Genomic DNA, 288358 nt, shown 5'->3' with positions numbered 1-288358 from the left:
TATGTGCAGAGCACTGATCTAGGTTCAGGAAAAACTATAAAGTTTATCTAAAACAAGGTCCCTGCCCTTATGGAGTTTATAGTCATTAGGTGATATGATACATACAAAGACTGGTAACCAAAATGAAAAAAAAAAAGTGAATGAAAACAATACAAAAAAAAGTGCTTTGTTATATCTGAGGGGAGTAACAACGTATATTGTTATTATATTTTGTAAATGTACTAACAGAGACCCAATACTAGCAATTTTTTTGTTTCTATACCTCAAGTGCTTTTTGTTATTAACTCTATTTGCAAAAGTAAAATATACTGAATTTAAAGGACCACTACTAAGTAAAAGTGTTTTAGACATAAATTTCCCTAGCTCCAGAAGTCAGAATTAGGAGCAATAAGTAGAAGTTGCAAAGAGTCTTGATTTCAAGTTGAAATAAGGGGGAAACTTCCTAGCAAGTAGAACTATCCAAAAATTGAATGAACCTTCTCAGAAGAGAGAAGCTTCTACCTTACTAGAGGTCTTAAAGTGAAGTCTGGATGATCTTCGGATGGGTACTTCAGAGCAAAGATTCTTGTTCAGATAAGTGTTGGGCTAGAAGGTCTCTGGATCTATAACTAGGATAAAGAAACCAGGACTCTGCACTAGGGTACAGAAATATAAAATATTTTTAATGATTGTATAATTCAAATATTTAACAATTGTATGTATGTATATATGCATATATACACACATATGTATATATACAGTATATATGTGTGTATATTTGTATATATAGCATATATGGTATGTATGGATTTATATTGTATATGTAAATATAGATATACATATATGTGTATGTGTATATATAAACATACATTCTTATGTGTATATGTATATATTAGCAGTACTTTTACCCTTTCAGGGGCATAGCATAGAAACTAGCTAACAAAAATAATTAAATTGAGAAGTTTCTACATGCTACCTTCTTAGGTTAGCCTGTCACACACCAGGTAAGTTTTTCTCCAGCTGAGTCTAGTTCTTTCTTCACAGCAATCTCTTCCTTAGCATATTTGAATTCTATGGTTAATTTGAAGGACTGTTTAACATTGCCTGCTATAGTCATCATTTCTGGGTTCAGATTCCAAAAGTGCTAGTATTGCTTTGATGACCTCTGAGGTTGCTTCCAATTCTTAGATTCTGTGACATTTATCCCTTAATTCTAAACTATTCTTTATCCTCCTTATCTCTTTATCCTCCATTGTTATTTTTTACCTGTTGGGGAAGAAGGGGACTGAAGGAAGTAGGATCTTCTTGTATTTACTGGAAAGGGGAATCTAGAGTAAATTCTTTCAAGGAATCTATCACCTATTTTCAGCTCTGCTCTGATACCACCTGATGGCTTATATAAAGTGGAAGTTTCCCATATGCCAAAAACTTGGCATTATGTTGATAATAAACTCTGGAAGAGACCTTAGGAAACTATGGGAAATTGAGAGGCCAGCATTCGTGACACATATTAAAAATAACATTTCCCATTCAAGTTCTTTTTCACTGGACCCAACCATGTCCATTCATGAAACAAGAGTTGTACTGGTCATTCTGAACTGCACACTAAACTATGTAATGACCACATTTATTTATATTTTTCTTGCATACAGTAGAGATTCATGTGGTTAAACTATATAAATGCTTCTTCCCTTCCTGTCTTTGAACTGGGCAATAGAATATGGTTTCTTCCATTTCCCAGCATTCTTTGGTTCTATGATTCTTTCTGCATGAGAACTATAAAATGTAACAAATTTAGGAATATGTCATTGGACTAGCTCAATCCACCGTGATCCCATACATCCATACATCCATACAGAACAAATAGAAAAGTATGTTTTTGATGAGGCAAGCAATATTTCTCTCCAAATTTTTCTGTCAGGCATAATTAGTCCAGCACTATGATTTCATGTGTATATAGAACTTCTGGTACAGAAATTCTTTGCAGATACAGTTTGGCAACTTATTTGTATTGTACAATTTTCTCCCTTTTTAAAAATGTCATTTTTGAACATCATATTCATTTATAAATATACCCTTGCTCCCTAAATCTAACATTCCCTCATAGCATTTTTTAAAGTTCAAGAAAGCCAAACATAGACTGTGCTTTACACCATATGTGATATTTCACGGCTATTTCTTATTCCTTAATTCTTTGATGAAAAAAAAGGAGGTGCATTTTATCTGGGATCAAGTTTGGTCATTATAATTTTACAAGGTTCAGTTTCATTTTTTTATTGCTATTTATATTTACCATGAATTTACATTAACAATGAACAAAGTTTTAACAATTAACCAGAATAATCTAGTGTGGTTAAAAAAAAAAGTTTTGCTTTTTTCCCTAGGGATGCAAGGAATTTAAACTCCACTGCTGTTGCCATTTCCAGCCAAATCTTGTGAATCATCTGCTGTTCACTCCTTCAGTCGTATACATATTTCCTTCTCTCAGTCCAAACATCAGCAGTCCTGGGTGAGCATTACAACTGACAGCTGTTTTACAAAGCTTTGGATCTAATTTGTCTCCCATCCAAAGCCCTTTCCTCTCAGCCCCACTCCACCCACTGCTCTGGTTCCCGGTCTTTGTAATTTCGGTGACCTTTACCAAGATTCAAGTAGGGTTCTCCTGCCTCAGCGGTTTCAAGTGATGACTCCTAGGAACTTCCCAAAGGCTCTGAAGCAGCAGGATTCTACAAGTGGGGGGTGGGGGGATAGGGAGGGGTATGAAAATGTATCGGGGGTGGAGCTGACTGAGAGGTGGGTGAGTTTCCTTGATGCCTTTGTCCTCCAAGTCTTTCTTCAAATTGGGAGTTAAAAAGGTGCCTTGTTAAGGACCTGTTTCCCAGTGGGATTGCGATGTCCAGAGTCTCCCTCTTGCCTCGTCCCCTCCCCTTCCATCTCCTCCTCCTTTCCCTCGCTCACTCCGTTTCTCTATGTCCTTATCTCTCCTTCCTTTCTCCCTTCCTTTTTTCCTGTTCCTTACCTTCCTTCCCTTTTCTCCATTCCCTCGCCCACTACATGAGAACTGGAAGTGGTAGAAAAAGAATCCAAGAGTAACACCCGCTCTATCCCCGATTCTTGAAAATCTCTGCCCTCGCTTAGCTTTACCACGTCAGGAACTTGGTCAGTACGCCATTTAGTTAGTGGTCAGGCAGCAACTTATGCCTTGTTGTTGAGTGCTGGGCGTGATAGTACGAAGGAGCTCTCTGCAGCTTCTTATACTTCTGTGTTGGACAGCACCTCCGTACCTCTATGCCTGGAATTTGATATCGGTGTCCAGCATCAAATCCTTTTATGCTCATTTGGAAACCATGCAACTAAGGAGAAGGGAGTTGGAACTTGAAGAAATATAACTCTGTAACCGAAATTTTACAAATACTCCATGCCAGTGTTGTATCCATAATCTCCATGTCTCCTATGCTCTACATTTTGATCTCTGACCATTAGTCTCTGTTGTAGGTGTCTGCTCCATATTGATCTGTTAAAAAAAAGTATCTCTCCTAAAAGAAGAGGTTTTGTTTAAAAAAAAAAAAAAATCCAACAGACCATTTCCACTGTCCCTAATCACTTTAAACTGCACCTGCATTCAAATATGCTATCTCTCACCAATGCTGTTGTGATCTTCAATTTGGCTACTATTGTCAAGCCATGCTACTTCTATTTCAAATGTACAATAGGCTTTCTTCTAGTCAGAGTGAATAAACTCTTTGCCCAATAAATAACTGGGTAAAGAGTAAGCCTTCAGAGACGTCAGAAGAATGGTGGTCTCAAGTCTCTCTTTAAAAAAATGCTGCCCTCAGGAAAATCTCTTTCTCAGCCTGTAAAGGTGTCTCTTTATACAATTCAAAGAAATAGTATGACCAGAGATGTCTCTTTGAGATGAATGCACCTTTTAAAAGCAGAATTCTTTAATAGAAGAAAGAAAGGAGGGAGATAAGGGAAATTCCTGGTGATTTTACTTATGTTAAAATTCCATAGATTTGCTGCTCCTATTTTGTTTTTACATCAGCAATAGAAAGTATGACATACAAAAATATCATTGGCCTGTGAAGAAAATCAAAATTCCCCGTAGGCGTCAAGGTACTTTATATGTAGGAGCCAGCCAAGCTCTGATGATCAACAGGGAGACTCCAACTTCTGGCAACAGCATGGGTGAATATAAGGCAATTTTGTATTCATTATTGAGAGGTAGAGAAGAGTGTCAGTACTGAGCTAGTTCAACCAAGTGAAGGGCAGCATTTCAAAAATATAGGCATTATACATTGGTGCATAGAACATGGGAACAAGACTAGCAGGGGTAAAGGGGATTCCAAGTGGGATGGCTGAGCCTTAATATATTTGTTTTGGTAGTTTTTTTCAGGTTGATCACCTTATTTCAACTAACTGGATTGGTGTTATCCTACAACTTCAGTAGCTGTAATCACTACCAAATGGCCAGTGACTTTGAGAATACAATATATAATAAGAAACTGGAATCTTTGTATTCGGAATCGGTGAGTGAAAGGATTTAGTCTATATTCCTATTGAAATACTAGGTGTATTTCTCAGTTTTTTGGCTTAAGAAAAAATACAGTAGTCACTAGGACACTAGGAAACAGGAAATAGCTGAAGCATAGGTATATTGTGGCCTTTCTAAAAGATTCTAATGTTTTAGCATCATCCTAGGGAAAGCGTATGTTTAAGACTTTCTGGAAGTAGTCAAGAGATTGTTCTTAATTTATTTTATTCAAAATTCTATTCTAAGTTAATAAGTTGTGAAATTCAGTCAATGAATCTAATGCATGGTCAATATGTGAATAAGGATGTTTTGTTGAATGTGAGCATGTGTAGATAGAGGGATGTCTACTTCAGGTCAAAAACTTGGTGTATATGTTTTGTATATACATTAATTTAAAATAACATGTTCTGACTTCTGAAAGAAAAAATTCAGAGTATTTTGACTGGATCCTTGTATTTCTTTGGCTTGAAGGGAAGGGAACAAGCATTTCTTAACGTGTCTTCTATGGGTCAGGAACTGAGCTAACCAATTTATCAATATCATCTCATTCAAAGATGGACCATAATGGTCCTCTTACAGCCCAAAGAAGAAAATTCATTCTCCCCAAAGCCCAATACTGCTAAACAATTCTAATTCTCTAAAATGTGATAAAATGGGTTTAATGAAAAGAGTTCTAGAAGGCAAATTATTCCTTGATGATGAGGTGTCCCTTCATTTATATATACATATGTAGATATGTATACATATATATGAAAGCATACATTCTTAGCAAATTTTCTATAAGTTTGTCTCTTTTCCTTTAGCCGTCATCTGAAAATAGCAATTTGTTCTGTGAAACTAAGGTGAGTAGTGTTATATCTACTGCTGAGAGGTGGGAGAGGTTCAGGAGGGGAGGGATGATCTGGTGTGGAGCAAGTGGAGGTGTTGAACCTGGGGAGTCAATAATTAGAGATGGTTTTTCTGTATGGAGCTAGAGCTTTTGGACTGGTTGGATCACATTTTAAGAATACAGTGTTCTTAATGGGGGTGGAGTGAAAGGTGTTCATGAACTTTCAGAAAGGCCATGGGTTTGTTCTGATTTCAAACTTCAAGTAAGCTTCACTTAAGTTAGAAAGATCCTTCCACCTGAGAATTTCCTGGGTATGGATGCTGGGTGGGATGTAAAAAAGGAGCTAGGGAGTGAGGAGCAATGAAGGAACCTGAATTACTATTCAAAATTCAAGGTAGGGACTGGGAGAGGGGTCTAGGGCGCCACCTATGGTTTTCACTCTGACACTGAATCTTGGATCTGAGACTGAGCAGCTTTCGGGAATAAAGGAATTTTGGAAGAATTAATAGCTTTTTCTTATGCGCTCTCAGATTGTTCTCTTTTTCCTCCTTCTTTTCCTGCTTTCTGCTTCTGTTCCTTTGCCTCCCACTTTTTTTCCTCCTCCCTTTCCACGCATTCATTCACTTCCTCATCCTTACCATTCCCCTCTGTGCTTGTTTTTCTTCTTCCATTTCCTCTTTCTCTGCCACTCTTCACCTCCTTTCCTTCCATTTCTCTCCCCTTCTCCCTCCCCCGCCACCCATTCTATCTGCATAGCTCCCCACCCTCATCTTTCCCCAGTTTTCTCTTTTGTGGACTTTCCCCTTTAGTGGTTTTCACTTTCTCTTTCATTCCTTTCCGGAAACAGAGTGGCTGTCTAACTGTCTTAGAGCAGCTTGCCGGCAATTGGTCAAACAACTGTTCCTCTGATATGGGGGAAACTTTTGAAGATTTCGTGAATAGGACTCGCATTGCCCTGAAGAATTATTGTCCAGTCTTTCAGGAAAATCAGGTACAGACTGGCTTCGATGGAGGTCTAACTCTCCATCATCACTTACTTAAGCTTTGGAACTAATGCTTATGCAGTACTAACTGAACCGGCATTTCTGACCTGGTGCTTCTACAAAAGAGTTGCTTGGTTCTTCCTCCCTCCCTCTCCCTCTCAACACTCTCCATCTTCCACTGAAAAATAACTGGTTCCAAGGCGTAGTAATTGGATTGAACCTGCTGTGGAAATACAAAAATGCTACAGTAGGAGAGTGTATTCTCCCAGCTAGATCAAGAAAACTGGTACTCCTGCAGGTGATTAATGATGGAGATAGTATGGTAGAGTGAAAAAATATATGTCTTCAGGGGTCTTCAGTTAGACTTCCAGCTCTACTACTTCAAATGATCCTATATGCATTAAGTTTATTAAGACACATCATGACACTGGGTAAGTCACTTCACCTTGAAAGATTGCAATTTAAACTTTAAGAGAGTCTAATCTTTCACTCATATTATTTACCGTCAGAGACGTTGTACAGAGTTATCTTTCAACCTTCCTTTGAGCTAGACAGTCAGTAGTTTTGAAAACTACTAGTGTTTGTGTTGTAGGTTTGTCTATTTTTAAGTTAAGTTCTTTGTTAAATTAATTTGCATTCAATATATTTTGCATATATTTTTCTAGTAGGGAAGGAAAGAAAAAAGGAAAGAAAATTATCTGCAGGCAATAAAACAAAGATAACTCCAGGATTAAAAAAGACTAACAATTCATTTGAATGATAATATACCAACTCTGTATAGATCACTGTGTACTAGGTGACAGGGATATGCAAAGTATAGCTAAGGCACAATACTCCCTCATTAAATTTATATTCTCTTTGAATAATCACTAACATAGATAATTACAAAACTAAACAAATCCAGTACCAATAGAATAGTCTTAGTTAATAACTTATTCCACCTTTCAGAATATGGCCCTTGAGGAGTTCCTGTGCCCATGTGCCCATGACTTATCTCTGTATATCCTTGTTTTGGGATATGGCTAGAGGAATAGAAGGGAAGAACTGGTTAGAATACAAATAAAAGCTGATTTTGTCATAACATTCATTTTGATCATGCTTGTCATGATGTAAACTTGTGTTTGGGAATGGGCAGGCTGGTAAGAAATAGTGTGGTAGAAATGGAAAGATCTCTGGAGCTAGCAGCCAGGGAGGTATGTCCAAATTCTGGGTCCATCTGCTGTTAGCCAGTATGACACAGGCTTCATCTGTAAAAGGAGGTTTTTGTTAACTTTTGTTAGCTTGCATCACAGGACTGTTTTGAGCTATTATTACTTCCCCCAAAATGATTATATTCTAGCCTGAGGATATTTTCAACCTTCCCTACAGTCAGGTTAGGTGGTCAGCACTGAGCTTGGAATCAGGAAGATGTGAGTTCAAATTTAGCCTCAGATATACATTAATTAGAAGATCCTGGGCAAGTGACTTAATCTTTGCCTCAGTGTACTCAATTGTAAAATGAAAATAATAGCACTTACTTCATAGAACTGTTGTGATAATATTTATTATTATTTGTATTAGATACACATCTTTTGTAGCACTGTGCTTAAGGAACATAGTTATTGTTGTTCAATTACATTTGACTCTTCATGAATCCATTTGGGGTTTTCTTGGCAAAGATTCTAGAATGATTTGCCATTTCCTTCTCCAGATCATTTTATGGAGGAGCAAACAAAGTTAATTGATTTGCCTAGGGTCTAACAAGTAGGAAGTATCTGAGACCTTATTTGAACTTATCTGATTCCAGACTCAGGATTCTGTCCACTGCTCCACCTAACTGCTCCATATCACACAAATACCTAGCATATAGTAAGTGCAAAATAAATATTTATTGTCCAAATAAATATTTATTCATGAAATAGGATCTAGAAAAGTGATTGATTGCAGGCATGGGTCAGGAACCAAATCAGTTGAAGACCTATTTGGTCTCTGATGCAATATGAAGGGTTGTCCAATCCAGTCTTTAATATCAGCTGCTTAAGAAATTCTTATGGACTGAAATGAATTCTCATAGGTAGAACGGGGCAATAACAATACTAAGGAAGGAAGACTAAGCAAAAGGATAGTAAGACCAAGATACAGTTTAAGAAGAAGCAATCTTATATTATTCTTTGTATGATACATTCAAATTCAAGGGAAAGATTAAGACCAACAGGGCTAGTCTTTAATACTCAAAAAGTCATGATTTCATCAGTGTATCTATACTTTTCCCCAAACCCAGCTAATGATTTTATGGATTCCTTTGGTTAAAAACAAAAATCACTTCTTGACCAGTTCTCTGAAAATGAGTTTCATAAAAAAGGATCAGCTATTGAATATGATTTTAAATAGTAGGAGAGAACCAGGAAATAGTCAACCAAGATGATTAAAAGAAGTCATACATAGAGAGGCTAATGCAGTTTTTTGAGTTCCAAAATAACACCTTTTAGCACAAATGAGTAGAGGTCAACCTATAATCCATCAAGTATTTACTGATCACCTACTATATGGTATTTTCAATGCAAATACTTTATAAACTCTTGGCATGTACAAAATATTGGACACAGATTAGAGAGAAGGAGGTATGATTATTAAGTAAATATCAATAAACAAGACCAAATATTGTTAGATAACAAGTTATATAATTCATAAAATAAATGCTATAGAAGTTCTGAAAAGAATCAGAACAATTAAGGGAAATTTCACAATGAGAATATAAGGTAACATTTGAAAGATGGTTCAAGAGGCATCAGTGAATAGAGCACAGTCCTGAAGTCAGGAAGATGAGTTCAAATCTGGTCTCAGATTAACGCTTCCTAGTTGTGTGACCTTGGGCAAGTCACTTAACCCCAATTGCTTCTGCCCAAAAAAAAAAATTTTTTTAGATAGAATTAGAGAAAAAAAAAAACAAGAACAAAATAATAAAAGATAGAAAATAAATGCAATGAAACAGATTGGATTATAGTAACAAAAGTAATAAAAATACTGGAAATTTCGATTCTGTGTAGGAAAGACCTGAAGGATCCAACAAATTCCTAGGATGGCAAGATCAATTTTAGGGCTCACTTGGAAGCTTTAAATTTGTTTTAAAAGCAGATTCATGGCACCCCAAAAGTCTTAGAACACATTTCCAATAGCTGTAAAATATCCAACTGATTCCATAGCTACTCCCCAGGTGATTAGGGTCTTTTAGGAAACATTTTTCTGTTTCCATTTGGAGATCAACAAATAAAAAAAAAAACCCAATTAACATTTATATAATTTTATATAGTTTTGCAAAATAAATTATATGTTATTTAATTTGTGTTTCAAAACAGCTTCTTTCATTATTCCCATTTTATAAATGAGGAAAATGAGGCTTAGAGATGTTAAGTGATTTGTCCAGGGCTATATAGCAAATAAATGTCTGAATCTAGAGAGGGTGCATGTTGGGAGTCAAACATTCTTAAAGCTATACAAAGGTAATTTTATAACTTGAATATTAGTATTCACTTTATATTCTCTTGTTCCATAGGCAAACAATACTCAAGCACCAGAAAAGAATATGGAAGAAAGAATTAAAATAATGACGTGCTCTGAAATAGCTAGAAACTTATTAGAAATTTGGAGAGAATACTGGCAAGAAACAAAAAAGTCAAGTATGTATACTTTCAAAAAGTGCCTTGATGTTTTTTTTTTTTTTTTTAATGCCATCAATAGTTTTTCTTGTTAATTATAAAGCTTTTAAAAGCATAGTTTAGAAACATTTTAATACATGTTTTCAGCTGATTTGAGGGTAGAGGTGATTAGAAACAATGCCATAGGAAATTTCTCTAATAATTAACCACTTAGTTAAATCAGGCTTCACAAAAATGATTCTACTTTGGAACTCCACAGAAATGTGATCCAAGTAAAAAATGGGAAAATGAGAAGAAGTCAGTGGCGCACTTTGATATTTTGAGAAGAGAAGAATAAAATCAGGCTCAAAAAACAATTTTAACATGTGTACCACCTTAATCTTGTCACTATCCTCTTTTATTTCTATCTCTCTACTTGTCTTCAAAGACATTTCCTTAGCTTCAAATTTTGAGTTGTTCAGAATTAGGGTGAGTTATTTTAGGAAAAGCAGGCTCCTAAGAAATATATACGATCTATACAAAATGTAGTAAGGATAAATAATGCTATTGATCCCACAATTTGAAAATAAATTCTTGATTTTATAGTAATCATGTCCAAAGAGTTTTGTATTTTACATTGTATTCTTTATGTACTTTTTTGAACAATAAACCTACAATGGAAGAAAATATCAGAACTTGTTGGTTAAAGAAAACAAAGTTTAATAAATGTATTTAAATTTCAAAATATTTCTTTAAGCAAGTCATTTACTTCAAACATATTATTAATTTTGTACTCTTACTTCACAGTTAGAAGAGGGAGGAAAAAGAAGAGAAGACAAAGTCTGAATAAGTGATATAAAACTACTGAAAAGAACTTTCAAGAAGAAAAAATATAAATATTCTTAGCTCAGATTTTTAAAATTTTTGAAACAATCTTGAAAAATACTTTTTATGTTTATGAAGATTATTTATATTTTTAAAACATTTGCAGAGTGGATTTTTAACTTATTTTGTGAACACTTTAAAAATATATTGTTCTATATTGTCATAAAGAATCAATATGCCAGTTTAGCTGAACTGCTCCTTTCCTTTTTTTTTTTTTTTACATTGTTGTTATTAAGATTTTTTTTTTTTTTTTGCTTAACATTTTTGTTATTCAAGTTAACTGGGAAAGAGAAAAGGGAGAGATATAGTTGGAATTTAATGTGAAGTAAAAACAAAACTAAAATAAAATATATGTATATTCACGGATATTGCAGAAGGGATTTCCTACACTGCATAATTGACTAAGTAACTTCTAATGAGCCTGAAACTAAGATTTTTTGCTTCTATGAATTCGTTTTCATGATTTAATGTTCCTAGCTGGAGTGTACAGAGGGCTGGGCCTTGGGTCAGAAAGACCTGAATTCAAATTTGACTTCAGACCCTTCCTAACTGTGTCACCCTGTGCAAAATATTTAATCTCTCCCTCAGTTTCCTCAACTGTAAAATGGAATAATAATAGCACCCACCTCTCAGGGGTTTTGTGAATGGCTCACAGTAAGCACTACATAAATGTTAGCTTTTATTATTATTATTATGTTAGCTATTACCTTCTTTTAATATTCTGGGATGTTGGAGTTTTTTCTTCTTTTCCTTCTCCCCATAAAAACTATATTAAGTGTTTAATTTTCATTTCTCTTTGTGCTAGTTTATGTAGATCTCATCTCTGATCTCCAGGGGTTCCAATATATATAATAATCTTCTTCCAATCTTTACAGTAACAGCTCACTTATCCAATTCTTACCATCCTTTCCAGGACAATTGATGTAGGTGACTATCCTCCTAAAAATTGTTCATGATTCTTTAATGACCTTACAAGCTCAGTTAGTTAAGACATTTATTGAATGTTATAGTGATGAGGTCCTAACTAACTCTTTAGGGTGCAAAATCCTTTTTAGCATTTATTCTGCCAGATAAGGGCATGTGCCCCCAAAGGGATATTTCCTTTTTCTTAGATAATTCTAACTTTTACTTAAGAATTTGCCTTTTCCATCATTAATTGTTAAAACCCCTTTCCTAACTATATGCTCTCCCACTATATTTCCTATTTACCATTCTAGGTGTCTATTGTATCTATCCCTTCATTTTGTCTGTAACATCTTCTCTTAAATAAACCTACCTTTTGTCAAAGAGAATGACTACTGTGAATTCTTTACCAAAACCCAACATTTGGGGCTTCTCCTGGTGCCACGTTATCTGCTACATCAGCCATATCAATAGGAAGTATAGTTGTTACAAAGTATTTCCTTCAAACACGAAGAAAAATATATAATGAGAGTGCCTCATTGTTTCCCCTCTCTCTAGAAATGCCTCACAAAGTATTTTTTTTTAATTTTATGTATTTATTATTAAAACTTTTTATTTTCAAAAGATATGCAGGAATAATTTTTCAAGATTAACCCTTGCATAACCTTGCGTTTCCAAATTTCCTTCTCCTTCCCCTTCCCCCCTCCCCAGATGGCAATCAATACAATATGTTATACATGTTACAATGGATGTTAAATTCAATATATGTAAACATATTTATACAATTATCTTGCTAATGCCTCATAAAGTTGACTACAAATCACTTTGCTCTTCAGTTTGTCTAGCTCTTTGTTGATTTCGTTTTCTTTCCTTCCTCAGTGAATTCAGTGATTGGCCTATAGTATATTCACCCAAATTCCTGCACTCATAAAGGGACTTCTATATACATATCTATATTTCCTCAAGTACCTTAACTTCTCAGTTCCTCAATTTTCTCATTTTCCATAACTTATTCTTCTATTTCATCTTAGCTACACACTGAAAGGGTTAAATTCTATATGTCACCTACAATTCTGTTTTCATGTTCATGAACCCTAAAGATCTCTTCTCTGATCATAATCTGTTGTCAACTCACTTTGCTCACTGCTTCACAACCCCTATTATTGGCATATATTAAGTACTTAATAAATGTTCATTCACTTACTGCAAAGAGAGTAATGTTAACTGGTTCACCAAAAGACCAAGATGGAGAAAAGAAAGAAAATAAGACATTATAAAGGTATTGACTAGAGGAAGAATGCAGTTGTGATGATCTGGCATGGTGGGGAAATTATTATTATTATTATTTTATAACCAATATTACTCTGTAACCCATCCCATTCCCCATACTTTCAAATCTCATTTCTCAGCCTAACTTAAAATGTTTTGTCTTTCATCTTCACTTTTGTGATATGTGAAAATGTCACAAAGATAAACTGAGGCAAGTTTTCCTGGTATTATAAGAGTTTATTAACAGTGAAACTAATAACTATTAATAAAATAGATTAAATTGTTCATGCCTCAGTAGATCAGTAATCACAATGGCACTGAAAAGATCATAGTTACTGAGAACCCGATGGTGGGCAAGAGTTGGTAGCAGAAAAACCTTATGTTAGTTTTAGCTGGAGAAAGTGGGCTTCAAGTATGACTGATCACATCTCTCTATGACAATTGTATGCTTAATAAGACTCAGCTGCCTTTACTAATTTTGGCTAGAAAAACAGAACCACCTTAATCAGGATCCCTCTGGTCAGACTTCCTCCTTGTACAACAAGTCACCCTTACTTTTGATTAGGAAAAATAAGGACAGGAGAGCCAGCCCTGGGAGGTGGGGAGGAACTCAACCCAACCTGGTTCTTCTGTTTATCAATAAACAGAAGTGAGGGTCTCACTTTAAATTGGTTAGCAAACCGAAGTCCTAAGGGTTAGGAGAGATCACATTCTTTGGTCAGTCCTTGAGTTTGAACTGGAAGAGATTTCATTTTGAGCTAGGCTGAGCAACAGGGTTGGATAAAGATGATGAGCTCTCTTCTCAGTCAGGGAATAAACATTTATTAAGTACTTACTTTGAGCCAATAAGCACCTACTATGTACCAAGCACTGTGCTAAGCAATGGGGATACTATGAGAAAAGATAGTCCCTGCCCCCAAGGAGATTATAATCTAATGGGGAATGCTAAAAAGAAACAAAAGGGGGCACAGGGAATTCATATTTACAGAATTGAAATCAGACTATCTCTAGTCATCTTGATCTGTATCTGGTCATTGGACCCAGATGGCTCTGGAGGGGAAAGTGAGGCAGGTGACCTTGTACATCCCTGCCGAATTTAAATTCAATTCATTTGTATGGCATGGCATTACCTCCCTGATATCATGGTCCTGTTCAAGAAAGAAGGACAAACAACAACCTCTGTGAGTAAAGTTGGCCCACAAACTGGAATTGGTCAGTTGGGAGTTCCTTCCTTCCTTCCTCCTGTTTGGAGGAATTTGGGCAATAATGGTGGGAAGCTAGCCTTACTTCTTCTCACTAACATAGAGTTTAACTTAATAAATACTCCAATACTTCCCTCAGTCTGGTATCAAAAGTCCTCCTAATCCAGACCCACTCCCCATTTCTAGCCCTGTGTCCCCTACTCTATTACACATACTTCATAGTTCAGCTATATTAGACTATTAAGCTTTCCCTGAAACTTATCCAGTGCTTTTCAGCTCCATGCTTTAATCATACTTTTTTCTCAGTCTAGAATATCATCTATAAATGTAATATTCTCTCTAAAATGTAATCTCTTTTTGGGGTTTTCTTGGGGTCTCTAGGAGCAGCCTTTCTTTCAGTTCAGTTCAGTAATCACCACAAGTGCAGCCAGGTGTTAAAGTCCAAATCCTTTATTGTCTCCTTCAAAGTCTTGTCTCCTTCACTTGGGGCTCAGCTAGTTTTTCTGGAGAACTTCTGGATCCTGATTTCGGTGGAGAAGCTAAGGAGGACAGCCTGCCACCACTTCTCTGGTCTTCCCTCGTTCTAGTTCTGGCCGAGTTTGTCTGAGCTTATATCCTCTCTATTCAAAGGTATGAATCTTATAGAACTATAGTAAGTACTAAGTACATGTACTGAGCTAGAGAACTGTTAAGCACCATGGTAAATAACCATTGTGTCTATCAATTCCACTGACTTAGCACCTTGTTTCAAGTTCTGGCCCATAACATATAACCTTCTCCACCATTTTCCTATCAAAATCTTAGTCATCTTTAAGGGTCAGCTCAGATGTAATTTTCTCCATGAAGTCTTGTATACTTCTTTAATCAAACAGAATCTCTGTTTTGTTTTTTTTTTTTTTTTCCTGAAACCTTAAAAATACTACTTGTGAGATGTTATAAAAGGGATCCATGGCATAGTAGAAAAAACTCTGGACTTGCCTGGAGCCAGAAGAACTGAATTCAGTCTCTAGTTTCGACATTTATTAACTGTGTAAGCCTAGGCATTTTATTTACTGATATTCAGGAAAAATAAATATATTGTTCAATGTCAGATAGTTAGGGGCCTTCCACCCATGAAAACACTGATAGTTTCAGCCCCTGACAGAATCAGATTAAACCTGTTCAATCAAGTCCCATTGTTCAGCTCAATGATAAATACTCCCCTATCTTTCCTGGGAGTTATGCTTTTCTTTCAAGATGCAGAGGAGGAAATTACAGGGAGACTTAGGGTTCCTAGAGTTTTTTGAGTTCAAGATCTCTTTAAATATCTATCATTTTTAGGTATCTTTGTGTGGCCTGTGTGAAATAGAAGACTCAAACTTTTTTTAAAAAATAATTTTAATTGATGGCTTCTGTTTTTGATCATCCTTGGAGAAGGGAATGTAAACCACTTCAGTATCTTTGCCAAGAAACCTCATGAATAATATTAAAACAATAAAAGATGGCACTGGAAGATGAGTCCCTCAGGATAGAAGGTATCCAACACACTACTGGAGAAGAACAATGCACAAGAAGTAGCTCCAGTACTAATTAAGCAACTGGACCAAAGCAAAAAGGAAGCTTAGCTGTGAATCTGCCTAGCAATGAAACAAAAAAACTGAAACTGTACAGATCAACATTGTATAGGAACCTGCAATGTAGGATCTATGAATGAAGATAAGCTGGTTGTGACTAAATAGGAAATGAAAAGATTATACAATGACATCTTGAGTGTCAGTGAATGTAAATGGACAGGAATGGGTGGATTTCATCTGAGTGATTATTACACATAGTACTGTGGGCAAGAATCCCTTAGAACAGGGGTGGGGAGCATCTGTAGGAGAAATGATTTGCATAATTAACTATAGGCAATGATAAACTGAAAGCTAGGTACAACAACCTCCCACTACTTGAGTTATATAAATTGATAATTTTGATTGGCCCTTGAATGGTGTTATACATATCCAAATAGCCCTTGGCAGAAAAGTTTCCTCAGCCCTGCCTTAGAAAAAAGAGTGTTCCTTGTAGTCAATAAAAGGCTGAGAAAAGAAGTACTGAAGTATAATCTTGAAAGTGACCGATTGATATCTGTTTAATACAAGGCATACCATTCAACGTCAGATTAATGCAAGTTTATGCTCCAACCACTGATGCAGATGAGGTCAAAGATGATAAGTTCTATGAAGACCTTCTAGAAATCTTCTAGAAATAATATCAAAAAAAGTATTCACATTCATCACATTCATCATAATGGACTAGAATGTTAAAGTAGGAAATTAAAAGAAAATAGCACTGAACATGGAACCATTTGGTTTGATTGAAAAAAAGTATGACAATATTGTATAGTGTCATCTTATTTATTAACTTGTATGCAGAATACATCATGTGAAATACCAAGCCCAAATTAAAGTTATCAAGAAAAATATCAACAGCCTCAGATATGCAGATAATAACACTTTAATGGTTGAAAACAAAGAATTATGACGCCTCTTGATGAGGGTGAAAGAAAAGAGTGTAAAAGCTGGCTTGAAGCTTATCACAGAAACTAAGAAATGGGCAATTGGTCCCATGACTTCCTGGCAAATAGAGAGTGGAAGCAGATTTCATATTCTTAGGTTTGAAATCTGAACAGCATACCAAAAAGCAAAGATATTACCTTGCCAACAAAAATTAGTATAGTCAAAGCTTTGGTTTTTTCCAGTAGCAAGATGTGGCTGTTGGATTGTATGGAAAGCTGAAGGTTCCGAATGGACAGTTTTAAATTGTGATGCTAGAGAAGACTTTTGAGATCCCTTAGACAGCAACAAGATCAAATTAGTCAATCCTTAAAAAAAATTCAGGGTATTCCCTAGGAAGATCAAATACTGAATCTGAAACAAATACTTTTCCCACACAATGAGAAGACAAGATTCTTTAGAAAAGACCCTGATGTTGGGAAACACTGAAGGCAAAATGAAGAGACAACAGAAAATGAAATGGATAGATAATTTCATGGAAATGAGGAGCATGAGCTTGAACAGACTTTGGAAGATAGTGGAGAATGGAAGAGCCTGGAGTTCTATGGTCCACAATGGTCACAAAGTGTTGGATATGACTGAGCATCCTTCACTATCTTTCAAAGAACCATTCCATGTAAAAAGAAAAAAAAAAAAAACAAACAGTAATTTTTAAAGACAAAAAAGAAGAAAAAAGTAGAAATGGATCAATACACTAAAAAAAATTTAAAAATATATGCATTGGGCAACATCTGTAGATGTTCCATCTCCACAAATAGGTGACTCCGGGGTGTTGTCTTTACAATTTTATTACTTTTTCTTTTTTTGTGGTAGTGATAGCTGACATTTACATTGTTGTCATCATATATTAGTGTATGTATTGTTTTCTTGGTTCTGCTTCACTCTGCATTAGTTTATATGGATCTTTTCTGTATTATTGTCTTTATTCTGCTTTTCTGTATTATTCAGTTGTCTGAATAGAGGCAGGAGTGTTCTGGGCGTGGGGACCAGCTAGAGAGAACGCCCTGGAACACAGACATGGGGTTGTCCTGTTTGGGGAGGTCTTTGTCACCGAACTGAAGAGTCCTCGTTGAGGAATAAGATTTAAGAAGACTGGGAAGATAGGAGAGGGATGGATTCGGGGCTCTGAATGCCTAATAGAGCATTTTGTAGTTGGTCCCGGGAAGCAATAGGAAGCCAGTGAAGTTTATTAGGTAGGGGAGTGACTTGATCGGACTAGAGTTTGAAGAAAAACTCTGAATTGAAAATACCTTAGAGAGAGATGTAAGATAGGCTACTGAAGTAAGGGAAACGTGAGGTGACGATAGCCTGCGCCAGAATGGCGGCAGCTGTCGGGAGTGAAGTAGGCATGCGTGAGACACTTGTCAAAGGCGAAATTGACAGGCCTCGGCCAGAACTTAGGGCTGAGGGGTGAGAAAGTGAGGGACCCAGGCCGGCTTTTATTAGGTCGTGAGCCAGAGGAAATGGGAGGTGCTGTCACCTTCTGCAGTGACAGGAGGATGAGAGATGGAGGAGTTTGGCGGGAAACAGGATGCGCTTTGTTTTGAAAGTATTCCATTAAAGATGTCAATCGGTCATCCAGTCAGAGATAGGAGACTGGGGGTCAGCAGAGAGCCTGGGGTAGGACGGGCAGATGGTAAAAAAAATATAGAGGAACTGATGAGAAAGTGCACTAAGTGAAGGAAAAGAGAAGGTCAAGGACGAAATCCTGGGGGACACCCACAGTTAGTAAACAGCTTCTGATACAGAAAAAGACAAGAAAGGATTTATTTGTTAGACTGCCCAAGGTGATCTCGGCCGGTTTCAGAGGGCTACAGCGAAACGAGGAATTGAGATTGTATACAGCGCTCAGAAGCGTCCGGGAGGCTTCCTTTAACAGAACGGAAATGAGAGTGACGTATTGGTGGCAGCGCCGGAAGTGGCCTCTATAGAGGCTCGTTGTCTCTGGTTACGCCACGAGAAGCCGTAGAGGCGGTGTGGAAGAAATTAATAAACCATTGAGCTGCAGCCGCAGCCGCGGGATTGCTGGACCAGAGCTCCAGACGTCCGAGGAGATGGAGGGCGGCGGCGGCGGCGGCGGCGGCCACGGCCACCACTCCTCAGGCAGCGCGCTGTTCTCTGGCTTCCGCGCTCTCGGGCTCTTCAGCTCGCACATCCCGCACGTGGTTCGTTACCACGGCCGGCACCGCAGGTTCTACGTGACAACTTGCGTGGGGACGAGTTTGCACACTTATAATGTAAGTAGCCTCTTGCACCCCGTGCTTTCCCTCCCACTGCATGGCCCGTATTTCCCTTGTCTTTGGGCTTCCCTCGGTCCTGGCTGCCGCAACCCGCGGCTGAGTGTCTGCTGCTGGGCTTGTAATGTGTTATCCCATTTCATGCCTGCGAGCTTAAAGGTCCGCCTGAAAAATCATCCGCGCCTCCGGCAAAGGAAGCTCTGTGCATGAATTTACCCATTTCTCACTCTTTGGTATCTGCAGGTTTTTTTCTTACACAGTTCGCCACTTCGCTAAGACACCCAGAACTCGGCTACTGATTTACTTGTCTCACGTGGCAGTAGTTTGCCCCGAATCTCTTCCTGCCCATCCATTATTTCTTGCCCAATCATCCATCACCTTCTGAGAGTGTGTTTGCTCCAACTCTCGTCGGGGACCCCCGTTTCTTTCTGTACTTTAGAGATTGTACGAATTCAGCTGTGAATAAACTTCCTAAGTCCTAATCTCTTCCCAGCTCATCTACTGCTTGATGAATATTTTCCCCGTTTCCTGGGCATCTCAAACTCTACATAGGGGAAGGGGGGAAAGAACTAACTTGTTTGCGATCTTGGCAATTTTCATGTAATAACAAGGTCCAGATCTTCTTCTTGTGCTATAGCATCTCTTCGCTCAGAAACACTAATCTAGTTCATGCTGTCATCGCCAGTCTGGGGCTCTCTAACTGCGGCCCGGCTGAGGACGTTTATGCTGCTTTCCCTCCCCTCCTCCCCCTCCCCCCTCCCCCTCCGGATTGTGGCAAATGGGCTGAGGGGCGGAGACCGAGTGTAAGCTTTTGTTTTTACTATAGTCCGGCCTCCTACAGTCTGAGGGACAGTGAACTGACCTCACCCTGTTTAAAAAGTTTGAGGACCACTAGTAGGTTATTCCTGACTTCCTAACCATCAATGCTTTCCCTTTTCGTTGTTACTTGTGCACCTGCCAAAATAACCTGACTATGGAATAGCTAGCTGTGGAATAGGAGTGATTCAGGACACTTCGAAGAAACCGTGAGGGATTCCCTCTTGCCTTTAGGCTACTCTATATACTTTTTTTTTTTTTTTTTTTTTTGGAGGCTGGGGTTAATTAAGTGACTTGCCCAGGGTCACACAGCTAGGAAGTATTAAGTGTCTGAGTCCAGATTTGAACTCTGGTCCTCTTGAGTTCAAGTCTTGGTGCTCTATCCACTGCGACACCTAGCTGCCCCTACTATATAAACGCTTTACCCTGGCCTTTGAGATTCTCTATGATTTAACTTCAAACTATCTTTGTAATTTTCTTTAACATTAATTCTATTAACTAAACCTTAAGGTTCGGACCTCCTTCCTTTATTTAGTAAATATGATTTTCATTCAGTACATTTGTCCCATACTGACAATATACTTCTTTCTCGTCTGTTTTTCAGAAATCTATTTTTTCTTTTAACACTTGATTCAGATGATCCATCTTCCAAAAATCTTCCCTTGACCTTAACTGAAAAAATTTTGTCCTTCATCAAATTATCCTAAAGCAATTTGTCTCACTGAGTCTTCTTTGCCTCTGTGACATATTTACCATATTTGTCTGTGTGATATGTTTATTATATTTTCATCTTTCCAGTTACCTTCCCTTCTCCCCACCTAAGATTTTAAAGTAGGAACTTAAAAATATATATTTTTTTATTTCCAGTGCCTAGTATAGTATCCTCCATGTAGTGGATGTAAGAAGGGAGGAATCTTGGAATTAAAACAAAATGAATAAATATATTAATCTCCTTTGTTCAGGCACTTGGGAAGATGTAAAAAAAAAAGTTAAGAAAAATACAGCTTTAGCTCTTAAATCTAGGAGTATATAGACATAGGTATGTGTAACATAAAAATTGATATGGATATTAATTAAATTACATGATAGGTGTAGATTTAGAATCAGAAGAACTGATGTCAAATTTCACCTTTTTCCACTTTATGACTTGTAACCTGTAGTAAGTCCTTTCCTTGGCTTTAGAGGGGTGCCTCAAGGATCATATCAAGGATCATTCCACAGTTTGAGGTTTAAAATCCTCCATTATCTGATCTTTCTAGTCGTCTTATACCTTATTCCCTTTCATGCACACTACAGTCTATCCAAATTGGTCTTATTGTTCCTTTTAAGCATTGTCTTTCCTCTTGGTGCCTTTTCATTTGCTCTCTCATATATAGAATTTACTCACTACTTCCTTTCTTAGAATCACTATTTTCCTTAAAAATTCATCTCAACCCACCTTCTGTGTTGAAGCCTTTCCTGACTCTCCCCAATTGCTAATACCTTCTTCTCTACCTCCCCCCCCCAAAAAAAAGAAAGAAATCAAAAAAAAGCTTTGAACTAATTTTGTCTTTTCCACAACTTCCCCTCAAATACCTTGAATTGATTTTATGTATCCATGTACAGAATCTCTGTTTCGTCTTTATATTTGGAGGGCCTAGCACAATGCCTGGTGCTTAAAAGAAATGCCTGTATTGATTAGTTGATTAAAGGAGAGCTGAAAAACTAAATGCTTTATGTGGTCCAAGAGAGAAAGTTATTCTTTGTGTGGTGAGAGGAGGGTAGTTGGGGAGATGGATTCTATTATTTCTGAAGGTGAAAATATCAACTGTTCCTCATATTTAAGGTTCTAAAAGGGATTTTATATTCTCAATTTGCTAAGGCTGTTGAATGTCTTCAGTGGGGAGTAATAGGCCGTTTTAGTCCCCCTGTAGTTTTTTCATAGCCAAAAGCTGTATTCTTTTTTTTTTTCCCCTAGTTGCTAATTCTTTTTTTTTTCCAATTTTTTTATTAATATTTATAACTTTTTTTTGACAGTACATATGCATAGGTAATTTTTTTTTTTTTTATATACATTATCCCTTGTACTCCCTTCTGTTCCGAATTTTTCCTCTCCTTCCCTCCACCCCCTCCCCTAGATGGCAGGCATTCCCATACATATTAAATATCTTATAGTATATTCTAGGTATGATATATATATATGTGCAGAACCGAATTTTGTTGTTGTTATTGTTGCAAAGGAAGAATTGTATTCGGAAGGTAAAAATAATCTGGGAAGAAAAACAAAAACAAAAAATAATAATAATGCTCACAGTTTACTCTCATTTCCCAGTGTTCCTTTTCTGGATGTAGCTGATTCTGTCCATCATTGATCTTTTTTTTTTTTTTTTTTTTTTTTTTTTTTTTTTTTAAATTTTATTAATTTTATAATTATAATTTTTTTGACAGTATATATGCATGAGTAATTTTTTTATAACATTATCCCTTGTATTCATTTTTCCAGATTTTCCCCTCCCTCCCTCTACTCCCTCCCCCAGATGACAGGCAATCTCATACATTTTACATGTGTTACAGTATAACCTAGATATAATATATGTATGTAAATCCAATTTTCTTGTTGCACGTTAAGTATTGGATTCCGAAGGTATAAGTAACCGGGGTAGATAGACAGTAGTGCTAATATTTTACATTCAATTCCCAGTGTTCCTTCTCTCGGTGTAGTTGTTTCTGTCCATCATTGATCAGCTGGAAGTAAATTGGATCTTCTTTATGTTGAAGATATCCACTTCCATCAGAATATATCTTCATCCAGTATTGTTGTTGAAGTATATAATGATCTCTTGGTCCTGCTCATTTCACTCAGCATCAGTTCATGTAAGTCTCTCCAAGCCTTTCTGAATTCATCCTGCTGGTCATTTCTTACAGAGCAATAATATTCCATAGCCTTCATATACCATAATTTACTCAACCATTCTCCAATTGATGGGCATCCACTCATCTTCCAGTTTCTAGCCACTACGAAAAGAGCTGAAAAGCTGTATTCTTAATCACAATCACATAGTCCATAAATGTGCTCTTTGCCCAATGAGAAATAATATAACTATATAAATCCATCACTAAAATAAACCTTGAATCTTTGTCCTCCTGAAGTCTGTGGAGCAATTTTCATGTACAAAATAACAGCACATGTTGTTATTTAATAAGTTTTAACTTAATTTTTAAGCATGTTGTTATATTTTAATTTGCCAAAACTTATTCAAAATTACTTTTCTTTTAACAGGTCCAGAAGCTTAGTTTGGTGGCAGTAAGTAAGTATGCAGTTTATTCTATTTGTTAATGTTTCACACTTCCTTGTTGGTGCTATAAAGTGTGTATTTTTGAATTACATAAAGAAATGAAAAATTATTTTGAAAATGAATTTGTGAAGGGTTTTGTTGTTGTTGTTGTTGTTGTTATAATAGAAAGGATATTGAGCCCATATTCAAATTATTTCACTTTTTGAGCTTCAATTTTCCTTATTAGATAATGACATTTGGTACTAATTATTTTAAAGGGTTGATATGAGAAAAATCACCATAAATATGAGTTCTTGTTATTCATCCAGAAATGATACCAGTGAAAAAGAAAGCATCTGAGTAAAATCAATCTAATTACAAAGTAACCCATAACAGCGATCTCAGATTTTAAAAGGAAAAATAAGGAGTAATTGGGAAAAAGTATTTTAAATCTGTAGTAATACTATCAGGAATATTAAAGTCCCAAATTAATTGAAGTTCTTGAGAAATAATTCAGGCAAAAAAGAGTCAGTCATTCAGTTAATAGTCAACAAATATTTATTATCTGGTAACTGTGTATCTGTATTGTGCTAAGTGTTGGTAATAAAACAAGGTAAAAACAGTCCCTTACAGTAAGGCGCTTACATTCTAATGGGAGAGACAACATGTAAATAACTAGGTAAATACAAGCTATTTACATAGTAGATTGGGATATATCGAGTGCTTGAGGAGAGCTAGTTCCTTAGGTGTGAAGGCTTGCCAAGCCCTTTTCAGAGCTGCTCACCCACTTTTGGTGTCCAACTGGCACTCAGCTTTTACCTGTGGCTCCAAGAAGCTGTAACGTGTGCTTCAGCCACATCTTGGTAAATCATCTCAGCAGAAGAGCTATACCAAATTGAGGGTAGCCACCAGGCTATAAACTTCTTGGTGAGTTAAAGAAATGTCCACTCCAGGTATGTGAAAACTTCTCCTGGCACAATGGATAAAGGAGAACAGTTTGTTCCAGTGGCCATGAAGGCAACTGGAGCAGGCTCTGTGAAATACTTAGATCTTGCTCAAACATTATCATGGTCATCTGCTACATCCCAAGCCATCACCAGTGGTCCTGACTTTTCTATTGCCACAGGACTTCCTTAACTCTGGAAGAGTGAGGCTGAAGAATTGGTGCTTGCTTCACTCTGCCTCACTTAAATCCAGTTTGCCCATGAGTAAAGAGATTGCCCTGTGACAGCATTGAGCCTCTGAACTAAGCTAGCTCATTGTTTGGGAGGCTCTGAAGGAAAAATGTGGGAGAGGAAAGGTATTGGATTGATCACCAAACTAACAGTCTGCAGAGCCATTGTGCTGCCTCAGTGTTGTGTGCTTGGGAGACCTGGGCAGTTATCAGCTTCATGCCAGGAAACTGAATCACTTCCATTTGAATTGTCTTGGGAAGGTTCTGAAGATCACCTGGCAGGATCAGGTACCGGACACTGAGGTCTTTTCTAGACCTAAACTGCCAAACATCCAACTCTACTGCAGAGAGCACAACTGTTGGGTTGGTTATATTGTTCTAATGACAAATATATACCTGCAAAAAAAGAGTATTTTATGGGCAACTTGCACAGGACAAGTGCTCACAAGGTGGTCAGAAAAAGTGATACAAAGACACTCTCAAGGTCTCTCATAAAAACTTTAGAATTGATTGTATGACATGGGAGACACTGGTATAGGATTGCCTTGCATGGTGTCCCCTCATCAGAGGAGGTATATCCTCTCTGAGCAGAGCAGAACTGAATTAGCTCAAAGGAAACATGAAATATGCAAAATTAGAGAAATGTTCATGTGGACTATTTGTGTCCTGTCTATGGCAGAGCATTCCAAACTCTCATTAGTCTCAACCCCAGTTGGACCCACTGTATCACAATTCTAACACAGTGACATCATTTTGGTCATCTTTGAAAACGAAGACAATAACACAAATCTGACAGTCTAAGCAAAATTTATGAATATTTACAAAAATATAAATTGCCCAGATTGACAGAAGAGGAAACAAAGTACATAATCCTATCTTAGAAAAAGAAATCGAATAAGCCAGCAATAAATGCCCTAAGAAAAATATCCCCAGGGCCAGATGAGTTTACAAATGAATTTTACCAAACATTCAAAATGAAATTAATTCCAGTATTATATAAACTATTTGGAGTAATAGGCAAAGAAGGAATTCCTAAGGAAATCATTTTATGACATATAATCACTATATGTGATTATACCTAAAACAAGAAGAGCTAAAACAGAGAAAATTATAGAGCAATTTTCTTAATGAATATTAGTGCAAAAATTTTGAAAAAAATACTAGCAGGGCAATTGTACAATATATCCCAATGATTAAACACTATGAGCCGATAAGATTTATACCAGGAATACAGGGTTGATATTAGGAATAATTGACCATATCAATAAGAAAATCAAAACAAATCATGATTATGTCAAGAGGTACAGAAAAAAGTTTTAGAAAAAAAAAATACAGCACTTATTCCTATTAAAAACATTAAAGAGCATAGGAATAAGTGGAGCTTTCCTTAAAATGAAAAGTATTTATCTAAAACTATCAGCAAGCATTATCTGAATGAAGATAAATTATTAACGCTTTTCAGTAAGATCAAAGATAAAGCAAGGATGCCCATTATTGTCACTATTGTTCAATATTGTAGTAGAAATGTTAGTTATAGCAATAAGAGAAGAAAAAGAATTAAAATGAGAATGAGGAAATAAACTATCACTTTTTTCAGATATGATGGTATCTTAGAGAATCCAGTAAAAAACTAATTGAAATAATTAAAACTTTAACAAACTTGCAGATTACAAAATCAAGCCACATTAATTATTGGCATTTCTGCATATTCTCAAAGTCCAGCAATAAAAAATAGAGAATTTTCATATAAAACAACAGTAGATGATATAAAATATTTGGGGAGTATACCTGCCAAGACAAATTTAGTAATTATATGAACACAATTACAAAATACTTTTCATGCAAATAAAGTTAGATCTAACTGAAAAAATATTAGTTACTTATGAGCCGGCCAAGCCAATGTAATAAATATGACTGTTCTTCCCAAATTTACCTATTTAATTCAGTGCCATAACAATCAGACCTCCAAAAAATTATTTTACAGAGCTAGAAAAAATAACAGTGATCTGGAAGAATAAAAGGTCAATAATATCAAGAGAATTAATGACAAAAAAACTGCAAAGGAAGATTGACTAACTATAAGATCTCAAACTGTAAATAAAGGTGTAATAGTCAAAAGTATATTGTTCTGGCTAAGAAATAGAGTGATGGGTCAGTGAAGTAGATTAAGTACACAGGACACAGTAGTAAATGATCAGAGTAATCTAGTTTTTGATAAACACAAAACTCTAGTTCTGAGAGGAAGCCTCACTATTTGATAAAAGCTGACTGATTAGAAAATAGTATAGCAAAAATGAGGTATAGACCAATAACATATTTTATAACAAGATAAGATCAAAGTGGGTCCTCTTTTTCATCTAATTATGAAAATGAAGATTAAAATAACTAGGAAGACAACTGGCTTGAGATGAGAAGAGGGGACAAATGGGAGCTCTTGGCAAATGATTTTTTATTTTTTCAGTGAAATATGAAATGATGCCCTCAATTGATAGGGTTAGGCATAATGGTGATGGGAGTCTTGAGGCAGGAAGTTTTGGAGTTCTCAATGTGGAAAGCTTAAGCTTTGTTTATTAGCAAGATATCTTTAAAAATTGATAATCACAATGCTTTGGGGAACATGGTTGAGAGAGAAAAGGCTTCATTATGTCATGATTTAAAACTGTCAGGCACAACCAGATCTTTCATTCCAATTCCCTTTTTTAGACATGGATAGTGAAAGCCAGAGATGTTAAATGACTCATGAATAGTAGGCAGCATGACACCTTAAGTAAGATTGGAGTTAAAATCCTACCTCTTAAATTTACTGTGTACCCAGCAAGTCACCTAAAGTCCCTTTAGACACAGTTTCCCCATCTTTAAAATGGAAGTGATAACAGTATTGTCTTCACTGTTGTGAAGATAAATGAGTTAGTAAATTTAAAGTACTTTGCAAATCTCAGGTGGCTCAGCTCTTTTTTCACTTAAATTTTCTCCAGAAAGAAAACTTAAAAACTCAGACAAGCAATGTATAAAGAAAATTGAAGACCAAGATAGATGAGAAGATTAAATAAAACCATATCCAAGGGTATTAGTTGTTTCTGAGTCACCCTAAGTTATAATTTTCCAGTGTCTAAAACATAAATTTCAAATGCAGACACATTTTAAAGGCATCTTTTCCATCTTCTCTTGAGTTTTAGTTCACTTTTTAGAAATTGTTTAAATCTTTGCTAGTTTGAAAAGTGTTCCTGCTGGAGAACATGTAACAAGATAAGAATCAGCCACATTTAGCCCTTTGTTTTACCAACATGTTAGTCAACAGGTTGGAAAATCAGTTGAATACCATAAATAATAATGGCAAACATATAATACCTTACAAAGTACTTTGTATGTGTCATCTCATATGCTCTTTTAAAATAACTCTTTGAGTTAGATACTCCAAATGTTTTTATCCCTAGTTTTATGGGATAAAGTGAGATTCAGTAAAGTGAGTCTGGGAGGCCACACTGCTTAATGAGGTAGGATTTCAATTCAAGTCTTCTGATTTAAAATCCAAGACTCCTCATTACATCAGAGTGTCTCAAGCACTTTCATAAATATAGACATTTAGTATCTGAAGTTTATTAAAGTATTAAATGAAATTTTGAGTGGTATTGTGAATAAGATGGTGAGCATATAGTTTTTTTTTTTTTAATTATATAAATGAACAACTGTAACCAAAGAGTGTTAGTTAATAGATTTATCAGAAATCCAGGGCTGCAACTACATATAGCTTGAGATACTTAATTCTGGCTCTGTCTCTTAAAGCCAGTGGGGTGTCAGACAAGTCACTTAACCGCTTCATCCTCAGCTTCCTGCTACCAATAAAGGTTGTGGATTAGATGATCTCTGAAGTCCCTTCTAACTAATTTGATGGTCTTGTCTATTCTAAGAAATTTAAATGATTTGCTCATTATCACCTTTGATTTATGAAGCAGAACTCTTTCTACTCTTTGAAAGTTCTTTGGAATACCACAGGGATCTGTTCTTAGCCATGTCAAAGCAATATTTTAATCACTGCTTTAGACAAAGACATGAGGCTCATATTTATTAAATTTTTGGATTTCACAAAGTTTGGAGCAGTGGCTAATATAAATATGTCAAAGACTGAAGTGTGCTCAACTGAATCAAGAAAATAGAACTCCCTAATAGGAAGGAGAGGATCTTCACCACATATATATAGGCTACATTTAGGATGAACACCAAATTGGCTTTGACTCTGCTATAACTGAGGACCCCAAAGCAAAAGCCTCAGTTACCCAGGTATTGGGGACTGCAGATGCTTGTCCCCATACCTAGTAAAGCATGTTAATACCACAAGTTTAAATATTTTCTTATTTTGTATTAAAACTTGGGGATTTCTTGTTTGTTCCTTCTTAGGCAATTCTGTACCTCAAGATATCACTTGTTTGGCAGCTGATGGGAGGCTGGTCTTTGCTGCATATGGGAATGTTTTCTCTGCATTTTCCCGAAACAGAGAGGTTTGTATTGTTTATTCTGAAAATATTTTAATTTACCTATTTCGCAATATTCATTATTTCATATAGTAAATTCTAATGGAGGAAACATAATGAGTACAACTTGTTACTTCTGTCAGCTTCTCGAGAACCTTGCTATACTTCACCTTGGTAGACTTGGAAGGAAGCTAAATTACCCATCTTCCTCATTCTTGGGCATATCCTATCCTGTATAATCACTTCACTTTAGAATAGAAGAGAGTGCCTTAGCTATATAATATATTATAATGAGAAAAAGAGAAATGGCAATGTGGATTACTCTGGTAACTCTATAAATACTTCAGCTATTTTATGGTCTGTACTTTTTGACAAGGGACTCATTGTTTTACTAGGCATGCCTTTAAAGTTAATTTTAAATCCAGCAAGAAGACTTTCCTTCTACCTCCAGTCCCCAGTGCTTTGGATTCCAAATAGCTTATAACTCCTTGCATTTTTGATGTATAATAAATTTTTGTATAATAAGTCTCATGACTTAATGAGTTTTTAGAGCTACTCTAAAATCAATACCTGGTTATCATTCAGGCTTATGAGATAATAAGGTATTTTTAACTTTTATTGTATCTTCTATCTCTTTGGCAGCCTATGGACCTGTTCTCAGATTAATCTTTTTAAATACATAAAATATATAGGATTACAAGGGAAATTGATCATATTAAAATACAGTTATCAAAATATATTTTAAAAAACCAAGTTCACAGATCCCAATTTAAGAACCCCTACTGTAAGACCATCATCTAGTGTGTCATTAGGCTTATACCTGAAACTTTTTCAGCTTGTTAAAACCTCTCTAGTCATTTATTCTTCCTTCTCCTCCCTTTCTCAGCAGTTTTTCTGAGTGTCCTTTGCTTTATCATCATCATTCATACTTCCAAGACTGCCTTGGAATATATTCTGTCTCCTGGAGATCATATTAGCTTAGATAACTTTAAGTATCATCTCTATATCTTACTGTACCTCATTCTTTCCCTCCAAAACCCAACATTTTTACAAATTTCCCTCTCTCTGCTGAGGGTACCATCATCCTTTCAATTTCTTATGTTTACAATTGTGTTATCATTCTTAAGTTCTCATAATAACTCACCTCACCATCAGTTTCCAAATCTCATTTCTTCTTCCGTGTCATCCATCTCCTCCTTTTCCTAACATGACTGCTTTTCTGGTTCAGGCCCTTATCAAATTTCACCTGCATCATTGCAGTAGTTTCGAAATTACTCATTTCCTATATATGTAAAGATGTGCATGTTCTCTGATATGGATTGTAAACTCATTGAAGTTAAAGACTGGTTCATTTTGGCTTTGTATTTAATTGATTGACAGTCTTTGAAAATTCAAGATAAGTTGTACATGATGTATGAAAATAGGATTTAAGACAGATCCCTATCTGCCTGTCATTTGTTATTACTATACAAAAAAATTTAATTATAAGAAATATTAGTAGCATGGATGTTTTTATATTTTCTAACATTAATATACTACTATATACTATACTATATATTACTATAACTAATGGAAGTATTTTGAACTTTTAATGTTATAGGTAGCACATACCTTCAGGGGTCACAATGCAGAAATTCACCTCTTACAGCCCTTTGGGGATCACGTCATCTCTATTGATATAGACAGTATTCTCATTATTTGGCATATATATTCAGAAGGTAAGAATGAACATTATGCAATTTATTTAGTTCAGGATGGGAGTAAATAAATTTTTAAATTGTTAATCATTCCTGTAGAGTTATTAGCATTTGCAATAAATACTTTTTTTTTTTTTTTAAGTAAAAGAATTATACTTCATTGTGTTTCCATTAATTAAATTTTCAAGCAGCAACCAAAAATCACTATTTTAATAACTTGTCTTTTTTTTTTTTTTTTTTTTTTTTTTTTTAATGTTACTTGTTTTGTTCACATTCCCTGGGTTTTGTAAATTGTTACATCTTATGTTTAATTTTTGGGATAACCATGATTAGTTTCTCATCTCTACATAGTTACAAAATGAGGATTGTTTTTAAAGTTTAGATAACTACAGCGTTCTAATATAGGATACTTTGGAAATAAACTCTGTATATTTACAGTGACTATAGCCATAATTTTTATATGACAGCATAAATATTATACTGGGTCAAACTTACATCTTTGAACATTTTTTGGAAGTAGTCAAGTCAACCTCAGAAGTTTTGAGATTGAAGTCTAGAATACTCCTACTTCCCTTAATGATTCATAGGTTCATCATCCATAAATTATCTGAATCCTTCTCAAGCTTTTACATTTTCACATTGTACCACCTCTTGGATCTCATATACTGACAAGACAAACTTTCTTACTGAAAATTTGCTACTTATTGGGTAAAGTAATATGTCTTAAAATAACCTTTTTAAAGGTCAAGGTAACTATTATATTTCACTTGGTGATTTTATCGGCTCCAATTGATTTAGTATCATTTCTTTGAAGATGATTTTTGGACCTCTCTATCCAGCTTTAACCTTTTGCCTAACCTAGTCCAGTCTTGAATTTCCAAATACCTCTAGAACAACTGAAACTGATTGTTCCATAGACATGTTCCATAGACTCAACATGCCCTCAAATGAAATAATTATTTATCTTTCCCAGACATTCCCCCCCTCCCACTTCCTTATTACCATCATCTTCCTAGTCCCCTAGCTCACAATCTGGGTATAAACCTAAATGCCCTTTTTCTCACCCTCCACATCTAATAGTTAACTATTAAGTTTTATTGATCCTTCCTTTTGTAACTTACCTTTTAAAATCCCCACCCTCTAACCTCCCAACATTGCCATCATGTGGTACAGGTCCTTATCACCTCACACCTAGACTATTGGAATAATCTTCCAGTTAGTTTCCCTTCTTCAAATCTTTGCTAACTCCAGGCCATCATCCCCCTCTCTCATACTGATCTTACTGAACAGTAAGTTCAGTACTAAAGTATGTCAGAAAAACCTGGAAAGATTACTATGAACTGACACACTAATAAGTGATTAGAACTAGGAGAACATTATAATCAATAACAACAATATTATAAGAATAATCAGCTGAAGGGGGCAGCTAGGTGGCACAGTGGATAGAGCACCAGCCCTGAATTCAGGAGGACCTGAGTTCAAATCTGGTCTCAGACACTTAACTCTTCATAGCTGTGTGACCCTGGGCAAGTCACTTAACCCCAGCCTCAGGAAAAAAAAAAAAAAAAAAAAAAGAATAATCAGCTGTAAAAAATTTTAGCTTCTCTGATTGATACAATGATTCAGGACAGTTCCAAAGGACTCACAACAAAAAATGCTATCTACCTTCAGAAAGAGAACTAATGAGCTCTAAGAGCAAATTGGAGCTTTTTTTTTTTTTTTCCCCATTTTGGAAATAAGTTTTGTATAACTTTTTATATACAGTGGGGTATTAATAGTGCTTGCCTTCTCTGTATAGGAAAAGGGCTGAAAGGTGCAAAAAAAGTTGGGGTTCAGAATTTAGAAATGAATGGTTTTTTTTAAATTTAAAGTTTGTTTGTTTGTTTGTTTTAAAGCACAGGTCTGACCAGGTTATTCTTTATTCTATATTCAAAAAATTTATTCTGTATTCCAGTAACTTCCTGTCACTTCCAGATTCAGATATAAAGTCTTCTATGTGGCACTTGAATATCTTCATAATCTGGTATTTTCTAAGACCTTACCCTTAGCTACTCTGAGATCTAGTAACATTGATCTAGTTTCCTAGCTGTTTCCTGAATGAATATCCATCTTCTGAATATGTATTTACTTTCCCCCCCTTGTAGTAAATTTTAATTGCTATTTTTATATTACCAAAATTTCCTCCATTCTGTTCTCTTTTCTCCTATAGAATAGGAAGCCACAAAATAAATAGTATGTTATTTTTTTTTTAAGAAAGATTAAGGTAGAAGAAAATTCTACGTGATTGATCAGTGCATTGAAAGAGTTTAAAAATATGTGCAATTCTTGTAGACCTATTACCTTTGACTTTGCATTTTTACTCATTGTTAACTATACATGAAATTCTCTTCTTCATCCCTGTCTCCTGTGTTCCTTTAACTCCAAGCTAAAATCATGAACTTCTTGATTCCTCTGAATGCTGGTGCCTTCCTCCATGATTATCTTTAATTTATCTTATCAGTATATAATTGTTAGCATATAATCTTCCCCTATTAAACTGAGTTTCTTAAGAACATGGACTGGAAGATTGTTGGGTTTTTTGTTTTTGACTTTGTCGTTTTTTGTTATAAGCACAATAAATACCTCAGCATCATTTGTATGCTTAGAGAATTCACTAGGCTTCTAAATAAAAACACATATAACAGTAAAATCAGATTTGTTGCTATATTTCCCCATCTAGGGAAGTGTTTTCTTTTTCATAATCTCTTCTGTTTTCTATCTCTAAATCAGTTCTATGTCAATATCAAGTTTTTTCTCTTCTATTTGAGACTAATTTTTCATAATTTTGGTATTCATTACTTCTATTTTAACTATGTTTGTTTTGTAGTACTTTTACAAGTTAGTTAATAACAAATCTAAATTTTAAAATTTACTTATTCTTAGTTTTAGATATTTGGAAGAATTACTGCATCTATGCTGAAATTGTTTGCTTTGTTTCTTAAACTGTTCCTCTATTTGTAGAAAAGTACCTACAGCTGACTTTTGATAAGGCTGTTTTTAAAATTTCTACCATTTTGCATCCAAGTACCTACTTGAACAAAATTCTCCTCGGGAGTGAGCAAGGAAGCCTCCAGTTATGGAATATTAAGTCCAAGTAAGCATATTTCTAATTATTTCTAATTAGATGCTTCTCTCCACACATTTCAGTTTGTGCTGTACTTATTAGCAGCTAGCTCTCTTAACCAATAGTTAATTGCATTTCATAAAATCTAGAGAGATCTGTCTTGGTAATTTTCTAGTGAAAAATATTTTGAAGTTCTCTTGTGCAGTCCATATAGCTGACTTTGATTTGTTTTTATGGTTCTACAGTCAAATGTAAAAGGCAGGTGACTTTTTTGGATGACCTTTGAGTAAACTGAGGAATAAGAAAAATAGAGTATGAACATGAGAAATGTTAAATCACATCTTTCCTCAGTAATGGTGACAGACATTATTGCAATATTTTGAAGCATTTCTAACAACACAAAATTTTTTTTAATTGCATACTTTCTTACAAGTTTATTGAAGGTTGATAAGAAAGAGGGGGAAAAAAGCATTATCTCTTGGATATTTAAGTGATTTTGCTTCTTAACCTACCCCCCTTTTTTCCCCCCTTAATTGGAGTTAAGTGACTTGCTCAAGGTCACACAGCTAGAAGTGTTAAGTGTCTGAGACCAAATTTGAACTCAGGTCCTCCTGACTTCAGGGCTGGTGCTCTTATCTACTGCCCAACCTAGCTGCCCCTTAAAGCTCTTCTTAATTCTAAGATGGTAACAATGACTAAAACAAATGTTTAATGCTTTAGTATACCTAGCATAATAGTTTTAGATGGGTTGTGTTAGCTAATGATTTATGTACATGCTAATATGCTGAAATAAGTTTGCATAATATACTTATTTTTAAATGACTATATGTAGCATGATTTTACTAATTTGAATGAACAGAAGTCGGCAGTGATATTTTTATGATATATTCTTTTGTTTGTACCTGTGCTTTATTTCATGCTAAGTTTGGTAGCTAAAAGGAGAAAAAAACTTATAGTTGTATTCTTAAAAAGAATATTCTTTATTTGAATACAATAATTACAACAATTATTGCTTGTGGTATTGCCCAACTTTTAAATTTAATTTGCTTTTAATCAATTCAACAAGTTTATGAAGTACTTGCTAGGTGTAAGGCACTGTGCTAGACCTTAACTTTGGATTTTCTGAAGGAGTATGCTTTCATGTTGTCTAAGTATTTGGTATTTGTTTATCAAAATTAGTTTTTTAAGTAGTTTTTTTTCTCCCCCCTTATAGCAAACTTCTATATACATTTCCAGGATGGAATCTTGCAGTGACAGCTCTCCAACAGGTTAGGTTTTTACTGTTAAGAAACAAGTGTTAAATATGTGCTTTTCTGTATTTGGAGAAGTGTCTCTATAGATTTTAAAAGGTAGAAGAATAGTTCATTTGTTACTTTGATGCCTATGATTGCTGGAATGAAAAAAGTGCTTTGGAAATTTTAAAATAAATAAAATGAAGAGAAACAAGTCTTCATGGCCAGTTAGGGTTACGAAATTCTACTTGTGAAGATGATATATTAGTTTTGCTGAACTAGTTTTTCTACCTTTTGTTACAAGTAATGGCTTAATAAATTAGGAAATGGGAGAAGCATATATTTGGAAATGAATACAATTTTAAAATAAAAGATATCAATTAATTTTTTTTTTTAAAAGAAACAGTTCCTAGATTTACAAGCATTAAATTGAGAATTGTATTGGCATGTGTGAAACTGTCATTTTCCTATATTAATTTCTTTGTACCATTGCACAGTGTTGGGGGGTTTTTTTGGTTAGTAATGTTGTTTGAGAAAAATTATTACTAGTACACAAGTAATTCAGCATCACTGAATCAATGATTGTTTGGAATCATGAGATCTAACCCTTAGTGTGGTTTAAGCTTACCCTGAAAAGAACTATTTTCCTTTATGTTGAAAAACTTGGAAAAGATGATTTTCGGAATGCCATCTACAGAAATGAGAGAAACTGTCTGGCCCAAATTCTAATAACTTATTTCTTTTGTATACATTTATACCCAAACCACGGCTGATAAATTTGCTAATTTGGGGATTGGGCTAGAATCACCTTTAAGTTTCCTCCTAGCTAACTTTCTGTTGTTTTAACACAAAGAAATAGATATGAAATTTTTTTGATTACTTGGGGTAGGGGAGTGGAGATCACAAGGTGATACTGTTAAAATAAATATATTTGGATTTTAAAAAGAATCACTTTTTTTTGGGGGGGTTATCTATTTAATTTTCAGGCACCTGCAGTAGATGTCATTGCAATTGGACTTGTATCTGGTCAGATTATTATCCACAACATTAAATTTGATGAAACGCTGATGAAGTTTCGCCAAGATTGGGGTCCTGTCACTTCACTTTCTTTCCGCACAGGTATATTTTATCCTTTAGAAAAAGTTCTTATACATATTTGATAATAATGTAGTTACTGGATTATAGGAAATTTTCTAAATGATGATTTCTTATATCTACATAATGTAGCAGTTCACAAAAGAGCAGGGATCATCATAAAAGAATATCTGCAACATTTTAGTTTCATCATCTATTAAATATCTACTTGCAGTTTATTTCTGCTAACAGTTGAATTCTTTTGAGTTTGACATTTCATCTATTTTAATTATAAGGAGTTTTTAAGTAGATATATAATACTTAATTGTATTTTATGTTGTTTTGTTTTTATATGTAGATGGACATCCAGTAATGGCATCTGGCAGCCCACTTGGTCATATCAGTCTCTGGGATCTGGAAGAAAGAAAACTAATCAATCAAATGAGAATGCCCATTCCACAGCAATTGCTGGTCCTAACATTTCTCCATGGAGAGCCACTTCTTGTTACTAATGGTGCTGACAATGCCTTGAGGGTAGGATTTCTTTTCTTTTTTTTTTTCTTTTTTTCATACATATATCAAAACATGCCCTCTTCCCCTGAATATGAAACTATGAATTCTACTTCATACCGCTTGCTTTAAATATATAATTCTACTTGAATTTCAAAGCAGTTCTGCTTGTCTTATTTCTAGTTTAATAGTTGAACTTTAAAAATTTAATTATTTATTAAATTTTAAAATCTAATGAATTTAAATATTTAAATTTAAAATAGTACTTTGGTTTTTAAAGACATTATCATCATCATCATCATCATCAGTATTACATTTTTAATTAACTTCACCTTCCTCCTCTTTAAAAATACAAAGGGGCCTGGGGTGAAGAGTTTAACATAATCAAAATTAATCTACCCAGTAGCCAATTTAAAAATGTATGTTCCCTTTTCCATCTTGTGTTGAAGAAGTGTCACAACTCTAGAGTATTTTCAGGTGTTTCTGAAGACTTTGTTATTTTGATTGTATACATTAATTTCAAAGGTTTGTTTCTCTTTACATTTTTGGTGTTATTGCTTAAAATTTTTCTGGTTTGGTTTATTTCACTTTGCATTAGTTCATACAACACAGGATTCTGTGAAATTACTTTTCATCATTTCCTTTCTAGATATCCTGGGATAGAATTCAGTTGGGCCTGAAGAAACATTGGTAATACAAGGCTAGTGGAGGTGGTAGAATTTCTAGCTGAATTCTTTAATATCCTAACAGATGATAAATTTAAAGTGCAAATTTGGAACAGAAGTTACTCGATTTGAAAAATCAGTTTAGATCCCATTCCTAATATACCCATAGCCAAAGAATGATCAGTTTTACCAAAAGTTGCATTCACTTCACAAGCAGCAAGATTACATTTAAGAAGAGGCGCAGAGGATTTAGTGACCAAAGTTCCATCATTATGGTTTATGGAGAAAGTATAGAAAAACATCTGCTTCACTGACTATGCTAAAATTTTTGAATGTTTGGATCACAACAAATGTGGCAGGTCTTCAGAGATGGCAGTCCCAAATTAATTTACTTGTCTTCTAGCAAACTTATATAGAAATGAAAAAGCAACAGATAGAACTACAAATGGAGCAACTAATGGTTTAAGATTAGAAAAACAATAAGATAAGGCTACTGTATATTGTCACTTTAATATGCCAAGTACATCATACGAAATGCCTACTGGATTGTTGTGATACAGGAGCCACCTGCCAGTGGCTGCTGGAGGTCTAACTCAGACCTATAGAATGAATCTCTTCATGTGAGAGGAAGAGGAGGAGGATGCTGCTGCTGCTGCTGCTGCTAAAGATGATGATGATAATGATGATGATGATGATGATGATGATGATGATAATGATACAAGGAGACTGAGAGGCAGTTGCTTTCTCTGACCTCTCTCCTATTCCCTCTAATTTATTTCATTTCCAATCCACAAGGAACACTTGTGTAAGTAAAGGCTTCTTTGCTACTCCTTCAAGTGTTATGATTCACAGCTGTGGAGGCTCTCGGAGAATTGACCTGCCCTTTCACCTAGACATGGTCCTTAACAATGGATGGAATTAAGTGCCAGGAAAAATATCAATAGTTTCAGATATGTAGATAATACCACTCTGGTGGCAGAAAGTGAAGAATTAAGAAGCCTCTTGATGAGTGTGAAAGAGGGAATGTCCAAAAGCTGACTTGAAACTGGTCCCATTACTTGGCAAATAGAAGCAGAAGAAATGGAAGCAGTGTCAGATTTTATATTCTTGTGCAGAATTGACATTGTCAAATTATGGAGCTGGAGAAGACTTTTGATAGTCCCTTGGACAGCAAGGAGATTAAATAGCCAACATTTATAAAAACTAATTCAGACTATTCACTGGAAAGTCAGTTATTAAAGTCGAAGCTGACCACATAATGAGAAGATGGGAAACATTGGATAAGACTTTGATATTGGGAAAGTTTGAAGAGGACAGTACAGGATGAGATAGAAGTAACTAACATGAATTTGGACAGACTTTAGGAGATCATGGCATATAGAAGAACCTGGTATGCTATGGTCCATGGGTTCATGAAGAGTCAGATATCAGCAGACAGTTGATAACAGCAACAAACATGCAACAGCAGCAAACAACAGCTACAGCAAACAACAGCAAAATAGCACACAGAGGAGAGTAACCATACTATTTAAGGGAATTAAGTCTGCTGTATGAGGTTAATTTAAGGATCTGAAGATGTTTATCCTAGAGAAGAAGACCTGGGGATATGATTGCTGTCTTTAAGTATCTGAAGGTCTGTCATACCAAAGATGGACTTGTTCTGTTTAACCCACAAGGAACAATGGGCGAAATTTGCAAAGGGAAAATATAGATTTTATGTCTTGAATTCTCTCCAACAATTAAAGCTATTCCAAGGTGGAATGGATTCAGACAAAAGTCAGATTACTGCTTTTTTTAGTAATATTTTAGAAGTGATTGGGTTGAATATAGAGAACATAGAGTAATTTCAGTTGGTGGTAACCAGTCTTCCAGAAAACTAAGTTGTTGATTTCTTGTCTTTTTTTTCTCTCTCAGATTTGGATATTTGATGGTACTGCAGGTGAAGCTCGGCTTTTAAAATTTAGAATGGGTCATAGTGCTCCTTTAACTAAAATTAGATACTATGGACAAAATGGACAGCAAATTCTTAGTGCAAGTAAGAGTATTTTATATTGTATAACTTCAGTTATTTAATTCAGTACTTCAGTAAATATTTATTGAACATTTATTCTGTTTTACACTGTGTTTAAGATTTCAGGACTTGAGTTCTTTTTGGCCACCTTAATGACAGTTTTAATAATTTACTTTATCTTATCTATTTCATTTGTCTTAAGGTTCAGCTTCTAGTAATGTGGGCTTAAAATGTATATTCAGATCACATTGGAAAATTTTAATTTACCCTTTTTAAACTTTATCTTTGTCCATTGATATTCTCTCCTTATGTAATCTAATGCTTTTCTGATGTATTTATAAGGCTATTTTCTCCTAAAATGGTATATATTTGAAGGTTGAAGTTTTTTTTTATGTGGCTTGATTAGGTCTTTAATTTACATTGCTTCCCTTTGTAGCTTGACTTTTTTATGTTCTGTTAGGTCATGATGGCACTTTGCAGTCATTTTCCACAGTTCATGAAAAATACAATAAGAATTTGGGACAAGGTAAGTTAATAACAAAGGGAAAGTTGGTCTTGAATGTAAATTCTCATTTTGCTACCTTTCTGATACATATTCTTCCATGGGACATTGGAAAGTATAGTAGTATAGTTTATCTTGTTTCAATTATATAGTAAACATTATTAAGTACCTAGTATGTACCTATAAGAATCGAAAGTCAGTACTTGCCCTCGATGAGCTTTCAGTCACAAAAATGAATATATATGAACAAATTATATATAGGATAAAAGAGAGAAGGCATATGATAAAATGACCGTCCTTACTCCTCCATTCCATTTCCTCCATAAGATTGCCCTCTCTGTTCATTTTGTCCTTGTTAACTATTGTTGTTTTTCTCTTTTGCCCTTTGTAGCTAAACTCATTAAAACAAAACAAAACATATTGTCTACAATAAGTGCGTCCACTTTCTCTCTTTACTTTCTTCTTAATCTCTTACAATCTGGCTTCCAGTCTTATTCCATGGAAACAACTCTCTCCAAACTTAAAAGGGACCTCTTAATTTTTTTTTTTTTTTTTTTTGTAATAGTTTTTATTTACCAGATATATGCATGGGTAATTTTACAACATTGACAATTGACAATTGCCAAACCTTTTGTTCTAATTTTTCCCCTCCTTCCCCCATTCCCTCCCCCAGATGGCAGGTTGACCAATACATGTTAAATATGTTAAAGTATAAATTAAATACAATATATGTATACATGTCCAAACAATTGTTTTGCTGTACAAAAAGAATCAGACTTTGGAATAGTGTTCCATTAGCCTGTGAAGGAAATCCAAAATGCAGGCGGGTAAAATTAGAGGGATTGGGAATTCTATGTAGTGGTTCATAGTCATCCTCTAGAGTTCTTTCACTGGGTGTAGCTGGTTCAGTTCATTACTGTTCTATTGGAACTGATTTGGTTCATCTCATTGTTGAAACTGGCCACATCCATCAGAATTGATTATCATATAGTACTGTTGTTGAAGTATACAACGATCTCCTGGGCTTGCTCATTTCACTCAGCATCAGTTCATGTAAGTCTCTCCGGGCCTTTCTGAAATCATCCTGTTGGTCATTTCTTACAGAACAATAATATTCCATAATATTCATATACTACAATTTATTCAGCCAATCTCCAATTGATGGGCATCCATGTAAGTTTCCAGTTTCTGGCCACCACAAAGAGGGCTGCCACAAACATTCTTGAACATACAAGGGACCTCTTAATTGCCAAATCCAATGACCTTTTCTTCCTCATTCTCTTTGACCTCTCTTTAGCCTTTGACACTGTTCATCACTCTTGGTACTTAATTCTCTTTAGGTTTTTGGGACACCATTTTCTCCTGTTTTTTCTGCTATTAATCTGACTTTTTGTTTTTCACCTTTACTGGTTCCTCCTCTAGTTCATGCCCTCTAACCATAGATTTCTTTCAGAATTCTGTTCTGGGGGCAGCTAGGTGGCACAGTGGATAGAGTATCAACCTGAAGTCAGGAGGACTGAGTTAAAATCTGGTTTCAAACATTTAACACTTCTTAGCTGTGTGACCCTGGACAAGTCACTTAACCCCAATTGCCTCAGCCCCCCCCCAAAAAAAAAAATTCTGTTTTGGCTTCTTCTTTCCCCCCTCTGTGATAGTTCACTTAGTGTTTTTATCAACTTTCATATATCTAATTGCCATCTTTATTCTTATGATTTTCAAATCTACCTTTCCTGTCCTGTCTCTGCTACTCTCCAATCTCACATATGCAATTGCTTTTCAGTCATCTCAAAGAGGATGGTCAGTACATATCTGAAATCCACTCTGTCTAAAACAGAACTCATTATCCTTCAATCCAAATCCTCCCTCCTTGCCTTCTCCATTGCTGTAGGAGGAGCACCATGTTCCCAATCCCTTAGGCTCACAACGATGGAGTTCCCCATGAATCCTCACTGTCTCTGTCTCCCACTGGTCTTCCTCAGTTATGCTCTAACTACTGACTCTTCCTTGTCCTCCCTCAGCTTCTTTTTAAGTTTTTGAGTTGTCAAATCCTACTTTCTATATGAAGTTATGCTCAACTCCTCTGAGTTCAGTAATTTAGCTCTTTTAATTATTTTTTACTTATCCTGTATATAGCTTGCTTTATATGTATATTTGTTTGCATGTTGTCTTCATCATATTATAAGCTCCTTAAAAGCAGAGACTATCTTTTGCTTTCTTTTTTATCCCTAATGCTTAGTGTACTACCTGGCACATAATAGGCATTTAGTAAAAATTTACTGATTGAATTGAAGTAAAAGATGGTATTTTAATTGGGACTTAGTTGGACTTTTTTTAAATGAAGCCAAAGAGATCATTAGTTGGAGTGGAAGAAGGTTTGGGGTGGCCAAAGAGAATGTCTGGAGCCAAGAGATAGAGTATCTTATTCATGGAACAGTCAAGGTGCGAGTGTCAGTGGATTGAAGAATACATTGTTGGGGAGTAAAATGTAAGAAGTCTGGAAAGTTAAGAAGGAGCTAGGTTATGAAGGGCTCTGAATAATGAATGTAGGATTTTTATTTTTTAACATTTGATCCTGTTGGTAATAGGGAGATATTGGAGTTTGAGGAGAGGCATGATGTGGTTGAACCTATATTCTATTTTCATAGGCTTTGTCTTTTCTATTCCATAATGAAATTGATAACTTGCTATATTTGGGGGAGAGGGGATTTAGTAGAATGGATGAGAAGGAAGAACTTTGTTGGACCTTATATATTATCCAGGCCAATCCTGTCATTTTGCAGATTAGAAAACTTCAAAGAGTAGAAGTGTCTTCCTTGAAGTTGCACAGTTGGTTAGCTCAGAGCCTGAAGTAGAACCCACATCTTAATCCCATGCCCTTTTCATAATACCATTTTGAGAAACATGCTTTTTAAATCTTAAAGCATTATGTAAAGGTAAATCAGTATTTCTGTGGAAATACATTAAAGTTGACAATGTTGATAATTATCAATATTCTTGTTCCATGTTGTCATATATAAAGTAAATTTATATTTACTTTGTTATGTGAGACATTAAAAGTGAGTGAAAATAAATGCCTTTTATACAAGTTTATTATTGAGATATTCATTAATTTTCTATTGTTATTTTTCAGGAATGATAAATAAAAAGCAAGCCAAACGTAAAGGCCTTAAAAATTGTGAGTCAATGAGACTTCCACCCATAACAGCATTTGTAGCAGGTAACTTTAATGTATTGTTTTAAAAATTTCATAATCTATCTTTCATTTACAAGTTACTGATTAGTTGATTTCCCCACCCTTTCTGCTCTTTCCACAAATGACATTATTAAAAATGTTTTATATTAATTCTTCTCCTAATCTTAGGAACTAAGACATCTTTCAAATGAATACTGTTTTGTTGAAGAATCTTCAAAAAACTGAAATTCTCTTTGTTCTTAGGTAGAAAAAGGTCATGATTTACCTGAGATCACATAGTGACAGAGTTGAGAACAGTTTCTATTATATTAAACTACCTTTTCATTTATACTGTAAGCATTTCCAAGATGAGGGCTTGGAATTTAAAAATAAATTTTTTTAAGCAGTATTTTTAGGTATTTAAAATATTTTCCTGACTGGGGAAAGGACAAATTTATCGTTTTTAAATTATGCTATTAGCATATTTTCTTCACTAAAAGAATGATTTATGCTTTCATTGTGCTGGTTTCTTTGGAATTTATGCTATATATTAAAAATTATTTAATATTCTCAGTACTATATAAACATATTTATGTAGTGGTTTTAGGCTTATAGAGCATTTTATTTATCTCAGTTGAGCCTCTCAATTCTGTGAGAAAAATATTACTGGTATTAATCTCTATTTTATGAATGATAAGGCTCAAAGAGTGATGGTTTCACATCTAGTAAATGTCTGAACTGGTGTTTCAACATAGATTTTCTTGTCTAGCCCCCAGGTCACTGTGTCATGCTACTTCTCTCAGATGACTGTAGACTACTACTTAATTAGATGAGAGGATAGTCTGAAAACATATATTGGATGTAATTAGATGAAAACTTTTTTGAGCTGTAGGGTACCATAAAGGATGGCATATAGGATTAAAAATCAGAAATTTTAGGAGGCATTCATATTGAGTCAAAGGTGTTTTGAAGAATGCTTAGATTGTTTCATTCTCTGATTGGATATTAGTTTGTGTCATTATGTTATAATGCAAGATCATTAATAGTGTACTGATAAGTGCTGGAACTGACACTTTTGTAGTGAAGAGATATATGGACAAATAACTAAATTCAAATTCTGGGTGGTTCAGAAAAGGATTCTTGAATGAAATGACATTTAAGCTGGTCTTTGAGGATAAGAAGGATTTCATTAGGCAGATATGGATAAAAGAAATTTGCATATCCAAAATAAGTCACATTGATGTCGGGACAATAAAACTTATTTCAGCAGTTTATCAGTGTGTACTTACTATTTTTGAGTTGTTGGATTTTTTCATCTTTTCTACTTGTTAAGACATTAGAGTTTTTCCTTGTTGTATTTTCCTATTTTGTAATACATTTAAGAACTGTATTTTAAAAATTTGTAATAATTGGAAGTTAAAATCATTTATATAAATATTTCCTAGAAATTTAATAATGGAAGTTACAAGGTTCCTTGGAGTTATTATCAAAGCAACTATACTCATTTTTACTCTGACAAAAGCATGAGATTGTGAGCAAATCACTTAATCACAGGGTGGTTGTGAGGAAAATGCTTTGAAAATTTTAAAGTACTATTGAGATGAATTATTGCTAATCATATCTATTTTAGGAGCAACATGGCATCTACATGAGTACAGTAATTTTGTTATTGGAAAATTCATATTTTGAAGTACTTGACAGTCTAGATAGGAGAATAGAAAGTGATTACAAGTTAATAGAGAAAAATTGATGTTTAAGAGTAATGATATTCTACCCGAAGGGCAAGAAAAAATACCTGAAGAGATTGTAGCTTGATGTGAATAAACACTCACAAATTGTTTGAATCCCAAAAAGCCCTGAAAACTTAGAATTATAAATAGACATATAGAGGAATAATTTCATTGAACACTTAAATAAATCTTTCTTTATGATAATATACATATATAATGATAGACTGATTTATAGTAGAATGATTTTCATAATTGAATGAAATGTGAAGGAATTTAATTTGGATAAACTTAATACAGTCAGAAAATCCATAAATGAGTAAATAGAAAAGCATTTATTAAATTTTTGCTATATATTTGCCACTATATTAAACCTTATGTGTACAAATTGAAAAAGCAAAATGTCTCTGTTCTCAAGGAGTTACATATTCCTTAAAGATTCTTTCAATAAAACATCTTTTATGAATATGTTAAAATCATTTTAGGGTCTTTGAAATAGACCAAGGTAGAGGGATAATAATCCCTCTGATTATTAGTGATGCTTGAAATAAATATGCTTAATAAAGGTATTTTCCATTGTCATGGAGAACACCTGTTGTTTAATTTGTCCAAATGGAGAAAAAATCCCATACAAATCATGGGATGTCCAAGATGTTTGCAGAAGATATTGTGGTGATTGCCTCAAGTCCTAGAATATTTAAATGAGATTCATAATCACTAAACTGACTCCTTTAACTATTTACAGATAAAAGAATACATAAATTTCACTCAAAAATGAATGAAAAAAAGCATTGTTAAGCATGTGTTAAGCAGCAGATAGATAGAAAAAGTAAAACAGTTCCTGCTCTCCAGGATCTCACACTCTAATTGAGAGAATACATATGCAAGAGTTCAATTTCAGGGTGACTGGAAAATAAGGGTATTATGGTTAGATGAGTTGCACTTTCCAGAAGTTCTTAGACTGCATCAGTAGGTCAGATAGCAGATGATGAAGATGAAGCAAAAGATAAGACTTAGGGAGCCTCAAAGTGTCAGTGGCAAGCTGGTGATCAGATCTGGTGATCCTCTGGCTAACCGAAAGGATTAGAATTGGTGACTCTGAACTTATCCAAGCAAGTAAAAGCATTCACATTGTTCTGATGTAATCAACCATGTTTGGTAGCAGATTGTATATGGAAGAGATAAGAACTAAGGATGATTCCAAGATTGCCAACTTGGGTGATTGGAGGGATAATATAATCTTATATTGAAACAAATAATTTTTTTGTTTGCAAACTCTTGATTATGTACTTATTTATTTATATGTTCTATCTCCCAATAGAATGCAGGCTGCTTGAGGGCAAGGATGGCCCTGCATTTTTTGTATTTTGGCACCCAACACATTAAATATTTAAATATGAATTTAAGGAATTTTAGATTTGTGTAGAGACTTCAATTGAGGGGAGATAGTACATATGCTTAATGGGTAGGAAAATTCATTTATTAGTTGTGCAAGGCATTGTGGTAGGGATTGGAGATACAGATACAAAAAATGAAACTGTCTCTATTCTCCAGACTGTGGTATGCAATTGAATAAATAATCCATAAAACTGGTCAAGGAACACATTTACCTTGGACATATATTACAGAGGAACAGTGAACTGGGTCCAGAATTAGATAGGAGAGTACACTGAATTGCTTTGGAGAAAATGTGCTTTTTAATGCCATTGTTGTTATTTTTTGGTATAGCTAATGAATTGTAGAATACCTCAGGCTTTTAAGACTTAAAATTAAATTAAAATTAAAAATTAAAATTAAAGGACAGTGATTGATATTAAAGCCCTAACAGACTAAAAGATATTATTAAAGAAATATATAAATAAGAACTTCATCTTCTGTTCTCTTCTCCTTTATTCTAGTTTGATTAGGAAGTGGGCAAAGATGATCTCTCCATATGTCCCCAAAATTCCCTCCCATTTTTTCTAGTAGATTTTTCCCACTTATTCACTCTTGCAAATAGACAATCTCTTTGTACCTACTAGTTTTTTCCCTACTTCCTGAGTCTTATCTATCCTCCATAAATTCTCACTTACCTTACCATCCACTCAAGCAATTTTTTTATAGATGTCCCTTCCTCAATCACTTCTTAACTTTCTCTTCCTTTTTTCAATTCTTTGCAATTTGATTTCTGGCCTTATCATTCAAAAGTGTTCCCTATGAAATTACCAATATACTTTTAATGTCTTTTTATTTTGTCACCCATATACATATTAACTTGGTAAGCAGATATTTTTCAATCATCAGTAAATAAGTATTTGTCAAGTATTCTACTGTACACTGAAGAATACAGAAATATATAAGGAATGGTTTTTCTCTGTGATCTTAATATCTGTTTGAGAAGGTTCATACGTCAAAATTTAAATATGTATTGGCCCAAAGTAATGTCAAGTAGTAGGAATAATGCATTTAAAAAATAGTGAAATCAATGTAGGCAGCTTAATATAAGAGATAGAACTTAAAGGTTTTGAAAGATATGTAGGCTGACAGAAAGGGACAAATATTTCAGGAATAGGAAATGTCATGAGCAAGGTTATAAAATTGACAAAATATAGACAGTGGATAGACCTGAAACAGACTGAAGCCTAGAGTTTACATGGGGGATTAGTGAAAAGTAAAATTAGAATAGGTTATTGCAGGTTTATGGTGGGAATTTTCAAAGCCTGGTCTAGGTAATGTGATGCTATTAAATCAGTATTTTAAGTTTAAATGTTAGAATAAAGCTGTCATGCAGGCAGAATAATACTGGCTTGTCTCTAAAGGAAACGGTTGTTAACTATTTTTCAACATAATAATCAAGAAATTACTGTTGGGGCTCTCTGAAGTAGACAAATGTAGAAACTGAAATTTTTGTATTTCTAGGTGTATTTAGGCAACAGGATGTCTGATGAGACTTGCTTGCTATTAAAATTGCTAAGTACAAAAAGTATTTCAGTTAATTGTCAATGATATAGAACATTTTCTGAGCATTAAGTATTTCATTTTTATGCCCAAAGAAAGATTCTATATTTGGCTATTTTTCCTACTTTTAAAATTCTGTTGTACCCAGAGAAATTTTAAAATAGAATGAATGTTGATTAATTCTTGAGTTTTCTAAAATCTAAATATATTAAATCCAGTAAAGACATATGAAGAAAAGTGCAAGTTAGATCTTTCAGATAACTAAAAAGTTACTTGAACTTTGTACCTTCAGAGTATTAATTATAAACGTAGGCTTTCTTCTGTTCCAAAAAACCTTTAATATCCTTAGTGAATTTTTTCTTCTATTTATGCCTTTCTTGCTCCTTGAGATGCCAAAGTAGTCTTTGTTAGGAGAAAGACTATTTAAACCTATAGATAAACTTAGGCCTTGGCTTTATTTAGAAGTTTAAATACACCCATTTTCTAAAATTATGAACAAATTACTTCTTATAAGAAGGCTAATTAATTTCATTCTTGCTTTGTGCATCCATTCTTTAGTAGAATTTTTTAAAAAATAGATTGATCCATTTTACTGAAAGAAGGAAAAGGCAAGATAGAAGTATGTAGATTTACAGATCAAGTGAAATTTTCTTTAATAATCTGACAGTAATATAAAAATTGAATAAAAGCAGTATTGATACAACTTAGGATCATAAAACAATTTAGTGGAATAAGGAAAATGAAGCCCAGAAAAGCACTAAATTAGAGTAGAAAGTTTTCTTTCTACTTCTAGAACAGGACTTTTTTTTTTCCTCTGTGATTTTTTTTTTTTTTTTTTTTTGTTGTTCTTAAGTACTTATTTTATAATAATAATAATAATGACTTTTTATGTTTCAGAATACATGCATTGGATAGTTTCCAACATTCATCCTTGCAAAACCTTTTGTTCCAAATTTTCCTCCCTATCTCCCCCTTTCCCTAGATAGCAAGTAATTCAATATAGGTTTAACATGTGCAGTTCTTCTAAACATATTTCCACATTTATCATTCTGCACAAGAAAAATCAGATCTAAAAGAGAAAAAAAGTGAGAAAGAAAAACGAAGCAAGCAAACAACAACAAAAAAGATAAAAATATTATTCAGACTCCATAGTATTCTCTCTCTGGATATGGATAGCTCTCTCCATTACAAGTCTATTGGAATTGCCCTGAATCACCTCATTGTTGAAAAGAGCCAAGTCCATCACAGTTGTAGATAAGAACCTTTTAATGTGATCTGTGAACTTTTTTTTTTTTTAAGTATTTTGGTCAATATATTTCAATATAATTGATTTTCTTTGTAATCCTTTGTATTTTTGAAATTTAAAAATATTATTCTCCTTAGACTGCCAAAGGAGTCCAGGACATAGAAAAAGGTTAAAAACTTCCACCCTATATCCCAAGGCTAATCTGTGAGAAACAAGAAGTAAAGCATCCAACACTTTTAGTAATGGTAGAATAGTATTGTGGTGGTGTTTTTTCGTTTCATGGAAAAAAAATTAAATTGAATTTGGGAAGACACTTTAAAAATATCAGCCTATTTTGGTCAGTGGTTTGATGCCTCTGATTTTATTTGTATAGATATTGATTCTACTGATTCAGATTAGAAGTAACTTTTCCATACTTTAACCTATGTGATTATTGTTTGTTTTTTCATAACTTTTTCATAAATGGCCTATCCAATTTGCTAGAGACCTTTCCTTTTTTTTTCCTTTTAGCATCTTCTACCACAATTTTTTGGTGATGCCCCCCAAGCTATGTATCTCTTATGTCATTATTGATAAATCATTGGCCTAGTTCTTTTTCTGATCCTAATAAGTTTTGATTATTGATAACATACTGCAATCTTCTTATATCTTCTATACACTTTAGCATTACTTTTTGATTATTTGTTATTTTAATTCTTCTAAGTATGTCATTTCCATGTTTTACAGCCATATGGAATATTGATATTAAAGAGTTTAGTCTGTTAGAATTTTAGGTGCTAATTTAAAATTATGGAACACCTTGGATTGTTAATGCAATCTAGTACCATCTTCTCTCTACCTCCTCTATTTATAGTATTTATCTAAGATAGGCTTTTTGATGAGCTACTTCTCTAAATACATTTCATAAACTGAATAATATGTATTTTTCACATAATTTGCTGGCTAAAAAGATGTATCTCCTTTGCATATTTGTTGGTATTAGGGTGTGAGGGTGTTTTTTAATGCTTATTTACCAGTGCTTAGCACAATGCTTAGCACATAGTAAATGCTTAATAAGTATTTGTTGATTGATCATTATCACCCATAAAAAATTCCTTTCAGTAACTAGATTGAAGCATGTAGTAAATAGTAAATTAATGGATTTAGTTACTGCCTTCTAAGAAATGAACTTAAGAAATTATTGTACAAATTTTTTTCACAGTTTTTCTCCCCCTTAAGTATTTCAAAAGATTGTACGTTGTTAATGTTTTGAATTATATTTCAGAGAATGCTCGAGAGAGTGATTGGGATGGAATCATTGCTTGCCATCAAGGGAGATATTCTTGTTCAACCTGGAATTACCAAAAATGTACCATGGGAGCTTATTTTCTGAAACCAGAAAATTTGAAAAAAGATAAACTACGTAACATAACTGCAACAGTGAGTGATCTTTTTTTAAAGGGAACTTTGTCTTAGCTATTTTTAATTTTTGTTAATTATCCAGTAAAATTTAGTTAAGAGATGTCTAACTAAAAATCAGTCAGCAAGTGTTTGTGTGCCAGGCACTGTTAGCTGCTCAGTATATAAAAACAAAAAAATTTAAGTAGTCTCTATTTTTGAAGTTATAACACGTACATATATATGTATAAATATATAGAGAATCAATATGTGCATAATAAATGTACATAATACAAGATTGCTAATTACAGAGAGAGGGCACTGGCAGTAAAGAGAAATTAATATTACTTTGGGTGATATAAAGCTCCCATTAACCAAATGTTCATATCATTTGAAGTGTTTTTGTTACTTAATTTTCCAGTTACCCTAGGTTAAAGTAGAAGGTCTTTTCTGTAGAAATTATTTTTAAAACTTAAGTGTCTATTTTACCACCTATGTCATATTTACGTATTATGCTGTATACCTAATCAGCACCCATGATCAGCTTTCATGGGGGAGAGGGGATAGATGAGGAAAATTTAATTAAATTTCTGTTGATAGCAATATAGAGGGATACTTCTATTTGAAGATAAACAGTATTATAATAAGTTTTTTTTAAAAGTCAGATAAATGTATTTCAGTATAATTGGTTTCTTTTGCAGTTCTTTGTATTTTATTGATTTTATTCTTAGGTTGATTCTGTAGGCATCTCTCCAGACTATCAGAGGAATCCAGGATATACTGAAAGGTTAAAAACCTCTTGCTTTATGTCCCACAGATATTATGCAGGAAATAAGAGGGAGTAAAGCCCATAACTCTTTTATTAATGCTGTTAAGGTTACATTTCATCTGACAGGACATTGCTCTGTCTGAGGACCTTGCTAAGAACAGGCCAATAAATTTGAAAATGATTTAGAAGGCATTGGAGCAGCATTAAAGACTTTTAAACAGAGGAGTAACATGGCCTGATGTATGCATAAAAATATTTGAATGGTATAGATAGGTGGTAAAGAATATTGTTACACCCCTAAGGACTACTCTAACCTGGTAGCTCCCCTTTGAGCTACTCTTAATGCGTGGCTAGGCCACACTTACTCATCTTCGGGTACCAACCCGGATCCCATAGAGACAGACCACCATTAGGTAGGGGTGAAGCGAAAGAGAACTTTATTCTGAGATAGCATATATTTGTACCCCATTATAGGGGGAAGGGAGAAGTCCTCTAGGAACCTGGCATAATGGGATTGGCCCAAGAAGAAGGAGGGAGGCGTGCTAGGCTTTGAGAGCACTAAGGAGGGAGGCGTGGTACCTGGAGTCAGACACCGCCTCTTGGGGCTATGCCCCACCTCCACGTAGGACTCAGAACCTCTCATCCCTCAGGTCCTTCCACATGCCTTCAACTGTATTCCTTGCTTCTAGAGGCTTTTTAACCCTTACAGAATATCTTACTAGGGTGATGATTTAAAAAAAAAAGAGAGAAAGGGGACAAGTATGAGAGATGATGCAGAGGTGAAATGATGAGAAGTTAAATAATCTTTTGAGAGAATGTCATACGGAGAGAACAATAAATAGTAGGAAAAATGGTATATTTTTCAAGGCAGATGGAGACTGGGAAAAAAGGCTATTAAATATGGCATTGGGAAGTATTTGATGACCTTTAAGAATAAGGCAGAAACCAGATTGCAGTGTATTGGAAGGAGGAAGTAGTTGGTGAAGAAAAGGACACACTAAGTATTTTTTTCTCCCTCTCTCACCCCCACGCAGTAGGCCTGGCTTTTTACAAGAAATTAAAAGATTGTACAGCTTTGGATAGTATAGATGAGAGGTTAGGTAAATTTTTTTTCCCCAGATTCAAAAGACTTGTGTTAGCAGGAATTCCAACCAAGTCCAATATTTATACTTGTTAACTTTAATCTTTTTTTTTTTTTTTTTTTTCCTTTTTTCTTTTTGAGGCTGGGGTTAAGTGACTTGCCCAGGATCATATAGCTAGGAAGTATTAAGTGTCTGAGACCAGATTTGAACTCTGGTCGTCCTGAATTCAAGGCTGGTGCTCTATTCACTGCGCCACCTAGCTGCCCCCTGTTAACTTTAATCTTAACTACACCTGTAGTTAATTTGTTTTAATTTCTTATTTGTAATTTTCTCCAAAGGCTATAGATATAACTTCATGTGGAAACTTTGCTATAATTGGTCTTACATCAGGAAATGTTGATGTCTATAACATGCAGTCTGGTATGCATCGAGGTTCATTTGGAGTAGATAAAGGTAACTGTTATTTAAATTTCTTGTTTATTTCAATTTGATAGGGGGAAGTTTTTTCTTTAAACTGAAACTATGAAAACTTGCTATGTAAATTAATAATTTACTATGTGTATATAAATTAATAATAATGTGCTATATGATTTAATAATGTATGACTTGGGGGCAGCTAGATGGCACAGTGGATAGAGCACTGGCCCTGAATTCAAGAGGAACTGAGTTCAAATTCAGTCTTAATTCGGACACTTAATACTTCGTAGCAGTGTGTCTCTGGGCAAGTCACTAAACCCCAATTGCCTCAGGAAAAAAATAATAATGTATGACTTAATCTAAGATAGAAATGCTGCTTAGGGAATACAGATTCAAATTGTTGCAAAATTGTATCTATCTATATATATATGTATACTATCAAGGCTTAAATTAAAAGCTAGTTTCACTTTTCATAAGTTATAACACCCTCTGTGAGAATTAGAATAGCATTTGAGCTATTGAAAAGTGAGATGTGTTGCCTTAGGAAGTAATAGAACTTCCCTCTTCTCACTGGAGGCTTTAAAGCAAAGGCTATATTATCATCTTGTAAGATACCTACCTGTAAGGGAGAATCTTGTCACATATGTATTGGCTTAGGTGGCCTCTGTTTGTTTGTTTGTTTGTTTTTTTTCAAGTCTGAGAATATAATTTCTCAATTTGATCCTTACTTTTACTTTGGTTTTTAAATCTCTTTCAAATTTTGATGTCACAATATTCAGATGAAATGAAAAGATTAAAACATGTAAAATTCAGATTTTGTGGTTTTCATGTGTCAGAAAACTTTTTAGTTTTCATCATAACATCTTTTGATAATCCAGAATTCTGGAATTCTCTTGTAGAATAGATGTAAACTACTTTAGTAATGAGCTTTATGTCTGCTTTATTTCTTACCTGGAAGTATTATATTGTGATAAAGAGCATATGGTATAATGATTTCTGTTAACTTCATACTCTTAAAAAGTGAAGTAAATAACAGGTATTCAGAAATAAGTTATTAAATAATGAGTTTTTAGTTAAAACAGCTATCTTTTCTCTCTACACTATTTTGAAATTCACTTATAAAATATATGTGTATGTATTTATATATGTATGTGTGTGTTTATTTCTTTGATTTACTTTAAAGCCCATGAAGCTGCTGTTAGAGGAGTGGCAGTAGATGGATTAAACCAGTTAACAATTACAGCTGGTAGTGAAGGATTACTCAAATTTTGGAATTTTAAGAGTAAAATGTTAATTCACACTGCAAACTTAAATTCATCTCCAAGTATCATAATGCTACATAGAGACAGGTGAGTCTTTTTTAACTTTCTAACTTAAAATTGCAAACTCTTTGAGGATAAGATATATAGATTTAACTCACAAATCAGAACTGTGTGATGTGGCTCTCTTCAACATTGAGATGATTCAAACCAGTTCCACTTGTGCAGTGATGAAGAGAATCATCTACACCCAGAGAGAGAACTGTGGGAACAGAGTGTAGAATACAACATAGCATTCTTACTGACACTGTTATTTGCGTGCATTGTGTTTTCTTTCTTAGTTTTTTTTTTTTTTTTCTTGACCTGATTCTTCTTGTGCAACAAGATAAACTATAAATATGTATGCACATATTGGATCTAGCATGTATTTCAACATATTTAACATGTATTGGATTTCCTGCCAGCGAGGGGAAGAGGTGGAGGGAAAGAGGGGAAAATTTGGAACAAAAGGATATGCAAGGGTCAATGTTAGAAAAATTACCTGTGCATATGCTTTGTAAATAAAAAGTTTTTTTTTTTCCTTTTTTTTTTTTTTTTAATTTATATAGCTTTTTACTTACAAGATATATGCACAGATAATTTTTTTTCAGCATTGACAGTTGCCAAACCTTTTGTTCTAATTTTTCCCCTCCTTCCATCCCCTCCCCCAGGTGGCAGGTAGACCAATCTATGTTAAATGAGTTAAAGTATATGTTAAATACAATTTATCCATACATATCCATACAGTTATTTAAAAGCTTTAATAAAAAAAAACCAAGCAAACAAACAAAAACAAGTCAGAACTGTGTGTACAAAGCAATTTAAATATTTATAATGTTACTTCTGTCAAGCATTCCTGTTTGTGGACATTACTTGTTATATCTCTTACTTTATATGTGCAATACACTCCTCAATCTACTTTTGAAGAATTTGTGAGTTCCTGAGTATAAAGGCAGATCATGTTGTGTCATTAATTCTCATTTCTCTCTAAAATATGTGATTCAGTTCTCCCTATTCTTCCTTATTCAGTAAACTTCAGGAATATTTTTTTATTAGTGCTCTGTTTTATATTTAATACTGTTCACAACCTGGCCCCCACCTACCTTTTCAGCTTTATTACATATCATTCTCTCCCATACACATTGAGCTTACCATTCCTTATACAGCTTATTAAATTACCTGCCTATGTGTTTATAGACTTGCTTTTCCTCCTGCTAAGAATTGTATTCTTTCTTGTTCTCTGAATCTTTATTTTACTTCAAGGGTTAGCTCAGTTGTTACATTCTATATGAAATCTTTCTGTCCAGTGTTATCTCCTCCAAATCACTTTATATTTATTTTTGGATATACCAAATTCATGTAGAGATAACTTAAGATTTTTTTTTTTTTAATGAAGGGGCATTAATGGAGTTCTCTCAATCACCTTTTTATGCTATTAACAAGATCTAAATTTTTTTTTTCTACATCTTAAGTATCTTCCCCTCCCTTAGATCACTTCTGTTTTAGTCTCTCAATGCCTTAACAATTGCATTATCTGAATTCTGATAAGGAGAAGGAATAATGGTATTTATGTAGCATGCACTTTTTTTTGGACACTGTCCTAAGCATTTTTACAAATACTGTGAATTTGTGAAGTAAGTGCCATTATTACCCTACTTTACAATTGAGGAAAATTAAAGTAAATAGGGTCAAGTGCCTTGTCTAGGATCACGGCTATTAACTGTCTGAAACTGTTGTTGAACTTGGGATTTCTTTCATTCCATGCCTGGGGTCTATTCACTGCACTATTGCTGCCTCTAGAATGCTTCCCTGGTGAAAAAAAACTCTGACAGGTGGCATAAAGCTGGAATATCTTTGAATAAAAGTCTGCTTTGATTGAGTTATTGAAAATCATAGTTCAGTATGAAGAGGCTTCTCCCAAGCAGGCTGGCTGCTAGCTGTATTCTTTGGCCATAATAGTTCATTAAACAGAAAAATGTAAAATGACTTTCAGTCCTGTTCTTACTTAGAAGTGATAGGCAGAATGGCAGAAAAGGGAAGGGAATTGTGTTAACAACCAATGAGTCTGTCTTTCCTTGGAGGAAAAGGATCCTGTTAATGCTAGCATAGCTTTTATAAATGAAACTAAGAAACATGTAGAAACTGCACTTAAGTGGAAGGATGGCTGGCAGGCTTTCATTTGGGAATTGAAGGAGCTGATGTAATTAGTTTTGCCTAAAGGTTCCACCATTTCATGGGATGTTTAGTCATGTGCTTTCTTTGCAGTGCTCAATAAAGCCAGAGGAACATCATTAGATATATTCCTGGGTTATGTAATTTCATTTTTTAAGGTGTTGAAAGGATGGAGAAAAGTTAAAGAATTTAATTATATCTTCCAGACCATTCTTTCAGTATAGAGACTCCAAATGACAGAACTAGAAATAATGGTATTAACTTGCATAGAATTAGAATTAAGTTTGATGAAGGGAAAACCTTAAAATTTGAACTGTTCAACAGTAGACAGGGCTATTCCAAAACCTCATGAAAAGTATCCAAGCAAAGGCTGGATGGCCACCTGCCAGATTTGTTACAATATGTCCAGTACAGGGACAGGTAGGACTAGATGGCTTCGGGGATTGCTTTCAACTCTGAGACTATAATTCTGTGAAGGTAAACATGCATTCTGTATTGAAAGACAGTAAAAAATGTTGGAAAATAAGGTTTCATATTAAGATATAAAAGAGGCCTTTATTCAGAAATCTTACCTATTATAGAGTAAGTACTTCAAGACGAGTCAAAAGATGCTTGTTTATAGCAGTTACCATGTAGAATCACAAAAATGAAATTGGTCATCTCTTAATATACTAGAAATTACTTTTTACCACTGTAGGAGTAAATTCTGAGAAATCTATCAAATCATCAACTAATTAGGGCAGTATAAAATTGCAAGAAAGGCTGAGGATGAAAAAAAAAAGTGCAGTTAAACAGCTCTAACTTGACTCAGTGAAACAAACATTTGATGTTGATGAGAGAAATTGAGTCGTATCATTGTTTTCTTTGGAAGTATAACCAATGTGAAGCATTCATCACAATGAACAGGCTAAAAGGAATGGAACGACCTAAACCAACAAACATTTGATTTCTTTGCCAAGAGATAGAGATAGCATCCAATGGATGCATCAGTTTTGGGTAAGCTGTAAAGATGATGAAGATTGTGGGCAACTGTACTTCCCAAATATCAAATGATAAATTTTCTAGTAAGCTTGCCAGTGATTAGAACCAATTCCAAGATCAACATTAGATGTTGATGAAATCAACATGAAGGCAGACCAACAAACAGATGAAATATGAGATTTCTATACTTTAGTTTTTGTTCATCTTATATGGCAGTGCTAATACTGGAATCTTAACACCTCAATCCATAATAAGTTATACTATGTTAGATATAAATAGAAGAAATCTGTGCCAGTTTTTAAAGCATTGAAGGATTATGTTTATTTATTTTCCCCAAAATAATCTCACATATAAACAAGCATTTATTAGAAAAGCCTATTAGAGTACCGTATTAAATTCTGGGTATTAAAAAAAAAAAAAAAAAAAAAAAAGGATGAAAATCCCTGCTCTCAAAGAACTTAGATTTTCAAGAAGAAAAGATAAAATGATTTGGAGAAATCATTGTATTATTACCCAAAAATTTGATCAAGAGAGTGTTATATGCACATTTTACAGATTTTACAGAAATTATGATTTTACAGAAATTTAGATAATTTCTCTTTTAGAAGCCTTTGTCTCCCATTTTCCTGCCTTTTTACTGGTCATTCCATGACCCTTCAAAAACGCTATACTCCTTCATTACTGTAAAACCTTTTTTTGTGTGTGTGTCTTGTGTGAAATTTTTTTCCTTTATTAAAGCTTTTTATTTTTCAAAACACATGCATGGACAATTCTTCAACGTTAGCCCTTGAAAAACCTTGTATTCCAGTTTTCCTTCCTCTTCCCTTATTCCCTCCCCTACATGGCAAGTAGTCTAATATATGTTAAACATAGTATAAATATGTGTTAAATCTAATATAAACATTTATATTTATACAATTATCTTGCCGCACAAGAAAAATCAAATCAAAGCAGAAAAAAAGAGCAAAAGAAACAAAATAAAATGCAAGCAAACAGCAACAAAAAGAGTTGTGAACCACACTCAGTTTCTACAGTCCTCTCTCTTTATCATATAGATCATTAGAACTGGTCTGAATTATCTCATTGTTGAAGAGAGTCATATTCATCAGAACTGATCATTGTATAATTTTGTTGCCCTGTATAATGATCTCTTGGTTCTACTCATTTCACTTAGCATCAGTTCATGTAACTCTCCCCAGGGCTCTCTGAAATCATCATGTTGGTCCTTTCTTACAGAACAGTAATATTCCATAATATTCATATGCCATAATTTATTCAGGCATTCTCCAATTAATGGGCATCTACTCAGTTTCCAGTTTCTAACCACTACAAAGAGGGCTGCCACAAACATTTTTGCACATGTGGGTCCTTTTCCTTTCTTTATGATCTCTTTGGAATATAATCCCAATAGAAACACTGCTGCTTCAATAACTTTTTGATAATTTTTTGAGCATAGTTATGACTACTAATTTTTTCCCCCTCACCTGTCACCAGTTAGACATTCTGTTATCAGTGGAGGAAGAATCAAAACATTGTGAATCCTCAAAAGATTCTTGACTTTTGCAGACAGTTTTCTTGGTGACCCAAGAGAGAGCTATGGTGGTCATAAGGAGACTACTGTACTGTTGGTAATGACTTCATTGGTGTCCAGAAAATGTATGAATGAGAATTGGCCAGTCATGTAACAGAAGCAAGAAGTCCTGTATATTATACCTGTTACCCATGCAACATTAAAAGACATGGCATAAGGACTTCAAGATATTAGAGATGTGTCTTCCCTTTATCTTATAGAATGAAAAAACATTTTTGGCTATAGCTACTCATAGAGAATCAATTTGGTAGGGACAGCTAGGTAAATAGAGTATAGATAATGGAATTCGGAGGACCTGAGTTCGAATCCAGCCTCATAACTTAGCTGTGTGGCTCTGGGTAAACTACTTAACCCCAATTACCTTAAAAAAAAAAAAAATTCTGACAGAATCAGTTAAGAGAGAATCTTATACTGATGAAGTTGATCTTTGAAATTCCTTCTGTACATAAAGAAATACATATATGAGTAAAAAGTAATTCATCAAGCTATTCATGTTATGTCATTTGTTACATTTTTCTACTTGGTTTTTCCCGTTATAACTTTTTTGCCTATTTGTTGGGTTCAATTGTTCTTTATGTAATATTTTGCAAAAATCTGAAATTAGTTTATATTTTCTTTACTAGTAGAATCCTCGATTTGTCTTAAACTTAATTTCACTTCTATAGGTATAAAGAACATTTTATTAGATTCTTACCAATGTAAAACTTAGCAATAGAAAATTGTCTTTATTTGTGATTTGTGTGCTTTTTTGTTAATTATATGCTTCTTTTGTCAGTGGCATCCTGGGAATTGCCTCAGATGACTTTGGTATAAGTGTTGTAGACATAGAAACCAGAAGAACAGTCAGAGAATTTTTTGGACACCAAGGCCAGATAAATGACATGGTAAACATTATTAGCTGGGACAAAAGTCACTTTTAATCAACTTTTAATTTCCTTTTAAAAGTGGAATATCCCTTAAAAGGGATATTTAACCATTTAGATTAAAATTATAAAAAGAATATAGATAATTTGTGTTAACTGTAGAACTTAGATCAGTTGTTTTCTAAGGGAGAAAATACTCCAAATAGTAATTTTTTTTATAATTCCGGGCAAGTTTAAAGCAAAAAAAACAAAACAAAACACCAAACATGCTTTTTGCTTCTCTGGAAATTGGTGCTATTCCTTTAATACTGTAAAAGGATTAATTTTTTTTTTTGTCTAAAATTTTTAAGGAATTTAGGAAAATTTTAAGGAAAACTATATTTATTTGGGAAACAAAATAGACTTGTTGATGTACGAATGCCTCTCTCCCTGCCTCACCCCCTGAAATTCAGTGTAAAAATAGTCTTGGTACCTTTGACAGCAACATTTATTCTGAATATCTGTATAAGAATACCAATATGTTGAGTATAGTAATTTATATTTTTTCAGGGCCCTTTTACATCCTTTAGGTCATATTTCATTTTTGTTTTTTTATTTCTTAGAGTCTATAGTCTCTAGTATGTGGTACTATAGTGGATGCTTAATAAATGCTTGATGATTTAATTCTAAATAAATTCTGTGATCTTTTGAACTGTTTAGCACTTAAAAAATAATTTTTTAAAAAATAACTTACATATTTTATTTTGTTTAAAGGCTTTCAGTCCAGATGGTCGTTGGTTAATAAGTGGTTCAATGGATTGCTCAATTAGAATTTGGGACCTTCCATCTGGATGGTAAGTAAATTTGTAATAGCATTCTTAGCTTTGTATGAGTCCTATTTGTCTGTGTATTAAGCCACTATGGAAAGTGCTTTTGACCCTGGAATTAAATATATAATAGCTGCCTCAGACAGGTTAATTAAAAAAATTGTGCATGACTTTCAAATTATCCCTAAATGAGAATTCCACTACTTGAAGTATAGACCTGAGGATAGAATAGGAAATTAGATAAAGGATTATTTTCAAAAGTAACAAAATCCTTGGAAAGTGGAAAAAGAAAAGGTAGGAAGGTAAGATAGGAAATGATAGCATATCTCCAGTTTGAACCCTGCCCACTTTGGCTTCTTTTTTTCCATATTAGAAAGAGGGTTGAAGGGTGAGATTAACCTGAACACAGAAGCAGTTAGACCTTTAGGAAGGAAAACCCTAGTTTTCTTGTAATTGTCTTAAAAGACTGAGTTAACACATTTCACTTGATGATATCATGAGACACACTTTCTAACACACATGTGTTTGAAACATACTACCAAAAAAGCAATTACTAGTGAAGTTAAGACATAATTAATTATAGAATTTTGTTCATAATTGCAAACTACTTACTTTCCAGGTTTCAGATAAGCCTTTGTTATAGTGCTGGGTCTGAAGTGAGGGAGATGCCTCTTCTGGTGTCAGTATTTGGTGTGTGACCCAGGGCAGATCACTTAGCCTGGTTTGCCTCATTTTCTCACATGCAAAATAAGCTAGAGAAGGAAATGGCAGATCACTGGTATCTCTGCTGAGAAATCCCCAGGCGGGGTTACAGAGATAGCAGCTGCTACAGCAATGTGTTCTGTTGGTCATCTGTTGTCTTGACACTGTGCTATGGGGAAAAGTTGATTTGAAATTTTTTTTTTTTTTGCCTAGTTTATTGTAGTTGCTATAATTTTGGCTACTCAGTTAATGAGAAATTCTAATATAATATTTTTAATACATACCATAGTGAATTTTTGTTTGAAACAGTTTGAGTATTAAAAACAAACACACAAATTTGTGATCTAGCTTTTTTTGCTAGTATAAGGATGGTATGACAGGACTCTGATCTGACCATTTTTCAGCTTCTGTATTGTTCTATAATTAAGTACCTTTACAGGACCAGAAAATCTTCTTTTAAATGACTTATTAGAATTCCATTTAACTTGTTGCACAATACAAATATGACATTAAAATGTTAGGTAATTTGCCATTTAATCTTTGTTTATATAGACCAGTTCTGGCTAGTCTCCCTACTGCATGCAAGATAGAGGCATCATTGTATAGAAAGAGCCTTAGGCTGTTTTGAAAGAAGATTTGAGTGCAAGTCCTCATAATGGCAGGATAACCTGGACCACTTGTTATTAACCATTCAATACTTCTGTCCTCTAAGAAAGTAAGCTGTAGAATAGGCGTAGAGGTGCAACTAGGTAGTATGAGAGGAGAATGTGCTGGACTGGAAGTCAGGAAAACCTGACTCTAAATACTGCCTCCTAAGGACTCCTCTCCAACCAGAAGGAAAGAAGTGTAATTTTCAAAGTTGGTCATGCTTGTAGAATGATGAGTTTCTAGAGATCATGAAATCCAAAAATGGCAATGGGTGTTCAAGCTGGGTGGGAATGGTAAAGTGAATTCTCTAGCCATCTTTAAATGGTAGAGGATTAGGGAGGAACTTTTCAGTGTCTGACCTTTAGTCTATCTTGCAATAAGAAATCATATGCCTATATTCACACCCCTTATCTAGTTAATTTTAATTGGTAATTTAGCTTCCAAGAAATGAGAACTAAATGTTTACATGTAAATTAATATAGTTAAGTGCTGATAATGACCAAGGTCACCAAGGGGTTCAGAGTGAAATCTTATTCTATCCCTCCATTAAGCAGAGTCTAAGAGAAAATTATATCCATTATGTTGAGATATAAATGGGATAAAAAGCTTAGACTCCTAGAAGCTTGAAAATTATAAAATGTTCTTTTTTGTATTCCTCTTAAATAATTTTTCCCCCTTACTAGCCTTATAGATTGTTTCTTAGTGGATTCAGCACCTCTCAGTCTTACTATGTCTCCCACTGGAGACTTTCTGGCCACTTCCCATGTGGATAATCTTGGAATTTATCTGTGGTAAGTGCTTCATATTTTTTTCCAGCAAAAAAAAAAAAAAAAAAAAAAATGTAGCTGCTCAAATTATCTTAATGGCTTTAATCTCTTGAGTAGAAGTGCTCAATTTTTTCATACTTAAATGAAGAAAAGCATATTGAAAATGACTTCAGGATTACTAGTAAAATACCATTAATGTACTGTATAAGGCTTATTTTGTAAAGAGTCATTACCTTAGTGTATTCTCTAAGAGACAGTTGTCCTAACATATTTTTATTGTAGCCAGTATTTTAATATTTTTAATATTTTAGATTTGTTCATCCACTTATGTTAGATATTGATAGAAGTTTTCATAGGTTCTAGCAGGAGAGATAAGATTATCATGCTTATTAAATTGAAATAATTAAGAAAAAATTATTATGTATTTTAGTTGGAACTAGAAAATGCTAACTTTGGTACATGCATGATGAAGTCAATATTTTGATTCTGAAAATTCATTTTATGTCTGTCAACTGACTTCTAGATTTTCTAAAACCATTGAACTTGGAAATAGAAGTGAACATACTAAAGAAACTAGTCCAGCAAACTTTGTTTTATAGAGGAAAGAATCCAGAGAAGACAGGTGACCTCTATGACCTAATGGTCATAGAGTGAAAGTAAGAATGAAAACCAAGGTATTTGGGCTTCAGGTTTCATTCTACTATGCCATACTGCCTCTTTTTTCACAGGTTTGATAGTAAACCTAAGATGTTTCTGAAGTTCCAGGTCAAATTCTATTACAATGAATTTTACAAGAATTTTGTCTTCAATTGTCATTCATTTGCTGAAGTTGGAGTCACTAGAGCTGAATTCAAATTATGATTCTGCTGCCTGTGTGACTTTGGGCAAATTACTTGCCTTCTGGACGTCACTTTTCCCATTTGTGAGATGAAATGTTTGAAATAAATTATAGTCTCCTCCAGCTCTAGATAAATTATCCTATGAGCTTTTGAAATCTTGACTTATATCTTTGCACTTATGGGGGTGGTAATTTTTTAAAAACTCCCATTACTCTGAATTATGAGAGAGAGATTCCATTGCCAAGGAATTGCTAAAACCAGGCTTATCCACTCAGCTTCTTAAACCTTAGAAGTTCCAAATATTGATTTAACAAATCTAGGTATGTGGAGAAAATTATTTATCCCTTCCACAAAAAGATTTACCTGAAAGGTTATGCTTTTTAAAAGGATTTATAGGATTGGGGAAATATGGCAAATATTTTATTAGGTTTTGGGTTGTTTTTTTTTTAACTTTGGCTTTTCCAAGTGTTGTATTAAAGCAAGGCATATCATATATTAGGATATTTTCAAGTGAACAATCTGGATATCTTAATCTTTCTTAGTTACTGAATAATCTCAATCTGAAGCTATAGAAAATAGAGGGATATGCCATTTATATGTTAGTCTAAGCAGATTGTTTCTGTAAACTTTAAATATATTTACTTGTATTGTTTTGAATTTTTAGGTCTAACGTTTCCCTGTATTCACTTGTTTCGTTACGACCACTTTCAGCAGATTACGTTCCTTCTGTTGTAATGCTTCCTGGTACCTGCCACAGCCAAGGTAATTACAAAATATTGGATTCTTTTTGGAGGTAGATGGAAAAGGGTGAGGTTGGGTGTTAATATAATGATTACAAGATAACTGTTATTAAACATATAACTTAGTGTGTGGGATAATTGTCCTTCATGTTAAGAAAATATTAACCTGTGAAAGCAATTTTAATTTTAATTTTTTAACAAATTTAGTTAGGCAGATTTGAGTGCCTTCTTATGCATCATTATTATATTGAGAAATCAGTGGCTACAACCAGTGACTTAATCTTTATTTGAATATTTACAGTTGTTAGGTGCCCTGAAAAAAAGAATATGGTGGAGTTTTAATGTTACTTGAGTTTAAAATAAGGGTAATGCCATCAGTTACTGAAATATAAGTAAATAGTTAAAGTTTAAGAAGTCTTTTCCTTTTGGGAAATAGCCTTAATTAAAAAAATCTCATAGGAGAGATGAGCTTAGAATAAAGATTTGAGAAGGGGAGAAGATGGTCACTTTAGCATATAGAAAGAGGAAAATGTTTTAATATGTTTAAGTATAATAGAAGAGGGTGGGAAGTAAAATAGGACATATAAAGCATTCAAAGACTATTAGTAGAAAAATACTTGCTATATAGACATATTTAAAAAGTATGTGTGTGTGTGTATCAAATATCATAATGTTGTATTTAATGATCACAAACTTAACATTTTTAAGCATAATTTAAAAGGATTTAAATCAACCACATACTTGTAATTAATTGTGTTGCATATCTGTAAATGTCTATTTTACTGAGAATTCTTTCTTTATAGAAGTAGAACTCTCAGAAGAAATTGAAGGACCAGTTGATGAAATGATAGTTTATGATTCACCAGAACAACTCAATGAGCAGCTGATAACTCTGTCACTACTACCTGAATCAAGGTGGAAAAACCTTCTCAATCTTGCAGTTATAAAGGTAATAACAGAATTAACTCAAATTCTGGGGTCCTAAACTTTACAGAAAGGATAATTTTGACTATTAGTAATTAGGAAAAATACTTTTTAATTTAAGAAGCTTCTCTTATTTTGTGGTCAAGGGCTTATTGGGCAGTGGCTGTATAAAGTAAAGATAAAAGATGTGAAGAGATACAAAAACTCACATTATAATGGGTTTGATTAATATTTATAATCCTAATTTGAGATTCCTTAGTTATCTAATCCTAAAGTCAAATATTTAGTCGTATTTTTGGTAGCTTTTTTTCAAATGAATCCAATAAAGAAAATTACTGTATTTATTTTGGGAAGGTTACAGTCTGTAACAAAAAGTACTTTTCTGTGGTACTTGTATAACAGAAAGGTGAGGATGAAAGAATTCTCATAGACCTGCCATCAAGTGTAATGTTCTGTTCTCTAAATTGTAATCGTTCTCTGTGATCAGGTTTCTTGGGGAGCTTCTGGAGGCAGCCTTAGTTTCAGTTCCGTTCCAATAGTCACCAAATGCAGCCAGGAGTTAAAGTCCAGATCCTTTATTGTCTCTTCCAAAATCTTATCTCCTTCACTTGGGGCTTGGCTAGTTTTCTGGAGGCCTTCCTCTCTCCTTGGTTCCTGACAGCTCTTGTCTGAATGTCTTCAGCCAGCACAAATGTGGAAATGAGAATGAATCTTGAATCTTCCTCCCACAGGGAGGGCTTGTGGGTTTCTGCCTTGTGAATCTCCCAGAAGTCAATCCTAGTTGTGAATCTCCCAAAGTCCAAGAGCGGGCTTTTCTTTTACTCCTTATATATCTCTCTAAAGGTGTGAAGTCTAATGTATGAACCAATGAGTGATCTCCTTTTAAAAATATGAAATCCTTTAAAGGTGTGATCTAAGTACAGTACCTTGTCTCAAGTTCTGGCCCATAACATCTCCTTGTAGGATCAGATCAATCATACTGAACCATACTAAATTAGATAATTGTTGTCTCTTATCCATTCCAGTGACTTAGCACCTTGTAAGAATCCTAACAATCAAGCATGAGTTTCTCTTCTTTGCTCAACCTTTTTTATCATCAACAAACATTTACTTTGGTCTCTTTTCAAAGCATTGTTCTAGCACATCTTTATTTCTTAACATTTATGTACAGCAGAACTTTTTAAATCATCCTCAACAAAAAGTGTTGTGCATAAAAAGATTCAGAGAAGGAAGATAATAGTTAAGATGGTTCATGATATACACAGTCCTTTTATAAAAATGAATTTTGAAAACTATTTTTAACATGCATTTGGGGAAATAAAATACTATTGATGAAAAAATACTTTTTTTTTTTTTTTTTTTTACAATTAGGTGATTTACCCAGAGACTGAAATATTTCTGTTTAACCCTCAACTCCTTATCTCAGGAGTATAAGTGGAAGTGGAAGAAATCTTATAGATTATCTTGATCCTTTTTCTTATTTAATAAGAAAATAGAACAGTGATATTTGTGAAATAATTAAAAAATTAGTTGCAAAGCAACAGAGTAAATTATAGTAAAAGATAGTGCATGAATGCTAAGGAAATGATGGTTATTAGTCTACTCTACATCTTCTACCATCTTCTCCAACAGATTGATCCCTCACTTGTTCTTTGTCTCTAATCTTTTCTCCTTTTCTCACAATTCCTAGCAAAAAGTTGCTTAACTTGAAGCACCTCAGTGATTTAGTGAATAGAGGGCTGAGCCTAGAGTCAGGAAGATGTGAATTTAAATCTAATTTCAGACACTTAATAGCCATGTGACCTTGGGCAAGTAACTTAATTTCTACCTCAGTTTCCTCAACTGTAAAATGAGGATAATGATAACACTTTTGCTTCCCAGGGATGTTTTGAGGATCAAATGAAATATTAGTACAAAGCCTGACAAAGGCTTGTTCCTTTTCCTAATACCTGCTGCTCCCATTTTCTCTTTTCTTGCCACTTGCCATCCATTAGTGATTTTTTTTTACCTCAACTCTCAACTAAAATTGTTCTTTCCATGTTGATCTCTTAGTTGACACTCTTAAATACTCTTTATCTCTTTTTAAAACATACTCCTCTCTTGGTTCTCTTCCCTCCCTGGGAATGTTTCTCATGGTCATTTTCAGATTCATCATCCATATTAATCAAACAAGTATTTATTAAGCTCTAAGTAAATGCCAGGCACTGTATTATTTGCTGGGAATACAAATATAGTACATGAGGCAATCATAAGGAATTTAGATTTTTAACAAGAAAGGTGATGCATTCCATCCCCCCACACACACTCTTTCTCTCTCTCTCACTCAATAGTAAGAATAGTTACAGATAAATATGAATTCACAAACAACAAGGTGATTTAGATGAGAGCACACTAGCATTTGGAAAGAGGGGCTAATAGAGTGAGAATGTTACCCTGGAGCTGTTCCTTAAAAGAAGATTGGGCATTTGTAAGATGGAGGTGAAAAGGAGCTAGAATCCAGGCAGGGGAAATAGCCATCTCAGAAGCATAAAGAATGGAGGTAAATGTTGTCTGTGAACAGAGATCCGAAAGTATAAGAGGGGAAGTGAGTGTGATGAAGATGGGAAGATAAGTTTGGAGCAATTTATGAAGGACTTTTTTTTTTTTAAATTAATATTATAATTATACATTTTTTTGACAGTATATATGCATGAGCAATCTCTCTACAACACTATCCCCCCCCCCCCATTCATTTTTCCAGATTTTCCCCTCCCTCCCCTAGATGACAGGCAATCTCATACATTTTACATGTGCTACAGTATAACCTAGATATAATATGTGTGTAAATCCAATTTTCTTGTTGCACATTAAGTATTGGATTCCGAAGGTATAAGTAACCTGGGTAGATAAGACAGTAGTGCTAATATTTTACATTCAATTCCCAGTGTTCCTTCTCTGGGTGTAGTTGTTTCTGTCCATCATTGATCAGCTGGAAGTGAGTTGTATTTTCTTTATGTTGAAGATATCCACTTCCATCAGAATACATCTTCATACAGTATTGTTGTTGAAGTGTACAGCGATCTTCTGATTCTGCTCATTTCACTCAGCATCAGTTCATGCAAGTCTCTCCAAGCCTTTCTGAATTCATCCTGGTCATTTCTTACAGAGCAATAATATTCCATAGCCTTATGAAGGACTTTAAAAGCTAAAGAGAAACGTTCGTATTTAATCACAGAATCCATAGAGAATTGCCATAATAGATTGAGGAGAGGAGGAGAAACACTGGTTATATTTTAGAGGAAATCACTTTGGTGGCAGCAGCATGTGGGTTAGGATAGAGTGGGGATGTCTTAATGCAGAGAGGTTAATTATCAAGCCATTATAATAATCTAAGGAAGATGTGAATAAGGCCTAAAGTAAAATTGTAACTCAGTAGAGGAGTCAGGGTCAAGAGATATTTTGGATGTAGAAATAACAAGATTTGACGATTAATTGCATGCATGAGGTAAGGGAGCATGAGGAATTGAGGTGAAGGTAGTGTTGAGTTTACAAATCTGGGTGCTGTAAAGGGATGGTGTTGCCTTTGTTGGAAATAGGGAAACTTGGTGGATTTAGTGGGGAAAGATGGTGAGTTGTATTTTGGACATATGGAATTTAACATCTTGGACATTAAATTTAAAATGCCCAATAAACAATAGGTGATGAAGGACTGAAGCTCAGGGGAAAGAATGAAGCTTGATAAATAAATAAATATATTTGTGAGCTATTAGTTTAAAGATAATACTTTAATCCATGGAAGCTGATGAGAAAAAAAAAAAAGTATAGAAAAGAGGACCTGTGACAGTCTTAAAATGTCCACAATAAGGGCAGATGATCCAGATGATGAACCAACAAAGGGGACTGAAAAGAAGCAATCGGACAGGGAGAAGAATCACCAGTAGAGAATGGTGTCTTGGAAACTCAAAAGTGCTTCTATGAGATATATCATAAAGATTAAGAATTAGGTTTGAAAAAGGACCATCAATGTTGGCAAGTAAAAATTTCATTGGTAACTGAAAAAAAAAAAAAAAAAGCTTTAGTTGAGTGGTGATGGTGAAAAAGTTGGGAAATGAGTGAAAAGAGGAGAATTGGGAGACTGCTAGTGCAGATAATTTTTCTAAGATTTTGGCTCTGAAAGGGAAGAGAGTTATATAGTAATAATAGTTTGAGGGGATGTTAAATTCTAATGAAGTTTTTTTTAAAGGTGGGGAGAATTGGCCACATTTTAAGTCAGAAGGGAATAGTAGACGATGGGAGATTGTAGTTGGGGAGAAGGATGATCAAATTTGTGATTTGTTGGAGTAAGCAGTAGATGGGTTTGCATCCTATTCCTAGTAATGCATTTCCATCTCCAAAAGGATTGGCCTCAACATCATGAGCCCCTTTATTTTTAGTAAGACATGATTTCAGGGGGGAGAAATGGCCTTAGCTTCAATTTTCTTATTAAAGGAAGAGGCGAGGTTCTCAGCTATACCCTTGACATGTGCATACATAGTCCCATCTTTCTCTCTTTTTTTTTTTTTTTTTTTTTGTTCACACCCTCTCTCATGTAACCTTTGTTCCCTCAAGTTTAATTATCTCTATGAAGGTGACTTATCAATGCATATGTCTAACCACATCTAGTTTCTGAGTTTCAGTACCATGTCCTCAACTTTCTATTGGCCATTTCAAACTAAATTTCCCAAAGAATCTGAACATTAACTTGACCAAAAAAAAAAAAACAAAAAAAAAAACTTTTATCTTTTCCCTCTTCTTTCAGACTTCCCTATTTCTGTCAAGTAAATCACCATCTTTCTCGTCATTTGTCTTCATACCTCAAAGTCATCTTCTATTCCTTATTTTTACTTAGCCCACATATACAGTCTATTGCTATCCCATTTATCCCTTTTTTTCCCTCCACAAAACCACCATCCTAATTCAGATATGTTTCATTTCTTTCCTTATTATAAGAGTACCTTCCCAACCATCTCATTGCTTTATATCTTCTCACCTCTCTTCTTCATATATCTACTAGAAACCATGGTGACCCTACCTTTCCACTTTGATTATAAATTGCTCACCTCCACACCCATCAAATGAACTGCAGTCAGATTGGCCTGTTTCTCATTTAGAAGCCTCTGCTTCCCATTTTTCTGTCTTTTTACTGGTCATCCTTTAATCCTTCAAAAATTCTATATTCTCTCGTCACTTCTGTCTCAAAGAGTTCTTCACTTCCTGCAAGACTAAAGAAACACCACTTTCTGTTAGGATTTTACTAGGTGCTAAGTCGGTTGTCTGATACTTAGCAGGTCTCTAGTTCAGAGTTCACACCTTTAGAAGGAGTTTACACCTTTAGGCTTCTGAAAAGGAGTTTACACCTTTAAAGATATGAACTAAGCACATTGCCTTGTCTCAAGTTCTGGCCCATAACATCTGCAAGAATCCTAACAACTTTCTACATGAAGTTTTCCCTGATTGCCAACTTCTAATCCTCTCCTTCCTTGCATTACTTTGTGTACCATATTTGTATACATTATTTCTCTTATATAATATAAGCTTTTTAAGAGCAAAAATTTTGTTTTTGTATCTCTAACATTGTCAGGCATGTAGCCATTTAATAATGTTTGCTAATTGACTAATTTGCATACACATATCTAAACAATTAGTAACTGCCTTCTCTTAATGCTAAACTTAAACTTTTTTTCAGTTGCTTAAAATATAGTTAATTTCACTTGCATTGATTAATGTTTCTGGATTTCAAGAGTCTTCTCTAAACTTAAAAAAAAATTAATAATCATGTTAAAATTTCAAACATCCCATATCCCATCCCCTTTGATGTCAGCTATTATTGGGTCCTTAGAAAAAGGGCATATTATGTAAATTTTAAAAATAATCACAAATTCATCAAATTATTCATAATAGAATTTGGTCAGAATTAATTCTTTTAACAAGATAATTCTGCATAACAGATGCTTCCTTTGGATCTCATATTATTGTTTTGTGTCCTGCTTCTGCTGTACCCAAGAAGAGTGATTTTTAAGTACTCTGGCTCCTTAATTTTATAATTAAGAAAACTTAGGTGAAGTTATTTGAACAAAGCAAGTAAAGCCCAAACTAGAACCCAATCTGGTTCCTAGTTTTATGCTCGTTCTTTCAGTCTGCAGTTCTTAAAACTTAAGTTTTCTCCTTTTTTGAAAAAATCTATGGTACCAAAAGGGCATTTAGAACAGTAAAAGTCTTAACAGAGAGAAAGGGAATTATCATGTATTAGATATGGTGAAATAACTGATATGAATTCATTGAATGAAAGATCAAAAAATGAAAAGATTTGAGAATTACCTAGTTGGCGTTATGACTATGGACAAGTTCAATTGCTTTCAGACATTCTGTGATCTGGGTTAGGAAAAGAGTATACACTAGTGAGATCATAGATCCTTGACATATTGAGGTATATTTCATTTGAAAATATGATGTTTTATTTTTTACTTCTTCAGTATTGATAAAGTGCTAAAATATTTTGTTGAAAATGGAAATTCATTTCTAAATATTGCATATGTGTGTTTTTTGTTGCCTACGGGAAAGGAGAGGTAAGCAAGGGAAGGAGAAAAAATTTGTAACAAAATCTTGCAAAAAATGACTGTTGGAAATTATCTTTACATGTATTTAGAAAAATAAAATATTGAGAAAAAAAAGATTTTATTTTATGAATCTTTTTGTCTTCATATTTTTATTTTATCAGAAAAAGAATAAACCAAAAGAACCTCCCAAAGTGCCAAAGTCAGCACCATTTTTTATACCTACAGTTCCTGGCCTTATTCCAAAATACCTTTCTTCTGAAGAAGATGTGAATGCCCAACAGGTAAAATCACAGATTCAAAATTCTAAGCATGTATTCTTATTCCCCTCCTACCCCTGTCCCTTTAATATTAGTTGGGGTGGAAGAAGAGAATAAATATCCCCTTCCTCCCCACCACGTGCCAAAGCATTGGACTATAAGACTTAATTTTTAAAATGTGTAATTTTGCTGTTTTTAATTCAAGTCTAAAGTGATCAACCTTGGAATTTTGGCTCAAAAATCTGACTTCTGTCTGAAACTTGAAGAAGGGCTGAATAATAATGAATGTAAGTAAAAAAATCTGAAGTTTCCATCCCTATTTTAAACTCTGGAATATGTAAATAAGAGATAATGGAGTATTTATAGCTAGTTCATTAGTTGTCTTTTATATTTGCTGATGTTGTTATTCAGTCTTTTAGTCCTGTCTGAATCTTTCTAATCCCATAGATTTGTCCATGGTGTTTTTTCTTGGCAAAAATACTGTAGTGATTTTGCCATTTCCTTTTCCAGTTTGTCCCCATTTTTCAGATAGGAACTGAGGTATAGAGGGACTAAATGACTTAGGGTCATATAATGTCTGAGACCAGATTTGAATTCAACAGAACATGTTTACTAAACTACCTAACTAGTAATAGCATCTAAAAATAGTCCCAAAAGAGCAGACCTAAAAAACCAATGAGCTGGGTAGTTTTTTAAACTTAGTGTATAGTAAATGTATTTAGTTTAATTTTAATTCATTTTCCCAAGTTTTTGTACCAGTGTTGGGTAGATTGGTCCTATTTTGTACCAATGTTGGTATTTTGTTTTGGGGAGAGAGAATTCATATTGGACTTGTGATATTTTTATTTATTAAATGACATTGTCAAACAGTTAAATTTGACTTCTTAAAATATGTAATTTGATAGCTTCTATCTACTCTAGTTCACTTTAATAGATTTTTTTTTTCAGAAGCAAACTTTCAACAGTATCTTTTCACATTTGGATTTTTATAATTCATTATTTTTTCCTTCTATTTTCTCCTTTAAAATTTTTTTTGTAATTTTAGTTGACAGTGTTTTTTCTGTTAATCTGTCCCTCCTACTTTTCCTGCCCCCATTTAAGCTAAATCCCTCCATCACCCCCCAAATCCCCCAAAAAACATCTTTCAAAACATAGCTGGATAGCTTGGCAAAATAAACAGTTATGTTAGACATTGCAAAAAGCACTCTTTCTGAATTTTCATCTCTTCTCTCTTAGGAGATAAGTGACCTGTTGAATTTTCAGTCTTTTAGACTGTGTTGATCAAAAGTTTTAAAATCTTTCAAGTTGTTTTTTTCTATGGTTCTAATAATTCTAATGTTATAATAGTTCTGCATACTTGGGTTTGCATCAGTTCATAAAATACTTTCCAGTTTCTTCTGAAATTGTCTATTTCATACTTTTTTTAGTGATACACTAATAGTCCATTACACTCATATTACAATTTATTTGTTCCTCAGTAGGAAGAATTCTTCTTAGTCTCTAACTTTTATTACCATGACAAGAGGTATTACAAATATTTTTTGTATATGTAGATCCATTTCCCTTTAAAAATTTTTTTTAACAGTTTTTATATTACAAACATTTACAAATTACCCCCAACTCTGTGAGAAGTTTCTTATAACAATGTAAAACAATTAAGTTAAAACTATTAATACACTGACCTCATTTCATTACAACATTCCACATCTATAACATCCTCCCCTTTCTTTCTATTTTTAATTAACAGATCTAATTTTTTCCACTTCTCATCACTATTACAGCCTCTCCATCTCTCAACCTACTCACTTTCCTTTGATTGCTACCCCATTCCATGTAAGGCACACACAAAAATGGTCCTTGATCTTGCCATCATGCACAAATGCATTCCAGAATTCTCCTGTTTGACTACAGTATTGGCTTCATTGCTGCTGGGCAGTCTAACTATACCCACTTTATCAATTCACTGTCCCAATATCCACATTAATTCTTCCAAGTCTTTTTTTTTCTCTCCAAATTTCAGTTGCTCTCTCTCAGCTGTTTCAGCTGAAAATTTTCCCTAATCTTTTATATAAAAAATTGAGACCATTTGCCATAAGTTCTCTTTTCTCCTCGTCTTTCACTTGAATGGCTGCTGCCTTTCTTCTCCCCACTCCTGTATCATAAAATGAGGTGGCTCTCTTCTTTACCAGGGGAAGCCCTCTGCTTGTTCAAGAGGTCCTGATATTCCATCCTATCTCTAAACAGTTGTCCTGTCTGTCATCCCCATGCCTCCATTTATTTTCAGCCTCTCCCTGTCTTCTGGTTCATTCTCAGTTGTCTATGAACATGTTTGGGTCTCTCTCATTGGGAAGTCTCCATTCCCACTATCATCTTATATCTCTTTTGCCCTTATAGCTTATCTCCTAGAAAAGGAGATTTGTAATAGATATTTTTTCTCCTGGTTTTCTTCTTAATCCTATGTAAGCCAGTCTCTGACCTATAGTTACTAAATACCCTTTCTTAACTCTCATTCTCTTTGACTACTCCATAGCCTTTTGACAGTTGATCACTCTATTTTCCTTGATATTCTCTGATCAGAATTGTCTGCATTTTTTAGAATTTTGTAAGAGATTTCGTGAGGACTGTACTTCTTCCTTTTACTTCCAGATAATCAGAGACTTTTTAAAATTATTCACAATACTATCCTCAGAATGTTTTTTGGCCTAGAAGTTACTTCTCTTATTTGCAAAAACAAATTACAGATGATTGATTATATAAAAAGTCCTTTTAATAAATAACAGATCACTTTGGTTCTAATGATATACTTCTTTCCTATTACAGATAGCTGCAACTAGTAACTGATTTTTTTTTTTTCTTAAAAACACAGATGAATCTCCACTTAATATTCTTAAGGAATTGGGCCCTTCAGCTATTGAAATAGAGCTAAGAAGCTTGTCTCCAGACTGTGGTGGCTCTATACAGCTCATGCAGAGTTTCTTGAAAATGATTGGAGCAATGTTAATCAAAAAGCGTGATTTTGAATTGGCCCAGGCGTATCTAGCTTTATTCTTAAAGGTAACTATAGCATTTATGAGAAGAAAGTTTTTTTTTTTTTTCATAATACTTATGAATACTGGCAAAATATGGAGGCTTCTCCTGAATAAGATATAGCAATCTAGACTTCCTCCTTCATCTCTGCCCCTAAGCAATTCAAATTTTGCTAATTTTTCTAGCCTGAGTAAATATGTCAACATTTTACAACAAACCTAATCCACTTTCTTTGTTCTGAATAGCCATTGATTAGTGAGGTTGAGTTCCAGGTAGCTACAAAGTTGTTGGAACTAGCATAAAGCTCCTTTTTAGAAAATTATTTTTCAGTCAACATTCATAAGGTTTCTTTTAATAGTAGAATGAGAACAACGAAATGTGTTTTTATCACAAACTACTTCCACTGTAGAAAACAGCAGTTTCCCTGAGAATATTAATTTCTTCTCATTTTACTTATTGAAGGGGCAGATGTATACATATATGTGTGTACATGTACCTGCATTCCCAAATCAAATCATAGGGCTTTGTAAACTTTAAAGCACTTTATGAATGCTAGTTTTTAATGTACTTTTCAGCTAAGAAAGGTTAAAACTGCTATAAGACTTTTGTTAATAAATAGTATTCGATATTTGATTCCATTTAAATATTTCTTTAGAATGTAACTTGTCTATAAATACTTATTCACTTAATAGTTTAGAAAAGGGAAAGAAAGAAAACAGTGAATAAAAATAAATTAAAATAGTTCTTATCTGTTATTATAACTCTTATTCCCATTATTTTAAAAAACATTTATACCTATGTATAAACTATGTATATACATATTGCCTCTCCTATTAGTATATATATATATACTCCTTGGTGGCAGGGACTATTTCATTTTTGTCTTTTAATGTTTCAGCAGCTAGCACAGTGTTTTGTTGATTGTTTAAGGTACTTCGTGATAGAAATTTGACTTTGACCTCTTAGCCTGTGGAATTCTTACAGTGTCGACCTCAGCTATAGTTGTAAAAATAGAACATAATGATAATTACTAAACTATGAAGAGGTCCAAAGAATAAAAATAGTATTTATAAAGGAGAGGGGAAAGCCTGTGCTCACTGGAGGAAAAAGTGTACAACTACTCTAAGCATTAGGAAAAATGTTAAACTTGAGAAAACATTTATTTTACTTGGGGTCTCTGTAAAAAGTAAAAGATTAAATGAGAAATGTCACTTTCTAAAGCTTACACAATTTAATTTTAACTATGAAAATTTACTTTTTCAGTTGCATCTTAAAGTTCTTCCTTCAGAGCCAGTACTTCTAGAAGAAATGACCACATTGTCTTCACAGTTGGAAGAAACCTGGATACATCTGCAATCCCTCTTCAATCAAAGCCTATGTGTTTTAAATTTTATAAAAAGTGCTTTGTTGTGAAAGACTTATTTCTTATTCCTGCTAAATTTAAAAACTCTAAAATCTACAATTTTACAAGGAATGAGTGACATAAGAAGATTTGTAATTGTTTTAAACATGGACTTTAATTAAGTTCCTTTTTACTTTATTAATGCTTTACTATTTCATTGTATAGTAAAGAAAAGAAGTGTTTATAATATTGACTGGATTTTACAGTCCCTGATTTTTCGCTTGTGATAAAGATAATTTCCTTCACTTAAAAACATATATTTGTGCTATATCTCTTTATAAATTCCTCAGTTCATTTTCTAATATCTTTCATTCTTTATTTTCCTGCTATTACATGGCATATTTATAACAACCCAATCTTCATCTATTTAGTTAATTTTCATTTATCATTTCCTAAAATAAGGTGGTGGTGTAGGTTTAGCTCTAAAACTAGCACAATTCTTAGTTTAGATTTGATGCTGGAACGAAATGAGACACTTGCACGACTAAACATTTAACCTGAAGGAGGTTTGTTTTGCCTGAACACTACCAGGATATGCAACAAAGATACAGTGGCACTTAACTTTCCTGGACATAAATCCCCCTTCTCTGCTCTTGAAATCTATTCGTTCAATCAGTCATCAGGGTTTGGTGACTCATATGATCTTGGGCATGAATTAAGTCTGACAGGTAATGAACTATGCAAGGCTGAGATGTTTTATTATCCCAGATCAGGAATTTACATCAGGGAAGCTAGATCCAAAAAGATTACATGGGGGAAAGAAACTGCATCAGAGTCAAAGAAGATGCATGAGGAAGGCTCATCCTCCTACAGTTATCCATACTTTTTTCTGATCATATTTTTTAGAGATAATTTGATATCTAGATTGGCTCTCTTTGATATGTTTTTCAGGTTAATCATTTTGATATTTTTCAGATTTTTCTCCCTTTTTTGACTTTATTTTGATATTCTTATTTTATTGAGTCATTTCCTCTCCCTTTCTTCCCCATTATTCACTATAATTTTCAGGGCGTTTAGTTGTTGAGTGATATTTTCCACTGTCTTATGGGATCAATTTCCTTTGCCATTATTTCCTTCCTAGCTTTTTCATTCAGTATCTTATTTCTTTTCCTTCTATTATTCATATAATCTTTAAAGTCAGAAATTTTTTTTCTGAGTCTTTATATGGATTTCACAAAGCAAGTTATTTCTTTGTAGTATTTGGAATGTTTCTTTGATCATTATGGCGCCTTTAATTGGGTCATATTCTAAAACTGAATGTTATAGGACCTTTCTGGTCCTGAATATAGTGGGCCAGATTAGGTCACTCATTCAGGGGACTCCTGTTACTGAGATCGTGGTACCCTCTCCACTATAGCCTCTACCTAAGTAGAAACTTCTTCCCTTCTGTCACTGAAATTGGGGATAACCCAATGCTGGGCTCAGGGCCACTACTCCCTAGCTAGACTGTCTAGGGGTTCTCAAACTACGGCCCCATGGGCCAGATGCAGCCCGCTAAGGACATTTATGCATCCCGCAGGGTTATAGCAAATGGGCTGAGGGGCAGAGACAGTGTGAGTTTTTGTTTTTACTATAGTCCAGCCCTCCAACAGTCTGAGGGAAAGTGAACTGGCCCCCTATCTAAAAAGTTTGAGGACTACTGGTAGGTTGTCCAAGGCTGCTCTCTGTTAGACAAAGGTCCAAAGTCTGTTTTTTTTTTTTTTTTTTTTTTTTGTAGCCACATGCTCAGAAAAGGCTCAAGCTGGAACAGCCTTAACTGTCATTAAAGTCAGGAATGAAGTGTTAGAAGTTTCCAGGAGGCTTCAGGGATCTCCATCCTTTATTCAGTCTTCTGTACTTCTCTCTGTTTATCCCAGAATCTTCTTAGGATTCCAGGGGTCCCTCTGTGGATTATTGGATTGGTTAAAGGGAATGTAGAGGTGATTCTCCCAGTATAGTAGGGCATCTCTAAAACACAACAGATTTATTTTTAAGGAGTCAGGAAAGAAGATCTGGGATCTTTCTGTGTCTGAGCATCATCCTCAAGTCTTAATTATTTTAATTATCTGAGATATAGTTTGTATGGCGTTAGTTACCCACTCATGAAGGATAGTTGCATGCTATCAACTCTGTAGGTTTATAGTTCTAGAGCTGAAAGGGACCTCAGAAACCATTTACTCTAAGCTAAATTGCTTTACAGATGATAAAACTGGAGGTCAGGAAAATTAAATTGGACTATAGTTAGACCAGTGTAGAGTATACTAGTTATACTTTTTTAATGTGGTATTTTAACTCAGATCTTTTGCCCTTTCCACTGTAACACTTAATTTGAACTCCAAAATATTATTATTTATTTTAGTTCTATCTATTCCAAGGCAAAGACCATATTGGATATTAATAACTCAGTGCTGAATGGGTACAAGGAGGTATTCCAGAGTTAACGAGAGATGGAGAAAAGAGAAATATAATCTCTTGGAGTTCTTTTGGCTACTAGTTTTGAGAGAAATATAAAATTTAAATAACTCTTCAGGTTGCTGAAAGGAGAGAAAGATTGAGAAGAATCTAACTTGAGGGGAACTTCCTCTCTGCAATTTGGGAATTTCCACTTGGTGAGATCTGGGATTTTCTCTCTTGGTTGAGCTAGACTATCTTGCTCCCAAAGGAAGAGTTCATTTGATCTGTATTGTCTTTTATGCATTCTCCTATGTACACTTTCTTTGATTTCTTTTTTGCTATTTACTTGGATAATTTAGTTTATTCGCCATTTGTTCTCTGTGTTTATTGTGAAATAGGCATTTGGTGGGAAGAGAGCCAAGCCTTGGATATAGAGCTTGGCACACTCTCCCCGTTAAGGAGCAAAGAATTGACCTTAAATTGGAACCTAAAAATTCCATTCTTTACACTAATAATATTTAAGGCAACAGATAAATATAATTCTAGCCAGGTACCTCCTCTCTATCAGAAGAGCAAAATAACCTCTCTCTGGCCCCAATCCCCTGCTTCACCTCCTGACAGGAATCAAAGTCTCCTTTGAAGAAGGGTAGGTGGAGGAGACAATAGAGATGTATATTCTTGCTTCTCTGTGAGCTGCATCTAGCAGAATCATGTGGACACATAACCTACATGGGCAAAAATAACAACACCCACACCACACATCCTTATATAATCTTTTGCATAAAACTATAATTTTATAGACAATGAAAAAAATCCTCTATCATGTTTGTTCACTGAACACATTGTATCTAGCAATCTGTATGAACCAGAATAAAGTCAAGAACCTAGAACAAAGCAAAAAGCCTTTTAGCAGTAAAAATACAAATTCCAAAGTCAATATATTAAATTTCAGTCCTCTACTCACCAGAGCCCTCAGATCCTCAGTAAGAACCACATTCCCACTTTAAACAATTCAAACATGCTTAGCTACTAGTTTTTTCAAGCTGTAGCACATCAGAAACAAATTAAAGGTAGAAGAATGAGAAGGAAAAGGAAAGGAACACATATTAAGTGCTTAATATGGGCCAGGCACTACTTAAGTTCTTACAAATATTATTTTATTTGATCCTCTCAATAATTCTGGAAAATATTATTGCCATTTTAATAGCTGAGGCAGAAAAAAAAAAGTTAAGTGACTTACTCAGGATCCTACTGTTTGTTAGTAAATAACTGAAGTTAGATTTCAACTCAGATCTTCTTGATTTTAGGCCCAGCTCCCTATCTACTACATCATCTCATTGCCTATAGACACTATTTAATGACAAATGATAGGGCCTTTTCAGAGACAAATAGCCCTGCAGTCACTGACTATTTATTAGTCAAAAAACATGTATTAAGAAACTATTATGTCAGATACTGTGCTAATTTCCAGAGATACTATAAGGGGAAAAGTTCTATTGAAATATGATGATAGACTTACAAAATTTAGAGTTGAAAGAGACCTCAAAGTCTCTCAAGTCAGAGGTATACTTAAAAAGTAATATCTATTCCAATATTTCTACATGCTGACCTCTGTTGAAAGGAAACTTTGAGAAACAACCTATTCCACTTTTGAATGGCTTTTTTAAAAGTTGTTTTCATGACATCAAATCCATGTTTATTTCTTTGTAATTTCCATTCATCATTTCAGTTTTTGTCTTTTATTACCAAATACTTTATGACAGGGTTGTGTTTTCTCTAAGCCTCTTCTTCTCTAGGCTAAATGTCCCCAGTCCATTAACCAGTCCTTACAGTGACAATGGACTCAAAACCTTTTTAACATTGTGTTTATCCAATTGTACCTAGGTCTAAAAAACTAAACTACACAACAAGGCAGAGCTTAGAAGGACTATGGAATTCTTATTTCTAAGTGCTCTGCTTCTCTTACTGGGCCTTAAAAGGAATGAGCTTTTTGGTTGATCCTTTCACTTGCAAACACATTGAGTTTTTAGTTCAACAAAACAGTCATACTTTTTCCAGACAAGCCACTGTTCAATCATTATGTATCCCATATTTTATATTTTTGAAATAGGTATAATTAGCCCCAAAGTAAGACTTTTACATTTATCAATATTTAACATTATCTAATTATCTATAGTTCAATGATTTAGCTCAGATGTTTCTACACTGTGGCCAGCAGCACTTTCTAGTGCAACCAGAAACAGCTTAAAAAGTAATTGGGATATTTTAACAAAATAAATAAAAATATAATATAACATAGACAATGTTAATTTGTGGTTTTCTAAGTCAGTATGCCAAAGGATCCATTTCAATTTGAGTTTGACATCACTGATATAATATATTCTTTTTTTGGATCTTGATTCTGTTATCGTGTGTTAGCTATTTTGTCTATGAACTGACTGTATATCTGAAAATTGAACCATCTTTTATAAGTCATAGATGGTTCAATGTTAAAAAAAGTAGCACTAGGTCAACAAAAAATCCTGGGACAAGTCACTGGAAATTTCCTGCCAAGTTGCCCCTGAACCATTCTTTGTAATCAGCCATTCAACCAATTCAAAATTCATCTTTTTCACAAGAATAGTATGAGATTTATACTTAATGAAATGATTTGCTAAAATATAGGTAAACTATATTTATAAAATATGTCTCATCTGTCAGTTTAGTGAGTCTTTCAAAAAAACCTGTTCTTGATAAGTCCATGCTGGCTCTTTGTAATCACTTTTTCCTTTTCTAGATGTTCACTAACAATCTCTTTAATGATCCATTCTAGAATTTCCCCAAGAATTAAGGTCTATCTCACTGGACTATAGTCTGTATATTATTTTACTATCTTTCTCCATTCCATTTTTAAAAATAAGGACATTTTCTCTTCTCCAGACTCTTAAGTATCTGTTTTCCATAATCTTCAAATAATGATAATGATAGCAATTATAACTTCCAGAGCCATATAATTTGAATTTATCAAGTATAAATACAGGTTGTCCTACTACCTTGTTATTTAGCTTGGTTATCATTTTTTGTTGTCCCTTTTGTTCTGTCATTTCCATCACACACATATATACACATATAATTACATATATGTAAAAATATATTAGAGACATATATAAAATATACATAGTTGAGGCACACATGCATACATATATATATGTGTGTGTGCTTATAAATATATACATTATAAACATATAAACATTACAGAAAGAAGATGTTGCCTTAAAACAATCTACAAAATTTAATTTTAGCTCAGAGTTGGTTTAATTTGCATTTTGTTAAATCAATAGTGATTTAAAACATTTTTCATATGATTAGAGATAGCATTAAACAGATTTTAAAAAAATTTACTCCAGAAAAATTGTTTTAAAATGTGCTTCATTCTGCATTCAGACACAATCAGTTCTTTCTCTGTATAATATTTTCATCATAATTCTTTCAGAATTGTCTTGGATCATTATGTTATTCATCTTACAATATTGATGTTACTTTGTACATAGTACATTTCATTTTGCATTAATTCATGGGAAGTCTTTCCAGGTTTTTCTGAGAATTTTCTGCTCATCATTTTTTAGAGCACAATAGTATTCCATCATAATCTCAATTTACTTAGACATCCTCCAATTGATAGGTATCCTCCTAATTTCCAATTTTTGCCCCCAGAAAAGAGCTAGTATAAATATTTTTATACATATTCCTTTTTATTTTTTTTTTAATCTCTCCAGAGATGCAGACCTAGTAGTGATATTGCTAGCTCAAAGAGTATGCATGGTTTTATGACCTTTTAGGCATAGTTCCAAATTGCTCTATAGAATGGTTGGAGCAATTCACAACTTCACCAACAATATATTAATGTCACATTTCCCCCACATTTTCTCCAACATTTGTCATTTTCCTTTACTGTTCTATTAGATAATCTAATATATATGAGGGAGTACCTCAGAATTATTTAAATTTGTATTTCTCCAATCAATAGTGAATTATAGCATTTTCTGTATGTCTGTAGATAGCTGACAAAGCAAATTTAAACCATTTTAGCAACCTTACTCAAGAACCAAATGCTCTGAAATTTTGATTCAGGTAGAAAACAATGATTCAGAAAGACAAAAAACTATTAAAACTAAAATATGGGGGAGAAATCAAAAGAAATGTTAATAAGAATGATTTTACTATCTGAAAAATCACGATCAGAAGAAAAGGTTTAATTTCAGGAAATAAGTAAAATATGCCCAGAATACTTAAAACCAGAGTGCAAAATAAAAATAGCAAGAATGTAGGTCACCTCTAGAAAGAAACTCCCACATGAAAACTTTCTAAAGCCTCATAACCAAAATCCAGAGATTCCAGGTCAAAATAAAAATACTACAAATAGTGAAAAAGAAGTTCAAAGAAGTTAAAATAAAGATCACGCAAGGTTGAATTGTTGTCACTATTAAGAAAATAAGAGCTTGTATTATGTTATTCCAAAAGGAGAGGGTTAAAAAGTGTACAGCACAGGACAACTTACCTGCAAAACTAAGTATAATCTTACAGGAGAAAATAATTGATCTCTAATGGAATAGGGGATTTTCTTTCTTTTTAAATTATTGTCTTCTCAACTTAAGAAATAAAACAAGCATTTTCAGAGGATAGTAGAATAGAAAAAAGGAAGATAATTATAGAGGAAACTACATATCTATTGTGTTCAGCTTGCTATTCCTTCTACATATTTATAATAGAGTATTTTCAAGTTTTCCAATGAAAAAAAACTGATTGGATATTTGGAAATGGAAATGCAGGCACTTAAGAGAAACAGAAAGGTACATATGTGCTAAGTGAGGTGGTATACTCTTGTAAATTTTTTTTTACACTTAATAGTATTCTCCTCTCTCCCTCCCAATTACATGTAAAAATAGTTTTCAATTTTCATTTTGAGTTTCAAACTTTTTTCTTCTCTCCACCTCAGAACAGCAAGCAATCTGATATAAGCTATACATGTACAATCAGGTAAAACACATTTCCGTATTAGTCACATTGTGAAAGAAGAATCAGAATAAAAGGGGAAAAACCATGAGAAAGAAAAAACAAATTTAAAAAGTGAAAATAGTATGCTTCGATCTGCATTCAAACTCTATAAGTCATTTTCTGGGTGTGGATGATAACATTTACCACCACTAGTGTTTTGGATTTGTCTTGGATCACTGTATTATTCTTAAGAGCCAAGTCTTTCATAATTGATCATTACACCATGTTGCTATTACTCTATACAAAGTTCTCCTGATTCTGCTCACTTCACTCAGCATCAGCACATATCTTTCCAGGTTTTTCTGAAATCTTCCATCTCTTATAGAACAATAATATTTCTTTATATTCATAAACCATAAGTTGTTCAGCCATTCCAAAATGGATGGGTATCCTCTCAATTTTTAATAGTTGCTATAAATATTTTTCTACATGTGTTCTTTTTTTATGATTTGTTTGGGATTCAGAACTAGTAGTAGTAATATTGCTAGATCAAAGGATATGCAGTTTTATATTTGGGCATAGTTCCAATTTGCTTAGTCGTCTAAATCTTACTACTCAAGAGGTCAAGGTTAATAGGTTGCTTAAGCTCATGAGTTCTGGGTTATATGCTGAGAGAGAGACAGGATGGATATTAATCTTCATTTTTCAGATAAGGAAGCAAACTAAGGAAGGTTCAAAGACTTGCCTAAGTTGTATATGGCTAATAAATTTTAAAACTGCCACCAAATTTTCTGTGTCTTCTATTTGTATATATCTATTTTTATATATCTATGTATCTATGTATCTAGATAGATAGATAGATAGATAGATAGATAGATAGATAGATAGATAGATAGATATAGATATATAGGAATTATATAGGAATATATAATCAAGATTTAGAGCTGGAATGGATTTCAGAAGACATCTAATCCAGCTGGCTCATGTTACAAATGAAGAAACAGTCTTGAGGAAGTTGTGACTTCTCTACAGCCAAGCTGTCAAGCTTTCATTTTAGCTGTCAGTTTTTTTGGGTGTTGTATGATCTTAGTGGGAGAACTTTTTCCTTTATGCCTCTCCACATCAGTTACTTTTGAGCCATCCATCTTTATGCTGCACACATTTATAGTACCTGAAGGTAAAGATGTAAGTCTAAAGTCTTTGTAGAGGGAATACAGCCAACTTCCAGTTGGTGATTGCACATGAAGCAGAGATATTTGGAACCCAGAAAACACAGCCCACAGGAAAAAGAGACAAAAACCAGAGACTATGGCAGAGAGCAAGGAAAGTCCTCAAACTGTAAGTGGGTTAGTGAGATAGGATCTGAGAAGGTCAATGTACCTCATTCAAAGAAGCACTTATCTGAATTGAGAAAAGAAATATTAAATACAAATACAGAGTTCAGTAGAGAAACACCTTAAGCTCAACAGGGAAACAGGTGGGGTCAGGAAGGAAAGAGAGAACAGAATTACAAGCAAAATAGATTTCAACTTCAGATAACAGATCATAAGTGAAGATTACAAGAGCCAATGAAACTAATGTGAGCTAGGTAAAGAGAGGAGAGAAAGGAGTCAAATCAGATCACTTCAAATATGCATTACAGTGATTATTGACATTCCATTCCTTGCCGCTGCCCCCAGCCTGCTTTTTTTTTTTTTTTCTTTATAAAGAGGGTAATAGAGATTCCAGAAGGATAATTGGAAGAGGCTATGATGGAGGGAAAAATATAATTAACAATCATAATAACCATGAAAGTGAATCAGATGGATTTATCTATAAACTTCCCAAAATAAAAGCAGAATACAATATGTGATTCACAGAAAACACATTTGAAGCATGAAGATTAACAGAATGTAAAATGAGAGGCTGAAGCAGAATTTGTTATACTGGAGACTGAAGCAGAATTTGTTATACCTCAAGGGAATTTTAAAAATTAAGGAAAGCATCATGATTTCTGACAGTGCAAATAAATACAGGTAGAAAAAATAAGCAAGGAAATTGCACTGAATGAATAAATGAATGAATGAAAAAGCATTTATTAAGCACCTACGATGTATAAAGTATTCTGACAAGCACTGAGAATACAATTAATTACATTGTGTCAATCCTTGATCTTTAGGGACTTAACTTTCTAATAGAGAAACACAACACATGTAGGAGATTTCAGGTACAGTTCAGATGGAAAAGTTGAATGGTCTTTGGGGTGTAAAGCAGATACTAATAAATCATCTTTAGTATCAGTTCCTCTAACAAACCTTATTTATTTCTGATATTGAACCATTTATTGTGTCAAGGACTTTGATCTCCAAAAGCTTCTTTTATGTGCCTAGAGTTATTTAGAAAGTAGAGCTTGAGCACCTTTAGAAGAATTTTCCAGTTCTCATCTCTACAGGGATTGCTTTTCTGGATAATGGCTTGGGGACATGGCTGAACATGGGGACAGTGATCTGGGAGGTACTGCTGTTCCTACAATTCTTGATCTCAGGGTTCTGGCCTTGCCCTCTCCCTCTCCTTCTCCTTCTCCCTTACTCTCTCCCCACCCTTGTCTTTCTCTGTTTGCCTGCCTATATATACATACATATATATATATCTATATATATATATATATCCTCTCTTTATCAAAGTAAGCAGTAAATACTAAACAGTATGAATTATATAGATTTAAGTAGAAGAACAAATATATAAGAATAAACAAGCTCTTTAAGAAGAAGCAAGAACAATGCAGAGTGGTATGGAAGGAGTCCATTTTGAGCAGTCTTTAGGGTTGCAGGCAGTGGGGAATAAAAAGTATGTTGATATCCAGATTTCTCACACATCTTCAACTTTGGGGCAATCTATAATCTCTCATTCAGAAGTCTGAATTTGCCTCTCTCCCCTGTCTCTCTAAGCTCTTCCAGCAATCTTTCTGATTTAGAAGTCTCTTCTCCATAGCTACATCATATCTCACGTTCAGAAGTCTTGATCAATTATGAGTCACAGCTTTTTTTATAATTATTCAACACAGGATCATAAGCCATTAATTTAAGATACTGTCCTGGAAATTAAAATAACTATGAGATACCACCTCACACCTATTAGAATGGCTAATATGACAAAAAAGGAAAATGTTGGATGTTGGAGGGGATGTGGGAAAACTGGGACACTAATACACTGTTAGTGGAGTTATGAACTGATCCAACTATTAGAGAATAATTTGGAACTATCTCTAAAGGTGTATAAAAAAAGCATAGCCTTTGATCTAGCAATGACACTGCTAGGTCTATATGCCAAAGACATCAAAAAAAATGGAAAAGGACCTATTTGTATAAAAACATTTATAGCACTTTTTTTTTTTTTTGTGATGGTTAAGAACTGGAAATCAAAGGTATGTCCATAAATTGCAGAATGGCTATACCAGCTGAGCCATATGATTGTAATGGAATATTATTGTGCTATAAGAAATTACAACCAAGATGATTTCAGAAAAATCTTGAAAGACTTACATGAACTAATGCATAGTGAAATCAGAAGAACATTTCACACAGTTATAGCAATATTATTTCATGAATGACAGCCATTTTCAGCACTACAGTGATCCAAAACAATCCAAAAGACTAATGATGAAGCCATACTACCTGGCTCCAGAGAAAGAATTGATATTGATTGGATATAGACTGATGGATGCTATTTTTCACTTTCTCTCATTTTTTTTCTTTTATTTAAATCTTCCTGTACCAAATGACTACTATGAGCTCTCTGATTGCTCACTATCTCAAGGAGTGGGTAAGGGAGGAAGAGAGGGACAAAATTTTGAACTCAAAACTTTAAATAACAATGGTTTTGTTTTTTTTTTATTTTTATTTTTTTTAAAGAAAGAAAGAAAGAAAGAAAAAGAAAAATATGCCCCCAATAGGCTAGGGATAAGATCTTATTGGCCTTGGCTTTCCCCCCACCTTTTTTTTTAAACTAGAGATCAAACTGGCAAGTTTCTGGATATCTTCTTGTGAAGTCCTAAACTAGATAAAGAAATTTTGTGAACAAAATTGCTGTCCGGGCCTCCCTCTTATTAGAAAAATTTACTAATAACTACTGCAAAATGGGGTCCCATATTTTGAAGGATGTGATATTTTATTGTAGTCTACCCTCTTTTTGATGTCTTTAACCAATTATGAGGCTTTAAGTCTTCTAGGCAGAGATATTAAAGAAGCAGGGTCTCCTTAGTCAGTTATAATATCCAAAGACTCAATGTACAAAATCTTTTTTTCTTTTTTTATTAAAGTTTTTTAATTTTCAGAACATATGTGTGGATAATTTTTCAAAATTAACCTTTGAAAAACCTTGTATTCCAATCACCACCCCCCCCCCCCCACACCTTCGGATGGCAAGTAATTCACTATATGCTAAACATGGTAAAATATATATGTTAAATCCAATATATGCATACATATTTATTCAATTATCTTGCTGCATAAGAAAAATCAAATCCAAAAGGAAAAAAATGAGAAAGAAAATAAAATGCAAGCAAACAATTACAAAGAAAGTGACAATACTATGTTGTGATCCACACTCAGTTCCCACAGTCCCTTCTCAGGGTGTAAATGGCTCTTTTCATCACAAGATCCCAATGTACAAACTTGATGATGTTAAAGGAATTTTTGATTTCCTTTTATTTTTCAGAACACAGAGGAAAGTTCTCAACTCTCCCTGACTCCTTAGCAACATGTAAATCTTCTCTTCAATCAGTCTATTTGTGAATCTTCTAATTGTAATTTAATTTGTAACCTGATTTAATTTACCTATAAAATCTGATGAAGTTTTCTTATGGAATGTATATGATTCCAGCTTTATTTAATTAAGCTTTTTCAATTTTTATGACATTGAAGGAAGTATGGGATCATGTATCTATATTCTCCAACTTTTGTGACCTAAGAGGAATGTATATAAGATTGTAATATATAAAATAATTATTTTTCTGTTACTCTAATAATTTTCTTCACGAAGGTTCAGCTTTTTTTCTAAGGCCTGAACCTATGCTTGAATATAATGATAAAACTTAAGTTCTGACCTTCATAATTTCAGGATTCGAGTAAATATGTATTTGATAGCTATTACCCACCACATAAACTGGAAATATTTCTCCCATAAGAAAGGGGGGGATAAAAAAATCATCTTTGGAAGGGGAGAAGGGAAGGGAGGGAGAAAAAAAACATTTGGAACTCAAAATCTTATAAAAATTAATGCAAAAAATTCTTGACATGTAACTGGGGAAAAATACTTAAAAAACAAACAAGCAAGCTACTGTTTCCTGTACTCATCTCACACATATTCAGTAATTCTCTTGAAAGCACAAAAGCTAAGCTATTATGAACAATACTATTGTAATTAGTGATGTGTCTCATAGATGCTTTGGGCTTTAATGACATAGGACTGAAAAGTGTGCCTCTGGAAACATTAGAAGCATTAATTGAGGAGCAATAACATTTCAGGAACTAGTCATTGTGGGTGTGTATTTTTGAGGTGATGTTGAAGTAAAATACACATGACTGTGTGTATCTTGGTTTTATTTCTGTATTGAAAAGAAGCAAAATATTTTCCCCTGCAGATAAAAATTCAGAAGTGGAAGGGATTACTCTCAATTCATTTTAGTAAAGACTGAGCTCATTGTTGGGCTGCATAATAGCCTCATGCTAACTCAATCTATTTTCTTGAGCTCACTTGCCTAATAATAGTCAAGTTTTAGGTCTATAATGCTAACTCTTGTTCTGGTCTTGGCCTTAAATTTAAGGTAAAAAAAAAAAATCATGACAAATGCCAATGATATCTTTCAACTAATTTCCTGGTTTAAAGATTTTGCCTTTATTGCCTTTCTCACATCAAATGCTCACAATTAATTAAATTAGAATATTCTACTATAGTTTGTCATTTCACAGGATGTTAATTAAAAGTCTCAATTTGAAGGAAATTTGTCCTGGTTTATCTTTATTGTGTTCTGTTGCTAAAACAATAACATCTTGCATCTGTGTGTTGCCATTTCTCAAATAAAAACAAAATAAAACCCCCTTTTTCCTTATTCCAGTATATTTAAGGGAATGAATGAATGGCATTTGGTCCTTTAGCTAATAAAGAAAAGTCACAAAATTCTATAATTTCGGAGTTGGAAGAGACCTCAAAAGCCATCTCATCTAATACCAGAAAAGTATCCCCTCTACAACAAATTCAATGTATTTATTTTTTTGATGTCTACCAGTGAGGGGGGATGTTGTCATTTTATTCCCTTTTTGTATAACACTAATTGTTTATCTTTATGTATCACAAAAGTTTCCTAGAAACTGCTTGACTAAGACCACAGAACTGATGATCTTTGTCAATCTTTTTTCCTTAACCTGCCCTTAAGGTTTATCTCAGATTTGTGGCCCATCTTCTCAATAAGACAATTAGGCTCCATATAGTTTTACTTCTCCTCCCACCTCAGACTCTAACAAATGATTTCATTTCTGGCACTAATCTAGGGGTTCTTAACCAGAGACTCATGAACTTTAAAAAAATATTGATTTTGCTAATTCTGTTTTCCAACAAAATTGATTTCCTTTGCAATCCTATATGTTTTGTTTTATGGATTTAAACACATTACTCTGAGAAGGCATCCATAGGGTTCACCAGACTGCCAAAGGGGTCCATGACAAGCCATAAAAGTTAAGAACCATTGTGTCTTGTCCCTAGCAAGGGAAATGATTGTCAACATGATCCTCAGAGTTGAGATTTAACTAAAGTACTCACTGAATGGTTAAGTGATTTGCCTAGGGTTAAATAGCCAAGTCAAAGAACTCTGGTCTTTCAATGTCTAACACACTAACATCTTTCACTTTCAAACAAATAATCAGTTATGGGCAGAAAGGGGAAGCCTCTTTTATCCCTTTACATGTAAATACAGATTAATGTTTATTTCTTATAATAGTAAATTCCTAGAAGGCAGAGATATGAACTTAATATGTTTAAGTAAATAGTACCCACTTCTTTGAGAAGGAGCTCTTTGGTGATGATTATGATGAAGAAGATGATGTGCTAATATGGCAACCAGGTTTCACAGAAAAAAGAAGGAAATGTTGCTTAGCAACCAGAAGTTCCAGGCAGGAAAATTCTTAATTCTGCAATGATAAAATAATAAGCATGAAAGGCAAGAAAGCATGTGCAAAAAAATTAAGCATCCTGAAGTACCATTCTTGGTGAGTGAAACCCAGAAAGAAATCTGGTGCTTATTATTTCCTTGGATTTTTTTCATGAAAATCAGGCTACATTTTTATATGCATGAAGTGAATAGAGGACTTGGCCTTATTAATTTCTTTGCTTCTGCCACTTGAATGATCTCTGTGAATTTGATTTTATTGATCAGTATGAATCACAAAAATCTCTAAACTGAATAGATTAGCTGTTGGGCCTTATTTTAACTGTGACATATAACTGTGAGCTTGGATTTAAAATGATGGATTTTTTGCTATTAATGTATGATAGTTTTAAAACTTGGTTTTTATATGATAAAATCTTTGGGCTTTATGAAAAAGTTTAATCTAAAATATTTTAAATCTCAAATTCTGAATTTTTCTTGGTAAAAATATTTAGTAATTAAGAATTTTCTCTTCTCTGAAACTTTTTAGCGAGAACTATTCCCCCCAAATCAAACTCTTTTGTTTTAAAGATGAAACTAAAACTAAACTCTACTAAAGCTTATACAATCAAAAAAGATATGAATATTTTATATTTTTTATATTAACACAAGAGTGTAGAATAAGACAGGTGGGAATAAGAAGCAAAACAGGATAGAATAAAGAAACAGGAAACATTTTAATGTGGTAAAAAGAGTAAGATATAGACTATACTAGTATAGAACAAAAGGAGATACAAATATAAGTCAGGAAATGCCTGACAGAAGTCAGATTAGACAGAACAACAAAGCCTACACTTAGCTGAAAAATATAAGTAAAAATATAACTAAACTACATGTTTAGGAAGTGTAGTTTCATGAGAATAGATCCCATGTCAAAGAGACTCAATAGTAGGTGTTCAAATTAAGTTTTAGAAGGTGTTTGAGAAATAATGACATAATTGTTAAAAACTCAATAAAGTCCCAAAACCCAGTTTAATTGGCCTGCTGAAATCTATCTGAAAATGTCTAACTCTTGGCATTATTTCGCCTATAACATATATTTAAACAAGATAGCATTATTTTGTATTGGAAAGTCTATTGGTACGCTTCTCGTCCCGTCTGTGTTAGAACAGTTATTTTACTAAGAGGGATACAAGAGTCTCCTTTACACAAGGTAAGTAGTTCTGAGAATGAATTGTTTTTTTGTTATGTTTGCACATCTGGAATGGATACTAGATCTGGATGAATAATGACAAAGTTGAAGAGTGATTTGCTCCAGTACTCTTCAGCATCTTCTCAGGTGCTTCTAAAATCAGCTATATAATTCAGAGATCTTTTACTGCCCTGTTACAGCTAGAAGTGCAGCTTCTGCAGCACCCAGATGATTTTTCAACAAAGCCAGGAAAAGGCTTACAATTCTATAGAATGTGAGAGTGATAGAGAAATGTTACTCTATAGTAGTTTTCAAACTTTTGGGTTTCAGAACTTCTTTATACTTTTGAAAAAATGTGACTCTTCTACCTCCAAGAGCTTTTTAATGTAATTTCTATTTCTTGATATTTATGTATTAGAAATTAAAATATCTTAGTATTATTATGAAACTTTTGACCTCAAGGAATCCCTAAAAGGGTTTCAGGGATGTCAGGGATCCCGAGGGGTACTTGGACCACAATTTGAGAACCACTGCTCTACACTCACCGAGGTGAATGGTTATCTTCCTTTTCTATACAAGGGAAGAGATGAGTTGACTAAAAACATTTTCGCTTGAAGAATATGTATCTTAAGTTAAATTTTGGCTTATCATAATCCACTTAATAATGATAATGATGATGATTAGGATAATACTTCAGTACTTCAAAAGATGAATGATTTAATTGATATGAATATTTCCTCTACTAAATGCAAACACTGCCACCAAAACCCCTTCCATTCTTAAACACATATACACACATACACATACATACACATGTCCTGGCAAAGCCTCAATAGTTGATTATGTGAGTTGCTGTTGACAAAAATAATCATTACCTTGTGGTTAACCTTCTGGTAAATGAATTTTTCCAATACTCCAGCTCATCAAGCAGTCAATCAACAAGCACTTATTAAACACTATGTGTAAGGTCATGTGTTAAACCCTCTGGAAACAAAATGAAAATGTCTTTTATCTTGAAGGAATTTACATTATTTTGGGGGACATAGAGTGTTTATACATACATACATACATACAAGGTAGTTTCAGGATAGAGAGAAAATAAAAAAGTAGGGATGGAGAGGAATCAAAAAACCAGTATCACAGAGAAGATGGCATCTGATCTGCAGATATATCTGATTTAAAGAATTCTAAAAAAGCATAGATGAGGAATGAATACATTTCATTCATGATACAATTGCAATGACTATAATTGGTTTCTTTGAACCATGTAGGATCTTTAGAGTTTACCTTCTGTTGTAACAACCTTTTAGAAGTCATTTTTTCATGGCATGATGAAGTATTGGTGGAGGACAACTTTACTGAAGTATTATTGGAATTTGTAAGAACTTTTAAACTTTTTAAAGTGTTTCAGATGTATTTTTCACAAAGCATTTAATATTAGTCAACTATTTCGATGATTAAGTATATTCTCCATTATAGAAACATGTAATATATGTTCTTTCTTAAAAATAATCATTTTAAAATATCCACTTTAATAAGATAGGTACTGAATTTATAAGAATTGTAGATTGAAAATACAAAGGGAATTTTCTAAAGGAAATTTTAGAGAAAGTCATTAATGCTTTTATCAGGGTCCAACTATAAATTGGAATCAGGTTTGCTCTCACTCTGTACTAAAGAAAGGACGTCTTCTATATCAGAAGGAGAAAAGGCTTTCCTCAAAACTTCTTTAATATAATCTCCTTGCTAAAAACTCATATCAGATATAAGCAAAAATCTGCTTAACTAGGTATCTGAATGGAGCAACTAATACTCTTATGCATGCTCTCAACAGCTGCACACAGAAATGATGTAATACGTAATTAGGTAGTATCACTCCACCAATTGGAGAATTAGGGGGAGGGATGTGTTTGCTCCTTTTGTTCTGTTCTCCACAAAGAGAAAGAGCAAAATTTGTATTCAGAAAACTGACCCGCCATATGCTTAAAGCAATGTCTTTTATTTCTGCCAGCACAAGGCAACTTTTCACCTTCTGCTGCTTGTCCATTTGTAGAACCTCTAGTGCAAAGGAGAGCAAGCTACCATTTGATATCAGGTTTACTATATCCTGCTCTGCTGTTTTTCTGTCTAATCTTTAACCTTTCGAGGGAAGAGGAGTTGTAAAGGGGGGCCTCCCATCTGACCATCTGTTAGCCTTCCATCTCATATTGCACTTGCCTTCAGCCCAATCTCCAGCCTCTATGGTGAAGAAGAATGGTTCCCTTTCCTCAGTTATGAACATTCTCACACCTTCCACATGCCAATGATCCCATAGATCATCAAAATCCCTTTTCCCATTTCATTGCTTTACTTCCTCAATCCTCCTATCCAAAAGTTCCTATTAAACACCACCTGGGACTCTCACTGTGCCCACTAGAATGTCTGTCCCATGGGCAACAGAATTCCCTTCATCTTAAATCTTCTCCTATTCTATTCTATCTACTAGCTATTACTGAACCTTGGTTTTCCCATGATGATACCACCTTTCTGCCCACTCCTTCCAATACTAGCTGCAGTCATTTTCATTTTCCTTGGCTCACTGGCCAAAGGAGAATAATACTTCTTGCTTCCCATTGCCATTTCCAGATTCTCCTCTTATATCCTCTCTTACTCCAAGGTTCATGCTATTCATATCTACCACTCAATTAAAACCCTGATAGCTGTTGTCTATAGATCACTCCTCCCTTATTCCCTTCCTTCTCTTCTCCTTCTCCTAGCTCCATCACTCCACTTCTTTCCTCAATGAGTTTGTCATGTGACACACAATTTTTCTCTCCTCCTTAATTCCTGCCTTCATATTAGAGAACTTGAACATACATAATGCTTCCTCCTCAAATTCCCTAATCACTAAGTTCCTGAACCTACTCATCCTTAGGAGCTAATTTTCCACTTTACTTTAGTCACACACAAAAATGGTCGTTCTTGATTTTGCTATTACCCAGAAATGTCTACCTATATATTCAAAAATCCCTAATTTCTTCTTCCCCTCTCCCTTCCATTATAAAACTCATCTCTTCATTTCCACTGTGACCTCCAGTCCCTTGACTCCACAATTATCTCCAAGGTCATCTCTCCTGAACTCTCTCCTCCCTATTTTCTCCACTTGGGGAACCAAATCAATTCTATCTTGTCCTCATCTCTTGAATCAGTCCCCAGTCAAATACCAGTCTTGGAACACTCCTACCATCTTCATTCCTATACATATGCTGTAGAATAAAAGTGGGGGAAATCATTCAATCATTCTGACTAAATCCACTACAGATTTATATTATGCAATCTCAAGTGGGCCCTCAATCCTACTATATATTTCTTAATAATCCATTATTCCCATTTTCCACAGTAGCTTTTCCATATTTTTTCATCCTTCCTCAAACATCCCATGTTTTTCCTCCCTTCACTCTCTCAACTGAGAAACTTGCCTCATATTTTACCAAAAAAATTGAGGCCATTTACCATGAACTCCTTCTCCCCTTTTCCTCAGTTCCTTTCAATCAGATGCTTTCTGCCTCCTCTTTGACTCCATCAAACATAATGAGTTGGCCTTATTCCTTACCAAAGCTAACCCCTCTAACTGCTGAAGAAAGCCAATTGTGTCTTATCCTTTCCAACAGATATCCTCCTCAGTTATCCTTGTTTTATTTTAAATCATCATTCCTTGCTTTGTCTTATTTCTTACTGCCCATAAACATCCCCATGTCTCCACTAACCTGAAAAACCCTTAGCTGATCTCTCCCTTCCCAGGAACTATCATTCTAGATCTGTTCTGCCTTTAGCAGTTAAAATCCTTGAATAAACAGAGTCAATAGTTGCCCCCACTTTTTCTGTTTTTAACCTTTTACATTCTGGATTCTGACATATTTCAATGAAACTTCTTTCTTCAAAGTTACTAATGATCTTTTAGTTGCCCAACCCAATGGCCTTTTCTCAATATCAGTTCTGGACCTTTTTCTCTTCTGTCCTCCATATTCGAATCCTCCTCTTTCTCATCTCTGCCTATTGACTTCTCTGGCTTCCTTTCAGTCCTTTAAAATCCCATATCTTACTGGAACCTTTCTTCAAACTCTCTCTTTTTTTAGTGCCTTTCTTTTATTAATTATCTTTATTTATTCTGTATGTTGCTAGCCTCTATATAGGTATGTGTGTGTTTTATGTGTGTATGTATATGTATATGTGTATTGATTTGACTAAATTCACAGATGATTTCTCTCCACAAATTGATGTTATTTGTAATCCTTAGTCTGTAAGTAGGGAAGCAGATTTTTATTAAATAACAGAGCTATTAATGTTAGGATTACTAAGTGAGAACTGAGGTTTTCTGGACAATTACAAGGTGAGAACTCAGGTTGACTTGATAGAGGGGGCAAGCTCATTGGCTGGGGTGGTTCTTCCCAGAAGCCCTTGCATTATCCCACGCCCATTCTCTGGGAGAATAAAAGAGAGGACTCTCAGAGAAAGAAGAGGACTCTGCATTGCATCAAGCTTGACGGGGCTCTCTGCAGGAAGGGAAGTCACTTCTAAGGACAAGAGTTAACAGCAACTGCCTGGAGACAACGGTTCACTAGAGGAAGAAGAATCTGTCTGAGAGATTTGAGTAGACACAGCAGATCTCTTCCCAGAGAGCGATCCAGCAGCTTCTAGAGACGACAGCTCGTTACAATTGGCGCCCAACGTGGGGCAAGGACTTTTGCTTATCCTGACAAGAAGAGCTAGACCAGACCTTCGCAATTTGGCGCCCGAACAGGGACTATGTCCTTCTTTTTCTCTGGAAGAATATGTCCTTCTTTTTCTCTGGAAGAAGAATTGGATCCAGATGAGTGGAAATTAGTAGGAGAGCAATTAGGTGAACACTACAATTACCTTTGTGACATTTTACCCTTTGGTTCCAGACCAAACTCAGTTTCCAAAGATACAATTCATACCTACAATTTAATCCAAATGGCTTTAAAAAATGTTATTCTAAAGGAAGAGATGAAGGAGCAAAATGGGGAGGTGTCAACTAAACTAGGTGAAAAGGATGAATCAGATAACAATGAAGTTAAGTACAATTCTGAGCAACAGCAACAGGAGCACCTCCCATCTCCTCCCTCAATTAACCCTTCATGGGTGGAGCAAGAAGGAGGAGAAGAAGAGGCAGAAACACAAACAGAATTGCCTGTGAAGCAGCCTAAGCCTATGACAAGATTAGAAAAAGCATTGGTTAAAGCTAAGAGAGAAGGACAGGATATAAGTGATTTTATACATGCATATCCTGTGATTGAAAATATTGATTCTGTAGGTCATAAAATGAGAAGATATGCACCTTTAGATTTGAATAAAATTAAGGATTTGAAAAAAGGTTGTACCCTTTATGGGACTACATCAGCTTATGTCAAAATGTTACTAGATGGTTTGTCTTATGAAGTCCTAACCCCGAATGATTGGAAATCCATAGCAAGGATATGCCTGGAACCTGGAGAAAATTTATTATGGCTTTCGGAATTTCATGAATTATGTAAAATTCAAGTCAGATGCAATTTGGAAATAGGAGTTAACACACAATTCACTTTTGAGCACTTAGCTGGTGAAGGTCAATATGGAGAGAATTCGGAACAGATTAATTATACCATGACAATATATGAACAAATTGCTAAGGCCGCAATAAAAGCTTGGGGTGTCCTTCCTGGACAGAAAGATCGTGGAGAGGCTTTCACTAAAATACAGCAAGGTCCCAATGAACCTTTTGCAGATTTTGTGGGACGTTTGCAAACTGCTGTCAAAAGAACTATTGGAGAAAATTCAGCTACAGAAATAATGACCAGACATCTGGCTAAGGAAAATGCCAATGAGATTTGCAAAAGAATTATATGGGGATTAGACAAAGATGCTCCTTTAGAGGAGATCATAAGACGCTGTGCTACAGTGGGAACAAATGCTTTTTACACCCGGACAATGATGAACGTGGAAAGACAGGGTCCCTCCTGGCAAGGGACTTCTAGAGAAACTCGGAGATGTTTTCAATGTGGAAAAATTGGACATCTAAGAGCTCAGTGTAGGTATGGAGATACAGTGAGAAGACAGGGTGAAAGAAGACCTAAAACCCCATGTCCAAAATGCAACAGAGGATTCCATTGGGCATCAGAGTGTAGAATAATTCAGGGAAATGGGATGAGGAGCCCAGGTCCAGGGCCCCAGGCAAAAAAGACTTGGGGCATGATGGCAGCTGATGTTACACCCAAAAAGCCTTTAGAAGGCCAGGACTCTGATTTAATCAACCAGCAGAAAAGCAATCACATGGCAGAAAGGGATTACCCAATCAGTGAGCCAAAAGGCAATCAGATAGCAAGAATGGATTACACTTGGGGACAATACAGGCCTTTTAAACCAATAGGGGTGTGTCCAGTGCAAACAATTCCAATGTAATTGCCAGATGATGAGAAGATATTTAGAAAGTGGTAAATAGAAGGTAATTAGATAGGTTAACTGCCTGGGAGAGAGGGTTTGCTTGTATTTCTTCAGCAGGAGAAGGAATCAGATGGGTGCCAACGAGTCATATTCGCCTTGTCCACCAGAGAGAGACAGAAAAAGAGAAAGACCTCAAAATAAAGGAGAAGATCTAAGAAACATCTGACACTGAAAGAGCATGGATAATAAGAAGACTATTAAAGAACTTTAAAACCAGCAGGAATCATTGGACTTCCTCACACAAGATGAGACTAATGGACAATGGACTTATGGACATTTATAAATTTTCAATTTATGATTATGTTATATACTTCTAGCATGTGTTACGTTACTATGTTACTATGTGCTTATGTAATTTATGTAATTATCTGTAATACTTCCCATATTGATGGATTTATGTTTCAAGGTCATGACTGTCCTATGTTCTAAATCAAAAGAAAGGGGGAGATGTTAGGATTACTAAGTGAGAACTGAGGTTTTCTGGACAATTACAAGGTGAGAACTCAGGTTGACTTGATAGAGGGGGCAAGCTCATTGGCTGGGGTGGTTCTTCCCAGAAGCCCTTGCATTATCCCACGCCCATTCTCTGGGAGAATAAAAGAGAGGACTCTCAGAGAAAGAAGAGGACTCTGCATTGCATCAAGCTTGACGGGGCTCTCTGCAGGAAGGGAAGTCACTTCTAAGGACAAGAGTTAACAGCAACTGCCTGGAGACAACGGTTCACTAGAGGAAGAAGAATCTGTCTGAGAGATTTGAGTAGACACAGCAGATCTCTTCCCAGAGAGCGATCCAGCAGCTTCTAGAGACGACAGCTCGTTACATATTAATAATAGAAAAATACCGATATTTTCTAAAAATAATCCAAAGTACAGATGAATGCAAAACATTGCTGAATTTGTGAATCCATTATCCAATGCATATCAATCCATAGCAACAAATAAAATAATAAAACAAATATAACAATAATAGTCCAGCTAATTATCCCTCACAGTCATTGCCACTCCACAATTACAGCAAATTTATCAAAAGACCAAAAAAAACCCAAACCCAACAACCATCTATTTTTTACCAGTGGAACAGGAAAATTTTCAAACAAAGCATAAGCCAAAGATTGGGGGAACAAATCATGTTTGTGTGAATGATATTTTCACAGGGGACTAGAGAATTTGACAATATGAAGATTAGAGATAGTTCCGAAGGAAGTCATAGAAAGAGAATAAAAACTTTGAGTGAGAAAAAGGTTTAGGATTATTTATCTAGGAGAAAACGCAGGGCAGGAAGTCATTTAATAGTTGTCCTCATGTATTAACTAGCTATTCTTAGTATATCCAAAGAAGGAATGGTTTTAAACTGAAGTATGAGAGATTTAGGTTCAACAAATATAAGGAAAAATTTCCTGATTGTGAAATAATCTTTGAAATAGACTTTGGAATAAGTCTCAGTAGAATATTTTCTTTGAAGGACTTTAAATATTGAATTCTTCTTTATCTGTGGCAGCTTATGAATAGATCTGTCTGAAGCCTGGGAGTTGGGGAGATGCCTTCTGAAGGTTCCATCTAGCCCTGTGATTCTGAGCTACTTCTGCCTGTTTTGGGATAATGCAAAGATACAGTTTAAGGAGAGGCCCTAGAAGAATCCAGAGAAGAAAATAAGAGCAGCTGCATCACACAGTACTTTTTAGACTATCAAAATATAGGTGAGCCAGGTCACCTTCCTCTAAAGCAGGGTTTCTTGAACTTTTTCCACTCCTACCCCTTTTCTCTGAGAAATTTTTATGTGACCTATATAAGTGAATAAAATAGATATAAAAATCAAACCTTTACTGATGATAACTAATAATTTCTCAACCCACACATTCAGTTAAAAGACTCCATATAGGGTAGAGAACCACAGTTTAAGAAGCTGGATCTAAGGTACTCTCTGGAATTTGGCTGAGGGGAAGAAAACCACTGCCCTTTGAGGAGGGGAGTGGCCACTATCCCCTCAGAATCTCCCAAGCAAATGCTTAGTCAGCTGGAACAGGAGAAATACAAAGATGTTTGACAGCTGGAATAGAAGGGACCACAGTATCAGCATCAGAGGGTTCTACTCTTCCTCCTTGCATCTCCAAAACCATTCTGGGTTCCTCAGTAACTTTGATACCATTGCTTCACTGCCTTATTTTTTTTCAATTACTGCAAGAGTGGCAATTCCCCTGTCCAAGTAACTGGACTTGGGGTTCATTGCAAGTAACTGCCACCACTGCTTTATGTGGAGGAACTGGAGGGAGGCAGAAGGGGAGAGGAAGAAGAAAGGAAGAGAGAGAGGGAAGAAGTAAGGAAGGAAGGGAAAAAAGTAAGAAATAGGGGAGAGAGAAGAGATAACACTTCCCCCATTTCCCCCTCCCCCTCCTAGTCTTTCTGCTCTTTTCCATCTCTGTGCTTTTTGTTTAAACCTCCCTCCTCCCCTTTCATCCTCCTCCCACTACTGCCTAGGCTTTGGTCTAAATAACTGAATTTTTCTTCTTTTTCCTCCTCCTCCTCCTCTTCCTCCTCCTCTTCCTTCTCCTCTTCCTTCTCCTCTTCCTCCTCCTCCTCCTCCTCCTCCTCCTCCTCCTCCTCTTCCTCCTCCTCCTCTTTCTCCTCTTCTTCTTGCTCCTCCCTCTTAGTCCCCCTTCCTCCTCCCCCTCCTTCTGTTCCCCTCCCTTCTCTCTTCCTCCTCCTCCTCCTCCTCCTCCTCCCTCTCCTCCTCTCCTCTCCCCTTCTCTCTCCTCCTCCATCTCTCCCCTCCCCTCGCTCCCTCTGCACCCTTGCACTCCAGAGAAGAGCCGCTGTGTGAGAAGAGAGTGTAGAAGAGCAGGAGGAGGAAGAGGTGGCCGCGGTGGGTGTGGGTGTGTGGAAGGACACGGACTTGCTTCTCGTTCTTGCTCTTGCAGTCAGCGAGGGAGCACAAGGAGACCTGGTGAGCGGCAGTAAGCGGAGTCCTGCTAGGAAGATGCTGAAAGTCACCGTGCCCACCTCTCCTTCCTCCTCCAGTTCTTCCACGACCACCTTGACTGGGAGCGCCTCGGCCACTCCCGACTACTGGATCGACGGCTCCAATAAAGACTCTTTGGATGATTTCTTCGAGGTGGAGACGGAGCTGGGACGGTAAGAAGGAAGAAGAGGAGAGAAGGAGTGTGTGTGCCGGGGGAGTGGGGGTGAGGGTGGGGGTGGGGGAGGGCAGGGTGGGAAGGCTAGGGGGCAGAGGCTGGAGAGCTGGCCGACTGCAGAAAATTGGGTATTCTGTCCCTCAATTTCTGTTGCCTTCTCTGACTGCCTTAGCTTAGCAAAACCAGACAAGCCGCTCCCGGCGGTGGGCAGGTAAACAAATGGAAAGGAGGGAGTATGCATTTGTGGTTCAGGGGGTCACAAGCTGAAGGGAGCCTCCCCATTCTCTGGTTTTCAGGGACACCGACTTCCCTTTTCCTTCCATATCTTCATTATCATCATCATCATTGTCATCATTTCAATTTATTCCCTCCATAGAATTAACTGAATTTCGACCGGACACTTCTTGGTCAAGGTTTTTTTTCCTGCAGAGGAAATTTAGGATTGCTGTAGTAGTACAGAGCAGTGTTCCAGCTATACGCCATCCCTATTCTCCCCAGCAACCTCCAGCCCCAGCTTCTTTTCAGACAGCTTTCTCTTCCACTTTTGAACCCCACTCTGTCACCCACCCTACTTCAAGTAATCCAGGACTACAATCTACTTGAGCATCCTTTTGACTTGGGGATGAGAGCAGTGGAAATATGACCAAAAAAAATGTTAAAATTTGATTCCCTTCCCCCTTGCCCCATCTTGCTCTCTAAATTAAGTGACATTGGAAATTAAACTTAAATACCAGTTTCCTTGCAATGGCTGTTCAGGAGTAGATAGAAGAATGAATCAGTTACAAGAGTTTGTGGCAGAATAATAATCCAGTGGTGCTCAAAGGGTCTGCATGAGTGATCATTAATGAGAAGGGTTTTAGCTATTCTTTCATGTATTGTACTAACTTGTTTAAATTATGGACAATGCAATGCTCCCCGATCTGATGTTTACGATGGCCTAAGACTTTTGTTATGGAACTGGTGCTATATGCTATGGTATTTTTACATTCTAGATTATTTTTTTTTCTCAGAATGGGGGAAATTCTAATTACTCATTTAAGAATCAGATCCTTTATTGTGGGAAAACCTAAAGATTAAAAGTTGTTGGTTCTTTTTGGTTTTCATACTCAATGATGCCAGGAAATTCCACTGGGGGTGGGAATGGGGAAAGGTAAGGAGTTTAACTCATAAAGATTTTTTTTTTTCTATTGGTAAAAGTTCTAAACTCTATTTTGTAATCTGAACACTGGTGCAAGGATTCAAAGGACCTTTCCTCCAATTGCTTCTCTTTCATTCTTCCTCCTTTCTCCTTTCTCTCAAAACCTAATTAAATTGAAAAGCTTTATTAGATTACTCTTGAAATCAAAGGAATAATTGTCAGTTACCAAATGTTTCCAAATGTTCAATATTATCAAATGAAGCACGCAGGTCATTGAATGAATTTTTTAAAAAACATCAATATGAAAGGTAGAAAGATAAATTAGAGAAAGAATTTTTATTTGGGTAGCATAGAGTTCTTGCTTTAACACATTATCCTTGTGTAATCATGGGCAAGCCACTTAACTTCTGCTTCAGGCAACTCTTAAGATTTATAGATGAGGGAATCTTCCACACTGGGAATTTCTCCTCTGAAGAAATTACAGATAGAGACTCTTCCTTTACTGGTGAAATCTCAGCACCTAAAAGCTGGGAAATATATATATATATATGCATATATATATATATATATATATATATATATATATATATATATATATTTCCCATTCTAAATCCCAATTCTAAATTGCTAATTTTCTTAACATATTAATAATAACATCAATAGTTTACCTAGGATTGAACTATATTAAGATCTAAAGGTTTACAATTATGAACTCTTTGACTATATATATATATATATATATATATATATATATATACATGTATATTCCTGTAATAGTAAATAGAATAACATAATTTTGTAAACAAAAAGATAGTCTGGGTTGCTTTGCAAACAATTAAACTTTAATTTCTACTTTCATTTTTTTTTTTTGTTTGGCATCTTAAAAATTGTTAGATCCTTAAGGAAATTACTATAATCGTGTCAGAGGCCATTCTCGGTAGTAAAGTTATCTGACTTTCAAAATACATTTTATCTTAAATCTGTCATTACTGTACTTCAAGTTACCATATGTGATTATATCTGTGGTAACTAAGCCTAAGGGAAATAAAATAATTTTGAAGATTATATTGAAACTTACAAGTCAAAAAAAGAATATGATTGGATATTCACATAAAGGAATTTTTGGACATTAATGTAATTATAGCTTGAGAGATCATGGAGTAGTGGCTAAGAGAGCTGTTCTTAGAAAGATCTGAGTTCAAATTTAACTTCTGACATATATTGATTGTTTCAATTCATGAAATTCATTTAACCTCTCAATGTTTAGGAAACTCTTTAAAACTATAAATTGTGGAGAAGATGCCAAACTGCTCTGGTAGAGGAAGTTCCTGTTGAGGAACTTTCTGTAACAGTCTATTTATAGGACCAGTCCCTATCCCATTCTAAATCCCAATTCTAAATTGCTAATTTTCTTAACATATTAATAATAACATCAATAGTTTACCTAGGATTGAACTATATTAAGATCTAAAGGTTTACAATTATGAACTCTTTGACTATGTTCAGTAAATATCTAAAACATTAATTATTTGTAAATTGGAGCATTAATAAGTTATATATTTTATGTCTCCTCATAATTTAAAAACTAATTTATTGATCAAATTTTTTTTCCTAATAAACAAATGGAAAATCTTAATATTGTAGCATTTCAAAAATGCCTTCTGTCCACATATAATTAGCCATGTGACAAATTTCCTTTTAATTACAGTGAATTGAGGCTGAATCAACTAGTTTCAAGCTCTTGCTTTAACAAAACTGAACCAATTATTTGCCCATGGACCATTACATATAATGATATGATATAGTTCCAAAGTATAATTCTACCTTTTAGATGACAGAGAAACAAATTACCTAGAGTTAATTAAAAATAATTTATAGTTATCTTATAATTTATAGTCTTTATACTATAAAGTAGTTCTTTTTCAGTATCTCCCCTCAAAATGTATCATCCACCCAAAATCCTCCAATCTGTTCTGAATATATATATTCCTGTTAAGAGAATTTCACTATAAGGATAAGTACAGGGAATTAGGAGAAGTTGATTTTTGGAAGTTTCATTTACATCAATCATGAATTTCCCTACTTCCTTGATATATGCTCTATGACTAGGGTATGGCAGCAATAGAAGAGAACTAGTAATTCTGTCATTTGCATGAAGTGATAATGAAGCTTCTTTCCTCTTTTAAAGAAGTGTTAGTCTAACTAATTAGTCAGCAAAAATTTATTAAGACTTAGTATGGAGGAAAGTAAGTCAGAAAACTATTAGTCTTCCCCAAATTTCCCTATAAATAACTTAAAATAATGCCTCAAAGTACATTTTGCTGCTCCAGAAATAATTATAAGTCAGGTTAAAGCAGCTGTCTAGACTGACAACTTGGGAGGAGGTTAGGAAAGACAACCTCCTGGGGAAATGCTGGTCTGATTGAAGTGCAGATACCAAGCAACTCAACAAGCAGTAAGCCCCCAGGTCTTGTGTTTTCCCATCTTAGGCTATGTGGTGGTTGGTCAGCTGATCAGGAAAAGATTGTGGGATCCTCCATTGGTGCTGGATGGTGTCCCAACCTCTGAATAGATGTCCCAGGCTGTGGCTCTGAAGTTCTAAAACCAGAGGGTAACATAGAAATAGAAAATGAAAAAAATCCACTAACCATTGCCTGACAGAGATGCCAAAATGGAAACTTGTGAGAACATAAATACATTTCCCAGGTATAGGAGAAAATATTAAAAGCAAATAGAAAGAAACAATTTAAACATTGTAGAATGATAGTGAGGATAACATAAGATTTAGCAGCTTGTACATTAAATGTGAAATATAATATTCTGAAGAGCAAAGAAGTTTGATATACAGTTAAGAAATCTGGCAAAACTCAGTGTAGTTCTGCAAGGAAAAAAAATGGATATTTAGTGAATAAAGAACTTTCAGATATTCTTGAGGAAAAGGCCAGCATTGAATAGAAAATTTGACTTACAAGAATCATGAAAGACTAATTATGAGGGATTTAATAAAGTTACACTGTTTACTTACCTGAGAAAATGATATTTGTAACCTGAATAACGTAGTCATTACTAGGGTAATTCAAAAGAGCATAAGATAAAAGGCTTGAGGATGAGTTGATAATGATTGGATTATTTTAAAAAATAAAATTTGTTAGGGAGAGATAAAATGGAGGAAATTATCTAATACAAAAGAGACATGAAAGGACTTAGTAGAGGGAAGGGGAGGATTCTTATTCTTATCAGAATTAGTTTAAAGAGGGAATAAAATATGCATTTAACAAAACATAACAGTAGAAATAGTGGTTAGGAGGATAAGATAAGGGACGGACTTTTTGTAGAGTATATGGATAAGAGTGGCACTAGTCCATAGTGTATTAGAACCCTGAGGAGAAATAGGATAAAGAAAGAAAGAAGGATTAACAGTGAGGAAAAATAGGGTGGAGAGAAATACACAACTAGAAAGTATAAGTTTGAATGTGAATGAGATGAACTCACCCATAAAATGGAAAAAGATATGAGAATGGATTAAAAAAAAAAAACCTCGAATCTGACAAAATATTGTTTACAAGAAACACATTTAGAAATAAGAGACACACAAATTAAAAAGAATAGACTGGAATAGAATTAATTATGCTTCAGATGATGTAAAAACATCAGGGGTAACAATCAAGATCTGAGACAAAGTTAAAGCTCAAATAGATTTAATTAAAAGAGATAAGCAGAGAAACTACATTATGTTAAAAGGTATCATAAATAATGAAGTAATATCAATACTAAAAATATACCATAGCATTCAAACATATTAAAGAAAAAGTAAATAAATCAGGTGGAAAATTTAGTAAAACTATAATAGTGAGGGATTTCAATCCTCCATTCCCAGAACTAGACAAATCTCACCAAAAAATAAATAAGAAAGAAGTTGAGGAGATTAATATAATTTTATATTATATATATTATATAATATAATCATCTATAATCTTAGATAAACTAGATGTTGTAGACATTTGGTGAAAACTGAATGAGAATAGGAAGGAATATATTTTTTTCTCTGTAGTACAGAATATTTACCATATATTAGATCCTAAAAGCTTTATAATTAAATACAGAAAAGCAGAAATATTAAATCCTTTCCCAGATCATAATGTAATAAAAATTACACTTAATAAAGAATTATGGAAACACAGATGAAAATTAATTGGAAACTAAATAACCTAGTCTTAAGGAATGAATGGGTTAAAGAATAAATCATGGAAACAATAAATGTTTTTTTTATTTATTTTTTTTGCTGAGGCAATTGGGTTTAAGTGACTTGTCTGGGGTCACAAAGCTAAGAAGAGTTAAGTGTCTTTGAACTCAGGTCTTCCTGACACTGTGCCACCTAGCTGCCCCAATAAATGTTCTTATTGAAGAAATGGTGATAGGATATTATCTCACAGCTTCAGTGGTTCAGTGATCAGTAGAGAATTTGTGTGTAAGTGCTTGCATCATTGGGATGGAGAGGGAGCAGATCAATGAATTAAGTGTGCAATTGGAAAAGACTGGAAAGGAAACAGATCTAGGAGTTCCCAGTTAAAAACCATATTGCACAAGTCCTGAAAGTTAAAGGTAGGAATTAATGAAATTGAATGTAAGAAAACCATTGAGTTGGAAAATGAAGCTGGGAGTTGTTTTTATGAAATAGCTAGTGGAGTGTGTAAATCATTGATTAATATGAGTGGGCAAGGTGGAGAGAAAAGAACTAAATCACTGATATTAGAGATGAGGGAGGCTGAATGTATGTATCACTGAAGAAGATGAAATTGGAGTAATTATTGAGGATTGTTTTACTCAATGTTATGCCAATAAATTTGACAATTTAGATGATGTGGAATAAGGCTAGCAGAAACATGGAGTTCCCAGATTAAAAGAAGAAAAGTTAATTTTGGGGGTGGGATGGGGGAGATGGGAATTGGCTAGACCATAGATAAGCTTCCTTGGAAGGAATCATCAGTACCAGATGAATTTGAAGGTGAATTCTACCAAACATTTATAATTAGATTATTTGGAATAGTGAGTGGAAGAGTCCTACCAAGTTTCTTTTTTTGTGAGACAAATGTGATACCAAATGCCAAGCAAGAGCAGACAGGGAAAGTTGTGTATTAGTTTCCCTGATTAATGTTAATGCAAAGATTCCAGGTAGGCAATATTAGCTGGGAGACTACAACACTGTAACACAGAGATTGTACATTATGACCAGGTGGAGTTTGTACCAGGAATGCAAAGCTGATTCAACATGGGGAAAACTATTGATATAGTTGATTATAAAAGTGATGGGTAATGAGGATCACATGAATGTGTCAATTGATATAAAGAGGGCTTTTGACAGAATGTAACACTTATTGCTTTTGAAAACACAAGGTAATGAATGTAGATGGATTTTTTACTTGACATGATGAGAGACATTTTTCTAGAGACATCAGCAAATATTGTCTGTGGTGGAAATAGGCTAGAAGTCTTCCCATTGGGATGGGGTATGAGACAAGGATATCTTTTATCACCAATTATTCACTGTTGTGTTGGAGATACTGACAAAAGCAATGAGAGAAAAATGGGAGATTAAGAGAATCAGAATAGGCAATGAAGTAGTGAAAGTATCCCTTTGCAGATGATGTGATGGTGTATTTCAAAAATCTAGAAAGCTAGTTGAAACAATTAGTAATTTTAATATTGTAGCAGGATGTAAAATAGACACATATGAATTTTTGTGTATCACTAGCAGAGCCTTTCAGAAAATGGTTCATTTGAGGTAACCTTGGACATGTCTTCCATTCCAATTGAATTGCCAAGATGTAATTTTGTTGAATTGGAAAAAGTAGTGGAAGACTTAATTTGAAAAAACAGAGGGTCAGGAATATTGGGAGAATTAATATGAGGAAATATAGGAAAAGGAGACCTAGCAGTACCAGATTTTGACTAAATTTTGGGATGGTAATTGCCATGTTATTTGGTGCTGGCCAGGAGGTGGAGTGGTGAATCAGTGGAATGGAGTGTATATACAGTGCACAGTGGTGAATGATTGCAGGAACCTTATGTTTAATGAATGGAAAGATTTAGATTCTGGAATGGAAATTCATTGGTGAATGTGAGCAAGTCTGGCAGGAACTGAGTGTAGACCAATGTCTTATACCATTTGCTAGGATAGAGTTAGGGTGGATACATAACCTAGACATGGAAGAGGGGCAGTATCTTGGGTGAGTTAGAGAAGCATGGAATATGTTTCCTGTTGGATTTATGGATAGGAGAGGAATTTGTGAGTGGGCAAGAGATTGTGAGATGTGGAATGGGTAGTTTTGATTGCTTTGAATTGAAAAGTTTTTGTACAAATAAAAAAATATGGCCAAGATTGGAGGGAGGGCATAAAATCTAGGAAAAATTTTTTGTGGACAATTTCTTAAATGAAAGTGTTATGTCTCAGGTGTTTGAAGAACTTTGTTAAACTTATGGGATTATGAGTCTCTTCTCAATTGATGGATGGGGACACAGATAGTTTTTGGAGCAGGAAATCAGGGATTTATGTGTTCATAGAGGGAAGCATTCTAGATCATTATTGATTGAAGAAGTGCAGATTGAAATAACTTTGAAATGGCATCTCATATCTATGAGATTGGTGGAAATTATAAGAGGAGGGTATGAGTGTTGGAGAGAATGTGAAGAGATTGAGACACTGCTAGACTGTTGATGGAGCTATGAACTGATGCAGCTTTTTGAAGAGCAATGTAGAGTTGAACTCATGGATTTGTAGAGCTGTGTGTGTCCTTTGACCCAGCAATGTTATGTTATTCAAGATGATCAGGGAGGGGAAAAGACAACCTTTTTTTTTTTTTTTTTTTTTTTGCTGAGGAAATTGGGGTTAAGTGACTAGCCCAGGGTCACACAGCTAGGAGTGTTAAGTATCTGAGGTCAGATTTGAACTCAGGTCCTCCTGACTTCAGGGCTGGTGCTCTATCCACTGAAACACTTAGTTTCCCCCCCAACCTATGTGATTTTAAGTATTTGTGGGGATTTTTTTTTTTTTTTGGTAATAATGAACTGGAAATTAAGGAATACTTATCAATTGGGGAACAATTGACTAGGTTGTCATGGCTGCTGTGGGAAATGATGAGTAGATTGATTTTAGTAAAGGGTGGAAGGACTTGCATAAGTGGTGAGGAGTGAAATGAGTAGAAGCAATAGAATGTTGTGTGTAGTGTTAGCAAAAATGTTCAAGCAGTGGATTGAATGACTAGATTATTTTGAGTTATATGAAAGTTCAAGTTGACTACAGGGAACTTGTGAAGGAAGATGCTGTTTACTCCAGAAAGGAAATTTATGCATACAGCTATGTATTGTATAGTTTCACATGTATATCTGTGTTGTGTGTTAGCTTTCTCTGATCTGGAAGCTGCTTGGAGTTCAGGAGTAGCAAAGAAAAAGGTGAAGTGAATTAAAAAAAAAAGACTTACTATGTTCTAGACATTGTGCTGTGTACTGGGAATACAAGAAAAAAAAAAACCCCAAAAACAGTTCCTATCCTTGAGAAGCTCACATTTTAATGGGTGAGGCAATGTGCCAATAACTATGTACATACAAGATATCTTATGACTGTCTATTTATCTTTCTGTCTATATATCTATGTATTTATCCATTGAAGAAATTTTCAAAGAAAAACCACTGGGATAGGAGTAGGATAAAGAAAATCAGGAAAGGAATCCTGCTGAAAGTGGGGAGAAGAAATAAGATAACCCAAAAGGTAGACGTGAGGAGGGATAGCTTTCCAGGAATGGCATCCAGCCAGTGAAAAGGCCTGAAGTTGGAGTGTTGTGTTTAAGGAATAACTACAAAGAAAGTATTGCTCCATTATAAAGTACATGGAGGGAAATAAAGTATAAGAAGACTGTAAAGATAGGAAGGGTCAAGGTTGTGAAAAGCTTTAAATGCCAAACAGCATTTTATATGTAGTGAGTGTTATCTGGTTCTCCCTCTCCTAGAGCCAGGCAGACTGTATTTTCCTCAGGGTACCATGGTATCTTGAGATTTTTTAGTGTGGCTTTTTTCTCTATTGTCTAATATCAGTTCAAGCTCCTACTAGTCAAGCTAATCTATTATTGGGGGATCAATGACAAAAATCTCAGTTTTATTTAACCATTTTATTTAACATAGATTAGTCTTTTACAAAAAGATAGTTACTTCAAAGATACATAGCCACAACAAACACATAAACATTTCCCCTAATTTCTCCAGGTAATACCACCTAAATATGACGTGAGTAGGGAGTGTAGTAGAGCTCAACTTAGTTTTTCTTTCCTAGCATTGACCCCTCCATGGGTACTACTATTTGAAGAGATAGTCAAATATCCTCCAAAGTTCTTTTCTTATTCCCTTGGACACTGATACCTCACTTGGTATCTTCTTTGTGGATTCTTGTAGCATTATCTCATAAAATCCTGATTTTTGAAGTTCTCAAGATTGGAAATTTTATTCTCTTCACCAGATGCCATGAATGAAAAAGTCACCAAGCTCCTAAAGAAATCAATGAACCACATAAACAAAATTGAAGTTGACGTTCCTTTTTGAAAGCTTCTGCAGCCAAAGCTTTCTCTTTAAAATGAGATTGGCTAACTAGTCTGCACAGAATGTTTGCATATTCTCCCACAGTCTATCTCAGGAAGGCCCTTAACATATCATGATTCTTGTAGAAATAGCACACTAATATCCTCTACCTGGAGAGAGATAACATCACCTTTCTCATTTTCTCTCTGGGGGAGAGGGGGAGAGATACCTTTTGAAGCAGGTTGATGAGGTCTGTACACAGCTGCCATTACATCTATTTGATCTTGGAGATAATAGAGACCAATTGGAGATTATTGAGTTGTGGAGGGAAGTAATATAGTCAGATCTTCACTTTAAGGAAACTTAAAGATAACTGGGAAGAGAAGGATTGGAGTGGATTAAAGGCTAATGATAGTTGTACATATCTACATGGCCTATATCATATATTTAAATTGTATTGAGGAGGTTAAGTGAATTGCTCAGGGTCACACACTAGGATGTGTTAAATATCTGAGACCAGATTTGAACTCAGATTCTCCTGACTTCAGAGCTGGTACTCTATCCACTTCACCACCTAGCTGCCCTACAGTTAGGAATCCCATCCAGCAGGGGATTGCAATAACCTGGCATGAGGTGTTAACTACGGGCACTAGAGTGGTGGCTGTGAGTGGAGTAAAGAAGTACTTTATTAAAAATGTGAAAGTAGAATCAACAAGATTGGAAAAAGATTGGATACATGGGGAGAGTATGAGTGAGTAGTTAAGGATAACACTCTGATTGTGATCCTGAGTGACTAAGGTCTTGGTGCTCTGGACCATAAGAAAGTTGAGAAGAGGGGAAGATTTGGTTTGAAGTGGGGAGAAAGATTATGATATATAAAGCTTCTAAGCAGTGCATTGGATAGATTGCTAGACTTGAAGTTAGGAAGACCAGAGTTCAAATATGACCTCAGTCACCCATTGAGTGAGCCTAGGCAAATCAGTCTCTGACTGCCCCAGTTGACTCATATGTAAAATGGGGCTAATAATAACTCCTAACTCTTAGGGTTGTTATGAGGATAAAATGAGATTACTTTTGAAAAATGTTTTGCAAATCTAAAGGCTATAAATTCTGGCTATTATATTTTTTTTTTCCAAAAGAAAAAAAGACAAAACAATATATATTTATGATGAGCATTTTTTACAGAGGTGTGCCCTTTGAATTTATCATGTAAATATAGTATATCATAGGATAAGAAAAATGGCAATTATATATTTTGAACATGTTGCATTTGATATGGCTATAGGACATCCAGTATCAGATATTCAAAAGACAGTCAGTAGTGCAGCTTGGATCTCAGGAGAGAGAACTGGGTTTACAGATCTGGGGATTATCTATATAGAGTTGATAATTAAAGCCATAAGAGCTGATGAGATCAAATAAGATAGTATAGAAGAAGAGAGGGTGCTGATATAGAGCTCTGCAGGACACCCATGGTTAGTGCATATGACCTAGATAAAAATTCTTGAAAGAAACTGAGTAGGAACAATCTCATAAGATAGAAGAAATCTCATTAAAATACAATTTGAGGGCAGCTAGGTGGTGACATGGATAGAGGACCAGCTCTGAAGTCAGGAGAATCTGAGTTCAAATCTGGTCTCAGACATGTAACACTTCCTAGTGTGTGACCCTGGGCAATTCACTTAACCTCCCCAATACAATTTAAATATATGATATAGGCCATGTAGATATGTACAACTATCATTAGCCTTTAATACATTCCATTCTGTTTAAGAATATATGTTGACCTTGCTTCTGTTCAGATTTATATTATTGTAGATAACAGATAATCATTTTACCAGTAATCTATTCCTTCTTATGTATTTTTATGCTTTTTCAATTGAGGAAGTAACCTTCTTCCCCTGAAAACTTTGGTCAGTGTCTTAGAATAACAGAACTTTAAACAGATACTTTATGGGAATAATTTAAATATGACTACATTTACTCATTTGTATCCCAACAACCTGCAGAGCTTCTCTTGAAATAAAAATTACTCATAGTATGATACAGTTTGTTATGATATATATCTTTTTCCAGAGGGAAAATTTGCTTGGCTACTGCAAATGGAATTGGAGCCAAAAGGGATTGGGAATATATGAAAAGAAAAATTATTTTCTTTTGTCCTTGTGGGCAGATACCTTCTGAAGATGACAAAGTAGCTGCTGGGAATGAGAAAAGAAGGACTCTCTTCCCAGTTCCTCTAAAAGCTAGGGTCCCAAACCTTAATCTCACTAACCTTTTGTTTCTCCATCTTTGCAACCTTTGACAACTACTACCTCTATCCTGCAGGTATTGAAAAGAATACATGTGTTTATATTGTCCAACTGTATTGTGGCTTTGAGACAGGAGATATTCTATGATTATTTAGTTTCACCATTATTTTACCACAGAAACAATTCAGAATTAGGAATGAGATATATGCTAAGATTGAATGTGTGAAGCACCCACAGGCTCTACCACTTTGTAATCTTAATTACAAAGTAAATGTAATTTGCAAATACACTCCTTGCGAGGGAGTTTTTAAAGTCGTCAAGTCTGTTATAGCACCAATGTTTTGTTGAAACACACTCTTTTCCCATGCTTAAGTATTATTAAGTTAAAAATAACTTCAATTGAAAACAGATCCAGGTGCTGCTGCCACACTCACTGTTCTAAGGAACTTTCTTTGAAAAAAAAAAAACCCTCCACACTAACCACAAGGTAGCTTCACAGCACTTTATTCTCATAAACATTACCCACAAAGTTAGATGTGTGGACTATGTATCTGCAACACTCAGAGTAGGAATAAACTTGTGGGTGGTAGGCAGATGAACTACTTGAACTACCATTTTTTTGTTTTCCTTTTCCATTCTCTTCTGATATATCTAACTAAAAATATATCATAGCATTTCATTTTATTTCAACATTCAATTTATGTAAGCAAAGTTAAAAAATGAATTTAGTCAATTATTCACAAAATTGAGGCCCAAGTCACATTTACCTTGAATTGATAGGTGCTCTCAATTTTTTTTTTTTTAGTAATTATGTGTAATTGTTATAATTTGCTTATCTCTCTTTATTCAGATATAACTAAAGAGATTATAACTCAAAAATAAAAATTTTAAATGTTAATTTGTAAATTAGATCTATTTGTGGTTTATTAATAACATTATATATAATGCATACGTACAACATACATACAGATATGGAATCTGTTCTCTTTTTCACGAATTAGTAGTATGGATAATATTAAATTTCAGGAAACTTGGTTGGAATATAACTTCCTGTCATATCATTGTCCAAGACAAAAATTAAATACAGAAAGAAATAGCTTAAACCTTATCTCAGAGAATTTAACATACAACTTTAGTCATCTTTGATCCAGTGATACTAATTGTTCCCTCTTGATTTTTATCTTCTAAATAGACTCTTTTCTGTTCTTTATCAGTATCAGTCAGTAACTTATTAGATCCCCAACTCAAAATTCTTCTGTGGTTTCTTAATGATTCTAACCTAAAAAGTTAATTCCTCAGCATGACATTTAAGGATGATTCTAAACAACCTTCCTAGATTTATTTTGCGTTGTTTCTCATTTATTTGCAGTTAAAATGGCCCTAAACATATAAGAGAATTTCCTTAGCTTTCTTCAGAGCTTCATTTAGCATCACCTTCTCTGGGAAGGCTTTCCTGATTCTCTTGTTGTTGGTACTCTCTTATTTACACTATTTGTGTACCAAAGCATCCTTCTAGTAAAAAGTAAGTTCCTTGAGGGTATACACTATTTGAAAAAAAATTATTTTTGCTTAGAAAATATGACCAAAAAAAGCAAAATGATAAATGTTTGACAAGATGTGGGAAAACTGGAACATTAATATACTGTTGGTGGAATTGTGAACTGATCTAATCCTTCTGGAGAATAATTTAGAACTATGTTCAAAGGGATATAAAACCTCTGCTCCATCAATTCCACTGGTAGGGCTTTAAGAGAGGGGAAAAAAGGGATAGGAGGGGGAAAGAAGGGGAGAGGAAAAGATGGAGAGAGGGAGTGAGAAAAAGAGAAAAGGAGAGGGAGAAGGAGGGAGAGAGAAAAAAGAACCTACTTGTACAAAAATATTTATAGTAACTCTTTGTGGTGACTAAGAATTGGAAATTGAGCGTATACCCATCAATTTGGGGATGGGTGTACAATTTGTGCTATATGATTGTGGTGTAATATTATTATAGTATATGAAATGACAAACAGGATGATTTATTTTTTTAATTATTATAGCTTTTTTATTTACAAGATATATGCATGGGTAATTTTATAGTACTGACAATTGCCAAGCCTTTTGTTTCAAATTTTTCCCCTCCTTCCCCCCATCCCCCCCCCCGATGGCAGGTTGACCAATACATGTTACATATGTTAAAGTATAAACTAAATGCAATATATATATATACATGTCCAAACAGTTATTTTGCTGCACAAAAAGAATCAGACTTTGAAACAGTGTACAATTAGCCTATGAATCAAATCAAAAATACAGGCAGACAAAAATAGGGGTATTGGGAATTCCATGTAGTGGTTCATAGTCATCTCCTAGAGTTCTTTTGCTGGGTGTAGCTGGTTCAGTTCATTACTGCTCTATTGGAACTGATTTGTTTCATCTCACTGTTGAAGATGGCCACATCCATCAGAATTGATCATCATATAATATTGTTGTTGAAGTATATAATGATCTCCTGGTTCTGCTCATTTCACTCATCATCAGTTCATATAAGTCTCTCCAGGCCTTTCTGAAATCATCCAAGGAGGATGATTTCAAACAAACTTGGAGTTACATGAACAAAGTGAACCAGGAGAAAGTTATATACAATAACAGCAATATCATATGATAATGCGATGAGAAACTGTTCTTAACTGTTCTCAACAATACAACAATTCAAGAAAATCCCAATGAACTAATGATCAAACATGCTACATATTGTTTGAATACAGATTGAGGAATACTACTCTTCGATTTTGTTCATTACTTTTTTTGGTTTAAATCGTCTTGTACAAAATGACTAACATGGAAATGTTTTACTTGATTTCACATGTATAAAAACCGTTTCCAAGCTATATAAGGGCCATTCTCCAATTAATTGATAAATAGTCTAAGTATATAGTCTGATATCAGAAAAAAAAACCCAGACTATCAGAACCCATGTGAAAACTACTACAAATTATTAATAATTATAGAAGTGCAAATTAAAACAATTTTGATATTTTATCTCATACCCATCTTATTGGCAAAGACAATCAATAAAAGAAAATGATGGATATTGATAGAGCTTTGGAAAATACATTGATGTACTCTTGGTTGTAAAGAGCTGAAACTCTGAGTAGGTGCACTGGAATCAGACCACTGAGCACTTAAGACTAATTACTTATTGGACAATAACTCTATTAGCATATGCTTGGAAAAATGGCCCCTCTCACTATTCCTTGCTGGCTCGATATTTTGGTGTATACAGATAATTGTAGGAGGGATTAGAGAGTGAAGTGAGACAAGCCAGAGTCACTTTAGAGGAGGACGAGAAGGGAGATTGGTGGACAGCTTGTGGCAGTTTTGTCCATCCCCTTCACTTCTCCTCCTAAATACCAAGGACTTTTGCTTATCCTGACTCCGGCTGAATCTGAGGCCTCCAGGGAGCTAGCCCCGGACTTCACACTTGGTGGATTCACAAATAAGTACAACCATTCTAGAAAGCAATTTGGAATATTATACAAAAAGTTACTAGATAAAGAGAATTTTATAAGAATAATCACTGCCTCCTCTTTCTTCCTATCTGTTTTGTTTAGCCCTTCATACCCTATTTTTCTTACTGGCAAATCAGACAATGGAAATAAAGATAAACTTGTTATGGGCTTTCCAATTTATAGCCAGCTTATTTCAAAACAGTTTTCTGTGAAACAATTCAAGTATTTTTATCCATATATTATAGCTGAGGAAACTGAGGTTCATAGAGGTAATGTGACTTGTGTAAAAACAGAGAGATTGTTAAAAAATGACAGAGTCTGATTTCAGGCTTAGTGAGCTTTAAAAGAAAGTAATTATGCAAGAAAGTCAGAAAACATGAGGCTGGAGCAGGAAAGAAAAATCTGTAAGAAACTCAGAAGTTGGAAAGAACAAGCTGAGTCTTAGAAGATATGATATTGGTAACTGAGAATAGGTTGTATTTCTGTGAACATTTTCATGTTATATCTATGTGTATAAAGTGAAGATCAAAAAGGAGGCAATTCTGTAGATAATTCTATCTATCTAGAAGTTTCAAGTTAAAGAATTTCAGAAAATTATTTTGCTTATTATCTCAATTCCCATTTTTGCATTGTTAATACAGACAGTTCTTTCTCCTTTCAATCAAGAAACCAAACCCTATGTGAAACCCTGCCTCCCTCCAGGGACTGATCCTGTTTTCCAGTCTTATAACATTAACTTGGAGTTCAGAGCTAAGCATCTCTAAAGAGAGCAAATCTCTTTCTACTGAACCTGAATGGTATCTATTGCTCAGTGTATTAATAGAGAATGAGGTTCAGATTTACTTTTCCATGTAGTGGCTTTGTCTTTTATTGCTCCTTGCCTTTGGTTTTGTTTGGTGCTATAATTCCTTTATTTGGTCCAAAATCTCAGTGTTGTCCAGCAATTTTTCTTGTCCAATAGCTCTCTACTTCATGTAATTTCTTTTTATCCATTCTCATATTTTTGGGCTAAATGGTTTTCTGGAGTGACCTCACAGATGTATAGGCTTCCCTTCAAGGAGAATTTTGTGGTGGTAAAGAATTGGAAATTGAAAGGATGCTCATCAATTGGGGAATGGCTGAACAAATTGTGATATAATGCTATCATGATATAAGAAATGATGAGCAGGTTGCCTTTAGACAAATCTGGAAAGAGTTACACAAACTGATACAAAGTGAAGTGAGCAAAACTAGGATAATTTTGAACATATGCAGTAAAAGCAATATTGTGTGATGATCAATTGCGAATGATAACATTCTCAACAAAATAAAAATCTAAGATAGTTTTGAAGGACTTATGATGAAAAATGCTATCCACCTCCAAGGAAAGAACTAATAGAATCTGAATGAAGACCAACAGTAAATTGACACATTAATATGGAGAAACCAGTCTCTTTAAAATCCAGCAGCAAAAGACATGAAGTAAACCTACTCTTGAAAAACAAAGATTGGTTATAGAGTTCATGGGGAAAAATTTGGATAACATTAATTTTGTTCTGGTCTTACTGACACTGCAACTGTTCCATAGTTCAACCACAGTCCTTTCCCATTTGGCAGTCTCTTTTCTGCAGGCTCACTTGCTGTTATAGAAGCAGCAACATTAAATAAAATGTACTTCCTTCCCTCTTTTTTTCATCTTCTCCTCTCCATTTGCTTATGTTTTCAACTCTTGTTTGAGTTCTTTTGGTCCCTCCCTTAGAAATGAGGTATGGTCAAATCCTCCCAGACCCAGTAAAAAAAAAAGCACTGATACTGGCTTCTAGCCTTTCTGAAGCACAGACAAAATGAAAAACAATTTCTGCTTTGAATGATTAGGTTGGGAGAAAAGTTAACCCCCCCAATGACCATAACCCCAAATCAATGAGCATTCATTAAGGCTTCTTGGGTGCCAGGTATACAGTCCTTAGATCAAAGAGCTTACATTCTGTTAGATGAAGGAAATACACAAAAAGAAGTGGGAAGATACTCATTCATGGGCATTGTAGAAGAAATTTAAGAGGATAATCAGGAATGACATTAAAATTTAAGGAGGCTCTAGGAGGAACCAGCCATTCAGGGGGAACTGCCAAAGGGGCAGAGAATATAGCCCAGTGTTAGCGTGAACTTCCATAGTGGAAAAGTTTTTGGGACCTGGTGAAGAAAGACTAGAAAGAAAGTCAGGAGTGCATCCTGGAAAGGAATGACTCATACAAATAATAACTACAATTGAAGTTAGAATATGATAAAGTTCATAGGAGAGATCAGAGTGATGTGAGAGATTTGAAGAGGGAGATAATTGTTTTTGCTGGAAGAATTAGATAAGATTTCATAGAGAAGGTACTATTGTATGAATAAGGTAAAAATATGAAGCATGTCTTTGTCAACTCTAGTTTATAATTCTTTGTTGAATCCTACCCTTTGATTCAGGTGAAAGTCAAATACCATGCATTCTCTCGTACTTTCAGTAATTAATAATTTCTTCACCTTGGCTTTCACGTTACCCTTGTATATTATGCCCTTTTCAGGTACTATTATTTGCATATATTTTAGTAGTCATATGTTACTATAAGGAGGCAGACAGCCTTGTTTTGTTAATTTTTTTGTCTTCCTTAGAATCTAGCAGTCTTGTGCATATAGTAGGCAATTGTTTAATATGATTTACTGCTGCATACCCTTGCTCTTTCCTTTATATCACTAGTTTAAAAGTTTTCATAAGAACTTTATTTTTTTAAATTTCATGAATAAGATACAAAGATTTTTATTTTATTTTGTAGTCTGTCCTAGCCTCTGCTCTTAGTTTTTCTTTACCCTTTCCTCTCAATTTCCACGTCTTGTTTTCTATACCTATCTCTTTCTTTTTCTTCTATCCACCTCCTCTCTTTCCTCTCTCCCCTGCCCCCTAAACATAGAAGAAAAGGAAAGTAATGAGAGAAAAGGGAGAAAGAGAAAGGGAGAAATATGAAAGGAAAAAGGGAGATATGGCATAGGAGTAAAATTTGTCTTTATATTATTACCATTAGTATACATCTTACAGGGTGTTTGTTTTTAGATGTTGCTAATGATTTTTTTTTTTTTTTTTACTGTTTCAAGAAATTCTTTGGGAATGGAGTAACCAGTACAGCTTAGTAAAAATACTGATGGAACTGAGTGTTCGGGAACATATTAGTTTTATGACTGTAAAAAAGCCATTTAACTTCTCTCCTATGTAAAATTAACCTCCTATCTGAAATTAAGATATAATAAATACATCCACCTCATTAGTTGTGAGAATCAAATTAGATAATGCATTTAAAATTCTTTGTAAATCTTTAAGTACTATGTCATGAATTATTTATTTAGAAGACCTAGAAAAGGGAAAAAGAGAAAAGAAAGAAAAAATAATGAGTGCAAAAAAAGTGTTTTCTTTGTGCCTTGTTCTCCTAAGTTCTAACTCATAGCTACCCAAGTCTTTAAACCCTGAGGCAGTATGGTGTGTCAGTAGTCAATATTTATTAAGTGCCTACTATGGCATAAACATTTTATAAATATCTCCATAGAAAAGGAAATGGATTTGGAGTCAGAAGTGGGGCATAAAAATCCCCTTTCTACTACTTAGTGTGTGCTTCTCTGGATCTGAATTTCCTTATTTGTAAAAAGAGGAGCTCTAATTAGATAATTTGTAAAATTCTATTGTAAATCCTATGACTCTTGGCCTAATAACCTAATCATTTTTCTTATCCTTTCAGGATACCACATTATAGTACCTCACTTGGACCAGATCTCCCTAAGGCCTGGGATTCATAAGCTCTTTTAACTCTTCCCTGTTCCTCCCCTTTCTTTCCAAAAACTAAGATGTCCTCACCCCATATATCATACTCTGGGTCCCTGTTCTATATATCTTTCAAGGTAAATGCAGTGAATTTGTGTCTTGTGGCCAAAAGAGAGAATTCTGAGTTAAAGCTGGCAGCCAATCTTCTTTAATAATAGCTTTCAAAAATAATCCTCTTATTTCTGGTCTCAGTCCAGAGTAGTGGCTTCCAGGCTTTATTTTCAGGCCAAGAGGAGAGAAAGGTAGGGCTTCAATAGTCATCAAAACATTCTGTATAGGTGACCTACTTTGTATATGTATGAAATCAGATCTGCATAGTTCTATTCTTTTTTTTTTTAATTGAAGCTTTTTATTTTCAAAACATATGCAAGACTAATTTTTCACCAATGACCCTTGCAAAACTTAGTGTTCTTATTTCCCCTTCTTTCCCTCCATCCCTTCCCCTAGATGGCAAGTAATCCAATATAAATGTGATAAAAATATATGTAAATCCAATATAGGCATATATATTTATACAATTATCTTGCTGCACAAGAAAAATTAGAGCAAAAAGGAACAAAATGAGAAAGAAAAAATGCAACAGCAGCAACAAAACAAGTGAAACAACAACAAAAGAAGTGAAAATACTATGGTGTGATCCACATTCAGTTCCCATAGCCCTCTCTGTGGGTGTAGATAGCTCTCTTCATCACAAGATCATTGGAACTGATCTGAATAGTCTCATTGTTCAAAAGAGTCAGGTCCATCAGAATTGATCATCGTGTGATGTTGTTATTGCCATGTACAATGATCTCCTGGTTTTGCTCATTTCACTTAGCAGTGAAGTCTTTCCAGGCCTCTCAGAAATCATCCTCCTGGTCATTTCTTACAGAACAAATATTCCCTAACAGTCATACACCATAACTTATTCAGCCATTCTCTGAGGGGCATCCACTCAGTTTCCAGTTTCTTGCCACTACATAAAGGGCTGCCACAAACATTCTTGCACATGTAGGTCCCTTTCTCTCCTTTAAGATCTCTAAGGGTTGCAAGCCCAGTAGAAACACTGCTGAATCAAAGGGTATGCACAGTATGTTATGCATGATTCTATTCTTCATAAGATGGATATTTTGTCACACTGACACCTCAACATATTCCATACTTGATATGATTCATCCATGAATTCAATTTCTTGTCTCATACCTTCCTCATATTCATACCTTAATATATCACAGTACTTCATTACCTGTTGACTTGAAAAATGTCATTGCTTGGCAACTCATACCTTATTACTTCCTTGTCATCTGGCATGAAATTTTTTCAGTGCCAACTTGAAGGTTTTGCCATGAAAAAAGCAACTTGGCACTGCTTCCATGGTCATATGGTTCCCTCAGGTTTCTAGATGCACTTTCTAGAATGGCGGGTCAGCTCAGAAACCTTCAAAAATATGAGTGAAGATAATAACTCACATTTACTTGGTGATTTGAGACTTACAACACACTTTTCCTTAGAAACCACTTAATGAGATAGGTATTATTATTCTCATTTTGCAGCTGATTAAACTGAGGTTCATAGAAATTGAGTGGCCCTGGTAATACAATGAAGAACTGATGGTCAGATTTTCCTGAATCTAGTCTAGTGCTTTTATAACTCCATCAGGTGGCTTCTTCAGAATTCCTGTCAACGATCTGATATATTTTTACTCTTTGAAATTTCTGCCTATGATTTATATCTTTTAAAATATTTAGGTGACTTGGGAATTATGTGTAGCTGACTATGTATTTGTATTAAAGTCATGGACTTTTATTTGGTATGCTAAATTAGGGCTGAGTTTCCTTCACATATGTTAATGTCTGATTTTGTTGTTGGACCTAAGGTTTCTGAGGGCAGGAATCATTATCTATTAACTTCCTGTAGTTAATTCGTAGAAAAGAGCAAAGCAAGGATGGGGGGAAAAATGATATTTGTTTTTTCCATTGTTGATGAAATGAGATATTAGAAAGATAAAAATGACTGTAGATTTTCAGCATGTGAATTGGTTGCTATTTGTAGAATCTGGATGGGTTGAGTGAATTGTCCAGGATCACACAGGTATGCAGTACAGTTTCAGAATTTAAAATTACGTATTCTGAGTCCAAATTAATTACTCTTTCTCCTGCATCATTTGGTTTTCCTAATGATCTTTATGCTCTTTTCTAGAACATTATGATCTAAAATGTGTTGAGCGTTTTAGAAGTTTTCTCCCTATTATCTTAGATATTCCATGTCAGAGAAAGTTCAATTAACCTTTGTTAAAAATTCTATCACTGGAAAATATACATCTATAATTAAGGGATTTGAGATGTTGGAGCTTTGACTACATTTGAGATTCTGGGAATGCATTTTAAACAAAATTGTGTTGGTCCAGAGGTATCTTCAAATTTATACATAAGGTAATTTTTCAGAGCTTTCATTGAATGACAGAGAAATAGTACAGCAAAATGTTTCATGCAAAATATATCTATTCTCATTGCAATTGTATTTACATCAGTTGCTTTTGCCATTATTTACACAATTAATGTAATTTATATAGCCTGAAATTATTTCTGTGTAAGTTGTCATTTTCAGTTTTGTAATGTGTTAAAACTTTTTAGCTTCTCATAAACTCCATACTGAAGAGCCAGGACAGAAGAGTCAAAAAAACATCTCTATTTCCAAATATATGCAAAAAATATTTCTGAAAGTCGAAGTAATGAGTATAATCTCTTGTTGCTTAGCTTGAGATAGTTTACCCTACTCCACTACACATTTTTTATTTCCCATTTCCTTTATTAGCCCTGTTCCTTCACAAGCATGTCCTTCCTTTTTTTCACCCTCCCCTGATCCTTGGCAAGAAAAAATATACTTTCTGGCCTAGAGTGTAATTATCTTCAAATGAGGATAGAAATCAGTGAAATTGGCTCAATGGCATCTTGGACCAGAGGGGAAAAGGTGTTGGCAGGAAGCAGTTAGGGTCAAGAGGCTTTTAGCTGAAATATGTCAGTGATTGCTCAACATAGAACCTTCTTCTTATACTATTTCTTAAGAAGTAATTCTGCAGCACTGAATTTTTTTTTTTTTTTTTTTTTTTTTTGCTGAGGCAATTGGGGTTAAGTGACTTGCTCAGGGTCACACAGCTAGGAAGTGTTAAGTGTCTGAGGTCAGATTTGAACTCAGGTCCTCCTGACTTCAAGGCTGGTGCTCTATCCACTCACTGCACCACCTAGCAGCCTTGCAGCACTGAAATATTAACATTGAAGTGTTTAAAATGACTAATAATTATTATCATATTAAGTTTCAAATCTGATAAAGTAAAAAGACAAAATAAAGACATTACAAATAAAGTAGTTGTTGGAGGCAAGAATGAAATAAATTAAAAATTTTGATTAATGATAATATGTTTTTGATGCATTTTAAAATACCATCTTCTGTAAATTCAGATTCTGCTTTTAGGATTCTAAATATTTCTTCTCTGCTTTCTATTTGTGACTCCAAATGAACTGAAAAGCCTATTCTAGAATCTAACCTTCTTCTTTTTCCATTAGGAGATTTCATAACTCTTAACTCTAATCCTTGCCTTTAAATCTTTTCTGTCTTTTAAAAAATATACTTTTCTTACTTGTATGCTCCCCCAATTCCCCAAATTAAACATGTATAGAAATAAGTTCATTACTTTTCTTGCAGCTCATTATTCATTTCCAATTACTCTATTTTTTAAATGTTTTTATTGACATATTCTATTTTTAAAATAATCATAAATCTTCTTGGTATCCCTCTTCCCCTTCTTCCAAGAGAGTCATTCCATACAATAAATATAATTTTTAAAGGCAAAAAAGAAGAAAAAAAATCAGTACAACTGATAACACACTGAAAAATTGAAAAAAAAATCCAAAATGAGCATGAATGGTTATAGGTGTCCTGTTACATCTCTTTATTCAACTCATTCTTGATATTTATAATTTTGTTGCATTCATTTTTGCTTTGAGGTTTGACCTTCCCTTTTTCATTGTTGTAGTTGTTTTTTTGGCTCTGAAAATCAGATCATGGAAGTCTTTCCTTGCTTCTCTGTATTCATCATATATATCACTTATAGCACAATATTATAAAACAATAATATTCCCTAGCATTCATGCAGTACAATTTGCTTAGCTATTTTCCGATCGATGAGCATTTACTTTCTTTCTAATTCTTAGCTATCACAAAAAGTGTTGCTATAAATTACTTTTGTGTACATGGGAGTTTTCTGTCTATCAGTGTTTCCTTGGAGTATAAGCCCAGTGATGGAGTCTGTGGAGTCTATTTTAATCACTTTATTTACATAATTTCAAACTGCTTTCTAAAATGGTTGTGCCATTTGATATTATTCGTAATATTCCTATTATCTTACAATTCCTCTGACATTGATTATTGCCAGTTTTTGTAATCTGGTAATTTTCAGGATATGAAGTAAAATTTCAATGTTGTTTTGATTTGCATTTCTCTTAGTGATTTGAACTTTTATTAGTGACTTGATTTTCATAGGGCTTTGAAATTCTTTTTTGTTCATGGTCTTTGATCACTTATCTATTGGGGAATGACTATTAGTCATTATAGTATAATCTTTAATATTAAGGTCATATCCATTTAGAATATATTATAGAACATGGAATAATGGGTTAGTCTAAGTCTAATCTAATCTTAACCTCACTGCTTTTGAGTTTTCCCAGCAATTTTAAAAAATCATAATTGATTCTTTAAGTAATTTATGTATTTATTCTATCAGAGAAAGATTTATTGAATTTCATTCTTTCTTGTTTTCCTTGTCTAATTTATTCCATTGATTTATCCTCTTTTTTAAAAACCAATACCAGATTGTTTTTATGGTTACTGCTTTAGAGTGTAGTTTGAGGTCTGGAAGAGCTATTATCTTTTATTGTTTTTCACTATTTCATCCAATATTCTAGATCTTTTGTTTTTTCAAATGAATTTTATTAGTATTTTATCAAGTTTTATAAAGTGTCTTGACAATTTTATTGACATAGCATTGAAAGCATAAGTTAACTTTGGTAGTATTGTCATTTTTATTATATTGACATGGCCTAGTCATAAGCACTTAATATTCCTACAATTATTTAAGTTGTTCTTTATTTCTTTTGGAACAATTTTTTGGGGGGACAATTTAATCTTTTTAATAACAAAGCCAATGGATTATTAAATGTAAAAGGATGATCTTTTGGTTATCTCTTTTAGACCAAAGGCAATTAGACCAAAGACAAACAAGTCCATCAAACACTTCATCAAGGGTTTCTGATTATGGGATTTAGGGGAGACAGTGTGAGAGGAAAAAATGGAAAAATGGACAGTACTTGACAAGAATCAAAGGAAGTAATCCTTTTTGATAACATTGTCAGAATCAAAGAGGGCAGTCCTCTTTGATAAGTAGAACTTACAGATAAAAGATGCAAAAAGGGAAAAAGTAGCTGTTTCCTTTCCTCAAGAAACATCTGATGTAGTCCTGTGACTCTGGTGCAATCTGTTCTCCAGCTCAGGTAATCTGTAGAAATTTGCTACAAAATTAGTCTCAAACTTCCAATTTACTTTGCCAATAAACAGGTAAAACAAACCTTATATCTTTTAAAATTTGAAATCTTTTAGATCAGGGAATTCACAATTTTATCTATAATCTATATCCCCTATATAATCTATATCCATCATTTATGTCATTTATATCACCTCTCTATATATCTCCAAACAGAAATCAGAAGCCAATTTTATAGGATGGATTTCAACACAAAAATGGATTCATCTAAAGTTGCCAGATCTATGTAAAGTTAGCAAAAGGTTCTGGGATGGATAAATACATTGAGTAACAACAATTTTAAGTAATCCTAGTTTAAAGCAGTTTTTATTTATAAAGCATTTAACTTGTAGCTCTGCTGAAATGAATGGTTCCTTAACAAAAATAGATGTTACATCTACAAGATATAAGAATTGAACTGATACTTTTTTTTTAAAGGAGCACTTTGTAACTTAATCTATACATATATAATTTTTTTTTTGTAGAAAATGTAATAGAATTATCACCAGATGTTTTATATATGTTGTAATGATTTGGATTGAGATTTTCTTTGCTCTTGGGTTTTTTCATTATTGTATAGATATGCTGTGATTTTCAAGGATGATATTGGATTAGGGAAAATAAAAGACCAAATAGAAATCCTAGATAACCCAATTTCAGAAAAAGAAATTGAACTAGTTATATAGGAACTCCAAAAGGGAGGGGGGGAAACCTCCCCAAAACACATTCTGATCCTAATGAATTCACAGAAGAATTGTATCAGACTTTTAATGAGCAATTACATATACTAATTATTCTCAACATCTGAAAAATAAAGAATCCTACCAGAATTTTTTTTGTGGGATTACTATAGTCTTAATACAATGGAGATAAAACAGGAAAATTACAGACTAATAGCATTAATGAATCTCAATTTCTAAATTTTAAAATAAAATCTGGACAGGCAAAAGAAACAAACAAAAAAAAAACCCTTTTTATGAAAAAAAAAAAAGGAAATTGTTTTCTCAATGAATACATTTTAATTGTTTCTGAAGAAAGTTATTATTATATCTGCCAATACTGTGCAAAATAACATTGGAGAACTTTTCGGCTACCTTAATGGTAGCCTATTCTTAATGTGGCATTTGCTATTCAGATATAATTTCCAAAAGGTGACGATAGTGGCACAGTGGAAAGAACCCCAGGTTTGAAGTCTTCTTATTTCTTGAGTCTTCATTTCCTCATCTATTAAATAAATAAATAAGATTCCATGATTTTTAAGATCTCTTTTCATCCATTAATAACTTTTTGCCAAATTGCAAGCAAAATTTCTATTTTATTTAATTTTTTTCTTGTAGCACATAATATTTCTGTGTTTCTGTGTTTGTGTCTCTCATTCTTTCTGTTTCTCTCTCTCTTCTCATGCAAGATTTTGAGAATTTGTAAATTGATTTTTTGTCATGGAGCCAGAACTCTCTCAATATGATTATTTCTTGAAAATATGAAATTAAATGAAATAGCATTACAAGGGACAGCTGGTTTCAAAAGAGCAATATTATTAAAGGGTTATGTAGATCAAAGCTTTAATGAGCTAAAGATACAAGGGAATTCAAGTGTTACACTGAATTTCAACCAGGAATCCAGTAACATCCTGGAAATTTGGCCAACAATACTGCAATGGGATTTGGCAACATTTCAGTGAGGTTTAATTATAATCTATTAGTACCATTTTATCAAAATGACATTGGGACAACTTTATTTGGAGTTTGCCTGTATCTTGTTGTGAAATCATTGATAACAATTGTAGCTCATCTCTTTTGTATACATTTTATGTTTACTTGTCTATATATATTTTGTTTTCATTAACAGAATATAAGCTCCTTAATGACTGGGACTATTTTCATTTTTCCTTTATATTTCCAGCAGCTATTACAATATCTATCACATAGAAGAAACTTAATAAATTCCTAACAATTATTTGATTGACTAATTAAGGTAAAATATGCTTAATCATGTCATCCTTTTAAGTATATCCTCTCATTTGGGAATCTTACATTTCTTCATATATCTTAGAATTTTCAAAAAAAATTGAAGGCACACTAACATCTGTTTTTAAGCATATCAAGTTAAATTTTGAAAATTGACTTCAGCTTGTGAAAAATGAAAGTCTATTATGAAATTATCCCCAGCACATATTTTTGGTATTAATCTCATAATAAATTCTAATACATACAATGTATAAGAGTATTTTAGTTATGATTCACATCATAATCATGATGATATGTCAGAGAGTGGAATACAGTCTAACAATAGAAAAATCACAAAAACAGGTTATATGCTATCAAAATATTGACATTATTAATATGGTTGTGAGGCACTGGAATATATGAATAAAAGAAGTAGGGTAATGTTCTCAGGAATTTGAGAAATGTGGCAGCTCCCGTTAGAAACATTCAAGGTCACTAAGAAACCTTTCAGTCGTCTGGATTTATAATTGTTCCATTAATCTTTAAAACAGTAATTTGAGAAGTGTGGCAAGTATTGTTTCTATTTCAGATGTGAAAAAAATGGAGGTGCTAATAACCACACAGAAATATACCATGAATACTTATCCTGTTTATTCTCTTTTATCTTATTTATCCTTATTTACAATGCCACTGAAATCGTATATGTGTGTGTTTGTAATGGTTAGGTCATGTTTTGGTTAGCAGGATGGAAAATGAATGGTAGTGGGGGAGTGACTTGAGATAAGCAAACCATGTTTGGAAGGGATGAGGATTTTCGGGAGAAATAATGATTTGAACATGTTGAACTTAAATTTTCTTAGGTTATCCATTTCAAGATTTTTAATAAGCAGCTAAAGATATGAGGCTAGAGATCATTAGAAAGTTTAGAGTTGGATAAAAAGATTGGGTAATCCTCTGCATAGAAATGATAATGGGAGCTAATAAAATCACCAAATGAAATAGCATAGAGGGAGATGAGAAGAGGGCGCAGGAGACTTTACTGTGGGATACCATTTATAGTTAGCTGGTATGATCTAGATGAAGATCCAGCAAAGGAAACTAGAAGGAATGATCAGAGAAGTAATCAGGGAGCCAGGAAAGAGTAATATCATGAAAGCTTAGAGAGAAAAGACTATTAAGGAAAAGAAAGTGATCAGTAGTGTGAAAGGCTGCAGAAAGATCAAGAAGGCTAAGAATAAGGAAAGAGCATTGGATTTGTCAAGATATTGTTAGTAACTTTGGAATTGTAATTGAATAATGAGGTTGGAAGATAGACTGTAGAACTACAAAGAGAGTGAAAAGGAAGGAAAAAAAAAAGAAAGGGGAGGAACTTTATGAAAAATTATTCAAATGAAAACTTCCAGGAAGCTTATAGCCAAAATCCAGAGAGATCAAACAAAAAATACTACAGATAATCAGAAAGCAGGAATTCAAATTAGCAAAGAACCCACAGGCAGTATCACAGAGAATTTGGCAACCATTTCTTTTAGTTTTAGTTTTTAATTTTAATTTTCCCAGTTACATGTAAAAATGGTTTTTTTAATAATAATTTTAAAAATTGAGTTACAAATTCTTTCTCTCCTTTCATTCTCTTCCCCCTCTCATTCAGAAGGCAAACAATTTATACATGTGTAGTCATGGGGAACATTTTTCTATATTAGAGATGTAAAAGAAAACATAGACAAAAAAGCCATAAAAAACAAAGAAAATAATAACTAGCGTGTTTTGATATTCATTCAGACACATCAGTTTTTTTGTTTGTTTGTTTGTTTGTTTGTTTGTTTTCTGGAAGTGAATAGTATTTTTCATCCTAAATCCTTTGGGATTGATTTGGATCTTTGTATTGTTGAGAATAGCCGTCATTCACAGTTGATTATTATACAATGTTGCTATTATTATATATACACACACTTTTCTCCTGATTTTGCAGTCAGTTCATTTAAGTCTTTCCAGGTATTTCTGAAATAACCCTACTCACTATTTCTTAGAGCATAATAGTATTCCATCACAATCATATACTATAGCTTGTTCAGTCATTCCCCTGTAGATGGGAATCTCCTCCTTACCAATTCTTTGTCATAACAAAAAGAGCTACTCTAAATATTTTTGTATATATAAGATCTTTTCCTTTTTTTAAAAAAAAAATCTCTTTGTAATACAGACCTAGTAGTGGTATTGCTAGGTCAAAAGATATTTACAATTTTATAGCCATTTGGGCATAGTTCCATATTGCTCTTCAGAATGTTTGGAGCTGTTTACAACTGCTTTTAGTGTCCCACTCCAACACTTATCATTTTTTTTTCTGCAAATCTGATGGTGTGAAGTGGTAACTCAGAGTTGGTTTAATTTGTATTTCTCTAATCAGTAGTGATTTAGAGCATTTTTATGGGACTAGAGATAGTTTTGATTTCTTTTGAAAACTGTTTATATCCTTTGATCATTTATCAATTGGGTAGTGACACATTCTCGAAAATGTGGCTCAATTCTCTATGTGTTTGAAAAAGGCAGCCTTTAATAGAGAAACTTGCTATAAAACTTTTTTCACTTTTCTACTTTTTTCTAATGTTAGTTGCATTGGTTTTATTTGTGTGAAATCTTTTAAAATTTAATGTAATCAAAATTATCTGTTTTATATCTTTTAATGTTCTTCATTTCTTATTCAGTTATAAATTCTTTCCTTATCCACATATCTGACAGTTAAATATTCTGCAATTTCCTAATTTGCTTATGATACCACCCATTATGCCTAAATAATGTGCCCATTTTTACCTTAGGTTGATATACAGTTTGAGAGGTTCATCTATATCTAGTTTGTGCCAAATAACTTTCCAATTTTCCCAGCAGCCTTTGTAAGATAATGAGTTTGTGTCCCAAAAGCTGGGATCTTTAAATTTATTAGACACTAGATTATGATGATCATCACATACTGTAATTTGTGAACCCAGTCTATCCTATTGATCCACCTTTGTATCTCTACTTTTTATCTGCTAGCCCACCTTCCTTCACATAAGTATTAATTTATATAAGTAAATTAATTTAAGTAGAATTTCATTTTTATTATATTGGGTTAGTCTGCTTATAAACAAATAGCATTTTTCCAGGTGTTCAGATATAACTGTGTGAAAAGTGCTTTGTAATTATATTCATAATAGTTCTTTTTGTCTTGGCAGGTAGGCTTTAAAATATTTTATATTGTCTGTAGTTATTTAAAATGAAATTTCTCTTTTTATCTCTTGTTTCTGGACTTTGTTGGTAATATGTAGAAATATTGATGATTTATGTGGCTTTATTTTATATCCTTCAACTTTTTTAAAGTTGTTAATCATTTCAATTAGTTTTTAAATTTGATTTACCATCATATCATCTGCAAAAAGTAATAGTTTTATTTCTTCATTGCCTATTCTAATTCCTTCAATTTCTTCTTAATGTTTTGGTATCATTGCTAGTAAAATATTGAAAAATAGTAGTCATGATCTTATTGGGAAGACTTCTAGCTTATTCCCATAACAGATAAAGTTTGTTGATGGATTTTGACAGATACTTATCTTTTTCAGTAAAACTCCATTTACTTCTATCCTTTCTAGTCTTTTCCTTTAGAGTAAGTGTCGTATTTTGTCAAAAGTTTTTTCTGCATCTATTAAGATAATAATATAATTTTCATTCTTTTTGTTATAGCTATAGTAAATTATGCTGATAGTTTTCTGAATATTGAATGAACCCTGCATTCCTACTATAAATCCCACCTGCTCATAACATATGATCATGTGATACATTGCTATAATCTCTGTGCAGTGTTTTATTTGAAAATTTCACATCAATATTCATTAGAGAAACTAGCCAATAGCTTTCTTTTTCTGGTTTTTGCTTTCGCTGGTTTGGTATCAGAACTCTATTTGGGTCAAAGAAAGAATTTGGGAGAACTTCTTTGCCTATTTCCCCAGTTACATGTAGTATTAAAATTATTGTTCTTTAAATATTTGGTAGATATACAATATTTGGTAGAGGTATAAAATTTCCTTAAATTGTTTCAGTTTTATTCCCCAATTTTTGGTATTTTGTGTCTGTCATTAATTTTTAATAAAATTATTGATTGTTTCTGAGATTTGTTCTTTGATTCCCTCATTCTTTAGGATAAGATTATATAGTTTTCAATTAATTTTTAATCTATGGTTCCAAAGTCCTTTATTAAATGGAGTTTTTATTGCATTTTATTTCCAAGAGAATGTGTTTAATATTTGTTCATGATATTTTTTATGCCCCTAATAGTCAATTTTTATGAAGGTGTCAGATAGGTGAGAAAAAAGTATACTTTTTATATTCCCAATCAATATTCTACAGAAGTCAATCATATCCATTTTCCAAAAATTGAGGTCTCTTGATGGCATGGGTTTTTTTGTCTATTTCCTTCTATAATTCATTTAACTTTTTTATTAAGAAAAATGCTATGATACTAGGTTGCATATATGTTTAATATACTTATATTCATTGTTTATGATACCTTTTATCAAGATGTGGCTTCCTGTTTTATCTTATTTAATTTGATTTATTTTTGCTTTTGATTTTTTGAGATAATTTCTAATATTGCATTTAAAAAAACTCAGCTGATATATAAGAGATTACATTTGAGCCTCTTATTTTAACTCTGTGTCTTTCTGTTTCTGGATTCTAATTTCGAATCCATTCTGCTATCCACTTATGGGTGAGTTTGTTTCATTCACATTCACAATTATGTTTACTTATTGCATTTTTCCCTTGATCCAATTTTCTTCTATTTGTTTTTATCTCTCAGTTTTTACCTTCTCCTTCTTCAACAGTTTGTTTTGTTTCTCCTATCAACTTCCAACTTTTCTCTCATACCCTTCCCCTCCCACTTTCCTGTTGGATAAGACAGATTTCTATACCCAATTGAGTGTGCATGTGTCCTGTTTTCTTTGAACCATTTGAGGAGACAGTGAGATTTAATTGTTGCCTGTTCCCTTTCTCATTTCCCCTTCTACTGTGAAATTTATTTTTATGCCTATTTCATGAAAAATAATTCCCCTCATTCTCACTCTCCTTTCTTTTTCCCATTTCACCCCTCTTTCTCACCTCTCCACTTTAAAAAAAATCAATATAATCAATTTACACCACTGCCTATGTCAACTACTCCTTCCCTCCCTAATAATGACAAAATACTCAGGCATCACATGTGTCATATAGGTATATAAACAGTTTAACTTAAATGAGTACTCTATTGTCTCTTTTTGATGTTTACCTTTTTATGCTTTTCTTAAATCTTATATTTGAAAGCCAAATTTTTTACACAGCTTTGATCTTTTCATCAGGAATGCTTGAAAGTTCACCATTTCATTAGATGCTCATTTTTTCTCCTACTGTATTGTAATAAGTTTTACTTAGTAAAACTCTTGGTTGTAATCCTAACTCCTTTGACTTCTAGGATATCATATTCCAAGCCCCTGCTCTTTCTGCTGAGACATGGCTAAATCCTGGGTGATGCTTTGTTGTGGTTACCATGTATTTAAATGGTTTCTTTATGGTTTCTTGCATTATTTTCTCTTTGACCTGGGTGCCTTGGCATTTGGCTAAAATATTTCTGAAAGCTTTCATTTTGGTATTTCTTTCAAGAGGTGATTGGTAAATTTTTTCAATTTTGATTTTACTCTCTATTTCTAAGATATTAGGGCAATTTTCATTTATAATTATTAAAATGTGGTGTCTAGATTCTTTATTTAAACATGGCTTTTAGGTAATCCAACAATTCTTAAATTATCTTTCTACTATTTTCCAGGTCAGTTTTTTTTTTTTTTTCTGTGAGATATCTTTTCATCCTTTTGACTTTATTTCTTGATGTATTTTAGTGTTACTAACTTCTACTTGCATGATTCAAATTTTTAGGGAATTATTTTCTTCAGTGAGCTTTTGTACCTCTTTTTCTGTTTGTTCAATTCTGCTTTTTAAGGAGTTAATTTCATTAGTGATTTTTTTATACCCTTTTATCAGTTGGGAAATTCTGCTTTTTAAGGATTTCCTAGTGAATTTTTATATCTCTTCTTGCCATTTGGTTAATACTGTAAAGCTGTTATCTATTTCTATATTTTTTTGTGCTTCTTTTACTAAACTGTTAATTCTCTTTTCATAATTTTCTTGCCTCTCATTTCTTGTTCCAATTTTTCCTCCACCATTTTTATTTGATTTTTAAAAATTAGTTATGTCTTTTTAGCTCTACTTTTTAGATTCTTTCAGTTTTTAATTTTAATTTACTCTCTGTTTCTAGAATATTGGAGCAATTTTCCTTTTTTTTATTCTTTAGTAAGATATCTAGGCTCCTTTTTTGTTCTATGGATTTCATGAGTTCCAAATTGTATCTTTTCCTTCTTCCTCTTCTTCTGCACTGTAATTCTTTTTCATTTGGTCATTTTTATTTTTTAGGGAATAATTGTCTTTGTTGAATTTTTTTGTGTATTTTTTATCATTAGACTAATTCTGTTTTTTAAAGATATTATTGTCTTCAGTATTTTTTTTTTTTTGGTATGTGTGTGTGTATGCTTCTTTAATTACCAAATGGGTTTTTTTTTTGGGGGGGGGGTAATTATTTTTGCATCATTGTCATTAATTTTTTCCAGTCTGTTTCTTGGCTTTGAACTTTATCTTAAAGTTAGGCTCTGCACACCTGAGGATGAGAAGGCATTATTACAAGTTTTAGGCTGTGTGGTGTGTGTGTGTGTGTGTGTGTGTGTGTGTGTGTGTGTGTGTGTGTGTGTTGCTACTGCTGCTGCTGTTTTCAGAGCTAGTTCTTGGTCCTTCCAAGGCAGTATGATTTGATGTATGTATGATTCTTGCTTTTCTGATTTGAATTCTGATCTTTACTCAGGAAAGATCCCTGTTCCTCTGTAGCTGGAAGCAGCAGTGCTCTTTTCTTCAAGGCCCCTCATCCCTTATGACTAATCACAAGTGCTCCTTTTCACCCTGCAACTTCAACCCAGAACAGTGTCCCAGACTTGCATTGAGTAATAAGGTTGTAAAACAGAACCTGGCTGCATTCAGTATTACCAGCAAAAGATTCTGTGTAGTTTTTCCTACCAGTTGTTCAACCCCCTTATGTTCAACCTAGGCTGAGTGCTCCCAAACAAGCTGCTAATATTGCCACAGTTTAAGACCAACTGGTGGTACTGACTTATTTTTAAGGAATAATTGTCTTTGTCGAATTTTTGTGCCTCTTTTAACATTAGGCCAATTCCGTTTTTAAAAATATTTTTGTCTTCAGTATTTTTTACTTTACAGTATCTTTACCAAATAGGGGTTTTTTTGGGGGGGTAATTTTCTCACAAAATTCTCATTCATTTTTCCAGTCTATTCCTTGGCTTTGAACTTTATGTTAAAGTTGGGCTTTGCTCACCTGAGGGTGAGCCAGTCCTCTCTGGCCAGTTCCCATTCCAGTGTCACAGACCTTTTCCTGTTGTCCTAACTTGCCTTAGGCTGAAAAAAAAAAAAATCTCACACTGCAAACTTTTGTTGGCTTACCTGCTCCAGAATTCAATCTGAAATGTTATTTTAAAAGTTGTTTTGATGGAAATGTTGGGAGAAATAAGCCACCATCTTGGCTCTGCCTTACCCTACTTTCATTTAACTAATTAATGTCAATCAGCTTTTACAGAAGAATATTTACTGAGAACATATTAGCAAGAGCAGAAGTACAAAACACCTCATCTCTCCACTACCCAAGATCATATTCTGCTCCTATATTAACTTGGTCCTATGACTTCATACTTAAATCACATACTTAATCACATACTACAAAGCACTTGCTTTCACTGACTTCACTTCCTTTTTTTTTTTTTTTAATTGAACATTTTATTTTTTTCCAGTTAAATGTAAAAAACAATTTTAACATTCCTCTTTTAAAATTTTGAGTTCCAAATTGTATCCTTTCCTTCTTCCTCACTGTAAAGGTAACCAATTTGATATAGGTTATATGTCCTCAGTCATGCAAATTATATTTTCATATTGGTTATTTCGTAAAAGAAAACATAGACTCAAGAAAACTAAATTTTAAAAAGTTTTCTTTGATCTGTATTCATACTACATAAGTTCTTTCCCTGGAAGCAGATATTATTTTTCATCATAAGTCCTTCAGAATTATCTTCAATAATTGTATTCGTGAGAAGAGCTAAGTCATACACAGTTAGTCATTGTATAGTATTGTTCTTGTGTACAGTGTTCTCCTGGTTCTGTTCATTTATCAGTTCACTTAAACCTTTCCACGTTTTTAAAAAAGCATCCTATACATCATTTCTTATGTATCCCATCACAATTTTATTTTTCAACCCTTCTCCAAATGCGTTCCTTCAATTTCCAACTTTGTACATATAGGTCATTTCTTTTTTTCTTTGATCTCTTTGGAATACTGACCTAGTCCTGTTATTATTGGTCAAAGGTATACACAGTTTTATAGTCCTTTAGTCATAGTTGCAAATTGCTCTACAGAATGATTGAATTAATTCACAATTCTAACAACAGTGCTTTAGTGCCCCAGTTTTCCTATATCCCCTTCCAATATTTGTTATTTTCCTTAATTGTCATATTAGCCCATTTCTGGATTTTTAGTTTCCTATTCTATGTAACAACAGAATATAAATAATCCAAGGAAGAAGCATTATCTATTCCTTAGAGTCCAAATACCAGAGAGTGGTAGTGGCTAGAAACCATAGTCCTTGATTTATTCTTGTAGCCTTTGGCTAATTGAAATAACAGTTCTATTTGGGGATAGCATATCATAAAGCCTTGGGGATGTCATAAATCAAAGAGGATCCCAAGCCGGTTTTCTTTTTTTTTTTAAATATATGCATAGTTTTCAACATTCAATCCTGCAAAACTGTAGTGTTCTAGTTAGCTTTCTGGAGTCCTTTGAATGGGCCTTGGTTTCAACAGAATAATCACCACAAGAATAGTCAGGAATAAGGTCCAAAGTCATTATTATCTTCTTTACAGTCTTGTCTTCTTTGCTTGGGGCTGGGCTAGCTTTCTGGGGGACCTTCAGATGGGCCTTGTTCTTAGTGGAGGAATGAAGGAGGGCAGGCCAGCCACCACAAGACTCCAGCCTCCAGTTCTCTGTCTTCTCTGTCTATCTCAGTTACTCCTCTAGGTCTGACTCTGACCTCTTAAATACTCTATTACAATTAAATCCATTCATCATACTGAGCTTAAGCCAATCATTATATCACTAGGGAACCATTATTTGTTGTAAGATTAAATCAATCATACTGAACTAGAGAACTATTAATCACCATGCTAAACTAGATAACCATTGTCTTATCAATTCCACTGAGGTAACACCTTGTTGTAAGAATCCTTGCCTCAAGTATATTTCTCCAGAGTTCTGACCCATTACACAGAATCTTGTGTTCCAAATTTTTTTCTTCCTCTCTTCACTCTACCCCCTCCCCCAAATGGCAAACAATCTAATATATGTTAAACACATGCAATTCCTCTATACATATTTCCACAACTATCATGCTGTACAAGAAAAATTAGACCAAAAATAAAAAAGAAAACGAGAAAGAAAAAAAAGTAATCAAACAACAACAAAAAGTAAAACTACTATGTTGTGATCCACACTTGGTCCCCATAGTCCTCTCTCTGGGTGCAGATGGCTCTCCTCATCACAAGACCATTGGAACTGGCCTGAATCATATCATTGTTGAAAAGAGCCCCATCCATCAGAATTGATCATTGTAAAATTTTTCTGTTGCTGTGTACAATATTCTGTTGGTTCTACTCACTTCACTCAGCAACAATTTGTGTAAGTCTCTTCAGACCTCTTTGAAATCATCCTGCTAATCATTTCTATTCTATAGAATTATTTTCTATAAATACATATAAATATATATATGTATATATATAATCATTTATATTCCATATAATATATATGTATATATAAATATATATGTATATATATATATATATTCCATAACATACACACACACACACACACATATATATATACCATAACTGATGGGCACTCAATTTCCATTTTCTTGTCACTACAAAAAGGGCTGCCTCCTTTAAGATCTCTTTGGGATATAAGCCCAGTAGAGACACTGCTGAATCAAAGAGTGTGATATTAATATTCCTTTGGGCATAGTTCCAAATTGCTCTCCAGAATGGCTGGATCCATTCACAATTCTACCAACAATATATTAGTGTCCCAGTTTTCCCACATTTCCTCCAACATTTACCATTTTTTCCTGTCATCTTAGCCAATCTGAGGGATATGTAGTAGTACTACATATAGTATGTATAGTTATCTTAATTTGAATTTCTCTAATCAATAGTGATTTAGAGCATTTTTTCATATGATTAGAAATAGTTTTAATTTCTTCATCTGAAAATTGTCTGTTCTTTTTTTTTTTGACCATTTATTAATTGGAGAGTGGCTTATATTCTTATAAATTTGAGTCAATTCTCTATGTATTTTAGAAATGAAGCCTTTATCATAACCCTTGGATGTAAAAATATTTTTTTTTCCAGTTTACTGCTTCTCTTCTAAACTTGTCTGTATTGTTTGTATTGGTTTCATTTGTACAAAATCTTTTCAATTTAACATAATCAAAATTATCCATTTTACATTTCACTATGTCTTCTAATTCTTCTTTGGCCTGCATTCTCCACAGATCTAAAAAGCAGACTATCCTTTGTTCTTCTAATTGGCTTATGGTATCACTCTTTATGTCTAAATCATGAACTCAATTCGACCTTATCTTGTTATAGGGTGTGGGTCACTGCCTCATTTTTGCCACACTAATTTCCACTTTTCCCAGCAATTTTCATCAAATAGTGAATTCTTATCCCAGAAGCTGGGGTCTTTGGGTTTATCAAGCACTAGATTCCTATAGTCATTGATTATTGTGTCTATTGTGATATTGTGTAACCTATTCCACTGATTGACTATTCTATTTCTTAGACAATATCAAATGGCTTTGATGATCGCTGCCAAGAGTTGATTTTCTAGGATGGAAAATAACATCTTATTTAGCTATTATTCATTGTTCTTTCAATAAACATCACATATCTTATTCTCATTTCCTTTTTTATTTCACAAAATTGCCTGGCATTTGATTTGCAGTGAGTTTTGGCATAAGTTCATAATTTTAAATGTCTATGAAAATGTTAGGATAGTCATCTGTGAGGAGCAGTCAACATAACATCTAATTCTTTCAAACTCATTTATGCATTTTGAAAGATCTTTGCTTTTATCAACATGTATATTTCTTGTACTTAGTAGATGTCATTATGTCAACACTATTTCATCCTCAGTGACTCTTTTCCTTATAGACTTTCATAAAGGTAGTACCTAAGACATTGTAAGTCTTTGTTAGAGTACGGAAGAGTACTAATATTCCTCTTAGGCAATCTAAGATGTTTTCTTCAGTTCTCCTTATCTTTACATTTTTTGGTTGATTGAATTTGTTTTTATGCCTTCCCTGGTTTTTAAAATTATGAATATGATAAATACCAGCAAAACATGAACAAGTCCCTCTCTATGTACATTGACCTACTGTCTTCTCCAGCAGATAGTATCTTCAATCACTCTCCTCAAATCTTCAACTTTTCCCAAGTTGGGTTCTTTGCTACTGACTTAAAATATATCCAAATGTTACAGTTTTTTTTTGAGGTTGAACAACTTGCACATATATCTCTGAACACCCTAGAAGTTTTCTTTCTTCTAAGAGAAGAATTCTCTTGGGATCTGGACTGAAGCATGGAGATTATAGGTATCTAGTATTTTATAAAGTTCTCTGGAAGATGAGAAAATAATTGGAGACTGGCATAAACAGATGGATGATTTCTCAGGAGACTTGGAAACCCTGAGTGTTTCCTTTCCCTGGCTTATAACCAGGGAGAATCTAACAGAGAGTGACACAACTTTGGCTTCTCTCTACCTCCTGGACAAAAGTGAATCCAGGCAGAAGTGGAACTTTTCCCCTAATATTCCCAAGAACTTAACTCATTTCCTAGCAAACTGATGTCTTAGTAATGGGTTTTTGAGTTTTATTTTGTTTGTTTTTCTCCACTCATTTTGGAGAAAGAATGAGAACATTATAACCTGACGTCAGCCATAGTGACCATCTGCTGGGCAACACAAATCTTATCCATCCTTAATTTTTTTTTTTTTTTTCACTAGACCATACCATCTCCTCAAGCCTTTATCTTCCCTCTCATTTTCAGCCAAACTCCTTGAAAGAAAAATCATCTAGACTTGATACTTCCTCTTCCTCTCCTCCCTTTCCTCAATCTTTTGTGGTGTGGTGTCTAATCTTATCATTTAACTGAAACTTCTCTTTCCAAAGTTAGCAAAAATCTCTTAATTACCAAATCAGAAAAAAATCTTTTTTTTTTTTTCAGACCCAATCCTTCTTAAACTTTGTTACAACTGAAACAATTAAGAAACTCTCTAGCATAGTTTCTCCTCTCTGGGTTTTTGTGATACTGCTTCATCCTGGTTTTCCTTCTATCTAGCTAACTTCCCTTTTTTAGTTTTCTTTACTGGCTCATGATCCTCATCATGTCCCTAAAATATAGGGTATTCCCTATGTTTCTGTCTGGACTCACTTTTCATCTCATTTTATACTTTTGATAATTTCATCAGTAAATTCATCAATTGAACTAGCATGTTTATGGAGATGATGAGATCCACATATCCAGCCCCCTGTGTTTCTCATGAGCTTTAAGTCCCACATCACCAATTCAGAGTAAGACATTCTAACCTGGAGACATATTGAACAGAAACATCCATTTAATATGTATAAAACTGAACTTATAATATTTTCCTATGTTCCCTAAACTCCTTCTAAACTTATTCATGTTTGTCAAAAGCATCAACACTCTTTCTTTGAGGTTTTAAATCATGACATTATAATGGATTTTTAAAAAATTTATAATTATAACATTTTTTGACAATACATATGCATAGGTAATTTTTTACAACATTATCCCTTGTACTCCCTTCTGTTCCGAATTTTTCCCCTCCTTCCCTCCATCCCCTCCCCTAGATGGCAGGCATTCCCATACATATTAAATATATTATAGTATATCCTAGGTACAACATATATGTGCAGAATCTAATTTTGTTGTTGTTGCAAAGGAAGAATTGTATTTGGAAGGTAAAAATAATCTGGGAAGAAAAAAAAATGCTAACAGTTTACAGTCATTTCCCAGTGTTTCTTTTCTGGGTGTAGCTGATTCTGTCCATCAATTTTAATGGATTATTAACCTCAGAGATCCAGTCAGTTTCCAAATCTCACAATTTCTACTTTGATAACATTTTTATCCCTTCACATCTCACTCCAGAAGTATCACCTTAGTTCAAGCTCTCATCACTTTTCATCTACATATATTGCAATAGCTTTCTAATTGGTTTCTCTGACCATTAGCTTATTGACCATTCCAGTCAGTTAATAATCATTCAACCTGACTGCTGTCAAGCATTGGGATTGGCAAAGAAAGGAAATAAAGAAAGGAAAAAGATAGTCCCTGCTCTCAGTGATCTTATGGTCTAATGAGAGAGACAACATGAAAAAATTATGTACAAACAAGATATTATACAGGACATATTGCTGCCAAGTCATTTTCCTTAAGTGGAGAACTCCAACTTCTGTATTTAGTCATTTCTAGTAGATTCCTATTGCATCTAGGATAAAATATAAATTCCTTTGTTTAGCTCTTAAATTTCAAATAACCTAGCCCCAAGCTATCTTTTCAGCATCACTAAAATTTGTCCCCATCCTTCATTCTGAGATCCAGACAAATTGATCTCCCTCTTCCTCTCACAGAACAGTCAATAACCTAGTTCTGTGACTTTGCAATTGGCCATCCCCCATATATTGATTGTACTCTTTCCTTAACTCTGCTTCTAAGAAATGCTCTTCCTCTAAAATGTGGCTTAAATACCACATTTTTTGATTAAATATTTCCTGTATCTTGATCTTGCTTCACATATAGAAAGGTCACAAAATGTTTAAATAGGAAAATGAGACAAATCACTGTTTAAATGTTAATTTTTCTAACTAGCAATTCTGAAATAGTCAATCAACCAATCAATTGGTCTACTATTTGCTAAACATTGGGAATATTGAGAAAGACAAAATATAGTCCTTGCTCTGGGAGACAATATGCAAACAACTAAACAAACAGGACATGATACAGACAGGAATTTGCTGGAACCATTTCATAATAGCTCTTGCTTCATCATTAAAGTTCAGTGTGAATATTGATAACTTGAAAATTGGTAAATGATATATCTCAGGACATGATTTCCTTTGTTGATTGCGTAGACTTAAGAAAAGTGATAATGCAAGTTAAACTTTGTGCCCTGTATGACTTTTTTCCCTTCAGAAAGTCAGTTGTTAAACATTTACCAAAACATCTTTGTATACATGGTAAATTTAATGTAATCTTAGAGTTAAGATACTAAGCTTAAAGAGGAATGGGGAAGGCTTCTTGCAGAGCATGGAACTTAGGTGATACTTGATGGAATTCTAGGAAGAGAAGAGAAGAAGGTAGACTGTTTCTACAAGGCATGGGAGACTGTCAGTGAAAACACTCAGAGTTGGGAGATGGAGGGTTCTGTCTTTCCCAACTTATTGCCTTCTCTATTATTATTGTTCTTCTTATTTTTCTTCAATTTCTCTCTATTTACTGGCTCTTTTCTTAATGACTACAAACAGCCCTTGCCTTCTCTATCCTTAAAGAACCGTCACTAAATCCACATATCCCAGCTACCATCTTGTCCTATATATCTCCTTTCTTTAATGACTAAAAAGGAAAATGCAATTTTTACCAACTGTACTAAGTTTAAATATTCCTTTAAAATATGCTAACTTTAAAGGAAATTGTCAGAATTATTCATGAATTCATTTACATCCATCTGTACTGACTTTAAATGGTGTCCAAATAGCTCTTGTGTGTTATGACTGTTTATTTTGTAACTAACTAAGAATTGGGAAGGTCTTTATGATTTTTTTGCTTGAGATCAATGAGTGTAGAATTTAGCTTAATGTTATTAAGTTAGTATTTTTTCTTTGTTTAAGACATATATCTAAGGTCTTATTCTGTTTAAGTTTTTAAGCCTACCCCACTTTCCTCAAATGGCAAAGGTATTCCATTTATAAAGAACAGCAAGTAGGCCAATTTGAATGAAATTTAGAGTGAGCAAGTAATAATTATAATAATTATGTAATAAGCCTTAAAAGATGGACTGGAACCATGTTGCAAAGATTTTTAAATGCTAAAGAGCATTTATATTTTATCCTGAAACCAATAGAAGACCGTGGACTTATTGAACAAGGGAATGATATGTGTTTTAAGGATACCAATTTGGTGTGACGGACTGATTGAATAGTGAAGAGACTGAAGTTAAGGAAATCAAAAAACCTTATTGAATGAATGACAGTATTGCAATACTCTAGGAGAGAGGTAATAAAGCATGGAATCATCAATGTAAGTAGAGAGAAAGGGACAGATATGTGTTACGGAAGTAGAATGTAAGCTTTTTGAAGGAAAGAATTATTTCCATATTTAAATTTGTCTCCATAGCACAAAATATAGTGCCTCTCATATAATTGGCATGTATATATAAAAAGTATGTTAATTTAATAATTTCTTTTTTTTAATTTAATGATTTCTTGATAAGAACTGACAACCAATTGGATATGAGGGATGAAAAAAACTCAGAGATGAAAGCTTTGTTTTGATATCACTGATGGTTTCTGTCCAATTATTACTATTTTTTTTTGGTGGGGCAATTGGGGTTAAATTATTTATCCAAGAAGTGTTAAGTGTCTGAGGTCCAGATTTGAACTCAGGTCTTCCCAACTCCAGGGCTGGTGTTCTATCCAATGCACCACCCAACTGCCTATTGTGTCTAATTCTTTTTTTCTTTTCTTTTTTTTTTTTCTTTTCTGAGGCTTGGGTTAAGTGACTTGCCCAGGGTCACACAGCTAGGAAGTGTTAAGTGTCTGAGATCAGATTTGAACTCGGATCCTCCTGAATTCAGGGCTGGTGCTCTATCCACTGCGCCACCTAGCTGCCCCCGTGTCTAATTCTTTAGGAGTTCTATATGCTCTTTAACTTTTCCCCTTATTAACCCAGAAATCTCATATATGAGTGACCACCCCTCTCTTCCTCCTCCCCCACACTCTCACCACTGCCATTCATATTATGATGTTATGATGTCATGGTCCCAGTGATCTCACTACTAGGTTGAGTAATAGTAACACTGGGAGTACAGGATGTGGGTGAGCCTTTGTGACTGTTGGAGGCTGTACTCCTGTCTCATGATAGCATCTCTGGGAGAAGATTAAAGGGCTGTTGTAATTTTTCTTAGCAGTTCTGCATTGTTGTCAGCAAATTGTTCTCCCAAGCCACTTGCAGTAAAAGTAAACAAGCACATATAAACAAACAGAGATTTTTTTGAGTCACATTCTGTAAACCTGAGAAGGAAGGGTTAAACTCTGGTTGTAGGTAGAATTTGCTAAGTCTTAATGTTAATGAAACTTCAAAATTCTTCTCTTTACCATAAAATACATTTAAATTTTAAATACTAGAGTAGAAGGCAAAACTGCTAGCTAATTGCTCTGAAATCAGTGAAAATTTGGACCCCGTCCTCTCTTCTAGCTTTGGCAAATGTTATAACATTAAAAACTGCTTAGGCAGTTGCAGACTGCCTTATTTTCTTCACAGATGTGCTGTCATGGTGACTACAAGATATTTAGATTAATGAAGTAAATGAATACCCTGGCCCCTAAATTGAGACTGACCCTCAGGTTTCCAAGAATTGGTGAAGAGTCTCATTGCCTTCCTCAGTTATTAACTTTTATACTATAGAGATGCTCTGGGGTATCTCATCATAGCCCATCCCTCCAGGCTCAGTTTCAATTTGATCAGGAAATTAGTCTACCAAACTTCTCAAAATTTAGCTTTTTTCTCACCTAGTGCATAATGGCAGCTTTTGTGTGGAGTTCAGAGGCTTCACTCCCAATAATTTTTCTCTGTTTCTCAAAGGGACAGACATGCAGTTGTAATTTGCATTGGATCAGAGGCCAAAGAAAGTTTTGTTTTTTAATATCAGAAGCTTGTAGATAGGGAGTGTCAATTAAGTTTAAGGAATTCTTGAGGCACCATGGAGAATACTGTGGTGACAACTAGGGATTGCCTGAAGGGATATTGAAAATTTCAGATTTGTTAGGGTTGCTCTTGTTGCTCAAATAAAGTTTTGTTGGGGAATTCCTCAACCCAAAGATCCTAGGATTTTATCCAGACAACAATTGCTCCATTTTGGTACTGGCTTGATGGTAGATCAATATATTAAGCAAAGGCTAAAAAGATAAAAAAAAGTTTAACTAACTGCAGTAGCCAGTTAGGAAGCAATACAAAGGGAGATAACTCACACATGCACAGGTTTTACACAGCATTAGGATGACATTGTGGGTGGCAAAAGGAACTTATCAGGTGAGGTTGCTCAGGCACTTTCCTTATTTGGGAGGATGAGTAATAAGGACAGGATGTGAGGTGATTTGGAGGATGTTAGGTAATTGGAACAGGATGTTGTTATGGGAGAAATAGTTGTTCTTTGAGTTATGTGGTTCTCTGAGTTATGCTGGAAATATACCACAGTAAGTTAACTATGGAGATAAAAACCTTTTTTTTTTTTTTAAACTAGGTTCATGTCTCAGAGAAAACATGAACAACCACGAATTTTCTGACAAGGCTTGTTATAAGCAAAATTATGTCAGAATAACAAAGAAATACCAATTTTGTACATTCCTCTTAGACCATAAAAGTTAAAGAGAAGATAGATCTATAATCCTATATTTCCTTCAGTGTCATAAAAATTTGAATAGATTCAGCTATAATTTCATATATCCTCTAGATCTATCTAATTTAATCTATCCTCACATAAACAAAGTCAGGTTACAGATTATAATGATATTTTTAGAGGGTTCACAAATAGGCCGATTGAGGAGTAGAATTTACATATCTCTAAGAAGTCTAGGACAGTAGAGATTCTTCCTTTGGCTTTTTATCTAAAGAATATTTAAATCCCTAAGTAAATTTTCATATTCTATGAAGTAGGTTTTGATCAGATGAAGATAATAGTAAATGAAAATTTCAGGAAGTCCTGAATAATAAAAGGAAACAAAAAAAATTCCATAACAGTGTTAACTTTGGGGATAAAAACATGTTAACCCTGAGGTTTTAGGAGATGCCAAAGATTAGGTTTATTCCACATTACCCTGTAGCTCTATTTCTTTAATTTCCAAGGTTATTTTTTTCTGGGAATATGTGTCCTAAAATTCACAGTCTATCTCCTCCACAGTTTCTAGGATAAGAGCATCATCTGAGACATCACATAGAAGCTGAGTCTTTAACTTGTAGGACTGGAGGTTGGCCATTTCTTCAGAATGAGAGGAACACTAAGTGTAACTTTTTTTTTCTGTCCATGAAGCTCTTTTGTCTTCCCTGACATTATCCCAAAGGGGGCAAAATAGACCTCTGAATTGCCAGTCAAAGGATAATAGGATATGGTCTTGTTGCCTGTAGCTCTCCCTACCTTGTAGGGCCTATGGACAATTTATCCTTGTGATAAGAGTAATTGAGCCGGGTACACACTTTGACTGGTATTCTATTCAAATGCCGCTAAAGCCTTTTCTACTTTTGTAGCTTGCCTGAGAAGAAGCAGGAGGGTACCCTGTAATTAGGAATGTGTTCCTTGAATTTTCTGGAAGTCAGCATTTAAAAGTATTTGCTCAGGGTCAGGCAGCTGTTTAATTTCCATGCAATTAAGCCTGAGTTCTACTCCACTGATGAAGAGGCAGGACATTCAGTCTGCCCTATTTTCCTCTATGTTCTGTTGGTATTTATTAATGAAGGTATGAATTTTCAGGCAGGTGAATTCCCCACTGCTTTCTGAATGTCTAGCTCCAATCCCTCATGCCCTATACTACTAATTTTTTGTATGTTTTGAGGAGTTCTTTTTCCTACCAGCAATGACAACACCCTGATTTGGTTAGAGATAAAGTGGCCAAAACAGCAGCAGTTGAAAGTGTTTAAGTCATACTGCAGCATCTGTTTGGTTGGGCCATCTAGGTCCGGAGAGGGTCACTAAGAAAGTGATTTTCCCAATCTGGGGAATCGTGCCTCAGATGTCAACTACTTATTTCATATTGGGGGTGCATCCTCACCCTAATCCCACCACAGAAACAGCTCAATTCTGTTATAATTTGGCGGAGACTCTGGATTTCCCCAAAAGCACAGTGGCTGTCTCCTTAAACACTGTTCAGACACCAAAGAGTTCATGCAACAAGCCCTGAGACAGCTTCAGGGAGACTTTATTTACTAACTTCAAAATCCCATCCTTATAGACAATTGTTTTAATATGAGTTGAATAGGTTTTAGAATCCTAAGAAAACACAGAACACAACCAAAGAATATCAGCAAAGAGAAAATAAAGTAAACTAATTTTATTGAGGGGAAATACAATTACTTGTAAGGGATAATGGAAAGTAAGGAACAATAAAAATAGGACAGGCCTTCTAGGTCCCATTAGAAATGGGCATGTTGAAAATGGTAAATTCTGATAGCTTTTATAGGATTTTATTCTATGTCAAGCAGGACCAGGCAGTGGGGGAAGGGGGAGCAATTGAGGAACTTCATTTTCAGTCTGAGCCCATTCTCCCCCGGAACTGAAAGATCAGAGAGGTAAGTGCTCTGGTTTGGAGGACTTATTTATATTTCACCTTTTGCTATATTTTCTCAATAAATATTCCTTTACATTTGGATTGCCTTCATAAAAACTACTGATATTAATTGCTTTCATGATATTGAGGAAATACCAACTAGTTGAATTAATGGTGAGTTGTGAATCATCATTATAGATTAGAGAGAGGGGATAAGAACTAGTTCTGGGTAGTTGATACTGTATAGACCTCTCAAAGTCCAAACATCTTGTAAATATGTATGTGAAAAAGGCGCTATTTTTGTTAATTTTGGTTTTCTGAATGAGGAAATTGATTCAGAAAAATTGTCGCTGACCAAATATGAGACCTCTTATAACTTTCAGCTTAATTATTTTTTTGACTTTGGATACAAAACAAACAAAAAATTTCCACATAGATTCTCAAAACTATTTCTTTTCCAGCTTCTGTTAGGTTATATCTGAAGCCAATGTAGACTGGAAAATAGTAGTTGTCATCCAAGGAGTTAAGAACAGAGCATATGAAAAATAGATAAGAACCACAAGAACTTGAAATAAAAAAAAAACAACCTAAATTCAGAGAAATGCAACATATGAGTTTGCCTTCTGACATGTGTTATTTATATATGTGTCTCATTATATTTGTACTTCAAATTTGAACTCCCTATCCCCAGGGATCATGTGGGTACAAAAGGGGAATGTATCCCCTGTTTTGGACAATTGTTTCTAGAACAATTGTTCTTACTAGAATTGTTTAGTAAATATTCTTTCTAAAAGCTAATTAAATATATCTGTTAATGGGGAATATACTGTTGGGTGCTTATAAGTGACAATACTAAAAAAAAATTCTCAATTGATGTTAGGATAACTAGGTGAGAACTCGGGTTGTCTGGATAGTGACGAGGTGAGAATTCAGGTTGGACAATTACAAGGTGAGAACTCAGGTTGACTTGATGGAAGGAGCAGGCTCATTGGCTGAGGTGGTTCTTCCCAGAAGCCCTTGCATTATCCCACGCCCATTCTCTGGGAGAATAAAAGAGAGAACAGTGGGCCTGGAAAGTGAGTCTGCCTGGAGAAGGATAAGAGCTGGAGGAGATTCAATAAGAAGACTCTGCATTGCATCAGGCTTGACGGGGCTCTATGCAGGAAGGGAAGTCACTTCTAAGGACAAGAGTTAACAGCAACTGCCTGGAGACAACGGTTCACTACAGGAAGAAGAATCTGTCTGAAAGATTTGAGTAGAAGACACAGCAGATCTCTTCCCAGAGAGTGATCCGGCAGCTTCTGGAGACGACAGCTCGCTACATTTGGCGCCCAACGTGGGGCAAGGACTTTTGCTTATCCTGACAAGAGGAGCTAGACCAGACCTTCGCAACCAATAGTAGTCAGTCATTGTCTGGGGACCCTACCTGTTAGTAGTACAAGTGTGAATGTGGGGAATATTTCCAGAGTACAGTAATAAATTACTAAATTACATTCTAAAGTCCTTTGAAGGGAAAGGCGCCTATGCCAGTAGGATTGAAAAAACTTTTAAAAGACATTATCTATTAATGCACATTAGAGCTTCTTCAATTTGCTATCACATTGGAAGTCTGGGCTAACAGAGTGAATTATATTCTTCTAGCCACATAATAAATACATCAAGTCACATCTGGATTAAAAGGAACATCTCCTTTGTAAACTTTTAAAAGTCTTAACAATAAGCATCTGTGCTTTAACACAGCTTTAATTTCCAGTTGGCTGTAAATCTGTATACAGTCAGTTCTGCTGTAACACAATTCTGGGGGAAAAGGAATTAGGTACACAACCCTCAAAAACTTCATCAACGACATTAAAAAGATGAAAATCTAAAGTGATAGTACAATTTTACATGTATTATATTGTTAAGGAATACATAAATTGTGTTCATAACCTTAGATTGCATCCTTTGGCACCTGGTTGCCCAAGCAAATCGGGCAGACTATAATTGCCACTGAATAGAAGACCATGGGGAAAGCATGTGGGATTGGTGCAGATCAGCCTTTCTCAGTTCATAACTCTTATTGCAACAGAAGACAAATAAAATAAATATGGCACTTTATTTTACAAAAACCTTTAGTTTCTTTACAGAAGTTGGGGTCAGAAGGGTTGCAGCTTATGAATTATTGTGAAATAGCACAGTTTTCTGCTTTCTTGCTATTTCTTGTGAAGAAAATACACAGAACCAACTCAAAAGTCATGCTATTCTTGAAATGTTCCCTAAAAATCAGTCATATTGGAACAAATTTGTGTTTTTGAAACACATAGCAGAACTGACTATACTGAATTCCACTCAATTCTCAAGAGTAATTTTTGTATTTTTAATTTTCTTTAGTTGTTAATTTTTTAAAAAATTTTATTTAAAGGCAATGAAAAGACTAGTAGATAAAAGTAGTCTGAAGCAGTCAGTGAGTCAGTCAATAAATCTTTATAAAATACTTAATATGTGCTAGGAACTTATTGAGTGCTATGGGAAAAAAGGCAAGGACAGTTTCTTTTTCAAGGAATTCATGATCTAATGAGACAAGAAGCAAACAAAAATATACAAAGAAGCTATATTCAGGGAAAATTAGGGATTAAGAGAGGGAAGGCAACAGAATTAGGAAGGGTTAAGAAAGGTTTCCTATACAAAATAGAATAATAAAATAAAAACAATTAAAAAATAATAAATTATAACAATAATAATAATAAAATGAGGCAGCATATACTCATTTATCATATAAATTTAAGTAATATTTGTATTTTATCATATAGTATTATATATATATTAATTATATAAATATAAAATATGCAAAAATATCCCCCCCATATAAGTAGATAGCTCTCTCAATATCTTGAGGAGTGACAATTTATCTCATTTCTGCCATTATCTAGATTGTTTTTTTCCAATTTTAGGGGTCCAGTGATTGGATTATCTTGTGTGTCTATGTGGGTGTGTATTTCTTTTTTTGGGAGCAACTGGGATTAAGTGACTTGTCCAGGGTCATACAGCTGGTGGTGCTCTATATCCAAGGATGGTGCTCTATCTATGCAGCTTAACTCAATTCCTATATTGCTTTACATCCCACCAACTTCAAGTCTAAAGCCTTATTTTGATTGGTAACCAATCAAATTTCAAAGCTTTTTTCAAGGCTTCTTTTTTGGATTAACTGCAACATCTCGGCTGGAATCCTAGATTCCAAAATTCCCATTGTTTGAACATTCAGATTGAAGATACCACTCTGTGAACATAGAATTGAGAAGGACAAAATAAAACATAAAACAAAAAACAACAACAACAACAAAACCCCCCCACCAAGATCACTTCATGGGGCCAGTGGTCTAATTGGAGAGAGGAAGCTGGCTCTCAGATCTTTCTATCCTTACTATTTGATGTTAACTGCTGAGAGGGATTGAGTCCTTCATGTCAAAGATAGTTCAGACCATACAGCCAGTAGAAAATGTGCATAAATGGATGCAAGTAGTTTATATATAGTGGATTCAAAGTATAGATGGGTCTTTACACTAAACATATTAAAACTCTGGCATTAAGGATTTATGGAGAGGCATTGTAAAACATTCTAAGTAACACTTCCTTTTAATGTTTGAGGTTTGATTTGGAATTTTGATATTTAACCAATTTAGAAACCATTGTGTCTAATGGTAACTTTCTCAATTTTAAGGGCATTTTTCCTATTGCATATTTGAAAATGCCAACAAAATAATTAAATAACTTGAGCAGTTGTTACTTTTTTTTTTTGTTTATTTAAAGTTCATATTTTTTTTTTTTTTTTTTTTTTTTTTTGGTGCTTGTGAAACATGAAACATAGTAAGTGATGTTACTGAGGAGTTTCAGGGAATCATGAGATACTTGAAAATGAGTGACAACAAAATATGCCATTTTATGTTGATATTATACAAGCTCCTCTTTTGAGACTTTGTAGATGAAGTTGCTGAATATTGCTCAGTTTGTCACTTTGAAAGAACTTTAAAGTTTTTGATATTTCACCCAATCAAAAAAATAGTCAAAGAAATAGAATTTATTTAAGACATATTCTAAAATAGTGAGGCATAGCTTCTTACTTTAAAATGATGGATAATTCTTTTCCTATAATCTATTATATTTTTAAAATTTTGTGAAAAAATGCAAACTTTAAAAAAAGAGTAGATTATTACCATCACCTCCATATGTCCCCATTGTTTTGGAGAAATTGTAGAGAAAAGAGCACATTATAAAGAAATACACATATTTACTATATATGTATGTGTGTGTATATATATATATATATATATATATATATATATATATATATATATATAATATGTGTATATACTGCATATCTATCTATACTGTATATCTACCATATATGAAAGTCCACAGTGCTCTATCAATAATAATTAGAACATAAAATAAAACAGATATGCAAGTATTAATTTTTAAGTTTGCTAAACTAAAGAACAAAAAGAACAAGAATCAGATTATAAATGTCAAATTCTTTTAAAGCTTTGTTAACTATGGTTAAATTACAGTCTTAAAAAATGTTTTATTAGTTAATAGCATTCACTTTCAGCTAATTCCAACTTCTATCCACAAATTACTCTTTTGTAATTGATAATATTAAATATTTGGTTTTCAGAGCATTTTAGGATCACTTATAGAATCATAGGCTTTTTGGGACAACCAGAGGTCATTCAGTTTATTTCCTATTCTCTGACAGATCCACTACAACAATTACAATTAGGATCACCTAATGTAAAAAATCTTTCTGAGAAAGCAATTTTGAAATCTCTTGGCAGACTATTTGGTTAATCACCTCACAGTGAGGCAATTTAATCAAACTCCTTGTGTTGAAATTTGAACTCCTCTTCTACTCTCCCCTCTCCCTCTCCTGCCCCATCCAATTCTGTCTTCTGTAGAAATAGGAAACAATTGGATTGCTCTGTTACTTTAAGAATATTCCATTTTGAGAGTTCTGGGAGTGGAGCCAAGATGGGGGAATGAAGCCAGGAAGCTGCTTGAGCTTTCCCAGTTTCCCTCGAAAACCACATGAAACCAAATCTCTGAACAAAGTCTGATGGAATGAAACCATTTTTGAGCTGAAGATAGACTGGAAGAACTTCAAGAAATGTCATTCTCACTGGGATTTAAGGGGTGGTCAGCCTAACTCAAATGGTGTCCAGGAAAGCCATTGAGAGGGTCTTAATCACAGCAGATCAGCAGGTGAGACCTTGGGTGCTGGTTCAGGAGCAGAGCAGATCAGTAGGGCAGTTTCCTATTATAGCACAGAAGGCTACAAAGGCTCAAAACAGCACAAGAAGCTTGGGACAGTTTCCTCTGTGCCCCAGAAGCAGAGCTTGACCTTAAAAGTCAAAAGGGAAAAACAAACAAACAAACAAAGAAAAAAATAAGCAAGAAACAAAAAATAACCTTAACCATAGAAAGCTACTATGTGATAGAGAAAACCAAAATATCAGCTCAGAAGATGACAAAATGATCATGTGCGAAATCTCAAAGAGTGATATGAATTGGTCTCAAGTCCAAAGAGGCTTCTTGGAAGCACTCATGAAGTATTTTAAAAGGCAAATAAGAGAAGTAGAAGACAAAGTGGGAAAAGAAATTAGAGATGTACAAGAGTCAATAGCTTGGAAAAGGAAGGACAAAAATTGACTGAAGAAAACAATTCCTTAAAAAATACAATTGGGGCAGCTAGATGGTGCAGTGGATACAGCACCAGCCCTGAAGTCAGGAACAGCCAAGTTCAAATATGGCCTCAGATACTTAACATTTCCTAGCTGTGTGACCCTAGGCAAGTCACTTGACCCCATTTGCCTCAGCAGAAAAAAAAAGAATTATCTGAAGAAATCAATTCCTTAAAAAACACAATTGGCCAAATGCAAAAAAAAAAAAAAAAAAAAATTCCATCGAAAAATACACCACCTGGAAAAGTAAAATTACTTAAATGGAAAAAAAAGATACAAAATCATACATTAAAAACTAGACTTGGGCAAATAGAAGCTATGACTCTATGAGATATCAAGAATCAGTCAAACAAACTAAAAAGAATGAAAAAAATGGAAGAAAATGTAAAACATCTCATTGGAAAAACTGCCAACCTTAAAAAATTGGTCTAGGAGAAACAATTTAAAACTTATTTGTCTACCTGAAGGCAATAACCAAAAGAAAAATAAAAGAGCCCTGAGTAGCATTCTTCAAGAGATTATCAAGGAAAACTCCTTCATCTTCTAGGGACAAATAACCAACATCAAAAATGAAAAGGGTAAATTCTCTACCAAGCAAGAAGAAATTAAAGCAATAATTAGGAGCTATTTTGTCCAACTGTATGCCAACAAATCTCACAATCTAATGAAATGGATGGATATTTAAAAAAATATAAATTGCCCAGATTAACAGAAGAGGAAATAAATTACTTAGATAGTCTCCTTTGAATGCCATCAATGAACTCTCTAAGAAAAAATTTCAGGACCAGATGGTTTTACAAGTGAATTCTACCAAACATTTAAGGAACAATTAGTTCCAATACTGTGTAAACAACTTGGAAAAATAAGCAAAGAAGGAATCTTGCTGAATTCCTTCTATGACACAAATATGGTGTTGATACCTAAACCAGGAATAGCCAAAACAGAGAAACTTAATTACAGACCAATCTCCTTAATGAATATTGATACAAAAATTTGAAATAAAATATTAGCAAAAAGAGTACAACAACTTATCAGCAATAATACACTATGATCAAATGGGATTTATACTAGGAATGCAGGCCTGGTTCAATATAAGGAAAACTGTCAAAAATAAAGCAACAGAAATAATATGATTGAGGTTATCATATTACAGAAAAAGCTTTTGACAAAATACAGCATCCATTTCTACTAAAAATACTAGAGAACATAGGAATAAAGGGAATTTTCCTTAAAATGATAAGCATCATCTATCTAAAATCATCAGCAAGCATTGTTTGTAATGGGGAGAAGCTAAATGCACTCCCAATAAGATCAGGAGTAAAATAAGAATGATTATTATAATGTCTGGGCTAGCTCTCTAGAGGACCTCTCAATCTGCCTTGATCTTAGTGGAGGAGTGCAAGAGGCAGGAGGGCCACATGGCTGGTCAAATGGAGTCTGATCTAGCATCTTATCTTGTGTCTGTGGCTAAGAGCAGTGGTTGAGAGAGAGTTCTAAGTCTGAGACTCTTTAAATACTCGAGTAGGATTCTGTCACTACCTCGAACTGAGCAGGAGCAACCACACTTTCAGCATGAGCAATTATAGAACAATCACCCTAAATATATGCCAACTAGATTGATTACATCATTACATTACATTAAGTTTGTGCTTAGAGAACCATTATCTCACATTGAGTAGGTACTTAACTATAAATACTCTGCTGTCTAGATTTAAGTACACCTTTTCAGAGTTCCTGCCCTCTACATCTATTATCACCTTTATTCAATATTGTATTCGAAATGTTGACTCTAGCAATAATAAAATCAAAATGAAAGGAATTAGATTAGGCAATGAAGAGATAAACTATCCCTCTTTGCAGATGATACGATGACAATCATTCAAAAATCTACTTGAAACAAATTTGGATGATATAAAATAAACCCACAGAAATTATCAGCACTTCTATATGCTACTAACAAAGCCCAGCAGCAAGAGATAGAAAGAGAAGTTTCATTTAAAATAATTGTAGATAAAATCAAACCTTTGGATACTTATCTCACAAAACAAACCCAAGAACTATATTAACACAATCACAAAATACTTTTCACAGAAATAGTCTGTTGAAAAAGATCAATTTCTCATGAACAGGCTGAACCAATAAAATAAAAATGACAATTCTGTCAAAATTAGTCTACTTATCCAATGCCATACCAATCAAACTGCCAATAAAATATTTTATAGAGCTAAAAAAAATAAGAAAATTCATTTGGAAGAACAAAAGGTAAAGAATATCAAGGGAATTAATATAAAAAATCCAAAATACAAAAGAGGGTTAGCAGTAGCAGATCTAAAACTCTGTTATAAAGCAGCAATCATCAAAACCATATGGTACTGGCTAAAAAATAGGGTAGTGGATCAATGGAATAGGTTACATACATATGACACAATAATCAATGACTACAGTAATCTAGTGTTTGATAAGCCCCCAACTCCAGGTTCTGGGTCAAGAGGTCACTATATCACAAAATTGGCTGGGAAAACTGGAAAATAGTATGTCAGAAGCTTGCATAGACTTACATGTCACCCTCATGTCAAAATAAGGTCAAGATGAGTATATGATTTAGACATGAGTGACGCTATAAGTAAGTTAGGAGAGAAAGTATAGTTTACCTATCAGATATTTGGAGACTTATGAAGAAAGAAAGGAATTTATGGACAAAAGAGTACTAGATTACATTATGAAATGCAGAATGGATAATTTTGATTATATTACATTAAAATTTTTTGCACAAATAAAACCAAAACAGTCAAGGTTAGAAGGGAAGCAGAAATGGAAAATACCATCCAAATACACAGAACTAAATGTAAATCAATACATGCTATTCACTTTTTTTCTTTTTCTTCTATTGATTTTTTCTCTCACATTTCCCTTTTGTTTTGATTTCTCTCCCAATGTGATTCATAAAGAAATATGTAAAAAATATGAATGTACATAACCAAAAATGCTGTTTCTGCATGTAAGTGGAGTAAATAAAAGTTTAAAAAAATTCATTTACTTAAAGACTAGAGGGAGTATAGTGGAGTAAGAACTGATTTCTAAAATTATAACATTTGTGTTTAAGTCTCTGTTCTGATCTAGACTAGCTGTCTTATTCTGGGCAAATTACTCAACCTTTTCAGTGTACCAAGCAATCCTCTAAGATTATAAATTGTAGAGAAGGTTCCCTTGTACATTGATAAAGAAAATTCTTCCTTGGGAATTATCCATACTGATGAAATCACTAGTTGGGAAAGAAAAAAATTGATGGAAGGGGGAGGGAAGAAAAAAAGGAAAAAAAGAAAGTTACATGACAACTATTATATATTTAGACAAAATAGCAAATTGTTCATAATAGACTTGCAGTTTCATATATAATCATTTATTTTTATTCTACTATGTTATAGAAAAACATTATTAAGCTCAGAATAAAATAAATTTTTTTAAAAAGAAAAAAATGCTTAATGGCAGTTTCTAAGTTGTTTTTTTTTTTATTGTTTTCATTTAAGTTAAACATCTTGTACTATTTTAATTTTTTCCTCAGATGAAAATTTCTATTCTTTCTTTTCATACCACTCACTATTTGTTATCTCTTCTATGAACAGGTAGATGGTACAGTGGATAGAGTACTAGTTTTAGAGACTCATCCTCCTGAGTTCAAATCTGACCTCAGATGCACAATAGCTGTGCAACTCTCGGCAAGTCACTTAACCTTTTTTGCTTCAGGTTCCTCATCAGTAAAATGAGTTAGAGAAGAAAATGGCAAACAGTTCCAATATCTCTGCCAAGAAAATATCAAATGGGGTCACAAAGAATCAGACAAGACTGAGCAGCAACAACAAAAACAACAGCACTCTCTTCTGATTGTGTAACTAATGCATGATGCTCAAAGCTGGTAGTATTCATTAATCAGTCAACAAGCATTTATTAAGCATGTTTGCCATGCACTGTGTTTAGCACTAGGGATACAGATAAAGGCAAAAAAAAGTCTCTCCTTTCAAGAAACTCACATACACAAACAACTATATACAAAGAAAATATGTACACGATTAATTGGAGGTAATCAACAGATGAAAGGATGTCAGGGATGGGAGAGGGTGTTGGGAAAGGCTTCCTGTAGAGATTAAGATTTTAACTAAGACTTGAAAGAAGCTAGGAAATACTAAAGATGATGATGAAAAGGGAAATAATTCTGGACATGGGAGGCTAGGCAGTGAACATTCCCAGAATCTGAAAATGAAATGTCTTGTCTATATAGAATGAGTGCAGGATCACCAACAGGGTTTCTTATTTTAGGATGAAATTTCAGGGTGTGAATCACTAAAGGATGACGTCATGCAGGGATTCCCTCTGCCCCACTTCATGGCACTTCAAAATTAATTCGAGTTGCCCATAAAAATACATCCTGCCTATGCTTGGTCTTTTAGGCTCATTTTGAAATCGTAGTATTTGCAGCTTATTTGAATTAAAACACTTCTACTACAGTATTGTAGACCTGGAACTAACTTTGACTCTAAGAGTTGGGGTTCCCTAAAGACCCAGTTTGTAACAGTACAGTGTTCATACAGTTCTCACCACCCCCACTTAATGTTTCCTTTCTTGCCTAGAGAAATGTTGAGGAGCGGTTTTAGAAATTTGAGTGAATTAAGTTCAAACATGAGAGAAAAATATATCCTTATTACCTAGTATAGTGTCCAATACATAGGTGTTTTTTGTTTGTTTGTTTGTTTTCAGAATATGTAATGATTAATCATCACTATGATTGTATAATTGTCAACCTTCTTCCTTAAATTTAGTATTTTAAAAAAAAATACATTCCAGAGTAGTTAAAATCTAATCATTTTCCTAGGTAGCAACAATAGCAATTGTATTAGTGTCTTCTTCCCTCCCCCACTTAAGTGTATTCTCTCCCCGGCCTCAAATCACCTTTTGACTATGGCAAGCATTCTGTTGAGGGGATAAGAGGGATGTAGAGTAGAGTTTGTTCTCCATAGCAGTGCTTTGTCCCATTCTGGGTGCAATAGAGTGAGTGTGTTGCTCAGGGTAAGCAAGTATGGGTGGATGGCAATCTGTATCACACACTTTTTTTTTAATTTAATTTTTTTCATAATTACATGTAAGAAAAATTTTAACATTTTTTTCTTCTTCAGATTTTGACTTCCAAATTCACCCTTTCCTTCCCCTTCCCTCTCATTGAGAACCCAAGGAATTTGACATAGATTATACACATGTAGTCATGCAAAACACATTTCAATGTTAAGTCATTGTGTGGAAAAAAAAAGACAAAAAACCACAAGAAAAATAGAGAAAATAAAGGAAAAGTATCTTCCCTCTACATTTAGGTTCCATCAGTTCTTTCTCTGAAGATGGACAGCACCTTTCATTTCACAATTCCTTCAGAACTATCTTAGACCATTGTACTTCTAAGAAAAGCTTAAGTCATTCCAAAGGATCATCATATAGTATTGCTGTCAATGAGTACAATTTTCTCTGATCCTGCTCATTTAACTTTGCATCAATTAGTTCATATAAGTCTTTCCAAGTTTTTCTGAGAGCATCCTGCTCATCATTTCAGAAAGTGCAGTATTATTTCATAACAATCACATACAACTTATTTAGCTGTAGTTCAGGTGATGAAAATCCCATCAATATCCAATTCTTTGCCACCACTTAAAGAGCTGCCATAAATATTCTTGTCCATATAGATTTTTTTACTTTTGTTTTTTAAAATGTCTTTGGATTACAGACCTAGTAGCAAAGGTGTTGGTCAAAGAGTATGCGTGATTTGATAGCCTTTTAGACATAGATCCAAATTGCTCTCCAGAATGGTAGGCCATCAGAGTTTTAATTTTCCTATACCTTCTCCAACATTTTGCCATTTTCTTTTCCTGTCATATTAGCTAATTTTATAGAAATGTGGTGTTACCTCTGAGTTGCTTTAATTTGCATTTCTCTAATCAGTAGCAGTTTAGAGGATTTTTTTCATGTGATTACTTTGTCTGAAAACTGCCTCTTCATGTCCTTTAATCACTTAACAATTGAAGAATAGCTCTTATTTCTATAAATTTGATTCATATATTTGAGAGATGAGGTCTTTATCAAGAAAATTGCTGTAAATTATTTTTTACAATAATGATTATCAACTATATTTTTCTTTCCATCCTATTTTCACTCTGTTTTTCCTACTCTCTCCTTTCACCCTTCTATTTCTTCAAAGTGGCCCTCCTCCTCCTTCTCTTATGCCCTTCCCCTCCTCCTCTCTGTTTAGTAAGATAGATTTCTATAACCAACTGAGATTTCTATAACTTTGAGTCAATCCTGATGAGAGTAAGGTTCATGTACTCTTTTGCTTCCTTCCCTCATTTTCCTCTCCATTGTAAAATCTCTTTGCTGCCTCTTTTATGGCAGGTAATTTATTCTATTTTGCCTCTCCCCTTTTCCCATAACATTCTTTCTTACCCCCCCTTTTTTTTTTTAAAGATAGTCATCCTGTCACATTCATTCAACCTTGTACTTTCTGTCTATGTATACTCCTCCTAATAGCCTTAACAATGAAAAAGTTATAGGCGTCATAGTATCATTTGTCCATGTAGGAATGTAAACATTAACTTTATTGAATTATTTTTGAATGTGTTTTATTGTGATCTCTCATGTTTACCTTTTTATGCTTTCAAGTTTTGTATTTGAAAGTCAAACTTTTCTTTTCAAAACTCTTTAGCTCTGGTCTTTTTATCAGGAATGCTTAGAAGTCTTCTAAAAATTTTAAATATCTATATTTCTTCCCTCTGAAGTATTGTACTTAGTTTTGATGGGTAGGTAATATTTAGCTGTAATCCTAGTTCTTTTACCCTTTGGAATATCATATTCCCTCCAGTCTTTTAATGTAACCCTGTTTATGGCTTCATGATATATAAATATATATACTTTTTATCTATCTATCTATCTATCTATCTATTTATTTATTTATTTGTTTGTTTTTTTGCTATTTGCAATATTTTCTCCTTGACCTGAGAACACTTGAATTTGGCTAAAATATCCTGGGAATTTTCATTTTGGGATCTCTTTTAGTAGATAATCAGAGATTCCTTCCATTTTTGTTTTACCTGCTGGTTCTAGAATAACATCATAACAGTTTTTCTTGATAATTTATTGAAAGAAGATATCTAGACTCTTTTTTTTTTTTTTAATAGTTTTTAGATAGTCCAGTTATTCTTATGTCTCCTGGATCTGTTTTCCATGTCAATTGTTTTTCCAATGGGATATTTTATAATGTTCAGGCTAGCTCTCTGGAGGGCCTCAGGATCAGTCAGAGTCAGGATCAGTCAAAGTCCTTGGTTTAGGAGGAGAAGTGAAGGAGGTAGGCAAGCTGCCATGTGGTTCGTCAAAAATGGATCCTGGATTCCAAAGTCTGGAGCCTGAAGTCTTCCCTCCTGAGAGTGCTGGGCAGAGAGACTGTGACCCTTTCCTTCAGTCCTTCAATCCTTACCTCCAGTTATCTCACCGCAACACGTTCAGCAAGCGCCAATAGTGAAGAGAGCCATTACATTACCGTATCTTCTAAGTATATATAGAGAGAACCATTATCTCACATTAAGTAATTAGCCTTAAGTGCTCTGCTGTCTTAGATTCAAGTACACCTTTTCAGAGTTCCAGCCTTCTAAATAATTTCATATTTTCTTCAATTTTTTCATTCTTGTGATTTTGTTTTATTGTTTCTTAATGTCTCATGGACTCATTACCTTCCATTTGCTCAGTTCTCAATTTTAAGGAATTATTTTCCTTTTTTTTCATTTGGGTGATTCAACTTTTTAAAGATTTCTTTTCTTCAGTGGATTTTTTGTATAGCCTTTTCCATTTGACTAATTCTGATTTTTTAAGGCATTCTTTTTTTCATTGAATTTGAGTGCCTTTTTCTTTTTTATTTCTTTTTCTTCCCCTGTCTTTTTTAAATCATTATGGTTCACTTTAGTTTTTAAAAGTTGTTCAATATTTTTTGTCTCCTCTATCAACTTATGATTTTCTTGCATCACTTTCAGTTCTTTTCCTAATTTTTCCTCTACTTCTCTTACTTGAATTTTAAAATCCTTTTTGAGCTCCTCCATGACCTTGGGCCAATTTATACTTTTCCTTGAGGCTGGGGATATGGAAGTTTTGTCTTTATCGTCTTCTGAGTTTGTGTTTTGCTCTTCCCTGTAACCATAGTAACTTTCTATAGGCAGGATATTTTTCTTCTATATGCGCATTTTTCAGACAATTTCTTTATTTTTAACTTTATTCTAAAGTGGGGCTCTGCTTGCTGAATGCAGAAGGCATGTGAATGCAGGTCCCTAGCTTCAGGGTATTTGTGCAGCTGTTTTCAGAGGTAATTATAGGGAACTGTAAGTTTTTGGTTTTTCCAAGATGGCATATCTAGGGAGAAATATATTTACTACTTTCTTGTATAGTGCACTGGTCTGTGAGCAACCACAAATACTTTTTTTTTTTTTTTTTTTTTTTAATCCTGGAACTATGACCAGGGTCCTTGCTTGCTTGGAGTGGCAAACTCTGGTATGTTGACTCTCTTCCTTGCTCTGGGACTAAGACACAGAACTGCAATCCAGATGCAAGTATGAGCAATGCAATGGAGATCTGTCCCCTCTCCTTCAACCCCAGTCAGCAAAGGGAGCTTTGTTGTCTCCTCACTAGTTGACTGATCCCCTTATCATTTGTAGATTGAGAGGTAGAAAAACTACCACTACTGCTACTGATTCAATTTGCCTTTACAATTCTAGCTTGCTGGGGCTCAGTTTGTATTGGAACAGCCTGTGTTTTACTTTCATCCCCAGTGCAACAGACTTTTCCAGCTGATCTTCTAAGTTGTCTTGGGTTGGAAAATTGCTTCACTTCATTTTTTTGAGAATTCTACCCCTCTAAAATGTATTTTTGGCTCATTATTTAAAGGTATTTGGAGGAGTTTGAGGGAGAACTCAGATGAGTCCCAACCTTTTCTTCACTATCTTGACTCTGTCATTGTACCAATCATGAATTATTATTTTTCTGAGGAACTCAGTATTTCCCCAAATTTCCCTGTTACTATTGAGGATACCATCATCCTTCTAGTCAGCAAGATTCACAATCTCTCACAGTTATCTTCTGCTCTTTATTCTCTCTCATTTTCCATAATTAAATCAATTGACAACTTGTTTTTTCTGCTTTCACACATGGATCCTTCTCTCTACTCAGATATCTGTGAGCCAAAAGTAGTCTCCTTATTGTATCTTTGCTTCAAATCACTTCTCTTTCCAATCAGTCTTCCACACAGTGGGCAAAGTGATTACACTAAAGCTCTGATCAATTATGTAATTATGTCAGTTCAGTAAACTCTAAAGGCTTTTTATTGGCTCCAGAATAAAATTATTTAACCTTTATCATATTCCTTTAAATTTCCATTTTTTTATGTAAGTCTTATAATGAATATAATTATTATCCCAGTAGTGTGCACATGCGTGAACACACACAAATAATTTACAAATAAGTAATATACATATTGGGAATATGTCCAAATTTTTTCTTTTAATTAATGGGGTATACTGTCAAAAAAGTTCACAATTTTTTTTCCCTGTTTATCCTTCCTCTCTCCTTAAGGGGTGCTACATCAGTTGTGTACAGATGTATCCAGAAGGGGACACAGAAGCCTTATGCTCTCAAAGTGCTAAAGAAAACAGTAAGTGTATTTAATTATATATCTATACTTCCAAGGGACTACAGGGATTAGAGATTTCTGGGGTGTGGTAAAAGAAAATCTTATCCCCAGCTGACTATTTGAATATTGATCATAATGAAAAAAATGAAAATTTTATCTAACAGCAATTTCGGATCTTTGAAAGGAATTTGTGGTTTATTTCTGTTTCAATTAAAATGATGAGATGAGATTCAAGATGGAGAAAAAAGCAGTTTTGTAAAGAGGGATAGGCCTCTTTGAGGCTTCATTTTCAGAATATACACAATGTCTTCTGCCTGCTGCCAAAGCACATAGAGGGAGGCTTGTTGAGCCTGCTACTGGAATTTCATGATGACGTATAATTTATACATGTCATGCATAAAGCAGACAATTCTAAATGTTTCTGGTCTACTGTCCGTATTATAAAGAAATGGATTTTTGTTTTAACTGTTGAACTGGAAGTAGGAAAGAAAGCCAAATACTCTGATGGGGACAACTTGGTCATTTTTTCCACCTTTCTTTGGATTGACTCCAAGAAAAAAAAAAAAAAAGATTTGAGCTATTTCCCTAGAAATCTTTTGTATTTAGACTTTGTATATTATATTTTGTATTTATAAATATGTATAAATACATATATGTATATGTATTTAAATAATATATATATATATTTAAATCATATATATATATATATATATATATATATATATATATATATATCACTCAATAATCATTCAAAAGTGTCATTTCCTCAACAAAGGGCCAATGAGGGAAACAGGCACGAAATATTTGTTCATGTTTCAAAATTTATGTGGAGGATTGCTTCAAGCTAAGCATGCTGTATATACCTACGAGGTTTGGTCTCTCATTGGGCAGCCTCCATTACACTTGAGTTATGATCCAGAAAAATTGTATATGGAAGGATGATGACAGTCTAGAAAAATATCCGACTCCACCTAAAAAAGATGATAACATCCATACACAAATACCTGAAGCTAGTGGGAATATATTTCAATTAAAAATATTACTGTAATATGTTAGACTAAATGTGAAAAGTCTTTGAAAATTATTGGATGAGCTGGAGTGATGTTGCACAGTCATGCTGATGGACTGAAGAAATTTGGTCATGACCTTAGGGTCATGTATAAAATTGAGCCTGTTCTTCAACAAATGGATTTAAACAAGGAAATTTAATCCAGGAAAGATTGTAGTTCTGGCTAAACCCTTGAGAAATAGTTAGTAATTACTTACATGGGGAGGGGGAGAGGGAAAAAATTAGACTACAGGACTTAGATCTCAGCTTTGGTTTCCTTTCTCCTCCCTTTGATAGAAGAGTACCTTGTGAACCTCAGAGTATCATAAAATGTAGACTTTTCCTTCTTAAAAATTTTATTTATTTTATTTTTAATTTTTGGAATAAAACAAGCATTTTCATAACATCATGATAAAAAGATGATTATATGTGAAACTGCAAATCTATGTACAGCTTGCTCTTTCTTTTAAATATACAACAAAGTTAGCATGTAAATTTCTTCTTAAATTATTCTATACATACTTCTATTTATCAATTCTTTTTTTTGGGATGCAGATAGTATCTTTCTATCCCTTATATTTAATTTAGATACTTAACAATAGTCAAAATAGCTTATTTGTTCACATTTGTTCTTAAAATGATATTGCTATTACTATATACAATGTTCTCTTGGTTCTGTTCATTTCAATCTTCATTATCTTGTATAAATCTTTCCATGTTTCTCTAAGATCATTGAGCTCATCATTGAGCTGCATAAATGTCCTCAGCAGGCCGCATCTGGCCCACAGGCCGTAGTTTGAGAACCCCTGATATGTCTTAAATGGTAATAATGCTTTATCTTTTGAATGTAATTAGTATAGAATACCTAATTGATAGATAAATAAAATCCTTTTTGGAAAATAATTCAGAAATGCATTTAACTACATAATATCATTTGACTGATAATAAGTTTTGTTTTGAATCTATGAATTAAATGATGATACTATTTTATCTTACTAAGATGCTTATAATTTCTTATATTATGATTTTGGTTAATGGCTTAAGGTATTTGTCAGCCATTCCTAGTAATTTCAGTGTGACTTAATTTTGATAGAAAAAATTATAGTTATAATTCTTATAAACATTTTACTTTGGGTACCAACTTTTAAGTATTATTTTTTCATCAAGGTCTGTTTTACCCGTGGGGAATAAAATATCACTATTGTCCCAGTAGGAAAAACATATCTCACTTAAAAGAAGGCTATTATAATTTTGTTTCCTACCAAATACCATTTTCCCCAAAGGCTATTCAGTATTAGCTCTTCAAATTGTAGTCTCTACTACCTTTAGTAAGTTTGCTATTAAAGGTTAACATGGCAGTCCAACACTATTAAGTATCTCACAGGGTACATTTCTAGTCTTCTAAAACATAGGAACTGCAAACATAACATCTCTTGTGCAAACAAGAATGCATATTCCCCACAAAAATATTAAGATATACATTGTTATTGGTCCTTCAATGACAGAATTTAGGTATGCTACACTCAAATAATTCCATGCTGTAAATATATTTCTATGTCCTCTACTTGGTAAATGTAATAACTAAATACAGTATTGTCAATTGTAAACCATGCTATATGATTCCAACTATTTTTGTACATCAACATGTATATTAAATTGATTAAATAATACTTTGTGAGCATGAAAAATCTCAAAACTGACAAGCATTTCTTCAAATAGGATTTACAAGCTTATAGGCATGGACATTTTCCTATTCTGCTTTTATCTTAAGATGATGTCAAATTTCCTTGAGTTTTCTTTTCCTTTCTTTCTTTGGACATTGATTAATCAAAACTCTTCAAACTTCCAAATTGTACTTCTGTTCCTATACTCTGATTCAATACTTCGCTTACCTTGACTACTTTTTCAGTACCTCAATGTCTATAATATTTCCCAATCATATCCCAAATATATCCTCAGAACTAGTTTTCAAAATCTTTCTGAACCTCTCCTTTCCCAATATACATGATTCTTATATAAACTAATTATTTGCAACATTTAATTTTCCTTGATCAAAATGAAGACTTTTGTAAGTTTGGAGAAAACATCTTTTTCTCCAGAAAAAAAACCTAATCTGAAAAGGCAAAGAAACAGTACAATGTGGTATAAATAAAGACTATCCATATATTGTTTTCTACAACATAAACTCGTTAATTCTATTATGGAGTTTTCCATTATCTTAAAAGATTCTCTGCTATTTATTTTAATTCCTTTTAGGTTACTTTTCTTATAAATCACCTAGACAATTAAATTCTTTTCTCTATTTTTTTTCTCTATCTATTATTTTGTTTTTATAACCCTTTTTGAGTTCTTCCAGAAAGTCTTTTATTGGGGACCCTTGATCAATTTATATTTTTTCTAGCTGTTTTGATTGTCTTCTTTTGAGTTTGTATCTTCCTTCTCCCTACCACTATAGTCATTTTCTATGGTCATATTCTTTTGTTGTTGTTTTCTCCTCTTCCCAGTCCATTTCTTGATTGAAAACTTTATATTAAAGTTAGGCTCTGGGTCCAGGTGATACTGTTCCAAGTTTCAGGTTGTTTCTTCTATTTTTGTTTTTAATTTTTTTGGTCTTGTTGTTTTTCAGAGCTAGCTCTGGGGTATGTACGTTTTGTTATATAAGTTTTTGGTTCATACAAGGCAGTATATTCTAAGAAGAGGTTTGGTTACTGCTCTCCTCGCCAGTATTCTGGTCTCTTAGTGACCACAAGCACTCTTCTCCACCATGTAACTATGATCAGGGTTACTGTACCTCTGAGGATGCAAGTACTAGTTACCTAGTTTCCTCTTAACTCTGGAACTATAATCAGAATTGTGTCCAAGCAATCCGACAGAGATAGGCACTCGGTCCTAGCAATAGTTCCCCTGTAATCTTTCTGACCAGTTGTCCCATCCCTTTATTGTCTGTGGGTTGACACTTCCCAAAGCTGTGACTCTTGCTGCTAAACTCCTTGAAGGCCTGTTTTCATTCTGGCATTGCCTGCCCTTGATGGTCTGTGTTAGCTCCAGGCTCATCCACTACCCGCCAATAGATCTTTCCTACTGACCTCCTAAATTGTCTTTAGATGTCTTTCACTCTGAACTTTTGTTAGTTCTGTTGCTCCAGAATTTGATTTGTAGTCTTACTTTAAATTTATTTGGAGGAAAATTTGAGAAAACTCAGATTGATCCCTGTTTTTACTGTCATCTTGGTTTTGTCTCACACAATTTTAACATTTAGAAAATTTTCATTGTGCTGATCATCCTATTCCTTTCCCTTCTATTCTATTCCCTGATCTCTCATATTGTTAAATCTATTATTCTTTTCCTAAACTAAGAAAACAAAAGTATAGTAGTTATTTAAATTTCTTCATAGACATAAATACTAAAAGGTAATAGAATATAATTTATAATTTTTTTTTGCCCTTATTGTGTTAATTAGTGGCTTAAACCTAGATGTGTTAACTGACAATAGGGAATAGTATATTTAATTTCTCACTGAAATTTAAAGTAATGTAACTGCTGCTTCAAGTTCATTTTCATTATAGTGTTTGAAAACAGAAGTAAAATGTCATTGAAAGTGTTGGCAAAAATATCAGTCATAAAGCACTAGATTCATAACCTGATTTGGAATATGTGACATTATGAGCAATGACTCAATCAATAAGCATGCATTAAGAGCCTAAATTGTGCCAGGTTCTGTGCTAGGTTTTGGCAATACAAATACAAAAATAAAAAATTCCGTGTCCTCCAGTGACTCCCTTCTTTGAGCTTCTAGTAAAGTAGGTCATTTGTAAAGTAGGGAAGATATTATGTGAGAACCTTTCAGCACAATATAAAGGAAAACTTCTTCAAATCAGAGTTTTTTAGAGGTAATAATGCTTGAGCAAGTAGGGGATGCTTAGAGGCAGCAGATTCTTCACCCAGGCTTTCCTTGGGTTTATATCTTCTCTGGGTGGCTAGATAATTTTTAGATTCCTTGTACCTTTAGTAGAGCTAGATTACCTTTGATGAGAGTTAGGAAGGGGGAACCCCTTTTGGGTCGGTACAAGGATAGTCCAATGACGACGCAGAGTCCCTATAAAGGAATTTACAAGTCTGAAAACCTAGATTGATAAAAAAGGTTTATTGTAGGGGTTTGGAAGTAAAGTTTAGTTAGTAAAATTGAGGATAGAGATAAAAGGGCACTGGAATAGGTCCAGTGGGCAGAAACCCTTGACATGACCGACATAAGGATGCCATGTTTGGGACTTCTGCAAAGAGTGGACTTCCAGGGTTCCCTTTTTTATAATCTTGAAAGTGGGTGGAGTCCCACCTTCCTGGTTTCGGCCAGGATTAGCATTGAATAGAATTCAATGGATTTTTAGATAGGAAGAAGCTGTTTGTGGGGGTTGGGGAAACCTGAGAGATAGTGGGAGCTGGGAAAAGCCTTGGGGAAACCTGAGAGATAGTGGGAGCTGGGAAAAGCCCAGATGACCAGGATTTGTAAATTAAAGGTCAACCTTGGGGGTTGGGGATCAGAAAGGAATCTTAAAGGGACCTCAACCCCCATCAGATTTTAGATTCCTTCTGAGATTTTTTCTAAAAGTAAAATTCTATGATACTATGATATCACATGAAGCAGCTGAGAGAAAAACCTCTGTAAATTTTAAATTGCTATAGAAATGTGAGTTGGTATTATTTTCAGTTTTACTTTTTAGGTTTCAAATAGCATAAATCAAGATGCAAGTCATCCACAAGCATTTATTAAGCTTTTACTAGGTACTGTGCTAAGTGCTAGGGATTCAAAGAAAGGGAAAAAATTGGTTCTTATTCTCCAGGGGCTCACAATATAATGGGGATAGGAAGTATGCAAAAAGAAACTGTTAAGGATTTAACTTGAATTTTTCTTACTTTCCCTAGTATGACACAATTATAAGAAGTAATTGTAATACCACTCTTTTGGAAATCCAGATATTTTTATAATGTTTCTATTTATTGAGATTTGGTATCTTCTCTGGGTGGCTTTGCAAAGGTAGAAGAAAAAAATGTAGATATGGGGAGAATAATCTTATTTTTATTTGGTAGAGCCCTGCTGTCTTTTTATACTTAATGATAAGGAATTTTCAGATCTTCTCTAGAGGATAGTAGCTAGTCACGAGAGGCAACATGGCTTAATAGAGAATGGGCACTGGAATCAGAGAACTCCTGAACCAAGTCCCATATTTGGCACATATTGATTGTGTGACCCTGGGTAAATTAGTTACCACTCAGTGCATTAGGCATCTCTAAAAATATAACCTGCAGATCAGTTTTGACATGCATTCTTCATCAAAGAGAATTCCCTACACCAATTCCCTCACTCTTCAAAAAAAATAGTCATGCTAGAGTATTACTTAAACTAATAATACCCAGATATTTTAAATTAATGACATATTAAATATTTCTTGCTAATACATGAGTTTTTATCTCATTTTGTTACTTACTGTTCAGTCCAATTTTATCTGACCCTTTGTGACCTCATTAGGGGTTTTCTTGGTAAAAATAGTAGAATAGTTTGCTGTTTCCCTTTTCACTTAGAAGTTAAGTGACTATAAAGTAAGGCTAGCTCCCTGGAGGTCTTCGGGGTCAACCAGAGTCAGGATAAATTAAAGTCCTTGGTCTTTAGGGGGAGAAGTGAAGGAGGCAGGCAAGCAGAATCCTGAATTCGGGAATCTGGAGTCACCAATCTCTCTCCTCCTTGTCCTGCTGCCAAGTGACTCTGCCCTCTCTCACTCTGCCCTCCAATCCTTGCCCCTCATTACCTTAACACCAAACATTCATCAAGCCCCAAAGGTGAGAAGAGCCATTTATCCAAATATATGCTAATAGAATCATTGTCTCACATCAAATAAGTAATTAGCCTTAAGGGCTCAGTAGTCTGATTCAAGCTACCTTTTTGGAGTTTCAGCCCTCTTCAAGTGACTAAAAAAAACCAAATAAACCAAAAAATAAATGAATGCACGATTGAATGAATGAACAAACAAATAAATAAAGAAGTTAAGTGACTTGCCTAGGCTCACACATCTAGGAAGTATCTGAAGATGGGTTTATACTTAGGTCTTTCTGATTTTAATCTCAGAGCTCTATCCCAGAGCCATCAGCTGTCTCATCACATAATAGCACCCTTAAAAGAGAGAGAGAGAGCACATTGGAACTCAGTCTGGGTGAGGGGATCTTCCATTATAAATCTGGCTGTCTTTACTGTGAATGTGTATTTGTTTTCTGTCTAAGGTTTGGATAAACTGTCTTTGAAACCTTAGTCCAATAGACTTTTACAGAGATAGAACTAAAGCAGCCTTTTCTCCCTTAATCTCTTTCTTGGAACACACAGTAAGAACCCTCTTGAATGCAAAAGGAATATTCTTGCACAGATATGTAAATTCTTGTTATTTCCTCCAGTCTTTAACCTTTCTTATTAAGTCAGTGCTTCCCTGACATGTTTTGAATACAAGAAGGCACATGTTAGCCAGATCAGTTTTGTAATGAAATCTTTCTTCCTAGTATTCACTTATATTTTGTAAGGTAAAAGTAGACCTCTTTTTTTTTTTTGACAGTGTTAAAAATGCATGTGTTAAGAGGAAGGAAGGAGAAAGAGTTTGGAATAATATATATGTGTTGTTTGGGAAACAGTAAGTCTAATTAGATTTCCACTCTGTATTCTCCATAAAGCCTTTATCATAAAGTCAGATTTTTACCTTGAGCTCTGGAAGCAATGTTTATCTTTAAATAAATCCATTTGTGGTACATGCACAACAAATTACAAGCCAGTAATTTCTTTAAGCCTTGGAAAAACCCAGTCTCTTAATTCTTGGAAAGGAAAAAAATCATTCCAGCAATCACTGGTGCCCATAAAATAAAATGCCAAGAACCCGTCTGGAGTTTTGAATGTCTAGAATTACATGGGCAATCAGATGAATCTCTATTAACTTTGGACTCTCAAAACTGGAAAAAATCAACTACCCCATTTCCTATTTATGGTATTTGATTTATCTTTATAAAGTTGTCCCTAAAATTGTGAAGTTTGTCATTTTTTAATGGTGTGCCAATCTATTCTTTGTCTATACCCTTCCCCCATCCCTTCTTAGTCACATTTCTTTATGATTCCTCTTCTAATTCTCTTTCTTCCTGTCAATGTCTGCTCTCCTGAAATGGTAAAATGTAGCATCATGTCAATTTTAGTGTCATATTCTAATTTCAAGTATTTTCTTTAAGAATATTGTGAGAAAAAGATTTCTCTCTAGTTAGAACAGTTTAAGGTTTGGATGAATAGGCAAAAATCTCAGTAGGTAGGGGAAGCCTTTCATGCAATGACATAACTAGATTTGTCGAGTCCCTAATCTAATCCTAAAGAGCCCTAATGAGGTAGACTGTGAGCTTTTCTGTGTTATACATTGCTGCAAAATTGCTATTTTTCAGCTATACTCCTTAGAGTATAGAGAAAATAACTCCAACCTTAAAGACAGAGAACTGTGGTTCAAATTCTAGCTCTGCTATTTGGAGTTTTTAATTTCATAGATTTTAGAAGATACCTATCTAATCCAACCTATGATTTTGTAGATGAGTAAAATGATGTCCAGAGAGGAAAAATGACATGGTCAGAGTGTAGAAGGAAAGACACTTAGAATTCTTTATATCAACAAATTACTTATACCATAAATATATATAAAGTACTATAACATATGTCAGCTACTATTATTTTCAGTGTTTTAAGTTTTGCAAAGCATTTTCTTCATTCACAGATACAGAAATAGGTTTAAAGAGGTTAAGTGAATTATTAGGTGCCTTGGAGCTAATATGGGAAGAAGAATTTGAACTCAGAGCTCTTTCCTCTAAATCTAGCACTCTTTCCACTATAATGTGTTACTCTTAAATAGCGACTAAATTATTTCTTCACAAGAGCCACTATGTCATACAAGCAGTACAGGGGACCACTTATGTGTTATGATTTGAAGGTCATAAGAAAGCTTTTTATTAACAAATTTGTCAAAGAAACCTAATATTCTACTATCCATTACTTTAGAATAAGGTATTCTTTTCTTTCTCTCACTTAAAATATATCCTCTCTGTATCCCAAGAGTAACATTATTAGTCAATATTATGTATTAATATGCCTTAATATTAATTAACTTATGAGCTACTCTCCAAACCTACTTAGCTGAGATCAAAGTTAATAGGCAGCATGGTACAGTGGAAAAGAGTAGTGAACTTAGAGTGAAAGGTTTGAGATACCCCAGTTTTGTTAATATTACTTATGTGAACTTGAGCAAGTTACTTAGATGACGTCTAAAGTGCTTTGCTCTTTTTAGAACATTTAAGCTTTAGGACATCAGAATTCAGAGACATCAGAGAAAAATGGCATTATTAGGAAGCTGTATTTATTTAGATTTGTAAAATTTGTATTGTGGAATTATTAGATATTAGAACCTAAAAACAAATATTATTGTGATTTTATCACAAACCATCTATGAGTTTAATGAAAACTCCAAGTTAATGAAAGCCTCAATTTGCTTAACATCAGGAGAAAAATTTATTAATAAGTAAAAATTTGAAAATTCAGGAGTTGTTCAAGTTATCAAGATAAAATTTATTATTTTGTTCCACATGGCATTTTAGTTCTATTTATTTATAAGGAAAATCTTAACCTTGGATTTTTGCTAATAATTTGGTTTTATGTTAACAAAATAACTTTTTAATCTGAATTTTACATAATTGTTAGGTCTTTTCACCCGCAAGTTGTTACTGGCGTGTGTATTATGAGGAACAACAATACACAGGTAACAAACCATAGATTAACAATAATGAAAACTTAAAAGCATTCCATCTTTCTTACAATATCCTGAGGTCACATTTCTCAAAATTCAGCCAATAATTGTGGATAAATAGGAAACAAAAGAAAATTAATTAAATTTCACTCTCTTATAAAAGAAAGGAAGGAGGAAGGAAGGAAGTGAGAAAGTAAGAGAAGAAAAAAAGATAAGGCAGAATATTGTGTGCAATTTTGCTATCTGTATTGACCGAGTTGGAGCAGAATCCAAGTTACAAAGAAATTCTCCATGATATAATAGTTCCCTAAGTTTGTAGATGACATCTGAAGAACCTCCTGAAAAAGATAACATAGCCATTCAAAATGTTTGGCCTGATTATCTACAAAGGAATTACTAAATAGGGAAAAAAGTCAAATTTCCAGTTTTTGAAAAGTTGTTCAATTATAATATAACTATTTTTATCTCAATCAGTAGATATATCTGAAGCATAATATAAATAGATAATTTAGTAGACCAAGATTTAAGAGGAGAGTGTTGGATTGCCTTTAGGAAACTGAGAGCTCTTTTAATAACCCATAAACTCTTAGAAACACAGGCCCACAATTTTAATACTAATCTTTTGCTCTATGATATGGACTACAACAGTGAATTTTCTGTTGCTGGAATTCTGAAGCAGAGAATTAATGAAGGTTACAGTGTGTTTAAAAGAGATTTATCTGCTGGAAAGAGAAGTCAGACTAGATGTTCTCTGAGTTGTCTTCCATATGTAGAGTACTATGAGAAGTAATGTGATATAATTACTTTGGACTTAAAATCAGGATAGCTGAGTTTTGAACCTTAACTGTTACACTTACTCTTGCTATGTGATTGTGGTGAAACTACTTGATATATCCTTCAGTTTTCTCATATGTACAAAGAGTATAATATTTATACTACTTAATTCATGGGATTGTTGTGAAGAAAACGTTTTTTATATCTTAAAGCATTCTATAGAGCTAAGCTATTATTAATCTCTGAGATCTAATCTTAAAATTCCTAAAATGTTTTTTTATATCAGATCATCGCTATTTCATCTTTGTGGAGACTAAATGCCTTTCATTTATGCCTTCATGAGTTACTTTATTAGGGGCTTATTATATTTTTCTTTGAGGTTGTACTTACCTTAATCACCAAGTTGCTAAGTCAAAGAAAAACAAATAGCAGACCTTATTCTAAAAACACTCTTAAGCTCAAAAACTGTGTGATGATCATTTCTTTGATATTAGCTATTAGTTCTATATTTTTCTCAATTAAAGCTTGTTTTCCTTTTGCATGAATGAAAAACACTGCCTTGTGGGCAATAAAAGAGTAGCTCTGTGTTTACATTGCTGAATGTTGATCTGCCATATTTAGTCATTTTTCATAAAAATTCAAGAATGTGTTCCTAAGTACAAGTAACAAAGTGGCAAGGAAATATATTTTTAAAGTTTTAAATGTTTATAGATATCATTGAGTACTGACAAACTCTGCACTATTGTCTGAGAACTCTCTTATTTCTAAATAAAGGCAGATTTTATTTGTATGCTTCCTGTCTTAATATCAAGATGGCTTAAGATACCCTTTACATTCTTAAGGAACTAATGGTAAAAATGACTTCAAATTAGATGCATGAACTTTGATGATTTGTCTGTTAGATATTAAGGAGGGAAATAGTATAAAATTTTCCTTAGAATTTTTCCATCAAAGTTCATTGATAAATTCCTCTCTGTTCAAATGGTTATCCAAACATCAACTCTAAAACCTGATTTACATAGGATCACAAATTTACAATTGAATGGAACCTTAATAATAGAGTGCGCCCCTTTCATTTTACAAAAGAAGAAACATGTTACATGTTATATAACTTTCCAAATTTTGTGACAGAGATGACCTAGGTCTTTTGATTTTTGGTTTAGTTTAGTTGTTATACCTTTTCTACATTCTATTACAAAGAATTAAATGAAAATTAAAGGTCTATTCCCTCCCCCCCCAAAAAAAAACAAAACCCAATCATCTTTGGTTAGAAGGTATTGCTATTTTTTTGTTCACATGCACTCAGAAGGCCTAGATTGTAATTGTTATAATTGCCACATTACAGCTGTGTCATTGTAGGCAATTCCTTTCTCTACTTCTTCATCTGTAGAAAAAGGGAATTTGATTAGATCAGACATTTTTAATATGGGGCAAACAAAATTCTAAGGGAGTTCAAGGTTGAATTTCTAGGGGGTCAGCGAATTTGTATGGGAAAAGTTTTTGATAACTATTAAAAAACTTTAAATTTGAATAGTTTCACTGTAGTTTCCTTTATAATCCTATGCATTTTATTTCATGCATTTAAAAACATTATTTTGAGAAAGGATTCACAGACTGATAAGGCATCCATGACACATAAAAAGGGTAAGAAATTCTGAACTCTTAACTCCTTTTCATTTTTAGACTTAGCACTACAGAAATCTCTTCTTTCATTGACCATATAACCTCTCAAATTCTTACACTCCTCTCATATCTTCTAGAATGCCTACTCATTTGCTCAGAGTAGAAACTTAGTGATTATGATTGAAGGATTAATTTTAGAAAGTGAGGGAGCAGAGATAAAAAAATAAACTGGGTTATATAAGTGTTTCATAAAAGGGAGGTAAGGAAAATCACAGACGAAGCAGAAAATTCTACCCATAAATCTAATTAAAAGAAACCATAGTTGGGATCCACTCCATGGCAAAGTTAGTGAAGTAGCCTTCAAAATTTTCAATTGGTGTATGGACATATCAAGATTCATCTCTTCCTTTTATTTTTGTTAATCTCAAAAGGCATTAAGCACTTAAATTTAAGGTCAAGCAACTTGAATAAGGTATTTTTTTAAATCAATATTTTACTTAGGAGTCCTCTCATATTTAGATATTTAGCCATTTAGATAAAATCTATATATTATTTTATCTTTTTTTACTCTTCTTAGCAAGATCAAGTAGTCAGAGCTATAAATTCTTTATATGTAAAATGTTTATGAATATTTTAAGATGAAAATGTACAATGAATGTGGTCTGACATGAAATAAATTTACTATGCACAATGACTCTAGAATCATTAGCATAAATTAGTCTTTTAAAATACTATACGCCTTATTATTGCCATGATTTAGTATTTTTTGACATATAGTAGATATTATCTTGAGTGTATATAGATGATATGAATGTCCTACAAAGATGTGTATTTTTTACATAGAAACTATCTTATTAGCCATGCCATTTTGTCTCTGCTGCTTTGCCTGGTTTCAATTCCAGGGAACAAGAATTTGCACTTCTAAACTCACCACTTTGCTGCTTACTCAGGCCTTGATTAACCTCACCTGCCTCAGTCACCTTTTTTTGATTAGAGGGCTGAAGGATGGTTTACCTAATTCCTCCAGATGACTTTTTTCTAGAGTGCAGAAATCGCTCTTTCAACTCACTCCACTTTATCAGATGCTCTTCTTCATGGTTATATCTCCATGGAACAAGATGCTTCTTTCTGGGCACTTCCTGGTGTTCCACCCTCCCCTTCCACTTTCCTTTTCCTTTTATGTGTTTTCTCCCTCTTTAAATTATAAATTTCTTTTTATTAATTGCATTCCAGTGCTTAGCACATTGCCTCTCACATAGTAGATGCTTAATGTTTATCTGAATGAAGTGAACCTTGGATGGGATTTCTTGTGATTTTGGGTTCTAGTTGTTAAAAAGACTGGACACAAAAAGGAAAGAAAATGTAAATAAAAACAGAACTGACCATTTCTAAACTGTAGAATTAACCGACTTTGCTTTAAAACTAGAGGTCAGAGTTTAGCAGAAGGGGCAAGATTCTGCTAATTAATCTCTAGGTAATGGGAAATGCAAAGGGAAGAGAAACCACAGGGACATCCAGCGATGTCTCCTACTGTTACCTGCTTCATCTTATCATTCTTGCCTTTATTACCTTTAATACAGTAAAAAGTTTCTATGAAAGGTGTTTCTTTTAACTTTTATGTATTTTGTCTTTTAGGTAGACAAAAAAATAATTCGAACTGAAATAGGAGTCCTTCTTCGCCTTTCACATCCAAACATCGTAAGTTATTTTTCCATCCTTGTAAACTGAATTATTTCCAACCTCTTCCTTCCCTCTCCCTTTCCTTCTCCCTCGCCCCCTCCCCCTCTCCCTCCCACTCTTCCTCTCCTTCTCCCTCTCCCTCTGCCTCTCTCTCTCTTTGTCTGTCTCTATCTCTCTTTCTGTTCTGTCTCTCTTTCTCTCTGTCTCTCCATATATATATATATATGTTTATCCTGCACCTTCTGATAATGAAGAATATGCTTGAGTATATTTGTGGTAGAACTAGTCCAGATATTTTCTTTCTTTTGATCACATTTATAACTGATAAAATTTTGTGGCCAAATCAAGCTTATAATAGTTCATGGTGGTAAATATGACCCCAAACTTGCCAATCACCAATATTCCTATTCATTCATTTCATAATTTAAAGCAATTATCTGAGATAGATAATATGTTGCCACCTAATCACTGAGCATTTAGTGAATGTGTTTTTTCCTTCTAGGAATCATTGTATTTTTCTAGGTATAAGATCCTGAAATCACAAACAGATATCCTCATCCTCCCCACTTGTATTTTATACATTTTTATAATTAGAAACAATCAACTCTATATTGAAAATTTTAAGTTTCCAAAATACCTTGGAAAATCACTTCAGATTATATTGAATAATTAAAACAATCAATCATTTAAAGCACCATGTTAAACACAACAGACAAAAATTAAAAAAAAATTCCACTTGAGAGATCCACCTATCTTTTGGGGGTGATATAATGGAAGAAACACTGGACTGAAAATAAAAGAACATGGTTTCTAGTTCTAGATCTGCTCCTAACTAGCCATGTGATTAGGGGCACATCATTTTACTATATGGAGCTCATTTACTCATTTGTTTACTCATTTGTAAAATAAGTGAGTTAGATTAAATTACCTTTGAGATCTATTTCTATTTCTAACACAGCATAATTTTATACTAGTATAGTTACTATTTACATAATAAAGTGCTATATAAATGCAAGTGAATATAATATATCATTATTGTTATCTTTTTAATATTTTTTCACTAGATTTAAGATAAAAATGACTCTGGGATAATAGCCATTCTTCTATTATTTCATTATATATTTTTTCTACTACTACACTGGTAGATAAAGAAAATTAAATGAATACTGTTTTAATTCTATATTGTATTGATTTTATATTGTAATTGAATCTGCATCTGCCTAAAGTTACCTATGTCCTTGAATTGACTTCAGGAATGTAGTTATCCTTTTGATTTAATTTAAAGTTATAGTTAAAATCAAAGTTATCATATCTCATGTCAATAGCCCCTGGGATAACTACAAGACATCTGTTTATTATCCTTAAGCCTCACAAGTTGACCTGATACCACCTTCCAAAAGAGTTAGTGTCTATCCTTGTCTATTCTTGTAAGGAAAGTTATATTTATTTAGGGGAGTTCCAAGAGACAATAAATCTGTTAGTTTTGATCATCTAGGGAAGATCACAAGATGCAAGTGGGTCCCATAAAATAATTAATATTCCTTTATTGACAGAGAATTGTCAGAATGATGTGAATGCCAGCTCACTTTTCATAGTATAGCAATCAAAATGTTCCTGCTTCAAATTTACAACTTACCACTTTTTTTCCATGCCAATCAAATACCCCTTTGTTATGTGTCAGTAAAGAATATTGCTTTTTTCTCACTTGAGAAACCTGAGGTTGTCAGTTTGAGCCACTTTGTTAACAATTATATGCATTACTTTAATAAACTGATTTTGTTCAAAATTCTTTGCCTCAGTTTACTTACATTAATTTCATTTGCTACATGAATAAAATATTTGCTTTTTGTTGAATAAAAGTTTTAGGATACAATCTTAACTCTATAAAGTTATTTGAAAACATACTTGGAACATCTCATAATTTTTGTATCTTCTGTCGCTTCTTTATTCTTTGAAAGCTTTTCATTCCATGTGTTTCAGAGATTATGAAAATTTTGAATGCATGAATTGGTTTCATTATTATCTCAAGAGAGCATCTGCCCAAGAAAAAATACTTATGAAAATTCACAGGATCATAGAATCTCAGAGTTGGAAGGAATGCCAGAGATCATCTAGTTTAACTCCTACATGAACAAGAATCAACTCAATGACATAACTGCCAAATGGTCATCCACTCTTTGTTTGAAGACCTCTAGTAAAGTGGGAGGGACCCAGTACTTCCTGACATTAAAATGCCTCAGAATTGTATTAAATCATGTTCATTTAAAGCCCTGACTCAGCTTGGTTAGAAACTTTTTTGGATACTTATTTATATGAGGCCAAAAAGATTTTGTGGCATCAGTGTGCTAAAGATATTGTCATAGGAATTTCTCTTTCTTGTGCACTGAGAAAGCTCTGGACCCTGGACATTGTCTGGAATACTTAAAACTAAGGTTTAAGTACTTAAAAGCTAGTCATTTGCAAAGAGCTATCTATCCATCAATTTTTGGATACAAGTCAGGAAACCGGAGGGAAACATCTCTCTTAAAACTGATTTAGTTATCTTAAAATAGATCAATTTTCATTTTTCTCAGAAACATTCTAGTTTGTCCTCAGTTGCATGACCATTGCTTTTTTTTTTTTCACTTTCAGTATTTTTTCAGACCACCATGTAACCAGAAATTTTGTTTAGTATTTCTCCTTTCTACTTTAATTCCTCTTTCACTCCAGGCTCTCTTGATTTCAAAATAGTTTTTTGATTCTCTAAAACTAATATGGCCTAATATAGTTCAGAAATATCATTATCTAGAAGAGTTCTGAAACTGAATTGTTTGTTTAAATAAAGAGGGCAACTGAGATCTGTGATAAAAAATTCTTTATGAAGATAAAGAAGAAAAGATAATAAGTATTTGTTAAGCATATACTATGCACTAGGCTAATTATTTTTCAAATATTATCTCATCCAATCCTTACAAAAATACTGTGAGGTTATTATTACTACCTTCATTTTATAGATGAAAAAACTATGTCAGTTAGAGGTTGTGACCTTCCTAGGATCATACAACTAGTATGTGACTGAGGCCAGACTTGAAGTCTAGACCAAGTGGCAATAGTCATCATACTACCTTTCCACCTTTGATAAAAGTCAAACTACCTTATCTCTGTTTTGACTAACTTTATTGCAAGGAAGTAGCAAATGAATTCTTTACAATAAAACTAAAGACCTCTATTAACTAGTAATTTTCTACTGTTTTGGCATTGATAGACTGTTCATTTAGTTTCAGTTAGTTCCCTAATTTATAGTGTTAGAAAAGCTGAAAATGATGAATTTGTGACTTTTTTATGCTTCTCTGCAGATAAAACTAAAAGAGATATTTGAAACACAAGCAGAAATCAGCCTGGTTCTGGAATTGGTCACAGGAGGGGAACTGTTTGATAGGTGAGTGGTCTATAAAAGTCAACTTTCAGAAAAGTTTATATTTTGGATTGTAAAAAAGAATCCATAGAGAATTTCTTCTGTTTGTCCATCCATTTATCCATTCTTTTCTAAATATCCACCCAATATTAAATACTATTTTCTTAAAAGAATAGTAGAGTGATAAGGCACAAACACAGTGGTAAATCACAATGATCTCTAATCAACTTATTAGTGAGACGAAGAATAAAGATTTATATGAGATTTGTGTGGAAAGATTGTGGTAATAATATACACACATTATTTTCTTAATTTGTATATAATTTATTTGGAAATTCTTTAAAGAAAATTAAAAAAGATATTTCTACTGAAATAAATTCTCAAGAGGGAAAAAATATCATTGAATAATTGACAATTGATAGACTACTAGAAGAATGACCAAAATCTTTGGAGCTTGGCAATTAAGGAGAACATTGCAACATCTAATTATACTGCCAGACTATAAGTAGATTTATAGTTTTATGAAAGTGTTACTGTAACTCAGAGGAGAAAATGTAAGGTTAATTGTATCTTATGAGAAAAATATTACATAATATAATGCTCAATATTTCATTACAGGTGGATCTTCCTTTTAATCATAAAGTTAAGACCCAATTTTTCTATGCAACAGAATTTTCAGAGCCCTGACTTCAGAGCGCTTCAAGTTATCTATAACAGTATATTATATAAATGACTAATTTTGCAAAGCTGCATTCTTTTTTCTTTCCAAGGGAAAATGAGGATTGTAAGTGGGCATTGTCCCACAGATAGTAAACCTAACTTAGCATATTGAAATCATTCATATTGCCAACAGAATTTTAACTGCCATCATATGAAAAAAAAGTTTTATAAATGATTTTTTTCCCTATATCTTCTATGGTGTTTTAAAGATACCATAATGCATACAATAGATATCTAGTCCTTTGTTTCACTTGTTCCTTTTTTATTAAAACCTGTTCATATCCATATTTTCTCTTTTATAAAATATAGAACAATTATGGATATGTATTAGGTAGTCAATTATTTGATTTTAAATATTAAATTTAAAAGTCAACACATAGTAAAGCTCTGATTATTATTTTCATAACTTAACATTTAATGCTTATTTTACCATATCTTACTGTTCCTCTTTATAGAATTTTTCTAGTCATGTAGTCCATGTCTTTTAGGTGTCTTAGAATCTAGATCTGAGAGCAAGTAGATAGATTGTAAGCTTCTGGAAGTTTACTTACTGTAACTATTAAAATGCCTTGAATATTGTAGGCATTTAATAAATATTTGTTAATTTGAATTGAATAAACCTAGAATAGAAATTAGGTAATATTCTATATCATTTACTTCTATAACTATGTTATATAAATATATCTTTGCATCCATTATCTATTTCTCTATTATCTATATGTGTCTTTGCTTCTCTAGTCTTTCTGTCTCTCTTTCTATCTGTTTCTGTACCTCTCACCTATTCTTAGCTATAGCAATATGATAAAAAAGAAAAGAATATTGGAAATGGAGTGAAAGATCCTGGGCTCAAATCTAGCTCTGCTACTTACTAACCTATGTGATCTTGGGTCATTCTGACCCCAGTGTTCTCATTTGTGAAATGAAGGGGTTGAACTAGATGATTTTGAACACCAGTGGATCTATTTCTATTAACATTTCCATCCCTTTCTATAAACATTTTGATAGGAACAATATTTTCACAGATAGTTGGGGCTATCTTAACACTATCCAAATAGGCTAATTTTTCCTTAAAGAGTATTGAAGCCATCCTTGAGATTTAATTGGCTCAAGCAACTAAGAGCCAGGCATCAATGTAGCTTCCTGGCTGTCTGGTCAAAAAAGTCATGAAAAGCTCCAGCTGGCTCCTGAAAATTTGGACCAGCAAAGTTATTAAAGTGACCAACATTAGATAACTAACTCTGGGAAAACTCTATCCAACTAAATCGACTATACCCTTAATGAATATCCTTTCCCTACTAAATGTCTTTATTCTACTATAACTAAATAACCCTCCTTTTCTAAATGTCTCATTTCATTCTAATCTTAAATTTGAGCCAGTAGACCCTCTTGGTTATCTCTAATCTATCATACTACCTATCCAATATACATCGTTTATGTATTCAGGAATCTGTTCACTTTTTTTTTATGCTAAAGGACCATGGCTGGTTGGTTGTATTAGGGCATAATTTAAAAACAGTTCCATATGAAAAAAGGAAAAGAAAAGAGGTTTTGTTAAATCCAATGTTTCCAAGCTTATCAATTTTCATATAGAATGATACCTTTATATTTAAATGGAAGTCATTTAAAGATTGGCAATAGCCAGTAAGCATTTAACAGAGTCTTTAAAATCAGTGGTTTTTATGTGTGGTATCTTTTTATTTTCAAATGAACATTTTGCCAATAGTATGAATAGATCACTAACACTGAAATATTTAATTACTCCATCAAAATACTGTATTTTGCAGTTATTTTAAAATTTTCTTTAGGATGAAACTATCCTTGGATTAGAATGTAAACTCGAAAATGAATTTTATCTAAAAACAACTTTAATTTTAAAAGGAATTGTTAAAATTATTTGCATTTCCAATCTGTTATAGAGATTATCTTCATTTTTATACTAACATTGATCTTAATCTATCCTTATTAAATATTTATGCAAACTAAAGATTATGCAATATGATGTATGAATTGAAAAAAATGTTCAGCAATATTTTAATAGAAAACAAATTGCTTAAGGTGTCTAGGCAGATACCCAACTGAGTAGCATGCCAGTAACAATTTCTGGTTGCCCACATTTTAGCAAATGGGCAGGAAATAACTCATCTGATTTGTTTCTCTGAAAATTTGATTAAGGGAAAAAACATTTTTAGGGAGAAGTTACTTCCACAACTTTATAATAGGATTTGTTGGATTTGCTTATGATGCAATAATATTATTGTAATGTGGTGTTATGGGGTAGGGCCAAATATATGGAATCTGACTGTGGATAGTTTGATGTTTCAGTTAATATGGGAATTTTTTAGGGGGTCTATAAAATACCCATTTTCTTCTTTCTTTCTGTAGCAGTAAAAGTAGCCTATTATAATGGATAGAGTGCTAGACTTGAAATCAGAAAGTTCTGGGTTCAAATCTCACCTCTGACATATACTAATGGTGTGACAATAGACAAATCTCTGTACTAATATAAGCCTCAGTTTCTTAATATGTAAAAACAGTGATAATAGTTGTGTTGTTGCATGCCTGTAATCCCTGTTTCTGGAGAGGATAATATTAGTAGATTGCTCCAGAACCGGGCTAAGACAGAAGTACTTAGCATGGCATCAATATGGTAAGCCCATGGGAATAGGGGGCCACCAGGAGCAAACTAAGAATGGGCAAACTGGTCCAAACCAGAAATGGAGCAGGTCAAAGCTCTTGAGCTTATTAGAAATGGGACTGTGTCTTTAGGGGCCAATGCATTTTCAGCCTGGGCAAAAAAATACAAAAAGAAAGTAAGAAAAGTGGCATAATAAGATAACACTAATAGTACCTATCTCACAGAATTATTGTGAAGCTTGAATATGTGTATGAAAGCACGTTGCAAATATTAGAAATGTGTCGATGGTTGTCATGTAGAAAGTAAGGGAATTATTTCATTTTTCAACTCTATATATGTTTAAAAAACATATTCTTGATTAAAGACTCAAGGAATGCTTTCTTATATATTGGATTTCTTCCAAAGAATGAAAATTTCCCAGAGATGAAAAACAGTAAGAAACAAGCCAAGAAGAAAAAGATGAAAAGAAAGTTTTCTAACTAGAAGAACATACTGTAGCTAGAGGTGGGGAGGGTTTGAAATGTTGACTGAAAATTATATGATAGTAATGAGACTTTTCATGAAGATAGATCTGGATCTTCTAAGGAAGAAACATGATTTTATGAACCATGAAAATAGAAGGTGGAGCTATAGCTGATAATAGGTTCAAAAATGATTAAATGATTTTAGGATGTGGCCATCTTTAGATAGCATGGTGAGAGAGATGTGTGACTTTTCTGGAGTCCATATAAGGATCATGCATAGGTTGCTGAGTTATTAAAATTGTCAGCTAAAATTGTTGGCTCATTCATATGACATCAAATTTAAATAACACAATGGCAGGAGGGAATGCTAAAGGCTATATGAAAAAGTTAGAGTCCAAAAATATCTCAATAGGCTGGAATTAGGGTGTTAATACAATAAGATGATATTTAATAAAGTTAAGTGCAAGATCCTATACTTAAGTATAAGCTCATGAAACTATTGCTTAATAGCAGCTTGTTTGAAAATAGACAAAGGGATTTTAGTTTACTATAAATTCAGTAGGAGTCAGCAGTATGATTTAATTTAATGCATAAGCTACATAGAAGTACAGGATGCAAAACAAAGAATATAATCTATTTATTCATTTTATTCTCTGCTGGTCAGATCTTATGTAGAATTATCTTGAGAGGGTAAGGAGGGCATTGATAAAACTCCTGGTGAAGCCATAATGTCTGCAAAACTTGAGTGCAGCCAAACACAACTAAAATGTAATTGGGAAATGTTCAACAAAAGAAATAAAAATACAACAGAATAATGTTTATTTGTGATTTTCTAAGTCAATATTCCTCCAACAGAGATCCATTTCTATCTGTTTAATACTATTTAAGAAAACTTCATGAGATAATGAGCATAAAGAATTCAAAATCATGTCATATGAATAGCAGTTAAACTTACTGAGCATCTTTAGCTCAGATGATTAAATAAAACAAATATTTATTTATTTGCTAAGGCAGTTGGGATTAAGTGACTTGCCCAGGGTCACATGGCTAGGAAGTGTTAAGTCTCTGAGGCCAGATTTGAACTCAGGTCCTCCTGACTTCAGGGCTGGTACTCTATCCACTACACCAACTAGCTGCCTCAAAACAAAAATTTATTAAATATCTACTTCATGCAGGATATCAAGCTAGATTTGGGGGATGATTCAAGATTCAATTAAGACAAAGTTTCTGTCCTTATAGAATTTACAATTTAATAGTGTATTTTAGAGTCTTAAAAGTAGACCCCAAAGTCATAGTATAGTTTTCTTTAAATATTTCAAGATTTGTCATATGAAGAAGTCATGTTAAACTTATTCAGTGTGGCTCTACAGAACAGACTTAGGACCAATCAATAGAACTTATAAGGAATTAGATTTTGTCAGGATACTTCCCATGAAAATCCCTAATCTGACCCCTTAAAATGGCATAGAGATGATCCTGGGTCTTTCAAGAAAAGACCAGTGGACCACATGTCCCAGCAGATCTCAAGTCAGGCATCTGTGATGTTAAATATGTCTCCTGGCTGAATACTAGTTTAACTAAATTTGGAGAGGCGCTTATCACCAGGTTGGCTGAAGGGTGGTGAATTTGTTTTTTTTACCACAGCACCTCTTGAAGACCATCTACTAAGTCACAGAGGACTTGTTATCTGTATTAGTGGAGGGAATAACCACACCAATTAAATCATGGATATTTGACATATTTACAGGTAAGAAAGAACTTTCTAACATTGGAGCTGTCCAAATATCAAATAGATTGCATCATAAGATGATGAGTTCCTTGCCATTGAAAGTATAAAAGGAGAGATTAGATAACATCTTTTGGAGCATATACTTTACAGTGAGTCCCAGGGGCTTGCACTTGAAACCTCAAAAATTACTTCTAACCTTTAAGCTGCTATGTGAATTTATGAAAATTCAAACAAAATCTGATTAGTGAATGGTTTCAGGCTAAATTTAAAAAAAATTCATAGTTCAATCATTAAAACTTTTTGGACTCAAAATGTTGACTCTTACATATTTCTAAAATCATGGACTTTCAGGAACAGTAGTGGAAGACATTCAGTAGTCTTTTAGTCCATTTCTTTTTGACTAGCTTCATCTAACGATTTCATTTATTAGTTTTTAAAACAAATTAAGCTACAAAGTTTGTGCAGAAAGTAAGTTTAAAAGATGTTTTTCAGATACATTTCATCATATTTAAAATAGAATATATTTACTCTGAGGAACATATATCTTGGGGAGTTGCCATTTGTAGTCGTTTATAAATCAACTCATAAGTACCTAGCATTTTCCTTGTACTATTATATAAATATATTGAATGACCAACAAAATTATGCCTTATGTATAACCAGAAGTAGCTTAAGAACGGTTAGTCCAGCATATTAAAAGAAGGGAATTAGGCAAGGTTTGGACTTGATTTTCCAGACACATTTAACATGAGTGACAGCTTTAGTCAGAATGACTTAGGTGGATTTTTGGTGAAATTGGGGAAAACAGGGAAGGACAAAGAAAGATTCAAGGCTCAAAGTCAGGAAGTGCTGCTCTAAATGTATGAGGAGACAGGTGAAAATGTTTAAGGCAATATTAATAACATGAACCTTAGTAACTACTCCCCTAGATGAGTCCTCTTATTTCTGTTCTCTTGAGTAGGGTTTTTTGTTCTTTCCATACTTTTTTTCCAAATCCTGACCCAAATTGTTTTGTCCCCATTTGAAGATGTTGTCTTTGCTCACTTCCTAAGACTGTTTATATGATATACAAACAACAGAACTTGAATAAGGGATAAAGGAAAGAAGTTCGGATTCCTTGAGCTCTCAAATAGAGGCGTGATATCTCAGAATGATTTATCCATTCATCATCATATTAATACATAATGGCAATTGTTTAAAATCCTACTTTCTGACATCTGAGTAGGTAACATCTAGACACGAGCAAGTGTGCTTTCTTTAAGATGTTCAGTGTTAATAGTAAGAACGTATAGGGCTTCACTATTACCAGAGCTATCTCTCTATATAAAACGTATTATATCTTGTAATTCACCAGAGTCTTGACACAGTTTCTATTTTAGTAAATCTACCTAGAAAAATCATGAATTGATAATAGACTATTAGTTATTCTTATGTAGGGTAAAATAAATTTCTCTAAAATATGACTTTTCCAAAAGGAGGTAAGAGTCACTAATGTAGTGACTTGATTGATATTGTTTCCCTCAATTTTGTTTCCCCTCTGAAAGAAGGATTAGAAGGTGGAATGATAATTTTTTCCCCAAGTCTTCCTTTATTCAGGGCTGAAATTGGATTTTTGGCTCACTCCACTCTACATCTGCTGTTCTGCTTGAATTTCTACTGACCAAGATGTTTCCATTCTGATGCTCTTTGATATTTCCCTGTTTCCATTTTCCTGCCTCCTTTTGTGTGTTTTCTTCTCCCTCCTCCATTAGATTGTAAGCTCCTTGAGGGCAGGGGCTGTTTTTTTCCTCAATTGTATCCCTAGTACTTAGCACAGTACCTGGCATATATTAGGCCATTAATAAATGTTTATTTAATTGAATCGAAAGGTATATCATATCAAAGACTTCTGAGGCCAAGAGTCCATCCACCTTTATTGCCTCAGGTCTACGTAAGCAGATTCAAACTTAATGAAAACTAATAATATTTATCCCCCATATTCACTTCTGGAGGTTTTAAATGGAAGAATTCCTACTTTACTAGCAGGACCACTGCTAGGCTAGGTTACTCCTTAGGACTCAGCTGGTTCAGCTTTTGGAAAATTATGCTATAGACTCTTGTTACAGGACTGCTAAAGTTCTTCTAAATTTTTGAAGTTCACAGGTTCTATGAACCTGGTCCATTTGTCTCCAAAATTAATTCACCAAAATCATGAAAGGATAGATACAATGGAGCCTAAAGAAATGGCAATATTGTGTTTACTGCCATATGAAGAACCATAGTCTCCCACTTGGAGACTAGCATTTCTTTCTTCTCACTTGAAATTCAAAAAGAAGAAGACAAATTTTTACTACTTTATGCCTTGTATCCTTAGTTTTAGTTAAGGAGCCAATTAAAAGTCTTATCATCCTCATGCATAATGTCCCCATCCTCTGACAGGAAACAATAGTAGAATACATTTAGGTATCATAGTGAATGGAGTGTTGAGCTTGAAGTCAGGAAAATCTGAGTCCAAATGTGGTTTCAAATGCTTCCTCTGTTCCTCAGTTTCCTCATCTATAAAATGGAAATACCTTGTAAAGTACTTCATATAGCTTGAATAAATTCTACATAAATGCTAGTTGTTATAATAATGCTGGTAATTATCTGATTTGGGGAGAGGTCTTACAATGTATTGTATATTTTAAAGATAAGGTTCATCAAGCTGATACACAAATTACCAAAGTCAGAGTGTATTACTCTAAGATCTAAGACTTATAGTAAGGAAAGACTCTTGGAGAGTATCTACAATGAAAAGTTGAGAGGGTGAATGAACAATTAGTGGTTTTGTGACACTTACTGTAGTAGTTCCTCATAAGCTCTTTGTATTTTCTATTAGAAGCCTTCTATAATGTAAAGAATGGGGCTGTTATTTTTTAACTATACAAAGTACAGTAAAGTGAGAGAAATTAGATAAGATGTATTTACCTTCATCATCATGAAGTTCAGTTCTAAGTGTTACAGTTTAAAAAGAACACCTGTAATCTGTATTGTCCAGAGCAGGGCAATAGGACAGTGAAGATCTCACTCCATATCATAGAAGGATTAACTGAACAAAGAGGGCATAGTTAATCTGGAGGAGAGATGGATTCAAAAGCAAATATAATAACTATCTTTAATATTTAAAAGATTATCCTATAGACTAGGGATTGAGTAGAATCTTTTGTTTATTTTCTCAGGCACATTTGGGCTTGGTGTAAGAGAAAACTTTCTAACAATGAAATCTGTCCAAAAGTGGAATGGGCTTTCTTTCTTGGTGGAATCAGGCAGAAACCAGATTCTAACAAGTTGGGTGTAATATTGGAAATGGTTTCTGGATACGAATTAGACTAAGTGACCACTCTTTCAATTTTTCAGTTCTATGATTCTATAATATACCAAGCAACACATCAACATTTTTTAATAAAGATGCACTGCTTTATATCTTTTTACCTACATGGATACTTTTCTTCTTGATTGGATCATTTATTCTTTTTTCTCAATAGTATTTTATTTTTCAAAATATGTGTATGTAGTTTTCAGTTTTCATTTTTGTAAGATTTTGTGTTCCAATTTTTTCTCCTTCTCTCTGCTCCTCCTCAAGAAAACAAGTAATCTGATATAGGTTATACATGTACAATTCTTTTAAATATATTTCTGTATTTGTCATGTTGTGCAAGAAAAATCAGGCCAAAAGGAAAAAAAAAAGCCTACAAGAAAAAAAGCCAAAAAAAATCACATCCAGTCTCTACAGCTCTTTCTCTGGATACACATGACATTTTTCATATCAAGTGTGTTGGAACTGTCTTGGATCTTCCTATTGCTGAGAAGAGTTAATTCTATCATAGTTGACCATCAAATAGTTTTGCTATTACTGTGTATATTGTTCTTTTGGTTCTGCTCACTTCACTCAGAATCAATTTATATAATTCTTTTCAGGCTTTTTTGAAATCAGTCTGTCCATCATTTCTATTAGGACAATAATATTCTATTAGTTTCATATTACCATAACTTACTGAGTTATGTCCCAATAGACACCTACTCAGTTTCCAATTCCTTGCCACTACAAAAAGAACTGCTACAATTTTTTAAAAAATATATAATGTTAAAATATATGCGTTCTTTCCCCTCTTATGATCTCTTTGGTATACTTTACCCAAATAGAAACAATTCTGGATCACAGGATATACATAGTTTGATAGCCCTTTGGGCAGAGTTATTTCACAACTCCACTAACAATGCATTGGTGTTCTGGTTTTCCCATATCTCCTCAAACATTTATCACTATCTTTTCTTATTATCTTAGTCAATCTGATAAGTGTGATGTGGCACTTCAGAGTTGTCTTAATTTGCATTTATCTAATCAATAATTAATAATATCTTATCAATGATTTAGAGCATTTTATATGAACATAAACGGCTTTAATTTCCTCATCTGAAAATTGTTCATATTCTTTGATCACTTATCAAGTGGGTAATGACTTGAATTCTTATAAATTTGACTCAATTTTCTATATATTTAGAAAAAAGGCTTTTTTCAGAAATATTGGATATAAAAATTATTTTCCAACTTTCTGCTTCTTTTCCAATTTTGGTTGCATTGGTTTTATGCAAAAACCCTTTTAATTTAATGTAATCAAAAATTATCCATTTTGTATTTCACAATGTTCTCTAATTCTTCTTTGGCTATATATTCCTTCCTTCTCCAAAGATCTGATAGGTAGTTTATCCCTTAGTCTCCTAATTTGCTTATAGAATCACCCTTTATGTTTGAATTATGAATCTATTTCAATATTATCTTGATATAGAATGTGATATGTTGGTTCATACTATTTTCCAACTTTCCCAGAAATTTTTGTCAGCTAGTGAATTCTTATCCCAGGACCTGAAGTCTTTGGGTTTATCTAACAGTGGATTATTAAAGTTATTGACTATTGTATCTTGTGAGTCTAAGCTATTCCATAGCTTGGCTACTTTCCTTTGCATTTAAAAAAAAAGAATTTCCTTGATATTCTTGACCTTCTCTGCTTCCAGATGAATTTTGTTATTTTTTTCTAGCTCTATGAAGTAATTTTTTGACAGTTTTATTGCTATGGCACCGAATAAGTAAATTTAAGTAGAATTTTCATTTTTATTACATTAGCTCAGCCTACCCATGCACAAATGATGTTTTTGAAGGACTTGTTCTAATGTTCTCTCAAGATCCAAATTTAGAAGGTAATCATATTTGCATTCTAATGGGCAATAAGAAGGAAACCAATTAACCCGTGGAAGAATTGAGTAGCAGATACTCTTTGTTCATACTTACTAAGTGGGATTCCTCAGAAAAAAATTGTGATCTTTCACAAGAACATGTGGGGGAAAAAAACCACTGGCTACATTCCGTGGGATAGCTATCTGTCTTTCTGATGATAAACTTGCCAAGTAGGCAACTAGGTTGAAAGCAATTATTATTAAAGCATAGAACAATGACAAAATTCCTTCTTCTCATGTGGTCTTGATATACAACACATGCTTATAATGCTTCACTATATTGGGCTTTAGAAAAAAAGATAGAAAATCAATCATGGGAGATAAGTTTTGGCAAATTGAAATTTCAGATTGTTTTAGGAAGTGCCTATAGTCATGTTAAAGTTTTGAAGTTGTATTTTCCATTATCTTCATTTTCACTTCAGTTAAGACTCCGTTTAATTTCTATGTGAAGGAATAATGTTGGAAATGAGTTTAAAAGTCTGTGGGAAAGGAGGCTAGAGATATTTGGTAAATGATGAATTGTTGCTAAGAGTATATGCACTTCTAAATTAGATAGGAATCTGGAAGAAAATTCAGCGTGAAAAAATTTAGGAGATACAGCAAATTTGACTGGTATCCCATTTGGTATATCTATACATATGCATTGTTCATGGTATCCTTAAATTGGATGGAATTTCCCTGATTATCTCTTTTTAATTAGGTTTATTTTTGCTTTTGCTTTTTCTGGGATGATGATCACTAATCCTCAGTACTTTTTTTTTTTTTTTAACTTTTGCTGAAGTTTGTTTATTCATTCATTTGTTTCTTTATTTGTAATAATGTATTATATTCTGTCAGTTATTACCAAACATTATGCTCTATTAGATATTGTATGGATATTTTGAATATTGTGTACCAAATATATTGTACTGATAAATATTTCCATTTTTAAGTTACTACCAAATAGTTTTTGATAATGATTATTTTTTTTGTAATTTAACTTGAGCCTTGTTATCCTAAGTTCCTCTTCCTTCCTCACCTTTTCTGTTACTTTCCTCAAAATTTTCCATATTCACTTTTCTTGGTTCTACAAGTAACCCTTTGCTAATTTAATTGGTATGACATTGAATTTGAAGAATACTTTAGGCAGTGTTACTATTTTTATTGTAATGGCATAGCACAACCACAAGTAATTAATATCTATTTAATTAGAGTCTGTTTATTTCTATATAGTGCTTTATAGTTGCATTTCCAAAATTTCTGAGTGTCATGGTAGATAAATTCCCAGTTTTTATATATTCAATAGTTATTTCAAAAGTATTTTTCTGTCCCTTCTTAAAATGACACTTAATATTCTGCTATATTTAATAATATTTAATTAATAACAGACCAACATCTCACACCCTACATCAAGATAAGTTTGAAATGGACTCAAAATTTAAATATAAAGGGCGATACTATAAGCAAATTAGGAGAGCAAGGGATAATGTCAGAAAGGCTGATGATTTGGAAGGCTACTTCATATATTTAAACTTTATTGAAATTGTTAATTATGTCAATTAACTTGGTTTACTTAGAGAACTCTAAAGATTCAGCTATCATATCCAAAAAGAGATTATTTGTTTCTTGCTGTTGCTTATTTCCTTAATTTCTCTCTTTTTAAAAATCATTTCTATATTTAGTATATCTAGAACTCTATAAAATATTTGTGGTGGCAGTGGATAGCTTAGATTTTACCATTTATGGTACTGGAAAGTCTTCTAGTGTTATTCTATTGAAGAAAATATTGTCTCTTGCTTTTTACTAATTATAAATCTTATTAAGGAATGCTTCATTTACTCCTAAATTTCTCAAAGTTTTTAATGTAAAGGGATAGCTATTTATAAGGGAAAAAACTTTTCCTATCATATAATTATGTGATTTTAATTTTTGTCACTAATGTGTTCTATTATTTATAATTTAACTATTATTGAAATAATCCAATATTCCTGGAGTATATCCAACTTGGTCATTTAATATGATGCCATAGCCTCTTAATTAATATTTTATTCAATATTTTTTGCACTGACCTATTGTTTTCTTTCTCTTATTTGCATTTCTTTTTAAGATAAAATTTTAGCTTACTTTTTTAAAAATTAAGAAATTTATTTTTAAGAATTTAAATTTAAGAAATTTATCTTTCCTTTGAGACACTTGATTCTCCTTTGGAGCCAATAATCCTTTGTAACATGTATAATAAAACAAAAAATTCTTTCATTGACTCTATCTCACACACACACACACACACACACACACACACACAGACACACACACACACACACACACACACACACACACACACACACACACACACAAAACCCCAGGAGCTAGTGGATAGAATACCAAACCTGGGGTCAGGAAGACCTGAGTTTAAACCCAGCCTCAGATATTTACTAGCAGTTTGACATTGGCCGAGTCATTTAACCTTGTTTGTCTCCATGTCATCATATATAAAATGAGCTGGAAAAGGAAATGGGCAAATCATTCCAGTCTTCCAAGGGTTCTCCAGCATGGCAAATTACAAGGCTTAAGGGTTCTTGGATTATATCAGTAAATGCCAGTTGTCTAGAGGCTAGATTAGTCTTGGAGAATTTTAGGAGGCAGTAGTAGGGAAAGTAATAAGATTGGTGCTTCTTCATCTCATTAGGAAAAAGTAATGTTTGTGCTTTTCAATACCATTCAAGACTTATAAACAATTAGTCTGTATGGTTTCTTTTCAGACCAGAGACAACAGGCAGGACAAAAGGGGAATTAAAATAAGAAGGGAGGGAGAAAGGACACTACCACTGGTGACATCCATCTCAATTTCTAACTATCCTGGTTGAATTTTAGATGACCCAGGGCCAAAGAACAAGGAAAATGTTGAAGAGTATATCGAGTAGTAGCAAATCACCCATGCCATCCTAGATGTGCTTTATTCAGATCCTTAAATTCTTTCTTATTTATCTTTCTGTAAGGTTAGCTTATAAAAAAGAGCACAGGCATTAATAATCTTTCTGCCTATTTCTTCTTGTAATAGTACTGTTTTTTCTCCAGTACTATGTCCTTTACTTCATACATATTTAATTCATACTGTTGTCTATCATGCCTTTAAGTGTAACATATCTTCCTTGATTCTTTTTTTATGTCTTTTTATTTTTAATCTATTGAGATCATGAATACTTCACTTTTTTGAATTTATTTGAAGCACAATACATTTTGCAGTATTGGATCTTCATTTTAAGTCTGTATAAATTTTTGCTTCACTTATGATTTTTATAAACAATGTCATGTATTTCTGATCTATTTTGCTACCCATTTCATTTTATGAAAGACTTCTTAACAGTCATATTCACTTATGAAAATTAATTTTTTCAGTTATAAACATTTAGTTTTTTTTCATTTTTATTACCTTCTACAATAAGAGGGAAAGAAATAAAACAGAATCTATATATCATATATGCCTAGCCAAATAAAGCAAATTACTACGTTGGCTAGTTCCAAAAATGTATATTTCATTCTGCATATTAGTCCACCATTTCTTTCTCAGTGGGTGAGTGATTCTGACTGTGATTTTTTGGTATTCAAACTCATTTTTTTTCTGACTTATGGCTATTTTTTCTTTTGACTTGGAAGATCTGGATTTTAGCACTTTTAATATTAGATTTCTTTCAAGTGTATTCTTTTCATTTTTATTTTGTATTTCTTGAAATATCTAGTTTTTTTTTTAATTTGGTCATGTTTTTCAGGGGAAATGATAGTTTAAACTTGTGTTTCCTCAAGCTGTTTTCTAGATCAATTGTTTTAATTTAATTTTTCTCATTTTTCAACATTTGATTTTTTTTCTATTATTATTATCTGATGGCATCATTGAATTTTGATTGCTTGATCCTGTTTTTCAGGGAATCTATTACTTACATATGGTTTCCATCTTTGGCTCAAAACTGTTCATCTTCTTTCCATTCATTTGCTCTAGAATTCTAATTTGATTTATTTTCTCTTCCTTTATTTCTTTTAGTCTCTGTAGCCAAGCAGTTTTTCTCTTTGATGCTCTATTTGTCTTTGTTATAGAGCTAAACATTTATTTTGTGTTTACTTCTTGTATATCTCAAACTCATAGTACTTTTTCATTTAATTGGTGTTTTCTTCTATCCTTAAACCCCCCTCCTGCATACTTAGATAGCTTGGGTAGATTTTTTTTGTGTTCCTGTGTAATCTGGATGTCATTGTCACTATCATTCTGAATAGAGTTGTGGCTAACTCTGTCTTCCACTTCTGTTCTGAAGGGCTATAGCTGAGAATGGGGTGCACTACTTTTTTTTTTTTTTTTTTATTTGTTGTCCCATTGACAATATGTTGTCATCAGCATAGAGGGATCACCTTGATAATTATGGACTAGTTCGTATCCCTGAGATATTATTTTAGTTTTTAGCTTTTAAAAGGTAGAGTGCAGGAGTACACATAGATTTATAGGCATAAAAGACAGAAAAGTGACAGAAAGAAAGAATAAGGAGAGGGGATAGACAGAGATACAGACACATCCCTGGAGGAAGTCTTGGGCATTTATATGATGACCCTTTAGAGAACCACATTCTCTCCCGATAAGATACTACTGAAGAGGCACCCCCAAGTAAAGGTAGTTCCAATAATGTGGATGTTTACTGCATGCCAAAACAACTTAATAAGGTATCATTCACATGGATATGCCATAAGAAACTAAAGCATAGTGACATTCGGCATCCACCTATCAAATGACTGGGAGCATCCTTTTTCCATTCACTGCATGGCTAGAATGGCCATCATATTAAAAAATAGCCTTATTCATTACCCTTGTGGCTTTATAACATTCCCATCTGAGAGAATCATACCATGTACAAAGGGTGGGCAGAGGGCCTGAGGGCTTCCCCTCCTCATTTAGGCCATATAATCTTGAGAAATGGGCCTAGGTCTTTGGCCTTTTCGTTCGTTCTTTTCTGTTCTAGGTCAAGGGAGTGGAATGTCTGATTTGCCCAGGAGTACAAGCCACAAGGATCCAGGAATCCCAGAATCCAGACCTGGTGTTTGCAGCCTACCCAGCAGAAGCCAACATGGCCAGCTTTGGACTTGAATTTGGTGGGACGAATGCTATGTAGGAACTGAGCTAAGCTGTGAGCCTAATTCCTCTTTACCCCTTCCATCCCTCTTCCTGTCTCCCTCCAAATGAATAACAAGGTGGTTTAGGGGAGACTACTCTCCTGAAATTTAGGGGGAAATATTTATACATTTTTCTTATTATATCTTTGAAGTAAATATCCCTTTGCATAAGTTAATCTTGGGATTCTAAAAATGATGAAGGACATAGCTAATTGGAGGTTTAGAGACCATTGCATTTTCTCAGAGTACTGGAGTATCCTAGAGCAAATGAAAGAACTCCTGAATAAAGCAAAGGATCTGCTTCAAAGTTGAGCATCTGCAAATAGCAAATAAGAAGCAATAAGGAACAGGACAATCAAAAGAAGCAGCAAATCTGAACTTGCCCTCCAGAGCAGGAGTAATTATAGATAACAGGTGAAGGTAGGTCCCTGTTAGAAGGAATGTCTGACTCTTTAGAAATCTAAGTTATTTTTAGTTGATGATAAAGAGAAGGCAAAATTAATATCTTATTTTTGTTTTCTGTCAATAACAATGATTTTTAGACTGCAAAGGACTGAACAAATTGTATTAGAGATGTTATTACCAAGATAAATAAGGAGGTAAGAGAACTCCTAATTTCCCTTAAGAAATTTATGTTATTCACCTGGCCACAACTAATTAAGTTCTTGGATATTGAAGAAACTGAAAAAAGTGATTGCTCTGCCATAGGCAGTGATTTTTGAAGGATCATGAAGAATAGAAGTAACTCAAAAATGGGAAAGGAAAATGTTGGCAAGAGTACTTCAAAAAAGGAAAAAGAGAATGGAGTCTGAAACTATAGGTTACTGCATTTAATTTGATTCCTGAAAAAGTTGTATAACATGCTAGGATGAAGCTAGAGGATACAGAGTTTTAAGTTTAAGAGTTAGAAAGACCTGAAGTCAAACACTGTCTCAGACACTTATGTGCTATGTGAATAGGTAAGTCACTTAACCTCTCAGCCTCAGTGTCTTGACCATGCATGTAAAATGAGGAACTTGGACTCAACTGGTCTCTAAGTTCCTTTCTAGCTATAAATCTAGGCTATTATGTGTAATTAAAGAACATCTAGAAATTAAATCTATCATCACAAAGACCTTTATTAAGAATTAGTCATGTCCAAACCATGATTATAAAGTAATAAAGATCAACATGTTACCTTCTTCTAACAGGGAAGTTATAGACTGAAGTTGCCAAAGATGATGTACATTTTTGGATTTCAATTCCAATTTGGATTTTAAATTTTAACATAGAATATACTTTACTTGACTGTTTCATAGTTGTTACAAGCATCTTTTTGTTTGTTTCTATCCAATTTGGAATGAATAAAGAAAGAGAAAATAAATGTGTTAGCACAAACACATGATTTAAACAAAAAAGATTAAGTCATACCAAACTAACTTCATTTCCTTTTTTAAATGGAATTACCAGAGTAGTAGTTTGTGATAATGGTAGAAATACAATCGCTGAAATTTTAGTAAGACATTTGTCAATTTCTCACTTTATTGTGAATGGGTCTTTGAAATATAAACTTGGGTAAGGCAAATTAGGGGAAATAAAAACTATCTTTCATTCAGCCAGGGTATGGTTGTAGTTGATAAGTCATTAGTTCCTACTAATTCTGAAATTCTGTGATTTTCTGTTAGTATTTCCCGTAGGGCTGAGAGTATTTCTTCTTCCTTCTTTCCCTCCTCCCTCCTTTCCTTCCTCCTTTCTCCCTTTACTCTCCCTTCTCCCTTTACTCTCCTTCTCTCCCTCCCTCCCTCCCTTTAATTACTCTCTCTCCCTCCCTATCTTTTCCTTCCTTCCTTCCTTCCTTCCTTCCTTCCTTCCTTCCTTCCTTCCTTCCTTCCTTCCTTCCTTCCTTCCTTCCTTCCTTCCTTCCTTCCTTCCTTCCTTCCTTCCTTCCTTCCTTCCTTCCTTCCTTCCTTCCTTCCTTCCTTCCTACCTTCCCTTTCTCTCCCCTCTCTTTTCTTCTTTCTCTAAATGTGAATCAAATTCTGATGTTCTTAGGATAAACATTGGATAACAGTATGAGCCACAGACAGTCTAGAATGTATAAACTCAAAGTTATAATTGTAAGCATAAGTATTTCATTTCTGCAAAACTACAATTCTTTGCCCATAGTATAGGATGAAAGCACTGCAACTAACCCCTTAAAACTACTATATTGAAAAGCCTATGTTATGAAGATTGTCAGTCAAGACTAAGAAGACAGAAGGAAGGAGTAGGAAAGATTGTCCAGGATTCAGCAGAATAGTGGGGAGGGGGAAATGAAATGGGAATAATAAAATGAGAAATGCTTTTTAGCTTGCTTTTTAAAATAGATAATTCTTCTAATCACAAAAAATAAATCCTATTCATCACAGGACAGACGGGCTTTCTTGGAAGTCCTATGTGTTACAATGCCATAGAATTTTCAACTATGTGCAAGAAGAGATGGAAATTTTTTCAAAATTTTCCTAGGGTAATTCAATTTCTTGTTTCAACTTTGACAAAGGGAATAAAAGAGTTAGCATGAGAATTATACATTATCTAAAAATGAGTATTTCACTTTATTGAGGATATCTTACTGTAGGATGCTATTATGATGCACAACACATTGCTCAATTTTCCTCTGGGTTTTCCTGAAAGTGCAAAGAATATGCTGTACTCCTAAACTGTCAGGGGAGTAAAATCTAGTAGTATAATAGAGTGCTGATTTCAGCATAGCCCATTTACAATGAAAACTATAATGACTACATATAACCTCAGTCCCATTGTACACTTTGATCTTTGTCCCCTCCCACAGTCTATTGATGATTATAACTTCCATCATCCTTCTAGCCTTCTATTGATTCCTTCCCTCCTGCCTTCAAATGTGCCAAAGTCTTTTCCATCCTAAAAACAAAGCAAAACGAAACCTTGAAAACAAAACCTTCACTGAATAGTACCATCTCCTCAAATTCTAATTTCTCTTTCTCCCTTACTTAATCAGATTCCTAGGGAAAACTGTCTTTATCTGACTGTCTTCACTTCCTGTCTTCTCATTCCTCAGCCTATTGCAATTTGGCTTCCAAAGTTATCATTCACATGAAAGTGGTTTGTCCAGAAATCTCTTAATTGCTAAACATGTAGGTCATTTCCTAATCATCTTCCTCCTGGAACTATATGCTCCATTTAACATGGTATTGTTTTTCCAGTGGCAATGTACATCTGTGAAAGTTGGACTTATAAGGAAAGCTGAGCACCGCAGAATTGATGTTTTCGAATTGTGGGTCTAGACAAGACTTTTGAGAGTACATTGGACAGCAAGGAGATCAATTCAGTCAATATTTAAAGAAATTAATTCAGGCTATTTGAAAATTAAGTATTGAAGCTGAAGCTAAAATACTCTGAACACATAATGGGAAGAGAAGACTCATTGGAAAAGATCCTGATGTTAGAAAGGATTGAAGGCAAAAGGAAAAGTGGATGGCAGAGGACAAGATAGATAGTGTTATGAAAACAACAAATATGAACTTTTGATAGATTTCAGGAGATATATGGTTGAGGATAGAAGGATCTGACATGCTATGGTTCAAGGAATCACAAAATGACAAACAGGTCAACAATAACATAAAAACTTTTTCTTCCTATACACTCTTTTGCCCCCTGAGTTTTGTGACATTACTCTCTCTAGGTTTTACTCTTATCTGTATATCCATTTCTTCATCTCCTTTGCTGACTTTTGATTCATATTTAGGAAGCCTCTGGATTTACTGTTTTAGAGTAAAGTCAGTTATTTTCCTCCCAGAGTTCTGAAGACCTGGGAGTGGAGGTAGGGGATAGGGATATTGATGTTATTGGCTGAAGGTCTCATTCTAATGTATTCTATCTTTTGTTAGCTGCCAATAATCTACAGTCCAGTTCCACTTAATCAAGTAATATAAATTAGCTTTTTAAGGGATATTTACTTCAAAGATATAACAAGAACAGCAATATAAATATCTTCCCAAACACCTGGGCATTGATTTCCCTGTACTACTTCAGTCCTTAGGCTCAGATTTCAAACAATTTACACATAGCATTTGTCCCACTAAGTTCATATCCAAGTGAAGCATAATTGGTAGAAAAATGAATCTGCATCTCTGCTATTGCTAGATTGAATTGTTTTGTTGTTGTTGTTTGCTCATTTTCCCACTGAGAGCAAAATATTTCAGCCTGATGAAAAATTCCTGATCTCACAAAAGGAGAAATTAACTTAAATTTCTAAGGAAATTAGTGATTAGAGTATCAGTATTCTCTGTGTATGTGTGTCACTGTTTATCTGTCCATTTCTCTTCTCCTCCTCTCTCAAAGAGGATTTGGATTTTGATGAAAATATATATGTGGAATCAGGAAAAAAACAGAAGACAAGCAAGGACTATTATTATCACCATCATGATTATCATTTTATATCTAAAATACATCACATATTGCACGATTATTTCTCAATTGTATTTTCATGTAGGTATAGAAATATAATAACAAGAGAAATAGCATAAGAAGATTTTTAAAAATTACATTCCTTTGTAAAAACAAAATCAGAAAAAGTAAAAATGAAAGTTTTGTCACATAAGATATAAAGCTACATTATACAATCTATTTTGTACTTGTTTAAAAAAAGAGTAGGCATTGGAGCCCACTAGATAAACAAGAATTTAAAACAATAGAGTCTAAGAACTCAGTGTTTGATAAATCCAAGAAGATAAATTATTGGAGAAAAGAGTGATTTTTTTGACAATAAGTGATTGAATACTTTAACAAAAGCTAGGTTTAAACTTATACTTCAAACTATAATAAAATCAAAATGGATCATGCAACAATAAAATGTCAAGCCATAAAAGTATTAGAGAGCAACATCAGGTATGTTTCACAATTATGGTTAGGGAGAAAATCCTTGACTGAACAAGAGGACATCATCAAATCTAAAATAGATAATTTTGACTACATTGATTCAGATTCATTATTTTACAGTAATAAATCAATAAATATAAAATTAGAAAATAAACAATGGGGACATATTTACATTCAATATTATTGACAAAAGTTAGATAACAGAAATACACAGGAAATTGAAGCAAGTCTCAAACAACAATCATTGTCAAACCCCTACTATCTATATACTATATACTAATCAAGAGTATATATATATATAGTATAGATATATATACTATCTATACTATATATATATATATATATATATATATATATATATATACTATCTATATCTACAGCAAATGTCATTCCCCAAAAGATAAATGGCCAAAGGATATGGAAAGTTTTCAAAAGAATAATTACAAAATATAAATGATCATATAAAAGTGTTCTTTAAATCAGTCACAGTAAGAGAAATATTAAAAAACTCAGATATTCTACTTCACACATTGCAAATTAACAAAGACAACAAAAGATACAAAAATGGTTTGCCGAGACTTTGCAACACCAGACATATTGATGTACTCTTGATTAAGTTGTAAAGTGTTCCAATTATCTGAGAAAATCAGAGAAATATGGGATAATATATATGCATATATATATACATATACATATATATAGACACATATAAATTGTGTTTATATATACATACACAGATGTTAACTATACACACATACACACACATATATAAACTGATGCAAGGCAAAATTAGTAGAATAAAGAGAACAATATACATGATGATTGCAACGATGTAAATAAAAAGATCACTAAAAAGAAGTTGAACTTTGAGTAATGGGGAAAAAAAAAACCCAGTGAAGATTTTCTAGAAAGGAAAATGAAACATAATTAACTCCTCAAGGGAACAAGTTATGAGGCTATGAGGACAGAGTACTGTTGACATTAGTTGTTTTTGATTTATTGTTTTCCTTTTCCACAGAGAGGATTCAATGGGGATGGTGAAATAACTATAATGTAAAAGCAAAAGAAATCATTATAATATATATTAAATTTGAGCAAAATGTTCTTCCACTCAGTATCCTAGTTGTTGAATTGCTTAGATCATTCTAACTTAATAAATCTTCACTACTTTTTCCTTTTCCTGACATTTTGTTTCTTCAGTTTTCTAATTTATAAGGAATGTACAGCATAATTATTTAAATTTCATGTTTTATTAATCCCCCTAGGAAAATTTATCAGGAATTGGAAAAGTTTATGGTTTATGGTATTTTAAATGATTCAGAAGTGTTTAGTTGGTTTCTAGAAACTACAAAAATTAATTCATTGTATGTTCTTTCTTTGATGAACTTGACCTTGAGGTATCACAGAATTTGACTGAGTTGAAAGAACATAAGATGTGATTTTATACATTTGACCCTTTGAAATAGTTTATTATTTTGTGGTTTTTATCCAGGTTTTAAATGTTGTTAGATTGGCAAAGGAAATAATTGAATTTTAGGTATTATAGAATATATATGTAGAGATATTCAGAATTAGTTTTGTGAATATTGATAGCTCATTCTATATATATTTTTCATATACTATTTAGTACTAGCTACTATATCACTAAGGATTTGTCCTTCTTTGTTTATGTCTGTTGCCCAAAGATCATTCTATCTAAGTTAAAGGTTGATTATAAAATTGGTTGGCTTTAGGGTGACAGATTTATTTATCATAGTTATTCTTCAGAACTGTTTACTCAATTGTAGAATGGTTTCAATCAGCATTGATAAAGGGAATGCCTACAGTGAAAACTCAAAGAGACTTGAAATTTGAGGAAGTAATAGTAGCAGCAGCAGCAGCAGCAGCAGCAGCAGTAGTTTCATAGGTACTCATATAATATCAGGAAATCTGGACATCCCCAAGCACAGATCAAAGAGACTTGAAATACTGAGGAAGTAGTAGCAAAATAGTAATATTAGTAGCAATATAGTAGCAATAGCAGCAGTAGCAGCAGTAGTAGTAGTAACAATGTTACCGATAATGGTAGCAGGGAAATGAACAAGAAGAAGAAAGAAGAAGGAAGAGGAAGAAGAAAGAAAAGAAAGAAGAGAAAAAAGAAGAAAGAGGAAGAGGAAGAAGAGGAGAAAGAAAGAAAGAAAAGAAGAAAGTTTTTCAGTACATTTGATAGATGGCCTGTAGACTTATTGAAAGAAATAGACAAGAGTCACATGGGTTGAGAGGACATAGATAGGATGCCATCTTTGCCATTATCCATATTGATGATATCATGGATGTATCGATATATTAATAGGAGGAGTAACAACAATAGTATCTATATCATATAAAGCCCAAGTAAGACTTTAAAAATAAAGGGCAAATTGTTTTTCTTAATTTGCAAAATTTGTGGCACTAAGTGTTTTTAGTAACAGGTTGCTAGTTCAAAACAAAGCAAAAGAAATCCTTTTTATTTACCAAAGGAAATGGGGATCTAAAGACATTTCAGTGTTTAAACTCCGTAATTCACAGGGAAAAAGATAACCCAGTCTTAACTATTTGAATGTTACTATATTTTGGTTCACTGTTCCTTACACTACATCTTCCAATCTGAATGCATATATTTCCTTAATTTTTTTTAGAATTGTGGAAAAAGGCTATTACAGTGAGCGTGATGCAGCACAGGCAGTCAAACAAATACTGGAGGCAGTTTCTGTAAGTATTGAGTAATGATTAAGTAATTAAGTATTGAGATTCATCTTATCACTAACTAGCCTTTCCCCTTCCAAGAGTAATTCTTAATAATAAAGTGGTCATAACTAGAGCATGATTTTTATAGGAAATCATCTGAAACTATTTTATTTTCTTAGTGATTTCTTTTTTCACTGATACAAATATCCCTTAGTGACAAAAATTTTAATTAAAATAAATTCTTTCATTAGCCAAATGTTTCCAAATTAAACAACATTAGCTTTTGAATCCCTCCCTCCCACCGTTTTCTTGTTTTCTTTATCTGCTTTTGTCATTATGACCACCACCAAGATAAAAATATATCCTGGAGCTCTTAAACTGTTTTTCTCCTGATTGGATCAAAAGCACATAAAATGGGTACAAACTGTGTGATTTTAGCTTTTGAAAGGAAATAATTCTGAATGCATAACATTTCCAGACAAGAATTAGCAGAGGGAAAAATTATACTGATAAATGTTTGCTGTAAAACATTCCTTCTTGAGAAACTTATTTGGATAAAAAAATTAAAGGTAATACTACAGTTAGTGAGACTTAACTATTTAAAAGCTTTCAAATGTATTTAGGAGGATGATATCTGGTAAAATATACATGATTGATTCAGTTACTGAATATAAAATTAGTACAAATTATTCTCCAAATAATTAGGACAGATTCCAAGGGAAAATACTTAACATAAGCACTTAAAAGGAAAATTCCTAAAATGTGTTCAGAATGAAAGTGTACCTTATTATTTACTGTCATCTCAATTTAAAAGTTAGCTGTGTACTGAGAAACCAGGCTTGACTGACAAGTATAAAATGAACTGACAATCGCATACAGTGGCCTGACAATCACATACATAAAGTATGTGAAAAGTGTCTAAAACCACAATTTTGAAACCAAAGAAAAATCATAATCTGTGCAAAGAACTGATAGGAATAGTAAAACTGTATTCTAACTAAATTTTAGTTGGTTTTATAGCACTATCCTGCCAAATCCTGCCAAATTTGCATTTATTTTGCTGTTGTTAGGAGTTGTTTGTTTTTTTTTTTTTTTGGGGGGGGGATGAATAGGAAAGATGTGGATGGGAAAATCCCACATACTTGTTTTTAATATTTTTTTTCATAATATGATTTCTGAATATTTTCTTAAAATGTTAAATACTGTGATTATTGTTCCCTCCCAGTTACCCCAATTTCACCATCATTATCTATAGCACTATCACCTCATGTATTCCTTAGACTTGTAACCTCAAGATCGTTTTCCACTTATCTCTTTCCTTTGCTTATTATATCCCAAATGTTTCAAATCTTTTTTTATAGACTTTTTATAGACTTATATTTTTTTATATAATGCCTTTCTTTTTATAATCATGAACCTAATTCAGGTTACCTTATACTTCAATAACTGCATGATAGCCCCCTATCCAAGGTTGCCTACCTTCTGTGTCTTCCTGTTCTAATCCAAATAGTCTTAAATACCATATCACTATCATGTTCACTGAAGAATTTCTTCTCTCAGCAAAGTCCTTTCTCATTACTCCACAATATAGATTCTACTTCAGTCAAATAAAATGACTTGCTATGCGCAACCCTTTTTTAATTCCTACATTCATAATTGTAAATGAGATATTTTTTTCTGTCAATAGTTGCCTCTCTACCTCCTCTTTTCTACTTAACTCTTCTCCGAAATTTAATTCAAAAATCCCCTTTTTCAGAATGTCAATGTGGCTTAATTCCCATCTAATCATCACTTAGATATAGATATTCTTCCATGTAATACTTCTAATTAATTAATTAATTAATTAAATTTAACAAAACTTTCTGGGTAAAATTGAATATCCATTATAAAGAATATACTAAGCAAGAATATACTGCAAAGTGTGTAGGGATGTGAGTGTGCAAAACTCTTCAAAGCATGATAAATGAATTGTTTGATGTCCCAGTTATGTATCTTTAGAAAAATAATTCCTAGGTCAAAACTTTGTGGCTGGCAAAATTGACTATGATGGCAAACAAAATCTAATATGAAAACAAAATAACAGAATTGCCATTATTGATTTTATTTTAGCAGAAAAACCCTATAAGGAAAGCTAAATTTTTCTCTATGATTCCCCCAAAGTAAAAAGGATTAAAATTTTATGATTTGGTCATATAATTGGCAAGCTGATATGAATTCATTCTCAGCATATATTTTCTAACCTAACAGCATCAAAAGAAGGAAACATGCATATAATCAATAGTAATTCCAGTTGAATCAACAAGATAAAAAGACCAATCCAGTACAAGATAAAAGTGCAATTACATAACACTGGAGAAGTTAAATATTTAAGGATCTTGGTCTTCTTACTTTCAATCTATGCACCCAATATAATCTCACATAATTGAAATTTGGGGTTCAGTTATGATGACCTCTGATAAGTTTCTGCTAGGTAATGACCCATTATTCACAACCCACACCAAATAAGAGGCAAAAGTTAGCAAATCTATCTAATTCTGTGAATTGAAGTACAACTGAATGTGTATATAATGGGGAAAAGTGTAGAAGCTGAAGCTTGGATGATTGGCTGGAAAGCAAGATACTTTTATACCCAAGAAAGAGGATAGAAGAAATCTAATTATATTTCCTTTGAAGATTTATATGTTTTAGAGAAGAAACCGGCTGTACACCTACACTTCAAATTCAAAGATGCTGAATGCTCTAAGCCTTAGAAATTAGTGAAAAAGAAAAACTTTGCCCCAAAGGCAAAAAGAGGGGGGAAAAAAAGAGAAAAAAAGGATGAAGAGGACAACCTGAGACAATCAACAGGGAATAGAAGGGAAAAGACTGAAAAACAAAAAGTACAAAAGAGATGGTCTAGGTACAAGTCTAGATTACAAGGAAATAAATTAATTCTCCCCCACTATAGCTTCAAGAAGAGGAAAAATAAAATTAAAAAAAAAAAAAGACCATAATGAATAAAGAATATACTGTGAAGGGAAATGAGCCAAAAAAAAAAAAAAAGAAAAAGAAAAGAAAAGAAAAAAAGAAAACCCCACCAAAAAGTAGAATGGAAAATTTGCCAGAAACCAGAACTTTCAAGGTATATATCTCTAAGACATGAAATCACAACAATAGAAAAATCATTTAAAATAGCAGAAGTCATGAAGAGAATGGCTCATATGTGTTATGGTCTAGAACTTGAAACAAGGTGCTAAATCAGTGGAATTGATAGAGACAGCAGTTATCTAACTTAGCATGGTTCAGTTTGATTAATTTAATCCTATAAGGAGATGTTATGGGCCAGAACTTAAAACAAGGTACTAAGTGGAATTGAGGAGACAATGGTTAAATCTGGTTTAGCATTGATTTAATCTTACAATTAGGATAGTGATATAATGATTGGTGTATACTCAGTGGGGGGCATATAAGCAAGAAGCTTTCAGGGCCAGAAAGACAAGTGCACTAGAAGCTCTTAGAGGCTGAGACAGATTCATTCCATCTTCCACCTTTGTTATGGCTGGAGGCTGAAGCACAAACCCCTGGGCATTGGGGAGATTCAGAAGCCAGAAGAGGCAGGTGGGAACAGAAGATCTTGGAACCAAGGAGAGAGATAGGCCTCCAGAAAAGCTAACCGGGCCCAGGAAAGGAGACAAGACTTGGAAAGAGTAATTTAGGCTGAGATTTGACATTATTGGGTCTTCCTTCATTGCCAATTCTTTTCATTATTTCCTTTGAGATCCATGAATTTTTTTTTTTTTTTTTTTTTTTTTTTTGGTCACCATGTATATTTAATTTTTGTTTGTTTGTTTTGAAAAGTAATTCTTTGGTGAGTTGATTAAAGAAGTAAATTGATTTTGATAGTATTTTTTTTATTATATCAACTTGTCTTACTCATGAATAATTAATATTTTTCCAACTATTTAGTTCTATCTATATTTCTGAAAACAGTGTTTTGTAGTTGCATATTTACATAATTTTTGTATATAGCTTGGTTGGTAGAATTTCAAATATTCTATACATTCTATTCTATTCCATTTCTATTCTATTTTAAATGAATTTTTTTTCTCCTTGCTTTTATTGGCATCATATAGGAATGCTGTTGATTTGTGTGTTTGCTTTATATCCTGCAAGTTTGCTGAAATTATTAATCACTTCAATTGTTTTTAGTTGTGTAACATTTAAAAAGTTCAAGAGATATAATTTCTGGTCAGTTTATTATTTTATTAATAATGCTAGCATACTACCAATAAAATATGGCAGTGACACTCTCTAATGCCAAAGATAAATTAAGGAAATGAACTCACAGTCTATATGTCCTTGGAAAGGTGAATATTTCTGATAATGGCAATCAACTCTGATTGGTTAACAATTATTGAGAAGAATAAATGTTAAAAGCAACAAAATCTTTTAAAAGTAAAGATATAAACATATTATTTTCCTAATTAAAAATCCTCATTGTGTCCCTGGTATCTTTCTGATAAAACACAAATTCATCTTTGGATTTAAGGCTCTATGCTTCATTTTTTCTTTGTGATTTTCCATCTCACATGCTTGAATGGGATGAGGAATGTGCTGCTTTCAACTTTACTTCTAACAGTCTTTTGCATCTTTTCAGGGGTTAATGAAAATATCACTTCTTCTATGATATGATATTTCATCTTCCCTAATCCATATAGCTATTATTCTTCCTTTTCATATTCCCTTGAATATATTTATAAGTACATGTTGTATATTCCTGACAGATTGTAAGGTCTCTGGAGGAAGGGACTGTTTTATTTTGGTCATTATACCACTAGTATCACCACTTTGTATCACTCCCTAGTATAATGCCTTATACATATTAAATACTTAATAAACATTTAAATTAAATAAAAATTTAAATGTATTTAAATCAATTCCATTTATTCAATTAATTAAATGTAATGTTTAAATGAATTAAATATCCACTGAAGTTCTTCATATATGGTCATCTTTCTTCTGCTTCCTAGGATACCGATAATACATGGAGAATGAAAGTATATGAGGTTTCTAACTCATATCTTAAAAGATATGTGTCTTGATACAGATAAATATAAATTCATATATTATATATTTAAAGATAGGTGAGACATCTCACACATAAGACTTCAGCAAAAGCTAACTGTCTGAACTGACTATAAGAGAAAAATTTTGAAAGATAAGGGGGAAAGTTTCCATATACAAAATAAGAATTCCCCACTGTAGAAAGAATGGAAGGATTGGATATCTTAATTGTGTATGAAAAAATCAAAAAGGTGATGACAACAACTACAGGACATAAACTGAAGTAATACACTTGTCTTTAGCCTCTTCCTTACATAAGATTCCCAAAGCAATATTGGATGTGAAAAAGACTGAAAGGAACAAGGAATTATTAAAAAAGGGTAGGAGCTTTTGAGCAGGAAGAATATGTTGAAAAGGAGAGGTGAGTCTTCTATCTTCTGCCTTGAGGTGACTAACAATCTTAGAGATGAGGTTCTGAGTGAATCACAGTAAAGAAGCTTTTCCTCAAGAGTTACTGCTCTAGATGAGTTTTTGTAACACTCCAATTAAAAGGATCATAGTAACATTCTAGATGTAGAAAGTACAGTACCCTTAGCTCAGTGCTGAAGGTTTAAAAAAGTCTTTAGCTGCCCATTAAAGAATGATCCTAGGTGACCAATAGATTGATCTCTCAAGCAGACACTCTGTATCCTGAGAAGAGGCTGGTAGTAGAGTGCCCTGCCCAGGTTGCTGTCCATTGGCAGAGTATCATGATAAAATTGCCTAGCAGCCGAAACTCAATAGCAGAACCACTTCTTTGGAATTTATGAAGACTTTGAAAAAAGATAATCAAAACCTTGTATAGTTATGAATTACCATGACTACATACATTTTCTGTATGTGTTCTATATTATCATTGTACTTTATATTCTTGCTCACTATTTTTCCTTGTAGATTTTTGATCTATATATGGGAAATGTGCTTCTGATGCAGAAGGAAATTATTTGTAATTATTGCTCTTACTATAATCATTTGAATAAATGCCTTTGTTAAATATCTAACTGATCTAATGTCTGATTATTAAAGGGAATCAGACTAGTGGGGGATTATGAGTTAATGATTGAGAGGATGGCCACCCACACAGCCACTCCCCATAACCCTGAAATTAGTTATAGTCCCCTCTCTGGAGAGTAGTTTTACAAGTGGGTGAATAAGCCCTAAGGGGGCATTATAAATATGAACATATATAAACATGAATAAATATGAACAGATACAGTTTCTTGGAGGTTTGTTCTTCATTATTAGATTTTTGTGGGATATTGCTCAATGAATAAGTTTTAATGTGCTTTCCAAACATTCTAGTCCCTTGCTCCATTCCTCTTTCCCAATATATTCAAGAATTCCTTAAAATTACAATGAAGGCAAATTTAAGTTCAATAAGAGAAAGAATTTTTAAATTATAGCTGTTACATGGAAGTATTTAAGTAGAGGTTAAATTGTCATTGCCGTGAATATCATACAAAAACTCATGGTTAAGATAGAAAGTTAAATTAGAGGAACTCTATGGTCTGACCAGGGCTAAGATTTAATGATTGCATAGCATTTGCAGCCTTTCTGTCAGTATTAAGTTGTACATTGAAAATTGCTAAAAAGACAAGGAACAGCATTCATATAATGTCCTCCACAATGCATTCACCAAGTCTGTGATCTGATGATGATTTTATTTCCTGAACCTTCTACTGAGCTCTTGCTGAGCTTAGGGTATTTACAGAATAACACATGTATGTACTGGTGGGTGGAGTAATGTATAAACACATTTTTAAGTCTCATCTGCCTTTTTCAAACTTTCCTAAGTCTATCAATCAACAAAACCATAAATCAAACACAATTCTGTAGAGATTGAGAATTTCTGAGACTTCGCTGAAAATTTAATAGTAGACTTTCAAAGGTTACTTCTGGATTCATCTGTAATTGAGTGCTGACATCTTTAGAAATCCATATGTTGTTTTCATGGAAGAGACTGCTGTGGATCATGAGTTGCTTCCTCAGATAGAAAAAAGTCATCGAATGCCTAGTCTTTTTCAGATAGGAATGATATCAAAAGCTAGTTTTTTGAAGGTAAGCAAATTTCTTTTCCCCCACTCATTAGGGATGGGAAAGAATTATTGAGGTCAATCTCCAGCTAACTAGTTCTATATGATTACTTCAATATTGGACATAGGAAGAAATTTTGAGATTTCTTTCATTTATATACATTAATACTTAGCTTATAGAATATTGGAGCATTTCCTGAATTAGAGGAATTAAATTTTATTTTGTGCTATCTTAGAAATATAACCCTGCCTAGTCTGCAGCTTTTAAGTCATAGAAAAGAATATTTACTTTTGTTTTACTTAATTCAAATGTAGGCTTAAAAAATTAATGCCTTAAAATTGAAATGACTTATATTCAAGGAGAATCTGTGCAGGACCTCTACAATAATAGTGTTAGCCCTTTTTGCTGAGTCTTACTCTGAATATTTAAGTTGATTTTATATTGTATTCCAATATGTAGCTTGCAACAGTTCCTAAAAAATCTCTTCCTAAAGATCATTGCATCAATTAGGAGTACATATATGCCAGGTACTAGTCTAGTCTTTGGGAATACAAAAATGAAACAATTCCTTCTCTGAGGAAGCTTACATTCTGTTGGCAAAAATATCAGAGACACCTATACTTATATGTATACATATATGTATGTATATGTACATGTATGTGTGCGCATGTTTAATTAAGTGTATAGTGTATGTAAATCAGCTATGAAGTATATATGTTTGTGTACATGTATGAATACATGCACACATGCATGTTTATGTGTGTATTGTTCAGTCATTTCAGTCAAGTCTGACTCTTCATGATCTCATTTGGGGTTTTCTTGGCAGAAATACTGGAATGGCTTGTTATTTCCTTCTCTATATCATTTTACAGATGAGGAAGCTGGGTTATACACATTATATATCTTGACCAGGCCACATTGCTAGTAATAAGCATGAATTTGAACTCAGATCTTCCTAATTCTAGGTCTGACACTATTTTCATTATGCCCTCAGATCGATCGATCAATTTATCTATTTATTCATATTGTGAATATATGTATATAATAAAATATTTTGTATACAATGTATGTATATAGTATATATGTGTGTGTGTGTGCGTACCTATGAATAGGTATATATATCTGTATATGTATATACATACATACACACAAGCATATATTTATGGTTAATTTTAGGGGAGAAAAGAGAGCACTAGAAGCTTGGGAAATAAGAAAGATTTCATGTAAAAGATGTTATTTGAGTAGAGCTTTGAAAGAACCAATGAATCTTAAGAGCTGGCATTGAGATGGGAGTGCATTCCAAGCAAGGACAGTCATGCAAAAGTAGGATAGAATAAATAAACTAGTTTATTTAACATCTTCTTGCCCACTGTTAACTAATTTTAGGTCCCACAAATTATTTGTAAATCCTAGCACATTTAAAATATGTTGTTATTTGATGATCCAATTTTTCTATTATAATTTTCTAAAGTTCTGATATATGAAATTCTTGCTAGTCTTTATTTTGTACAAAGCTGACAGCCTGGGCAATCTGTTCATTTTTTTTTTCAAGGAAGTTTTTCTCCACAGAAATAAAAGTAACATAGCAACACACCAAGTATGGCAGAATACCAGGGAGTGCAGATTGGAACATATCTTTTTCCCTCTCTTCACCAAATATATACTTACATGTTTGGATTCTGGGTGGTTTTCATTTCTAAAATTGAGATTTGGAGGACAGTAAATACTGGATTTTTAAAACTGCATCTAGATAAGCAGATGATAGCCACTAAGCAAATCACTAATTTTACATATATAATACAGAGTAGATGAATAAAATTATTTCAGAATATTTGTGACTTTATTTTAGTATGTGAAGTGACCAACTACATTAATCTGAATGCTACATAACTAAACTGAAAGGATTGCCCTTTTTTCAATTTTCAATTAACAACTACAGAATGAATGCATAGGAATTAGTAGTTCAGTAGTTACCAGTAAGTACTTCCCTCAACATTTAAGTGGCCTCTATTGTGGAAGGTCAGTTGTTGACATACATAGCATCATTGTGGTTTAATAGTAATTGAATAATCTAATTATTGACCCAAATTACCATATTGCATAAAAGCAAATTTGCTAGTCATGACAAATGCTTGTATTTAGTTTAACATAGTATTGAAAATAGCATTGGAGTTTGAGGCTTATCTCTGCTGCTTATTAGCCATATGACCTTGCATAAGTCACTTTATCTCCTTAGATCAATTTCCCCATCTGTAAAAAGAAAAGAATTGAACTTAACATCTCTAAAATTCTTTCCAACATGAGTTCTCTTATGATTCTATAATTATGAAAAAATTAATTAGAGAATATATAATCAGGATGATTTCATTTTGTTTTATTTTTTGCTGCTAAAATGGTCATTAGTTGTCTTTCTGAACAGAATTTTTCAATGGACTATCATAAGCCAAAAGCACATTTGTACATATTATGAATAGTTATTAAATTATAAGGAAAAACAGTCACAGCTTACATTTGCATAGCATTATTAGACTATTTATACAGGGGACTATGGCAAACACAAAGTTATATAATATAGTCTTTGCCTTCCTTGAGTTGTCAGTATTTGGATGAAGTAGGAAAAGCAGACATCCAGAAAAGCCTAATAATGATAGCTAATATTTACATAGCATTTTAGTCTACAGAAGACTTGATATACATTCTCAATTGATCCTCCCAATAGACCTGTGAGGTGGGTATTGTAAGTATTTTGATCTCCATTTTATGGATTAGTAATACTGAGACCCATAGAGGCTTGTCTAAGATCATGTCAGTGGTGGGATTTTGAACTCATATGCTTTCAGATCCAGCATGTTTTTTTCCCCCATTATACCTCACCCCATCTTTTCCACTGCTTCAACTTTTCAGATTGTTTTCTGATTGCCAAAGCTTGGCAAATTGATAAACTGACCTGATCTGTTCCTCAGGGAATCAGAATAAGAGATTTATAATTTAGATCATGGTGATGTAGCCTAATCCCCTTGTTTTACAGATGAGGAAACAAAAAAAATTAAATAATTTACCTAGGATCATATAGACAGCAAAATGGCAGAGCTAAGAGTCAAATCCATATCCAGTACTGACCCATCATGTGTCTGTTCACTCATTCATGATGTAAGGACTGAATCCTAACAAAAATCTCAGACTTCTACCAGGTAATATTTCTGTTTTGCTTCCTCTCACTTATATTTCCCTCTTATGCTAATGGGTAAACTTCCTGCCATGCTAAGAACGAGACAGAATCCCTATCCAATCTTCTTATCCCTAGCAGTAGTTTTAGCTTCTGTCAAGAAACTTGTATTTAAGTATTGTTAGCTCAGATTTTTCTAGTTACAAAATATCGTAGCCAAACTAAAATACAGCTTGAAAAGTCGTGATATGAAAGCAGAATTTTTATAGATTCTGTATGTAGGAATGGAAGGCAAAATTTATGATTTTTATCTTTGAGAATGTATATGAGGAGAATGAGAGATTTCATCACTCCTAGCCTTTTGTATTGCTTTGGGATGTTTTTCTATCTAATATTAATTCAAGTCAATCAAAATTTGTTCTATGTAAAAGATACAGAGCTCCTTGTTCTTGGGTATACAAGGAAGAATGATACATTTTCTGACCTACAGGATTTTAGCGATACCCAAATTCACTTTTCTTATTTTTGTAGATGGGGAAACTGAAAGCCAGGAAGATGAGGTGATATATACAAGATTACATAGCTAACAAGAAGAGATGTCATTTGACTTAAACTCCAATACTCAATCTACTGCTATGCTAACTAAATACCAGCTGTTTGTTATAGCATGGCCTAGCATGACTATTGTTAATACTATATATATCTATATATCTATATCTATATCTATATCTATGTGGTTTTTTAATTGAAATTTTTAGAATTTGAAATTGATTTCCCCATAGAAACAATGTCATAGATTTGTAGGTCAGACAAAAATAAATTTAATCCAAATGTATTTTTCATCATATTTCTGTGAGAAAATGCATCCAAATCCCTGTAGGAAATGCTAGAAACACATATCTATCCTCAGGAATTTGCTTTTCAGCTCTCTTTCCACCCCAACCTCATTTATCTAGCTCTAAGGTAGGAGAGAAAGGAAGAATTTTTGGATGAGGATCCAGGCAAAGCTCCCAAGGTGTCAGTGGGAGAACAGGAATTGGATTTCATCCTAGAGTGGCAGCATCTGTTATTCCTGCAGGCAGCAGTGACCACAAGGACCCACTGGAGTGAAGTGACCCACATATTCAGAAGTTTTGAACTACCTGTCCTTGGTGAGGAATTATATTTGTTCTAAGTTGCTTTACCATCTTGGCTCCTTTGCCAAAGTTAGCCCAGACATGGGAATCATTTGTTATGTTTTAAGCCATTCTGTGGGTCTAATTATGGTACAGTGGAAAGATCACTAAATGTAAAGAAGACATGGGCTTGAATCCTATCCTTGCTACTTCATATTTGTGCTTCTGGACAAATCAGTCAGCCTCTCTGAGTTGCCTAATCTGTAGAACTGTGCCAAGTTATTTGTAATAGCTACCTGGAAAATGCTTGAAAAACTGTAAAGCTTTCATTGGTTTTCTAAATGGTACTTATTTCCTGAACAATTAATAGACTTGGGAGAATTAAAAATTCATCTGCTCTACTTCCTCTAAGATGCATCTGTATTATTTCCATTAATAAATAACATCACAATAGCACTTTTCAAATGTTTTCCAAAAGGTACTAAAATACATACATATATACATACATATATATATAGATACATATATATGTGTGTGTGTATGTATATGTATATACACATAGTGATGATTGAAAAGAGAAGATTATAATTTAGATAGAGGTTATATGGATCATTCAAAAATATATTTTATCTCAAGGAATTTTTTTGAACAATTTAAATATGCCAAACAACTTTTAATACGAAATAGCCTTATGTCATATATACTATGTATTTATCCCTGTACTTGGGTATCTACAGAGGACTTTAGTTAGATAAAGACAGAGACAGAGGATAGGTGCAGCCTTAGAAAAAATACAAGAAACAAAATACATTAGAGATGGAAAATGCCTTCTTCCTCTAATTTTAGGAATTTCAAATAAAAATGAAAAATATGACTTGGAATCACACATCTAGCCAAATTGTGGCTAATCTTTGCAGTGGATAGAACACTGACCTTGAAGTCAGGAAGATCTGAGTTAAATCTAGTCTCAGATCAGTTTTGTGAGCCTGAACATGTCATTTAGAGGGTTTTTTGGCCATAATTTCCTCAACTGTAAAATGGAAATAATAATAGCACCTACCTCCTAGGGTCATTGTAAAGATCAAATGATGTTTATAAAATGCTCATCTTTGCATAAGACCCAGAATATAGAAGGTAAATGTTGGCAATCATCATCATCATCATCATTACCAAGATAGGGTAATTGCAAGAATCAAATGAAATAATATTTTTTTAAAAAGGAGGTGGAGCCAATATGGCCAAACAATTGAGTGCCTCATCCCATAGGACTCTTTACTAAGAAAGGATTTTATTGCATTAATACACTAGAACTTATAGCCTCACTGGAACAGGGACCCTTCTCATAGCTCCAGGGCAGAAAAATGTGCTTGCGCTTAGGTCCCAGAAGGGTCTCTGAAAACTGCTGCACAAAGTCTCTGAAGTTTGGGACGTTATACCTTCTACCCTGGAAAAGAGCCCTTACTTTAACAAAGAATTCAAAGCCAAGTAATAGGCTGGGAAAATGAGCAAACAACAGAAAAAAGTCTAACCATAGAAAGTTACTATGGTGACATGAAGATCAAAGAACACACTTAGAAGAAAATAACAAAGTCAAAGCTCCTATATCTAAACCTTCCAAGAAAAATAAGAATTGGTCTCAGGCTATGGAAAAGCTCAAAAAGATTTTGAGGAAGAAAATGAGAGTGATGCAAAAGGAAATTCAAAACCAATGACAAGAATGCTTTAAAAAACAAAATTGGGAAAGGAGGTACAAAAGCTCACTGAGGAAAATAATTTCTTAAAAATTAGAATTCAGCAAAAGGAAACTAGTGACTTTATGAGAAATCAAGATACAATTAAACAAAATTTTAAAAAATGAAAAAATAGAAAATAATGTGAAATATTTCATTGGAAAAACAATTGATCTGGAAAACAGATCCAAGAGAGATAATTTAAAAATTATAGTTCTACCTGAAAACCATAATAAAAAAAAACAGAGCCTAGACAATATCTTTCAAGAAATCATCAAGGAAACTCTCCTAATATCCTAAAATCAATAAAATAGAAATTGAAAGAATTCATCAATCACCTCCTAAAAGAGATCCCAAAATGAAAACTCCCAGGAATATTACAGCCAAATTCCAGAACTCCTAGGTCAAGGGAAAAAAAAATGTTGCAGCATATAGAAAGCATCAATTCAAGTATAGTATAGTGACAGTCAGGATAACACAAGATTTAATAGCTTTTAAATTAAAGGCTCTGAGGACTTGGAATATGATATTCAGGAGAGCAATGGAGTTAGGATTACAACCAAGAATCATCTACTCAGCAAAACTGAATATAATCCTTCAGAGGGGAAAGTGGTCATTCAATTAAATAGAAGACTTTCAAGCATTCATGATGAAAAGATCAGAACTGAATAGAAAATTTGATTTTCAAATAGGAAAATCATAAGGAGGTTACCAAGAAAGGAATATCATAAGGAACTTAATAAGATTTATCTGTTTACATTCCTACATGGGAAGATGACACTTGTAACTCTTAAGAACTTAAGTTAAGGAGTATGTGTAGACAGAGTTGAATTTAATATGAAGGGATAATATCTAAAAAGTAAAATCGAGGGGTGAGAAAGGAATGTAATGGGAGAGGGGAAAATGAAAGAGAGAAAATTCCCTTTATTTAAGGGAATAAGTAAACCTTATTCTTACTAGAAATGTCTCAGAGAGACAATAACATACACACTCAATATTGGTATAGAAATCTATCTTTTTCTGAGAGAAAGTGGGAGGATACAAGAACAGGGGAGAGGATATAGGACATATTGAGGGAGGGAATGTCAGCAGCAAAACACTTTTGAAGAAGGTCAGGGTGAGAGGAGAAAGAGAATAAACACAGGAAATACAATTAGTAATTGGGAAAAGAATATAAATTGTTTTGATTTCTTCATTGAAAAAACTTGTTTTCTTAATTGAATGAAATCAAAATTATCCATTTTCTGCTTAAATTTCTTCTCTATTGTTTGCTTATTCTTAAATTATTCACATATTTATAAGTCTCATTGCATCTTAAACCTGATGTTGAATGACTGGACCGGCCTGAGTCAGATCTGATCCAAAATACAGGAGAGCATGAACATAGGGCATGAACATTGCTCTTCCACAGAAGACAGAGAAGCCAGGAAGACCAGTGTTCTTGTTCTATGTTACACTGTATTATGTTGGAATACACCGGAAAGCTGTTGGAATTCACAGGAGCCACCTGAAAGTGGTTGCTGGAGATTCAACCCAGAATGGATTTCCTCTTGTAGAGGATGATACAAGGAGACTGAAAAGCAGTGCCTCTTTTCTGATCTAACTTGAGAGGCTGTTGCATTGTGTGGCCTCTCTCCTCTTCCCTCTGCCTCCAGTTTATCTCATTCCTAGTCTGCAACACCTGTGTCAGCAAAGGCTGCCTTGCAACTGCTTCAGATGCTATGATCCACAGCTGTGAAGGCTCTTGGAGAATTGTCCTGTCCTTTAACAGTATTGTGGACCAGGTATGACTCAGGCCAGGTTTTTGTGCAAATCAAACAAATATAGCCTACATCAGGAGGCAAAGAGAAAATCTGGGCAAAAATTCTATGGACAACTTATCAGATAAAGACTTCCATATCCAAAATAGATAAAGAACTTTGTCAAATCTCTAAAAATATGAGTCATTCCCTAAATAATAAATGATCTAAGGATATGAACAGACAGTTTTCCAATGAAGAAATCAAAACAACTTACATTCATATGAAAAAATGCTATAAATCATTATTAGAGAAATACAAATCAAAACAATTTTGAGATATCATTTTATATCTACCAGATTCACTAAAATGATAGAAGGGGAAAGTAGAGGGGATGTGGAAAAATTAGGACATTAATTCATTGTTGGTGGAATTGTGAACTGATCCACCAGTTTGGAGAGCAATCTAAAATTGTGCCCAAAGAGATACTAAATCACCTCTTCCTATTGACCAAGTAATACTACTTCTTGGTCTATTTCCAAAAATAATTAGGGAAAAGGAAAAGAACCTTTGTTCTAAAGTGTTTATAGCTATTCTCTTTGTGGTAGCAAGAACTGGGAAATATATATATATATATATATATATATATATATATATATATATATATATATATATATACATATATATATATATATGTATATATATATATATATATAAATGTCTCATAACACATATGTATGTATATATATATATATATACATACATATGTGTTATGAGACATTTGTGAACCATAAAATGTAAGAAAACTTTATATAGAAAACTTTAAAAGGAGACAATTCTTAAAGTAAAAAAAGCTATACTGAATCAGGTAAAACACTACTCCCCCTCTACCTCCATATTTACCACAGCCACTGGGACAGGCTAGGTAATGAATTTTACTAAAGTCTCTAACATCTTTTTATCATAAGCTTAGGAGGCAAGAAAGTTAAAGAGCCTTTTCATTCCCGTAAATGACCAGCCCAGGCCACGTAAAATAAGTAATACTTCAACTTCTTATCAACATTTGGTGAGTTCCTTAAAATTTTCTAAGAGACCTTCTACAATGAAAATAGTCTTAAAATACTCTAGACTTATAAGCAGCACTGGTGGAAGAACTTATAATCAAAGGCTAAAATAATACAAAAAGTCCTTTTAAAGTGACTCCACGAAGTAGTGTTAATGTGAGGATGTGTTCAGAGGAAATTTTCTGATATAAAAAACAATTATAATGAAAATAAGTAGCACCAGGAATGTCAGATTTATGGCCCAGATGATAGTAGCTCCAGTAATATCATTGGGTTCCATCATGGATCTAGGTCATTTGTAGCAAGGTATCTTAGGGGTCATAGGCTGTTTATACATTATATATTCTGTCCTAGGTCTGAGGTGATGCTATGATTCATCCTTTACTATAAAAAAATAAAAACCATTTTTCCCTAAGCCATCAGCCAAGACCTTTTTCTTCCTGGGAAGTTCATCTAGGTAATAGTATCAAATTTTGTTCCCTTTAGAGCCATCTACTTAGGGCAACCCCCTTCTTCTGTTGTAATTAATTAAATCTCTCCTTCTTCATCCAGGAATTTAAAATACTATCAAGGTAACTAAAGAATCTCCTGAATTTCCATTCACTGTAACTTTTCTATAATTTTTTTTTTAATTTCTCTTCGCCTTCTCCCCCACAATAATTTGGGTCTTTCAAAACCTTTTTAGAAAGAAGTTGCATGTAGCACCTGAAATTTTCCCTGGGAGAAACGAATGTGCTAATGAAGAGAAATCTGAACTGTTTCTACTGATTCAGAATATGAATATATGACTTAGATAGAACCTTTTGACTTTTAAAAGCCTGAAGACCCAACGAACTCTGCAAATAGAGTAAAATAAAAATGACTGACCAAGCTGTAATATATGAGTGTAATGGAATACTAATTTGCTATAAGATATGTTGAGCTCAGTGATCTTAGAAAAACATGGGATTTGCGTGAAAGAATGAAAAGTGAAATGAGCAGAGCCAGCAGAACAGTAATAGCAATGTTTTAAGAATACTTTTTTTGGGGGGGGGTTGAGTTAAACAGTGTTGGGTATCTTGCCTCTTAGTTCACATAACTAGTAAGTGTCTGGGGCTCGCTTTGATGTTAGGTCCTCATGACTTCAGAGATGACATTCTATACACTCTACCATTTAACTGTCCATTTCTTTGAAGTTTTTTTTTTTTTTTTCCTATAATCTATTCACTGCTGAACTTTCCAGGGAAATGCCTTGATTCTTCTCTCCTTCAACTACCAAAATCATGCCTCAAGCTTCTGGGAACTATAAGCAGGTAGTTGTTTTAATGGCTCATCATTTTGATTGGTTTCATCAATAGACAGGATTTTTTAGGTGAGAGAACCCATTAAAACCATGTAAGCTGCAGATGGTTGATGAAATACTTTGTATTAATTTTAACTTTCTTGATTATGTCTTTTTGGTCCTAGAAACTCAAAATTAATCTGGATGTAGTATAACCTGACACCTAAATGGCTGCTGCCTTACTGATGTCCTTGTAAGATAGATTTTTAGAGATGGATAAAAATGAGTTTTACTTAATCTTCTGTCTGTGATAAAAAAGTGGCAAAAAATGAGGATTTGTATGTAGGCTTCTTAGGGAGTCTGCTAGACAAATACAAAAACAGTTAATGAAGATTCTATTTCTAAAACAAAGAGAAATCTGATCATCCTTTTCCTTATGTAACACACAGAGATTCTCTTTCTACACAGTCATGACAGAAAAAAAATCATTAAGACATAATATCTGTCCTTACAGAAGTTATTGTCTTGTAGAATTATGTCAAACTCAAAGAGCTTGCTACATATTGACTTGGAAAACCAGAAATTAACAAGATTTAAATTTATGTTTTCCTCCATCTGTTTCTAAAATTCAGGGTTTTTTTCAAGTTATGATTTTCCCCTCTTAATTATAAATATATTATTATATTCTCTCAGTAACTTTAATTTTCTTAAGGTGGTCCTGTTCCCATTGACTTTTTCTCTTCACCCCTGATTGTCTTTCCATTTGTTATTTCTTTCCATTTAGAGTTTTGTTTTATTAGTTCCTTTTTCTCTCCTGTTTTCATCTAGTTATATATTTATTTTCCTTTTTTTTTTGTTAGAGAAGTAGATTCTTCCTTTATCTCTTCTCCTTCATCTAGTTCTGTTCATTAATTTAATTAATTTTTGTGCTCCTTTCCAAAAAGAATTTCTCTCACTCTGTATTATCCATTTTCTCTTTCTTTTTTTATTTGAGACTCGGTCTCATGACCTATAATTCATGACCCCTATAACTATATGGTCTCTTTTTTCCCCCTATATTCCTCAGGCAATCAAATCATCCATTCTAGATTTTCCCTTCTAGTACTTTCTGTCATTGACTTGTTTCTCTGTAGATTCTTCATTTCCATCATGCCTCATTCCTAATACCATTACCCTAGGAAGTTAACCCATTCTTAAAGTGACAAATGTTTTGCTGTGATAGTTAAACTAGATCAGAATGCATCTTGATAGTTCACTAATTATAAACAAGTTATAGCCTCTATTGAATTAACCAATCATAAGCATTAGACTATGTCTGAAAAATCCTTAAGTCATTTAAATTTAAAAAATCACTGCAAGAACTGAAAGGACATTACACAAGTAATCTTTTCAAACTGGTTGAGATATTTAGTCATTCCCTGTGGAAACTATCAGCAAGTTAGCTGGAAATAGAGATTTAAATATGTGGGAAATGTAAGTTTCCCTTTAGTCAAAGGGGCTTTCTAAGTTTTAATCAGTATCCCCTGGTTTCTGTATAGACCACTGGAACAGTGTGTCATAAATGTTGGAGTAATGTTTGTATAAATGTACTACTTTCTGCTATGTCATCTTAGGAAATACTTCTTTTGGAAAACTAATTACATATCATTTGTAATATAATTTATATAGACTAATAATCATGGGGGAACACATGCTAGTAGCTTATGAGCCATAGTATTAGAAGAAACTTTTCCAGACTATTCAAGACTATTCCTAGAACTCTGAAGGATTTAATAACCAAACTTTGGGAACCTAACTTTTTAATGTAACTGGGAATAAGATTGGTACCTCCAGAACACAGAGATGATAATTACACAAACTCCCTATAATCTCTTGTATGTTAACCAGCCTTAGGTGCTTCATCATTAGTTACTTTCACTTCAGTCACCTATCCCTCCTACCCAAATCAGGTGTAAAGAGACTGAACTGCCTTTTCAAGATTCTGAACTTTAAAAGAGATGAGCATTTTCAGGACAATGCTGCCTACTCCACTATTAAATGCCTGATTCTTGATGTTGATTGAGAATTTTTCAGAGTTGCTTATAATCTATTTGAGTCCAGTGTGGTCCTTGCCTCCATTGTTTTTGGAAATGAAATTGTCCTCTTCTTATTTATCTATATAGACCTTCCAGAACCAGACATATATATTTATAAAGACTTATGGTACTTGCTGCTGGAGGAGTAGGGTCCATCATTCATATCTTAATTGCCAGAGAAAGGGTTTAGTCCAATAAAACATAAATATCTGCTTTGGGTAGAATTGTTAATATAAAGATCAAAACAACCAAATGTCACTATCCACTCTGGATAGTATCTGTGTGCCTCAGCTTTTTTTTTTTCATGCTTCCTTTTTCACATATATAAAGAAGGGGGGGAAAAGCATATCTATTTTCTTTTAAAAATTGGGGTAATATAAAAGTGGAACTTTGAACAGGCATATTTGCTGCTCTTAAAAACACTTCAGTGATTTTATACACACACACACACACACACACACACACACACACATATACACACACACACACACAAACTCTATACCATAGAAAAAAATGCTTCCTTTCGATTACAAACTAACCAAGTTTATTCTCTCAAAAATGATAAGTGCTTTGGAGCCAGTGTCCTGGGATGATTTGAATGCATATGACCAAGAGGAAAATAAGCTTTTGTCTAATATTTATATCCAACACCAGGTCATATATTAGGAAATTCAATGAAAACTGCTACAGAATTTTAGAAAAATTTACCTTCTTTTGATTCCTGTATTTTCTTTTCTTTTTTTTTTATTATATATATATATATATATTTTATAATATTATCCCTTGTATTCATTTTTCCAAATTACCCCCCCTCCCTCTATTCCCTCCCCCCGACGACAGGCAATACCATACATTTTACATGTGTTACAATATAGTCTAGGTACAATACATGTGTGCGAATATCATTTTCTTGTTGCACAATAAACATTAGAATCCGAAGGTACATGCAACCTGGGCAGACAGATATTAGTGCTAACAATTTTCATTCCCCTCCCAGTGTTTCTTCTCTGGGTGCAGCTACCCCTGTCCATCATTGATCAACTGGAAGTGAGTTGGATCTTCTTTATGTTGAAGATTTCCACTTCCATCAGAATACATCCCCATACAGTATTGTTGTTGAAGTGTACAGTGATCTTCTGGTTCTGCTCATTTCACTCAGCATCAGTTGATTTAAGTCTCTCCAGGCCTCTCTATATTCCTCCTGCTGGTCATTTCTTACCGAGCAATAATATTCCATAACCTTCATATACCACAATTTACCCAACCATTCTCCAACTGATGGACATCCATTCATCTTCCAGTTTCTAGCTACAACAAAAAGAGCTGCCACAAACATTTTGGCACATATATGTCTCTTTCCGCTCTTTAGTATTTCTTTGGGATATAATCCCAGTAGTAGCGCTGCTGGGTCAAAGGGTATGCACAGTTTGATAACTTTTTGGGCATAATTCCAGATTGCTCTCCAGAATGGCTGGATTCTTTCACAACTCCACCAGCAATGTATTAGTGTCCCAATTTCCCCACATCCCCTCCAACATTTGTCATTATTTGTTCCTGTCATCTTAGCCAATCTGACAGGTGTGTAGTGGTATCTCAGAGTGGTCTTAATTTGCATTTCTCTGATCAGTAGTGATTTGGAACACTCTTTCATGTGAGTGGATATAGTTTCAATTTCTTCCTCTGAGAATTGTCTGTTCATATCCTTTGACCATTTATCAATTGGAGAATGGTTCGGTTTCTTATAAATTTGGGTCAGTTCTCTATATATTTTGGAAATGAGACCTTTGTCAGAACCTTTGTTTTTAAAAATATTTTCCCAATTTGTTACTTCCCTTCTAATCTTGTTTGCATTAGTATTATTTGTACAGAAACTTTTTAGTTTGATGTAATCAAAATCTTCTATTTTGTGATCAATAATGATCTCTAGTTCTCCTCTGGTCATAAATTCCTTCCTCCTCCACAAGTCTGAGAGGTAGATTATCCTCTGTTCCTCTAATCTATTTATTATCTCCCTCTTTATGCCTAAATCATGGACCCATTTTGATCTTATCTTGGTATATGGTGTTAAGTGTGGATCCATATCTAATTTCTGCCATACTAATTTCCAGTTTTCCCAACAGTTTTTTCCGAATAATGAATTTTTATCCCTAATGTTGGAATCTTTGGGTTTGTCAAAGATTAGATTGCTATAGATGTACCCTTTTTTGTCCTTTGTATCTAATCTGTTCCACTGATCTACCGGTCTATTTCGTAGCCAATACCAAATGGTTTTGGTGACTGCTGCTATATAATATAGCTTTAGATCAGGTACACTTAGACCACCTTCCTCTGAGTTTTTTTTCATTAGTTCCCTTGCAATTCTTGACCTTTTATTCTTCCATATGAATTTTGTTGTTACTTTTTCTAGGTCATTAAAATAGTTTCTTGGGAGTCTGATTGGTATAGCACTAAATAAATAGATTAGTTTGGGGAGTATTGTCATCTTTATTATATTCGCTCGGCCTATCCAAGAGCACTGAATGTCTTTCCAATTATTTAAATCTGATTTTATTTTTGTGGCAAGTGTTTTGTAATTTTTCTCATATAATTCCTGACTTTTCTTTGGTAGATGGATTCCCAAATATTTTATACTCTCAACATTTGTTTGGAATGGAATTTCTCTTTTTATCTCTTGCTGTTGCATTTTGTTAGTGATATATAAAAATGCCAAGGATTTATGTGGATTTATTTTGTATCCTGCCACTTTGCTGAAATTTTGAATTATTTCTAGTAGCTTTTTAGCATAGTCTTTGGGGTTCTCTAAGTATACCATCATGTCATCTGCAAAAAGTGATAGTTTAATTTCCTCATTTCCTACTCTAATTCCTTGAATCTCTTTCTCGGCTCTTATTGCCGAGGCTAGCGTTTCTAGTACTATATTGAATAGTAATGGTGATAGTGGGCAACCTTGTTTCACTCCTGATCTTACTGGGAAAGGTTGCAGTTTATTTCTATTGCATATTATGCTTACTGACGGTCTTAAATATATACTCCTGATTATTCTAAGGAATAATCCATTTATTCCTATACTCTCAAGAGTTTTTAGTAGGAATGGATGTTGGATTTTGTCAAATGCTTTTTCTGCATCTATTGAGATGATCATATGGTTCTTATTAATTTGATTATTAATATGGTCAATTATATTAATAGTTTTCCTAATATTAAACCAGCCCTGCATTCCTGGAATAAATCCTACTTGATCATAGTGTATTATCTTGGAGATGATTTTCTGAAGTCTTTTTGCTAATATCTTATTTAAGATTTTAGCATCAATATTCATTAAGGAGATTGGTCTATAATTTTCTTTCTCAGTTTTTGATCTACCAGGTTTAGGTATCAGTACCATGTCTGTGTCATAAAAGGAGTTTGGTAGGACTCCTTCATCCCCTATTTTTTCAAATAATTTATATAACATTGGGGCTAATTGTTCTTTAAATGTTTGGTAGAATTCACATGTGAATCCATCTGGCCCTGGGGATTTTTTCCTGGGGAGTTGATTAATAGCTTGTTCTATTTCTTTTTCTGAAATGGGACTATTTAAGCAATTTATCTCCTCCTCTGTTAATCTAGGGAGCCTATATTTTTGGAGAAAGTCATCCATTTCACTTAAGTTATCAAATTTATTGGCATAAAGTTGGGCAAAGTAACTCCTTATTATTTCTCTAATTTCCTCTTCATTGGTGGAAAGATCCCCCTTTTCATTTGTAAGACTATCAATTTGATTTTCCTCTTTCTTTTTTTTGATCAAATTTACCAAAGGTTTATCTATTTTATTGGCTTTTTCATAAAACCAACTCTTGGTTTTATTTATTAATTCAATAGTTTTTTTACTTTCAATTTTATTGATTTCTCCTTTTAATTTTTGTATTTCGAGTTTAATTTTTGGTTGGGGGTTTATAATTTGGTCTTTTTCTAGCCTTTTAAGTTGTAAGCCCAATTCGTTAATCTTCTCTTTCTCAATTTTCTTCAAATAAGCCTCTAAAGATATAAAATTTCCCCTTATTACTGCTTTAGCTGCATCCCAAAGATTTTGATATGATATCTCATCATTATCATTATCTTGGGTGAAATTGTTAATTGTTTCTATAATTTGCTCTTTCACCCAGTCATTCTTTAAGATGAGATTATTCAGTTTCCAATTACTTTTTGGTCTATTTACCCCTAACTTTTTACTGAATGTAGCTTTTATTGCATTGTGATCTGAGAAGAAGGCATTTATTATTTCTGCCTTCCTACATTTAATTTTGAGATCTTTATGTCCTAATATATGGTCAATTTTTGTATAGGATCCATGAACTGCTGAGAAGAAAGTATATTCCTTCCTATTGCCATTCAGTTTTCTCCAAAGGTCTATCATACCTAGTTTTTCTAATGTTCTATTTACTTTTTTAATTTCTTTCTTGTTTGTTTTGTGGTTTGATTTGTCTAAATCTGAGAGTGCAAGGTTGAGATCTCCCACTATTATAGTTTTACTGTCTATTTCTTCTTGCAGTTCTCTTAACTTTTCCTTTAGAAAGTTAGATGCTATACCACTTGGTGCATATATGTTTAGTATTGATATGGCTTCATTATTTATGCTACCTTTCAGCAGGATATAGTTTCCTTCCTTATCTTTTTTAACGAGATCTACTTCTGCTTTTGCTTGATCTGAGATAAGGATAGCTACCCCTGCTTTTTTGGCTTTACCTGAAGCATAATAGGCTCTGTTCCAACCTTTTACCTTTACTCTGTATGTATCTCCCTGCTTTAAGTGTGTTTCCTGTAGACAACATATTGTAGGGTTCTGCTTTTTGATCCAATCTGCTATCCGTCTCCGTTTGATGGGATCGTTCATCCCATTTACATTTACAGTTAAAATTACTAATTCTGTGTTTCCTGCCATCGTATTATCCCCAGATTATACTTTTTTCCCTTGACCCCCCTGATCCCCCTCCCCGATATTTAATTTACAGACCCCCCTTGTGACGCGCAACCCTCCCTCTTTTTTTTTTTTTTTTTTAGGATCCCTCCCCCCTCCCTCCAAGTCCCTTCACTTATTCTCCTTTTCCTTTCCCCTTTTCCTCTCCCCCCTTTTAATGAGGTGAGAGAAAATTCTCTGAAAAACAAATATGTTAATTATTTACTCTTTGAGCCTCTTCTGATGAGAGTAAGATTCACACAATGATTCCCCCCCTCACTAAGTTCCCTCAGATATGGTGTATTTTCTATGTCTCTTCCTGGGATGTAGTTTCCCTCTTTTTATCACTCCTTCCCCTTTTTCTGAACCGACCTCCTTCCCTTTACCACATCCCCCTTTTTTTCTTTTATATCAGTAAAATCAAATTATCCTTGAGTATTTTTTATATACCCACAACAGAGTTACAGTTCTCAAGGGTTCTGTGTACCTTTTTCTGTTTCTCTTCAGTCTTGTGGATGTAGATCAAATTTTTTGTTTAAGTCTGGTTTTTTTCTTAGAAACATATAGAATTCCTCTGTTTCATTGAATGACCATCTTCTTCCATGGAAAAAGATGCTAAACTTAGCTGGGTAGTTCATTCTTGGTTGCAGTCCTTGATCTTTTGCCTTTCAGAATATCAGGTTCCAGGCCCTTCTATCTTTTAATGTGGAGGCAGCCAGATCTTGGGTGACCCTTATTGTGGCACCTTGGTATTTAAATTGTTTTTTTCTAGCTGCTTGCAGGATTTTCTCCTTTGTGTGGTAATTCTGCAGCTTAGCCACAATATTCCGTGGTGTTCTTTTTTTAGGGTCTATTTCAGAAGGAGTTCGATGAATTCTTTCCACATCTACTTTCCCTTCTGTTTCTATTATCTCTGGACAGTTCTCTTTGATAATTTCCTGTAAAATAGAATCTAGGCTCTTTTTTTGGTCATAGTTTTCTGGAAGTCCAATAATCCGCAGATTATCTCTCCTAGATCTATTTTCCAGGTCTATAGATTTTCCCAGTAAGTATTTGACGTTGTTCTCCAGCTTCTCATTTTTTTTGTTTTGTTTGACTGATTCTTGGGTTCTCTGTGAATCATTCATTTCTATTTGTTCCATCCTGACTTTTAAGGAGTTATTTTCTTCTTTCACAGTTTTTAGTTCTTTTTGTAGATGCCCAATTTCGTTTTTAAATGAATTATTTTGCTCTATTGAGTTTTTTTCCATTTCCCTAATTTTTTTTTTTGAGAATTATTTTCTTTTTCCAATTCAGAAATTCTATTTTCTTGAGACTTTTTTATCTTTTCCAATTCAGAAATCCTACTTTCCTGTGTTTTTTTAACCTTTTCTAATTCACTAATTTTGTTTCCCTGCATCTCCTGTGAATTCTTTATTTTTTCCAACTCCAATTTCAGGACGTTGTTATTCTCTATCATAACTTCCCTTTCTTTTCCCCATTTTTCTTCGATCTCCCTCAATTTTTTAAGAGCTTCTTCTAGGAGAGAGTTATGTGATGGGAGGCAGGAATCGTTCCCCTTTAGGTTGTTGTCTGTTGATTCTCTGCTGTCAACTTCCTCGGGGTTGGATACCCGCTCTTTCTCTGTATAGAAGGAATCTATGGTTTTTCTAGCTTTTTTGCTCATACTTAAAAAAATCTTTTGGGGGTCTGTCTCTGGGGTAGGAAATTATTTACTTCTTTACCAGCTTCCTCCCAGACCGGATGGATGCAGCGGCTCCTGAGCCTGAGCTAAGAGAGAGCTCTGGGAGAGAGTTCCCCACCCCCTCCCTGGAAGTGCCTCAGAGGTGATTAGCACTACTGTGCTTTGAGGGCGTAGAATAGTGAAGACAGCACGAAGCCCAGCCTATGTGTCCGGGTGGGGAGTGGATGTCTGCAGCAGGTGACGTGAGAAGCCCCTGCGCTCAAACTGGAAGTGTCTGCCAGAAACCGCAGTCCCTAGTTCAAAGGTTCCGCTTCTCTGGGACTTCCTGGAGCTGAGTTCCACTCCCTCCAGCTAAGCTAGGCAGTGTGTGTTGCCTTGGGCCGTATCCACCCACTTGTCAATCTCTTAACTATTCTCAGGTGGTAGCTGAGGCCACACCCCCTGGTGCCGAGTCTGTTGAGTCACCCCCAGGGTCCGGGGAAAATCTAATCTGAGTTTTAAAATATTTTGGCTTTCTCTTCTGAACTGCTAAATAATTAGCAGAGAAGAGCTAACAGCCTGTGCCAGATTCCTTTACCTCAGTGGCTTCTCTGATCCCAGAGCCCTTCCCAGCGCAATGGGCGCAGTGTGCCCCTACCCCACCGTCTGTGCTGGTCTTTCTTATTCCTCCCCTGAGAACTGACCTTTCCTGTTGAAACTCCAGATTCTCTTCAGCTGGTAAGTCGTGCTTCCAGTCCTTGTGGTATCTATCAGTCCTGAGCTAATTTTGAGACTTAATTTATCTAATTGGTTGTGAGGGAGTGAGGACGTTCACTGAGTCGTGTGTTTCTTCTCCGCCATCTTGGCTCCGCCCCCTCGATTCCTGTATTTTCTTTAAAATAATATTCTAAAAATAAATTGTCATTGTTGAATGTTTTTTAAAAAAATTAAGAAAACTGATATAAATTGGAAACAAATAGTAATATCAGGACTCTTAGTAGAATGTTAAGTGTTTCCTTTCTTCTCTACTTTATCATTCAGTCTAGACTGTCTCTTGGGTATGAATTGTTCAATTTTATGTTCCCTACTTTCTTTATATCTAGCTATAGACATCCCTAAACCTGTAAAAAAGTCCACCGGGCCACTTTTTCTCAGACACTGCACCACAATAGGTAATATATTCTCCAAGCTAAAATTCAGTCTCTCATGCTTTGTTTTTTATACCAGAAAAAATAAGTTTCTTATTATAAGATGAAAGCTACCTCTGACTCAAAATAATTTGTTCAATTTTTGGTCTACATCCATTATATCATTAGTATAAGGATCACCAGGTATGGAAACAATGTCAATTCTTGCAGATTGAAAACTTATCTATAACCTAGAAGTTTAAAGAGGGAATTGGGAGGTTAAGTGAGCTTCCTCATAGCTGTACAATTAATATCTGTTAGTCAGGGCTTGAACTAAGTTCTTTCTGATTTGAACTGGCCTATCTTTACCAACCTTTTTATGTTGATAATGTTTTAAAACAACAAATGTAAATCAAATCACAGGATTAAAGCAGACACTAGAAATTGTAACATTCAACAAGCATTATAAACATTTTAATTTTATAAAATATTTTACTTTTCAAAGGCATTTCAATGATAGTCTTTTTTTTTTTTTTTTTTTTTTTTTTTTTTACAATTTTAAATATGGCATAGAAACTCTTAAAGAACAAAACAGTACAGTAGATTTATATCTGGAAAAAATTTTTTTAAACATTGATAAAAATGAGTTTAGAATATTTCTTTCATACAAAGAGCAAGAATGACATCAAATATGTTTTGTTTTGTATTGTTTCACTTGCTGCCTTTTTTTTTTTTTAGAACTGAATTATGCATCCTGGTTGCAATGAAAATGTTTTTTTGAAACAACATCATGGGCCTTGCTAACCTGGTTAATTCTCTGGCATTCTTTGAAGAATTTAGTTAAGAATAAAATTAGGACCTGAAACCTCATATTCAAGAACAATGAGCAGCAATACAAAGGGCAAAGAATAAGTCAGCTAAGGTGCTAATGGAACTTTACCAAAATTCAAGGAGAGTCTATTTTGGGAACAAAATTACAATAAGTATTAAGCCTCTGTCTGTAGGAAAGGAACCATGAAATCAATCAGTCATCAAGGAATGTAGACACACATTATAGAGCACATCTTTCTAGCTTCTTATCTAACAACCTGAGGTATGATTGACAAGAGGATGGCGGGTAGCTATTTTCTATCTCACTAAGACAAGAGGAAAGAGGTTTTAAATTGCAGCATAAAATTCAGGTTAAAGGGAAGAACTCTCTTTAAAATAAAGTTATCGGTCACTGGAATGGATTACTTAGGGCAAAGTTAACAAATTGGGCATTGGACTAGCAAAACTCCTAGGTGAGGCCTACAGATTAAAGCTGATTGGAATTGCTTAACAAAATTGAAATGCAATATGATTTAAGTAATGAAAATTTGTGGTTTTCTATGTTAATATGCATCTGGAAGGGTTCCTTTTCAATTTGAATTTTACACTTCTGGCATAATGGATTACAAGATTAAATCTGATGGTTTTATGATCATCATAACAGTATCCCCTTAAGGGAACCTGTAGCTTATAAAAACTATTCGTGAAAAAATATTGACAATAATATTCTTGTGGTTGGAAGGTCTGTGTGCCCCCAAATAACATCTTTCCAACACAGCTTGTTTTTCTCCTTGCAGCTATGTTCCCTCCAAGTCCCTTCTGTGCCCTGAACCTTGACATGCAAAACAGTAGCTGCAGGTGACCACAAAAATCAGACTATAAGTATCCCATTCTCAAAAGGGCATTTTGCAGTTTATCTCCACTTCTAGGCATATCCTTTTCTCCATCTGGAGCATCCCTCCCAGCTGAATGGATCCATATCTCTGTGGTCCTCAATGTGGTCCCATCCTTGCATGAATTAGGTTCTATATTAATGTGTGTCTGTGTCTGTATCAAATCCTCCTTTATCTTTCCTCTTTTATCTCTTTCATATTGCTTTCTAATAAAGCTTTTCCTTGAGATGATTCCATTTTTCTACATATTATTCTCAACACTTGAGCTCATTAAGACATTTGTTTTCCATGACTTCTCTAGACAACCCACAGGCTTTTTTTAAAAACACAAAGCAAGTACCAGACAAAGATTTAACCTGTTAGTAGTCATCGCTTCACTGGGGAATTGTGACACTTTGAGCCCACTTGTAAAAAACAAGGGCCAACAGGAGAGCCCTACATCATCCCAGGAGAGACTCCCTTATGCTAGAGAACTGGTACAATGCATGGAGTACTAGAATTATATTGGCAATATGGGCAGTTCATTGGGACAAAGAATCCTCATTGGTCTAAAATCATTAGGGAATATTCTCCAGGAAACCTCAAAAGAAATTTGAAGAGTAATCATAATTACCGATTGGGTTCTATTTTCTATCGAAAGGCATCCTTCTTGCATGTTTTTGGCCTGTTTTTTTTGGCTTACACATTCTGGTGTTCTCAAACTTAGATGCAATCTAGAGTTAAAAATTAAATGTCACATCTGAGGAAAATATTCCAGAGGAATCTTATATGTCTTAAGATTAAGGTTTTCCTGTGTGTTTGAGGGATAGAGTCCAGTTTCTTGGAGACACAGAGCAATGTCAGCAATAAAACTCTTGTATCTGGAACAGAACCCACAAGATCTTGTTTGGACAAAGTGATAACCTGCAATCTCAGACTAGTTAGTTGATGGGGGACTTAGAGAAGGTTGTTAATACTTTTGTTTTCCCCATGAACCCCAAGGACTGAAAATGAACTTGTTTTATGTAAGGATATAGGGCAATCTGGCAATGTCCAGATGTTGGGAATTTCAATCCTGACAAATTCATCTACTATAAGAATTTATGAGGATTTTTCATTTGAAGAAGAAATGAAAAGAGCTAAGGTAGTGAAAAATGTTTTATTTGTGTCAAGTCGAATATTATGTTGTTGGCATTATCTATATTTTGTCTTGGTCCAAATTATTTTTTTCCCCATGGCCTAATCAGCTAAACAAGGTACAAAGAAAGAAAACTTTCCTGCAAAATTTTAAAAGATTTGAAAAAGTTGTTGTCCCTCTATCTTTCCCTCCGTCTCTCCCTCTGTCTTTCCATCTCTGTGTGTCTCTGTCTCTGTATCTCTGCCTCCATCTCTCTCTCTTTCCCCAACTTGGAGAGACAGATAAAAAAATATAAGGAAGGAAATATTTTTACCAGTCTGCAAAAATTTATGGCATCATAAATTAATTAGACATGAAATTTGGGGCTGATATTTAATTATTCTACTATTGATTTCCAAATTGTGGTTTGAATGTTTTTATAAATACTAAAATGTCTCTGTGAGTTTTGGGGATACACAGATGCAGAGAGAAAAAATAGCTAAATGATAGATGTTTTGGAGCACATAGTCACATCAATCTCAAAAATATTTTATTATTGCCAGTATTTTTACATGAATACATTCTATAAATCCTACTCTCCCTTAAAGGGATACTGAAAAGTCCAAGTTTGCTCCCTGGAGGTCTCAGGATTAGCCAGAGTCAGGATAAGCAAAAGTCCTTGGTCTTTAGGGGAAAAAGTGAAGAAGATGGACAAAAGTGCCAAGAGTTTTGCCAAGGATCCTTCCTTGATTCTAGAGTCCAGAATCTCCATACTTTTCTCCTCCTAGGCCAAGGGAAATTCTCTTGTCTCTCTTACTCCACCCCTAATCTTTCCTACCATTATCAGTACACACCAAACTTAGAGCTAATATGGAACAATGAGAAGGGCCATTTTTCCAAACATATGCTAATAGAATCATTGTCCAATAGGTAATTAGCCGTAAGTGCTCAGTTGTCTGATTCGAGTTTCTGCTCTTTACGGAGTGCTCAGTATAGTGAGATGGTGTTCTCAAGAAAACCAGGCTCAGTCTTAAGACAATTTATTCCTTGGTCTTTAGGATCACAATAACCTGACTGGAACACTGTTATGACCTGTCAGTTGCATTTTTCTTTGGTGTGTAGGCCACAGACTCCAATAGGAAGGAACTTTGCCTATTTTATTCCAGTTTAATGACCAAATGACCTGGAAAGTCCTATGTTTCTGTTTTGGCCAGAAATCCTTAAGGGTCTTTCCCTCCCAAATTGATTTTTTTTTAAACTAGGTAAAAAAGGTCATTCTTTATTTTTTACCCAGCCTTAATCACTGATTGAGTGTTATCTTAGTCAAACTTAAACTTAACAAGGCCAAGGAAGAAAGGAAGAAAGGAAGGAAATTAGTTTTCTAACTGACCAATTCCAGCTTGTGGGCCAGCTTTACTTACAAAGGTTGTTGCTTGTCCTTTGTTCTTAAAGAGGACCATGAATCAGGGAGGCAACACCATGACATGCAAGTGAATTGGATTTAAATGAGGGAGGACTGTATAAAGTCACCTGCCTCGTTTTCCCCTCCAGAACCACCTGGGTCCAGTGGTCAGATATAGTTCAGCATGACTGAAGATTGCTTTGGATGAGAATTGAGGCTTGACAAAATGAGGAATAGTTGTCAATTACAGAATAGAATCAATTGTTAAATGATACACCATAGCAATTTTTAGTTCTAAATACTCATTCAACAAGTTCACGGTGGCTTTCTTCTTACCAAAAGGTAACTTTAATTAGGAGAAGAGATTAGTTACAGACAAAATGAATGAGTAAAATAGGCACCAGGAGTGGTAAATATTAAAATAGATTTAGGAGAGCAATAGAGTTAGCAAGGAAAAGGTTTAAAAGAAGTTATTAAGAGAATGTGACATAAGATGTGAGTGGCAGGCTAAATCCATAGAGGAGTTTAGCAAAAATACCAGAATTAGCTATAACAAAGAGAAAGACATCATTAAAGGGAAGACACTTTAAGGAGGGAGAGAGTATCTCATGGGCATTTAATGCTGAAAAGGACTTACCAAGGATCTTCATCATAAGCTCATCTTTTATAAGGGAAATATTACTTGGGGGTTTCTCAGGGGAGGAAGGGAAGTAGCAGGGAAGAGTTTGGCAGCTCAGAGGGAGGGATCAAGAAACAGCCAAATGAATTCTACTTGGCTGAGCAGGTCCCCCAAGATCTGAAAGGTTGCTTAAAGATGCTCAGAGGTTGGAGAGATAGACAATGGAGGCTGATAAAAAAATATTTCATCTTTACATCACTCTATACAGACGCAATGATATGGGACTTGGCTATAGTTGATAATAGCCAGATGCTGTTGATATAAGCTGACTATTGATAATATCCAGATTCCTGCTAAGAGAAGAGAGTAAATTTTCAAAGTCTATATCATCACATAATTTTAATTATGCTGAGAAAGGGTGATAATGAAACACAAAAGGACAGTAGCTACTGCAGTTATATCCTTTGACTCCTTATGATTAAAAAGCTAAAGCCAATGTCAGGAGTTCATGTCTTTGTTCACTTCTCCTATGTGGATAGGGAAAGAGTGAAATCTCATTTTATTTGTTCTAAAAATAGGAAATATTCCAATAAACATTTGATCCTCTTGGAGAAGCACTACATAAATGAGGAGATGATAAGATCTCCATGAAGATTTAAAAATGATTCTGTTCTTCATAATTGAGAATAATGGTGTCAAACAAAGCTGACTTTATATTTTAAGTTGAATAAGAGAATTTCTAATTTCCAAGCAGATTTTTTTTCTTAGTTATTTTCATTGTCAGTGATTTTTTTTCCGACATTAAAATGGAGCTAGATCCATAAAAGATTTTATTTGTAAACAGTTTGGGGATCACAGAATATACAATTATATATATAAATTGACTGCTCTCAGCATTATAAAACATAGTTATATTCTCAGAATCTTACTTGGAAGGGTTTGCAGAAGCTGACGATCTTACTTATATGTGAAAAAAATCTCTTCCACAGTATGTCTTACTCCTTAAAATGTAAAGGTCCCCACTTATCTTCTAAGGCACCTCATTCCACATTTGGAAAGCTCAAATTATTAGAAACTTCCTTTATATCAAATCTAAATTTGTGGCTTTGAACTTCAACCCATTGTTCTGCTGTTTGGAATCAAACAGATCTTTATTTCTACAAATGATTGAAGAAGCCATCATATCTTTCCAGTTTTCTCTTGCCTAGGCTAAATATCTCTACTCATCTTATGGCATGATCTCAGGGTTCTTTATTATTCTTCATTATCTTCTCTTCCAATGTATCAATGTCTTTTTAAAAATGTAGCTTCCAAAACTGAAAATAATACTCCATATGTGATACAATTAGAGCAAAATGTAGCAAGTCTATCACTTCCCTCATTGGATGCCTTTTTTTATGCAGTTTAGATTGCATTAATTTGGGAGACTAAGAGGCAGACTAGGAGGAAATAAAATCTAACCTAATCTTAAATCTTTTGTTGAACAACCAAACCAGGGAAATGAGGCCCAAGGGCAATCTGTAATTCAGTCGCATGAAACCTAGAAAGTCTGAAAAACAACTGACTTGGAAAATAAAGTAAAGAAAGATAATTTAAGGATCAAATATCTGAAAATCATGATGCAAAAAATCATTAAATAAAATTGCCTAGAGATCTTAGAATTAGAGAACAAAATAAAAACAGAAAATACATTACAAACATCCCCCAAAAAACTACAAATTGAAAACCAAAATCTGAGCTTTCAGGTCAAAGAAAAACTACTACAAACAACCAGAAATAAAGAATTTATATATTGAGGAATCATAGCCACAATCATACAAATTCAGCCCTCTCAATAAAGGAATTGAGAGATTATAATATGATGTATCTTTAAGGAAATAGAGGTTTAGAACCAGTAATATCTATATACAACAAAACTGAATATATTCTTACATGGAAATATATAGGTCTTTAATGAAAGATAGGGCTTTTTTTGTTTGTTTGTTTATTTGTTTTTTGAGGCTGGGGTTAAGTGACTTGCCCAGGGGTCACACAGCTAGGAAGTGTTAAGTGTCTGAGACCAGATTTGAACTCAGGTCCTCCTGAATTCAAGGCTGGTGCTCTACCCACTGCGCCACCTAGCTACCCCTGAAAGATAGGACTTTTTATGCAAAGACTAGAACTAAATAGAAGCTTTGAAATATAAATATAGTAGTCAGGAGAAGAACAAAAAAAAATAATAATAAGATTAAACATCCAAAAGAAACTAAACAAGCACATAGTGTTTACATTCTAATTGCAAGAGATGATATTAGTATTCTCTCAGGGTGTTACTAGATCAGGAATCTTAGAAGGAATTGAATAAGATAGATAACCTTGAGATGTTTTTGTTATGTTTTGATGATCTTAAAAGAAGGAAGGAATTAGAAAAGAAATTTACTCAGATGTGGTTGGAGTGGGGAAGGGGGTGGAAAGCAAAAGGGAAAATAGTGGAAATTATCTCAAATCATATTTAAATAGAAGACAATAAACAAAGAAAAAAGATTTGGGAGGAATGGCCATATCTTAACCTCACTTTTATCTGAACTGGTCAAAGAAGAGAAGAATACACAGTTTAATATATAAATGAATTTCACTCAACAGTGAAACTGAAGAAAAAGAGGAGACAGAAACAAGAGAGGAGCAGAAAGATGGATGAAAAATTCAGGAGGGAGATAAATCATGAGCCAAACAAATTCTAACTATAGAGGGTACATTATGAAGCAAGGTTCAAAAGGAGAAAAAAGAAAGGATAAGCATCTGTAATGGGGCTGTGAGTGACAAGAAAGAGCAGGGATTGGTGAGTGAGCACTAGTGCTTGTTTCTTTTTGTTATAAAGAAGGGTAGGAAATGAAGGAAAATACAAGAAAATAAGATGAAAAGAAATTTATAATTATTGTAATTATGAAAATGAGTGGGATGAACTCACCCATAAAAGGGAAAAGGAATACATAAAAAAGAAGAGAAATATTGAAATAAATTATAGAAAACAGAATCCAATATGTTTATTTTTTATATATCCTGAAACATAAAAATTTATACAGTTAAAATAAGGGGCTAGATTAAAATGTATGAAACTTCAGATGAAGTATTAAAAAAAAAAAAGAAAAGGAAATAATGATCATAGACAAGCACAAAAAAAATTGGCTAAAAGATAAATAGGGAAACTGAAGCATATGCTGACAATGAATTTTAATACTTGAAAAAAGTATATATGTATACACTTGTGTTGATTCATTTTGAACATAGCTCCCAGATCCTTTTGACATAGACAGTTGTCTAGTAATACCTCCCAATCTTGTGCTTTTGAAGTTAATTTTTTTTTTAAATGACTTATTGGAGAGGGGGATCTGAATTTGGAGTAGTGGGATTGGATTTCAAAACCAGTTCTACCTCTTCTTTCCTCAGTAACCTTGATATTTTACCTTTCTAGACTTCAGTTTTTTCATTTGTAAAATTAGGGATTTTCCCTAAATGAATCTTAAGATCCCTTCTGCTGTTATATGCTATTGTAATTTTATCCTTCAGCTCATTAAAGTCCTATGTTCTAGCCAAACAAAATATTCTTTGAACCTAACTTTGTAATCAGTTATGCCTCCCATTTCTATTTTTTCTTATGTCATACTATTAAATGATTGTCAAATATTTCGCAAAATCTAAATTACAGAATTCTCTTTATCTACCAATATAGCCAAAAAAAGAAAATAAAGTTAATTTGTTATGAGCTAGTTTTATGAAGTCATGCTAAATCTTTGGGGCCCCAGTTTCATTTTATCATTCTTTTAATTATATGTGATAGTATATCCCTTTTAGACCTTAACAAGGTTAAAAGTTGTAAGGCACAAAAACAAAACATTGAAATATTAAAGGGAAGCATAACATTAATTTCTCTAGCTCTCACTGACTGAGTGAGGAATGAGTTACATATCATTATTCCTCACGGTTCTCTTTTGTCCTTAAGGAAGCTGGTGGTATCTAGTCTTTTTGCCATTGATTCAAGCTCCCATTCATCGTATTCTTTGAATTTTTAGGAGTTCCCTTCACCCTAGTTCTATTTTGTCATTTAACATGTTTTTACAATTTTTTTTTTTTACTTCAAAGTATATCAAGAACAGACATACAAAAAAACAGCCCTTTCCAAAAATATCTAGAAACTGTTAAACTACTTCAGACTCTAGAAAGAGGAGTAGGGTTAGATTTACATTCTATATAGCATGGTCCATCAAGTTGTTGGAAAGAGAGACTTTATCATCACAAAGGAGAGAAATAACGTGCAAAGCCTTCAATGGCTTTCCAATAAGGAGCCTTCAGTCGCAGGAAGCTTGTCATTTGGTACCAGCATAGTAGTTCACTCTTGACACAGGCTCAGTTCCATCAGTGTAGACAGGATAATGGACAGTAGCCAGTTTCAGAGCAGACAAGTCTGTGATAAAATTTACAATAGTAATGACCTTACTGACATTCAAAAACACCTCTCTGTAGTCAAAGTATTCCAAGATTATGGAAGATACCTAATGCATAACATGAGTCAATATAGATAATTATTTTGGCTAGCTGACATTCCTGGGTAAGGGTCATAAGCTCAACAAACTGGGCACTGACATTAGATGGCATTAAAGCTGTCCAAACATTGTCACAATCAGAAACTACAGTGGCTCCAGTGTAGTGAGCAGCATCTCTCATAAAGTCAGGATTTTATAAGAAAAGCTTGAGTTAAGTAATGAAGAGGATCTCAACTTCATGGTTGCAATTAAGACTAAATCACAAACCTTGCCTACCCTGTATCCAAAGCCTAGATACAGGGTCCTGCAGTTGCAGACTTAGCAGAATAATAAGCTACTGGGCATGGAGTAGGTCAGATTTTCGGATAAGGACACTTGAAGCCTCACTTCTTTGTTCACATACAAAAAAAGAGAAGAGCTTAATGTAAACTGGGAGTCCTAGTGCAAATGCTGACATAAAGGTGCTGATAATTGAACCAAAAGGTTCTGGACAGAGTTTTAGCCAGAGAAACAAGAGGTTTAGTTTTTTGGACAAATGAATCCATTGCCTATTGTACATGACTGCTCCAAGAATAATATACAACTGCTACTTACTGTGGATTCAGTGAGCTGCTGGATGGCCTGACTACCTGTAAGAAAGAGAGAAAGAATCCCAGAAATTAAAATAATACCCAAATATTCCACCTATGGAAGACATCATTGGCTTTTTGACTTAAAGACTTTGTGTCCCCTCTGGTGAAGTTGTAACAGGGCATGACAACTATCTTCTTGGTACGTTTCAGCACTTGGGCTGCTAGGAGGACGTTGTCAACATATTGGCTCAGAAAGGAGCCCTTGAAAGTGATAGAAGCTAAGTTCTGTTGTAAAATTATGAAAAAATGATAGTAACATGATTGGGTACTGATGGATACCTAGGGTTAACATAAGCATTAATGGTATGTAAATTTTGTACACAGTGATAAGCAGGCTTAACAATATGGTTTAGACTTCTTAACAGGGAAGATATGTTGCAAGATGATTTTCAAGGAACATAAATATCTTGATCCCTTAAAGGGTAAATGATGGATGAAAAAGCCTTCGATAGCCCCTTGAGTAAAGGATATTAAGAAATAGAACAAGGGCTTCCCTTAATTTTGATGGTAATGAAGCTGACAGATTTCTGGAGTCCCCCCTCTGAAGATGTAGAGGTCCCATAAGAAATCTGGGGTATCATATTTGATGTTAAATGCATCCCTGACTGTCTCTGGATCATTCTGAATGAGGATGGGGGATAAAGAGGGAATCCTTGGGTATCTGTAAGAATGAAGTACCATCTGGAGAACAGGAAATAATAGTTATGTTTATATAGGAGATCTCTCACTAATAGAACTATAGGGGATTGGAACATGAGGAAGGAAGAATTTTCAACAGACAAGGAGCCAACAGAAACCATACAATGGAACAATCTAGAAACAATTTGAAGTTTTCCTGAAAAGCACACAACTTTCAAAGACCCAATAGAGGTACATTTGGAATCACCTTTACTTAACAGAACTGATTTATAAATTTCATTATCCAGTAAGCTATCATAGAGTGTGTTATCAGTTTTAAAGATGACATGGATTCATCATTTTGAGAAGATGAATGGATCAGAATAACTGGGGACAGGACATCAGGTTCAGGAAAAATAAAATAGTCTTCTCTGGAATCCACAGCTCTTCTTCTTTCCCCACAAGCAGCAAAGTTATTCTGGGAATCTTTAAGGTTACTCTTCCTTCTATTTCTGAGCTCTCATTGTTTCTTTTTATAGTCATAAACAATGTGATCCTCCTTTCCACAGTAAAATCATTTATGTGATTTGCAAATTTTTTCATATGTCCTCTGAAATTGCCCACATAGTGGCCTCCAAAACATCCCATAATGGTGGTCTCTAAAACAGTCAGTATAGAAACAAAGATGGATTATTCCTAAACATTGGGCGCCTCCTTTTCCTTGTCTTTTTGTTCCTTATCCATTCCTTCATAAAGGTGTAGGACAATGTTGTTAAGTTGGCCTTACAGGCATTTCATGCCATCCATCTTTTGTTTTTTATATTTATGTCAATGATTAATTAACTAAATGTGTGCTAATGATGTGTGCATTTTGTGAGTTAAATGGGTCTATTGTATATCATTGACCACTTTTATTACAAGCTACCATGTTCACAATTATGGTATTCATGGCCTTCAATAACTTAGTATAATGACCCTAAATATTAGGATTTCCAACAGAAATCTTGTTATGACCAACTGACAAAATCTGCAGGGTGTTCACAGTGCTCTCCAATAAGAAGCATTCAATTTGTCACCTCTGTGATGACAGTTTTTTCTTCAGGAAAGAATAGGTGTCCATAAAGTCAATAACATTCCCCTAGGTGAGTTATAACTTCTAAAATAACCTTATTATATTGTAACACATGTAAAATGTATGGGATTACCTGCCATCGGGCGGAGGGAGTCGAGGGAGGGAGGTGATAATTTGGAAAAATGAATAAAAAAAAAATAAAATAAAATAACCTTAAATTGGAAAATAATGGCTCAAGGATCTTCATCAAATTTGAGAGTGTCCTTCATGCAGATAGAGAAATCAGAGGGACTGAAAGTATGATGGTACCTATAAATAATTATGCATCATAACTGGTTTCATGACTTTGTCCTTCTTGTATAAGAAATATACCAGTGGGTTATTCCTCAGTTTTATAAGGAACTAAGTTATCATTTGATTTATAAGGCAAATAAGATGGATATAAAGCATAAAGAAAACAAGAATTGTTAGAAGAAGAGGAAGGGAGAAAGAGGATCTGGTGGGTAAAAGACATTACAGGGGCCTCTTTGCTAGCACTGAGACAGGACTCTGTTGCTCTGCTCATATTCCAAGCTGGGTTACAATCCTAGTGTGGGGAAGAATACTTGCACACCAAAGCTTGTGGCCATAGTAAGGAGGGGACTTTTATCACAATTTCAAGACAGAAAAGAGTGCTTATGATAACTCATTAACCTCAGCACAAGCCAGAGGAGTAAACACCTCTCTTTATATCATATCAACTTAGAACTCAGAACCTTCAATTCCCTAAATGTATCTTTGAAAACAGCTGCACGAAGCCTTTGAGGTAGAGTTCACCTCCATCCTGGAAGAAGAGCTCTACTTTAACAAAGTGTTAAAAATCAAGTAATAGGCTGGAAAAATGAGAAAAAAAAAAAAGCAGAAAAAGACTGACCCTAAAAAGTTATTATGTTGACAAGGAAGATTAAAACATACACTCAAGAGATAAAAAAGCCAAACTCCTATATGCAAAGCCTCCAAGAAAAATAGGAATTGATCTCAGACCATGGAAGAATTCAAAAAGGATTTTGAAAATCAAGTAAAAGAGGTAGGAGTAAAATTGAGCAAAAAATGAATGATGCAAGAAAATCATGCAAAACAAGTCAACACTTGGTAAAAAAGACACAAAAAATACATTAAGAACAGACTAGGCCAAATATTAAAAGAAGTAAAAAAAAAATCAATGAGGAGAATACTTTAAAAAGCAGAATTGGTCAAATGAAAAAAAATTCAAGGAAAAAAAAACTCCTTTAAAAATATAATTGGACCACTACAAAAAAAAAAAAAAAAAAAAAAAAAAAAAAAAAAGAGGTTCAAATTCTCGCTGGAAGCTAATGACTTTTTGAGCAATCAAGAAACAATAAAACAAAACTAAACTAAAAGAATGAAAAATAGAAGAAAATGTGAAATATTTCATTGGAAAAACAACTGATCTGGAAAATAGATCCAGGAGAATATTGCAACTATCCATAAAGAAAAATTTCAAATATTATGGTATCACAGTCAAAATTACCAGTATTTAGTAGTATGATATTCAGAAAAATGAAGGAACTAAAATTATAACCAAGAATCACCTACTCAGCAAAACTGAGTGTAATCAAGGGGAAAATGTATTTAATGGAATAGAGGGCTTCCAAATATCCCTAATGAAAGACCAGAGCTGAATTTGATCTGCAAATACAAAATTCAAAAGAAGCATAAAAAGGTAAAGAGGAAAGAGAAAACATAAGGCATCAAATAAGGTAAAATTGTTTATATTCCTACCTGGAAAAATGATACTTGTAAATCTTAAAATTGTTATCACTCTTGGGGTGATAAAAGGAGTAAAGCAGTATACATGCAGGGTACAAATATAAGTTGATTATGATGGAATGATATAAAAATGGGGTACATTATTACAAATAAAAGAGACATGGAAGAGTCATTGCAGTGAAGGGGAATATAAAAAGAGGGTAGTGGGAAATACTTGAACCATAACTTCATTAAAATTCAAAGAGGGAATAATACCCACTTAGTTGGGGTATAGAATTATAACTTACTTAAAGAGGAGGATGGGTAGTCAGAAGTAAAACACTTGTAAGGAGAGGCAAGGCAAAAGATGTGAGAGTTAAGGATAAATTGGGGGAGAAAGAATGGCAGGAAATACACAGTAATCATAACTGTAGATATGAATAGAATGAATTCACTCATAAAATGAAATAGCAAGACTGGATTGAAAACCAGAATCCTACAATATGCTCTTTATAGGAAATACATTTGAAACCAAAGACACACTCATAATAAAGGGAGCTGAACCAGAATCTATTATGCTTCTGCTGAAGTTAAAAACAAGCAGGGTAGAATCATGTTCTCAGGCAAAGCAAAAGCAAAAAATTATCTAATTAAAAGAGCTAAAGAAGGAAACTCTATCTTGCTAAAAGGTACCATGAACAACAAAATAATATCAATGCTAAATATATATATATATATGCACCAAATAGTATAACATTCAAGATATTTTAAAAAGAAGTTAAAAGGATTATAGGAGGAAACAGTAAAACTATACTAGTGGGTAACATCAACTTTTTTTTTTAATTTTGGACTAGATAAATATAACCAAAAATTAATAAGAAAGAAGTTAAAAAGGTGAATAGAATTCCAGAAATGTTAGATAAGATAGACTTCTGAAGAAAATTGAATGAGAATATGAAATAACATATTTTTTCTCAGCAGTATGTGGCACTTACACAAGATTGACCATGTATTAGAGCATAAAAACCTCACAACCAAATGCAGAAAACCAAAAAATTTTAAATTAAAATTTTTTTAAACCTCTCTTATAAAATTTTGAGTTTTGTATTATTCCCCTTCCTCTTCCCTTCCTCCCTCCCCATATGGCAAGCAATCTAATTTAGATTATATGTATGTAATCATGTTAAACATATTTCCACATTAATCATGTTGTGAAAGAAACAAAATTAAAAGGAAAAACATAGAATGCCCCCCTCCCCAAATGAAAATAGTATGCTTTGTTCTGCTTTCAGATTTCATTGTTCTTTCTTTGGATATCTATAGCATTTTCCATCCTGAGTCTTTTGAAATTGTCTTGGATCATTGTATTTCTGAGAAGAGCTAAATCTATCACAGTTGATCATTGTGTAATGTTACTGTGTACAATATTCTCCTAGTTTTGCTCAATTCACTCAGTCTCAGTACTTGTAGGTTTTTCCAAATTTTTCTGAAATCTATCTGTTCATCATTTCTTAGAGTATAATAATATTTCATTATACCCATATACCACAACTTGCTCAGCCATTCCACAATTGATGGGATTTCCCACAATTTCTGATTCTTTGCCAGAACAAAAAGAACTGCTGTTAATGTTTTTGTAGATTATTTTCCATTTTTATGATCTCTTTGGGAGCCAAACCTAGTAAGAGGGTTGCTGGATCAAAGAGTATGCACAGTTTGCCTGCCCTTTGGGCATAGTTCTAAATTGCTCTCCGGAATGATTGGAAAAATTCAATCTACTTCACGAACAAACTTCACCACAATACATTAGCGTCCCAATTTTCCCACATCTTCTTCAACATGTCATTTTCCTTTCCTGTCATATTAGCCAATGTGAGATGGTACCTCAGAATTTTAATTTGCTTTACTCTAGTCAATAATGATTTAGAGCATTTAGAAAACCAGAAATATTAAATTCATCCTTTTGAGATTATAATGCAACAAAAATTTCATTCAATAAAGAGCCATGGAAAGAGACTAAAAACTTACTGGAAACTTAATAGTTGTCTGATCCCCTTACCATTTCTGAACTTAAAAGATATCAAAGTTGCTACTGCTGCTTTCATTATTGCTGCCATGTCATGTACTTTGAAGCATCCTCCATCCTCATGTCATAGATCTCTTTTACCTATCTCCTAAATTTTTTTAGATAGGAAAAATGTCTTGCCCTGATGTTTTCTTGACTCTGTTGCTCCAAAATTTTATTTGAAGAATTATTTTAAAATTGTCTGGGGGAGAATATTGAGAGAGTTCAGATGGGCTGCTACCTGTTATCCACTCTCCAGGTTTAACTTTCCAGGACCTTTCCATTTCCATAAAATCTGAATTATAAAATCCAAAAAACCTTTCCCCCTGCACATTTAATATTTATTGGTAACATAGGGACATATAAAGAGTGGTTTGCAAAAGAATTTCCTTTGTGAAAGAAATGGTAGTCATGACAGAGCAAAATTAAAATGAGTGGTTCAAAACAGAGATACTAGGACATCAGGAATTATTCCACACTTCCGGTGTCTGTTATTCTCTCACTAATTGGTCCTTTTGAGCCAATCTGAGCAGAAAGTCATAGGGAGTCAGGAGATCTGTTGGCACTGGTAACTTTTGTCCTCATCAGAGGAAGTTTAGCTGAGAGGCAGAGTGGCTTGGTGAATAGTGAAGTCATAAAGATTTATGTTCAAATTCTGTCTGAAATATTTTTAAATTAATTCATAAGCATTTATTAAACATATTCTGTGTACCAGGGATTGTGCTAAGCACTCAGGATACAAAAAGACATAGTCCCTCAAAGAACTTACAATCTACTAGGAGAGGCAACATACAATATGTGTGTATGTATGTGTGTGTATATGCATGTGTATATATATAAGTATATACAAGATAAGTAGGAAATAATTAACAGAGAAAAGATATTGTAATTAAGATAAGTTAGGAAAGTCTTCTGTAGAAGTTAGGATTTTAGTTGGGACTTAAAGGAAGCTAAGGTAATCCTAACCAAATCGTTTTGCCTCAGTTACCTTGTCAATAAAACTATGAAATGGGATTGAACCTAATGGTCTCTTATCTCTCTTTCCTTTCTGATTCTATGATTTCAGAGAAATGAGTTTTGAAAGTTCTCTTAATTTAGGCAAAGTAACCAGAACCAGAAAGTATGGCAGAAATACTGATAGAAGATGTGCCAGGCTGATATTATTATAGTTATGCATTTGGAGTCAAAAGATACTTCAGTTCAAATCTTGTTTCCAAAACTTACCAGATATAAGATTTTGGGCAAGTTACTTAACAATCTTTCTGAAATTCTCTAAGTTTCTTTGTTTGTTTTATGGGAATAATACTATTCATAATCCCTGTGAGTTGTTATGATACTCAAATGGAATTCAATTCATTAGCAACTTGATAAACATTTGTTAGGAACCAAAAATTACATAAAAAGAATAATAGATGTTTATTGTTATTACTGAACTTCAGAGCAGCTGTTATCCAGGAGCTTCATCACTTCTATTGATAGACCATTACCACTGGAAGAATATTAAAGGGGAAGCTAGGTGGCGTAGTGGATGGAGCACCAGCCCTGAATTCAGGAGGTCCCGAGTTCAAATTTGGTCTCAAACACTTAACACTTCCTAGCTGTGTGACCCTGTGCAAGTCATTTAACCCCAGCCTGGGGGGGGGGGGGAGGAAGAATATTAAAGCATCAAGACCTAGTTTAATAGCTATTTGTAAATGGATTGCAAAAAAAAGTTCTTTATAATTTTACTTGTTCATTAAAAGCTTATTAGCATACACACACATGAAAGAAAGAGTAGTTTCTTGAAATCCTTAGTATTTACATATCATTCCCTGACTCCCATCTACAACTTTAGTATTGATCCCATGAAAAATTCATTAATCTCTAGGAAATACTCTGAGATCTTGCAAAACAATATAATTAAGACAAAAATATCTACAAAGTGATTATTAGCAAATAATAAATATTATTGCATAAATATTCATTACAAAATTTTATTTTTTAACATCCATGAAGAAAGTGGATTTCAAAGGTCAATAGTATGAATATATCTTGGAGAAGACACTAGATAGAACTATTTTTAAAGTATTTTAAAGTGTTTCTTTAATATGAAAGAGGGATTGTTATTAAGTCATGTCTGACTTTAGGACACCCTTTGGAATTTTCTTGGCAGAGAGTAGCTTGCCATTTCTTTCTCCAGCTCATTTTACAGAGGGAAACATAGTTAAGTGACTTGCACAGGATCATATATCTAGTAAGTGTCTGAGGCCAGATTTTCACTAGTCTTCCTGATTCCAGTCTAGTTAGTTCTCTCACTTTGCCACCTCGCTGCTCTGAAGGAGGAATTAAACTTGTTTTATTTAACTTCTAAGTACATATAAAGATAAAATTAAATTAAAAAATAAATGCCAGGGAGCTGCTTCCAGGAGAATTATAAGGATATGTAAAGGAAATGCTTTGGAGACACTATAGACATGTTATAACTGGTTTTGGTTAGCATCTTCCAAAAAGCCTCAGTTAGCTTCAGCAGTTGCTTTATCTCATTGTCTCCAGCAGTGTTGGGCAAAGGCATCTAGTGAGAAACAATGCTATAAGAGGAAAGTCTTTTGGACCTTCTTGCTCTGAAGCCCCATCAGATGTCACATCTAAGGCTTTCTTTGAGATTTCAGAAAAATAATTCTTCCTTGGACTTTTTGTTCATTCTTGTCCACTTTAGGTTCAAGGAGTATAATCTCTGAGACTATGGGGAAGTAGGTCACAGAAATTCAGGAGTTGGAATCTGGGTTAAGTATTGTAGCTATCCTAGCAGCAATATCCTGAGGAATAAGGAATATTCTTTAGGGTTACCAGTGGGATTCTAGCTGAGTTGAACAATTCAGCCAACAGTTGTAATGCATCTGGACATGGACTTCATGGAACAAATGTTATATAGGAGAAGAGATAAGTTTTGAGCCTACTCTCCCAGATATTGAGGTTATATAGGGTAAAAATGTTTGCCCATTTGTCTACTATACTTGTGTAGTAAATATACTTGTGTAGTAAATAAAATGTCTCTACATAAACATTAATCTATATTAAAAATTAAATGGAATTAGGGTTCAAAAGGAAGTGGTAACTACTTTATCTTGCTACCATATAGATATAATAAATATGATTTCTTAATCCATTAGTTTGTTAGCTCCTTGAGTTGAAGGGACTTTTTTTTTTTTTGCCATTCTTTGTATCCCTAGTATTTAGCCCAGGTTAATTGCTTAACAAATGTTATTGACTGACTGATGGGCTGCCAACTTCAGAGGATTCATAATGAAATATTTTGCCATACTTATTGGACATAGCCAATGCAGGAAGCTATGTAGTATAGTGGATATCTAGTGCTAAGCCTGATAGCAGGAATACCGATTTAACTTAGGTCAAATCTAATCTCAGATACTTACTAGCTGTGTGACCCTGAATAAATCATTTAACTCTGTTTGTCTCAGTTCCTTATCTTTAAAATGAGCTGGAAAAGAAAATAGCAAACCATTCCAGTATCTTTGCTAAGAAAACTTCAAATGAAGTCACAAAGAGTCGGACATGACCAAACAACAACAACGAAGGAAGGCAGGAATTTGTTTTGCTTGTCATGTTTGTAACAAAGGTTTTGTCCTTCTTGATTTCTAATGGGGGGAGGGGAGAGAATATGGGTAGGGAAAAGAGATGAGAGAAATGAAAGAGCATCTTCATTTGAAAATAAAATTTGATTCAAAAAATGACATTACATAAATGGAAAAAACAATTACTTTGTGACTTTGTCATGATATCTCTCATCTAAATCTGTAATGTATATGTGCAGTATACAGATCATTTATTTTCTAAACTTATTTGATTAGTAAGCTATTATTATAGGAAGTAGCTTAAATGTATATATGTTATATCCATTCTTCAGATAGGAACTTCTACTGATCAAATCATAGATAAATAATTATCAAATTTACTTAGCTAAAGAGTTAAGGACAATGAGCTTTTCCCCTTAAGAGGGGGAAAACAGGATTCCAAATTCTCAAGAACTTTAAGATCATCCTAAGAATGTAGGTTGGACCTAGAATAAAAGTAAGAGACAGTCTGTTTCTAGCAACAATCCAAGGTGTATTCCAAAGCTATTGCCTTTAGAACTTTGAATCTACTGAATAGTTTTCCCCAAAAAAATGCTAATCTAGAGGGCCAGCTAGGCAGAGCAGTGAATAAATCACAGACCATAGAGATGGAAGGACCTAAGTTCAAATATGCCCCCAGACATTTAACAATTACTATCTGTATGACCCTGAGCAAATCATTTAACCCCCATTGCCTAAAAACAAAAACCCTAATACATCTTATAACCTTTTAAAATAGAATAAAACACAACAAACAAAAGGTAGTATATTCTAGGATCAAATTGTTTTCTAAGTTGAAGTTTTCTGGGTGATTCTGCCTTGGATAAATATTCCAGAAATATAATTTCAGCTCTGACATTTGCCTCTAGAATCTTGAAACAATGTTGGGATATACTCACTCACAGAAAAACAACCTTAAGTAATCTTCATGTACACCAGTATTGTTAGATAAGTGTATATTTTCAGGATTACCTGAAGTAAGCGTCTGGTATATGGTTTGATGGACTTAATATTCTTGTCATTGATTGGTCTTTTGGCTCCTATATGTAATTTAGTATTCTTTATGAGCTTATCATCAGGATCATTATAATTCTGTTTGTCTACTCTTAGGCTGGCTTTTAATAGTAATTTTAGTCAGGGTAGCTATGATTATTAATCTCTGAAACTCAGGAATACCTGCTCTCACTTTGGATACTATTGTTAGTGGTTTCTGTGTATGCATAGCTCTGTTGACCTTAAATATATGACATTATATATTTCATATATTTCAAAAGCCCCAGCTCAGTCTCTGTGGTTCAATTTTATCTGCATTCTCAGGATTTATAATGACTGTCTGTAAAGGGTTTTGTACTTGTTGCTCCATTGTTGCAAAAGGAAACTTTCCACAGATTTTAGAGAAACAGGATCTAGGAAAAAAAAAACCCAAAACCACTTTTTTTTTTCTTGCCAAAAAATAAATAAATAATGACCAGTAGTTTTAGAGATATTCCTATAGCCTCACAGCATGTATGAATATGCTGTGCTTTTTACTCATGGTCATGTGTGTTTAAATGGGTCTGTATAGATGTGTCTCATAGGGAAGCAAGAATTCATATGTTGATTTTCTTCCCCTTACCCTTCTCCAAGAGAGACTTCTATTCCTCAAACAAGGCAAAACTGGAGGTAAAGGCCAGAGGCAGATTTGTTCTTTTTTTCCCCAGAGAAAGAGAATAATGGGTTGGGATTGTATTATAGAAATTTATATAAATGTTTATATTGTTGTTCAGTCATCAAAGTTATGTCTGACTCTTTGTCACCTCATTTAAAGTTTTCTTGGCAAAGATACTGAAGTAGTTTACCATTTCCTTCTCTAACTGATTTTAAAAAGAGAAACTAAGGCAAATAGGTTTAAGCAATTGCCCAAAGGCACACTAGCCATTAAGGTCTGATTTGAAGTCGAAAAATGAGTCTTACTGACTTCAGGCTCAGCACTCTATCCAATGCACCACTTACCTAGCTGTCCCAGAAATATTTATGGAAATATATAAATTTATAGAAATATTTTATAGCAATATACACATACACATACCTATTTCACTTTCATTCATATGCAATCTATGCATATATGTATAATTCTAATCTTAGAAATAAATTATATATGCATGTATAATCCCTTAAATATTGTGAGTCAAGAGGAAATAACCATTAGGTTCAAACTAGTCCTGATTACTGTCACTATGGAGAAGAAATGCCACAAATTATATTATCCAAGATTGGACTCTTCTCATGAGATACTAGTTGTATAATAAGCATGCATAGCAAATAGTAAAATGGCAAATAACATTTATCTAAATAGCAAACAGAAATTAGAAAAAATATATATTGACAATATATGCTAGAAAATTTGAAACAAGATAATAAGAGGGAGAGTCTTGGATAGCAACATAGCAAATAGTAAATGGTAAATAACATGTATCTAAACAGCAAACAGAGAGTCTTGGATAGCAACATAGCAAATAGTAAATGGTAAATAACATGTATCTAAACAGCAAACAGAAATTAGAAAAAATATATATGTGACAATATATGCTAGAAAATTTGAAACAAGATAATAAGAGGGAGAGTTTCAGATCTTATCCAAGGAATTACTAGTAAACTGGGAATATGAAGATGAAGAGTTTTGCTAGTTATTTTACATTTTGACTTCAATCCAGAGTCTTTCTCTACCTTCAGAGATGTGAAGAGAGGCTGGAATCAAAGGTGAAAACAAGAAGCTGAGTTTGTCCTTTCTCTTTAGCTCTCACTAATCCTACCTCTCAATCAGGCATGGAGTATTGAGTAATCAATCTTCACCAAATACTAAAATCATGTTCAAATGGCTCCTATTCTAGGAGTTCAAATGTAATGGAATACTATCATGTAATAAGAAATATGACAATGTTGAAATTTGGACTAGTTTAGACAGAGATTCAAACTTTTGTTCTACCTTAGTTAGTGATCAGTCTCTTTCCCTGAATTCCCCCTTACACACAATTAATTAATAGCACAGATTCTTTATGATTGGCCATCCTTTAGGAAAGACAAAATTTCAAGCAATAGAAACAGTTTAAAGAAAGAGTATCAATGGTAAGAAGCATATGGGAACAATTATTAACCATTATGATTAATGTCTTGATCTTCAGTGAGTGATTATTTTTAGCATCTATCAGAATATATCCCCCAATAGTTTTTTTTAAATTTTTTTCCTTAGCAAAGCATTCATTATAGGAGTCAAGTCTATAGTAGTACATAAAATCTATCCCCTCTCATAAATCACCTTCATTACTACCTTCTTCCTCAATGATAGTCTCCTATTTAGTGGAGTTGGGAGGAGAACACTGTTGTTGCCAATTTTTATTCAAAAACTTCAGGTGAGAACAAATTGTCCTCAGATCCAAGGAAGGAAACACTATATAAGATTTTTTTCCCTTTCTGATAAGGAAAATCTATGTGAATACCTAATAACAGTTTTATTTGGAAATGTCCATGTTTATTGGTGCTTGATAAGATCAAAATAAAAATAATCTAGTTAAACCATGTTTCATTAACTATTAATTTAATAATGCATTTTGGAATTTTATTATGAATGAAAAACTTACTGGTTTGTATTTTTATAGACTCCATTCTCTTTTCTTTTTTGAAAATTGGGATATTCAATGGTATGTTTTCTTTATTATCATGGTTTTATTTAATTTAATTTAGTTTTAATTTTTATAGTTTTAATATAGTTATCAAGCTCTTCAGATAAAAACCAAATCATATTTACATCCTTTTGAATACAAATTACTTATTTTTTCCTTTGAAGATGTTAAGAATAATAATTAAATTATTTTAGTTGCATATATAAGTAAAATAGCCAATTCTCCTTCTGAGTAGGTATTTTCTCAGTCCGTCTATTTGATGTGATGCTATTTAAACTGCCTTTCACATTTAATTTACCATTTATAGTCAGAAATTTGATCATTCTTAGTTTTAAATAATTTTTGCTTTTTAGATTGATTTATTTATTTGCATTATATATAAATAGTAAAATTTTTTTTATCATATATACATATGTCATAAGATTATACAATAAATACAATTTCTGAATTTCCTGACATGGTTTTTTCCTTTTTAGTACCTACATGAAAATGGAATTGTCCATCGTGATCTTAAACCTGAGAATCTTCTCTATGCAACTCCAGAACCAGATGCACCACTCAAAATAGGTAAATATCCCTAATGACTTATCATGTCTCTTTTTATAGGGAAATAATGTTTTTAGTAGGATATAAAACATTTTTTCTCTCCAGAGCAGTTCCTGGATTATTTTGAATCTTAAAAGGAATGAAAAGATGCATTATATCTGAAGAGGTGGGCCACCTGAGTGCTGGAGACTACTCAGACCTGTGGAATGGATCTCTTCATGTGAGAAGATGATGACAATACAAGGAGACTGAGAGGCAGTCCTCTTCCTTCTTGCCTCCAATTTATTTCATTCCCAAACCATAAGGAACATCTGAGAAAGTTGTTTTGCAACTCTTTCAAGTTTTTGATTCACAGCTGTGGAGGATGTCAGGGACTTGACCTACCCCTTCACCTAGGGTTGATCCTTAATAGTACTTTGTATCATGATACTAAATACAGAAATGTAGGTACTGGGGCTACTTGGTGGCATAGTGAATAGAGCACCAGCTCTGGAGTCAGGAAGACCTGAGTTCAAATCCAGACTTAGACACAGGATACTTACTAGCTATGTGACCTTGAACAAGTCACTTAAGCCTGATCACCTCAAAAAAACAAAAAAAGAGAAAAAACAAAACAACAACAAAAAAAACCAAACAAACAAAAAAACAAGAGATGTTCGTTCCGTTTTTTTCCCCCCTTACCAAAGAAGGGATTATTTTTAACACAATTATCATTTGCTGCTTCTCCCCTTCCCTGATAGATGTGACCCTCAGATAAAAAGGAAAGAGAACTATGAGAAACAAGAAGACAGGATGATTCAACTTCTTTAATATTAAACTCTGGCTAAGAATGGACTATATATCCTGAAAATGCCAGTACAATCCTCATTCTTTAACTAGCACTGTATTTTGTGATGCTCATATAGACTCTCTGTGTATTTATCTCTGGCCACTGAAAAGAAGTTCATACATATGACAGATAAGATCCATTTCATGAATGTAGACACTGAAAAGAAATTCCAGAATTTTTTGTGAATCCACTGGCAAAACACACAAAGACAGTGGACTTCAGGGGAAGATCCCATTTTCCTTGACTTCTCTTTGTAAAAATGTTTTCTTAAAAGAAGTTTAACTGAACATGTATTAACAGATAATCATTCATGCAATAGAACTTTGCATACTGAAGTACTTCTTTCACAGTTACTTTTAGTGGGAATATATTTATTTTTAAAGTTAAATGACAAAAAAATCCATTCCAGCTTCTTGAAGCAAAATATTTTTATTGAAAAATGTTTGATGTGTTTCTTAGGTCAGATGAAAAAAACTTCTCAGCAATTGCAGACATCCAGAAGGATAGTTGACATGTTAACTGATTTAAAATTATTCTGAAAAGCAGTCTTCACCAGACTACCAAAAGAATCTATGACACAAAAATAGATTATCATAAGATCATTTACAAAAATTTCTCTATTATTAAAAGCTTCAATGTTTTCTCCTTATAACCCATTTTCTTTTTGCTTCCAGCTCTCTGCTAACAAAAAAAGTATCTTATTGAGAATTATCGGTACAAAAGAGTAATCTGTCATTGCGTAGTAGATATAACAAAAATGAACTGTTTTGTTTTTTCCTTCCATTATTTTAACAGCTGATTTTGGACTTTCTAAAATTGTGGAAGATCAAGTTACCATGAAGACTGTATGTGGAACACCAGGATACTGTGGTATGTCCGCTATTAATAATTTTCCTCCTACTTTTATTTCTATTTACAAACCAATTTGCATGTTCTACAGTTTGCATCTATTCTAAAATATTGTCACCTCTGCTTACAAGTAATTGAAAGAGAAAAGCTAGAATATCATATTAAGGTATACCTTTCTGAGTTTTTCTCAAAGGAAACAACCTCCTAATAGAATCCAATCTGACTACATGAGAAGTTGAATGGACAAAAAGGAATGCTAATCAAACATTTCTGCTAAAACAAATGTTGCTTACTTTTAAATAATAATGAAATAAATATAATGTTTCCTATGTGCCAAGCACTGTACTAAGTACTGTGAACACACACACACAAGATGATCCATCTCTCAAGGAGCCCACAATCTAATCTGGAAATAAGAAGCAAACAAAAATCTATGCACAATTCATATAGGGGGTTAAAAGAGGGAAAATGAAAAAGAGAGAGAGAAGACTTTGGAAATAAAGAGATTGAAAAAAACTTCCTGTAAAAGATAGGATTTAAAAGAGGCGTAAAGGAAACCAGGAAGAAAGAAGAATGAGTCCATTCCAGGCATAGATCAGACTTATGCTTTAGACACTTTGGTAGTTGAACAGAAGAATTGAAGTGAGCAGAATCTTCAGGAAAGCCAACCACTCTTTCAGTGGTAGGTTATTATAGTGTGTTAAGGACCTAAATAAGGGGGTGGCAATATCAAAAGAGAGAAGGGAGCATTTTTGAAAGATTTTACTAAGGTGAAATGGGGAAGCTTTAGGCAACATATTGGGCACTGGATATAAGAATGGTGTAGTTAAAGACAGTAAAAAGCGAGGCTCACACCTAGGTTTTGAGCTTGGGGGACTGAGAGAGTGGTGTTGCCTTGGAAAATAATAAGGAAGTTTTGAGGGGAAAGTATTTGGAAAAAAGGGTAATGAATTCAGTTTAGGATACGTAGGCTTAAGATATGTGTGGACATTTAGTTTAAGGAGTGTGAAAGGCAGATGTGATATTAAAGAGAAGGTAGGTCAGAATAGGTAGATTTGAGAGTTATCAGGTTAGAGTTAATTGTTAAATCCATGGAAATTGATGAGATCCTAGTAGTATAGAGGAAGAAAAGAAAAAGGTCAAAAGAAGAACTCTGTGGGATTGTGGATGAAGATATGGATTAGGAGTCAGTATAAGGAGTAAACTAGAAAGAGTGAATAGACAAGAGAAAAAGCAAAACAGATGAGTGTTACACAAACCTAAAGAGAGGAGATTATCAAGAAGTCAACAGTATCAAAATTTGCAGAGCTATAAAAGGATGAGGATTGAGAAAAAAGACATTGCATTTGGCAAATAGATCATTGATAACTTTTGGAAGAGCAATTTCTATGGAATGATGAGGTTGAAAGTCAAGAAAAAAGTGGAAGTAGAGAAAGTGGTAATACTTTTTGCAGGTAGCCTTTTCAAGCAGTTTCATTACAAAGGGCAAAAAAGACCTTAGGTTGATAGTGAGGGTGGAGGTATCATTTGAAGGCTATTTGTGGATATGTAAGAAGGGCATATTTGTAGTTAGAAAGTAACAAGCCTGTAAACAGAAAGAGATTGAAAATAAGTGAAAGAGTGGGAGTGACAGAGGGAAATATGTGTTGGAGGAAACAAGATGTAATGGGATGACTTTTTTAGGTAGAGGGGTTAGCCAGAGTAAGGAGTAAGAAGAGATCTTCATGTAATACTGAGGAGAAAGAGGAGATAGTTGGCACAAGACATATGAGTGTTGTGAAATGAAGAAGGGAGATCAGGGAGCTCATGGCAGATAGCTTCAATTTTATTTGTAAAATATGAATTAAAATTCTTCATTGAAAGGATGGAAGGAAGAGGAGCAATGGTAGGTTTGAAGAGGTATCAAAAAGTGTGAAAAGAGCCTTTGTGGGGAATGGGATAGTGAGTTAATTAAGGGCAGTGTTCAAGGATGAAGTAAAGAGCTCAGAAAAAACTTGATGTAGGAAAGAAAGCTAGGAATTCTAAGAGAAGGGGATAGAAGGAAATATATTCTAAATGGGAGATAGCCAATGTAAAGATGCAGAGACAGAGAGGAAATGCTTTATGTAAAGAACAAAAGAGCCAATTTGGTTGAACTGTAAAATGCATGAAAGGGACTAATATGTAATAAAACAAATATCTAATAAAGGCAGATCGAAGCCAGGTTATGAAATGCTTTGAATGTTAAAGGAGTTTACATTTGTTCCTAAAGGAACATGTTAAATATGTTAAGCTGAATATGTTAAATAAGAGTGACATAGCCAGATCTGTGCCTTAAAAATATTACTTTCCTAGCTATGTAAAGGATTGGAGAGAAGAGAAGCAGAGTACGAGACCAATGAAGAGGCTATTGTTAAAAGTAGAGATGAAAGGTGATAAGAAATGAATTGGGGTTGTTATTGTGTGAGTAGAGAAAGGAGGACAAATACAAGGAATGTTGTTGAGGTAGAATTAACAAGACATCACAGTTTACTGCACATGTAGAATGTATGCGAGTATAGAGAACATGATTCTATTCTTCCATTGGTCTGCATTCAAGTTTTACATTTATTGAGTTCAAATGATATTTTTATTGGAGAAAGGTTCTACAAGATGAAGGATCTGTTCACAGTATTTTTGGTGACATTAAATAACTTGATGCCATCCACAGAAAACCAATGATTAATAAGATGTTTTAATTTGACTCCTTGAATTTAAACCTTGCTTCTGTTACAGGGCAATAATAGGGAATTAGGCTAGAAAGAACAATAATAGGTTTAAACTCTGATTTGAAAAATGTCACATCTTATATAATTTTTGACATTATTGTGCTGGTTATATGTTTGAAATAGAAAACAGTTTTCTATGTTGACATTACATAGTGACATATTTTCATTATACTTGTTCTTATTTTATAGATTTGAAATATTTGAATAAGCCATGAGCATGAAAATGAGGCAAAGGTCTTATGACTCTACTATGGAAATTAAGTAGAAGATTTAGAGGTGAACAAGATCAAGAAATACTGGTTAATAGGGAGGAAATCTATGGGGAAAGTAGCTTTTTTTTTTGAGACAATTGTAGTTAAATGATTTGCTCAGGGTCACCCAGCTAGAAATTGTTATATATCTAAAGCCAGATTTGAACTTAGATGCTGCTGACTTCAGGGGCAGTATTCTATCCACTGTGCCATCTAGCAGCTGCCCCAAGAAGTTTATTTGAATAGAAAATATATTATTATGTTGCAGTATATCCTGGAATTTTTAAGGTCTCCTTTTAGATCCCTACACATCTAAAATCATATTGTAGAATAGTTTAAACTAACATCTTTCATTTGGCAGAAAGCCCCACCTCATTATTCCAGCCCATAAGTTTTCTCTAAATACTTGGAGTCTATGCCATGCAATTTAATTATTGTTACAACTAGAAAGAAGTTTATCTTTCCCACTCTTCAAGAACAATGATTGTCAAATTTCTTCTTTATATTTTCAGAGTCTAATCTTGTCTAGTCTAATGTAGGTCTTGAATATAATAGGTATTTAATAAAAAAGGCTGGTCCTTGAGAATATTTCATTTCTTTAATCTATATATCCTCAATGCCTAGCATAGTGCCTGGTGCCTACTAGATTCTTAATGAATAAATGCTTGTGGACTGATTGATTAATATGTTTGTTGATGAATGAATCTTTACTACATCCTTCACAGTGCTAAGCACACAGAAAATGCTCAGTAAATGCTTATTAATTAGTTGCTGTACCTCTAGAAGCCTGCTTACATGAAACCCTTGAATACAATCAGGTAGAATATTTGAAGAGTTTAGAAAAAAATTTGACTTTCTACCAAGAAAGTACATTCCTGGAATTTTCCCGGGTATGGAGAGAAAAATACTCAGGTTAGAATTAGAAGTGAAATTAGGGCTGAGAAGAAAGCTACAGGAGAGAGAAAGAATTAAATCTAGAGGAAACAACCTCATTTTCTCTGATTCTTCATCTTTTCTCTGAAAGATAGGGCTTTCTTGAAAGGGAAAAAAAAGTCTAGTATTTTAGATTCCCTTTCTTTAAGACCTGAAGAGAAAATTCAAGGTGGAGAAAGTGATAGAAAGAGATGGTGGAAAAGGAAGATTAAGTAAGATATTCTGGCCAAAGATGTATCATCACCACAAAATAAATATTGTTCTAGCCAAAAAAAAGGCATATTCTCTTTGGTTTTCTGTTCCTGTGGAACAACCCATGAAAATGCCAGAAATCAGACCAGCTGTTCTGGCTCTCACAGAGACCATGAAAAGTAAGAGAAAGAAAGACAAATAGACACAGGTGTTCTTCCAAAGTGATGGAGTAACAAGAATAAAGTAGAGAGAGTCTTTATTATCAGTAATTGTACTCTTAAATGCTTTCTAACTACAATGTTGCTAAGGAAACACAAATGAAAACAAAAAAAAGATAAATAAGTCAGTTTATGAAGAGGCTATGTGAAAGTTAGGTTCAAGGAGAAATTTTAGCATTCTCAGACAAACTGTCTCTTCTTCTATCTGGGCAGGTGGCTTATCATTCCTTCAAATCTGTTCTCATAACATCTCACTCCTGAAGCTTCCCAACCTCTGCTGGTCAATGAGCAGACTGAAGTGGGGGTTTGTGCCAAGTGAGAATGACATGAATTACTGCAAACTGAGTGCAGATTGAGCAGGCCAGAATGCCTGGGAAAGGACAGCTAGGAAATTATTTATATTTATATATATTTACACACACACATATATAATTACATTTTTAAAAAATAATTCTCATCTTATTTGATGAAGTTCAGACAGAAACAGTCCTTGAGACAAATTCTGTGGACTATACAAGCGGATAAAATGACTTCTTTTTGTAGTTAAATAAATGGATATAACATTCTTTGTAGATTCACTGAAGGAATCCTTGGTACAACTCCAATAACAGAACAGTAGGGATGATATGACTACGTCACATATACATATTTACATAGAAATATATTTTTGCCACATGATTTTAATTTCTTCTGCTAAGTTTATGTATATTGAAATTTTTTCTTTCAATCCAACATGGATATTGTGAATATTTGGTATCATCACATTTATTTAAAATCTTATCGAATGTTTGTGCATCAATGTTATATCCAAGTTAACACAGACAACCATTGAGCCAGTGATAATTTATTAGTTTATAGATTAGTTTATTGATTGAGTTCCAAAGGATATTTTCAGGTCTATATTTGTAGAATGGAGACTTGTCATCTGTCAGTCCATGAAAAAAACAAATTATCTCTTACTCAACATTCAGTAGGTGCTAAATTTTTGCAGCCTGAAATGGTATTGTTTTTTAAGGATAACATTTCTATTTGAAACCCCAAATCCCTCAATTTCTTTAACTGTTTTGACTTTGATTCGATTGGTCCTTGTTTCCATATTATTGGCTAAGTTTTTAAAGATATTATTCATGGAGGACTCTTCAATTCTACAGTACTGCATAGTCATTGCATAGACTCCAACTGAAAGTATATTTTCTTCAGTTATATTCAATAAATCCAATAGGATCCTCTTATAATTTGCATTTGTTAGTGAAATGATGTTTCCTCATTCCAAAGTATTTTCTGTAGGAGTTTTTACTTGTTGATCACAGTCTGTCAGATTTTCTACCTTCAATTTTTTTTTTTTTTTTTGTTATTATTACACAGGTTTTTGTTAGGATGCTTTCTAAACTGGTGATGGTCCATTTTACAGTTCTGAAAGTATAAAGATTGGTATTGCATAGTGTTAATTGTTTCAGATATCTTCTTTCCATTGAACTTTGATTTCAGAATGACAATAAATCTTATATTTTTAGCCACAGCTTTCTCCTTCATAGCTTTATATTCAATGTGTCTTTCATGAAAGATGCCAAGTGTCATCTTTATTTAATTCTTGTATTAATTTTGTCCATTTGTTCAATTTGAATTGTTTCTTTCAGTTTCTCTCTTTCTTTAGTCTACTTTAAAATTTTATATTTATTGAATTCAAATAACATTTTGTTATCATTGGAGAAAGGTTCTATAAGATGGAGGAGCTGTTCATGATATTTTTTAGTGGCATTAAATAACTCAATGTCATCTCCATAGAATCAGTGAATAATAAGATATTTTAATTTGTCTCCCTTTTGAATTTAGAAACCATACTTCTGTTATGGGGATATAATAGGAAATGAGGTCAGACAGAACCATAATAGCTTTAAACTGTGACCTGAAAAATGTCACATTTTATATATCAATTGTTTTCAACATCATTGTACTGGATATATGTTTGAAATAAAAAAATAGTTTTTTCTGTTGTTGTTATATCCTCTAGTATACTTACTATATTTATGCCTATTTAATATACTTAAAATATCTGAATAAGCCATGAAATGGTTTGGAAATGAAACAAAGCATTGAAATCAGGCAAAGGTCTTATGATTCTACTGTGGATATAAAACAAATCATTTTTACCTTTTTTTAAGATGATTATTATTATTATTGTTATAATGCTTACTTGAACTTGTGTTGAAACTTCATTCTTCTCATCTTGAGTGATAAAGTTCAAACAGTAACTATACTGCTATTATTATTATTTTATATTTAATATTCTATGAGTTATTACAAGAAGTTTATAAGGGAGAAAATATGGGTTTTTTTGTAATAACTCCAGTAGCAAACAGAACAAATGGTCATGATCCTATTTTGGTATTATTCTATTTCTTTTGCTTGATTCCTATATTTTAAAAGATTTTTGTTTCAGGCATCTTAGAGATTATTGCTTTTGTTTTTGTTGTTATCATTAATATTATGATTAAAATTCATTGTTATCACTTTATTATTCTTAATTTTGTTGTTTTTATTGCTACTTTTATTATTTAATATTATTATTGTAACTGGAATGTGGGTTAAGTAAGACAAATATGGTATTATATAACCAGATCTGTGTTGTATTGAGAAGATAAAAAATAATGTATGTGATATTTGACTTTGGAATATAGTTTTGCATTTAGATTTCAGGAAGAATATGTATAATGTTTTTGGAATTCATAATCCTTCAAGTAGTTAAGGAAACATGATGTAAAGACAATTTATAGAAAGAGCTATCTAGCTTTTCCACTGTTCATTCTTATATAAAATTGCTCCCTATATTTCATGCATCAGAATTTGCTTTGGAGTTTCACATTTTTGTCATATTTTAGGGCAATAATTAGAGGTTTTGTTATAAGAAGTTGCAGGTTTGGAGAGCAGATTATCAAAGTTAAGTGAATTGTGTCATCATTGTATTGTCTCAGAAATTCTGTTTAATCATAATACTAAAATTTTAAAAATAAGATTTGCATGGATAATTTAGAGTTGATTATCGTCTGGGTTCTATAAGCATACCTTGAAAGAAAAATTTCCTAGCATTTTAGAATTCTGTTAAATTGAATTGTTTGCTGCTCTTATAAAGTCTCTTCCACATTATAATAAATATGTTTTGTTGCTTTTAAAGAAAGCTGTTTTCCTATTATATTGTTTTTTCCATGATTTACAAAATGCACTTTGAAATTTGGAAATATTTCTATACAGACATGGAAATAATAAGTATTTATTAATAGAATACTCAATTATAAAAATAATAGAATATAAGCTTGTTTCAGAAATGTCTCTATTTGTATGTTACAAAAAATGAGAATGAAACATTCTCACTCATCAGTACTAGTTCTCAGTCATCACTACAAACGATACTGTTGTCTATCAAAGTGTTCATAAGATTGATCCATAAACACTTAACAACTTTGTTTTTAATAGATGTCACCATTTTGAATATTTGTACTCTCCAAATCATGTGAAATAAAAAGCTTTCAAAATACAGTTTGAATGGGAGGAATCAAAACTAAATAGGAACTGAATGAGGCAAATATCATCCTATCCAGTACTAATGATGATGCTTTCCATGAGACTACAGAAGATGATCTAATAATACAACATTTTCTTTAAATTAACAAAAGGCAATATCTTATCCACCTGTGCCTTGGAACATTAAAAATAAAACAATAATATCATGAAAAAGACTTTTCCTTGAAGTGTTTCTATCTAAACTCCACCGAAAAATATGAGAACAAGCTAACAATTACAACTCAAATTTTTAGAGTTCCCTAAGATTTACAAAGCATTTATAACAACCCTATCAGGTAGGTAGTATGAGTATTATTCTAATTTTACAGATGAGAAAATCAAATGTCACAAGATTAATATTATTTATCAATGATATATCAACTAGTAATGTTGGCTCTAGTATTATCTCTCTCAATCTATCATTACATGATATTAGTAGTACCATAACTTCTAGGATTAAGGACACAGTGGAAGAAAAGTTGAAAAGAAGCAAATGGTTGACAGTCCTAGCTTTTTCAACAGTTCATTTATGGAAAATCACTTTCCAACTCTGGACCAGTTTTTGTACCTGTAAAATACGAAGTTCAGACTAGATGAGAAAGTTCTAACATTCACTTTTATATCCCTCTAAAAGACTTTCTCTCCTTTTACCCTCTCTCAACTTAATTCAAGAACTTAGGTTATTATGCTCTTGATTTAGCAATTTAGTTATTATCTAAATGGAGAAAATTTGGTACAAAGCTGTTTCAGTTTACATAGTGAGAGACATGTTCTTTTCTTTTTTATTTATTGTGTCTAAAATGTGAATTACAAATGAACTTCTTGTTTGAAATAATGTATTATCATCTCTGCAGCACCTGAAATTCTTAGAGGATGTGCCTATGGACCTGAAGTGGATATGTGGTCCCTGGGAGTAATCACCTACATCTTGTAAGTGAAGAAAGCAAAAGAACATTGGGCTACAGCATTCTCTAAGACCCTAGGCCCCATCCATTTCAGTCTGCCATCCCATAAAGAAGCCTTTTGTAATACTTTCATTACTCCCTAAGCATGTTCAAGAAGAGGATTTTCTGCAAATCCAAAGATAACCCCAAAGAATGGAAAAAACAATCAGCAAAATAATATTTTTAAAAATTAAAACATGTAATGTCCCACCATCTGTGGACCTCTTACCACACCTTCCATGTTATTCCATTGATTTTAGTCCTTCTCATTACCCTCCTTTTAAAAATTTCAGTCTGTTCCTATAGCAGTGTTTTAATCTGTGCATCCCCCTAACACAGGAAGTTAGTGGCAAGAGCCAAAGTATTTCTAGTCCAAGGATAGACAATACAGGCTAATTTCTTTTTTGCCTAACATGCTGATCAGAATCATGAATGTTTTAAATATGGAAAAATCTCCAATTTTGGAATGACCTAACAGATTTGCACACAATACTATTAAAACTATCTAATAACTATCATGAGCATTAACATCTTGTACTACTATCATCTGGGGGATCAGGCAAAAGATTCGTATTTTAACATTGAAACATCTGTGAGGATTCTTACTTTTTGTAGGTGTTTTAATGATAGAATCCTACTGCTCCACATCTGATTCTTTTCAATGGGATAATTTTCTTATTGCCTGTACCATCTGATTGCTTCATTGCCTCAGTGTCCTGGCATGAATTTTATGTTTTATCTCTGTCCCAAATAATATTATGTTCCCAATATAACTGGAGATAGCATTTAAGCAGTATATCTCCTCTATTTGTTGTTTCCCATTTTGTATTTTGGTAACTAGAAAGCAAAATAGGTTGAATCAATTAAATTATTTTGAAAGATTCATGCTTGTGTCAAAATCACATTAATCAACTCATTCAGTGATAATTCTGCTAGTAGATTACCTACAATACTCAAGAGAATCATTTTCCTTTGCACAGACCATGAAGAGAATTCACTCAGTAAAAGCTGGCTGATGAGGACTAAGTACATTTTCATGCATGCTTCTTGGCAAAGCAAAACTAGTTAAATTTAAGAAATTTTGAATTGAATGGCATGATTATAATCCTTTCAAGTCCTTTCCTTTTAATATGCAGTTATGTACAGGATGTTTCTATCTTTAGAGAATGTAAGCTTGTACTTGGGCTTGAATAAAGGGAATTCTCTGTCCCTTCCTTTTTCCTCTAGATTGTGTCTGCCTGAATCTACATTGAGAATGCCAAGTAAGCAACAGTGACCTTGGTGCAGACAGGCTGTTCTAATAGGAGTACAAAGAAATATTTGACAAAATGTACTTTGCCATTTTGTGGAAGATTCCTTTCTATACCATCCTGTATGGTATAGAAGCCATTGCAGGCTTTGCTCCAGAATACTTTAGAGGTTTAAGAAAACACAACTATCCTGTGTTCTCATGCCTACGATGAACAGGGACCTTCTTCTCTCCCGCCCCAGCCACCATATGTGGGTTGCCTCAATGTGATATAGTAAAAAGAATGTTAGATTAGAGTCAGAACTTCCATTGAAACCTCATCTTTAGTACTATGATCCTAGGCATGTGTGTCTCAATGTTTTTGGGGCTTCATTTTTACTTTGAGATAATTGTGCAGTGGGAGTGGGGAGGCAGTCCATGAAGAAGCTCACCTAGTTGCCATTTTTTTTTGTTTTGTTTTTTGTTTTTTTTCCAACTGTAATTTCTTAATTGTTCTTGCTAATTAGGTACTAAACATAGTTGTTTTGCTGTGAATGCAGACAATATTAGCATCTTTGCTAATTCAAGACCATCTTTGAGATAATTATATTGCCTCATAGCATTATTGTTAGAATCAAGCAAAATAGTGGAATATAGAGTATTTTGTAATCTTTAAAGTCCTACCCCAAAAAATTGATTCTTATTTTATGAATGGAGACAACATGCTGCAGCATTTAGGGAAAGAATTAAGCAAAATGAATATCCTTTATCTCTTTAATTCTAGTTTTTATTAGGTATGGACTTAGGCATTGCTGATAATTTTTTCCCACTCTTTAATTCATTTACCTATTAAACCAGAGCAGATCCTGAGTATCTAAACCTAAGTTAGTTCTCTCTAACAGAAGACTGTGATTTCCATGCACGGTATCCTATGTTAACAGTAAAATTCAACTGCTCTATATTTAGCAAAAAAAAGCTCAGTCCCCTAAAATACAATTTACATGATTTTGAAAAAAAAAATCACATAAATCTTGGCACTTGTTTTGAGAGTTTCCTTTCATTCACCCTTCATTGCTATTTTTCAGTTTATATTCTTTCAGTGATTTTTGAAATGAAGTAGTAACTTTGTGTGGATGACACATACTTTGACCCATCAGCATCTCTGAAATTTGGAGATTGAGATGAATGAAAATGTTGGAAAAAGTTTCATTTTCCCATTGCTCAAGTTGTTTCTCAAAAGCATGTTCAATTTCTTGTGTTCTGCTTACATAACCTGTATGTCAGGAAATATATTGAATTCTCTCTCCCTTTTTTCCCCCATTTCCTAAGGATAGTGAGAATAACTATTATAGAAATCTCTGTGCTAGAATTCCTATTCTTATTTCCTAAGTACAACATAGTTAATTTCTGTCAAAGGGAAGTTTAACAAAATGATATTTTGCCTATCAGGAATTTGCTTACCCTAAGGAAGATACCACTGCAGAGAAGGATGAGCATTTCTTCAGGAGCAAAGTATGCTTAACTATTTAATAAAGTTGTTCCTTGTCTCTTTCCTCTGCAGACTTTGTGGATTTGAACCATTCTATGATGAAAGGGGAGATCAGTACATGTTTAAGAGAATTCTCAACTGTCACTATCGCTTTGTCTCCCCCTGGTGGGATGATGTTTCTTTGAATGCCAAGGACTTGGTAAGATGGAGCAAAAATAAAATCCCTTTTTAAAAATCTAATGAAGAAGCAAAATAACATATTATTTGTCAGTCATATTTTAAGTTCTTGTTCTTGTGCATTCCATGTAGGATTTTTTATTCAATTAAAGCAATTTTAGTGTGTATTAGTAATGTTCTTATCCATGTGTCATTTTTTTCACTGCAGGAATTTAGAGAGGCAGCACAAGAGCATTGAACTGTAGGAGATTTGTTTTTCTCATTCAGGCCCAATCATTAACTATGTTATTTGGGGCAAGTTCCTTATTCCCAACACCCAGCATCATTGTGTTTTCATTTCTCCATTTGTAAAATAAAGGATGCTTCTCAAAGTCTCTTCCAATATCTATTATTTTAAAATGTAAATAATTTTCAAAATGAAATAATGGCCATTTAAATAAGCAAAAAATGTAAAATATAGAAAGTTTAAATCAGTTTCCTTACTTTCAAGAACATCAGTAATAATTCATTGCTAACAAAGGTCTTTTAATCAATGGACAAGGAATTGTATTCAGCTAACATATGATAATTTGTTTTTCAAGTGGACTTATTATATAAAGTGCTTCAAGATCCTTGAGGCTTCTCTTCAGTAATTGCATTATTCTTTGAGCATGGCTAATTTACTATAGAGAGTCCTTTCATTTTAGATAATAAAAAGCCTCATCCAAATTATCATAAATTCCTTATTGGTGTATCTTTAAAATATTCAATTCTTCACTCTACATACTAAAAAAAGGGAATTGATTATGAACACATTCAAGTAGAACTAAAATTTCTTTTAGAATTCAGTTAGATTATAGGTAAACCACCTAAATGTTCAGGTTCTGTTTCTTATCATGAAAAGGAGGATTATGCTACTAGAGGACCATGCTGACGAGCTTTACACTTTAAACAGTAAATCATATTACTTTTCATTATTCAGTTATACTTTGTCATACAAATAATGTTTGTCGAAACATAATTACCTCATCCATTCAGCAAGCATTTAATAAGTGCTCATCCTGTGCCAGGCTCTGGAGATCCAAACACAAAAATGAAAAGATCACTGCCCTTAAGGAGTTTATATTATAATGAAGGTAAACAACTTGAACACAAGTAATTAATTATAAACTATATACAAAATAATTTCCAGGATAAGTGTAAGTGTGTGAGATATGAGCTTTTAAAGAAATTAGGGCCAGCCACTTGAAAGAAGTAGAATTTCTCCTGAGCCTAAAGGAAGCTAGTCATTGTAGGAGATTGAAATAAGGAAAAAGAGTATTCTGGGAATAAGCAGAGATAAGGAGATAGATTGCCAGAAATAAAGAATAACATATAGACTCCTGGAAGATGGAATGCACGAAGAATAATATACACTAAAAAACAGATTGTGGAAAGCACTAAAAGCCAAAGTTTGCCTTCTAAGATGCAAGAAGGAGTTTTTAGAGCTTCTTAAGTAGGGTAGTGACCTAATCAGACGTATGGTTTATGAATTTCAATTTGACAATTACATAGAAGATAGACTGAGAGAGGAGAACCTAGAGGTGAAGAGAACAATTAGGATGCTATTAATATAATTGAAGAGCAACTTTTTATAAAAATAAAGAATAATGGAATATAAAAGATTACTAATTTTATCAGTCATACATTATACTAACTTAAGGGGGAGAAAGCTTCATCCTATTTACAGTGGATTATGTAATTGTTATTGATCATAATTTGCTTAGATCAATATAAAATGCATTTGAATTTATTAAATAAATATCTCAACTAACAGCTAGGAAGATAGCAGGCATTCTAAATAATAGACACAAATATGATGTTGAAAAGTTTCCCTGTGAGTCATTTCTGAAAGAAATAATACATATAAGAATAATCTAGGCTTCCTTTTCTCATAGAACAGGATGTTAAATATTAAGAGTTGAAAGTTACTTGACAGATTACTCAATCGTGATTTTCTGGATATCAGAGCTAGAATCCAAATTTTCTAATAAAATGCTTTTATTTGTGGCTCAAATCTGTTTCTGTAATGAGCAAGGACCACTACTGACTGATCAAGAGTATTAGAATTCAATTAGAATTCATTCAAATTATCTGTATTTCAGTGATTGCCCATTCCTTATAAATAATGCTAAAGCCCTAGGGATGAAAAACATCTTTGTAATTAAAATTAATCCTACGCAACTGATTGTCAATACTTCTCTGGTTTTCAATGGATTTTTCCTAATAGGAAAGTATATAGCATTTAAATCAGAGACCATAGATTTAGAACCAGAAGAATCTAAATTCATCTTAACCTTTCATTTTGCAAATAAAACAGAACTAGGTTAGTGAAGTGACTTGTCCCACAATTACATTTCTTTTAAACTATTTCAAAAATAGGCTCATGATTTTTAAAATTTTTCACTATGTATGGTTAGGTGGATATTGAAGAAACTCCATGGGTATTGTCTTTGACTTAAAGGAATATAATAGGGCATGAAATGACATGATATAACATAAGAAAGGCATGAAATGATATAACAACATGACATGAGATGAAGTAACATAACTATATTACACATAATATATCATATAATATAACATTATGATATAATTTAATTTGCATTAATATAATTTCAGTAGTAATAAAAACCAAGATCTATTTTTTTACCCCTAGGTGGGGAAAAAACAAGAGTGTTATAGTATCCATGCTTGTCTTCCTTGATCCCACCATCCATTTGTCTTTTGTGACCTCTGGGTGCTTAATTTTTTTCTTCTCTTTCTATAGTCAGATATTTGAAGTATGCCCTTTTATTTTACAGATGAAGGACCTGAAGCTTTAAGTGGTGACTTTGCCCCAGATCATATAGTTGGCGCTGGTCAACTCATGGTTCAAACCTATCTCTTTTCATCCAATACCCTATCCTCCTTTTTGTACTCTCTTAGCAATGTAACCAGAAATAATGGGCAGACCCTTGTTATTTGTACATCAGGTGGCATGCCAGTGCCCATTATGTCAGTATATAGTTTTTGTCCTTCATGTTTATTTTGAAATCAATATCCTCACTAAAGAGTCCATCATACTCCGTTGCTATAGGTGAAAAAACTGATTGTTTTGGATCCCAAGAAGCGTTTGACTACTTTCCAAGCTCTGCAACACCCTTGGGTCACAGGGAAGGCAGCTAATTTTGTACATATGGACACTGCCCAAAAGAAACTTCAAGAATTCAATGCACGGAGAAAGCTTAAGGTAGGAAATCATTTTTACTAGGAAATTCAGGCATCTTCTAATAAGAAAAATGTTTAAGTTTCAATAGTTCATATCAAATATTATATATTAAGCACTTTATAATAATATCAGAGCTTAATGGGAATTAGACATCATCTAATATAATCCCCTGATTTTATGTGTGAGGAAACTGAGGTTCAGAGAGAGAGGAAGTGGCTTGATCAAAGAAATGCAAAAAATTTATGGTCCTAGGCCCCTTCACAGTGTAAACTAACATTTGAAATTCTGAAAACCCAAGTTGGTGTAAGATGCATAAGTGGAGGTTATACAAAAATATAAATTGCTCCCTATAAGGCAGGAAAGCCAGCATAGATGCTATAGAAGAGCACCCCCAAGGAGAGCAAGAGGCAGCTTGTGCCAGCCAAGTCACACTATCATTACCTCAGCCATCACCTTGAATACTACCCGTCCTCATACCTTGATAGACATAGGTCAGAACCCTGAAACTTTCAAAATGGGAGTACCCTCTAGACTGAAAGTTCTGTTTTCATCATAAACCCATGAATCACTGTGAAAAGGGAGCTATGTTCCTTGCCACCACCAGTACCAACTTCTAACCAGATGTTGCTTTTGGAAAGATATCCCTTGGGTGTGGTAGTACACTTTACTCCTATTCCTGTCCTTGTTTATAGTCTAGTCCCACACAGCCATTATTCAGGGAAGTAACCCTGATGGAGATGTTTACTGATAACTTCTTCCTATTAGTGATGCAGCTACAGTACAGAAGACCTATGAAAGAAAGTTCTTGCCAGCAAACCATCTGATTTGCTGCTGAGTCCTAGGGACCATGGATTCTTTCTAACTTCTCTTTCATTGGAATGTGAGCTCCTGAAAACAGAAGTTATACACTTAATAAATTTCTTTTTACTTATTCAATCAAAAACAACAACATTGTAAAGAAAAACAACTGTGAGTGACTTAGTGGACTAATTTCAGAATTAGATATGTATGTTTGGACGCGGACAATGTTAGCAATTGTTTTACTTGACTTTGTATATTTATTACAAAGTTTTTGTTTGTTTTTCAGTGGGAGTATGTTGAGGATTGGGGAAGAGAAAGATCTTAGGATGGGCAACATTGCCAAGAAAGAAAGAAAGAAAGACAAGTCAGTGAGGCATTTTTTTTCAAAAAATGTACAGAACAGCAAGAAAATCAAGAGAGAAATATAGGAAATCAGGATAACTTTGAAAAGTTACATGCTAAATTCATCATATACTGAAAAGGAAAAGCAAGCTGTTAAGAGATTTGTGATTTAATGTTAAATCCTCTCTTTATTGTTTTTTACTTAAGAGAAGCTCGTTTTACTTGTTTGTTTTTTGCAAAATAAAACTGACTTTTTTTTTAAACAAAAGGTGGTCTGCCACTTACTAGCTATTTAAAGAGGCTTTGACAATTCATTTACCTTCTCTAAGCAACAAGCTCTTCATCTTTTAAATAGAGATGACAATATTTAATTGCTCCAAAGGATTGTTGTGAAGAAATAAGTTTTAAGATAATGCAAATAGAAGTTATTCTTAATTTTTTCATTTTCAGAATAATGTTTAAAAAGCCATTTGGGCTCATGTATGGAATACTTCTTGAAAGAATGAATGACTATTTACCCCTAATATCAATTCCCTAATAATACTAGGTCTGATTTTTATCTGAACCATTTTCAAAGGAAGCGAAAACTATTGCTTTTCTCTTTTTTCATTAGGCTGCAGTGAAAGCAGTGGTGGCCTCTACCCGACTGGGAAGTGCCAGCACTCACAGCAACTCTCTTCAGGACAACCAAAAGCCCTCCATTATTCCAATACCCAATGAAGATAGTAAAGGGAAAGAAAGTGCACCTCAGCTGGAAGAAACTCGAAAAGAAAGTTCCACTGAAAGAGTAACTGCAGGAAGAGAATCCCAAGATGAAGTCCAAGATGAGATTGCAGCTGGAGGAGAAATCCTCAAAGTCAGTGCACAAGAAGGGGGAGGACTACAAGAGTCCTAAATCACCCTTTTTTCAAAGTGAGAGCTGAAGCTAGTCACGTTCATGCATGGGCTAATTTGTTCTTCAACCAGGAAGATTTGTAAGTGTGATCCTCACTGTAGTGGTTCTATTTTTGAGGTGCAAAACAATGTGTAATCATACATCAGCTGGTGACCCTAACTCCAATGCATGTAACTGCTTATGAATAATAGTGTTCTCTAATGGCATGTAACAGATTACATGTAATGTTATCTAATAGCAACAAGTGAAATTTGATGGTGAGCAAAAAAAATATAACACTTAAACTTCAAATATATTGTCAGAGGGCAAAAGTATTTTCTGTTTGCGAAACTTAACCTTCTAAGGGAGATATCTGATTTCTTTGAAATGGTAGTTATTTCTATAGGCATATTGATCATCTGCTATATGTTATCATAAAGCTATTTAAATGGTTTTTTATTCACATGTAAAAACTGTTTACAAGAAGATAGCAAATAGATGTACAGTATATGCAAAAACATTCCATAAATTCTGGTAAGAAACTGAAGCATTACTTTCAAGGGCCATGAAGCTATATGCCCCTCCAGCTTGTGTTGCGAATGCCTTACTGTATCTTTAACTGTTTATATACTCTGTATTACTAATAACCAAAAAGCTCTTCATAGAATCCTACCATTTCATTATCCTGGCAAATTTTCAATACAACTGGGATGGTCCCTTTTTCCTTCCATATCCTCACTTTCTCTTTCATAGGAATCCTTTTGAAAAAAAAAAAAACTCTTTAGAGGGTGATAAAAATTGGGCCTATGTAGAGTAGTAAAAAACAACAGGATCCCTGTCATTTTTTAAAGCTATAATTGTACTTGTCCAATAGTTTATAAAACTATATAGCTAAAAAAGGCACTAATTTTTATGGATAAAATCTGTAATTACCATGTTTTAAATACTTGGAAAAAATCTTCTTAAGGCTGAATCTTATGAAAGTACTTTTCCAAATTAAGGTCATTATTAACTTTTTTTGCCATTAAAAGTCATTTTCTCCTTGTTCGTTAAACAGATATAATGTTTATGAACTAAAAAATCTTCAACAAAGATACTTTATGTGTTTTTATGCTCCAAACTAGTAGTTCCTAAATTTAACAACAATGTATTTTTAAAGTGTCTATGATAGAGATACGGAACAAATATCATCTTACTTTTTTATTGAATCATCAGTCTTAAATTAGAGAATTGGTATCTAAATATTACTTTTAGTCCAATTGTTTTCATTTTAAGATAAACTTTTTTGAGGGTTTAATAGTACATTTTTCCTTTTTAACATAGTTCCCAGTGATTCATAGAATTGGGTTAATAAACATAATGAATAATTTTTTAAGTTCAAATTAAATTTTTTATCAAGTCAAATACTTATATATTTTATAAGTTTATTTATTATAATCTATTATATTTCTGATAAAACTGAAAAATCATTTGACTACAACCAGAGATGTAATGAGACATTCCAAATAATGGTTTAGAAATTGTTACCCTTACTCACTGCATTGCTACCATTCACTACGGGTTTTGAGCCTTCTTGTTAACAATACATTTTACAATGAAGAAAATTCCTACACAAAGATCAGAATTGTATGGCATTAAGAATATGTATATTTAATTTTAAAAAGGTAATTTTTCCCCCCCTGAGGCTGGGGTTAAGTGACTTGTCCAGGGTCACACAGCTAGGAGGTGTTAAGTGTCTGAGACCACATTTGAACTCAGGTCCTCCTGAATTCAAGGCTGGTGCTCTATCCACTGCGCCACCTAGCTGCCCCAAAAAGGTAATATTAAAAGTGCCCCTTGCTGCACCTTACTTCATATTTCACCTCATATGGCTACATACCTTTCCTATCTTTAACTTTTGGCTCTAACTATAACTGTAGAATCCTTGTTGAATAATCAGTAAGTTTTCTGATGTACATAACTTTAATTTTTTGGTCCCTTCCTCTAAAACATACATTGGAAAATAAAAGTATTTCACTTTCTGAAGGTCACTAGAGTTTTACTGAAGGTATGTTTCCAAAGTTTTTTCTTTCTTCTTCCTTCTAGTCTGAAGGAAAAGGTGCTTATTGGTAAACATGGAGAAAGATAACATATCTTACAGGTGAAAGAGTTCTATTTACTACTTCTTGATTTCATTTGACTTGACAGAGATGTCAGGTTGGATTAGTTCTTTGCACAAATATGGAAGTAGTGATTTACAAATAGTATTTTATATTACAAATGGTACTTTTTATATTCTGTCTTTTTCTCCCCCATAAGACATAAAGGCTCATTATTTTGTAATCTGGGTGAATACTAGTAGTCACCATTACCAGGCAATAAGAAAAATACTTATTTTAGAATTTGGAAAATGGCCATTTAGGGCATCAAATTGTGAATCAGTACATTGGCCTAATGAAATCACCATTCATTACCTTAATCGTTGTTATTACATTATCCCATTAAACATGCTGGAATTTATTATAATTGGCCCATAGTATCTATCTTATCTATAATTTAATGTGTGATTGAATAAAAATTGCAAGACAAAAATTATATCTATTGGACTTATACTTAGTGATTTTTTTTAAAAATCTACACACACATATATATGTACATATACAAATATATATGATTATCAATAATAGTATACTCTACAGAAACTAGTTTATAAATTATGACTTTAAGTTATTCTCTACCATTTAAATTATTTTCCCAAGACAGTACCTAAATAATTCTTAAGTAGCCAATGTCAGTCAATTCATTAAAATATATATAAATTCAGTGAAAATGTTTGGTGATAACACTAAATAAATGCAAGCTTGTTTAGAAGGATTTTTTTTAAACATGCAAGAATGAACTGCTAAAGTATTTTTAAGTCCCTTAAATATATATGTATATTTATACCATTTTGATTTCAAATCATAATTTACTAAATATCTATATTTCTCCCAAAGTATTATTTAGTCAAATAATATTTAACTATTTAGTTGGAGACCTTAATTTAGGTAAAAATTGTATCACTTTATTCCTTATTGACAACTGCTACATATGCTGAAAAATGAAAATTATTCAATTTGGTAAAGTTCAATTTTTTTTAGGTTATTTATTCTTACTAAACCAAGAGTTAGTCTCTTGATTTATTAAGTTGTAATTTGTAAATACCAGTTAATACTGCCATATGACATGGATTATAAACACAATTTGTGGTACAAACATTTGTAATTAATCAATCAATAAAGATGTATTAAGTGCCTACTATATTCCAGGCACTTTTCTAAGCTTTATGGATTTTTTTTAAAGGCAAAACAAAACAAAACCAAAAAACAACCCACTCCCTATATTCAAAGAGCAATCTTAAGAATGAGACAACATGCAAATAAGTATATAAAGTAAGTTATATTCAGGATAAACTGGAACTAATTATCAGAGGGCAGGTATTAGACCTAAGATAAGTTGGAGAAGACTTTCAGGGGGGAAAAAAAGTGGGATATTTGAGGGATTTGAAGAAAACCAGAAAAGAAAGGAAAGCATTCCAGGCTTCAAGACAACCAGAGAAAAGGCACAGAACTGAGAAATTAGAGTGTCTTGCTCATGGAAAAACCAGAAGGCCAATATTAGTAGCTTGAAGAGTAAGGGAGTAATATGTAAGAAGACTGGAAAGGTATGAGGGGGACAGTTCATGGAGGATTTTGAATGCCAAACAGAACATTTTGTATTTGATTCTAGAAGTAATAGAAAGCACATTGGAATTTACTGAGTAGTGGGGATGCCACAGGATTAGAACTGTGCTTTAAGAAAATCAGTTTAGTGGCTGAATAAAAGATGGATTAGACTGGAAAGAGAATTGAAGCAGGTAGAGTCATTAGCAAGTTAAATGCAATCTATGTAGTTGTGAATTGCTGGGAATTCAGTAGAGTGAAAACATGCAGGGAATGAGCCAATAGATGGGGAGATATTGGATATAACTGTAAAATTGTTGTATAATTGACTTTTTTATGTGATACCATTTTTTTCCCCTGAGGTGACAAGTCCTGAGTGACTTGCCCAGGGTCACACATAAGTGTCTGAGCTGTGACCAGATTTGAACTCAGGTCCTCCTGACTTCAGGGATAGTGCTTTATCCACTACACCAACTAGCTGCCCCACAATTTTTTTAAAGTATTCTTATATATGGATAGTCAGCTACATTGTTATATTAATAACCATATCAAAGACAGTATTAATTGTATATTTTTCTATCAAAAAAAAGTAGAGAATTTTTTTCACACAGATGTGCAATAGAGTTCAATTCCCTCAAAGATAACTAGAAAAGCTGTTGGCTTGGGGCAACTAGACGGCACAGTGGATAGAGCACCAGCCCTGAAGTCAGAAGGACCTGAGTTCAAATAGGTCCTCAAATACTTAGTACTTCCTACCTGTGTGACCCTGGGCAAGTCACTTATCCCCAAATGACTCAGCAAAAAAACAAAAAATCTGTTGGCTATCCAGAAGATAACAGATACTAACTCACATGTTAACTAGCCCACTATTTCCTTTGTTGCTTTTTTACCTATATAATATATGGGAAGTCATTTAGCCTTTCTGTGACTGTTTTATCATATGTAAAACAAAAGTATTGTATTATATAGCCAAGCAGCTTGTCCAGCAGAAATAATTTTCCTTTCCCTCTACATCTGCTTCTTTTCCAATTTTTTTCAGAATTTACTAGAATTCTTTCATTTATTCAAATTTGAAATCTCATCCTTAACTCTTCCCTCTCCTTCATTCCCTATATCCAGTCACATTCTATTGATTCTATCTCACTAAAATCTTTCAAATCCATTCCCTTCTCTCCACTCACATGGTGGCACATGCTCTAGTGTTTAAGATAAAACAATCTTCTATGTTTAAAATAGAAATTTAGCCAGTCACTTAATAATCTCCCTCCACAGGATGACACCCAGATTTCTTTCTAATCTTACATCACGTTCCCTTTCATGTACTCTACATTCCAGCCAAACGTACTTCCATAGAATGTCCTTCATGCTTTTTATGTATTTCCTTCTCATCTCAACTTCTTATAATTCTCATCTTTCTTTTTCAAAGCTCAGAACAAAAGCTGAACTCTATGAAGCTTTCCCTTATCTTATCCTTCCCCATTTCCCCCAGTTAGAACTATTCTTTTCTCAATTTACCTTACATTAGATACATTCTATAGACATATATACAATGTTTACCAACAGACTATAAGTCTCAGAGATTATTTGTTTTTTTCTTTTGGGTACCCCATGTGTAATAGAGTGCTTTGTCCATAATGAGCACCTTAGTGAATTGAATTAAATTTTATTCTGGCCCTTGTATGAGAGACATAATCTGGCTACATGTCTGAAGCCTTTCAAGGTTGACTGCAGTTGCTGAAACTTACAGTCTAATAGTATGATCTTTTAAAACTCAGTGTTAATTTCCTTGCTATGGTAATATATAGGAAAAGAATTTTCAGGGAGACTGACTTAACTTATATTGGGAATTCCTAGTTAAGAATTAATTTAAACATCAGTCTTTCCTTGGCTGTCATTGTTCTTTCCTGGGAAATTGTTTCCATTTCTTTCCTGCTTTCATGTTCTGCTTACTTCTCATTTTGAAGTAATTCTATAGAGTTCTTTGAAGGATATTATGTTCAGATAACTGAAGCATACTATTATATTCCCTTACCTCTTGCAATGGGATAGTGTAGCATCACAGATTTATAGCAAGTCAAGGAATATAGTTCCTTGAAAGCTGAGAAAATGTTATGCTTCAGCATATTTTAAAAGTGCTTAGAGAGTAGTGACACAGAACAAAGACACCTTTAATAGATTTTCAGGTTAAAGATTGAACCTTGAAAAGGATAGGTATAGGGTGCCCAAAGTAAAATAACATTATAATCATTATTAATACTCTATAAATATGATGAATCATCAGTGTAAGCTGACAAAAGGCCTACAACTGTAGCAAGTCTAATATTATTTCTTTTGAAAGATTATTTAGAGCTATATAAAAACTGTAGACTTTGTATGGAAACACTGGAATGTTTTCTCATAACTCGGGTTATCAGTTCTCGTTGAGCAAAACAATCTACCACGTTAGCCAATATTGTACATATAGCATAACTTATAAAATAAAATATTCTGCAAAATCATTTTACATTTTAAAAGATTTACTAGGATGACTATAACTTTACAACTTTTAGCTTACAGCTAGTACTTAGCACTGGGCAAATACAATCAATAGATTCTTTGACTGTGCTTTACTCTATTCCTGCCATCAAGATAAATAACTTCAGTTTAAATTAAGTCTTAAGTTTGGTTGATTAAGCATATCTAGTCTGAGCTCCTGCTATGAAAATGAAGAACAAAATTAAAACACAGCTGTGGAAATTCAAGCACATTCTTATTCAATTTTAGACAAATGGCATTAATTCAGTCACCAAAAAATATCTTTTCACTAAGTATTACTGTGTGCAGAGTACTCTGCCAAACTTCTAGGGAAATTTAGAAAATTTAGATAGTTGAGATACAACAATATCCTCTTTTTAGAGCTTCCATTCTAATAGGGTGATTTTCCACATGTATAAATATTATTTTTAAAACAGCATCTCATTTTGAAGTTGAAATTTTGGCAATAATAGAATAAAAAACTTTTACTTATTAGTATGACAATTATTCTTAGCTACTGCTTGGTCTTTACTTGTGACACACATATAGAACTTATGAAAAATGTATATTTCTATGTTTTCGAGGTTTATTTTCAGGTGATTAAATTTGTCTTCAAAAAAAAAAAAGATGATCAATCACACCATATGTTGTCCTTGGACTTTGTGGTTACCCCAAGGCACTTATTCTATGTTTACTTTTTCTTCCTACTTTTCTAGGTTTCTGATTTTTTTTTTTTTTTACCTTCCGATGACTTTCTCTAATGATGCAGACACTCAAAGAATCTTAATTTCAAAACAGCTAAATGATATATGGCCTGACAAAAGTATTGCTTTATGTTCTGGTGCAATTAGTTGCTTTTATTTCTATTTGCACTTACAGGAAAATTTGCACCTATATTCCTTAGAAAAGATGAGTGATATATAAATCTATCTTAATTATAAATGGGAAATTGATGTTTTCCTTTCTCCATCCAAAAAACGTTCTGTTTTACAAGTGTTTATCCTCTAAGACTCTAGAGTCCATATTTCTGTAATTCTTCTTAATTTAAGGGATACTACATTGCAAATCATTTTATCTTGTCTTTTGGTTCATCTTATGCTCATCTTTTACTTTTATGTTTTAACTTGTCAGTCTTCTCTATTCTACAATTTCAAGTAAATTTAGGCTGGAAAGTCAAATTAACTAAAGCCCAATGCTTCTTACCTGTTTTCTATGATAGTCTTGCCTCTAGAGCAGAATATAAGGATATTTGATATTGTCAATAAGCTATGCTTATATTTTCTTATCAAGAATATGTTCTTGGAGTTTTGCATTATTATCTACTCACTTTCAGGCACTTCTGTTCCTTTTTGTCTACTTAGTAAGTTAAGAAAAGAAATAGAATTTAATCTCTGAATCCTCTTCTCTACTCTATTATATTAATTGTTGCCATTACATGAAGTAATAGTGTATGTATTTCATCATGACATTACTTATACCTGACTCAGGAATAAAAAATGCAAAATTTTCCATAAAAGATAATAATCATTCAGTTTCTATTTCCCATCCAAAATTTTCTAATTGGTATTTTTTAAGAGAAGGAAGGATGTAAAGGGCTGGAACTGAGCAGATGCACTTATATAGCCGAGCACCTAAAGCTAGTTACCAATTGGACAATACTCTATTAACATATGCTTGGAGGATGACCCTATTCAACTCTGTGCTAGCTGGATCTGTGGGTGTGGACAGAAAAGGGGAGAGAGATCAGAGGGTGGAATAGGACAAGCAGGATCATTCTTTGGTGGTGGAGAGAGAGATGGGAGGTGTGGAGATTCCTATGTGTAATCCCCTGATGGCGACCCCAAAAGACCAAGAATAAAGACTTTTGCTTAACCTGACTCCGCTTGATTCTAAGATATCCAGGGTACTAACACGGTCCCTACAGAAGGAGGCTAGAGAACATTTTCTTTTATTTTTATTATAATTTTGAAAATTCAAACTCATCCCCCCTTGATTGGATTATGATTTTGCTACTACTAAAAGAAATACTGACATTGATAGGATCTGTTGAGGTATAGAAGAAATTGGTATCTAAGAAATTGTTATGTTGTTGTTCTATTTTTTTTGGTTCTGTCCAAAATCTTCATGAACCTATTTTGGGTTTTCTTGGTAGAGATATTGGGGTAGTTTTGTCATTTCCTTCTTTAGTTTATTTTACAGATGAGGAACTGAAGCAAACAGGGTTTGGTGGTTTGTTCAGAGTTACACAACTAGTACCAGAGGCCAGATTTGAACTCAGGGAGGAGAATTTTCCTGACTTCAGCCCCAGTATTCCATCCATTGTGATATTTTACTGCCCCCCCAAAAATGGTTCATCTCAAAACATTGACAAATCTGAAGTACTTAAGGTTTTTGTATTTGTATAGTTCTGATTTTTCATATCTAAAAGGACTTATAACTGATACTAAAGAGAAAACCACCTATTTTTATTGTTTCCATAAAACAATAATTCCAATGAGATTAAAACACAGAATTCTTTGTTGCCCATGGTAATATACACTGAAACCTGAAATTTCCCTCAGATATATTGTAGAGGGCTGAAACTGAAAAAGATGTGCTTGAATCAGACTAGAGAGCACTTAAGGCTAATTACCTATTCAATGTGAGATAATGGCTCTATAAGCATATACTTAGATAATGTCTCTCCTCACCATTGGTGCTTGCTGAATGCTTGATGATGAGGTAATTGTAGGTAAGGATTGGAGGGCTAAGAGAGACAAGTCAGGGTCACTTGGCTGCAGAACGAGGAGGAGAGAGACTGGAGATTCCGGACTCCAGAATCCAGGATACATCTTTGGCAAACCACATGGCAGCTTGCCGGCCTCCTTCACTTCTCCCCCTAAAGACCAAGGACTTTGATTTATCCTGACTCTAACTGATCCAGAGGCCCTCCAGGAAGCTAACCTGTACTTTATATTGGGTGCCCCAACATGGATTAAGGACCTTAATTTCAGTGAAGAAGTCCCTGTGACCAGGAAATAGGGTGAGTATAAAACAGACAAATAGGGAACTTACTTTGTTAAGGGCAAAACTAGTAACTTTTGCTTTCTAGCTGAAATGGGGCAGATATTAGGAAAGGTTCTCCTGCACACCCACCACCCTGAGGGAGCTCTATAGAAAGCTTACTTAGACTAATAAAGAGGCAAGATTTGCTTATAACTTGGGAGCAGAATGATGGACTCTTAGAAACATTAGAATGCATGGTCCCCTTGGTTCTTCAAGGAAGAAGAAATAGAGGCAGATAATTGGAAACTAGTAGGAGATCATCTATGTGAATATTACAATGATAAAGGTCCTGATTCAATTTCTAAGGAAACATTCTATATATACAACATAATACAATTGGCCTTAAAGAATCCCACAAGTTCTAGAAAAAAGAAAAGTTTTAAGAACAGCCAGATAAGGAAGTGTGAGGAGAAAGAGGAAGAGAAGGAAGAGGTTAATGAAAATATTGCCAAAAGTCATGGGAAACTTGAAGGGCATGGTGATTCTCACTCTCATAGCCCAGCTTCAACTCTGTCTGCACCTGAGCAATCTTTTGACCCTCCCCCATCAACTTCACCTTCCTGGGTAGAGGGAGGAAGAGAAGTGGAAGGGGCGGTGATACCACCAGCATCTCCCCCCAACAATCACAACCCCCCCCCCCATGACTTGATTACAAAAGGCACTACTTAAAGTCAAAGAGGAAGGGCAGAATACAGCTGATTTGAGAATAGAAATATATCCTGTGATTGAACAGCTTAACTCTTCAGATCAAGAAAGGAGAAGATACACTCCTTTTAATATAGAAATTATCAAAGACCTGAAAAAGGCTTGCACTCTTTATGGGGCTACATCATCTTATGTTAAGATGTTATTACAGAATTTGACTTATGAAGTGTTAACTCCTAGTGACTGGAAATGTATAGCAAGGACATGCTTAGAACCTGGACAAAACTTGTTGTGACTCTCTGAATATAGTGAGCTCTGTAGGACACAAACTCAATGAAATAGGCAACTTAGAGTTAGTATACCAGTCACCTTTGACCAACTAGCAGGTTATAGGTCCTTCTGCAAACACTTTAGCACAGATTAATTACCTTGTAGCACCATATGAACAAATTGCTTCTGCTGCTATCAAAGCATAGGGCTTTATCCCACATAAACAGGACAGAGGAGAAGGCTTCATGAAAATTGAGCAAGGTCGACTTCAGGCCAAGATGGCGGCATGGAGGCAGACAGCTGTTTGAGTTCTGGGTTTTCTCTCAGGACTTACTTCATGACAAGCCTCGGAGTTTAATGCTTGATCGGAAAAGAAACCCACAAATAATCACCAAGAGAAGACATCCTTGAAATTCGCCAGAGAAGGTCTGTGTTTGCTTAGGGGAGAATCAAACAGACTGGGCACAGATTAAGGGCAGGCAAGCCAGAGAGAGACAGGCAGCTCACACAGCTCAGACCAGAGGGGGAAGATCTCTTCCGTTTCTGCTAAAAGACTTTTTCACCAGTGTGAATACTCCATCTTTGCAGCAAGCCAGGAACAGCAGAGAAGATATAATCACTGGAGGTGAAGAATAAAACCCTGAAAAGCTAGCGTCTCTCAGGACCTGGCCACCCCCACCCTCACCCAGAGTGACTCAGTGCGTTCTCAGAGCCTCAGAGCGCAGACAAAGCACAGCCATCGCTGTCCTGTTAGTACCTTCCTGCTGTCTCCCGCAGTCTGTAGAGGAAGCCCAGTAAAACCATCCAGCCCCATCCCCCCCAGAAATAGACCAATTGTTTCTCTTGTCAATTTGTTTTCTTCCATTCCCGCTCTGACAAAATGAACAAAAAATTCAAAAGGGCTCTAACCATTGGCAGCTTCTGTATGGAGAGAGAGCAGACTTCAAACACTGAGGAGACTAAAAGCAGATTGTCTCCAGAGGAATCCCCTAAGGGGGATATGAGCTGCTCCTCAATCAAAAGAATCTCATAGAGGAAATCAAGAAGGCTCTCACAAGAGAGCTAGAAGAGAGATGGGAAAAGGAAAGGGAATCTTGGCAAGAGAGTCTGGAGAAGTTATCCAGAGTGGATAAACAGATCAAATCATTGAGAAATAAAATTAGTGAATTAGAAAAGGTAAACAACTCCAAGGAAAACAGGATTAGTGAGCTGGAAAAAGAAAACAGCTCTCTAAAAAATAAAATGGATGAAATGGAAAAAAATTCCATAGAAGAAAAAAACTCACTTAAAAACTCAATTGGACAATTACAAAAAGATATTAAAAAAGTGAATGAAAAAAATACATCATTGAAAATTAGACTTGAACAAGTAGAAATGAATGATTCAAGGAGAAACCAAGAAGTAGTCAAGCAAAACCAGAAAAACAAAACAATTGAAAAGAATGTTAAGAACCTTATTGGAAAGACAACAGACCTGGAAAACAGATCCAGGAGAGATGATTTGAGAATAATTGGACTCCCTCAAAAATGTGAGTTAAAAAAGAGCCTAGACACTATTTTCCAGGAAATTATCAAAGAGAACTGCCCAGACATTTTAGAAACAGAGGGTAAAATGACATTGAAAAAATTCATCGATCACCTACTGAAAGGGAACCTAAAATCAAAACGCCAAGAAATATATTGGCCAAGTTCAAGAACCATCAGATGAAGAAAAAAATATTGGAAGCTGCTAGAAAAAAAACAATTCAGATATGGAGGAGCCACAATAAGGATAACCCAGGATCTAACAGCGTCCACATTAACAGAACAAAGGGCCTGGAACATGATATTCCAAAAGGCTACGGAACTTGGCATGCAGCCAAGAATAACTTACCCAGCAAAAATGAGCATCGTTTTCCAGGGAAGAAGATGGACATTTAACGAAATAAATGAATTCCATCTATTCTTGATGAAAAAACCAGACCTACACAAAATGTTTGATCTTCAAATATAGAACTCAAGAGATTTCTAAAGAGATAAAAATAAATCTTGAGAACTATATTTCTGCCATAAAGATATGTAAAGAACACATGTATAATTTGTCCTAGAAACTAGGAACATTAAGGTGGGGGAGGGATACTAAAAAGGGAGGGCTGTGAAAAGCAAATGGTGTTCACAAGTTTAATACTGGGTATGGGAGTAAGAGGGAAGGAAAGGAGAAATACATAAGCAGGGCTTAACAGGATAGCAAGTAATATAAAATTAGTCATTTTAACCATAAATGTGAATGGGGTAAACTCCCTCATAAAGAGGAAGCAGTTAGCAGACTGGATTAAAAGTCAGAATCCTACTATATGTTGTTTACAGGAAACACACCTGAAACAGGGTGATACATTCAAACTAAAAGTAAAAGGATGGAGCAGAATCTACTATGCTTCAGGTAAAGCCAAAAAAGCAGGAGTAGCCATCCTCATCTCAGATCAAGCAAAAACAAAAATTGATCTATTTAAAAGAGATAAGGAAGGGCATTATATCCTGCTAAAGGGTAGCATAGATAATGAAGCAGTATTAATATTAAACATATATGCACCAAGTGGTGCAGCATCTAAATTCTTAAAAGAAAAATTAAGAGAGCTGCAAAAAGAAATAGATAGCAAAACTATAATAGTGGGAGATCTCAATCTTGCACTCTCAGAATTAGATAAATCAAACCACAAAATAAATAAGAAAGAAGTCAAAGAGGTAAATAGAATACTAGACAAGTTTGATATGATAGATCTTTGGTGAAAGCTAAATGGAGACAAAAAGGAGTATACTTTCTTCTCACAAGTTCATGGAACCTATACAAAAATAGATCAAATACTAGGACATAAAAACCTCAAAATCAAGTGCAGTAAGGCAGAAATAGTAAATGCATCCTTTTCAGACCACAATGCAATTAAAATTACATTTAATAAAAAGCCAGGGGAAAATAGACCAAAAAATAATTAGAAATTAAATAATCTTATACTAAAGAATGATTGGGTAAAAGAGCAAATCATAGACATAATTAATAACTTCACTCAAGAAAATGACAATAATGAGACATCATACCAAAATGTGTGGGATACAGCCAAAGCAGTAATAAGGGGAAGTTTTATATCTCTAGAGGCCTACTTGCATAAAATAGAGAAAGAGAGGGTCAACGAATTGGGCTTACAACTAAAATTGCTAGAAAAGGAACAAATTAAAAACCCCCAGACAAACACGAAACTTGAAATTCTAAAAATAAAAGGTGAGATTAATAAAATTGAAAGTAAAAAAAAAAACAACAAAAAACTATTGAATTAATTAATAAAACTAAGAGTTGGTTCTATGAAAAAACCAACAAAATAGATACACCCTTAGTAAATCTGATTAAAAAAAGGAAAGGGAAAAAGCAAATTGTTAGTCTGGAAAATGAAAAGGGAGAACTCACCACTAATGAAGAGGAAATTAGAACAATAGTTAGGAACTACTTTGCTCAACTTTATGCCAATAAATTCAATAACTTAAATGAAATGGAAGATTACCTTCAAAAATATAGCTTTCCCAGATTAACAGAGGAAGAAGTAAGTAGTCTAAATAGTCCCATTTCAGAAAAAGAAAAAGAACAAGCTATTAACCAACTCCCTAAGAAAAAATCCCCAGAACCATGGATTTACATGTGAATTCTACCAAACATTTAAAGAACAACTAACTCCAATGCTATATAAACTATTTGAAAAAATAGGGATTGAAGGAGTCCTACCAAATTCCTTTTATGACACAGACATGGTACTGATACCTAAACCAGGTAGATTAAAAACTGAGAAAGAAAAATATAGACCAATCTCCTTAATGAATATTGATGCTAAAATCTTAAATAAGATATTAGCAAAAAGACTTCAGAAAATCATCCCTAAGATAATACACTATGATCAAGTAGGATTTATACTAGGAATGCAGGGCTGGTTTAATATTAGGAAAACTATTAGTATAATTGATCATATTAATAATCAAATTAATAAAAGCCATATGATCATCTCAATAGATGCAGAAAAAGCATTTGATAAAATCCAACATCCATTCCTACTAAAAACGCTTGAGAGTATAGGAATAAATGGACTATTCCTTAAAATAATGAGCATATATTTAAAACCTTCAGTAAACATCATATGTAATGGTGATAAACTGGAACCTTTCTCTGTAAGATCAGGAGTAAAACAAGGTTGCCCACTATCCCTATTACTATTCAATATAGTACTAGAAATGCTAGCCTCGGCAATAAGAGCCGAGAAAGAGATTCAAGGAATTAGAGTAGGAAATGAGGAAATCAAACTATCACTCTTTGCAGATGACATGATAGTATACTTAGAGAACCCCAAAGACTCTGCTAAAAAGCTATTAGAAATAATTCAGATTTAGCAAAGTTGCAGGATACAAAATAAATCCACATAAATCCTCAGCATTTTTATACATTACCCACACAATCCAAGAGCAAAGGATACAAAAAGAAATTCCATTCAAAATAACTGTCGATAGTATACAATATTTGAGAACATATCTACCAAAGGAAAGTCAGGAATTATATGAGCAAAATTACAAAACACTTGCCACAAAAATAAAGTCAGATTTAAATTATTGGAAAGACATTGAGTGCTCTTGGATAGGCCGAGTGAATATAATTAAGATGACAATACTCCCTAAACTAATCTATTTATTTAGTGCTATGCCAATCAGAGTCCCAAGAAACTATTTTAATGACCTAGAAAAAAAATAACAACAGAATTCATATGGAACAATAAAAGGTCAAGAATTTCAAGGGAATAATGAAAAAAAATTAAATGAAGGTGATCTAGCTGTACCTGATCTAGAACTATATTATAAAGTAACAGTCACCAAAACCATTTGGTATTGGCTAAGAAATAGACTAGTTGATCAATGGAATAGATTAGGTTCATAGGGCAAGACAGTGAATAAAAATAGCAATCTAGTGTTTGACAAACCCAAAGATCCCAACTTTTGGGATAAGAATTCATTATTTGACAAAAACTGCTGGGAAAACTGGAAATTAGTATGGCAGAAACTAGGCATGGACCCACATTTAACACCACATACTAAGATAAGATCAAAATGGGTCTAAGATTTAGGTATAAAGAACGAGATCATAAATAAATTAGAGGAACATAGAATAGTTTACCTCTCAGACTTGTGGAAGAGGAATTTGTGTCCAAAGGAGAACTAGAGATCATTATTGATCACAAAATAGAAAATTTTGATTACATCAAATTAAAAAGTTTTTGCACAAACAAAACTAATGCAAACAAGATTGGAAGGGAAGTAACAAATTGGGAAATCGTTTTTACAGTTAAAGGTTCTGATAAAGGCCTCATCTCCAAAATATACAGATAATTGACTTTAATTTATAAGAAA

General features: G+C 33.8%; 3 protein-coding genes across 4 annotated transcripts; all 3 read left to right on the top strand.

Annotated features, from left to right (window-relative positions):
- Positions 1 to 4389: 4389 nt before the first annotated feature.
- On the top strand, positions 4390 to 12090 carry TSLP (thymic stromal lymphopoietin). Its single transcript, XM_074288016.1, has 5 exons — positions 4390 to 4508; positions 5317 to 5355; positions 6190 to 6333; positions 9858 to 9981; positions 10747 to 12090. Exons 1-5 carry the CDS (start codon positions 4446 to 4448, stop codon positions 10791 to 10793), a joined length of 417 nt encoding a protein of 138 aa, XP_074144117.1. The 5' UTR covers positions 4390 to 4445; the 3' UTR covers positions 10794 to 12090.
- A 6391-nt stretch (positions 12091 to 18481) lies between these two features.
- Positions 18482 to 76048, top strand: WDR36 (WD repeat domain 36). Of its 2 annotated transcripts, none has more exons than XM_074282002.1 (23): positions 18482 to 18969; positions 23045 to 23072; positions 28609 to 28709; positions 30283 to 30400; positions 33380 to 33512; positions 34696 to 34750; positions 35701 to 35833; positions 36147 to 36322; positions 38878 to 38998; positions 39435 to 39500; positions 42607 to 42693; positions 49823 to 49977; positions 52125 to 52239; positions 53387 to 53552; positions 59021 to 59129; positions 59862 to 59941; positions 61948 to 62055; positions 63535 to 63632; positions 64414 to 64559; positions 71271 to 71390; positions 71572 to 71653; positions 74233 to 74420; positions 75657 to 76048. In XM_074282002.1, exons 1-23 carry the CDS (start codon positions 18787 to 18789, stop codon positions 75804 to 75806), a joined length of 2718 nt encoding a protein of 905 aa, XP_074138103.1. In that variant the 5' UTR covers positions 18482 to 18786; the 3' UTR covers positions 75807 to 76048. The 2 variants fall into 2 exon arrangements, with proteins under 2 accessions (XP_074138103.1, XP_074138104.1); XM_074282003.1 differs by having other exon boundaries at positions 49823 to 49981; positions 52132 to 52239.
- A 14250-nt stretch (positions 76049 to 90298) lies between these two features.
- CAMK4 (calcium/calmodulin dependent protein kinase IV) lies at positions 90299 to 273109 on the top strand. Its single transcript, XM_074282001.1, has 13 exons — positions 90299 to 90383; positions 99432 to 99630; positions 100849 to 101062; positions 162962 to 163040; positions 176901 to 176963; positions 180281 to 180363; positions 203800 to 203872; positions 254063 to 254153; positions 255757 to 255831; positions 264564 to 264639; positions 267443 to 267569; positions 270645 to 270797; positions 272533 to 273109. The coding sequence occupies exons 3-13, from the start codon at positions 100908 to 100910 to the stop codon at positions 272812 to 272814; spliced, it is 1257 nt and encodes a 418-aa protein (XP_074138102.1). The 5' UTR covers positions 90299 to 90383; positions 99432 to 99630; positions 100849 to 100907; the 3' UTR covers positions 272815 to 273109.
- The last annotated feature ends 15249 nt before the right edge of the window (positions 273110 to 288358 follow it).

This window comes from Sminthopsis crassicaudata, chromosome 1 (genome assembly GCF_048593235.1).
Source record: "Sminthopsis crassicaudata isolate SCR6 chromosome 1, ASM4859323v1, whole genome shotgun sequence".
NCBI lineage: Eukaryota > Metazoa > Chordata > Mammalia > Dasyuromorphia > Dasyuridae > Sminthopsis > Sminthopsis crassicaudata.
The sequence above is the reverse complement of the archived record's forward strand: the minus strand, read 5'-3'. Positions and strand labels throughout refer to the sequence as shown.

What these genes read in the sequence shown, in the direction of transcription:
- WDR36 (XM_074282002.1), top strand. Translation starts at nt 18,787, where the DNA reads ATGGAGGGCGGCGGCGGCGGCGGCGGCGGCCACGGCCACCACTCCTCA. An exon ending in CAGTGACAGCTCTCCAACAG is followed by an intron (nt 34,751 to 35,700) that starts GTTAGGTTTTTA and finishes TTTAATTTTCAG; the next exon opens with GCACCTGCAGTAGATGTCAT. An exon ending in ATAATGCTACATAGAGACAG is followed by an intron (nt 53,553 to 59,020) that starts GTGAGTCTTTTT and finishes TTCTTTTGTCAG; the next exon opens with TGGCATCCTGGGAATTGCCT.
- CAMK4 (XM_074282001.1), top strand. Translation starts at nt 100,908, where the DNA reads ATGCTGAAAGTCACCGTGCCCACCTCTCCTTCCTCCTCCAGTTCTTCC. An exon ending in GTGGAGACGGAGCTGGGACG is followed by an intron (nt 101,063 to 162,961) that starts GTAAGAAGGAAG and finishes TCTCTCCTTAAG; the next exon opens with GGGTGCTACATCAGTTGTGT. An exon ending in AGATGCACCACTCAAAATAG is followed by an intron (nt 254,154 to 255,756) that starts GTAAATATCCCT and finishes TTATTTTAACAG; the next exon opens with CTGATTTTGGACTTTCTAAA.
- TSLP (XM_074288016.1), top strand. Translation starts at nt 4,446, where the DNA reads ATGGCCAGTGACTTTGAGAATACAATATATAATAAGAAACTGGAATCT. An exon ending in CAGTCTTTCAGGAAAATCAG is followed by an intron (nt 6,334 to 9,857) that starts GTACAGACTGGC and finishes CTTGTTCCATAG; the next exon opens with GCAAACAATACTCAAGCACC. An exon ending in GCAAGAAACAAAAAAGTCAA is followed by an intron (nt 9,982 to 10,746) that starts GTATGTATACTT and finishes CTTACTTCACAG; the next exon opens with TTAGAAGAGGGAGGAAAAAG.